Source organism: Nesoenas mayeri (genome assembly GCF_963082525.1).
Source record: "Nesoenas mayeri genome assembly, chromosome: 9".
Classification (NCBI taxonomy): Eukaryota; Metazoa; Chordata; class Aves; order Columbiformes; family Columbidae; genus Nesoenas; species Nesoenas mayeri.
In genome coordinates, this window is record NC_137557.1 from 18,709,657 (window position 1) to 18,947,380 (window position 237,724).

General features: G+C 42.3%; 9 protein-coding genes and 1 long non-coding RNA gene across 16 annotated transcripts; 6 read left to right on the forward strand and 4 right to left on the reverse strand.

The window, feature by feature from the left end:
* Positions 1-4,479: 4,479 nt before the first annotated feature.
* Positions 4,480-13,993, forward strand: PROC (protein C, inactivator of coagulation factors Va and VIIIa). Its single transcript, XM_080349649.1, has 8 exons — positions 4,480-4,619; positions 4,988-5,148; positions 6,101-6,125; positions 6,647-6,757; positions 7,464-7,604; positions 7,960-8,069; positions 9,032-9,149; positions 13,045-13,993. The coding sequence occupies exons 1-8, from the start codon at positions 4,553-4,555 to the stop codon at positions 13,611-13,613; spliced, it is 1,302 nt and encodes a 433-aa protein (XP_080205775.1). The 5' UTR covers positions 4,480-4,552; the 3' UTR covers positions 13,614-13,993.
* A 2,367-nt stretch (positions 13,994-16,360) lies between these two features.
* LOC308043823 (coagulation factor IX-like) lies at positions 16,361-44,578 on the forward strand (the record flags this gene model as incomplete). The annotated part of the gene is made up of 8 exons (XM_080350134.1): positions 16,361-16,451; positions 17,621-17,781; positions 18,246-18,270; positions 18,404-18,517; positions 19,626-19,760; positions 20,657-21,291; positions 23,296-23,413; positions 43,712-44,578. Coding segments are annotated over 8 exons (1,857 nt in total), but the record flags the coding sequence as incomplete, so codon positions are not given.
* A 2,056-nt stretch (positions 44,579-46,634) lies between these two features.
* IWS1 (interacts with SUPT6H, CTD assembly factor 1) lies at positions 46,635-63,650 on the reverse strand. Its single transcript, XM_080349721.1, has 14 exons — positions 63,421-63,650; positions 62,759-62,874; positions 56,274-56,988; positions 55,519-55,714; positions 55,218-55,275; positions 54,762-54,862; positions 53,886-54,036; positions 52,223-52,305; positions 51,811-51,940; positions 50,803-50,920; positions 49,959-50,070; positions 49,719-49,775; positions 49,415-49,526; positions 46,635-47,047 (listed from the first exon to the last, which is right to left on the reverse strand). Exons 1-14 carry the CDS (start codon positions 63,452-63,454, stop codon positions 46,916-46,918), a joined length of 2,115 nt encoding a protein of 704 aa, XP_080205847.1. The 5' UTR covers positions 63,455-63,650; the 3' UTR covers positions 46,635-46,915.
* Positions 63,651-72,401: 8,751 nt separating this feature from the next.
* Positions 72,402-117,050, forward strand: MYO7B (myosin VIIB; the record flags this gene model as incomplete). The annotated part of the gene is made up of 48 exons (XM_080350135.1): positions 72,402-72,419; positions 73,188-73,301; positions 73,920-74,072; positions 75,227-75,411; positions 75,952-76,073; positions 76,730-76,872; positions 76,965-77,078; positions 78,704-78,857; positions 79,786-79,862; positions 80,173-80,292; positions 80,520-80,662; positions 81,972-82,182; positions 82,912-83,047; positions 83,267-83,427; positions 85,696-85,833; positions 86,779-86,931; positions 87,424-87,522; positions 88,077-88,171; positions 89,742-89,826; positions 90,733-90,951; positions 91,575-91,658; positions 92,229-92,405; positions 93,128-93,337; positions 94,224-94,391; positions 94,667-94,747; positions 95,302-95,429; positions 96,964-97,090; positions 98,437-98,556; positions 99,361-99,534; positions 100,256-100,483; positions 100,928-101,095; positions 101,657-101,774; positions 101,868-101,994; positions 102,724-102,893; positions 103,586-103,767; positions 104,578-104,705; positions 105,239-105,396; positions 105,879-106,041; positions 107,983-108,138; positions 110,677-110,782; positions 110,918-111,031; positions 111,913-112,000; positions 113,079-113,185; positions 113,646-113,831; positions 114,605-114,721; positions 115,407-115,490; positions 116,162-116,281; positions 116,967-117,050. The coding sequence occupies 48 exons, from the start codon at positions 72,402-72,404 to the stop codon at positions 117,048-117,050; spliced, it is 6,513 nt and encodes a 2,170-aa protein (XP_080206261.1).
* Positions 117,051-119,086: 2,036 nt separating this feature from the next.
* On the reverse strand, positions 119,087-152,469 carry LIMS2 (LIM zinc finger domain containing 2). Of its 4 annotated transcripts, none has more exons than XM_080349516.1 (10): positions 152,421-152,469; positions 137,669-137,828; positions 136,785-136,851; positions 136,366-136,486; positions 126,902-127,051; positions 125,925-126,075; positions 124,755-124,847; positions 123,830-123,878; positions 123,568-123,643; positions 119,087-122,748 (listed from the first exon to the last, which is right to left on the reverse strand). In XM_080349516.1, exons 2-10 carry the CDS (start codon positions 137,822-137,824, stop codon positions 122,601-122,603), a joined length of 1,011 nt encoding a protein of 336 aa, XP_080205642.1. In that variant the 5' UTR covers positions 137,825-137,828; positions 152,421-152,469; the 3' UTR covers positions 119,087-122,600. The 4 variants fall into 4 exon arrangements, with proteins under 4 accessions (XP_080205642.1, XP_080205641.1, XP_080205643.1 ...); XM_080349515.1 differs by lacking the exon at positions 152,421-152,469 and adding an exon at positions 151,581-151,618; XM_080349517.1 differs by lacking the exon at positions 152,421-152,469 and adding an exon at positions 147,915-147,972.
* On the forward strand, positions 129,091-134,232 carry GPR17 (G protein-coupled receptor 17; the record flags this gene model as incomplete). The annotated part of the gene is made up of 2 exons (XM_080349869.1): positions 129,091-129,211; positions 133,160-134,232. Exon 2 carries the CDS (start codon positions 133,198-133,200, stop codon positions 134,230-134,232), a length of 1,035 nt encoding a protein of 344 aa, XP_080205995.1. The 5' UTR covers positions 129,091-129,211; positions 133,160-133,197.
* An 855-nt stretch (positions 152,470-153,324) lies between the features above and the next one.
* Positions 153,325-154,195, forward strand: SFT2D3 (SFT2 domain containing 3). Its single transcript, XM_080349519.1, has one exon. It carries the CDS (start codon positions 153,402-153,404, stop codon positions 154,074-154,076), a length of 675 nt encoding a protein of 224 aa, XP_080205645.1. The 5' UTR covers positions 153,325-153,401; the 3' UTR covers positions 154,077-154,195.
* Positions 154,196-154,257: 62 nt separating this feature from the next.
* On the forward strand, positions 154,258-161,773 carry LOC308043434. Of its 2 annotated transcripts, none has more exons than XR_013922505.1 (3): positions 154,258-154,454; positions 157,203-157,437; positions 161,619-161,773. It is a non-coding gene; the product is annotated as an uncharacterized lncRNA (long non-coding RNA). The 2 variants fall into 2 exon arrangements; XR_013922506.1 differs by lacking the exon at positions 161,619-161,773 and adding an exon at positions 157,960-158,075.
* Positions 157,494-227,293, reverse strand: WDR33 (WD repeat domain 33). Of its 3 annotated transcripts, XM_080349514.1 has the most exons (22): positions 227,154-227,293; positions 209,094-209,318; positions 206,820-206,888; positions 206,282-206,386; positions 205,549-205,644; positions 204,930-205,081; positions 203,056-203,153; positions 177,033-177,159; positions 176,297-176,451; positions 176,087-176,165; positions 175,446-175,556; positions 174,519-174,613; positions 173,591-173,677; positions 173,201-173,340; positions 172,681-172,833; positions 171,345-172,364; positions 166,394-166,496; positions 165,505-165,967; positions 161,819-161,985; positions 161,596-161,688; positions 160,609-160,794; positions 157,494-158,116 (listed from the first exon to the last, which is right to left on the reverse strand). In XM_080349514.1, exons 2-22 carry the CDS (start codon positions 209,295-209,297, stop codon positions 157,884-157,886), a joined length of 3,936 nt encoding a protein of 1,311 aa, XP_080205640.1. In that variant the 5' UTR covers positions 209,298-209,318; positions 227,154-227,293; the 3' UTR covers positions 157,494-157,883. The 3 variants fall into 3 exon arrangements, with proteins under 3 accessions (XP_080205640.1, XP_080205638.1, XP_080205639.1); XM_080349512.1 differs by lacking the exons at positions 157,494-158,116; positions 160,609-160,794; positions 161,596-161,688; ... (5 more) ...; positions 173,201-173,340; positions 173,591-173,677 and adding an exon at positions 174,198-174,296; XM_080349513.1 differs by lacking the exons at positions 157,494-158,116; positions 160,609-160,794; positions 161,596-161,688; ... (10 more) ...; positions 176,297-176,451; positions 177,033-177,159 and adding an exon at positions 184,652-185,536.
* Positions 227,294-227,984: 691 nt separating this feature from the next.
* POLR2D (RNA polymerase II subunit D) lies at positions 227,985-231,506 on the reverse strand. The gene is made up of 4 exons (XM_080350106.1): positions 231,405-231,506; positions 230,005-230,185; positions 229,445-229,540; positions 227,985-228,719 (listed from the first exon to the last, which is right to left on the reverse strand). Exons 1-4 carry the CDS (start codon positions 231,475-231,477, stop codon positions 228,641-228,643), a joined length of 429 nt encoding a protein of 142 aa, XP_080206232.1. The 5' UTR covers positions 231,478-231,506; the 3' UTR covers positions 227,985-228,640.
* Positions 231,507-237,724: the final 6,218 nt, after the last annotated feature.

The window sequence follows — 237,724 nt, forward strand, 5'->3', positions numbered from 1 at the left end:
TCATGTTATTGCAGGCAATATATACGGTAACTGGAATAAGTGAATTTACATTTACAAAAATGTGGGACAAATGAATTTTCTCATGAAAATTAGAAATCGGCTGCCATAAAGTGATGCCTGTAAACTTGAAACTATAAGATTTGGAGATATTTGGGTGAGCAGTTCATGAATCGGATTGTGATGAGCTTTCTCTTCCATCTGTACAGATTGATGTGTTTCTAAGATACTAACAAGAAACTTTCAGCAGGTTAATTTAAACTGAGAGGATGGTTGTAGAGTTCCATAGTACTGGTGTAAAGTAAATGGATAGTAACTTAAAATGGTCGTGAATATTTTTATGTGAAAAAGACCTTTGTACTTGATAGTTAAGGAATTACTTTGTGTGGAGGGAATAGTTTGTGTTTGATGTGAACATAAGAAACCATAGTAATGTTTTATACTGTCACAAGATGAAAATGGTAAAACTGATCATTAAAATGTTAGTTACCTCGTCCTACTAATAAGTAGAAAACAAAATTCTTGACTTTGCTCCCACGTGCACTGGACCAGAGTGTCAGGCTCTGCAGTAAGCTACATTACAGAAGACATGCAAAGGAAGCAGCAGCAGAGAGACAGAAGATATGCTTACTCCTCTGATGAAGGTAATTTGTTTTGGTCTTTATTTATGTGGCAGAAGCCAGTGGCAAGACGCTCTTTCCCCCACTCAGTGTGTCACTACTGGGATATCAGACCTGCTCAGGGCTGCTGTCCCCTTGGGGTGATAATTATCTGATGGATCTTCAGAGGGCAGAGTGGATTTGGAGAGAGGTCTGCTGTGAAGATCCTGAAGTACCAATGAGGGGGTTTTACAAATATATTCTGCTGCTGTTCCCCTTGTCCTGTATGATATTTGGTTGGATTTTTTAGGGTGGGTTTTTTTTTCTTTAGTACAGTGTAGAGTGTGAGGAGAGTCGAGGAAATCTGCTCCTGCTGAATGGGCAGCACTGGAAGTGAACAGGTTTAGGAGAAGCCCAGTCATTCCCCACCTGTAAAGCAGCTTCAGAGTCATGAGGTAAATTCTTGGTTGGAATGTAAATTCTTGGTTGTGCACCCACCAGCTTTGGACCTTGGGAAGCTTGAGATGTTTTATTCTCACTTGGGCAGAATGTGGAGGTTCTGAGACCATGGAGTGTGATACTGCATGTTAATAACAGCTCAAAGATACATCACAGTTCTCTAGCAACTTCCCTCTTCAGAGTTCTGGCATTTTGCTGGCTCACCAAATGACCTTGAAGGTAGTTAAGTCTTCATGTCTTCACAAGAAAGGAACAAGTGGGGGAATTTACATATGACCTAAAAGACACAGCTGTTGACCTCAGGGTACAATACAAGTCAGTTGTGGCCTGTGGCTCTTCCTCCAGGAATGGGAAGGGGGTGGCAGGTTGGCTGGTGGACTGTGCTGCTGCTCATGTTCCCAGGCTGGAAAGTGGATTCATAGCAGCGCTTCCAGCAACCTGCTCTGAACTGCCTATGAAAATAAAGTTTCTTAAACTATTTTCAGCAAAAATTGTTGTTGCTAATCTCAGGCTCTGCACAGAGAGGTGTTTCGCTGTTCCTGGCAGCATGTTCCTGTGCTGGTGAGTGAGCTGTGCAAAACTTTGGCCCCTGAGGAGCTTTTATTTTAAGAAGAGCAACCCCAAGAGATGAATATTTCAGCTTGGGTTTCTAGTCTGGTTTGTCTGGTGCTGTGTGCATCAGCTGGTCTTTCCCCTCTTAATGCCTGTTTGGAACTTTCTGCCTCATTTTCGATGGTTCATTCGGAGAGGTGGCTGACAGAACATGATGTTTCTACAAGTCTTGCAAGAAGTCAGCACCCAGGATGAGAGGGAGGCCTCGGTAGTGCCCTTGTGCGGTGTGGATATAGGCTTAGTGCCTGGGTTGCTCAGTGGATTATTCAGATTTGGGTTTGTTACAAATGAGAAGTTGTTCTGGTGAAGAACTGGTGGATGCAACACAAGATCCATCACTGAAGAGCTGTGGTTTTGAGGCCTTGTAACTTTGCCACCCCAGTTCCTGCCTTTATCAAAATTTGCATATTTCTACAGTTTATTTAATGTATGCAAATTTCCATTTTAAATTACTATTTCAATTTGGAAAAATTTGAGAAGAGTGACTCAGCACTCCTAGCTAAGAAGCTAAAGGCTGAGAACACATTTGAGACTTTTCCAGAAGCTTTCCTGTGGAAGAGGCAAAACCAAAGCTTTTGGCCTTTTTATGCACAGGGGGACCAAGAAGAACAAAGTTTGCAGTCCGGTGTGCTCTTGCCTTTCAGGTTGTAAGGAGGGATATCCTTAAGCTGTGAAATTTGAAAGATCCAGGATACTTTTTTACTTCAGGGAGGCAATTGCCTTTGATTATTAATGCCTCCTGGTAACACTCTGTGAATCTGAACTCTGCACAGTGTTAATTAAAATGATATGGAGTGTCCTCTGTCTTGTCAATCTCTCATGAAGATTCTCTATTTTTTCCCCTTTGCCTTCCTCAGAAAAACTGCTATTCTTTTAATGAGGGTGAACTAGAAAGTAGGAGTCCCAACACTGTAATTGTTTAGGTTGAAGTGGTTCCCTGGCATACAAAACAGGGCAGATCTCGAAGTAGCCCAGAGCATCTTTTCTTGAGTCCCCTGTGCCACGAGCCCTGTGATTACTTGAGAGCCCAAGTGCTGGCTTTTAAAGTACATATTTCTGCATGGTGGTAGCAAGAGATATGGGAAAGTAGGAATAGAAAGCCTCCAGAACACAAGGGCTGATGAAAACCTAAATTTATTCTTTCTTGCTGTCAGTATAGGTTTAAAAAATAATATTTCTTAGGAGGCTGACATGTTGATTTACATGTTTTAGGTTGGCAGTTGATGTACATGTCCTGAATTTCCAACCTATTCCGAGTGTTAGAAACAAAAGTGTATTCAAAAGCATGTAACCTATGTGATAGCAAAGCACTATGTCAGGTCAGCCACAAATATTATATAAACAATCCATTGAATATATGGTACTACACTTGTTTCTTTTTAGATTTCCTCTTTTTTTGTTTCCTGTCTCAGGTCCGTTTCATGAACTTTATTTTCAGCAAAAATGCATTGTTGTTAGTCTTGGCTGAAATTTTTCTATGGAACAGCTGAATTGAGGATAAAGAATATATCAACAAAACTTCAGAGTGCATACATTTTCCCCAAGTGTAATTTCGGATGTCACAATCTCTTTTTTTAGCACAAGTCCAAAATGGATGAACTTTGAAACATAAACCTTTAGTGTTTAAAGAGAGCTTGTTCTCAAGGAAGTCTGGGGCCAAGTTTGTAAGGGAAAAAGACATTTTATAAGCAGTCAGACCCCTCCTAAATGGTGTCACTGGATGTGAGCTGTGATCCTGGGGGGAGCCACCTTTCCCTGACACCTGAGGGCACATTTTCCGATGCGGGACCCCCAAGAACACATGGTTGCCCAGGTGATTTGGATGAAGATGTCACACGCTGGATAGTTTGCAGAGGTCCTGCTACAGGAACTGCCTTCAGAAAACAGCACTACACTAGTTTGAACCATTTCTGATGCCTGAAAACTTGGGAAAAGGATTATGATTTTTCTCTAAGAAGTTTAATATTTAAAATGCAGTAGAAGATTTTGCGCTGATGAGAACTAATCCAGGACAGCAGAAGGTGCAGCATGCTGGTACAAGCTTCTCACTCTGCCTGCTCACAGCAGGCAGCTGGTGAGGGGTCACTGCCTGCTCCTGCCTGCATGGAGGTTTAGTTACTTTGGCTGTTTTGTGGTGGAACCTTTGATGAGAAAGTAAAGTGGGAGAACTCTTAAAAATAGCAGCATGTGTTGCTTTTGGGTGATTGTGTCTTGCGAGAAATTGGTAGCATCTCTGAAGAGACCTCAGCACTGGGTGGTTACACTTACAAATTGAATATAACCATTTCTACTTGCCAGAGGATCAAAAACAAAGTTGAAAAAGGCAGAGTGGATGCCTCAGCTGTTTCACTTTTCTCCTGCGTGCAAGTAAATTGTCAAGCTCCCCCTGAGCACTGTTTGTTTAATGACTAAAAAGAAAGCACTTCATGTCACTCCAAAGAGTAAATATGTCAAGTTATGGATTAACTAAGTTCCAGCAGAGCTCATGGTGGAAGAGTAGATCACACTGAATAAAGCAGTAAGTGCTTCAAAAGTATCATATCCTTCAGGATTTCAAAGTCCAGCTTGCTTTAATGAAGCATAAGACTTGTCAAAAATGTGCGGTGAGCAGGGGAGGATGCCGGGGCAGACAAGTTCTGGACGAGCTGCCATGGGGTTAAGGGGAATGAGCAAACCAGTCCAGAGGCCTCTAATGAACAGCTGCTTTGAAGCTGGAATGGGATAAAGGGCACAACACAGTGCTCAGCAAGACAGCTGCTCTGGGAAAAACAAGCGAAGGATCCGTCTGAGCTGTTGAATCAAACCCTCTGCAGGACGGGGGTCGCGCCGAGCTCAGCAGTGCTCCCCTTCACACCTACGTTCTCTTCAGGTGATCCTGCTGCAGTATGTGGAAGTTCGTCACCGTCGGGGTGCTGTTGGCTGCCTGCTCATCACGGCTCTGTAGTACCTCAAGTAAGCATTTTTTTTTTAGAGATCCCCTTCACCCTCTTACAGTCGCCAAAAGTGCGTTTCCTCCTTTGTCAGTGGCAGAGAGTGGCTGGAATTGTTCCCATTCAGGGGGTTTGAATTCCTGTAGCAGAGGTTCACAGACACAGCGCTGGGTTGTCTGGTCACAGCCCTCGTGAGCCCTGCGATCCGAGTGTCCTCGAGCAGAGGCTGTAGCTGGCATCTGCAGCACAGCCTGACAGCCTGTGGGTGCTGGGGCAGCTGTGCTGTGCTAGAGAGGAGCTGTTACTCTGACAGGTGTCCTTTGGGCAGGCCCACTGCCAGCTCTCAGCCAGCTCTTTTCCCCATTTGTGCTTTCACATTTTTGCTTCCAGTATTCTACAACAATAAAGATGCGAACCAAGTCCTAAAGATCCAGAAGAGGGCGAATTCTTTTCTGGAGGAGCTCAAGCCGGGTTCTTTGGAGCGTGAGTGCAATGAAGAGCTCTGTGACTTTGAGGAGGCCAGTGAGATATTTGAAACCAGGGAAGCAACAGTAGGTTTGGGTTTTTGTTTTTATTTTTTAAGGATGAATGTGGTACTTAAGAAATCCATTTTTTGTTTTCTTCAAGTATTGCAATGCAGGGCATAGGAGCTCTTGCTGTCAGCACCGAATATGCACCAGTCTTGACTCCTAAGGTGTAGGCATGGTTGTGAATGTAGCTGTGTTACAGTAATTGTCAAGTTACCATCTCTACAGGCCACAAAACTTGGCTGCTCCTGCCAAGTTTAAGTCCCAGCCAGGTCCCAATCCTTGACCCCACTGGCTATTCTTTGCATTTTTCCTAGTCCTTCCAGTCCTTTGCCCTCTGTTGTCCATTTGCCAGCCCTGGCAGCTTTTCTCTCTATCTCCCCAGTCTCCCATTTGTGCCTGAGAAACATTTATCACTGGGTCCTCTCTCCTTCTCCAAACCTCATCTTTTCAATTGGACACTACGTTTACTGTCACTGATTCCTGCCCCTTTCCACACCCAATTGTTGTACTAGCTTGGACTTTTTCTTATGGCATTAAGCAGAGTAGGCTTGCCACACAGGGTGGACCAGTCCTTTCTGTCACTCAGACCCTCGCGTGGAGCAGGGTCAGTCCTCACAGTGCCTGCATTTTATCTGCCTGGGCACAAATGAATTGTGTGCTCAACAACACAGGTAACTTACCTGGCAGTAAGGGACAAGAAAACAGAGAAGTTGTGAATATATTGAGGGGCCGTGGTGCTGATGGGTGTGCGAGGAGGGCAGGAGAATCTGAGCTGGGTATGGGCGATACAGGAGTGTCTGAGTCGACTAGTTCTGTTGATGTGTAGTGCCAGTCACTACCCTGCCAAGAAGAATGAGACTGATGCTGGTGCCTGGGGTGCTGTGCTCTGATGGACAAGCCCACAATTCACTTCAAATCCCTTACTTGTTAAAAAAATTCTCCTAGCCTTAATATAACTTTTGTTTCTCCACAGCGAGATTTTTGGAGCAAGTATGTAGGTAAGTAAAAGACATTCCTAATCACTTCTCTGTGTTTCCTCAAGAGTAACGAGTACTCGGCCTTCCTGCTGCCATGTATCACATACCGATCCAAATTCCCATTCTCTCTGATATGGTACATGCAAAGAATGTTTTTCTGTCTTATTGAAGAAGCAACCTTCCTAAAAAACTGAGGTGCATCTGTGCCTACCATCAGTCATCTCGCCAGAGCCAAGGCTAAGTTCTTTCTGATGCTCTGACCCTGCCTGACGTGGTCCAAAGACCAATTCTGCAGTAACTTGCATGTCCCTGCCTGCCTCAGCTTTTGCTCTTTCCTCCCCTTCTATCCATTCCACTCACTGCAGCTGTAATTCAGAACCCCAAAAATGCCCTTGTCCCTTTGCTGGCACCATGGAGGTATCACCATTCGGTGGCTGAAATTGTGGGTGATGCTTGGGAATCTGGGAAAGATCTGTTCCTGTTAATGTTTGATCTGTGAGCTCTGTGTGATGCAGGGACTGAATTTCTCTCCTCTCTTTCAGATGGAGATCAGTGCGAACCGCAGCCTTGTTCCAATGGGATCTGCAAGGACAATATTGGAAAATTTTCTTGCATTTGCAACAAAGGCTGGGAGGGGCTTTTGTGCAATTATGGTAATGCTGCCTTCAGTCCACTATAAAACAACATTCTTTGTGCCAAGGATCTCTGTGTAATAGGGCTCAGCACTTTTGTCATTGTGTAGTATACTCACTGTATTTACTAATGTGATTTTTCTTTTGCTTCACAATGTGGTAAATGGATTATCTGCGCTTATCTAAAGCAGAATGAACTTTGTGTTCCCATGGGAGAGGTTTGAAGGTCTGAGATATCTCAATTTTACAAAAATACTGGAAATAATTCTGTAAAGCAGGGTTTTCAGTTACTTTAGAACTTTCAACACAGGGATGATGGTGCAGTTTTTTACAATAGAGGGGGAAAAACCAATCCACTGCAAATATTTGATTGTCATTACTGTTACGATTTCTTCTTTGACAAAAGTTGGATAGCATATTTAGGTATGAGTGTGTATGACATGTATCAACACTTTGCACTGTCTGACTTGCGCTCAGCGATAGTGAATTTTCTGTTCTCCAGTCTACCTGCCCTGAACAGAATTTCTTTTCTCTGTTTCCCCACTACCTTATTCTGGACTGAGGCCAGTTTGCTCTCTTGGGGCCCAAGTGTCTTTAGAGCCCACAACTGTCATCTCAAATCCATCATCAGCTGTTGCTCACTTGAATCACGACATTTTGCCACTTTAGTGCGACTCTTCAGCTTTGCAGCTTCTTATGTCTCTGTTGCTGTTCATTTTTCCTACAGAGGTCAAATACACCAACTGTTCTGTCAATAACGGAGGATGCGAACATTTCTGTAGGGACGACCCTGCCAACCAGTGCCGCTATTGCAGCTGCGCCTCAGGGTATCAGCTGATGAATGACCATACCATGTGCAAGCCTGTAGGTAAGAGGAGCATGTTCGTAGCCCAGATTGGACAGAGGATTATTCAAACATGAAGTAAGCTGGTTTTATGGGAGAATTGTTTTCAGTGCACTTTGTACTAGTTTTCAAAACATCCATTTCATGCAGAGTAATTCTGTGCCTGCATTTCCCAACTCCATACCCACTTTATGGCCTTTAACCTATGTTTGCTTCATGGAGACATACAGGGGAATTGGCAAACGGCCTCCTCTGCAGAGCACTGAGAAACCACTAAATAGTATTTTCTGGGTTAGAGAGATGGGGGAAATGTGTTAGAAAGGAGTTTTGTATTGAGTGATCTGGTCTTTGCTAGTCAATGTCTCTGCATCTCCTGTAGTGGAGTTCCCCTGTGGAAGAGTGAAAATGGATTATGTTGAAGTCGAAGCAGAATTCAATATTCGGCTCATTGAGGGAAAAGTAGGAAGAAGGGGAAACAGCCCTTGGCAGGTAAGGAGAAAAGAGTGTTTCACCACAAATAGTTCAGGGTCTGCCCAAGCAGCTCTGCCTGCTGAAAGGCTCCTACTGCATTGCTAGTGGTGGTGTCACACGAAGCTAAGATTCCTTCAACTTAGCATTTTCAAAAGCAACCCAAAAATTGTTGTAACAGGAAAAAAGTAGTTTATAGTCTGTTAGGACTCTTGACCTTGTGACTGTTGCCAAGATTTTTACCTCACCTGGCCAACAATGTCAAGAGAGAGGCTAGTGATGACACTTAACTTATGCTGTTGCTCCATCCTGGGAAAGGCCACAGAATCGCTGCAGCTTGTGTTGCGCGATGGATGCTCCAGCCTCGTGGTGGAAGCGTGAGGTCATCTTCTCCCCCTTTCTGCATGGATCTGTTCTTTTAAGTGCCATCTGTCATAAATTCAAGTTAGCAGATTTAATCCACAAAATCTGCCATAGCTTTACAGAGCAGGTTGGGACATCACAGACAACGAGGAGGCTTCACAGAGCTTATTGTGGAACTAGTGGATGCATCTAATCAGGGCCTGGTTCTCTTTGACATTAAAGATCCTTTTACACCGTAGCGTGAGAGTTGTAGCCTGGGATGATGCTCTGTCTCTGGTGTGCTGTGAACAAAAGAATGATCTCCTCGTTTGAGTTCTGTGTGTCAAAGCTTCGAAGTGCCCAAGGGCTTCTTTGCAGTGACCAGCATCAGCCCGTGCTGATTTGGACTAAGCCAGCCCTCACTCAGGAAGAATATTCAGAGCTTGTTTGTAGATGTTCCACAGAGACCTGATTCATCGTGCTTTTGTCGCACTGTGGAGCTTTGGCTTCAGTGAATGTGACACGCTTTGGTGCTTGATGCGTCTGGGCATTTTGCAGCCACAAAGAAGGGTGTGTACAATGTTTTGTGAGCTGTACTCCATGCAGTGTCAGACCTCTCTTTTTTTTTTTTTTTGTTTCAGATAATGCTGCAAAATAGCAAAGGGAAATTTCTGTGTGGAGGTGTTCTCATCCATCCATCTTGGGTCCTAACAGCAGCACACTGCACTGAGGCAGAAGAGGGGCTCAAAGTAAGAGCTGGTATGGAAAAGAAGTCTGTCCATATTTTTTTTTAATAGAATTGTTTCATTCCCAAGGTTTATCATCTCATGAGAGAGACTAGCAGGCATGAAGGCAAAAGCCCTTCTTGGTTGTAGGAGTAGGTTGTCTATGAAGTATTTAATGTGCACCTTAGCACAAAACAACAAAGTTTAGTAAAAATCTGATTTCATTTGAGGCACTATAAGCCTTAGTATGGAGGTGAGCTGATGTCTTGTGAGCACTGCTGATTGTAAAGTAGAAGGACACTTGGTCTCTTCTGCTTGTGTTTTTCTGGTGATGAAAATATTCAGGGTCATCCCAATACTCAAAAGAAAAGTCTTGATCCCAGGAGGAGAATGTCACAGTGCCTCTTCCTGCCTTCTTGTACACTGAAACACCATTACTTAAGAGAGTGTCAGTACAGGAGGAGGAGAGGTGCTGTAGAATGACAGCGCTGCCTTTACTGGCACTGCTGCTCTTAAGCATGAGAAAATCTATGTCAAGTACGGTACTGCTCCTGAATTAACAGACAAAAATAAGTAGTATCCTGTTCACACGTAAGTAGAAATTCTTTTTGGATTAGTGTTTTCTACCTACCACTGGTGACAGAGGCATAACAGCTCAACTGCTTTCTTTTTCTGTTAGTGAAAAGGTAGGTTGTTCCCAGTAATTGTGGAAAGTCTTGCAAATATATTGTCTGTATATATAACCTTGGAAACATACTGCCTGTATGTATGTTCCATATACACTGTGGATGTGCAGATATTTGAGAACAGAGGCAATAAGGCATATATAGATGCATGTGTTTATGTACATCCTCTGTTGTTCAACATAAAGGATGAATGGAGAAGCATGTGATGTAGCCTTGGGTCCTCTTAGTGCCAGTATATCCGCCACGGAGGGACGTGAAAGGAGAAGTGTGTGTGGTAGTTTGGAAATATGCAAACAGACTACACATCTCCAAGCACTTCCGGTGACTAGAAAGTAATTTAGTGCACTTAGTTTTAGTGAGGTCTAAGTAGAAGAAGCCTGTGTGGTTTGCTTGGTAAAGGATCTTGGAATGTTTTTGGAGAGAAGCAACTGTCAGATACGGTGTTTGAATGCTCTGCAGTGCTAGACGTAGCTTTGAGTGTAACTTGAAGGGGATAGGTCTGCGGGAAGATGGTAACTAGGGGAAGTATTGAGGCTACATGTAAATTACTCCACCCTGGCTTCATACTACAGGTCTTTGTAGAGGTGTGTGCAGTCTGACAAGCTTTCAGGGCAAATAACCATGCCCAGAGATCTCTCTTCAGCAAAGAAAGAATGGGTGGGATCTTTCAAGAGAGTCCTCTGCTGTCCCAATAAAGTGATTTTCAGTGGGTGAAGAAAATTGATAGCACTTGAGAGCCCTGATTTGTGAAGATTTTTTTGTTTTGCTTAAATGAAATTCAAGGGGCATCTCACACATAAATTTGGAGTGAGTACAGAGAGTAATTTATATTGTAAGGATGAAGTGACCACAGCCTGAGACTTCGCAAAGGGAGAGGAGCTGCTTCTCCAAAGGATACTCCAGGTCAAGCAGAAAGGAGCCTTAAGACCCAGCCTAACATCACGTGGTTGTCCTTTTACACGCGTCTTTTGGGCATTTTACTGTCACCAGAAGAGCAGTTCTCATTGGAAGATCACATGCTCTAAACCCTAGACACATCTCTCGTTAAGATGTGAGATACATAGAACAAGAGTTTTGAATGGAGACATTGCCATGTCTGCGGGGCAGGTGTGAGCTCTGTGACAGTGATGAAGATGTTGGCACTGAGACTGCGGAGGTGACACTTGAGCTGCCTCAGGCTGGGTACCCAACGCTATTCTGGACTTGTCCTGCTGCAGCTCTCTGCTTGCCATCCACGAGAGCAAAACTAGAGGGGAAGCTCTCATCGGGGTTTGCACTCGTGAGCTTGGGGAGCAGTGTTCTAGCAGGACTCACGTGGCCTGTTAGTGTCTGAAGGTAAAAATTAGATCTCAGAGTAGCTGAAATTTTGGAAGACGGATTTGAGAACAGCCCAGTTTTCCTGTTTCTGGCTCTTATTCCTGCATTTCCAGCTGAAGAGTATCCGGAAGTGTGTTCAGAGTTCGAAGAGAATAAAGCAGATAAGTGAATGTAATGATTCAATTCAGAGAAGAGGTCTTACACATCCTTGTTTATATGTAGAAATTCATAGTTTGTATTTTTCTGCCAGCAACAAGATTATGATGCTCCTTGTTGTGTAGAAGAAACCAGATATATTTCACACAGCCTCTAGGTTCAGTTGTGGACAGGACTTCAGGACCTTGAAACTCCTGGGGTGGATAACTCAACTGAGAATGGAAGTTTGCATGACCAGGATTCAAAAGGGTCTTGTGGGCTGGAGCAGCCTCAGAGGAGATGGTCTAACCGTGTTTAAGTCCAGAGTTATTTCTGAGGCCTAAAAGAGTTTTTTTGTCTGGGAAAATAAGAATAAGCCACTGCCCCTTCCCACTGGAAATCTGTTAGTCAGCCCCCAGCCACGGCAGCTGCAGAATGGGCAGCAAGGAAACAGGCTCCAAGGTGCTGTGGATGCTGTCGCCACAAGAAGAGAGGTCATGATAACAGAAAAAAAAAACCAAAACCAAAACAGATTAGTGAGTGGTAGCTTTTGAGAATCTATTCTTGGAACTACCGTGGATCATGACGTCCCTACGCCTGGAAACACTGACTCTTTGACACAAAAAAAAGGCAGAACAGCTGCAATACCTCATTGACAGGCTCAAGGACAGGGGAACTTACACTGGAGCAAGTGACTTCACACGAGCTTGGGCATGCAAAGTCAGAGCAACTTGGCTTTAGAGTTTGTATCTGGAGGGATTCAAGTAAGAGTGAAAGAAGGCAAAAATTAACAGGAGGGTGGGGGAACTGATTTGAAGGATAATACTGTGAAGCACACATTTGAAAAGGTGGTGATAAAGAGCAACTTCCAACTCACCTGTAGAGAGACAGAGAAGGAAAGGACACTTCTGTTACACACGTGGGCAGAGGTGAGGTGGCAGCTTGGCTGTGCCTGTCTGCAGCTCCACAGTGCATCATGGACAGTTCTCAAAAAAAGTGTCTTTATCAAGTCCATACTGAAGTAGACCTTGAGATGAAGCTTAAATTAACTGACAGTACAGTTCAGAAATGTGACAGCCACTGATAATTATTCTTGGGGCTCTCTCTTCACAGCTTGTCAGAGAGATTTGTCTCTGTCTTTCCTTTTCCACTGTGTCACAAATGGCTTGTTGCCTTTCTGGCCCTTTTTAATTTAGTTTCCTGCTTACTTTTCTGTAACTGCTTGGCCCACAAAGTGGCTATAATCATGTAGCACAAATAACAACTGAGAAGTGGTCTAAAAATCCTTAAAATACAGTTGCAAGATTTCAGAAAGCAACAGCCTTACCAGTCAGTCATCTTTATCTTACAAATCCTGAAGTTCAGTCCTTCAGGCACTGGTTATACAGCAGAAAGCTCATGTACTGTTGTAAACATCTTGCTAAGCTGTATGCTTGCTCTCCAGCTCTTAATGCTGACTCCAACAAGATTGTTTTCCCCCCGAAGAAGATCTCTCCAGTTGCACAAGCGTAGTGTAATATCAGCACCACAGAGCAATGCACAGGCGTTGCAGTTTCTCAACTGATGACTGTAGCTCCGGCGCACCAGTTCTTTTAGTACCGTATGTACTCACAATGTGGGTAAATATGGAAAGTTTACAGATTGGTCCGCCTAGAAAGAACAAATGTCTATATTACAAGGAAAGTAAAAATTTGAAGTACTGTCCAAAAGCCCAGTGCAATCCAGATGCTTTGGAGGTCAAGGCGAAGGAAGGTTCCGTAGTGCCTGTCACCTTCTTGTTTGCTCTTCCAGGTAAATTCCACCGTCTTCGTACTGAGGCAGAAGAGCAAACCATTTGGGTTGATAAATATGTGATCCACGAAAATTACGCCAAGGAGACCTCGGATAACGACATAGCCATGCTGCACCTGGCCGAGCCCGTGATGTATAACAAATACGTGCTCCCGATCTGCCTTCCCACCCGTGACCTGGCAGAGCAGGAGCTGACGAGGAGCGGGAGGCAGATGGTGGTAACTGGCTGGGGCAGCACAAGTGACGTGAACAACAATTACTCCACTTTCCTCAGTTACATTGAAATCCCCATGGTGCCCCGCAACGAATGCGCCCAGGCAATGAGATTTGCCATCTCTGACAACATGCTGTGTGCCGGCAGCTTAGGGGACAAAAAGGATTCTTGCAGTGGAGACAGTGGGGGCCCCATGATCACTAAATATAAAGATACTTGGTTTTTGGTAGGACTGGTGAGCTGGGGTGAAGGCTGTGGGAGAAAGGAGAAGTTTGGAGTCTACACCAAGGTTAGTCAGTATCTGGAGTGGATCCAGCACCACATAGATGAGATGTCAGCTTCTTGGAAGGGTTGATTCTGATACCCAGAGTCTGGAATACTGTGGCTATGTGCTAGTGACAGTCTGCAGTGTAATGTCCTGTCAGATCTTCAGTATTAAATATTGAGTATATGTTAACCTTGTGTACTGTTTTCCTTGGTACCTGTTTTTTTAACTTTATTTTTTTTCCTTTTTACACTGTTTGCATTGGTTAGTTTCCAGGTTTTGTTGTTTATTTCTAGCTTTGTCCTACTTAGGCCTTACAGGTAAGAAATAAGACCCTGTTATGCTGAGATGCTGTGCAGTAGTGTAGAAAATAAGATAGTCCGTGGTCACAGGACTCCATCTTTGAAGCATGAAACGACTGAATTGGCTTGGGTGGGAGGCAGGATAAGACAGAGAAAAGTGTTTTAAAAGTCAACATAGTGATAGAGTTCTGTCATTTCAGCTTTATCATACTATCTACAGTAACTGTTTTGGTTTGCTCTGTATTTGTATAGTTTTTCCTTAAACATTATGAAGTTTTAATAACATCATCACTGCCTCCACTCCTTCATATCTTGTTCCAGTGCTCACAGGTTAGGTTGATTGAGCAGGTCATGAAAACTTCTCCATATTTTTTCTCCATATTTTCTGTTTGTTGCACACTTGCTGCCTGATTTTACCCTCTGAGACTTCCTTAAAAGTCAATGGGAATTCTGCTGTCAATCAGAAGAAACAACAACAACCAAACAAAAAATACACAAACAAACACAACAAAAAATCCCCAGAGGTATAATTCCAAATTCCAAACTTTCACATGCTGTGCTTATCCTGAGGTCCATCAGTCTCTCCTAATTACCAAGCTAAGCAAGCACTTTTGTTCATTCCTATTCTAGCGAATGTACTCAGCTGCAGGCTAAATTAGCTTTACGAATACTTACTGATAGATATGTGTGTGTTTCCATCTGTATCTGTATGTGTGTATATCAGTAAATAAGATATCAAGAAGTTCCTAGGAAGTGGCAATAGTCAAAAGGAAGTTTAACAGAATCAAAATCTATGTTTGTTTTTAATACAAATGCTAAATGTAATTAATCTTGTAGAAAAAAGGTGAAACCAACTCTGCTGTAGTGATATATGTCTCCAACATCTCAGTCAAGATTTGGACCCACATCTGGATCAGTGAAGAACAAGTCTGCTCTTGTGATGATATTGTTAAGTGAAAAAAACCTCAGGTACAAAAAAGTTGTATTAGAATTTGTGAGAAATTTAATATGCTCTCAGCAAAGAGGTTTAATACCTCTTAAACTTGTGGACTTAGTCTTGTTGACTTACAAGCTGCTTACAGGCTTATTGAGCAAGTACCAGTCAGGGCAAGGGCTTTCATGTCGGAGGTAAGCTGGAGTGCAAGAGTATGTTCAGCCATCGCTCTCTGGGCTGCTGTCTCTGTCTCTCTTTTTCTCTTTGTTACCTTTTTTATTTGGGACTGGATTTTAAAGATCAATGAACGTTAAAGAAAATTGCTTTGAACAGCAGCCTTCCAGCCAGGGCCTGCACCAAGAATACGTGCTTCGGAGAAGGCTGAGGGTGCTGCACATTGAATTGCAAGGAAAAACATTATTGCGTTCAAAGCCAGTAAAACATTGGTCTAATTAAAGGCAGAAATCATCGTGACAGTGAATAGCTGTGATTGCTACAGGGCAGTATTTGCCTTCCTGCGGGTGGCTGCTGTGGATCCTCCTGCACACTCACAGCTCTGCATATTGCAATAGATGCTTACACATCAGCTTGTGTATTTTGCAGATCAGTTGGTCTTACCTAAGGAAAGATGGTGGAGTGTCAGAAATGTTCTCTTAAAAATTCCAGATTTTTCTGAAGAAATTTGTTGCAAAAAAGTGGCTTTTATTGTTGAAGGGTGTTTTTAAGGACTCATTATTTTTCATTTTTTAAATGCACACATGTATGTGCATGGAAACACACAGTTTTCTTCTGATTTTGGATTGCAAATGTGTTTCATAGAATCCAGAAGGTTGTCTCTCCTCTGTCAATATTTGTGACTGGTTAATGATCAACCTTTTGACCTCATGGCTGTTCCTGGTGTACATCCAAATCTCTCTCCTGTCTTCCCCTAAAAAAAAAAAAAAGAAAGAAAAAAAAGAAAAAAGTAAGTATAATTGCATGTTTATGTGTAAAGTGAATGCATTCTGGATCCTGTGTTTTTGAAGCACGATACAGGTAGCAAACAGGTATGTTCTGTCAAATCCTTGTAGATTATTCAGCCTGTGAAGGTAATATGAAGAAATACAAACTTCTCTCTTGTAACTTTTACGGCCAGGTATGTGGTGGATGGTTTCCTCACTGGGGTTTGCACATATGGTTCTGCTTGACAAGACCGTCAGTAATTCCGCAGCAGCTGCCGTCATTAGTGACTCCTGGATGAATTGTGCAGCTCAGCCCTCAGCTTTCAGTGGAACTGGTTTCTGCTCAGTTTGGGCCTGATCCACACCTCCCCTGTTCATCACGGCGTTTTTATTAATTACTTGTGTGGGCTTTGGGTCAGGCCCTGGGCACCTTCTTGGGCAAATTCTGCTGCAGTGTGCAGCATCGTAGCGGCTTGGAGACACAATGGGCATCGGATCCAAATGAACGGGCTGCAGTTTGCTTTTCTCCCGTCTCTCGTCCTCTTGCTTCTCCTTCTTCATCTTTTTTGCAGGCTAATCCACCCTGTAGTTTTTGTGACAATATACCAGTTCCCTTCATTTCCCTCAGAAGGAAATCAGCAGGAAGTCAGAGTATTCTGAACGCTCACTGAAATGGAGAGCAGGTCCTCGCTTGTGGTGTTTGTCCTACTGATGTGCCCCATCAACAACCACTGTCCGTTTTCATACCCAGGTAGGTACTTCTGAATTACATTTTTGATTTTATTTTACTATTGTGACAATCTTAGCATTTAAACAATCTTAGCATTTAGCATTCCTTTTTCTGAGCATAAAGTCCCGTGGGTTGGAGAAGCACTACAAGAAATGCACAAGAAAAAATTAATATTCTTACATATATTTCCAAGAAAAATCAGGCTTTCAGCTTCCTAGTTGGACCATCCTGTTGAGAAGTATTCTGTGAATTATTTTTGCCTGGCAATGTTTTCAAATTTGGGAAGCTAAAATTAGACATTTTCAACATGGCTTCTCGGACCTTATGTTGATTTTAGTTCATAAGGTTGGGAAATGGCTTCAGAGAGCTTTAGAACAGGCGTGAGAACGCACAGGATCTCACGCATCATTGTGGCTGTCCTTGCAGAGGAGGGAGAGCACAGGTAGGAGTGCTATCTGGAAACCAGAGATATCTGCAAACCAGAGAGCTTTACAACAGGCAGACCCTCTATGTGATGGTACTTACAATAGGTAAATACTTTAAAGGTGACCCCAGAACTCAGGGAGTGGTGAAAGGGCGGTTTCCCCATCACCAGACAGCAGGATCTGTCCAAAGCAGTTTTCAGCTAAGAGTTTTTCTGGGCTATTCCTAATTGCCTAGAAATGAAGCAATTTAATATCATTCTAGAATTTCCATCACTGCTGTGGATACTGATTCTGCACCTGCAAAGAAATGTGTGTCTTTATGGTTCATCTCCAAAAGTGGTTTTTTTTGTCAGAGGCTTTGGACTTGCCTAGGATGGTAGGCCATGACGAGGAGAACAGAGTGCTGTGAAGGGACCTGCTCTATGGATTTCAGCCAGGCAACTGATAATCATTGTGAGCTGGGAAGCTCAGGCAGGAAAATACAACCAGCCTCCAAAGAAGCAGCTGCAATATTCAAGTGTTTTGTGGAAGAAAAAATATTTCTGCACTAATCTGCATGTGTCAGTAGTGGGTCTTTTGAGCCACTAAAAGCTTAAACTACTGCTGTCTTTTGCTGGAATGCAGACTAATTTTATTTTCCTATGGGCTGTTTATTTAGATGCCCTCCCCTTCTCTGTATTGTTTATCCAACTAAAACCATGTTATAGAAATGATACTGGTTTGTGCTCTTCCAGTACCGTTAACTGTTCATTTTTGTTTTCCTAGTGTTTATGAGAAAAGATGAAGCACACGAGGTGCTGAAGGTCCACAAACGTGCCAACTATTTTCTAGAAGAGATTCGTCCGGGAAACTTGGAGAGAGAATGCAATGAGGAGAAGTGTTCATTTGAGGAGGCCAAGGAGATCTTCCATTCGCAGGAGAAAACAGTGAGAAACCTTATTTAAGGAAAAACAGAGGAAAGTTAAGTGTGACCTGGGAGTAATCCTTCCCAAGGCACCCAATGCAGCTCTGGCAGGTGTGTGCCTGAGGTGTTCAGCCAGGACCTGCTGCTGAAGCAAGAGTTTGAACTGCAGTTTTAAATATTAAAGTGCCTAATTTCTTGTGTATGTAGCCTGAGCTGCTTGGGTGATGTCTGCCTTAGCAGGTGGTGCAGCACGGTAGGAACAGCTCTACAGAGCTTTCACTTTAATTTTAATCCCAGAACAACCCTGTTTATGCATGCTGGGCTGGTCCATGGTGATCATTAGGAAATCTACTTTGAGAATTATGGTTCTAATAAAAATATTCATTTACATGCACCCTAAAACCCCACAGTTTTCTAAATAATATATTCAGTAATCAGTATGGCCACTTATTGAATGTTCTCTTCATTTGTGCTTTCTTCTTGCAGATGGAGTTTTGGTTCAGTTACCAAGGTAGGTAAAAAAGGGAATTTTTAAAAATATCTACTTCTTGTGTCCCTTCTGGGTACAAAGAATTATGTGGCAGTTTAAAGCCAGATTTTTCTTAATTCCTGGAATTACACTATGCCTTGTGTCTTCTTCTTAGGTTCAAATCCATGTAGTACAAATCCCTGTCGCAATGGTGGAGTCTGCAAAATAAGACACTACAGTTACTTTTGCATCTGCCCCCCAAAATTTGGAGGAGACAACTGTGAAAAAGGTGAGTACAGGAGCTGAGATGCTGACATTCACTGTGAAGGTAGGGTTGGAGCTGGAATTTGCTCTTGGGACACTTGAGCTGAACCTTTGCAGAGGCTTTTCATAGAGCTTATCAGTGGTGACTGTATTTGATACAGAACTGCTCGGTTGTTTAGATTCATACAGAACAGTGTTTTTGTATGTGACATGTTGGGGCAGGAAGGGAGTTGCATTGTGACCGCAGCTGTAGCTAATTCTGGCTCTGGTGTGTGGAGGAAGTGGTGGCACAACCTCCTGTCATGAATGGCCTTGGCCATCTCCCATCCTCCCCCAAGGGCAGGGAATTACCTCTCTTTATGCCTTCAGAGTGATCACAAATGTAGGAGCTCCTGGCACAGACACCTCCACTGGAGATCTGTCATGGTGAGGCCCTGTTTTCTCTTTAATCAGGCAAAGCTTAGTGTAAACACAACCAATATGTATTTATTTTGTAATATACAAATGATGAAGAATGAAGTAGAAAAGCTGCCTTTGGTCAGAGGACTTTTGGTCCTCTGAACTACTGTTTCCGGTTTGCAAATGACAGGGGCATGACTTTACAGCAAAAGCCAAACTGAGGTGGAAACTATTAATCATAGGTAATTTTTTCCCCCAACTGCTTTTGTCGACCTTTTATTTTTACAGTCAAGCAATTAAACATTTTTTCAATGTAACAATGTCTACAAAAACTTATTCAGTTTCTCGCAGACTTGGCATGCACCAAAATGTCTAGTACTTTAAGTCTGTCATGCTACAAAAGATAAGTGCTGCAGACAGTTCACAAATGGGTGCTGAAGCAGTGCGTGCTCTTCCAGGCGTTTCTGTGCTCCTGCTCTACAGGCAGAAGGGCCAGAGCCTGGCTGTGGCCTCAAAACAAGCTGACAAATAAGAAAACGGGAGCAACAGGCGAACTGCAATAGCCATAAAGCAATTATATCTGGTTTGCTGCAAATCAGCATGGTTTTCTGGAACTGTGAGAGGTAGTTCCTTCCGTTTCCCTGCCACATTTCAGCGGGTGTTTCTCATACATTCCAACTTTACTTCAGCTGAGTAGCAATAACCAAGTGAACACCTATGTGTTTCCATCGCAGAAAGGTTTGAGTGCTGGTACAAGAACGGCGGGTGCTGGCAGTACTGCCGGGACAGCAGCAGCGCCTTCCACGTGACGTGTTCCTGTGCCGAGGGCTACACCCTGCACGGGGACGGGAGGAGCTGCCTGCAAACAGGTAACGCCAGCTCGGTCCCAGTTACAGGCTCACAGGCTCCATCTTTTCCTCTTCCCTGGTTGCAGAGGAGCTGCACACTGTACCTACTGTAGCTTGCACTTAGTGTGTTGCTACAGCTGCGTTGTCTCAAGGCCGCAGGACTGTTAGGATGGGGTTCCTACTTCATAATGCTTCCATTCTGCTTTACCTGTTACACCTTACTTGATATATTTAGGTTTGCTCTGTGTTTTATACACCCTTGATCCTCGTAGTCGGGCCACTGACCCAGTGGGTGACATTATTTTGTCTATTCATATGTTTTAGGAATTTTTTTTTTTTAAATTAACGGGTACAGATTGAAGCACAGGAGGTTCCATCTAAACATGAGGAGAAACTTCTTTACTTTGAGGTGCCAGAGCCCAGCCCAGGCTGCCCAGGGAGATTGTGGAGTCTCCTTTTCTGGAGACATTCAAACCTGCCTGGACAAATTCCTGTGTGATCTGCTCTGGTGAACCTGCTTTAGCAGGTGGGTTGGACTAGATGGTCTCCAGAGGTCCCTTCCAACCCCAACCAGTCTGTGATTCTATAGAAAAGATCTGTCTTATTTATTGTCTATTTATTTTAAATGTTAAGGTGTCTCTGAGCGAGGTGTCTCTCTAATCCAGTGAGCTCTGGGCAAAGGGGCAGCAGCACAGTCTGGGGTGGGCCTGTCCCTCCCAACAGCAGCACTTAGATCAACGTAACTGGGTGATGAAACTAAACTGCAGTGTCAGGAGCAAAGGGACATGACAGGGGTCTTTAAAACTTGGTGTTAAGTCATCTTGTCACAAGGCAAGTGATAGGGTTGGATTCTGTCCTGACCCTTGACACCACACAGCCTAAACTCAAAGCTTTATTTATGTCTTTTCTCCCTCCAGCATCGTTTCCATGTGGCCTGATCAAAGCCAGGCTGCCGAGGGGAGCGAGCGAGCGTGGGGGTGATGTGGCCAAGTGGAAGGAGAGCAGGGAGGGCACAGTTAGACAGACCCAGCTGGAACAAGCTGCTGCTGGGGAAAATGAGACCTTGGAGGGTGCCTTTGTGCAAAGCACGCTCATGGAGGGTGACGCTGGACAAACTGAAGTGTCAGAAGATGCCTCCAGCTGGAACAAGACACTGGTGGCCTCTGTGACACTGAAGCCGCAGAGCGCTGGTGCTGCTGCACAGGAGAGGGGTGTCCCCAGACAGGAGGGGGCCGCTGGGCCTCGCAAACCCCAGAGAGGCTCAGCTCCGTGGGGTGAGCTGAGCCAGGGCCCCGCAGGGCAGAACCAGACCACAGCACCTGCAGCCAGGCAGGAGGAAATGGTGGAAAATGCTGCTGGGCAAAACCAGACAGGGGAGAACGACGGCCAGAACAAAACAGGGGCCATGCGAACCACGCACGGGGCGCTGAATCACCGCAGTGACCAGGGAAATGTTTCGGACACGCCTCAGAGCTATGTGAGCTCCACATCAGAGCACAACTCCAGGATAACAGGAGGAACTTTGTGTCATCGCGGCCATTGCCCATGGCAGGTAACGCTTTTCTCCTAGCCCAGCCACAGGTACCACACCTGAATGCTGTGTCTGACTTTGTTGTCACAGGTTTCAGCTGGAGCAGCGTTCACCAAGTTTTTTTTTCAGATTGTGGGCAATCTAGCCACATGTATTTCCCAAAATTTTGCAGGTCTTTTTGATTCTGTGTATCACTTCTCTTACTTATCATTTTCTATTCATCCTAAATTCATCCTAAATATTCATCCTAAATATATGTACTTTTGTGATCTAAGCTGCATACTTTCTCTTTTTACTTCATCAATCCCACCTTCTCCTGCTCTGTTATTCACGGTCTTTGTTTCTAGATGTTCCTGGTGAAAACTGGGCTTCTCACCCCTTCTGGAACGGCTGGTGCTGTTTTTCATAGAAATTTTTCTATGACCAGGTGATATTTTTCATTAGAAGGTGAAGCTTTTAATGTTTGTCAGGGTAAGGAAGACTATTGAGAGGGCTCAGATGTGAAGGTGAACGGCGTGTGGCCAGAAGGGAAGTATCCCTGTAGTGTTTTATTCCCACTGTCTTGTTTGGGTTGTTAATCTTGGTTGTGGGCACTTTGTGTTTCTGTGTCTGTGGGTGCCTCTGTGTCCATCTGTGTACGTGTGTGCACACCTGTTTGTGCCTCTGTGTCCATCTCTGTGTGTGCATGTCTCTCTGGTTTTGTGTCTGTCCCTGTGTCTCAGTGTGTCTGTGTGGGTGCATGTGGCTGTGTCTCTTTGTGCGTCTGAGTTTGTGTCTGTTTGTGTGTGATATGCGCCTGCATGTGTCTCTGTGTGTGTGTCTGTGTTCATGTTTGTGTGTCACTGTGTGTGTATCTGTGAGAGTGTGTGTGTGTGTATGTGGCTGGCTGTGTGTGTGTCAGCATGCATCTGTGTCTCTGTATCCCTCTCTGTGTGACTGTAGTTGATATTTTTACTTGTCTCTGTTTTATTGGTGTACTAGTATTATTTATGGGCTTGTACCTAATAAGTTAATTGACTGATCTAAAAAACTTGAGGTTTCTGTCAGTCTGTTTTATTGCTGTCACACAAGATTTTTTTTCCCTTTCCACACATCAGCAGGTCTTTTACAGACGGAACAACAGTGGGCTGAACCTGCCTGCACTTTTGGGCACTGACGTGTCACTAGTACATTGTCTGGGTTTTTTTAAGCCATTGTACCTGCTTCAAGGAGGAACACCAGCTGCTTTGTTTTTATTGAGACCTGCCTTTAGGTCGTGAGAAGGGAATGTGGTGTGAATTCTCCCTCACCCAGACACTTTATTCTTGAGATAAAGTGATACCAGCAAGAGAGTTTCAAATTTTCATTACCTTGAGCAATTTGTAATTGAATCTTGTGTTTGTGTGTGGTGGTTGGTTTGTTTTTTTTTTTTTCCCTAGTCTAGGTCTTCATAATCTAAGATAGAGCTTTCAAGTAATTTTTCTGTGGTGCTATTCAATGTTTTATTCTAGAGCTACTGAACAGAATTAAAAGCATCAATAGCACATAGAATTAAGTCAAAAAGGCTTATGTAAAACGTGGCATTAATCCAGGAACCAGAGCAGGGTAGGAGGCCAGACTCGGTTGCACCTTTTTCCACAATTTTATTATTAACTTCACTGGAACTGCAGAGCTTTTTCTTGAGTTTAACACATGAAATAAAGGTTCATGGAGGGGTATAATTGAAGATATGCTGAAGCTTTAATGCAGCTTATAATTCTGAATATATAACACAGAGCAGCATCTTTTCACCTTTCCATTTTCTACATTGTAGATCATTCCAAATTTTATTACCATGACGAACTCTTTTCTCTCCCTTGTTCACATAGACCTCACTATTGTGCTTCATTGGCACAGATGGTGCAAAACTCATACTGTTTTAACTTCGTCTTTGCCTGGTGTGCTGTGGTGACTATTGCCAGAAGTGTCGTTTTCAGGATGCAGAGTCAGCAGCCAATGGGGGAGAACAGGACAGTGTGTGCATAGAGATCTCACCCCTTCTCACAGGTGCTGATCCGGAACAGTAGAGACGTGGGTTTCTGTGGGGGGAGCCTGATCAGCAGCCGCTGGGTGGTCACCGCTGCGCACTGCCTGGATCTCGTCACACCGCACCACGTCACCGTCGGTGAGTACAGGAGTTTTCTGTATGCACACACAGACAGACACACTCACAGCAGACACAAACAGACACACATACACACGGAGAGACAGATGCACAGATAGACAGACGCATAGACAAGGATTCGCAGACACACACACTGACATGCACTCACAGCAGACATGCAGAAAACACACAGTCACACACACAAAAATACACTTTACTCACACATAAACACACTCACAAGGACACTGACAGTCATACACACTGCCACACAGACACACTCACGGAAACTCACACTCATATGGACACTCACACTCACCCACACATTTCACAGACTTTCACACTCTCATTCACACTCTCACTAACAAACAGACACACTCATTCAGACACATGTACATTCCCACTCGTACTCATACTCATATGGACATTCTCACTCAAACAGATACACTCACACGGACACTCCTACTCTTACACCGCCACTCGTGCATTCACATGGACACTCAAACTCACACTCTCATAGTCTACCACACTCACTGACGCTATCACACTCTCACTTGCAGACATTCACACTAACACTAAGCATCACAGAGACAGAAACACTCATACTTGCATGGACTCTCACACTCAAATGGACACTAACACTCATACTCCCACTCACAGCGTCACCCACACTAAGACACAGTCTCACAGACACTCAGACACTGTCACACACTCATACTCTCATGGACACTCATACTAACACTACTACTCACACTCAGCACTCACAAAGACACACTCAGACACTAATTCTGACACTCAGACACACAAACTCTCATACTCACACACACACTGACACTCATACTCACATGGACACTCACTCTAATACTCTCACATTCTCACTCATACACACACTGACACTCACACAGCCACTCACAGTCTCATGGGCACTCACACTCACTCAGAGATACCCAGAAACTCACACTTGGACTGACACACTCTCACACTCATACTCACAGAATCACACTGACTCATATATGGACACTCGAATACCCACTCACAGTCACTTGTACACTCACATTCACTCAAACACTCGCACTTGGACACTCACACTCATACTCACTGGGTCACTCACACGGTCACACTGACTCATACACACACAGAGACTCAAACAGACACTCACATGAACACTCAAACAATCTCATGGGCTCTCAGACACACCCAGACACTCAAACTCACTCACATAGAGGCACGTACTCACTCAAGCACTCACATTTGGACAGTCACGCTCACTGGGTCACTCACACTGGGACACTCACACAGTCAAATAGACACTCACACTCATACACTCACTTGGACACTCACAGTCACACTCACACAGTCACTCAGACACTTGCATTTGGTCAGTCACAGTCTCACTCTCACTCATACTTGCAGGGTCACTGACACTCATACTCACACTCAGACACACTCACACTCACAAGGACTCTCACACTCCTGCTCAGACTCATACTCACATGGACACTCATACTCACAGTCTCACTGGCACTCAGGCTCACCCAGACGCGCACACAGGCACCCACATGGACCCTCACACTCCTGCAGTCACTCACAGTCATACTCACACTCAGACACTCACTCACCCTTGAATGCTCACACTCACGCAGCCCATCACGCTAAGACACTCACATGCCAACACTCACTTGGCTACTCAGGCTCATACTCACACACACACCCAGACACTCACATTCATGCTCCCTCGGACACTCACTCGCACACTCTCACGGACACTCACACACATACTTTGACACTCATTCTCACTTGGTCATTCACACTCTCTCACTCAAACTCACATGGTCACACTGATTCATACACGGACACTCAAACAGACCCTCACAGACACTCAGACTCACTCAGACACTCACTTGTACACTCTCACGGACATGCACGTACTCACATTCACTCGAACACTTACACATGGACACTCACACTCTCATACTCACTGGGTCACTCTCACTCACACTCAGACACTCACTCACATGGACACTCACACTCAGACAGTCATATGCTCATACTAATAATCACTTGGTCACTGACATTCACATGGACACTCATACAGTCTCATGAGCACTCACTTACATGGAAACTCACAGTTATACTCAGACTCTTACTCTCATAATCACACATGCTTGGACAGTCACACTCATACTCACTGGTCACTCACGCTCATACTCACACTCACTTGGACACTCACACTCATACTCAGAGTCACTCACGCTCAGACACTCACATTCATGCTCCCTCGGATACTCACTCGCACACTCTCGCAGACACTCACACTGACACACATTCTCACTGGCTCATTCACACTCTCTCACTTATACTCACATGGTCACACTGACTCATACACGGACACTCAAACAGACCCTCACAGACACTCAGACTCACAAGGACACTCACACTCACGCTCATCCTCACATTCACTTGGACACTCACTCACGCTCACTTGGACACTCACGCTCATACTCACACTCACTTGGACAGTCACACTCATACTCACACTCACTTGGACACTCACACTCACACTCACTTGGACACTCACGCTCATACTCACACTCACGCTCATACTCACACTCACTTGGACACTCACACTCATACTCACACTCACTTGGACACTCACACTCACGCTCATACTCACACTCACTTGGACATTCACACTCATACTCACACTCACTTGGACACTCACACTCACACTCGTACTCACATTCACTTGGACATTCACACTCGTACTCACACTCACTTGGACACTCACACTCATACACGCACACTCACTTGGACACTCACACTCAGCCTCACACTCACTTGGACACTCACACTCAGTTGGAAACTCACGCTTACGCTCATACTCACACTTGGACGCTCACACTCACACTCACACTCACTTGGACACTCACGCTCACACTCACACTCGGACACTCACACTCACACTCACTTGGACACTAACACACTCATACTCACACTCACTTGGACACTCACACTCATACTCAGAGTCACTCACGCTCAGACACTCACATTCATGCTCCCTCGGATACTCACTCGCACACTCTCGCAGACACTCACACTGACACACATTCTCACTGGCTCATTCACACTCTCTCACTCATACTCACATGGTCACACTGACTCATACACGGACACTCAAACAGACCCTCACAGACACTCAGACTCACACGGACACTCACACTCACGCTCATCCTCACATTCACTTGGACACTCACTCATGCTAACTTGGACACTGACGCTCATACTCACACTCACACTCACGCTCACACTCATGCTCACTTGGACACTCACACTCATGCTCATACTCACACTCACTTGGACACTCACACTCACACTCACTTGGACACTCACACTCACACTCACTTGGACAGTCACACTCACACTCATACACACACTCACTTGGACACTCACACTCATGCTCATACTAACGCTCACTTGGACACTCACGCTCATACTCACGCTCACTTGGACACTCACACTCATGCTCATACTCACACTCATGCTCATACTCACACTCACTTGGACACTCACGCTCACACTCATACTCACACTGACACTCACTTGGACACTCACACACTCACGCTCACTTGGACACTCACACTCGTACTCACACTCACACGGACACTCACACTCACGCTCACACTCACTCTCACACCCACACTCATACTCATACTCACGCTCACGCTCATATTCACACTCACTTGGACACTCACACTCACTTGGACACTCACACTCACACTCATACTCACACTCACTTGGACACTCACACTCACTTGGACACTCACGCTCATACTCACACTCACTTGGACACTCACACTCATACTCACTTGGACACTCACACTCACACTCATACTCACTTGGACACTCACACTCACGCTCATACTCACACTCACTTGGACACTCACGCTCATACTCACACTCACTTGGACACTCACGCTCATACTCACACTCACTTGGACACTCACACTCATACTCACACTCACTTGGACACTCACACTCACACTAACTTGGACACTCACACTCACTTGGACACTCATACTCATACTCACACTCACTTGGACACTCACACTCACTTGGACACTCATACTCCTACAGTCACACTCAGACTCACACTCACTTGGACACTCACACTCACACTCGTACTCACATTCACTTGGCCATTCACACTAATACTCACACTCACTTGGACACTCACACTCACGCTCGTACTCACACTCACTTGGACACTCACACTCACTTGGACACTCACACTCATACACTCACACTCACTTGGACACTCACACTCAGACTCACACTCACTTGGACACTCACACTAATTTCGAAACTCACGCTTACGCTGATACTCACACTTGGACGCTCACACTCATACTCACACTCACTTGGACACTCACACTCATACTCACACTCATGCTCATACTCACACTCACTTGGACACTCAAGCTCACACTCAGACACTCACACTCACGCTCATACTCACACTAACACTCACTTGGAGAATCACACTCATACTCACACTCACTTGGACACTCACGCTCATACTCACGCTCACTTGGACACTCACACTTATACTCATACTCATGCTCATACTCACACTCATGCTCATACTCACACTCACTTGGACACTCACACCCACTAGGACACTCACACTCACGCTCACACTCACTCCCACACTCATACTCATACTCACGCTCATGCTCATACTCACACTCACTTGGACACTCACACTCACGCTCACACTCACTTGGACACTCACACTCACGCTCATACTCACACTCACTTGGACACTCACACTCACGCTCATAATCACACTCACTTGGACACTCACACTCATACTCACTTGGACACTCACGCTCATACTCACACTCGGACACTCACACTCACACTCACTTGGACACTCACACTCATACTCACACTCATGCTCATACTCACACTCACTTGGACACTCACACCCACTAGGACACTCACACTCACGCTCACACTCACTCCCACACTCATACTCATACTCACGCTCATGCTCATACTCACACTCACTTGGACACTCACACTCACGCTCACACTCACTTGGACACTCACACTCACACTCACACTCACTTGGACACTCACACTCACGCTCATAATCACACTCACTTGGACACTCACACTCATACTCACTTGGACACTCACGCTCATACTCACACTCGGACACTCACACTCACACTCACTTGGACACTCACACTCATACTCACACTCATGCTCATACTCACACTCACTTGGACACTCAAGCTCACACTCAGACACTCACACTCACGCTCATACTCACACTAACACTCACTTGGAGAATCACACTCATACTCACACTCACTTGGACACTCACGCTCATACTCACGCTCACTTGGACACTCACACTTATACTCATACTCATGCTCATACTCACACTCATGCTCATACTCACACTCACTTGGACACTCACACCCACTAGGACACTCACACTCACGCTCACACTCACTCCCACACTCATACTCATACTCACGCTCATGCTCATACTCACACTCACTTGGACACTCACACTCACGCTCACACTCACTTGGACACTCACACTCACGCTCATACTCACACTCACTTGGACACTCACACTCACGCTCATACTCACACTCACTTGGACACTCACACTCATACTCACTTGGACACTCACGCTCATACTCACACTCGGACACTCACACTCACACTCACTTGGACACTCAAACTCACACTTACTTGGACACTAACGCTCATACTCACACTCACGCTCAAGCTCACACTCACTTGGACACTCAAACTCAGACTCACTTGGACACTCACACTCATACTCACACTCACTTGGACACTCACACTCACGCTCATACACTCACTTGGACACTCACACTCACGCTCATACTCACACTCACTTGGACACTCACACTCACGCTCGTACTCACACTCACTTGGACACTCACACTCACGCTCGTACTCACACTCACTTGGACATTCACACTCATACTCACACTCACTTGGACACTCACACTCACGCTCGTACTCACACTCACTTGAACACTCACACTCACTTGGACACTCACACTCAGACTCACACTCACTTGGACACTCACACTCAGTTGGAAACTCACACTCAGTTGGAAACTCACGCTTACGCTCATACTCACACTTGGACACTCACACTCATACTCACACTCACTTGGACACTCACACTCATACTCACACTCATGCTCATACTCACACTCACATGGACACTCACACTCATGCTCATACTCACGCTCATACTCACACTCATGCTCATACTCACACTCACACTCACTTGGAGAATCACACTCATACTCACACTCACTTGGACACTCACACTCATACTCAGAGTCACTCACGCTCAGACACTCACATTCATGCTCCCTCGGATACTCACTCGCACACTCTCGCAGACACTCATACTGACACACATTCTCACTGGCTCATTCACACTCTCTCACTCATACTCACATGGTCACACTGACTCATACACGGACACTCAAACAGACCCTCACAGACACTCAGACTCACAAGGACACTCACACTCACGCTCATCCTCACATTCACTTGGACACTCACTCACGCTCACTTGGACACTCACACTCACTTGGACACTCATACTCACACTCACTTGGACACTCAAACTCACACTCATACACTCACACGCATTTGGACACTCACACTCACTTGGACACTCAAGCTCATACTCACACTCACTTGGACACTCACACTCACTTAGACACTCACACTCATACTCATGCTCATACTCACACACATGCTCATACTCACACTCACTTGGACACTCACACTCACGCTCATATTCACACTCAATTGGACACTCACACTCACACTCACTTGGACATTCACACTCACTTGGACAGTCACAATCACGCTCATACTCACACTCACGCTCATACTCACACTCACTTGGACACTCACACTCACTTGGACAGTCACAATCACGCTCATACTCACACTCACTTGGACACTCACACTCACGCTCACACTAATACTCACACTCACACTCAGACTCATACTCACACTCACTTGGACACTCACACTCACGCTCATACTCACACTCACTTGGACACTCACACTCATACTCACATTCACATGGACACACAGTCATGCTCATATGCAGACTCACTTGGACACTCACACTCATACTCACACTCATTTGGACACACACTCATACTCACACTCACACGGACACTCACACTCATGCTCATACTCACACTCACTTGGACACTCACACTCGTACTCAGAGTCACTCACGCTCAGACACTCACATTCATGCTCCCTCGGATACTCACTCGCACACTCTCGCAGACACTCACACTGACACACATTCTCACTGGCTCATTCACACTCTCTCATGCATACTCACATGGTCACACTGACTCATACACGGACACTCAAACAGACCCTCACAGACACTCACACTCACTCAGACTCACACGGACACTCACACTCACGCTCATACTCACACGGACACTCACACGGACACTCACACTCATGCTCATACTCACACGGACACTCACACGGACACTCACACTCACGCTCATACTCACACTAACTTGGACACTCACACTCATACTCACTCACACTCACACTCACTTGGACACTCACACTCACGCTCATACTCACGCAGACACGCATTTGGACACTCACACTCACTTGGACACTCACACTCACGCTCACACTCACGCGGACACTCACACTCACGCTCATACTCACACTCACTTGGACACTCACACTCACACTCACTTGGACACTCAAACTCACTTGGACACTCACGCTAATACTCACACTAACTTGGACACTCACACTCAAACTCACTCTCGGACACTCACACTCACTTGGACACTCACACTCATACTCACACTCACTTGGACACTCACGCTCATACTCACACTAACTTGGACACTCACTCATACTCACTTGGACACTCACACTCGTACTCACACTCGGACATTGACACTCACACTCATACTCACACTCACTTGGATACTCACACTCATACTCACACTTACTTGGACACTCACACTCATGCTCATACTCACACTCACTTGGACACTCACACTCATACTTAGAGTCACTCACGCTCAGACACTCACATTCATGCTCCCTCGGATACTCACTCGCACACTCTCGCAGACACTCACACTGACACACATTCTCACTGGCTCATTCACACTCTCTCATGCATACTCACATGGTCACACTGACTCATACACGGACACTCAAACAGACCCTCACAGACACTCAGACTCACTCAGACTCACACGGATACTCACACTCACGCTCATACTCATACTCACTTGGACACTCACGCTCATACTCATACTCACTTGGACACTCACGCTCATACTCACACTCACTTGGACAATCACACTCATACTCATGCTCATGCTCATACTCATGCTCATACTAACACCCACTTGGACACTCACACTCATACTCACACTCACACGGACACTCACACTCATGCTCATACTCACACTCACTTGGACACTCACACTCATACTCACACTCACACTCATGCTCATACTCACACTCACTTGGACACTCAAACTCACACTCACACTCACACTCATGCTCATACTCACACTCACTTGGACACTCAAACTCACACTCACTTGGACACTCACACTCACGCTCATACTCACACTCACTTGGACACTCACACTCATACTCACACTCACACGGACACTCACACTCATGCTCATACTCACACTCACTTGAACACTCAAACTCACACTCACTTGGACACTCACACTCACGCTCATACTCACACTCACACTCATACTCACACTCACACTCACTTGGACACTCACACTCACGCTCATACTCACACTCACGCTCATACTCATACTCACGCTCACGCTCATACTCACACTCACGCTCATACTCACACTCACGCTCATACTCACATGGACACTCACATTCATGCTCATACTCACACTCACACTCACTTGGACACTCACACTCACGCTCATACTCAGACTCACGCTCATACTCACACTCACACTCATACTCATACTCACACTCACGCTCATACTCACACTCACGCTCATACTCACACGGACACTCACATTCATGCTCATACTCACACTCTCGCTCATACTCACACTCACACTCATACTCATACTCACACTCACGCTCATACTCACACTCACGCTCATACTCACACGGACACTCACATTCATGCTCATACTCACACTCACGCTCATACTCACACTCACATGGACACTCACACTCATACTCATACTCACACTCACAAGGACACTCACACTCATACTCACACTCACACTCACTTGGACACTCACGCTCATACTCACAATCACGCTCATACTCACACTCACTTGGACACTCACACTCACACTCACTTGGACACTCACACTCACTTGGACACTCACACTCACGCTCACTTCGACACTCAAACTCACACTCATACACTCACACTCATTTGGACACTCACACTCACTTGGACACTCAAGCTCATACTCACACTCACTTGGACACTCACACTCACTTAGACACTCACACTCATGCTCATACTCACACACATGCTCATACTCACACTCACTTGGACACTCACACTCACGCTCATATTCACACTCACTTGGACACTCACACTCACACTCACTTGGACATTCACACTTACTTGGACAGTCACAATCACGCTCATACTCACACTCACGCTCATACTCACACTCACTTGGACACTCACACTCACTTGGACAGTCACAATCACGCTCATACTCACACTCACTTGGACACTCACACTCACTTGGACAGTCACAATCACGCTCGTACTCACACTCACTTGGACACTCACACTCACGCTCACACTCATACTCACACTCACTTGGACACTCACACTCACATGGACACACAGTCATGCTCATATGTAGACTCACTTGGACACTCACACTCATACTCACACTCATTTGGACACACACTCATACTCACACTCACACGGACACTCACACTCATGCTCATACTCACACTCACTTGGACACTCACACTCGTACTCAGAGTCACTCACGCTCAGACACTCACATTCATGCTCCCTCGGATACTCACTCGCACACTCTCGCAGACACTCACACTGACACACATTCTCACTGGCTCATTCACACTCTCTCACTCATACTCACATGGTCACACTGACTCATACACGGACACTCAAACAGACCCTCACAGACACTCACACTCACTCAGACTCACACGGACACTCACACTCACGCTCATACTCACACGGACACTCACACTCACGCTCATACTCACACGGACACTCACACACGGACACTCACACTCACACGGACACTCACACTCACGCTCATACTCACACGGACACTCACACGGACACTCACACTCACGCTCATACTCACACGGACACTCACACTCACACGGACACTGACACTCACGCTCATACTCACACGGACACTCACACTCACATGGACACTCACACTCACGCTCATACTAACACTCACTTGGACACTCATACACTCACTTGGACACTCACACTCATACACTCACTTGAACACTCTCACTCATACTCACACTCACGCTCACACTCACACTCAGACTCATACTCACACTCACTTGGACACTCACACTCACGCTCATACTCACACTCACACTCATACTCACACTCACTTGGACACTCACACTCACGCTCATACTCACACTCACGCTCATACTCACACTCACTTGGACACTCACACTCATACTCACACTCACATGGACACACAGTCATGCTCATATGTAGACTCACTTGGACACTCACACTCACTTGGACACTCACACTCACGCTCATACTCACACTCACTTGGACACTCACATTCACACTCACGCGGACACGCACACTCACGCTCATACTCACACTCACTTGGACACTCACACTCACACTCACTTGAACACTCACACTCACTTGGACACTGACACTCACGCTCATACTCACACTCACTTGGACACTCACACTCACTCACTTGGACACTCACACTCACTTGGACACTGACAGTCACGCTCATACTCACACTCACTTGGACACTCACACTCATACTCACACGGACACTCACATTCATGCTCATACTCACACTCACACTCACACCCATACTCACACTCACACGGACAATCACACTCATGCTCATACTCACACTCACTTGGACACTCACACTCACGCTCATACTCACACTCACTCATACTCACACTCATGCTCATACTCACACTCACTTGGACACTCACACTCACGCTCATACTCATACTCACACTCAGACTCACACTCACACTCACGCTCCTACTCACACTCACTTGGACACTCACACTCATACTAACTCACACTCACACTCACTTGGACACTCACACTCACGCTCATACTCATGCAGACACGCACTTGGACACTCACACTCACGCGGACACTCACACTCACACGCACGCGGACACTCACACTCACGCTCACACGCACGCGGACACTCACACTCACTTGGACACTCACACTCATACACACTCACACTCACTTGGACACTCACACTCACGCTCATACTCATACTCACACTCAGACTCACACTCACACTCACGCTCCTACTCACACTCACTTGGACACTCACACTCATACTAACTCACACTCACACTCACTTGGACACTCACACTCACGCTCATACTCATGCAGACACGCACTTGGACACTCACACTCACACTCACGCGGACACTCACACTCACACGCACGCGGACACTCACACTCACACGCACGCGGACACTCACACTCAGGCTCATACTCACACTCACTTGGACACTCACACTCATACACACTCACACTCACTTGGACACTCACACTCACGCTCATACTCACACTCACTTGGACACTCACACTCATACACACTCACACTCACTTGGACACTCACACTCATACTCACACTCACTTGGACACTCACACTCATACTCACACTCACACGGACACACACACTCATTTGGACACTCACACTCATGCTCATACTCACACTCACTTGGACACTCACACTCACGCGGACACTCACGCTCACGCTCATACTCACACTCACTTGGACACTCACGCTCATACTCACACGGACACTCACTCACACGGACACTCACACTCACTTGGACACTCACACTCACACTCATACTCACACGGACACTCACACTCAGGCTCATACACTCACTTGGACACTCACACTCACGCTCATACTCATGCAGACACTCACACTCACACGGTCACTCACACTCAGGTTCATACTCACACTCACTTGGACACTCACACGGACACTCACACTCACACGGACACTCACACTCAGGCTCATACTCAGACTCACTTGGACACTCACACGGACACTCACACTCAGGCTCATACTCACACTCACTTGGACACTCACACTCACGCTCATACTCACACGGACACTCACACTCACACGGACACTCACACTCACACTCAATTGGACACTCACACTCATACTCACACTCATACACTCACTTGGACACTCACACTCATACTCACACTCATACACTCACTTGGACACTCACACTCATGCTCATACTCACACTCACTTGGACACTCACACTCATGCTCATACTCACACTCACTTGGACACTCACACTCATACTCACACTCACACGGACACTCACGCTCATGCTCATACTCACACTCACTTGGACACTCACACTCACGCTCATACTCACTCACGCGGACACTCACACTCACGCGGACACTCACACTCACGCTCATACTCAGGCGGACACTCACACCCATACTCACACTCACACTCACGCGGACACTCACACGCTCATACTCAGGCGGACACTCACATGCATACTCACACTCACACGGGCACTCACACTCACACTCAGGCGGACACTCATGCTCATACTCAGGCGGACACTCACACCCATACTCACACTCACACGGACACTCACACTCACGCTCATACTCACACTCACTTGGACACTCACACTCATACTAACTCACACTCACACTCACTTGGACACTCACACTCACACTCACGCGCACACGCACGCGGACACTCACACTCACGCTCATACTCACACTCACTTGGACACTCACACTCATACACACTCACACTCACTTGGACACTCACACTCACGCTCATACTCACACTCACTTGGACACTCACACTCATGCTAACACTCACTTGGACACTCACACTCACTTGGACACTCACACTCACTTGGACACTCACACTCATACTCACACTCACACGGACACACACACTCATTTGGACACTCACACTCATGCTCATACTCACACTCACTTGGACACTCACACTCACACTCACGCGGACACTCACGCTCACGCTCATACTCACACTCACTTGGACACTCACACACACTCACGCGGACACTCACGCTCACGCTCATACTCACACTCACTTAGACACTCACACTCACGCTCATACTCACACGGACACTCACTCACACGGACACTCACACTCAGGCTCATACTCACACTCACTTGGACACTCACACTCACGCTCATACTCACACTCACTTGGACACTCACGCTCATACTCACACTGACCCTCACACTCAGGCTCATACACTCACTTGGACACTCACACTCACGCTCATACTCACACGGACACTCACACTCACACGGACACTCACACTCAGGCTCATACTCAGACTCACTTGGACACTCACACGGACACTCACACTCAGGCTCATACTCACACTCACTTGGACACTCACACTCACGCTCATACTCACACGGACACTCACACTCACACGGACACTCACACTCATACTCACTTGGACACTCACACTCATACTCACACTCACTTGGACACTCACACTCACTTGGACACTCTCACTCATACTCACACTCACTTGGACACTCACACTCATACTCACACTCAGTTGGACACTCACACTCATACTCACACTCACACGGACACACACACTCATGCTCACACTCACTTGGACACTCACACTCATGCTCATACTCACACTCACTTGGACACTCACACTCATACTCACACTCACTTGGACACTCACACTCATACTCACACTCACACGGACACTCACACTCATGCTCATACTCACACTCACTTGGACACTCACACTCATACTCACACTCACACGGACACTCAAACTCATGCTCATACTCACACTCACTTGGACACTCACACTCACGCTCATACTCACACTCACTTGGACACTCACACTCATACTCACACTCACACTCAGACTCATACTCACACTCACTTGGACACTCACACTCACGCTCATACTCACACTCACACTCACACCCATACTCACACTCACACGGACAATCACACTCATGCTCATACTCACACTCACTTGGACACTCACACTCACGCTCATACTCACACTCACGCTCATACTCAAACTCACACTCACGCTCCTACTCACACTCATACTCACACTCACTTGGACACTCACGCTCACGCTCATACTCACACTCACGCTCATACTCATACTCACACTCAGACTCACACTCACACTCACGCTCCTACTCACTTGGACACTCACGCTCATTCTCACGCAGACACTCACGTGGACACTCACACTCACGCTCATACTCACGCAGACACTCACTTGGACACTCACACTTATACTCACTTGGACACTCACACTCATACTCACACTCACTTGGACACTCACACTCACACTCACGTGGACACTCACACTCATACTCACACTCACTTGGACACTCACACTCACACTCACGTGGACACTCACACTCATACTCACACTCACTTGGACACTCACACTCACACTCACGTGGACACTCACACTCATACTCACACTCACTTGGACACTCACACTCATGCTCACACTCACTTGGACACTCACACTCACGCTCATACTCACTCACGCGGACACTCACACGGACACTCACTCACGCTCACACTCACGCAGACACTCACACTCACGCTCATACTCACTCACTTGGACACTCACACTCATGCTCACACTCACACGGACACTCACGCTCACACTCACGCGGACACTCACGCTCGCACTCACGCGGACACTCACACTTACGCTCATACTCACTTGGACACTCACACACATGGTCACACTCACACGGACACTCACGCGGACACTCACGCTCACACTCACGCGGACACGGACACTCACACTCACACTCACACGGACACTCACGCTCATACTCACACTCACTTGGACACTCACACTCACGCTCATACTCACACGGACACTCACACTCACGCTCATACTCACACGGACACTCACACGGACACTCACACTCATGCTCATACTCACACTCACTTGGACACTCACTCACGCTCATACTCACACGGACACTCACACCCATACTCACACTCACGCGGACACTCACACTCACGCGGACACTCACACTCACGCTCATACTCAGGCGGACACTCACACCCATACTCACACTCACACTCACGCGGACACTCACACGCTCATATTCAGGCGGACACTCACACGCATACTCACACTCACACGGACACTAACACTCACACTCAGGTGGACACTCATGCTCATACTCAGGCGGACACTCACACCCATACTCACACTCGCACGGACACTCACACTCACGCTCATACTCACACTCACTTGGACACTCACACTCATACTAACTCACACTCACACTCACTTGGACACTCACACTCACGCTCATACTCATGCAGACACGCACTTGGACACTCACACTCACACTCACGCGGACACTCAGACGCACGCGGACACTCACACTCACGCTCACACGCACGCGGACACTCACACTCACGCTCATACTCACACTCACTTGGACACTCACACTCATACACACTCACACTCACTTGGACACTCACACTCACGCTCATACTCACACTCACTTGGACACTCACATTCATACACACTCACACTCACTTGGACACTCACACTCACGCTCATACTCACACTCACTTGGACACTCACACTCATGCACACACTCACTTGGACACTCACACTCACTTGGACACTCACACTCATACTCACACTCACTAGGACACTCACACTCATACTCACACTCACACGGACACACACACTCATTTGGACACTCACACTCATGCTCATACTCACACTCACTTGGACACTCACACTCACGCGGACACTCACGCTCACGCTCATACTCACACTCACTTGGACACTCACGCTCATACTCACACGGACACTCACTCACACGGACACTCACACTCACACTCACACGGACACTCACACTCAGGCTCATACACTCACTTGGACACTCACACTCACGCTCATACTCACACGGACACTCACACTCACACGGACACTCACACTCAGGTTCATACTCACACTCACTTGGACACTCACGCTCATACTCACACGGACACTCACTCACACGGACACTCACACTCACACTCACACGGACACTCACACTCAGGCTCATACACTCACTTGGACACTCACACTCACGCTCATACTCACACGGACACTCACACTCACACGGACACTCACACTCAGGTTCATACTCACACTCACTTGGACACTCACACTCACACTCACATTCACACGGACACTCACACTCAGGTTCATACTCAGACTCACTTGGACACTCACACGGACACTCACACTCAGGCTCATACTCACACTCACTTGGACACTCACACTCACGCTCATACTCACACGGACACTCACACTCACACGGACACTCACACTCATACTCACTTGGACACTCACACTCATACTCACACTCACTTGGACACTCACACTCACTTGGACACTCATACACTCACTTGGACACTCTCACTCATACTCACACTCACTTGGATACTCTCACTCATACTCACACTCACTTGGGCACTCTCACTCATACTCACACTCACTTGGACACTCACACTCATACACACTCACACTCACTTGGACACTCACACTCACGCTCATACTCACACTCACTTGGACACTCACACTCATGCTAACACTCACTTGGACACTCACACTCACTTGGACACTCACACTCACTTGGACACTCACACTCATACTCACACTCACTTGGACACTCACACTCATACTCACACTCACACGGACACACACACTCATTTGGACACTCACACTCATGCTCATACTCACACTCACTTGGACACTCACACTCACACTCACGCGGACACTCACGCTCACGCTCATACTCACACTCACTTGGACACTCACACTCACACTCACGCGGACACTCACGCTCACGCTCACATTCACTTAGACACTCACGCTCATACTCACACGGACACTCACTCACACGGACACTCACACTCAGGCTCATACTCACACTCACTTGGACACTCACACTCACGCTCATACTCACACTCACTTGGACACTCACGCTCATACTCACACTGACCCTCACACTCAGGCTCATACACTCACTTGGACACTCACACTCACGCTCATACTCACACGGACACTCACACTCACACGGACACTCACACTCAGGCTCATACTCAGACTCACTTGGACACTCACACGGACACTCACACTCAGGCTCATACTCACACTCACTTGGACACTCACACTCACGCTCATACTCACACTCACTTGGACACTCACACTCACGCTCATACTCACACTCACTTGGACACTCACACTCACGCTCATACTCATGCAGACACGCACTTGGACACTCACACTCACACTCACGCGGACACTCAGACGCACGCGGACACTCACACTCACGCTCACACGCACGCGGACACTCACACTCACGCTCATACTCACACTCACTTGGACACTCACACTCATACACACTCACACTCACTTGGACACTCACACTCACGCTCATACTCACACTCACTTGGACACTCACACTCATACACACTCACACTCACTTGGACACTCACACTCACGCTCATACTCACACTCACTTGGACACTCACACTCATACACACTCACACTCACTTGGACACTCACACTCACGCTCATACTCACACTCACTTGGACACTCACATTCATACACACTCACACTCACTTGGACACTCACACTCACGCTCATACTCACACTCACTTGGACACTCACATTCATACACACTCACACTCACTTGGACACTCACACTCACGCTCATACTCACACTCACTTGGACACTCACACTCATGCACACACTCACTTGGACACTCACACTCACTTGGACACTCACACTCATACTCACACTCACTAGGACACTCACACGGACACACACACTCATTTGGACACTCACACTCATGCTCATACTCACACTCACTTGGACACTCACACTCACGCGGACACTCACGCTCACGCTCATACTCACACTCACTTGGACACTCACGCTCATACTCACACGGACACTCACTCACACGGACACTCACACACACACTCACACGGACACTCACACTCAGGCTCATACACTCACTTGGACACTCACACTCACGCTCATACTCACACGGACACTCACACTCACACGGACACTCACACTCAGGTTCATACTCACACTCACTTGGACACTCACACTCACACTCACATTCACACGGACACTCACACTCAGGCTCATACTCAGACTCACTTGGACACTCACACGGACACTCACACTCAGGCTCATACTCACACTCACTTGGACACTCACACTCACGCTCATACTCACACGGACACTCACACTCACACGGACACTCACACTCATACTCACTTGGACACTCACACTCATACTCACACTCACTTGGACACTCACACTCACTTGGACACTCATACACTCACTTGGACACTCTCACTCATACTCACACTCACTTGGACACTCTCACTCATACTCACACTCACTTGGGCACTCACACTCATACTCACACTCACTTGGACACTCACACTCATACACACTCACACTCACTTGGACACTCACACTCACGCTCATACTCACACTCACTTGGACACTCACACTCATGCTAACACTCACTTGGACACTCACACTCACTTGGACACTCACACTCATACTCACACTCACTTGGACACTCACACTCATACTCACACTCACACGGACACACACACTCATTTGGACACTCACACTCATGCTCATACTCACACTCACTTGGACACTCACACTCACACTCACGCGGACACTCACGCTCACGCTCATACTCACACTCACTTGGACACTCACACTCACACTCACGCGGACACTCACGCTCACGCTCACACTCACTTAGACACTCACACTCACGCTCATACTCACACGGACACTCACTCACACGGACACTCACACTCAGGCTCATACTCACACTCACTTGGACACTCACACTCACGCTCATACTCACACTCACTTGGACACTCACGCTCATACTCACACTTACCCTCACACTCAGGCTCATACACTCACTTGGACACTCACACTCACGCTCATACTCACACGGACACTCACACTCACACGGACACTCACACTCAGGCTCATACTCAGACTCACTTGGACACTCACACGGACACTCACACTCAGGCTCATACTCACACTCACTTGGACACTCACACTCACGCTCATACTCACACTCACTTGGACACTCACACTCACGCGGACACTCACACGGACACTCACACTCATACTCACACTCACTTGGACACTCACACTCATGCTCATACTCACACTCACTTGGACACTCACACTCATGCTCACACTCACTTGGACACTCACACTCATGCTCATACTCACACTCACTTGGACACTCACACTCATACTCACACTCACTTGGACACTCACACTCATGCTCATACTCACTTGGACACTCACACTCATGCTCACACTCACTTGGACACTCACACTCACGCTCATACTCACACTCACTTGGACACTCACACTCATACTCACACTCACTTGGACACTCACACTCATGCTCATACTCACACTCACTTGGACACTCACACTCATACTCACACTCACACGGACACTCACACTCACACTCACACGGACACTCACACTCACACGGACACTGATATACTCACACTTGTACTCACACATGGACATTCTCTTACACTCATTCACACTTACCTGGACACTCACACTTTTATCATCACAAACACTCAGACACACTCACATGGATACTCAAACATTCAGTCACACTCATACTGACTCGTACACTCAGATACTGACACAGAGACACATACAGAGGCATATACGTGCACGCACCCTGATGCACACAGACAGGCAGGCGCACACAGATGTACACACACACACACACACACACACTGATGCACACAAACTTACCCCATAATGACACTGTCCAGGCTCCTTACCTTTTCCTGAACATTTTAACTCTTTATGGTTCCAGGAGACTTTGACAAATACCAAAGAGAATTCAAGGAACAGAAGATCGCTGTGGCACGGAGCTGGACACATCCACATTATGATTCCAACAACTACAACGGTGACATCGCCTTGTTGTACCTGAGTAGCAACGTCATTTTTAACGAGTATGTGGTTCCCATCTGCTTGCCCAGCCCCAACCTCGCCACCCTGCTGTCGCAAGAGGGACACGTGGGGACAGTGAGTGGGTGGGGAGCCACCCACGAGAGAGGCGCCACCCTGCGCTTCCTCATGAGGGTCCAGCTGCCCATCGTGAACATGGACACCTGTCAGCGCTCCACCGACAGGCTCGTCACCGACAATATGTTCTGTGCAGGCCACGACACAGACATTGCTGATGCCTGCAAAGGGGACAGCGGTGGCCCTTTCACAGTGTCCTACCACAACACTTGGTTTCTCCTGGGGGTTGTAAGCTGGGGAGAGGGCTGTGCTGAAAAAGGAAAATACGGTGTCTATACAAGAGTAGCCAACTACATCCCCTGGATTAAAGAAGTTGTTGAAAGTGTCGAAGATTCTGAAAACTTCTCTATTAACTTTTCTTAATACCGCATCTAAATGAAAAAAAAAAAAAAGGAGACAATACTATTACTCCAAAGTGCTTCAAAGACACTATGCAGTTCCTGTCCTTAACAGTGTAAAATCAAAATTACCTTCAAAGAAACTGAGTCTTTTTACAATAAACCGTTAATATTCAAGTATTACTGAGCAAAACACTTGTGTATAATAAAGAACTATTCTGCAAATAACAAGAGATGACTACTTTTCTTAATGCAAGTTCCTATCAGAAAGGGTTGGGGATTTTTTTTAAGAGAAACAACTTTCCATTTCTCAAGCCTACACACACATCACAAAGCCAGGAAAATGCCGTGTGTGCATGAGCTGCTTAGCAAAGCACCCACATTTCTAGTAGTGCTGGCTCTGCAACCCCGTGTGGACACCACAGTTGTTACCATGCAGCTGGAGCAAAGGCAGGAGGATGGACAATACTACAGAGTGGACCTACAGGACACAAGAGATCCAGAAGTAGCAAGTAACAGTTATAACTGTCCATTTTTCACACTTTTTTTTCCTAAGAAAGAAAACCTTTATTCTGAAGACACCCCCCACCCCTCAATGTACTCAACCTCCCGCTCCCAGTTTTTGATGAAACCTTAATTCAGACATGAAATATTTGTGAAGCCACTTGACAAGAAAGCCACACACCACTAGAGCAGGAAACAACTTCCCTATCCTGTGCTCCTGGCCAGCCCTCCAACAGGCATAAAAAGCTTCACATACTTAAAATGCTCAATGCCAAAAAATGCAAGTGAAATAAAATACCCGTGGGCCAGAGTAACGGCCCCCAACTAATTTATCCCCTTTGAGTACCTACTTTCCCATCTCACTGCAATTTTTCTCTGCTGCTCCTTGTTGCTGCAATTTCTAGCTGGTCTTTGTGACTTCTGATGGCAAGACACTGTGCTAAGACTGCACAAGACCACCGGCATAAGAGCTTTAAGGAAACAGCTCTTGGGATTTTAAAGCAGCCCACAGTCCCCTATTTTAGTTCTGGAACTGCAGCTTTAAGTTGGGTGCGGGGGGGTGGCCAGGAGAAAAAAGCCCATCCTAACCCTTACCTTGGGGGCCAAGTACACTTGGGTACAAATAGCTCTAAACCAGTCACTTTTTTTCCCCCACAGAGTTGCACCAGACAATAATTAAAAATAGTAAAAGAACAAAAACACAACCGAAAAACAACCTAAACACTGAACTCCTGAAACTCTCGAAACTCTCTGCTTGACATCAGTTACTGTGTCGCAAGCGTACCTGCAAGAGGTGAAGCAGCCTTACCAGCAGAACTCCTTTACCCAGCATCCTGTTTCCACTCCAAGTTCATGTCCCTGTATACAGCTTTATTTTATTGTCAGTGCCTTTCCGTCTCTTAGGAGCTTATTTAAAATGTGACCATCCATGTACTTACCTTCTCTCCATGCTCAGTGCCAGCAGTACTGAGCATCTCTGAGTCAGCCAGCACCAAGATCCTTACACCTCAAAGAATTCACAGAATTACAGAACACACACTACAGCAAACAGGCTGTGCTCCTCTGCAACAAAGGCGACTTCATGCAAGAAAAGTAGGCCAGTTCAACACACAAAAACATTTTCAGAAGCAGAGGTAAAGGAGCAGAGATACAAAATGTAGCTCTGCTGTCTTTCTGTAGTATCAGGGACAAAGAACTAGCAGCATTACCTCCCTATCACAGAGACAGGAACCCTCTCCTTACCACTAGTAAAATAAAACACACATTTGAGCTACACCCAAATACCAAAACCAAAGAAAATTTAAAAATTTACAGGGCTTTCAAGTCTACAAAATGAAGTCACAGCAATATCAAGCCCTGCAGCAAGGGCTCTACATGGCCAGCCTAAATGCTGCATAAAACCCTCAAAATAGAAGTGTCCAGCAATCTGATATTTAGATTTCTTGAGCAGCCTCGCTAACCTAGATTCCATAGCTTACTTCAAAAACAATCTGTGCCATGACATGTGACAGACAAGCGCATCAGCTGTGGCGGGTGGCTCTCCAGTAGCAGTCACCGAGGCAGACTTTGCCGTTCGCAGGGAGGATCAATAGTGGGGAAATCCTGCTGTCTGTCTCACGTCGAGCATTTTAGCTGGAAGCTGCTGGAATTTTTAGTGGTCTGTCTGCTGGTCTTCTCTTGAACTGCACGATGATCAATATTTCTAACCAAAGCAAATACATGTATATCTCCAAGGACAGAACAACTGGTTAATAAAGCACTGAATAAAGAGGAAATGGACAATGGTAAAGAGAAAATCAACAATTAGCAGCTTTTCCAAATACCAGATGGTCCACACACATTCTCTTGAGCAATCACAAGACAGGCCCCCAAAAAAACAGATGTTTTATTGTCTAAAGTGTTGCAATACAACAAATACTTGGTCTGTACAAAGGACACAATAGAGCAAGTTTAAATACAATCAGAAGAAAGAAGTCCCCATATTCACAATCCTTGGACAACATCTTATATCAGAACCTGAACCAACAGTTTTAAAGATTCACTAAAAAAAACAACCAAACAAACAAGTTGCTAAAAAAATTAAAGGTCTCCAAAGAGTCTATGGGTGTATTGTCTTACAGCAGAGATCATGGGTATTCTGTGAAGGGTCACAATGGCATCTTATTGCCCTCAATGCTGATTTTCACCGCATGGGCCGATCTGCTTTTTTTCCTGATATCTGTGAATTTCCGCATCTGTTTGTCCAGTCGACTCACCCCTTTCTTAGAGGTTCCCTGGAACTTAAAAAATAAAACTAATAATTACCACTGAAAAAAAGCAGACGTCCCAGAGGTTCGAGAAAAGCGATGCATGCAAGGTGAAACCAGCACGAGGGAGCTCATGAAGCCACAGGTTCCAGCTGCACACATTCTGTCCCCAAAAAATGGTTCCCCCAATATACGCATCATCACATAGACAGAAGTAGTGGCACTCACAAACATCACAGCTTTCACATTACAGGGATTAATAACCATGTTAGTTGTTCACATGCCGGCTGAATATACAGTTTGGAACAAGTGTATCTATATTGGCTGGAGTTCAGTGTCAGAAATACACTGCGCTGTGGTGTAACATACAGGCTTCCTGTGGGGGGAAGATTTTTAAACACAAATACACAGTAACTGTGGTGGACTGAGCTGACATATCAATTCCAAACCGTAACTTATTTTAAAGGTCACTGATTAGTACTCATAAAGCAAGAGGTTGAGAAAAAGGCGGCGTGAGGGGAAGCAAAAGAAATGCCTGAGTTGCCCACATAAGTCATTAGAAGAGTTATTGCATTTCAATTCTGCATGTTCACTCGAACGAAAAGCTGAGATGACACAGCAGTTATTCCGCACAGATTAAATACAGTGATTCTGTAACAAAATGCCACTGAAGACAAACAGCAAGGACTTTCCAATCCAAAGCCATACTGCTGAGAAAGCAATTTTCCTTAACTAGACAACACAAACAATAAATAATGGAAACTTCACACCTTTAAACTCTGGGAGAAACAGAGATTTCCACAGCATGCTACTTAATATCTGACAAAAACCATATATTAGAAACTGAACCTCTTGTTTCCATCACTGAGGAAGGCGCTCCTGACACACAGATTTTAAATAAACTATTCATAAAACTGTTCACTATTCATTGAACTAATATCTGGATATTCACAGTGATTTTAAAAAATATATATATTTTTAAACAAATAAATATGAAGCTTAAACTCAAGAGTTATCTACCATTTGTGCTAGTCTCTTCTGTCACTATTAGTTTGTGGCAGCCCTGTTCACATAACTGAAATGCAGACCAGAAACTGTCAAAACACTTCCCACACTGATGTATGTCATCAATTGATCTCCCTCCACCCACAATCACAGCAGCGGATTCCTCTCCCCCTGGTCTGCAGAGGTCTTGTTCTCTGTCTCCTGTCAACCATCCCGCAAGTCACACATCACTCAAGTTCCTTGAAACAGAAGGTGTGAAAAATACCTCACTTTGGACCAGTAAAACGTCAGCCGCAGATGCTGGTATACAGTGACATGAGGTCCTACACTAAAGGCTAGGAATTCCTGTGGAACACCTAATGATGTCAGAATAGCATTCCAAATCACAGGCAGTGCAAAGCTATTTTCATTTAATACCTTTCATTTGGGTACCCTGAAGCTGTTGAGGCAGATGTTACGTGCTACAGCCTATTTTTTCCTGTACAAGTTCCCTTTTAGGTCACAGTACAGACATGAGAGAATACAAGGAGAATTCTTCCAAGTTTAAGTTAGGGTGTACACACTCCTTTCGTGTATGTGCAAACTGCCAACAGCTGAAGCACATGCACTGTTAACACCTCCCTTGAGGGATGGATACCTCTCAACCTTGGGGAAGACAGAGTGTCATGGCTACAGGGGCATCCTGTTGCCTTCAATGCTGAACTTGATGGCCCGATGCACTTTGCTGAGTCGTTTCTGTTCAGCAAACCGTCTCTTGTGTTTTTCCAAGCGACTAATACCTCTCTTAATAGTCCCGGGCTAGAAACAATAGCTCAATTAATGCACAGAAGGAGAGATGGAGAGATAACAGCAGAAAGCACAGTAATTATTACTTCTTCCATTCACATGTGTTCTACCATGTACTCCGCTTTTAAATTAAACTGTACAGGTAGATGGATGAACCAAACAAAGCAAGAGAAAGGCCTCTACTGAAGCTGTTATGCTTTACTGAAACCTCAAAATTGTCTCAAGCTGGAGTATTATCAGAAAAACACAATACAAAACCAGGGAGAGGTATAAAAGTATCAGAGACACACTTATTGAGTTGCAGCTTTAGTTCAAAATACTCTAAGAGGCCTATAATCACATTCTCATCCTGGAGAGAAACTCTAGAACACTTAACATGCAAATCTCTTTTTGGTTAGAGAAGCAACGATACCTGAAAGAAAGTATCTGATGAGCTTAAAGCAGCCCACTTGGTAGCAGAACTTACTGTCTACTCAAATAAGAGGCAAAGAAACTACTGTACTGTACAGTAACCACAGCAATAAGGTGGCAGATCCCCAGCGCAATCAGAGGCAGCTTAGGGACAGAGTCCCCAGGAGAGGTGAAACCACCTCCAAGCACAGTGCTTACCCTGGAGGACTCCATCTCCACATTCCACTTTGGCCTGACCACGTAGTCTTTGTTGGAGGGCATGGGCACCCTCGCACGGGCACAGAACCCAGGGTCTCCGGGTCTGAGAGCCCTGCACAAAAAAAGACGTGACTGTTAGAGACAAGTCTTACACAGACAGAAGTATAAGCAATATAAGCATGTTCTACCTCTGAAAGACACTGCATAACCATTGCCTCTAAAACCTCAAAACAAATTGCATATTGTTAGTACCACTGAAACACTTTCTTTGCGATCAAAATTTGAAAAAAGAAATGCAACCTACTTTTCCTCTCCAGTTAGCACCTTCTCCAGGTCCCTTCGAGGAGTCTGACCACCAGAACTGCAAGAAAAATAAAAGTTTACAGGCATCTATACATAACAGAACAATAGTAAGTCAAGTGTGATAAAAGAAAAGAGAGAGGCCATAACTTATCCTTTTACTTCTCTTAATAATCACACACTTTGCTTTTCTTGATGGTAGTCTTAGAAGGAATGATTTCACATTTCCGCCTACTGCTCCTACCTGCTCAATCTCCTTCTCTGAGGCATCTGTTCCAAATCTCTCTGTTCCCTTTCTTCTCTTGTCATGCCTTTGTAGTTTGAGGTAAGGCCGAAGATGGGTCGAGACCACTCATCTATTTGAAAAAACAAACAAAAAAAACTGCTTAACAAAATCTAGGCCTCTGAAATTCATCTCCAAGCCACTCTGGTGACAAAATACAGCTTTCAAAGTTTATGGCAAGTATTTACACTTCCTTTCAACCAAACAAGTAATTGTGTGATTCTATAATATTTGAGGGAAATCCAGCTTTGTGGACAGTAAGAGGGAGCTTTCATCCAGAAAGTCTCTCACTGTTGCCTGCTCATTCAGAATCTCTCTGAGCTCTGAGAATAGTGTCAGGAACTCTTGCACGACACAGTGAATGCTAATTTAGAAATAGGCAAAATAGTCCCTAAATAACATAATAAGTTTATAATCAGTTTGCAGTCATCCAGGATGGAGTGCACTACACATGGACAACTGTTTAAGTAGTAAACTTTGAGTCATCCAAGATCTCTCTAAAGCCCATGGAATAAAGAATCTGGCAGCACCTTCCTGCCTTTGTAGCATGCACAGTACAATCTGGCCAAAATAAATGCCTTCCTCTGGTTTAGAACATGAAGGAAGCGGGAAAAAGGTGTGTGTGATTTAGCAGTGTTAATTTAGCAGTGTTTAAGAGCTCCACAAAAAAAGTAATGAAACAGATTAGTGAGATTCCTACATTGCAGAATTAATTCTACTACAGATGACAGCAATGGAAAGACTGCTGCAGAAATTAAAGTAGCAGTGAAATCTCACTGATGCAAGGCAAAGGGAGTTTACGTACTGATGAGCTTCCCTGCCATATCCTTGTTAGGTCTCGACTCTTTGGGGTGTTTGTAGAGGTACATCACAGCTCGGCCAATGCCGCTGTGCTTCAGGGTCTCTTGGCTCACACTGGGCAGCTGCAGGATAAAGCAAAAGTCAGCAAATAGCAAGAAATGGTGTCTGAAAATTAATGGTGTCATTGAGCTTTGCAAAAAGACCAAAACCCACCTTCACAAAAACCTTGACCAAAAACTAATTTTTTTCATTGTTCCAGTAGGAATTGGTTAAAGTATCAAACACCAAAACCTATACATTTACCTTAACATTCTTATTTTTTGTACACAAAAATAAGTTTCCAGAATTATTTATTCCAAATGCTCTTTAGCTTATATTACTCAAGAACGCTAAAAGTGAGTGTGATGGGCTTTCTAGTGCACACTTTAACAGGCCAGAAAAGAGAAGGGACCACACAAGAGAAAAGCGGAGGGCTATGTGGCAAATGTCTCTTTACTAAAGTTGGCATACAAAACTGAAACACATAGGCAGGGCCAAATCTAAATTCAGGCAGAAATCTTCCAAATTCTTAGCAAAGATAAATATTTCTAGAGCTTCAGTCAAATAAAGCCAGCTAATGGTGCTGCAAGAAAAATTGCACTTCTGCTTCACTACCAGAACTATGCAACACTTATTTTATGAATGTGGCAAAGACAAACTAAAGTGACCAATCACAATTTATCAGCCACCAAGAACGAGGGAAGATAAGGGACTTAGCAGTTTAGATTTATCACGAATATAGCCGAATTTTGTTCAGCTAGACAGCACATCTACAAGCTAAGAAAGACTAATTAAAATGATGCAACTTTTAAATAAACACATCTATTTTGCAGTTTACATCCTTCTGTATGTATCTGCATGGTTCACTGGTAGCAGCTACAGTACACTGATCACCATACATTTCCCTAAAGCACATGACTATAAAGCCATGGAGAAGCCATAAATCCGATATGGTTAAAAGTCAGTTTCAAACCTCTTGCAGGATCTTGAGCAGCTCCTCTCGTATCTTTAGTGCTGGCAGACTTCGGTCCGGAAGCGGAGAAAGCCACTCTTTGATGGCAGACATAACACCACTGTCGATGAAAGTTTCTTTGAGATCCTGCCTAGAAGGTTTAAAGTAAAGAGAAGCCACAAAGTCATACAATGCATCAAAATTTTAAGATGTGATCTTCCTTCACCACAATAGCGCATGTGAGTTTGTTTCATGTTAAATTAACAGGTAAAATTACATAGAATTTTAGGTTTCTGAGGCCACCTAGCTCCAGCATTTACTTGGAAAAAGTATTTCATGGCATAATCCAAAGAACTGTAATGTCACTCCATGAAATCCACCAAATTCCCAATATTCACCAAGAGAGTAATTAACAGGGAGAATGACAACTCACTTTTTAAGATGCATAACTACAGTTGGCAGCAAAGTTAATTTCTTTAGTGCTGGTTTCTTTTGTGTATTCAGCTGTCGATCCTCCTGTAGCGAGTTGAAGAATCAGCACAAGTTAATCAAAAGAAGAAAACAGCAACTCTCATCCCTGACAACATTTACAGGAAAAAAATTAGCCTACTAAACAAGAAGTGCAACTTTGGCAGGGTTACACTAATTTTATACCCTGCTCTGTCTTCTTACAGCCCCAAAACACATGTGATGACTTCTCTTAAAAAGGGCCTCCAGCTTAGCCAACATTTTCCTTAACAGCATCCTTAATGGAGGTCTATTGCAATAAACTCAAAGTCTGCAGAGTTCACCATGCTAGAAATTTTGTTCATAAAAATCTCACTGGAATACCAGAAAAACAGCTAACCAAAACAATGAGAAGTGAGAATATGTATATTTATTTCACCTAAGAACCTAACTGGAGAACCTAGAGGTTTAGAATGAAGTATGGTGTAATTAAGAGCACACGAATGTGCGTTCTGTGCTAATACAAATTCTAGGTTTCAAAGTTCCTCTCATCCATAGCCATAATCTCACCATCTGTTTAGTACTTGGGCTCCCGTACCAAAAAGACCCATTACAACCAACAGTTTTATGTCCTGCTGTGGCAATTCCTTTCCATTCATCTTAATCCACCAAAGGCTCTTTCTGCACAATATTTTTTTATTACAAGAGAGGAGATTATTCCAATGCCCTTCTTCCTCTCTTCATGCCCCAGACTGCTTTGACAGGTATGTGCTGGAGAAACAAAGACACCACCATACTGGTGCTCAGCTCTTCCTTCTCTCCAGTATTTCTAACTTTATGGCTTCATGTGAAATATTTGGCTGTCGTCCTGTCAAAAAAATACTTTCTTGTCAAGACCAAGAAAGTCTCAAATGTCTCCCAGATCACTATCTCACTCTCCCCTTTCTCCCCAAACACATTATCCTTATCTTATTCTCAGGAAGATTCTGTGTCGTTATTTTTATGATTCCTCTTTCTGAAGTTCTATATATTGCCCCCAATTGGTTTTAAACAAGTTGTGCATTGCTGTTTGTTAATTTGATTGCTACTCCACCAGAACTACAACCACAACAGAAGACACCTGACAAAAGGCAAGACCCCAATAAACCTTGCACAGTAACATATTAAACATGACTCATTGCAAAAAGCAGTCTGCCAAGGCAGAACTTCCTGTTGCTCTGCCATCACTTACCACAGTACTGTCATTAAAACAGCTTAGAAAAGGGTTCTTCTCAGGAAGAAACACCGAAGTGCTACATATGCTAATTGTAAAATGAAATCAAACCACACTCCACTTCTCAGTGTTTGATACACTTTTTCATATAGCTTCTAGAACACTTTATAGGATAGTTGATCTCAGCTGATCAAAGTTTAGCAGGTTAACTGATTTTAAAAATTAATAAATATTTTCTCCAAATTTCAACAGAACAATTGTTTTAAATTCAGAACAGCAAAATTAACATTTAAACAATTATTTAGAAATTGAAAGCTTTTCGTGACGTGCAGATTACTCCTGAGAACCAGCCAGATTTCTTTATTTTACTGATCACAGAATTTTCCCCTAGAATGGAACTGGATTTTAAGGTGTCTTTGTAGCCTAGAAAACTCACCTCAGCTGCTTCATTCATCTTCACAATCATAGCACTGACCACATCATCTGCATCACTAATAAAAGTTCCACCATCACGGTTTCGTCGACGCTTGCCACTCATACTCTTCTTTCGTTGCAGCATCATGTCAAAATCTGACATGAAGTCCATACTGAAATGCAAGAAGAGAGTTTGCTGATGGTCACAAGAGGGTTGATCTTACTCTCTATATAGGTAATAAATTTGTATTTCTGTAGTGTAACCTTTCAAAAATTCTCCAGTAAATCTACAAGCATTATGTCCCAATGTCCCCATAAGATATTTAGTTATCCTCAGTATACAAACTGGGACAAAGGGCTTCAATGGTACTGAGATTGCTAGACGTCTGCAAGACCTTGCTGAAATGGCTAACGACATGTACATGTGTAATATCCAGAGTCCAAATATGCTAAAGCTGTCAGTGAAGCTGACAAATATTTAGCTTTCCTGTGTCTGCAATCCACTGCTCTGGAGCAGCGAGAAAGGAATCAGGAGACATGCTGATGACAACTCTTGCCATACATTATCCCTTATGCCAGCAGAGAAACACACCTGTGACTCCAGTGCTGAACTACTAAAAGTAGCATTCAATGCTTGTTTGATTCGATGTTAAATTCACTCAGGCTTTGACGCAAACCATGAAGCAGCAGCATAGGTAATCTGCTATGGACTGCCAAGTGACTAAACTGCACAAGCTGAGAGAGGACCTTCCATCATAGTTTATGAGAACACACTTTCTGTAGAAACATAGTCCCATGCCTTTCTAAACTAAGAAGCCCAGCCAGTCTCTGGAGGAGCCCTTTCACTAAAATGCTGCATTTGCTCTTAACAAAGGAGTATATGAAACACTTCACTTACTGCTTCCCTCTTTTGATGTTATCATCAGAGTCCGATTCATCTGCTGTCTCCTTCATGTCTGCATCACCTTTCTCTTCCTCCAGATCTTCCTGGTTAAAACCCTGATGGGTAAAGACAGTGCAAATCAGTGTATGGATTAAGACTGATCGTCTACTCAGGCACCTGACATTGACACTCAAAAACCTTCTAGTAAGTCTGCAGAGGATCTAGAAGAAAGAGGAACAGAGGCTTCCTAATTCCACTTTTGACTTTTGCACCAATAACTCTCCCAACAGAGGTGCTATAAATGCTACTTAACCTAAAAACTACCTCAGTGAGTCCAGCAGATAACAGAGCTTTGCTACTGATCTAGCATATCCTCAAACACGAGTTCAACCCCGAACAGTCATTCTGCAGTACCTTCCCAGGAAGACTACATCTAGCAAGTGATCAAGAAACATCCACAATAACACTTACTGTAAATTCCTCTTCTTCCTCATCACCAGATTCTCCAAATATATCTGCAATCAGGTTCCTGTGAAGGTAAGGGTAACATTTATCTGTTCAGACTGGAACAGTGAGAAGTGTGTTTTCTACAAAATTTCTAGTGACTGTTTGGAGATCCACCTCTCATTCTGCCACCCAGCACTGACCTTCCTCTTCACACCACCCACGAAGGTGGACAATCATTCTCTGGTTGGGATTCATCCATTCTCCATTCACAATTAGTCTCACTATCTACACCCCTGAAGGACTTTATATTCCCAGAAGCACTTACTCTTGTTCATTTCCAGATTCACTGTCACTGCCAAACAGATCTTTCTCTTCTTTTTTCTTCCCAGCATTCTCTTTTCTTTCTTCTTCTTCTTCCTCACTATCCGATACAATATTTTTCTTCCTTTTGTCAGATTTCTCTGAAGCAGCATCACCATCTGATTCTTCAACATCAGAAAGGATTCGTACTTTTTTTGCAGCTGTCAACAGAAAGCACCATTACTACAAGTCTTAGTAACACAACTCACAACTAGTGATCTAAAAAAACTGGGAGCTAACTTGCCTTCCTACACAAAATCATTGCCATTTCTTAAAAAAACCCATATCCTAAAATCTGTTTTATTCAATTAGTAACTGGAGTTTCTATGCACTACATTTATCCATAAAAACTTGTTATTTCAAAACTGACTCTCACTTCTAGTATATGAAAAAATATATAGGAAAAAATATATAGGAAAAAAATACTAGTGAAAAAACAAAAAGGTAATGACTAACAGGAATAATCAATACAAGAGATGACAGTATAAAGCAAGATCACTTCAGTCTTCTACTTCTGTTTGACCTACTTATCACTCAGAAGTATTAGATATAGATTCACACAGAAATGCAGGTAGAACAAAAGCCTCTACAAATGCAGTTGTGCTCTAAAACCAAATTTGCTTTATGGTTTCATATTTCTGTTTTCTTCACATGAAAACAGTTATTTAACACTACTGCTTGCCACATCGCATTTTCATTTTCACACTGATAGTTCCTTACGTGTTTTCTCAGTGTCATCCTCACTGTCAGAAAGGATAGCTGTTTTCCTCTTCATTGTCTTGTCCTCCTCTTTCTCTTCTTCATCACTGTCCGATATTTTTCGTCTCTTAGGAGCTTCCTCTTCACTATCAGAGTCCTGAAATCCTTCCCTGACACGTTTATTATCTGAATGATGAGAATCATTCTGCACCTCTTCCTTCCTGTCCTCCCCATCACTGTCCCCAGACTCTATTTCTTGTTTGTGTCTGGGAACATCCTCACTCTCCGAGTCGCTAGCCGGCTGTTTGCGGAGCTCCTCGCTCTCCGAGTCGCTGGCTGGCTGCTTGTGGAGCTCCTCACTCTCTGAGTCACTGCCCGGCTGCTTGTGGAGCTCCTCGCTCTCCGAGTCACTGCCCGGCTGCTTGCGTGATTCCTCATTTTCGAAATCACTACTGTGCTCCCTGTGAGGTTCTCCGTTTTCAGAGTCACTCGCTCGATGATTTAAGGCATCTTCATTTTCAGAGTCACTTAAATGCCGGTTTGGACGGTCCTCGGTATCAGAATCACTGTCTTTCCCTCCATGAGCTGCCTCATTGTCTGAATCACTCGCATTGTGATTTGGAGCCTCCTCATTATCCGAGTCACTGTCTTTTTGCCTTGGGACATCCTCATTTTCAGAGTCTGTCATATGAGTCTCTCCCATCTGCCCATCATCTTCTCCATCACTGTGTTCATTCTGAAAGAGAAAAATAATCTCAGGCAACTAAGCAAAAAAAACCCAAACAAAACAAAAACTTAAAAAGTAAACAAAAAATGTACTGAATTTTTGCTTGTCTTTCCTCCAATGTGATTATCCAAGGTACTGCCAACTAAAATACTTCCTATACAGAAATAAGTATTAGGCAATTTGTATCAAAGGACTAGCAAATACTTCAGGTCCAAAAAACCAGTAAGAGATCAACTGAAGTCTGTCTACCCTGCAGCTCAATCATATTTTGGAAATGGTAACAGAATTTTAAAATACCCAAATAAACATGTCTAAGAAGGGTCCGGTTCCTCAAGAGTAAATGCTCAGTGCTTTTATTTTAAAAAGTCAAGCCTTCAAAGTGGCTTAGTCCAAATGTCCAGTAATAAGAAACAATATCTCACACTTGTTATTTTCTTACTATCTCAAACAAATGCTTTTTATATGAAATACCTTCTACTGAAACTGTACATGCATTACTTTCCACATGAAGCTCAAGACACCTTGTGTCCTCTCGTTCTTTGCCAAGGAAACTTATTTAAACACATCAACAGATCAAAACCAAAAGCCTACCAAAAAAAAACCAGGAATAAAGTTTTAGAGTGACCTTTCAGAGTATTATTGTGAACAAGTTCTGTGCAATGTAAGAAGAATGTAAGAACAGATTCAACGCTTCTTTCTTAAGCTGCTGGCTTCCATGCCTGTCCAGACACCAGAGATCATCTATGGAAAAATACATCAATCTTCTTAGAACTGCAGAATTGAAACACAGTATCTTTTTCTGCACTACTAAAAGCATTGAGCCATATGCTCAATTTTTGGAAAAAACCTCTAACAAGTCATCCGTCAATATCATTACTGACAACATCTTGGTTTATCTTTCCTACAACAAGTAATTCCTACTTGGAAAATCAAACAAACAAACTCAAATCTATCTATCTATCTAAGAAAACAAAATTAGATTCCTGAACGCTCACGTCATTAGCTCAGTACACCTCTCACAGTCACTGTCACAACAATCCTTTTTTCAACTGAAAAGAACAACACTGCAAAAGGAACTTTTGGGCATACTCAACTCCACTGTTCAACCACACTTCCCTCAGAGGTGATTTTGTCTCAGCTACAGACTCCTTCCACTAGCATATTTGCAAACTGAGTATTTACTGACCTGGGAGATACTTAATGTCCCGAAGCTTCCAAATCTTATTTGTCAGCAATTTAATTTCCTTGGAAAGACAGATTATCTATTTTTATTCTCTATAGTCATTCTACTCACACATCCAGAGCCATACAAATAATGCAGGTGTATCTATCCTAGACAAACGACACCATTGATTTTTTAAATGTATTATTAAGAACTACTCCCTCAAGAATTATACTAAGTGGTAAGTAACTTTGTTTATTATGACTTTAGACCATACATATTTACTCCCTTGGCTAGCACTCAATAAAACAACAACTTCTAAATTACTGCAGAACCACTAATAGAAAGTTACTGCCCAATGGAAAAAAAATCACTACTATATAATCACAAAACATGCATTTTGAATACAACTTCACTAATTCCGTGCTACTCAGTGCTAGCCACAAAACCACCGCTGGGAGAATCTGAGCAAGTAGTTTTCTCTCTACTGCTTGTCCCTGTCTCTACAGCGATGCTAGTCTTTTGAATCACACTGGTTGTATTCAGTGTCTCATTTTTTTTACAGAAAGAAAACATGTTTCTGTTAAAACCTGAATTTGGAATTTTGACGAATATAAAGATTAAGAAGTTACAGAATTAAGGATGCACAGCTGAGGAAGGCCATACACACACTCAACTGTTCTCAGCTTGTTACAGCATTTCTTTTACTATTTTTCTTCTTTACAAAAAAAAAGAATTCAACTGCTGTCTCCTGACGAGTATCCCCCATATAAACTAACAACATGTGTACGTCATATATTTTCTCTGACTGTATTATTTAAGATTAAAGAAAACTGCAGCTGCAAACAGAAGAGGCAACACAGATTTTACAGCAGTGTTACAGGAAAGGTCATCGGGAAGTACTGAAATGCAGAGGTCTACACTGAAATTGATATTTATTACAATAAAAAATATTTGATTTTTCCTACCATTTAATTTTTGGTGAGTTTGTCTGTCTTCTCTTGATCTCAGACAGCTAATGTTGAGTAGGTATTGATAATTACGTCTACAGTAATAATAGATTTTGCTGAATAAACCAAGGAAAACAACACAACCCTGTTTAAACTGTTACAATTATACAGCCCTAGTACTGAAGCACTTCACAATATATTTAACCTCTAATCTGTTACTGCAAACTGACACCACCTCCTGAGAGCAAAGATGTTTGGGGAGGGGGAGTATCCTAACCAGCTCACACTGCTTACACAGTGCTCTGCCCCACAGAACTCCAGTGGTTCCAGCGGCTGAACGGTCTTATGATGTCATGACCACCAGAAGAACCACTTACATAATACAGGTGTCCCTACACAGACTGGGCAGACAGGCACCAACCACCTTGCCCTGAGCCAGGAAAGCTGCAGCAGAGCTGACCCAAAAGCACGCTTGTGCCAGCGGAGGCAGCAAGTGTAGCAGAGATCACACACGCTGCCTCGGACACGGCACGTTAATGTAACTGGGCATCTTGTAAAGCAGACCTGACCTGCTAAGAGCCCACACGGAACAGGCCCCGTCCGCAGCCATCCGCACAAAGGTCTTCTAAATACAATCAGTGAACCTGTGAACGTTCAGCAATATACTTGATAGAGAAAGCGTATGCAACTTTACTAGTAAGATGACTAAACCCTGTAGGATACTTGCCCCTCCATGCCTTATTTTTTTTTTTTTTTTTACTAGTTCGTCTCTAAAAAGATGTTTTCAAATAAATCAAGAATGTAATTTTGGAGTTTTCTATTTTTCCTCAGACATCCTCAAAAACAAGTAGGTCTCAGGTAATTGCTACTATATTTTTCTGTAAATCCTTTGCTTTCTTTTCTTCCTCCTCTTTATCTATAAATATTTTAATTGAGATGTCCTTAATTTTTTAAACTGAAAGAATTCTATAACATGAGGCTTTAGTACAGTATAAAAAAAAAGAATACATGAAAATCAAATTTACAGTGTTATCCTTCTACCTAAAAATTTCGGTTAGTAAGTTGTTTATTGGATCAACATGCAGCCACTTTTAAGAGGTATTACGTTGATAATTTAGGAAGTTCGACAAAACTGACCCATCCACTACAATCTCATGAATGACAATTGTTAAACTAAGGCATACATAACCATCATAGGCAGATCAGCGAGTTTCTCTTTTTTTCAGAAATGTAAGATATTTGTATATAAGTTTATTATCAGTCACAGTCAAATCATAAATTAATTCATGAAAACAGCAACGACTCAGTGAAAGTGTAAGAATCCAAGTAATTAAAGATTTCTGTATGAGTCTGACTCAAACACTGTAAACATGATTTCATGTTCATTACTGTACTAAAACTATGTGTTATCTAATTCTATTTTTCTAAAGGTGAATTGGTAAGGACATCAAGAAGAACATTTATAGATAAAGTGGGACTGGGGGAAGGAAAGCCAGAAAAGAATTGTGTAAAAGAAAAACCCACATACCTGAGACCTACATAAGTAATTCCTCAGGATTCCCCTTTTCTTTAAAGTTAAGAACCTGAAAAAAAAGTTTGAAAGTTTAAACCTTCAGTTCTTTATATCTGAGTTCTAAATTAGAGACGAAGTAGTAATGAAATAGACTTAACTGATTAGGCTGTCTCAAAGGTTCTATTACCTTTGAGTGTCATTCCTCCCACATACTCCTGAAGATGAAGGAAATAAGAGGATGAGAGAATATTTAGGGTAAATAATACGCTCAATCACTGAAAGCTACTCCTTTCAGAGACAGCTGCTCCACGTTATTGCGTCTTGAGTTGCATTTTGAATTAGATGTAGAGAAAACTACGAATGTAAGACTTCCTAACATAACAGAATACTCAAATGTTAATGATTTGAACTGAATCAAATAAAGCACTAAGGCTTGAATGCTCAGTTTTACTATTGGACCTCAAGGTGTTTTAGTTCAGTTTGGTATTCGGTTTCGTTTTTTTTTAATGGATTTTCTGAAGTATCGTATCTACAGAGGAATATTCAACAGCCATCACAGAACAGAGCCCTTAAAATAATGCAGGCACATGAAGAGGATCCGGTAACAGTGCTAATAGGTCCTAGTACTTTCTAGTTACTTAAATCTGAAAAAGACATGCTGAAGATGCAAGTAATAGTCAACTATCTGTTCTTTAGGCCAGATTTCCAAGCACCTTGTCACAGTAAGTAACATTAAAATCTCACAGGGTAACAGAAGAAGAAATTACCAAGTTTTCATATACAGCAGAAAAAGCTTAATATTATTGTAGCAGGAACATGACTCTCCACACACTCATCACCATTTTTTCTCATTAAAACACAAGTACTATATCGCTTTGAAAGACAGTTACTTCTCCCACGCTGAACAACGTACGTTCTCCCACATTGAAACCCTGGTTGTCACAATAAGAGATACTGCCTTGCACCAAATCAATTCCTTCTTTTGTAAATATCAACACCTTCAAAAAAAAAGAAATTCCAATCTGCTTCACACTCAAATTCAAATACATGGGAAAAACTTTCATTTTATACAAATATAAAACCTTCATCTACATTCTAACTCTGAGAGAAGTTGAATTGGAGAGAAAAAAAAAAAGAGTGCAAGTTATACCACAGCAAAGTTGAGCCTTTTGACACATCAGTCTGCTACAGTATATCACATTATGCATTTTAAGCAATTTTTAAAATGCGTAACTGCTAAAAACCCAGAGTCAATCCTGATCTTCACATAAAATGCAATAAAATATGCAGAATTGAATGAAATGGCTTTGACTAAAACTTTTATGAGTTACAAAAAGTTCTCCTTAGCACAACTTTGTCGGCAGAAGACATGAATTCACAGGCTAAAATTGTTCCTTCCTAGTAAGACTTGATGTAATTCTACATCATGTCACCAAAAAGTCCTCAAAATTAACTCCAAAACTGTCCTAGAAATCTAAAGGGAACCTTCCTTTTATCAGAATCTCTTTGCAACCAAAATAGTCAGTCCACAAGTGACTTTTCCCCAGATACAACCCTGGATCACAGCATTACCACCCTTTTCATCGGTAGGTTTCTCAAAACAAGAACCTCTTCAGAGGAAGAACAGATCCCATTTAGGAACCTCAACGTGCTCCACATGGACACCTGCTCCTCTGTGAGAGACAAGGTGAAAAAACATAACACAAAAGAGACTTGAGAGTCAACGCTAACATCCAATAGGAAAGATGGGAGATCATTTATTCTCTGGTAAGGAAATCTATGCCTCCATAACATGTGATTTTACATTAATATGCAGAAGTTGAGGTAAAATTCCAAATTCCTCATAATGCATTACTGAGAATTTAAAACCCCAAAACGTTTATCTTCCTGCAATTCCATATAAGAATATGTTTTTTCTAGTATAAAATAGTGAATTCTATTACAATTAAGAAGGAAAATCAGACCTTATCCTACGCATTAGTCAAGAGATTACTTGACACATTTCTTTCTAGACTAACATTTTGCCAGATGGGACTCTTAAGAACAACTGAATAAATACATAACTCTCAGTTAAGAGAAAACGCCTCTTTAAACAACAACAATAAATCATTTTATAGAAGAGCAATCTTTATCTAGATAAAGTTCTAGTAGTACCTCTGAATGGTGCTCTACGCTTCCATTCTCAGATCCAGAATGCTGCTCATTTCCTTCATCTTCACCATCAGATCCTGAATCCCGCTCGTCTTGCACTGGAGTAGCTCCACCATCATCTACCCCGAAGTTAAGAACAGAAAAGTAAAACTCGATGCCATCTCGCAGTGTTTCAGGGCACAGTGACAGCGATGGGAACGGGGCAGCACTGCACACACAGACTCATCTACTGATGCAGAAACGGAGCGTCTGTACCGGGAAGGTCAGGAACAAACCCCCCCAGATACTCCCCAAGGACATCACAAAACTACTCAGAACATGCACGCAAGCACTGACTAGCACGTTAAAACCCTGAAACAACAATAAAGCGGCCGCTAGGCCAATGAGGCCAGCGGACCCGGCCCCGCCGATGCCACCGCAGGGCCCCGCGGAGCCGCTGCCCAACGCCGGGGCCGAGGGACCCGACCCGGCCGCACGCACCCCCTTGGAGCGGCCACCGAGCGGGACCCCGGGCACGGCTCCGCTGCCCCTCCGCGACACCACAGCGAGCCCCAGGAGCTGCAGCAGAGGCCGAACGGACGCAGACGAGCGCTCTCCGCACCCTCCCTCACAGGGCTCAGCGCCCCGGACGTCCCTCCCGGGGGGGGACGCTCCCGCGCCGCTACCTGACTGGTCCCCGCCGTAGTACTCGCTCTCCATGGCGGGCCGCCACCCCCGCCGAGGCACCGAGGGCTGGCGGCGGGGCCAAGCCCCCAGCGCAGCGCTCGCCGCTCGGGCCCGCCGACTCCGGCCGCCGCCGACTCCGGCCGCCGCCAACACCGCCCGCCGCCAACACCGGCCGCCTGCCGCAGGCCCAAAATGGCGCCGGTCCGCCGAACTGCCGGCAACGGCTCCGCGCGTGCGCACACTGCGCGCGACCCTGGAGGCGGGAGGCTCTCGCGAGGCTTCGGGCGGTAAACAGCCGCCAGGGGGCGCCGCGCGGGGGGCGGAGCCGGCACGCGTGGCCCCGCCCCCAAGGCCGCGGGGCTGTGTCCGGGAGCGCCGGGTTTCGGGAAACCGAAATGAGCTTAGTGACGGGAAACCGTTATAAAGGGCAGAGTTAACTGCAACAAAATACAAAACTGTTTTCTTTCCCCTCCCTGAGCATTTATTTTTTGCTATAAAATAGTTTGATTTTAGCTGGGTAACTGACTCACGGGGGACACTGCAGGAGCCTGTGAGAAAAAGGGCCACTGTAAGCATCAACTTGGGCCGTGAACAACTGTACAGGAGTGTGAAACAGTTGTTTTAATAAAGATGGTTCCTTGCATGAGCCACCTGGGAACTTTTAGAAAATGCGCGATGGTGCCTGAAACCCGCAGCGCAGCCTGTGCGTCACCCAACACAGAATTGTGGAATCACAGAATCATTTTGGCTGGAAAAGACCCTCAGGATCATTAAGTCCAACCATTCCCCCACCCCTGGCACTGCCCCATGTCCCTGAAAACCTCATCTCCATATTTGTCCAACCCTCCAGGGCTGGTGACTCCAGCACTGCCCTGGGCAGCCTGTTCCAATGCCCCACAGCCCTTTGGGGAAGAAATTGTTCCCCATATCCAACCTCAACCTCCCCTGGCGCAACTTGAGGCTGTTTCCTCTTGTCCTGATGCTTGTTCCTGGGGAGCAGAGCCCGACCCCCCCTGGCTCCAAGCTCCTTTCAGGCAGTTCAGAGATCAAAACGTCTCCCCCCTCAGCTCCTGTTCTCCAGGCTAAACCCACAGGTCCCTCAGCCACTCTCCTTTTCTTCCTTTGGCCTGTCAAAGACATATCTGGTAAAAATCTTCCTAGACTGACAAAGGATGGGACATACAGTTTCACCTCCTGCCTCAAATAGAAAGGACTTCACCATTTAAGTAATGGGTAGATTTATCTGCTCCCTACAAATGAAGCAAGAATAAATGTGAATCTCTACAAGAAGGCAGTGAGCACAAACAGAGCTCAGACGCAGGCGCGCATGTGGGCTCTGGGTGCCACCATGGCCACAAACCATTGTTATGATGCTGGTGGCCAAGGAGGGGACCTGCAGCCAGCCAGGGACACTGACGACTGGCTGTCTGAACCAATCCACGTCTTAGTGTCCCAGCTGAAGCTGCAGTTCAATCCAGTTCACGTGTGGGTGGCTGCTCCAGATTTAGCCTTCAGAATCAACTGAAAGTTCACCCTGAACTCCCCTGCAATTGCTGACTTCCCTAGTAAACACAGCGGCAGAACTGTCCCTGTCTTTGCTGGGAGTTGTTGGTCTCTGTTTCAGTAACCTCTATCCTCTGAGCAGCTCTCAGTTATTTGGCACGCCTCTGATAAGTCAGCAGAGGATTACTGGGGATGACGTCTGTCACTGATGCATCATTTTAAAACAGAAAGCCTAATAAATGCATAAGGTGCTGATTTCCTGCCTCTCTTCTTGTTCTGTGGCAACAAAACATCCTCGTTTTCTAAGAGGATATAGGTTAATGTGTGACAAACAGAAAACTCTTCATGCAGAATGCAGAAAAACCTTTTTTCCCCCTGAAACAGCATACATAAAATATATAGAGCATCTCTCTTTTTTACAGCTCTATAGGTCTTTTCCAGATACTGATCCTCAGGACCATGCTCTTCATGGCATTATGTCCTTTTCCCCGGCTCCCATACAACTTTTGCTGATTTTAGTTCTTTGCACTGTGTGGTTTCACTTGGATCTTTTCTGGAAGGAGTAGGCACATGTGTCAGTATCTGACGGGAGGCTCCCGTTGTTTCTCCTATCTGACTTCCATAAAGAAATTAAACAGCTTTTTACAACTGACTAAATAGAAAGCAGTATGACAACTTCAATGTGGCTAGTTACGACACAACAAATAAAGTTATCTGCATACAAAGCACTAAGGCAGGAAATAACTTTGGAGTAATGTAACACTAAATAATGGGCACTGGGAAACATATATATATAGAAACCAAAAACAATAACAAGAGACTGAATAATGTGTACCAAGGTACCTGAAAATCGTACCAAGGTGCCTAGAAAACACAGAAGTCTACCACATACTAAAGTTCCAAGCAGGATCAGAGTATGATGGTGGCCTTCCTTGGAAATTAGTAATTTATAAATATGTGTCATGTCCTGCAACGATGGCAAGCCACTGCCCCAAATTCCAGCTGCATTGATGAGAGAATAGAGAATTTCTGCATTTACTGAAAGCGGAAGGATGCGCAGAGGTTCCTTCCTAAGAGATCTGAATTCCTATCTTTCTGAAACGAGACCACCTAACCCCGAGCCTGGGGCTGTGACATCCCCTGTGTCCCACAGGAGAGCGTGCGACTCCGTCTTCAGCAACCTCACCCCAGCAATGCTGAATAATTGGGCATCGATTCTGACTGCTGTTCTGTGGGTAATGTGTGTGTGTGCACATGCTTGTGTGCACACATCTGTGTCCCTCATGAGCCAGAACCCAGCACTTACTGGCCTGTAATGTTACTCTCGTAATACCATCTTGGCTGCATCCCAAGAGGAAGGATGGAGCCACACTCAGACCATAATGGGATTGCGCAGTGGGGGAGAGTGACCTGCCTTCCAGCCAGCCGAGCAAGCAGTGCCCGCCTGGCGTGTGTGAAGGTGTGTAATGACACGAATGCCACAGCCTCACTGGTCTGCCTCTCTGTGCAACACCATGAACTGGCTGGAATGAAATCAGCCTTTCCCTGAGGGACAGAATGTTGAAGACAACCAAGGGATGCACTTGGAAGTCCTTTGCCGGTATGTACTTCTTATTTAGTTTGCCTTGTCCCCTGCAGTTCACCTTTCAGAGTTAACAGACACCAGTGACTTAAAGATACAAATCTGCTTAGAGGAAGGGAAGGAGGTTAGTGTAGACAGGAAGGCTCTGGACGAACAGTTTAAATTAGAAATGGTTCTATCCAATCCACCTCCCTTCAGAAACCTCAGAAAAACTACTAGCGTAATATTAAATGATGCTTGGCATATAGGACTCGGTGAGGCAGAAATGACAAGGCCACTGTGATTTAGCTGGAGAGGAAATGGGAGAGGTAGTGCTGTGTGTGAATTAAACCCTTTGATCCTGACATGAGTCTCCTAATTAGGAAGCTGTCGGGAAGAGGCAGTTTTTTTAACACCTGTCTCTCTGGACAGACCTATTGCTCTGAACAACAGCAGCATTAAATTCACCCGGGATTATCCAATTTTAATTTGTTGCATTTCTCAGTGCACTATTCATCAGCGCAAACTGTACTACAAATCACCCCTAATTACAACTACAAATGTGTCTGTGCCCTGGAGAGTCCCTCACCAAACCCTGTCTGCAGCAGTGAACAGAGCTGCTCACTCCTGGCAAGCTCCTCTTGTCTTTCCCAGTCCGCACAGCTCCATGTCTTCCCAAACTGATGTCACCCCTGTTCTCTCATGGGCACTGCTCTGAAGCTGCCTGACCGTCTCTCGTTACCTACACGTGCTTTACAAAGCTCCTGCTTGGTGTATCAAGTCTCTACTCCTTTAGTTTATGTTTTCTGGCTCTTGCGTATGTCTAGACTTCACTGTGGAAATCCGTCTCCCTTCCAGTAGATATTTCAGCCGCACAATGAGTTGTGCTTTTTTTTGAGACTGCCTTGAGTTCCCTATGTTTCCACCCTAGTACAGATCATATTCTGTACCAGGACAGAAATATTGCACTTCTCTCTGAAACAGCAACCCCACTGCATCTTGGTCACAAGTGTTACAATTTTTTTTTTCAATGAGATTCTCTGCCCCCAAACATGCTCCATTTGAAATTTCAGCAGGTATGTTTCATTTGCTGAATAAATATACATGGCACTTTTTTTCCTGTAGTCTAATTATACAAAAAACCGCTTTGGTTTTAGACAACTGCCTTGGTAGTATGAAGTTATGTACTTTGATTTATTTGTCAGTATTTCACCTGCATCTAATAAAACCGGGGTTACTCAAGATTTTATTAGTCACATACAGCATATAAACCTCTTCTAAATACTGTAGTATCAGAAATAAAAGTCTGCTAAATAACTTCATTACAGCAAAATCCTTGAATAAAAACAATTTGCACAGTTAGGAACTCAAATAAGGTTCTCCTCTATGCCTTGTGTTTTCCTGCCTCTCTCTAAAAGGCTCTGAAAGGCCTATGCTCTATTTCTGCACCTGTATCTTAATTTCTGTTATAAAACTTAAACCAAACATCAGGTAAAGAAGCTAATATTAAAATACAAATATGTAACATGGATAAACACACCTCACTCCCAAGCATTTATAGCTATCCTTGAATGCTTACCTCTGGTTTGCATGTGGAACTGCAGCAGGAGTCCCAAGAATCTGTCTCCAACACAGAGGCTTTTTGTTGTCATTCCCATCACACAGTGCAGCTTCACTGAACCTAGGAAACAAGAAAATTAGAATTAAGGTATGCGGTGTACTAGCACATGTTCACAATCGTTGCACGTTTAATAAAGGGTGTACAGAATAGTGCATAGCAAGACAAGCCACCTGCTGCATACAGTGCCCTGGAGGAAGGTTCTGTGGTTGGGGTCAGGTCGATGGGAAAACCTCATCTTCACTGTTAGGGTTGAGATGTGCCTGGCTCCTGGGTCCTTGCTCTGGCTGGAGAAATCCTCTGTCTGCCTCACTACAGGTGTACTACACTTCCGTTTCTTTCCTAGACATCACGCCTAGTGCTGGAATTTAATGGGATAGGCAAGAGGGACACAGGATTACTGAGAGTACATGTCGGGCAACCAGAAAGTGGGAAGCTCTTGGTTGTCCTGTTCCAATTTGGAAAGAGAGAAGTGGGCAGATGGAGAGTTAAAATGCACATAGATGCTGGAACAAGGTGTTTCTTGGGTGATAAACTAATGATAACAAAACCAGGAAGTCTTAAACAAATGGACTGGAAATCCCATGCAAGTGTGACTATCAGTTTCAGTTGTCATGAGTTTATTTTGCCTTCTGCTCTAGCTACTGTGAAACAGTCTGAAGGATATAGCCTGATGTGCATTTCCTGACCTTGCAGAAAGAGCTGTGCAAAACCAAGGGGAGAGATGAGAGCCTGATTTTCCTCTTATCTAACAGGGTGACCCCAAGAAAACCCCAGGGAAGTCAGGGGTGCTCTAGCAGCATAAGACCAGATGCTAAAGACTTTTCTTCTGGGAGTGCTTTCCAGAAATCTGAGAGGATTCAGGCACAGTGGAGAGACTGAAGTTTAAGGTTCACCCAGGCAAGAATTAGCCTTCCTGCTTACTGGAACACCTGACTTGGAGATGACATATATGCTGAACTGGGAGCAAAGTCCTGTAATAAATAACTGTGCTTCAGTCATTTCCTCCTTCGTGCAGCAGGGAACTGGCAGTCGGTGCGGGATCCCTTAATGGCACCAGTGCCACTTTCACCTTTCTTTTCCTTCTTACTCCAACACTTATGAAAAAGACGGAATTAAGCTGCAAGAAGTCATACAGTGAAGATTTCTTCTGGAGAGGTAATTTCTCATCCTGTGGAGTCCAATTTGGTTTACAGTGCTGCAATACTTCAAAAGAAAAGCAAGAGAGAGAAACAGGTGTTGTCAGAAAGTGGCTGTTCAAGCAGGTGGGGTGGTGGCTATTTTGACTTAAATGGGAATAAGCATTTTAAATGTTGAACCTGTGTATCCTGTGATTATCTGGGGTCTCCTCCCTACATGTCCGTTCTCAGCTTCAATCATAGACTGGACCCGGAGCTCGCTGTGCATTTGATGTGATGCAGTATGGCTGTGCTTCATGCTCGCATGTACCACTCCCTCTTTGTTCTGGTTTCTGCTGTGTTGTAGTATTCAGGTTTCTGGTGCAGGTGAAGAAGTCTCTGTTGGCTGTGACTGACCGTGTCCCATCTTTGGCCTCTGTTTGCTTCTGTACCACCTTGCATAGCTCAGAGTAACAGGTTGTCACGCTGTTGAAGTTAGTGTGCAGATCCAGTTCCCGAGTCCTGAATAAAAACATGAGGACTTCACCGTAAGAAGAACTGATTATAAGAACAGAAGTTCCTTCTTGAGAGGGTGTAAAAAGACAACAGAAAAAAAAAAAAAAAAACAACAGAAGGAACACATTCATGTTGCATTGCCAAATCTGAAGAGATGTTTTGCTACAAAATTGAGATTTTTCGTAGTTACAGATGAGCTCTGGAGGTTGCCCAAGTCTCACAGGGAAAATCAATTTGTAATATAGTCAGCAGGTCTTGTGTGGAAGACCCAGCCCCTGCAGTTTCTCTATGTGCCAGCTGTTGTTATTAACTGTGACATTCCACTTCTCTTCTTGTTACTGGGTCACCTATGCGAAAATTACATTTAAAGTTCCAGCTTTAAAATCCGTGTTAGCATTGGACTTCTACATCAGCACTCTGTCATCTCTTGAAATTGCTGTATATTTTCCACTTCAAGATTGCAGTACATTTTGCAATTTTGATAATTAGTCATTTTCAGCATGTCTTATGATGACTTCAAAGCGGTAAATCATTCTGGGCTTGCTTCGAAACCCCCTTCAGTCCATGCTGCTGTACAACCCTTTACAGCCACAAGCAGAGCACAAAGATCATGGAGCTTGTCCAGCATTTCCCAGTTTCTATTTGCTGCCCTAAGAGCCCTCCTTGTGTTTTGGACATTGGTGTAACTCGCAACAGCGGCAGGATCTTGCATACAGGAGTATAATTACTCCTTCAGTTTATACCTTCCCAAATAACATGGATTAAAAAAAAAAAAAGAAAAAAAAAGTGAGCAGCTATAGGAAATCAAGTGATAAAATGATCCCTAATTCTCTCACTGCAAGGTTTTCATCTAACATAGAAGTTTATTAAAGCAAGAGGGAGAAAACAGGGGTATCCCCAAACTTCACCTTGAGGTCTTTTAATGGTAATCTTCATTTTTCAAGAGCATAAATTTCCAAAAATAAAGTGGTGACTTGAAACACTTTTCTGATGATTTAGTTGCAAATTTATAAACCTCAGAAACTTGCATATGGCCACCATAGAATGAAGATAAATCATAAAATTATTTAAATGTTCAATATGAAAAGTAATGAAATCTGGGCACTTCTCAAAAAGACATACCATCCATATGACACAGAATTGTAAATAGTTATCAGAAATTTTAAGCATAAGCTTTTAAAGGCATTACACACAATAGAAATCTTAAGGATTTCAGTGAAATTATTGATGAAGCATGTCATTAATCATTAATATTAATGGTACTGGGAACTGGGATTTTGATGATTATCTGTATAGCACAGGTAGAAAATGGAACTCTCAACTCAGTTAATTTCTGGTTTTCCTGTTGTGCTCAAACTTTCCACAGAATCTGTCCAAAACCTAGACAAGCATAATATGCACTGGAACTCTTCATGGGGGATGTTTCAAGAGATCATGAATTTGCCTGGAATAATTGCCAAAGATCAATTTCTGGCCCTATATCGTGTCCATTCATCTTCTTGTAAAATGGTTTACAAGTGGTTTGCTGTCAAACAGGAATGCACAGAAGGGATGCAGATTATTTAAAATGTCCTCATTGAGCATGAGTTGTAAAATCTGTTCGAGATAAAATGTTAAGACGTCATCAATAAGAGATCATAAAAGGGTAAAAATAGAAGTATTTTTTTGTCCAAGGTTAACATTTTATAGAGCATTTTGCTTCTTGCAGGGATTTAATACTTATTAGCAACCTTTAGATGAACCTTTTCTCTGGGTGTGCTGGAACAATGGATAGAGGGAGAGATCCCTTAGAGAAATGGAGGGAGCGGAATGGGTCACACAGCTGTGAGACATTTGTGAATGTGGAGACCTGGGCTGATAACTGATGTCTGCTGCACACAGCAGGTACTGAATCTCAGGTTACTCAACAGCCTTAACGAGCAGGGACTACTACTAGTGGGAAGAGACAACATGGGAAAAAAGCATATGGAATTCTGGAAACATTTAAAGTGAATTTTGCAAAGAGCCTTGGCCTGTGATTTTCCCCCACAACAACAGGCATACAGTGGCCTTCCTGCTGTAACAAGAAAGGGAGCCAGCAAATCACAGTCAGCACTGGAATCGCTCCCCAAATCCAGCTGCATCAGTCTATGGGACAAGAAGCAGCTCCTGAAGACTCTGGTTCCTTGGGTGTTCAAGGATCGCAACCTAAACAGCATCATCCCTTAATCAAAGCACTGGTGTAGGTTTCTAGCCGCTAATCTTTTCACTGTTATGTTATTGACAGTGAGCTCCTAATTTTATTGTAGCCCCTTATTTTGCTGCTCATGCTTTCAGTATAACCCCTCCCATTCCAGCCAAGGAAGATGAACTGTAAACCTGTTTCTGAACTGCTGGGTCAATGGACCAGCCAAAAGAAACTCTATTGTACATCGAATTACATTGCATTGTGGGGTCTTTTTATCTGTCAGCCAGACTTGAAGTTCAGCCAATAAATTTGCCTAGCATTTGAGGGAACTATTCAGTATGAAAATATGCACAGTGACTTCTTCGCTGTTACTTTTTTTACAAGGAAACATGTCAAGTAGACCCCACTGTCTGTCCTGATCAAAGTCTGAGCCCTTTTCTGGCCTCATGTTATGATCTTCTTGGCCCTGCAGGTTACATACAGTGATCTGAAACATAATGGTGGTTTTCAGAAAGGTAAGTCCTACCCTTTGCTGTGATTTACTGATTAACCTAAGGCCCAAAGGGGAGAAAATTATGTTAACATCATGGCTCATCTCAAAAAGAAAGCAGCAATAACCCAGTATCAAACAAGGTATAAAATAATATCAATCTAGACTTGAGATGTAGAGAAGCCTTGCCAAGCCTGGCTGTGCTCACGCTGAGCTGGTGACCTCTGTCACAAGGTGTGGCACTGAAACTACACATGTTACCCCTGGTGTCTTATTCAACGCAAATGAGCGCTGGTAGTCTGTAACATTCTTCAAAACCTTGTGCAATATTTATAGATGCTTTATATTAACACTACGGTTGTTTGGTTTTAAACCTAAGTCCATAAGTATTTTGAGAAGAAAAAGAAATAATTTTTCAGTAAAAAAACTTGAAGCTTTGGCAGTTAATGCTGCAGTATGTAACACAAGTTGTATAAAAGACAGTCCACTAGAAAGCTGGTTCCTCAGCAGGTGTAGGCCAGTTCAGACCCACGAATATCTGACCTACAGCTTTGTTCAGTTTTCATTCTGGCAATTATGGTAAAGCTTTCTGTTTGAATCTGTAGTAGGGCCTGGAGCAAGACAAATTATTCCTGGGGGCCTGGAGCTGGGGAGGACAACCAGGATGGTAGCGCAGGTGACACCAAGATGGTACTTATTCCTAGGGAAGGGCAGCATAGCTGACACCTTCCTCTAGTGGCAGCAGAAGCACTTTTGCTTGCTCTGTACTTGACAGCAGCTTTTTTCTCCCCAGGGTGATCATGTGTGGCTGGAAACTCAATCAAACAGTGAATTTAATGTCCCTATTGGGGCAGTTGTGAAGGAATCTGACTCAGGACGGATCTTGCTGGAGGATGATGAAGGCAAGGTGGGCTACTCTATAACTTTCTGTAAAAAATGAACATAACAGTACAAAAGAATGGCCGTATTAGATCAGACCAAAGACTTTGATAACATCTAGCTATATTGAAAGAAAGAGTATATAAATAATGCAAATATAGGGTGTATCCTATACCTATAGTACAGGGAACTAGTATCCCCAGGTCCCAGCTATATGAAGATTTAGAGCTTCCTGAGCTAGAGATTATATCTACATAGTTAAGAAAAAGAAACAGACAGGCTTCAATCCCTAAACTGGGTGGAGTTTTAGGTGAAATCATGATCCCACTGAAGTCATTTGAGCTGGGGTTTCCTCCCTATGTCATACATGTTGTAGCTGTGAGGACCTGACAGAACTGCACTCTGAACAATGTTAAACTTGGTGATGTCCAGAACCCACCTGAATGGCTTCATCCAGCATTTTAAATAATCCAGCCCTGGGGAATCAGCAAACCAGTTAATTTTTGTAGTTCAGCTAGCTGTTTGTTAGAATCTGCTGGTTTGAGTGTGGGTTATACCAAAGCTCATTCTGGTCTAACACAGCTCTCTTTTGTTTGCCTCTGAGCAACAGCATAACAGGTTAAAACTGCTGCCTTGCCTTTTTCAGGAACACTGGATCACAGCTCGGAACATGCACATGGTGCACCTGATGCATCCCTCCTCTGCCCAGGGGGTAGAAGACATGATCCGCCTCGGGGATCTCCATGAAGCAGGCATGGTGCACAACCTCCTCATCCGCCATCAGGAGCACAAAATCTACGTGAGTGCCAAGGTCACCAGGCATAGTTACTTTCAGGAGCAACCTGTGCTGCATATTTGGCAGAGTCACCTTGAGGGTGCCAAGGGGACACATCATAGGTTTTGTCCTCTTTCATTTGAGTACTTCAGCTATGAAGAAGGGAGTTAATAGTAGTCTCTGATAACACAGTGACATGCATAGGTAGTGACCCTGCTTACTTTCTCCTAGAGTCATCATTTCTACCAGTGACTTACAGCTGAATCCAGCCCGCATTACACCTCAGTCCTGCTATTACCTGTAGCTGTGACACAGGATTTGTCTAAGTAGAACACAGTGATATGATTTGGATTGTCTTCCAGTCCAAGTCAATGGTTACTTGATTTTGAGATAATAAAAGAGATAAAGAATAAATCTGGATATTTAGGACACCTGGTTTCCCTTCTTGTCCATTACAGGTTTTATCTGTGACTTTGAGCAACTTCGCATGTTTAGTTTCTTCATTCCTTAGTTCCCAGTTTGTAATATGATAATAATGTTCAGGATTGTGCATGCTTTGCTTCCCATGTTATATACACTGCTGCCTTCATAGGAGGGGAGCTGCCTCTTACAACACAGATGTGGTGATGTTCAGTGTAAACAAGGACTGAATTTATAGATGCTGCAGTTGTAACTACCAACATGTCCATATAGACCAGTTACATTAGACTCAAGCAGTCTGCAGTTGTCTTATATACAAGTTCCTGAACAATATTATTACCTTGCATTTCCACAGCATTCAACAGCCTCCTTAATTTCAATGGTGCTGTTGTTTACAAATGCTTCCAAATGCCTGTATAAATAACGACCATAACTTTGCCCATTAGCAAAGTTCAGCCACATCTGCACTAGAACACAAAAGCAGCTTGTTAACACTACAAAACACACAAAAATGCCAGGTCAATTTGGACGTTCCTGTACTTTAGCCTGATGCAGTGAACTGAGCTGTGATTTGGCCAGGAGACTACAGCTGGCATTCTCCCTTTCACAAAAACCACCATATCCTGGGACATTCAGTGCTGCTGTGCATCTCCCAGGCTTCCCTCCTGCCTCTGTTTGTATTTAGACTGCAAGTGGCTTTGGTCATACTCTTGCTTGCAAGTTTGCTGCTAGAGGTAACACTCATAACTGTTTTCCAGACTTACACGGGATCGATCCTGGTAGCAGTGAATCCATACCAGCTGCTGCCCCTCTACACGGTCGATCAGATCAGACTGTACTCCAACAAGAGGATCGGAGAGCTGCCACCTCACGTCTTCGCCATTGCAGACAACTGCTATTTCAATATGAAGAGGAATAAGAGAGACCAGTGCTGTGTGATCAGGTGACTGGACTCAGAGAGGATGAGTGACAGAAATCAAGTCTGGCATGTTTTTGGGGCACCTTTGTGGATGCAGGAGACATTCCAAATGGAAAAGCAGCACAGTTGAGACCAGAGACAACACGAAGGAATGATTATATTTGTAGTCTCATTGCAATAATACCTGATTATAGCTGAGGCAACTCTTGATCATGCTAAAACTAGCACTGAAAATCTGGCAATGCTTTAAAAAAGAAAAGCAAGCAGTCATTTAATTTGCACTGGTACAGAATGCTTTCCATGGATTTGCTTGGTTTTGATCAGTGGGAGAATTTAGTCCTCAGCCTAAATTGAAAAAAATGCTTAAATTGTAGCAGATAAGATGATGAAAGACTAAAATTCTCCAGCCTTCCATGAAAGACAGTCTGATCTGCCATTCACAGGGTAAATATAGTGAAGATAGTGGGATTTCTTTTTTTTTTTTTTTAATCTTGGTTTGCCATTTTGCCACCCTAGTCAAAAAAGAAGAAAGGAAACCCGTAATGATCTCATTTCTTACTGCAGTGGAGAGTCCGGAGCTGGGAAGACTGAAAGCACGAAGCTAATACTACAGTTTTTGGCAGCTATCAGTGGCCAGCATTCCTGGATAGAGCAGCAAATCCTAGAGGCCAACCCCATTCTGGAAGGTGGGTTATTTAGAAAACATGCCTGATTTACCACCTTTATCTCAGGACTTTCGTATCAGGATAAAAAAAATTCAGAAACAGGTCTTTGAACCATTGTATTTGTATAACTGCTAAAAACCCTAAAACACTGGTGAAGCAGGATAGAAGTTCTTTATATTTTTCTACCATGTCCCCATGAAGTCCACAGCAGCTCCTATGCTGTCGGAGGTGCCACTGTTGTGTGTAACTTGGAATTGCTCAGAGCGCCAGAGTCCTTAGGAATGCAGAGCCCAAGGTACAGGCCCCTGGTTTAGCATTTGCACTTGACAGTGGCAAAGTGACTGGCCATCTTTCTGTGTAGAGAGAGAGGATTAAGTGTGCTCCCAGTAAATCCTTCTGGAGGTCTTCAGATTTGCCCAGTTCTCTTGGCTGGGCAGGCACAGACTGCATTTGGATCACTTGAATGTGTCTTTTAGGACACAGATCTCTGGATGCACAGTATGTCTGCCTCTCTATGGGAGCCAGCCTGAGACCAGACATTCTTCAATGCTTGGCAGCACTGTTATTTGGAACACAACACTCAAAATACCAGCAGCAAAAAAGAAGGGCATAACAAATAGACTTGATGTTCATTAACTGCAATAATCCAGATACTATCTCTGTCCCTTGCCCATCAGCTTTTGGAAATGCCAAGACAATTCGAAATGACAATTCAAGCCGCTTTGGGAAATACATCGACATCCACTTCAACCACAATGGTGTGATAGAAGGAGCACGAATAGAACAGTTTCTCCTGGAGAAGTCCCGGGTTTGCCGGCAGGTGAGGGCACCGGCAGATGTCTGTGCTGCCTTTATCCCATGTCACATGCCTGTGCTGACAAGGTTGTTCATCGGCCTGCTTCTTTCTTTTAGGCTCCAGAGGAGAGGAACTATCACATCTTCTACTGCATGCTGATGGGGATGAACACAGAGCAGAAAAAAATGCTGAATCTGGGTACTGCTTCGGAGTACACTTATCTCACTATGGTAACAGTCTCTGCTTTCTTCTCCCTTATTCCTCTGCCATTTGCTTCTCTCAGTGAGCAATTACAATCAACAGGAGCTGCAGATGGGTAGTTACCAAATATGAACAGTCCTCTCCTTAGAGTACCAGGAGCAGTAACACCAAAAGTGCTGTGAGCGTTGAAGACTTACTGTAATGTCCACCGGTGGGAGGCAGCTCGTGTCAGTTCAAAGCTTTCTATCAAAGTCACACTTCAGAAATATAAAAGGCGCCTTAAAGCAGGTGTGAAATATTCCCCACTTTCACAGGCACTCAGATTTCAGGTGAATGCAAGGGATCTCATGCCAAGGGGAATACTAATCAGATATATGTACCTTAGGGGAAAATGAATAAGCAGAAACAGTGCCAAGAATCCTAGTCCTTATATCTGATAAAGCTTACATACATAATACAGGCAGCTGACAATCAATCTGACCTCCAACAGCTGATGTTCATGTCCCTGTCAGGGTTTCTGGTGCCATAGCAGCAGGAGTGCGACATTCATAAGTGAGATTTTTGTAAAGAGCTAATTGGCTGGTTTAGGGCATAAAAGCTATCATGAAAATCCTATTCTTTAGCCTGTGAGAATACCTCATATTAAATATGTCAGGTGGTTTGATTTGGGCTGTTATACACCCATGGAAAAAAATGGGGCTAAGTCCTGTCTCTGCTGGAGATAATGGGAGCTGGGCATCTAGTTTCAGAGGAAATTAAAGCAAGCCTATAAAACTGTTTCAGGTCTCAAAAGCAAAACCATTAAAGTTGCTGGAGATTGTTTCAAATGTAATGTTTTCAAAATAGCTGTGATCCTGCAGCAAGAGCTGATGAGTGCATTTCACACACTGGCCATTCCATAAAAAGGTCTGAAGTTCCCTGGGTCAGCAGAAGGGCAGTATAATACAGAGATAGGAGGATTAGATTAAAGGAGAACATATCCATGGCTTTGTTCAGGTCAGTTCTTGGCACAAGCTGGCATGTTTACATGCTGTAAACTGAAATGTCTAGCAATACTTCACTTTTGTAATCATCACACTACATTCTTGCTAATAGCAGGGATGAAAAAGCCATTTTCCTGTCTCCTTTGGGGCTGAAAATAGTTTCTGTTGGGAGGAGCATTCCAGGACCCACTGTGCAGGCTTTGTTGAAGGTTCTTTGGATGCTGCCTTGGATCCTTCCACCTGTCTTCCACTAGATCCTAGTACTCTGACTTTGAGATCTGCCTTCCAGTACTGATCCAATCCTACTTGCTTTGGTTTGGGATTAGGACTCTTAATTGTCCATTGTCAAAGCAGAGAGAAGAAACCCAAGAAACAGGCACAGCCTTGTATGTGTAGATAGTCTTGTCAAAGTTCCTGTCCTTCTATGCTGAGCAGCCTTCCCTCTCAGCCTTTTTTTTGGCCTCTCCAGTATTCAGTCTAGCCCTGGAGAAACGCATTATTTACCCCTCTGCTAATACATTCTCCTTGAGAGTAAAGATGAGGGAAGAAACAACCAGTGGAAAAGCATAGAGAATAGAACTGTGTACAAGGGTTTGACAGCCTGTAGGTCCTTTGTTCCTCATGTGGGTACCAGGAGGATTTTCCTTACCTGTAGATGTGGTGCCTTGCAGGGCAACTGCATGTCCTGTGACAGCCGGAATGACGCGAAGGATTATGCCCACATCCGCTCAGCTATGAAGATCCTCATGTTCTCAGATTCTGAGCACTGGGACATCAGCAAGATGCTGGCTGCGATCCTGCACCTGGGGAATGTAGAGTTCGAAGGTAAACTCAGCACTGTCTGTGCTTGGTCTTTCCTCAGACTCAACAGTAAAGGTGCTGCCTGCTTCCATCTGCACAGATCAGGTTGTGCTGCTCTGGGTGGACAGGGATGGAAGGGCAGGCAGATAAGCACTATGGAATTCTGATTTGTGACTCCACTGCCAAGTGTTTTGAAAAACACTTTTCTTATTGTTTTGTCGTGCTGTCTGGTTCCCATGGTTATAAATAGGCCCTTATCACACAAACTGAAACAAAAGACAATATAATTCCATGTTGCATTTGCTGGTAGTTGTGCTATGCAGCCCAGAGGACACAGAAGCAGTTGGATGTTGTTCACTGTGGAGATGACAGCAGTCATGCTCCTAGCTGGGCCCGGTGAACGCTCACCTGTGTATGTGCAGCTCTGGAATGGCATAGGCACAGTCACGACACCACCAGTGGGATGCCAGAAGCTCTCACAGTTTAGAAAAGGACTCCTGGTCCCTTTGTCATACTGTGATGCCAGCTGGATTCTTTGGAGTAATGCTGGCTGCTAAAAGGAGGGATTCCCCTTATTCCCTTTCCTTGTCTAGACTGCCCGCAAGCCAGACACATGTAAATAAATGTTTTCAGAAACACATTTTCTGAAGTCAGACACCATTTCCCCAGATCGCCAAGAGTTATTATTTAAAATAAATAAACTTGTCAATTTTTCTGCTATTTTTATACTGATGTTCTGGCATTGTGAGGTCCATGTACATCCCAGGATCCCTGGGTAAAGTCAGAACCTTCCTTAGTAAAATCACCAAACCCGGGAGCTTCGCAGGGAGCTTACAGCCTTGCCAGAGTTCCAGAGCTACAGGGTTACAGAAGTACAGCTGCAAGGACAGCACAGCCCCCTCCTGCTGTGGCAGGAATTATTCACTCTGAGACTGATGTTTCCTCATTGTAGCGGCTGTATATGACAACTTGGACTGCTCCGATGTGATGGACTCACCGCACTTTTCAATCGCAACCAAATTGCTTGAGGTAATGGACTCTTGTCATCTCCCACTAGTCCTCTCCTTTGCCCTTGCTCCCTGAGCACACTGACAAAGCACATCTCTGTAGAGTGTTAATGTATGGATACACATACAGTGGGCACGTCCCCATATTCCTGCTGACACTCAAGTGATGCTGTTGTAGATGTCTCTCTGAACTAGGAGATCTCTAACTGGGGCATCAAGCCACCAGTGAATGCTGCTGGTCAGGCAGTTTGTCTCTTCCTGAGACAGGCTTTATTTGCTGGATCTTCTTCATCTACCTGGAATTGATCAGGTTGCTGTGACTGTTTCTCTAGGTGGATTCCAGTGAGCTCCGGAACAGCCTCACAAACCTCTCCATCATTGTCCGAGGAGAAAGTGTGTCCAGGCCCCTGAACATAATTCAAGCCGCAGATGGCAGGGATGCCTTTGTGAAGGTACCACTGCTTACATTTTCTCTGATTAAAGCCTGGGGATGCTTTCAGAGCTGACTGTCTTCCTGGTTGAGGAGCCTTTTCTGTGGCAAATGTTCACCCAGAGGGCTCCAGTTCCTCGTATTTCTCAGGCATAGTTTGACAGCACTGTAGCAGCATGATAACAAGCAATAAGCTATGTCCAAAGACTGTAATGATGGGCTCTAGTTCCTCTTTAATTTTTTTCTCAGGGTATATATGGACGGATTTTCCTGTGGATAGTGAACAAGATCAACTCAGCCATTTTCAACCCAACTTCTCAGAAGCCTAAAGACAGGCGTCAGTCCATCGGACTCTTGGACATCTTCGGGTTTGAAAACTTCAGCAACAACAGGTAGGAGGTTCTAGATTAATTTCCACTGGGAAGCTGAAAAGCAGCTGATACAAAGGGAAAGAATCAAAAAAAAGACACATGCTCTTTCATTATCATCCTAAGTATCAGAGAAGCAGTGAAATTTCCATCACTGGATTTTCCCAATGATGATCATGCACAGATTTCATTTTTCTTCAGTCTTGGTCATATTTCCACCTCCTCCCCCAGCCTTCATTTTGGTGCAGCCATTGCACAAGTCTGTTTCAAAACCTCAGGGATTTTCTCAGAGGAGATGGCTATGAAGCTGCGATGAGCAGGCAGCCACTGTGTGAGGCTGTAGTGTGTCCCCACGTCTCTGTATCAAATCTTCTTGTTCTGTAGCATTTTTACATTGTCTGTTGCAACACTTTTTGCATATAGTACAAAGGAGGTTGTGTTGCGTTTCCCATTTCAGCTCATACATGCATCTTGCTCAGTGTTGTCCCGCCTCTTTTTTGGGGGCTGCTTCATTTCTCTACTCTAAAGGACAGGTCAGCAAAATACTTGGTCAGTACACCATTGTCTAACTGCTGCCCCTCCTACTGGCAGGTTCAGTCCCAAAGCACCATTTCTGTTTGTCCTTCTCTGCAGGGGCAGCTACTTTCTCAGTTATATGGTACTATATCATCAATATTCCACAAACCATCAGCATGTATTCTGCAGCCTTTTCCAATCCATTTCAGCTGAGGCATCTTGCTTGCTTTCCAACAAGATAATGTTCCTCACTGACTTTTGGAACTGTTTTAGGACCTGTTCAGCCCATCTTCTCTCTTTTGTGTTCTCTCCTATTATTTTATGCTATTCCCAAAGGCTGCAATCCACATGGGGCCTCACTGTGCTGAGCTCTCCAAGGGCACACACAGCATGCCACAGCAATTACCAGGTAATGAAACTCAGATGCAGCATTAAGGACTAACAAACAAAAGAAGTGTTAGTGCCAGTGCAAATAAAAACACCTCACACACTCATACAGTCAAGCTATTTTCACAGTTACGTGTTCCCTTTTGTCTCTAGAGTTTCTTGAAACACAAAGAAGCACTTTGTTTGCTTACTCAGCAACACTAAACCATCAGTTGGCTCATTTCTGCTTATCTTCATCTTAGCAGAAACAGCATCCCTTATGTTGCTAAGACTGGCAACATGCAGTGGTGTTGCTCATTAACACTGTAGAATATTGCAGTAGCATATCTGGATATGTATTTAATACAGAGAATAGACAAATACCATAGAGCAGTGCAGGACTGGCCAAGGCTCAGGGCTGACCACAGGTTCCCACTTTGTCCCTCTCCAGCTTTGAGCAGCTCTGCATTAACATTGCCAACGAGCACCTTCAGCAGTTCTTCGTGCACCATGTCTTCAAGCTGGAGCAAGAAGAATACCTTGCGGAGAACATTACCTGGAGGAACATTGACTTCACTGATAACCACCAGGCACTGGAAGTCATCGCACTCAAGCCTATGAATATCATCTCCCTCATTGATGAAGAGAGCAAGTTCCCAAAGGTAAATCTTTAGTTTCACTTGTAATGCCTGGCTGTGCACACAGCTCACAAGTAATGCTTGGCTTTACACACAGAAAAGTGCAAAGGTGGCTTTCAGATACATTATGAGAGGCAACATCTTCTCTCTATAGATGTTCTTTTTAAGTCAGCTCACTATAGAAATGCTTCACTCTGCTGGAGTGTGCTCTTCCTGGTACCTCACTGTTGAAACTCCTACAGCTGTTCCAGGCAGAGAAGGAAAGAATCCAGATCACTTTACAAGGGCGTCTTAGGAAATCTTTGCATTCACATATTATTTGAGGATAGTTCTGCTGCTGGGCTGGGCTGCAGCCTGCTCTTTCTTCTCCTGGATGGCAAATCTAGTTGAGCAATGTCACCGGCATGAGGAAATATTGTTCTGCAAAGGCCAGGGATCTCAAACAGGAGTGCAGAGATTAAAGTAGCATCTGATCTCAGACATCCCTGCAGAGCATTTTCATAGTCTCCAGAGCATGGTGGGGCTAAGCAGGACTGCTGGTGCATGAGTCAGATGGCAATGTGGGCATATCCAGAAAAAAAGCCCCTACCTCAACTCATCTGTAGTCCTCAGGTAACAATTTGAGAGGATCATATGCATGCAGAATTTGAGCCTTCGCTATTTCTGAGTATCACTTTCATTTGTTTGCTAAGCATAGGCCAGTGCTGTGGGGAATCTGCTTAACTGTCCTTTTTTGCCTGTATTTGTTTCTAGGGCACAGATGCCACCATGCTTGTCAAAATCAACTCCCTCCATGGCAAAAGTAACATCTACATCCCACCTAGGAGTGTTCATGACACCAAGTTTGGCATCAACCATTTTGCTGGGGTTGTCTTTTATGAATCAAAAGGTGAGCCTATCTCTGCTGGGTATGGAGGGTGAAGAGAAGGGCATGACCTGCCCTGGATTTGTGGCACTGCAGGGTAGTATTGATCTGCAATCAGATCAGGAGGATTACTCTAAACTAATCTGCAAGTTACTGTAAATTAAGTGGATTTTACCTAGACAGAGTGGCACTAGAGCCAGCAGGCCACAGAGATGACAAGCTCATTTTGTTTCCATCCTATAGATTTCCTGGAAAAAAATCGGGACACACTGAGTGCTAATGTCATGCAAATGGTTCATTCCTCCAAAAACAAATTCCTGAAAGAGATTTTCCAGGTGGAAACAACCCCACCTACTCTGGGACGTGGGACCATCCGACATCTTGGAGCTGACCAGGCCTACAAGGTTGGCTTATTGGCACAGACTTGCAGAAACAAGTCATTTCTCCTCCCTTCCACAAGGTTCTGGCTGTTCTTGACCTCCTCTTTCTTTTGTAAATCCCTATCCCTTTCATTCAACTAATTTCTGCAGAGTAGTCTGCAAGAAAAGCCAGGGTCTGGTGTTCATACTGTAAACAAGTGCAGTGTCAGCCCTGTATCCCAGGACACCTGTGTAGTCATCTGTGCACAGGGGTGTGGGGAGCCTTGTCCTGCACGTAGTGAAAACAAAGCTGTAAAGCGCAGCAGGCTGGAAACAGCATGGGGCAGAGTTCAAGTTCTCTGCCCTGCTGCAACTTCCTGAGCATTTAACTATGCAGTGTCATCACTGTGTAAAGATATTTTTGCTTTTAATGTTTGTATCTTTGAATTTTCCTGTCAAGGTACAGAACAAACAGTCAGCTTGCTATCTTACCTGTTATCTGTCTATTCTCCTGGCATCATTTTCTGATCCTGTCCTTTCTTTCTCAGTCTTTATCCCAATGTGGCTTTCTGCTGTCCAGAACATCAGGCCATGGACAGGTAAACATCCTGGGGCAGAAGAATGTCACAGTTAGTACAAACAGCAACAGACAACTGGCTTAGCTTCTCTTAAATGCTATGAATACCTCCAGATCAAATATCAGGTCTATCTACACTGCTCTAATGCCCTAGTGAGTTTTGTCTCTATAAATATAGTTGTGTTACTGAGAAAAAACCTTTCCTTATATTGAGAAAGTACAGCAGCATGTCAAGAAAGGAGATCTAAATGTGAAGTACTGCCCATTTCAAAATGCACAGAAGTTAGCTGAAATACCCGTATTAATTTCAAATACATTGGGCCACTGTCAGGAAGCCTAAGAAGCAGGGTACAAAAAAATATAGTGAATGAAGTGCTAGAAAAACTTTGCTGTCCTAAGCTTTCAAACTTGCTCTTCTGACACACTAGGGCAGAAAAGTCACCACTATCTCAATTTAAAAAGCAACTTTAATAGTGTTATATGTGTGAGATCCTGTGGTTGTCCCATTGATTTACTGGTATAGCAGAAAGGCCTCTAAGATCTGGGAGTGCAAATTGCTTTTAACTCTCATACACTTAGACATGCTGTTATGATCTTACTTTGAGCAGATGCTTGCTAGCCCTAAGATGCATCAGAGCTGCCATGAGACAGTCCCAGAACAGTTTTCCAAAGGCGTGTGTGTGTGATCGCTGGAGGGCAGCATTGCCCTGTAGCTAAAGCAGAAGGCGGCAACTTGAGTGCTAAAAAAGGCACTTTAAACCTAAGAACCAGGAGAAGGAGGTACCATAAAAACCATGAAAGTGAGGGGAACCACTGGACTTTAAAATATTTGGAAAAAACAAAACAAAACACCCAAACAAACCACAACCCACAAAAAAACCCCAAACAAACTTTATACGTAGCTGTATTGTGCTGCAATGATTAGCTCCATGCCTGTATGTCAAAGGCCAGTGGAGTCTTTTTTTACTTGGAATCTCCACTGCTGTCACTAGAATTTAATGTGCCCTTAAAACATCCCAGGAGGTAGAAGCTTAGGCCTATTGTGATGATCTGTGTGAAAAAGACATGGGTGGAACTTGCTGTCAGAGAAGCTGAAGAAGTCTGGAGCTAACTGTGGCCAAGTGCAATCCCTCTGGGGTTACACTATTGCAACTGGGAGCAAGATTTGACACACGAGCAGTGAGACATAAAGCACTTTATATGCAGCCATAAACAGAGTAGATCTTACCTTATACTCCAATAAAAGTTTGCCTTTTCACTGTAGGGTGATCAGGCATCCTGATCACTAAGGAACAAGCTGTTTGGGATCTGTGGCATTCCTGGTTAGCTGTGCGATAGCAGCAGAACCTCTGGCCTGGAGGTTTTTATTGCTTTGGGGGCTGCTGTTCTCACCAAGCTCTCAGGCACACACCGATGAATAATCTCTTGGCACCAGGTCTTACGCTAAACACAGCCTTGGTTGGCAGAGACAGGCTTGTGTGGGCTCCCGTGGGTGGAATTTCTTCTCCCACAGCCACTCCCACTGCTAGAACTTAGTGCCCAAGTAGGTGAAAGAGCTCAGTGTGATTTCTTCGCAAGAATAACCCCAAATTAATAAGATGCAGTTGGCCAGTTTAGCTCCCATGTAATTTTTTTTTCCTGGCAGTTGTGTTATGTTGTACAAAAATACAAAGGTTAATCAATTGGCCCTCTGACAGTGAATGATGCAGCAGTCAGCATGTGCTTACTCTTCCCAGGGCTTGGATACCACCAAGCGGCTCTCTACCCTGGGAGGGCAGTTCAAGCAATCCCTGGAAAAACTGATGAAAATCCTTGAGCAGTGCCAGCCATACTTCATCCGCTGCATCAAGCCAAATGACTACAAGAAACCACTGGTAATGTTTCAACAATATGAGGTCTTGTCTTCAGTAAACTTTTTAATGAGAAAAAGCTGTCAGTTGCTGTGTAGTGTTTTATATCTGTACTTCAGCCCGGGAGAGCTAGAGCACAGTCTATTGCTGAAATAAAAAGGGGTGTAGTATACAGCATTGTTAATTTACAAAAACATCTCTAAAAGCATCATAGACTAATAGATGGCATAAAAGTATGTAGGTGTATTACCAAAAATCGTTGGAAAAGCCTTTCCTGTAAAGACAAAATTGGTGAGTTTCTAGCCCCTCAACAGGGGGACAAATGAAAAACATTAAGATCAGACAATGATCATACACTATGAAATAACCTGAGAGAGAACAGGGGAACTGTTGGTGTATGAGAGCGGTGATGTGGCTTAATTTGATACTACAGGAGAAGAGGAGCGAGTTTGTCATTAAGAGGCTTGGCTGAAATTCAGGAGATCATGACCCAGTTCTAAATGAAAACCTTGTATAGTGTTGATCAAGTGACTTAATAATTTTAAAGTACTGTATGTGGCTTAGTCAGCTTACTTTTAATGTGCATTACAAGAAATTAGCATCACTCATGCTATGCTTTGCACAGCCATGCCCAAAGGGCCTAAGTTGCTACTGTAGTTTTGCACCTGCAAAATGATAAGAACAATTTATTGTTCATCTGAAATTGCAGTTCTAGAATTGAAAACAGTTGCTAAAACCAGACTGCAGTTAATGGACTGTTTCCACTGCTGATAAACACAAATTTGAAAACCCTTTGGGGTGACTTGTTTACGCCTGTAACAAATTAATTTAGGGCACTAAGGAAATAAGTGCAATTAAAACAAGCATAGTGGGCCATTTTGCAGGCACTCTGGGGCTGGAGGTTAATAGGTATATTCTAAGGAATGCTGCGTGTGTATCTTCCTTCAGTGCTAAGTCTCCTCCTTTCAGTTGTTCGACCGGGAACTGTGTATCAAACAGCTGCGATATTCAGGGATGATGGAGACCATTCAGATCAGGAAATCTGGCTACCCCATTCGCTACACCTTTGAGGAGTTCTCTGAGAGATACAGAGTCCTCCTGCCGTGGTCTCTTCGAAAACAGGTGTGTTAGCACGAACTTGTATTTAAGACTAATCTAACTTTTCCTTATGAGGCTTTAGTCTTTCCCACAGTAGACAGTTCTTGGATTATTGCTGGCACAGCTGAGAGAGCTGTCATCACAGTAATTGCCATCACAGTAACTGCAGCTAAATACTTAAGTACTTACTTGGAGTCCAGCTATCCTTGATCTGCCCCACAAAGACATCGCAGGCAGGGTGGCATCCCCATTGCTCTCGGGTGTTTCGTTTCTGTAATCACACACTTGTGAGGTCTCTAACATCCTTCTTGCACTTGAACTCTACACACCTATTCCTCCTTTTCTTGACCATTTGAGCCAAACCACTTTCATTCTTTATACCATCAGCCTAGAGGTCTGTAAGACCTCATCTGTTTCTGTTCTTTGCCCTTTGAAATGCAGGGCAATAGATCCTTACATAGTACAGCTGCTGTGTTTCCAATCAAGTCCTAACATGATGATGCTTTTGCACATCAGCTGAAGAATGACGCTCGACAGAGCTGTATCAGCATCTCTGAAGCAGTGCTGGGCAAGGATGAAAGCTGGCAAGCTGGAAAGACCAAGATTTTCCTTAAAGTAAGTAAAAAGGACAGTCTATTGTGTCTTCTCCTAAAAAACTGGGTTCTTCACAGTATAGATTGACCTGCTTGTGCAAGAGTGGCCAGACAGACAGACTGGGTTCTTGTATAAACTTTCTCTTGAATCTGAGGCTGGATCTTTGTTCCTGAAGGCCAAGTAATTCAGTGGACTCGGGTTGGTGCAGGAGAGGCTGATGCCATTTCTGTGCTCCAGTATTGCAGCTGGAGCAGCACCGTGCAATATATTGGTCTCAGCTCAAGCATAAAAAAGAACTGGATCCCAGCACACTGTTGCAGGGGTCTTCCTTGCCCACACCATTCCCACAGGTACAGTCTTACTGCAGGCAGGTTCTCTGCTTGTTTATGGCCACAGCCAGATATGGTGTGGCCAGGTGGTATGCACTCTTACCACTACAGTTCCTTAAATGCATTTTAATCACAGCTTGCACTCCATCATGCTGATTTTGGGCCTCTTTCAGACTGTGCATCCAGTTTTCAGAAGTTGTGGGGGGGTGTCTGCTCAGCTGCCATATCCACCCTTTCTTTTAACAGGATCATCACGATACAGTATTGGAGCTGCAACGCCAAAATATACTCACAGATAAGGTTCTTCTTATCCAGAAGGTGATGAGAGGATTGAAGGACAGGTCAGTGATCATCCAGAGAGCAATTTGCTTTGGTTTAAAGCAGTAATCTTTGTGGTGCCATATAACACACTCAATGAGGCATTTTTGAGTATGAAATGTATTAATCCATACATTCCACTAGGCCTAAATTCAGCACTCATCACGTAACAGTGCATCTATGCAGATTTTGCACAAAGATTTGTTCTGGCTGAGTTTCTTTATCTTCATGATGCTTTTCAAAATGCAGGGCTGTGGCACAGGCAGTTTGTATGAAGAGGAAGGGCTGAAAGGAGGATTTGCACTTAATATTTCTAGTAAACAGTAGGTATTTGGAAAGCAGGAAATCCCCATGGAATCTGTGTCCTCCTCAGAGCTACAAGGAGTCTCTTCTTTAGGATATATCTTTGATATAATACAGATAAAAAATAATCAGACAGAAACTAACTATAGTCCTTTTTGCCAAAGATGCACAATTCTTGCACTGGGTCTGGTTGAGTTTGAAATATCTTCAGAAGTGAAATTTAGGCACTGTCAAGTAAATGTTTGTCCTCATTAAATGCTTTACATCATGATTTGTGGTCTTCTATCCACCAACCAGAACCATAATACAGGACCGAATCCCTGTTTGGTTTACAAATTTTCCTGACAGTAGAGACGCAAGAACTATAGACCATGAGACAAATGCCCAAAACTTCCCTCTTTTTTTCAAACTCTGCCTGCTATCTAACAGAGTATCACCTCTCTCTAAAAGCCTGATCTTGCTTCTATTTTTAAACCATCAGAGCTACGTGCCACTTCTGGCAGCCATGATGTGACAGCTTTTACCATCATCTTTTCTGATCTTGCTCAGATGGGCTCCAGTTAGGACATGGGAGCAAGTGGTCATCAGATGGGGGAGGCAACTTACCCAGGCTTGATGCAAGAGCCTTTCAGTTCTTACAGAGCTCTCCTACCATAGCAGTTAATTTGTTTTGCTGTTGCCATAACTATTTCTGCAGCATTAAGGGGAAAGTCAGCTTGGATGTATAAAGGTGTATTAGTAATACTTTTGTCTCATCCTTTCTACCGGCAAATGGATAGCAAAGCAAATAGGAAAACACTTCGTGAGCTCAACTGATTCATGGTGCTGCTTCATTTGCAGAATGAGCTGAGCCTAGAGGAAATCTGAGGCCTTTATTTACCGAAAAGGTCAGGCAAAACAATCTATTCTGGCCTTTCCATCAGCATGGAGAATATGTAAGCAGACAAAATGCTTTGAGCGAGGATAACTTTGAAGCATGGGGTACAGAAGTGTCTGACCAGAGTGATCTTTCTGCTGCAAACTAATACTTTTCTTGGTCTACACAGAAGCAGTAAAAACAGCCCTTGCTGTGCTTCAAACTTGCCCTGGCTAGATATTTACTAATAACTGAGCTAGTTAGTTTAATAACAGCTTTTCTGGCTGTAGTGTTCCTAGACAGCAGACAAAGCTGAGATCAGAGTGCAAGCACCCCATAACAGGAAAAAAATCCACCACCTTAATCTTTACTGTTATTGTAAGAAGAAGCAGAAATAACTTATTGCTTGTCACCTTACCTGTCTGTTTGCTTAGGAAGCAGTTTCTGAAACAGAGGAGGTCTGCCATAGCCATTCAGTCAGCGTGGCGAGGCTACTGCTGCCGGAAGGATTTCAGAATGGTAAGAGGCAGGTGTATATAGAAATATATCTATTTATATATGTGTGTGTGTCTCTATTCATATACTATGCCCTGCCAAACTGATTGGAGTGTTAGGAATGAAGAAAGATACTCACAACTGAAGGAAGGAGAAGCAAGATGGCAGGGTGTAAAGAAGGGTTGCAAAGGTGACCTCCCATACTTCTTCTAGTCAGCAGTCCAAGGTGAGCATTTGTGCATCACCACCATGCTGCCAGCAAAGTGTCCTCCAAAACTGTTACAGGAAAACTGGGAATCTGTAAAAAATTACCAGAAAAATCATTATATCAATCTCACATTATTAAAAATATTGTCTAATCTTCTATAGATGGTGGGTTTTCTCAGTGAGGAAAGCTACACCACATTGAGGGTGCTCACATATTGTATATCTGTGTGGCAGGGATTATTATTAGTATATCCCATGCATCCTGTTCATAAGGTGCAGAAGAAAAAACTACCAGTTTCAGTCAGAAACATTTTCTGTTCTGCATCAGTGACGCCATTTCTATCTGAAGAGCCAGGCTGTTGTCCTGCACTCTGCCCCATCCTCCTGTGCTGCTTCTCTTGGGATTGGCACACTCATCTCTCCAAGGATGCACCTTTTCTTTTTTTTTTCCATTCACTTGGCTTCTTTTCTGCTCTCTTCCTTCCCTTGTCATAATCCCAGGCTACCATTGCCACTTCCTGGAGCCACTCCCTAGAACAACTCCCCAAAAGATCTCTATACAATCTAGTTTTAAAAGCCTATTACTGGCAGAATACAAAGCATAAAGGGCAGTGTCACACTATCCCCTTCCATTGACTTTATCCAGTTACCAGATTTTATCTTCTACTCATCCCAACTTACTACCAGTAACCATAATAATACTTTTTTCCCCACCTCCCCCAGGTTATGCTGGGTTTCGGGCGCCTGCAGGCCATGTACCGCAGCCGGCAGCTTGCTAAACAGTATGAAACAACCCGCATTCATATCATCAAGCTTCAAGCCATGTGCCGTGGTTACCTAATGCGACAAAAGATAGCAGAGCAGAAGAAAGCTGTATGTGTTATACAGGCATATGCAAGGGGCATGTTTGCTCGCCGAACCTACCAAAGGATGAAAAGGGAGGTATGTTCACAGATACCATGTGAAGATGATGTTTCTATGAGGTTCTGATAGAGATTTAATGACCAACAAGTGTTACCATAGCATAGCACTGGATATGGATATTTATTTGGGGATATTTTATTTTGAGCTCATGTCAAGTATGAAAGCAGAGTTTTAAGCAGATTGATCTTGTTTATGTTTGTTTTCTGTGTTCATTATCACGGATCAGAACTGTTTTTGACAGAAGGGAGGAAAAGAGATAAGATGTGCATCAGTCTCTCCTGCACAGAAAGGTCAATTCCTACAGCAAGGCCTGATGCTGTCACTTAGCGATCCATTCAAGAGTGAATCCTAATGCAGTGTATCTTGTGTATCTGGCACTGCTAGAGAAAATCCTGTCCTTACTATCTTGGCTGCCCACAGCACACGGGAGGCCTTTCTGTGATTTCCTTCCTGTATTAATGCTGTACAAACAGGACAAAGCCAGTTTGCAGATCCCTGCCTGTGGCCTGTTCCCTAAAATGCCAAATCTAGAACTGAGTTCCTGTTAGGATCCAGTCCTGGTGTGGATAGCTTGTTAATGGCAGATGGGAGCCAGCTCAGCAGTGCTGGAAACATTCACAGAACAGTCCTGTTGTCCACAGAATATCCGCTTGGAAGAAGAGAAACGTCTCATCCAAGTCCTTGGACCAGTGAAAGCAAGGGAAGAAGCTATGAGGTTAGAAAAGGTAGGTATGTTGGCAGAGGAACACTGAATGCTCTGTTCCTTGGCCGACAAGATAGCTTACCCAGCTCGCACTTGTGAGTTTGCTCAAAGATTTGGGCTCTGCTATATTTTAATAAAAAGCAGACATAGTTGTAAACCTATTTGTAAGGATGATTTAGAAATGGGACAAGGCACATTTCTGCTTGCAGTATGAGCTGGGACTTCAGCCAAACAAGCAAAATGCTATTACAGCCCCCTGACACTAAACGTTTTTAAATTTTACATAATGTGAGTTTTTCTGCTGTCAGGAATTCTGTGGTTTTCCTGTATTACTTCTTGTCAATGAAGCTCTTGAAAAATTGCACATCATTATTAATAGGCCAACAGGACAGCTGTAAGAGCAAGGCCCTGCTGCTGATATGCCAGGTCTTTGTGACTGCTTAGCACAAGCAAAATTTTACTTCACATTTCAACACTGTGTTAGCAGAACTGGACCTCACTGTCATAACATCTTTGCAATAGTGTTTAGTCCTTAAAGTCATGCCAGTAGAATCGTGTTCTAGTCATGCCTAACCAGCGTCTCTGCTTAAAGGAACACCTGGCTGCTCTGGAGAGAGAGGAGACAGAAGCAAGACAAAAGAGGAATGCTCTTGCCAATAAACCAACAAATAATGATGTTATCAGCGACCAGGAAATGGTGGACAAAATTTTTGGTTTCTTACCTTCTATAATCGGAGGCCAGGAAGGACAGGCTCCTCTGGGTTTTGAGGTACAGAGCTGTAGACTGGTAGTGGGTCATGTTCATCCCTCGTGTACGTCCGTTGACTTTGTTGTAATCCCATCAGTGGTCAATTCTGTTCAATGACCTTCTGTACAGTGAAAGAATTACCAAAATTACTAATCCCGACAGTCTCTTGGGGATCTGCTTTCAGAGATCAGCTCCCAAAAGTTTTTGGTCACATGCAGTTTGGGGACTATGTGTCTTCAAAAGCAATTGCACATTTGTTTCTTTGGCCCAGCAGGCCCTCACCAAATAGTGCCATTCTTTGCATTTTGGCATCCACCACATGTTCTGCTGATAGTGCTCTCAGTAATTTTCCATCTGACACAAGCTGGAAGTTCAGGACCCAAGTTATCCCATGTTCTTAAAAGCAAAATTTGAGATATACTGGTCCTGACAGCTGTGCAGGATGGGATGGGGTAGGGAGAGGCAAGCAGAGTGGAATGATCTGGGTTAGTGCAGGACATGACCAATAAGATAGCACCTGGATTTTTTACCAGAATGTTCTTGCTGAAGACCAAACCAGGATGAATCTCAGAAGGACAATGTCTGTGTCCCAGTGATCTGTTGGTAGCAGTTGAAAATGGCTTTGGAGTTAGCTGGAAAACCAAATTCTGGAGGACCTATGGCCAAGAAAAACAAACAAACATAAAATAAGAATATCAGAGTACAGACAAAGAAAATACACTTTTTCCTCATGTTCTGCACAGGACTTGGAAACAAAGCCTAACAAGCTGGAGGAGGTGGACCTAGATATGATTCCTATGAGTGTGGAGCTAGAGGAGGAAGCAGATGACTTGGAAGAGTACACCTTTCCAAAGTTTGCAGCCACTTATTTCCAGGGGTCATCTACACATACACATATCCGGAGACAGCTGCGGCACCCACTGCTCTACCATGATGACAAGGACAACGTCCTGGTATCTTGCCCCTTGTTGTTGAGCCTGCTCCCTCCACAGCCCTGGCTTCTTCAGCTGCCCCATCCTTGGTTCCCCCAGCCTCTGGCACAGCCCTGAGAACTCTAGAGCCAAGCAGATAGTCCTCAGCACTTGCATGGGAGTAGTAGTTCCCATCAGCATTTTTTGGTACCTTGCAGACAGGCATTTCACACAGATACCTCCCCAAAATAAGATCTCTGGCCTGCCTAAAGAGGGAAATCTGAGGCTTGTTTTGATCTCTCCAGGTACCCTTTGGGGGCAAAAACAGACTGGAGAGAAACAGCAGAGCTCACCCATCTCTCTGCTCTTGTTAGGGTTGCTGATCTGAGAGTTAGGACACAAAGGGGAGGTTCGGGCATCCAATTTTCCTGTTGAACCACAGGGAGATTTAGAAGGGGAGTTTTTCTTGGTGCTAAGCAGCCTTGCAGAATGGAAGATCCTGTGCTGCAAAAGCTTTCCTATTACTTGGCTTTCTAGTTCTGGGCATGGGGGCTCCTGGAAGAGCTCACTGCACTGCTTGTCTGTCCAGGCGGGTAAAAAGTTCAGCCAGGATTTCTCCACGTCCCTCCAGCTGCAGCACACCTGCAAGGTACCAGTAAAGGGAATGGTGAGGGCTCAGCAACCACAGAACAAAGCTGATGTTCCCACTAGAGCTGCACCGTCTTGCTTTAGCATGAGAGTGTTGTGAATGTTGCTCTCACATTGTTTGACATGAAAATAAACTCCTGGTGTAAGCAGTGGGAGGAGATGGGAATTTTAACAGCTTGAACCACGTAAAAGAAGCAAGTGCTCTCGTCTAAACAGAACAAAATGGCATGAGGCCATTGGTTCTCTTGGCAGTTTCTGACTGTGCTTTCTGCCACTACAGGCTTCTCTCGTCGTGTGGGTTGTCATCCTGAGGTTTATGGGCGACCTGCCAGAGCCAGCAATGTTTGCCAAGAATGCCACCACCAAGAGCAGCTCCATGATGACACAAATATATGACACACTTGGCAGGAAAAACCAGGTCCAGTTCACAAACAACAGCCCAAATATGGTGAGAGGAGCAGGATATGTTTGTATTTTAATTTTCTTTCCTTGTTTTCTGTGCTGTTCTACCAAGAATAAGAAAAGCAAAGGAACCTTTCATGCTACTGTACTTGAAATGCCAGAAGTGCAAAAGGGCCCTGTACATCCTGGAAGGACACTGCAGCTCCTTCTGGCAGGAGGGGACAAAGCAAAAACATCTCAATTTGAGCATCTTTCCTTCCTTAATGAATCACTCTTGCTGTGCATTAAACTAATTTCCTATAATGGTAATGTGTGTTGTAGAGAGAAAACAGAAAGGATAACAAGATTTCCAAGGGAATCTCTTCCCTGAAGCTGAAACGGTCATCCAAGTTGACAGGGAAGGTAAGAGGTGGAAATAAATTGCTTCCCCTAAGACTTTTTGCCTGGAACCCTGTCTTCACCTTCTGACAGACTTTATGTGACAGTGACCTCCCAGCTGGGAACTTGTTCCCCCACCAAGCCAGTGCAGCCCTGTGTACGGGACACCTGGTGCACTGTTGTTCTTTTGAACTGCTGTCATTCATTCTCTGGAAGATTCACTTCATCCCTTCCTGCTGAAGAATGAGCCTTGAATTCAAGGAACAAGTTATTATTGAGAATTGTCGGTATTACAGAACAGTTTGCCCAAAGCCTTGCACAGACTGAGAACCACCACATGCTTACGGCTGTAGAGGACAGTACAAGAAAGTTCTCATAGCCAGTAAAAATAGTGCTGTAACACCACAGTTTAGGAGTAAGATTGTGGGGCAGGGCGAAGTATGGCCTGTTATAACTGCTCCTGCACTGAACAGAGTTTTAGGCAGAAAGACAAAGGAATGTCTGTCATTGCTGGGAATGCTGCCTGGTAAGAGGGAAGGTTTCTAGAACACTCTGGTGTTCTGCTTGGTTTCTTTCAGGTGACAGACCAGCTTAGGAGTGGAGAAGAAGCTTTCCAGGAGGACAGCTCCATCTCTGAGAGACCTATGTCCAACCTAGAAAAAGTGCACTTTATTATTGGCAATGCAATTCTGCGCCCTGCCATCAGGTAGGAAATTGGTACCTCCTTCCTAGGACCAGGCACCCATTACATGCAGGAAATCCACCATCCCTCCCATCCAAACACTGGAAATGTCCCACGTTTATCTTTGGGGATTCCTGACCGAAATCCTAAGCTATCACATAGAACTAAGACTGCAGGTCACACGCCTTTCTGGAGGATGGTTCACCTTTATGATAGTGAATAGAGAACGACTCCCTTACTGCCTTTTCTGGTGTCTTCATCTTGATGTTTAGGTCAGCAGCCTCCATGTGTCCCTTTCTGAATACCCCACAAGCACACAACGAGGCAGAGCTCAGGGCCAGAGCCCAGTAACACCTGAAGGTGGAATGCAGCCCTAGTATGAGGGAGAAGAAACACTCAGAAGAGTAAGAAACACGGAGTTAATGTACACTAGGTGTACGAGAGGTGTTCCTAACCCCAGTTTTCCAATAGCCTGTTGTTGAGCCCTCAAGCAATGTCCCCAAATGAAGGACAATTGAAGGTCTGGCTTTCTGAGTGTATCAGCCACTAGAAGAAGAAATCCTGCTCACAAGTGAGGTGAGGCTGGACCTTAGGCCAAGCATGGTGTGGAGACACATGATAGTTGGTTCTGACCTGACCCCATTAATTCTTTCCTCCATTTTAACCCATTTTAGCTCATGCAACACTTTCCTGTGTTGATTCCAGCTGTGGGCCACATTCCTCTCTGCAAAGCTGCTTTGTTTCATCAAGATGCTCACAGCAGCAAATCCTCAGCTGGCAAAAATTACCTTCAATCAATGTACCATACCAGTCACAAGCTAAGCATCTGCTCCCTCAGTCTGTGTTTCATCATATGCACTATCTGGGAGCAAAAACCTCACCCATGTTGTGTCCTCCCACATCAGACTTGCCAAACGTGTGTTCCAAGAGCTCAGAAAACTTAAGAGGATTTTTAAATAGCAGTTTTCTTTGTATGCAGCTTTCTGTATCTGTTTCCATATGTCCTTGCCACAGGCAACTTGCATTTTCAGAAGAACACTCTGAAGCAGGCTTTCCTCCATTCCTGTTGGAGGACTCACTTCAGATTTCCTAAAAAACATATAATTAAGCAGGGTGTCCCCCTGTCTTTATCCCCAAATCCACACGTGAGCAGATAGACAAGAGCCATGAGGCACAAGCTATGTACTGTAGGGAGCTCAGAGCAAGTTGCACAGCTGTGGGGGCAGCAATGCCATTTCACAGCTAGATGATCCAGCAATTGTTATCACTGCACAGCCCCCCTGCTTGTCACAGGAGTTATTCCAGCATGGGAATTGCACTTGAACTGCTCGAGGAACAAGGGGTGGCAAAGGGTACGAAGTGTAATTGAGCCTTTTCCTACCAAAGCCAATGACACGTTATTTCCTCTGGTGCATTACAGCTGGTATCCTAGCTAACGTGGTTAATTCTAGCCCAGATCTACTTCATCATGCTGCAATCATGCCCAGCTTGCAGTGGAAACATAGCCAAAGCTCAGACAGTGAATCATTATCTGTTGCTTTCACATGTTTTGTTACAGAGATGAGATTTATTGCCAGATTTGCAAACAACTCACTGAAAACAGCAACAGGAGCAGCTACGCTCGAGGCTGGATCCTGCTGTCACTTTGCCTTGGTTGCTTTCCTCCTTCAGACACATTTGTGAAGGTACGCTACTGACCTTTCCTACAGTAGCTTAAATGCCTCAGCTGATCTGGTTGCTTGTGTATTTTGATGTTTTGCTACAAATAGCCAGATGAACTGTTTGGCTGACATGGTAGCTGGTGCTGTGATTTTAGCAGAAACCGTCTCATCTCATATGCTTATCTGGCAATTTAGATAAACGATTGCTGTACTCACATTTATTTCTTTCGCATTAAATTCCACACAAGTTGCATTCTCTTGTTGATCACAGCCCTCGTTTAGATCTGTAATCTGCAAAAATCTGGAAAATTTTATCCTTTCCAGTTCTGCCTTTCCGATATTTCAAAGCTGTCTCCAATCAGAATCCTAGTGATTAAATATATTCAGGAGTCCAGTATAAAAATCACTTCCCATGTTTTACCAGTTCTTACCCTACATCTCCAAGGCCTACAAAATCCAATAGAGATATGAGCTATTTCATCATATTCTTAAATAAATTAATTTCCAAATTTAAATGGATGATAAATCCACTTCATCACAGAAAACAAAACACCAGAAAACCAAACCACCAGCGACAAAAACCCCCACAACCTATGGATCCAACTTGCCGTCAGCATTCCTTCTAGGTCTTAGAGGCAAAACTTGGAACAATCCAGTCACAAGCCATAGATGCATTTTGACACCAGCCTTAAACCAAATTCTCTGTACCATACAGAATTCCCAAAAGACCTGACTTCCTTTAGTTCTTTTCCTAAATCCATCCCCCATCTCTAGGAATATTCTTGATTGTTAAAATAACCAGGTGACTGACCCATGCTTGCATTAAATACACATATGTAAATACAAGCTCATGCTTGTACTTCATCATCCAAGATAACAGTCAAACTCCAAAAGTTCAGTTTATCCAATCCTTGTTTTCCAACATCCAATCTTAACCATGGACATCAACTGCTGATATTGCCAGAGAACTTAGTAAAAATAAAAGTAACTATAATCAGCAGCCCTAAACTGTAGTTAGCCCTTTTCCTAGCACTTCTATTCATAGAGAACATCACAAGACTTCAGGCTCTTCAACTGGATACACTAATCCTTGCTCTAACCTAATCATAAGAATAAAGTTTCCACTGCCTAATGTTCATGATATAGTAAACACAGCACACAAGCCTTCCTCTTTAGTCTAAAACCTCTGCAGAATGAGGGAAAACTTGGTGTCTCAAACCTTTTCCAAAACACAAATCCCAGCCCAAACCTTTAAAATTTTCTGGTGACCTGTAAGCTAACTGATCACTCTAGTCTATCAGCTACAGAAGGTTTCCGTATTTTATGAGGATTAGTGTTTTGTAACTCTCCCTTGTGCTCTGTGTATATAGTACCTGTTGAATTTCATCCACCATGGGCCCACAGGCTATGCACCATATTGTGCTGAACGTCTGAGACGTACCTATGTCAACGGAGCACGGACTGAACCTCCGAGCTGGCTGGAACTTCAGGTAGCAACTCCCTTTTTGCTTAATTATATTGATCTGTGACATTTTATGCTGGATTGCATTTACTAACCTGTGCTAACAGATCTTCCTAAGTCAAATAATGGCAATGAGCTGCACAAGACCAGCTGCCTTGGTCTGCACCTCTTTTAGCTATTCAATTAACCTAAATCCAGTGGAGGATACAAGTTAAGAGCTGCAACATGTGATTTGCAGGGAGACACTTGTATCTGCTCAGAAGCTACAGGTCAGAACCACCTTCTACGGGAAGCTCTTACCATCATTTTTGGAAAGAACTAAGCAAGGCTTTTAAAGTGGAGATGAAAGTGTGTATGATTGGGCTACACCACTCTCCTCCTTCCCTTAAATGTCAGCCTTGTAGTTAGAAGTCACACACACGTACACACACACCCACCTCAGTACAATTCCTTCCTAAATCTGAGTAACCCTATTGACAGGCACCTCCCTGCGCAAAATCCTTGCTGCAAGCCATCTCTCCACTGATGCACATAAGGCTGTACCCAAAAGTCATCAGGCTCATGAAAAGTCTATCAGTTCACACTGTTATGTGATAATTAGCTCCCCTGTGGAGGGGAGAAAACTTGATTCCAGTGCTGCTCCAGGGATATAATTTATATTTAAGGCTCACCATGAGTTGAAGAAGCTGTGTGGGAGTTGGAGATTTACTTAAATATTGTTGACTAGGGTGTACAGTGTGTGGAGCACTTAAATCTAAATGCCTTCTTCATTCTTCAAAGAAAAGTAAAGTTTGCCCATAATTTGTTTCTCCCGTTTAACTCTGACTTACAGGCAACAAAGCAGAAGAAACCCATTATGTTTAATGTCACCCTGATGAATGGCGAAAGCATCACTGTCCCTGCAGACTCTGCTTCCATTGCCAAAGAGATCTGTCAGTTCATAGCAGATAAAACCAAACTGAAGGATGTGTTTGGTTTTTCACTCTACGTTGCTGTGTTTGATAAGGTAAAGCGTAAAAAAAAAATAGAACAAAAGCTCCCTTTTCTTTCTGAGGAGTTGCTGCTGTTTGCTGCTGTCCACCCAGCCCCACTGAGGCCTCCCTCTTGACTTCTGGAAGCACCCCCGTCCCAGTCCTACGCTCAAACCAAATCTGTTCTGAACCACAGCTGAATCTCAGGACCTGATAATGCTATTCTGCCTTTCTGCTGCCTAGCCACACAGTAATTCCTGCTGCAGGCCTGTGAGGTTTCCTTTGCCAGGTTACAGAAAAAGCCAAGGGCCTTGCCATGGCTGCAGCTGGTAGCTCATGTGCTGGCATTTTAGCCTCTCCTTCCCTTTGCCTTTTTTTTTTTTTATAGTAATGCTGTAAATCAGACATCCACAGCAGAATGACATCTTGGTGCTCAGAGTCAGGCACCAATTTCATTTTTGTTTAGATTACAGCCACACTTGCATGTGCACGTAAGGGGATATACAGGAGATAAGCAAAGTACAAAGAGACAACTAGAAGATCACAAACCAGAGCTGCTTTGTCTTACTTTCCAACTTATTTTTCCCAATACCATCCTAGCGCATAAACACATTTACCAAAGTACAACTTGCACACACATCTGCTTACCTTTTCAGAGTTTTTCTTGCTGTCAGAAGATGAGGAGCTTTGGGTTTATAATCCTTCACTCAGCTCCAAAGCAGGCATGACAGTAAATGCAGTCTCCCTTTGTGCCAGGTCTGGTCACTGGGTGGGGGACGAGATCATGTCCTGGACGCCATCTCTCAGTGTGAACAGCTGGCGAAGGAGCGCGGCACACACGAACGCAATACGCCCTGGCGGCTCTACTTTCGGAAGGAAATCTTCACCCCCTGGCACAACTCACAGGAGGATCCTGTCAGCACTGATCTCATTTACCACCAAGTCATTCGCGGCATTCGGTTTGGAGAGTACCGTTGTGAGAAGGTTGGTCTCCTTGTTCATCCTCCTAAAGAGACAAAACTATATTAATATTTCCCACATTAAAAAACAGGAAGATGGATGAAGTTTCTAGTGGCTGTGAACCACCTTTCCCTTCTTAATGGACTGTTCCTGCCCAGATGACTGTGCCACCTGCCACACTGGCAGCTGTAAATTAATACTTTTCTTTTTCTCCCACCTTTCAGTTTATGTAGCAGCTGGTGGCATATACAAAGGGGCAATTTGTGCTTTTCTAGAATACCTTTGCTAATAATCTCTTTGATGCTATGACTGTGTGAAGTTTATATCTCCTTATGCTTGATGACTGTCAAGAGTTATCCAGACAAAAACGGAGAAAACCCCATTTCTAAAGTGGCTTCAAGGTTGAATGAGACTAGCTGGACGTTGTGACATCTTTCTAGGCCCCTTTTAATGGGTTAATTTTTTCAGGAGGAGGATTTGGTGGAGATAGGTGCAAAATATTGTTACATCCAGTTTGGAGATTCCATCCACAATGAACCTGTGCAGAAGGCGCTCCATGACTGTATCCCAGTGAAACAGCTCAAGTCCAAGCCCCTGGAGAAGTGGGTGAGCCTTATAACCTACGCACACGCAAAGGTAAGAGGTTTGTCTGGCACTGCTGGCACTCTCAAGCACCAGCTTCTGCTTCTTTCACCATTTCCATTTATAAATAGGCTGTTGAGGAAAGAAGGAAAAACTTCTCAGTTTGTATCTCCCAAATTCTTAATTAAGACTGGGAGAACAAAGAACATTTACACTCTTCCGTATGAAAAAAACTGTATTTAAATCTCTGAATACAGTATCTTTTAAGACTCTCTACCTTCCGTCTGATAATTGAGTCAGGACTGGAATGGGCATGGACTGGAATGATCTGGAAATGGGTTACCTGAATTATTTCCATGGCACCCTAAGTGTGTTGGACTCTGAACAGATCAGTCAGTGGGGATTTGAGGGAAATTTGGCATCCACATGCCTGTGAGCATCCTCAGCTCATGTGTCTTGGGCTCCTGGAGCCTGTTTTGGATTTGACTTTCTTCATGTACCCCTGACACCAGTGGGCTGTTGGGGACACCTGGGATCAGGCCTGCTCTCTATTGTTCATAGATCATACAAACCAGAATTTACTGAGAAAACCTTGGCTATCTTTTTATATTGCAGGCCCCATACACACAGGATCGTCTCTCCCGTCAGACTGTGAAGGCACAACTTGTAGATTTTGCGCGCTTTCAGTGGCCTTTGCTTTTCTCCCGATTCTTTGAAGTCACTAAATTTTCGGGTAATGCCTGGAGCCTGGGAGTAGGGGACAGATATAATATCAATAAAGGAGGACTTGTATAACATTGATAAGGAATTTTTTCTGCATTTTCAGGTCCCAGCTTGCCCAAGAACCACTTCATCGTTGCCGTAAATTGGAAAGGTATCTGCTTCTTGGATGAGTCAGAAAAACGGCTCCTTGAGCTTACCTTCCCAGAGATAACTGGCATCCACACCAACAGGTGAGTGCCCCAGAGAGACAAGATCTGAAGAAGGCATCTCTGTCCATATTCAGAAAGGGTCTTCCTTGTAGGAGGGAGGTGGAATTTCTCCCTATGTGTTTTGATCTAAGCCTGGAAAGGTGGTCTGGGATACAGAACAGAACAAGTTCTGAGCAGCCTGTGAAGGAAATACTGAAGAGGCTGAACCTTCCCAGCTGGTGGAAGGAAAGATCATCCTATTCAATCAGAGTGGTGTATGGAAGCGAAGACATGCATCAAGACAAGAATGGCCCCGGTGACTAACCTAGTTAGGCCATTGTCTGTTATGCATGCTGGGAACTCGTAAACCAGGTGTGATGGACCGGAACAGGATAACTGAGAGAAAGAGGGTAACCACTGGCTTGCTCATCCTTGCATCAGATCACTCAGAGAATAGGGTCTTACAGACATAAAAAAAATACCTCTAGGAGGACTGTCACAGGTTTAAATTAGTTGCCCAGTTACTCCAAAAGAAGGGTATTCTTTTGTCTATAATGAAGAAATTTTGTGCAAAACATGGTAGAGTCTAGAGTGAACCTGAACCACTTCAGTCCTTCACACCTACCAACTCATGAGAAGGCAAATGGAGAACTACCAATACTCACTGTACGGGAGTTACGTGCAAGGAGGTGTAGGTACCTTGGCTGGGATTGCAGATGGGTCTGTAAGTTTTTCAAATGTTCTGATAACAAACCAGTCAATAACACATAGGGCAGTGAAGTCATTTGGACAGAGCTGCACCCTCATCACACTTCGTGCCGAGGAGTTTGTCCTGACATCTGTGAACAGTGTTGTCATTGCTGAACTGGTGGTGATGTTCCTGGAAGGGCTGAAGAAGAGATCACGATTCGCTGTGGCAATGCATGAGAAAAAATCCCAAGGTAAGTCTTACAACTTTACTACAGGGTAGGGAAGGAATCTTGAGAGAACCCACAGCACTTGTTAGAAAGAGCTCAAAGAGAAGAGGGAGAACTTCAGGAAGAGCTCCTTTGCTCCAGGAGGAATGCATAGTGATCAGCACAGCAGTACAGAGCATAAGGGAACATGATTTGATACCTTTGCATACAAATTACCCTTCCTTTTCCCTTCTACTTCTTTGCATTATTTTATGTAGATATTACAGTGTCCAAAAACTCAGCCTGCTTATAGTAGAAAGTTGGAACTGGGATCTCTGGAAATGCTTTCAGAAGAGTTTCACCGAGGTGGTAAACTGGAAGTTTCTGTAGCATATAGTTGTCTGGAACAGACCAGAGGGGATTAGAATGTAAACATTAACTTCACCTACTTAGAGCTCGTGAGTTTCTTTACATGATTTGCTGAGAGTTGTAGACACAAATTCAGCCTCCATTTGAATCAGAGTTCTATCATTGCTCTCAGTGGATCAAAATCAGGCTGTCAGAGGAAATTCAAGTGATTTCTCTGAAGAGCTACTGGATAATTAGCTGTATTTACACAAATCGCTTTCTGCTGCTAATTGAATTCAAGCCTTCAAAACATATTTCTCGTCTTGCAATCTGTTTGCGTTTTCTTGGACTGTCAAGTCTGAACAGTACTCTCTTATTCTGTCTTCCAGAAGACCCTGCCATCCTGTCCTTCAAGAAGGGAGATTTGCTAATCTTCACTGAAGACAAAAGGCTGGATGCAAACTCTGGCTGGATCTGTGCCCAGAATGAAAGGACAGGCAAAACAGGGAATGTATTTTTGGAAGAGATCTACATAATTCCTTCTCTCACAAAACCCTCTAGTCAAGTGCTGGTAAGAAAAGCTGAGCGCTCTCTTTGAAGAGACTGGAAGATAAATGATAATAACAGTGTTAAATATGATTAAATTTTTAACTGGAAGTTAATTGTTCCTCCAGAGTCAGACAAGTTCTATACCTCCCCTTAAAGCAAAGCATTTCATTCTGCCCTGTCTGAAAACAAAACTAAACCTAGGCCAAACTTTAAGGAGAAGACTGCAGTTGCACAAAAACGATGACTTTCAAAATAATGGTTTGTTATCATTAGGGATTTCAGTGCCTGGAATTGGTAGCAATTAATGGAAATGGTTGTGCAGTTGAATTTGCTGGCATTCACATTTGGCTTGACTGGTAATCGCACATCTGGTTTCAAGAAAAGTTCTCATTGCAGCAGGTTGCTTTAAAAGAATATAGTATTTGAGGGAGTCAACACCAGGTTTCCAATTTATAACTCTGCTAACAATTTTATCTTTAGCTTTGGAGACTCAGTATATTGGATGCTGTGCCAACAAGAAAAGACCTGAAAATGTTGTGGAAAAACACGAGTGGTTAGCAAGTCCACTTTTAACAAGTGTTGTGCTTTGGATAATCACACACATTTTGATGGCCACTACTGCTGCGTCTGTGGAAATCACTTCCTTGCACCTCCTACTCCCAAGTCTTTCTTGAGTCTCTGAAAGATGCTGCTTAGGGGGCAGAAGGTCTCCTGCACCACAGAGCACTCAGGCTTAGTATATACCATCTGCATGTAAATGTCAAGTAACATTTGGCAATATATGCAGAGATCTGTGTCCATGTGACATCCCTACGTGGCTGTGTTGTTCCAGAGTTTGCTGATGATGTCTCCAGACCAGAGGAGGACAGCTTCACAGAACTCCTCCATGGACGAACCTGATGAAGAGGATCTCAAAGTGAAGCCTTACACCCTGGAGGAGTTCTCCTATGAACACTTCAGGTGAAGCTCTCTGTGTAGTGCATGCCCTAGGAAAGTTCTTGTTGATCTTCAGTGATCCTTAAAGCCTAGGATGTAATTGCATCTCCTGTTTCTGACTGGGTTTCTTCTCTTTGTTCCCTGTAACCGTGACTTTGGACATGCAGAGATGCTGGCACATGGCCTACTTGTATCTTTTGTCTGCAGAAATGCAAAGGGAAGGGTAGACGCTAGACTTATTTATTTTCAGCGTGCCTTATTTTTACTTCTCACCCCTTCAACACTTGCCAGCTAGCGAGGATATACAACATTGCAGGCCTTAGTAAAGGAGAAATTAGCCTTCTAAAACCTCTCTTCGTTTTGCAAGCCTTCTCACTTCTGGATGTACAAGAAACTACATTTTCCTCTTCTTGTTGACCTGCATAATCAAAGGAGATACACAATCACTGTCTTGGGAGAGAACATGCCTATGGATAAGTCTTTGTGGTAATGACCTCCTACATTCATAGCAATACCGATCCAGTAATTTTGTATTGCTTGCACTTGTCTTCGCTCAGGACTCCTGAGAAGGAATCCATCAGCAAAGCTGTTCTCCAGAAATCCCGTGGGCGCAGCCAGCTGTGGGCACACTCTAAGGAGCCCTTGAAACAGCCCTTGCTAAAGAAAGCATGCACAGACCCTGATCTTCGGGACTTGGCTTGTCAGGCCTTCATTGATATCCTTTTATTCTTCTCTTTGGGATCCGAGAACACTGAGGGGAAGAAAGTCCTAGCTCCCTCTGCTGAACTCACCTCCATTCAGATAATACCACATCCATATTACAGAGGATACTCTCCACCTTGATATCAATGTATCAGCGCTGCATGACTTAGCAGTGTTTCCCTTGTCTACAGAGAAAAGGTTCCTATTGCCCCCCAATGCTCCATGGCTCCTGATGGCTCACTTAACTGACAACACGGCTTTAGGAGTGAGTGAGATTTACTGCATACTCCCTGAGCAAACCACTAATACAGCACAAATCACAGCCAAGCAGTGACTGCTGCATAGGGAAAGGGGCCAGGGGACAGGCAGGGCATATGTTTCAGAGCCTCCTCCCAGTATTTGTCACTTAGGCATCAACTGAGTCACTAACATGTTAGGATCCAGGTGAGACTTCCCATTTACCTTTCGAAATTGCCGTCCTTTCGTCCTTAACAGCGCATTCACCCATCATGAAATTTATGGGGGACTATCCCTCAAAACAGGCACACTCCTCTGTGGAAGTCACTGACCAGATATTTGTAGCAGCCATCCAGGAGGAGGTCCTGCGGGATGAAATCTACTGTCAGATTATGAAGCAACTGACTGAGAACAGAAACAGGTACTCACCTGGGTGCAAACACCTGGCTTGTGCAGAGCCTGGGGGCTCAAGTACAGGTGGTGAGCAGGGATCCCTGCTACACCTGTGGTGGGGTGGGAGTGGAGGGGAAAGATGGCCCTGTGTTGGAGTGACCCCTTTCTTTCTGCCTTGTTCTAGGCAGGGCTGTGGGGCTCACCTTAGCAGAGCACTGAGGAGCAGTGACTGGCAGTGACAGGTCACAGAGCAGAACTGTTACTTGTCTCCACTGAGCTGCTGCTTTGCTCCCATGAGCAGTCAGTGCTCGTCTCTGTGCAGGACCATATGAGGCAGGCAGGGGGTTTCTGAAGCTTTCTTACTCCCAAGGTAGCCTGTGGAGAAAATACGGCACTGCATGGAGTTCTTGAATGCTTTCAGCAACTGCACTGCCAGCCCTCCACTTATTTTGTGTTTCCCAATGACCATAATTCCCTCTTATAAGCACATAGTTCACACTAGATCTTTTACCACCAGTGAATACTTTGGAGTAGTTCTATTAATTAGGTTACACAGCTGGCTTGTAGAAAAGATTGGTTACGTAGGCCACAGCCCATATGTAAGTTGCTGAAACAGGCTGGTGTTTTGCTTCCCCACCCACAAAATGATAACCTACTTTGAAGGGAACTGAATTGCAAAAAGCAGCTTAAAATCAGACTAATTATTAACAAAATGGTTTGTCTGTAGCTGCAGTGTGTCACTGCATAAGTTAGAGAAGGAGCTTCTGTTTGTCTATTTTCTTTCTTACTTTTCCACAGATACTAAACTTAGTGGAACTTCTAAGTCAAGTGTGTAACTATTAAATGGTAAATTTCCTTGTGTGCAGTAAATCTTAAAGGCTATTTAATGCCTAGTCTGTAACCATGGTGCCAGTGCACTGCCTGATGTACTCTTACCAATTTAGTCCAGTGGATTATTCACTGTTTTGAGAGGGATCACTGATGTGGAAAAAAACAATGCTTGAAAGGTGGCTATTTCCATATATTCTCATTAGAACAGCCAGAGCAACAAATCTTTCATCCTTCCCAGGCTGCTGCCCTGTGGACCATGTCATGCTCCCACACAGACACAAACACCACTGATCTATAGTGTTTAAATGAGATTAAAATAGTGTATTTTCATCTGCAAAATTACAAAAGTAAATGTGAATAAAGAAGCCAGGACCTCTTTATTCAGCAGAGTCTGGTGCCTATTCAGAAGCAGACCTGGGGGCTTTCCCAGCCAGAACCACTTCACAACATTTAGTGTCTCAGAGCAATCCCTGGGACACAGCCGGAATGTGTTCTGCTCCTGGCTTTGAAAGCAGAAAGACTGACCAAGACTGATGACCTGGCTGTAGAAGAGCTTCGACTGGCAGATTTCACAGGTCTAGAGGCTGGAGGAGCTGGCTTTCTGTCTGAAAAATGTGCAAACTTGATCTGGAGTTTTTAATAACTGTAACTACCTAATTACACGATGTCATCTTCTTGCTTATTTTTCAGAGTAGGAGCACATGTAAGGAAAGTCAGTTACAAGCAAAGTGCCAGCAAAGCTGGCGAGCAGAGGGCAGGTGAATACAAGCAGATGATAAAGCACAATCCAAATAAATGTGAGCTTGAAGAGCAAATTGACAGTGGCTTCCCAAGAAGACGGCACCAGGGTCACTGCTGCCAAAATGACTGTTAAATGGGTGCTTATATTTATTCATGAGATTTGCAACTGTCATGAATATTTATCAGCCAGGATTTAGCATTGTCCTCACATACAGGTTGTGGACTTCGCACAGAAAACGCTGCCAGATCCTGTGTGAAGGCTCTGTTGGTTTGCAGCTCTCTGCTGAATGGCACAACATACCACGATGGGAGCGTATTTCTCTTCCCTGTAGCTGCTGTGAGGTCAAGCCAAAAATTATATGTGGCTGTAGCAGAACCGTTTGCTTTGTGCTCGCAGGTACAGTGTGACTAAGGGCTGGCAGCTCCTTTGGCTCTGCACTGGCCTGTTCCCACCCAGCAAGTCACTGCTGAAACACGCCCAGAAGTTCATGGAGACTCGTCAGAAAGAGACACTGGCCCTGGAGTGCAGTCGGAGGATTCAGACAGTGATGAGGTAAGTGATCCAGCATATAGCCAGCCCAAAGTGTTCAAAAATCATTATTCAAGTGTCAAAAAATCACATGGACTAAAATATTGAGACTCTTACTTTCCTTCCTCTCTCTACATCCTTTTCTTTTAAATGATCATTATTTTAAATTCTCTCATGGACTTTCAGCTGCTAGGTTGTTTGTCACAGTTTCACTTTTTCCTTTCCCAGAGTATGCAACATTTTCAAAAATTCAGCATCACACATAATCACTTGACTCCCAGAACTGAGTACTTCAAACATGCTTAAGGGCATGCGGCTTGAAAGGAAATGCTGAGTTGTCACTGATGAGGCCCTGACCTTGCTTTCCTTTGCTGAGGCAGCATCTGCCTACCCACCTTACGTGTGCCTGACGATTAGTCTTGAGTTTGTTGAATCTCAGTAGCACAGAGCTGCACGTGTGCAGCTAAAACCACCAGGTTTTCCTCCTAGTGAGGTGGCACCACTGAAGTCACTGGCACTTGCGGAGTGCTTATGCAGCTCTGTTGGTTTTCTGATGGTGAAGCAAAGCAGATCCATGCTGGGAAGAGACGATCACCACAATCAATTCCCAAATGAGCAGAGCCCTGAGACTGACATGGCTACTCACACCAGGGCATTTCTCAGACCTCCAGGCATTCCCCATCCTGGTGAGGCTGAAGCAATAGGGTCTGCAACCTGCAGTGCTTCCCAAGTTCCTGAGTGACTTGCTCATGTAATGAACCTGGCATGATCAGAGATAGTGGAAGGCCTACCTGGTTTTCAGGAAGGCTCAATTAAACTGTAGGGGGAAGGTTTCCCTACATGTCTCCAGGCACTGGAATGACCCATCTTGACACTCTGAGAACACGGTGTTTTGGCATCAAGGTTAACCCCAACCCTTTTGATGCTGCTGTGAGTTACCACCTGCCTGCCACTGAGCTCTTCAGTAAAGAAGCTGCTCAATGATTTCTCCTTCCAGCTCCTCCGTCCTTCCCCTTCTCTTCAGCTGGACCCTGCGTTTGGTGTGTGAGCCCTGTGGGCCAGGCTGGATGGGAATGCTAATGCAGCGGCTCTCCCCCTTGCCATGGATGTTTTGGCACTGCTGGGGAAATGTCACTGCACATCGAACTCTCCTTTGAAGTGCCTGAAACATGCATGGCGAGGAATGCTATTCATTTTTATTTTTTCCTATGGAGAAGACTAAAAATCTCCTGCCTCCCTTATATCATGTGCTATTCATGCTCTAAATCTATTGAGCTATAGAGCTGCTTTAGAGCGGGGAGGACAGAGAGGGGAAAGCAGCAGGGGCTGTTTGGAAGGAAAATTCTGTCTGCTGAAGTGCCCCAGATCTGGAGCCTGGGGGATGGGAAGAAGAGGAACAGACAAATGTTGTTTTCTAAGAGCATTTCTTTTCCTAAGATTAAACCTGCACTCGCTTAGAATAGAACAGAATAGAATATTATATTTCAGTTGAAAGAGACCTACAAGGATCCAACTTCTTGCTGTAAGTAACCTGCTCTCTTTGGAAAGGGGGAGCAGGCAGCTCAAAGGACTGACCTGCAGAAGGTGGAGCAGAAGCCAGCTGAGCCCTTGGGTGCACCTTCTCCTCCATAAACAGCTTTACAGCTTCATCCCAACTCCTGGCCAGGAAACCAGCGAGCACCCTGATGCGTGTTAAGCAGATCTTGCACAGTACCAAAGCACATGCTGTTCAACTTGGTTACAGTCAGGTTTTCCTTCTCCAAACAGAACAGCTACTTTATTTAAGATAAAAAAATAGTTTTCAAATCCACACAACTAAAGCTGGATGCCAGACTCAGCCGTTTTCCTCAGAGACTGGCCCAGTGTGAGAGGGGAGTTTGGCCCATAAGCTACGATGTACAAAATCCGATGTACAGCCTGCTCCATGCCACTGGGGGCAGGAAAATACCAGCCCCAGAAGGAAATGTGCTAGATTTGTCCTCACTTGTATCAAGGTTTCTGCATGACTCAGACTTCAGGGCCAGTTCCTTTGCTTTAAAAGGCAGCTCCGCTCTGAGGTACAATTTCAAGAACATCTTTTCAAGCGCCTCTTGAGTCAGTGATTACATGCCAGCTCTTATATAAAATGTAATGCTTCTAGTGGCCCTCCAAGCTTTCCTGGTACTTGCCTTCTGAGCTGTAATTAATTTTGTATCTGAATGCATTTCTTTTTGCTGATGCAAGAATTAAATAAAATGTGGCCACTATCTCCACATTTCAATAAGGAAAAATGTTGCTGAATACACAGACGAGCTGATTGTACTGACTAGGAAGGTGCCTTAATCACACAACCTCCTTGCAGAGTAGAACAAACTTTGAATATACCTGCTAATAAGACCCTCAGTTTCTTACTGTTAATACACTGAATTTGCATTGAGGTGAAGGTCCATTGGAGCCTGCCCCATTGCCCAGTACTAGCATTTTGGATGGAGGCTGTTGTTTGGACAGAATACTGTTGTTCAGTTCCTCAAAGATTAAGCATCCAGCACTGATCTCTCTTATGATGGTTATGGCATTTTCCAGGAGTGGCTCCAGGAAGTGGGCACCTCATCCTGTGGAGGTTGAGGCCATCTTACAGAACAACACTAAGATCTCACACAAGATTTGCTTCCCCAATGGAACAGAACAGGTGAGAACTTACTTGTTTTCCCAGCCTTGACCACTTTCCCAGCCATGATGTGTTCACACAGGAGCACATTTCAAGACATCGAGTGTTCTCATTTCTTCCTTTCCTCTGTGTAACAAGAGTATCATTATTTCATAGACATTTGATGTAGGAACAAACACAAAAATCCGGACTCTGTGTCAGAATATCGCTTCCAAATTGCAGCTGAGCTCCTGGGAAGGTTTCAGCCTCTTTGTGAAGATTGCAGACAAGGTAACTCTTCTCAACTATGGCAGGGTAGCCAGATTCCTCCCCTTCTCTTATTTACCAGACCACATAAACAGACATATTATGAAGCCAAGCAACAGAGCAGGTCATTACTGCTTCTGTTTTACTAAAGGAATACAACCTAGACTCAAACTTTTAGCACCTGATAATTATTTTGAATCTCCTGAAGGGGCTGGATAGAGACACAGAGTTTCTATCAGTCTACCGGTACACAAGTGGTACTAAAAGCAGAGAAGACATGGGCTTTCTTGCAGCTGCTGGGATAGTAGCGAATTGTATGTTGCATACTGCTGGATTCAGTACTTTTCCGTTCAGGCTTTGCCCAGGATGGGGCTGCACGTGTATAGCACCCACTAGCATCAGGGAGAACTGTGGGGGAGCAGCACCAGTTCCTCCGAAGCTTGTCTTGCCTGAGCTGAAGCGTGGGCTGGCTGCCCTGCTGAGAGGTCCCTTCTCTCTGGATCTCTGATCAAGGCAAAGGCAGCACTGAGTCCAAGCAACAGGGAATTTCTGATGTGCTGTGTTCCTGAAAAGGGGAACCCGGTATGTGCCAACATTTTACAAAGAGGAGATGGCTAAAAAAAAGGTAGGTGTCTTCAGCTTGAGTTCAATAAGCAGGCTGGAAAGAAAAAAGCAACAGAAGATGCAACAGAAATTCCCATATGAAATGTAAATCATTTGAGCCTTCCTCCTCCTATTTCTCTACTTCCTTCCCCTTGCCTCTGTCTTTCCTGCCATAATTTTGCTCTCTCACTGTAGACAGGGAAAGAAAATTCACGCTGCTACTTGGGTATGTTGGTCCAGGCAATATTTTATATGATCTGCTAATTCCTCCTTCCCCCCCTTCATTGCTTGCCCTCTTCCAGGTGATCAGTCAGAACGAAGCAGACTACTTCTTTGACTCACTAAGACAGGTGACAGAGTGGACCAGGAGGAACAAACCAGGGAAAGACGGTAAGGAGAATGCCAGCATGACAAGAAGCTACATGAGATGCTGTGTTGAACTGGAGAAGCAGCAAATTTATCCAGTAGGCTTTACTCCATCTTGGGAAATACATGGCAGAGCCTTATTATATCATTTTTGATTCTACATACATGGTTACAGCCTGTACCAGTAGTAAGATCCAGTGACCTGATGCAGCCAAGCACTGGCTATAAGAAACACCAGAACATCTTTGTGGGAGTATCTCTCCAGAAATTTTAAATTGGTACCAGAGATTTTTTGACCTGTTGCATCTAAAACACACAGCTGGGTGCACACAAGTTAGAGGTTGATCCTCTTTACAGTCTAAGGCTCATGCATTGCCAGATCAGGTATCAGCCAACACACGTAAATGGGTTCTTTACACAGTGTCACTCCCATTCCTTGGGCTGTTAGAAAATCATTGTCTAGATTATTACCTGGTGATACCATATCACAATTTGTATTGCCGGGGTACGCTTGTTAGAATAAAACACTGTAACATTAATGACAGAAATTCTTCGCACTTCACATCCATGTATAATTGCAAAAGCTACATAAAACTCAACTTAAATTTCAAGTTCATTTGTCCTGACGTTTGCTTATGTCAGGACAGCTGAGGTTCAGCTTCCTGAAGCGCTATCTACACATCTAAGACTTTCTAACTTCCCTCTTCTCCCCACAGCTGATACGGGATGCACTAAATCACAATTCATTTCTGTAAATGCAGCCATCAGGGAATATACCTAGGTAACAGAATCCAGGTGTGATGCATATTGACAGACAGCTGTCATGAGCACCAAGAAATAACCAAACATATTGCTGACACCCTCAACTTCTTCCTCAATTTCTGAAGAGCCTGCACCTTAGATCACTGAATGATCAGTGTCCAGGAACTGACCATAACCACTTTCTTGGTCATCAAAAATGGCCTTTTGTACTTTTTTGTTAGCAATTTTGTTGGTTACTATTAAAACCAGAATTACATTTCTGAATAAACTCACAAGCCATTTAAAAACTGCAGAACCCCACAGTGATGCAAAGAATACAAACACGATGTTGTTTCCTTAGGGAGTGCTATGTCTGTGGCTTACGAGGTGTACTTCATGAGAAAGCTGTGGCTGAATGTCACTCCTGGGAAGGACCTGAAAGCTGATTCCATTTTTCATTACCACCAGGTAAACAGCTCCCTAAAGCATAAATATAACAGCAGGCAATGTGATCAAAGAAATATGCCTGAGAAAGTAAGCTGCTGGGTATTACCATCTCCCTCACCAAGGCGTGCGCTAGAGAGCCTCCAGAGAAATGCCTCGGGAGGGCACAGCTCAGCTTCAGGAGCAGATTTATTTCTCACAGCACTCACACTTTAGCTATACTGCTTATGTTAGGAGTGCAGCTCCCTTATATAATTGTTACCTGGAGGTGCTCATCTTGCTCTGTAGTTGTATGGAGAATCATAGAATGCTTTGGGTTGGAAAGGACCTTTAAAGATCATCCAGAGAACCTCCAGGAGTTGAAAGTTCTTGGGATGTCCTCAGACTGTGGCAAGACTCACACCCTGACCTCACAGATTTAGAATGTGTAAGTCAGTGTTTGCTTCAGCCCATTCTGTCCAGATTCATAGCTGCTCTTTGCCAGGAATTGCCAAAGTACCTCCGAGGCTACCACAAGTGTTCCAAGGATGAAGCTGTCCAGCTGGCAGGGCTGATTTACAAAGTGCGCTTCAACAGTGACCGCACACAGCTGGCAACCATCCCCAAAATCCTCAAGGAGCTGGTGCCAGACAACCTGCTCCGAGCAATGTCACCAGATGAGTGGAGGAAGGTAAGAACATCAGCTTTCATTAATCGTGCTGCTTCCACAGAGCTTTCTGAAAGAAGAAAGACATCAAGCTACATTACTTTTTTTGATCTGACAGTCTTTGAAAGTGCTATGGAAGGATGCTATTGGATGTTGCTAGTTTGCCTCTTACAATCCAGATTTTGCATCCTCTCTACCAAATCTCTGAAAGATACTCACAGGTCTACATGACTGATTTGAGATATGCATCTTTCTTGGAGATACTAATCCTTTTTCAGAAGAGTCAGAGATAGGAAAATCAGCAATGGGACTCAGGATTTGAAGATCTCATAGAGAAAAACAAAATTAAGATGTATTCTAAATTTTTCACAGTTTGGCCAGCAAATCAGTCACTTTGCAGCATGTACATGCTGCTCATAGCAAAGGCCCTTTTCTCCAACAAAAGGCAAGAAAGTTTCAGCAGGTACTTATCACTTAGTCCACTCAGGAAGACTAAGGACACTATTTCAAATACAGAGCTAAAATTCACTATACATTTCAGTAGAAAAGGTGACACGTCTGTGGGGTTTGAGCAGTGTCTTTCTGAATTTTGTTTCATTCCATATTGCCCCTCTGCCATGAAATCCATTTCCTTGGACTCCTGGACTTCCCTCACTCAACTCAGGTTCTGGCTCCACTTTGCCTCATGGCATCGTAGGCTGTTTTCCTTTTCACAAGCCTGATCTTGGTGATGGTCTGGACACAGAAAACCTGCCTGTCCCCAAGTGAACAGGCTTTGTGTCTTATTTTCTAAACAGAGCATTACTGCAGCATATAGCAAACATGAAGGAAAAACTGTGGATGAGGCCAAGATTGCCTTCTTGAAAATGATACATCGGTGGCCAACATTTGGATCAGCCTTCTTTGAGGTGAAGGTAGGTTGAGAGGTCTGTATGAATGGCTTTGGTAGTAGCTGAGCACTGGGGGATACAGACTGACTATAATTCCATATCTGTGTGAGAATGTATTATAAATCTGACTTCCCGTCATCTACTGAGGAAAACTCAGTTCCTTGAAAGTGGAGAGATGAGGTTTTTTATCCCTTATGCCTGTAATTTACGGGCAATGTTGTTGTTCCAGTTGTAATACTTAATATCTCAGCTATGTAGCAGATGGGGTCCTTTAGTTATATATAGATACTTCACTGTCCTGTCATCATTCTCCACTACAAAACGCTGCCAAATCTTGTAACTCTGGGGCCTCTTCCCTCAGAACAGAACTGTACTAATCCTCTCATTCTGCAGCAGATACCTCCAGGAATCATTTCCTACTTGCTACCTTCAATTTCTCCTCGCCAAGCTCTTAACTGGTTGGCAACCAACCAACCATATTAGGAAATAATGGACCTAATTCTGCATTTATGTAGCAGCTGCTCAAGTCATCAATACATTGCCAAGAAAGCCATCCTTAGCAACAGTTGCAAAATATTGAAGAGCTTTATGTTTTGGTGTTTATTTGGTAAAGAGAACAAGAAGCACTGGACAATGTTAACAGTCACTATGCACCCAATATGAATAATCTTTTCATTTCCTGTTTATTTTGTGCTGCCTTTGTTTATAGCAAACTTCGGAGCCAAATTTCCCAGAGATTGTGTTGATTGCAATCAACAAGCAAGGCGTCTCACTGATACATCAGAAGACAAAGGTAACGGTTGCTTCTCAAGACTCTGTCTAAGGAAGGATTTAATTGACTGTGTTAATTTAGGGACAGCAGCAGGACCTTCTCCCTGAACAGTAGGAGAGGGTAGAGTCCTTCTGTGTGAAACTGAAAAAATGTTATTACCTCAAATCACTTATTTGCAGTTTCTACCCTGGAAAAGAAACAGTGTAGAGCATCTCTGAAAAATAAGTGGTAATCATGATGGACCTCAGTAAAATGATAAGATCGGGCAGATGGATGGACCTGAAGGAACCTGCTTCAGAAAAATGCTGTGCAGGAAACCCAAGCTGTCAAAAAGACCAGGTTGAATGACAGTGTTTGCCAGCTATATAACCCAAACAGTCTGGTCTTACCAAGTGTCCAGGCAAAAGTGTTTATGAATATCCAGTGAGTTTTAGATTATTGTAAATATAACAACCATGTGCTAAGGCAAAGATCAAGAGATAATCAAAGGAAATCTCATTAGAGTGATTAAAACTCACCTGCTGGTGAAAATACAATATACCATTAGTATGGCTGCAAGACCTACCTTGATCCACTGTGTTTGTAAATGAAGTGAGAAAGAATAAGAATGTTCTGGCTCTACAGGCTTTCTTACATAACAGCCTATTTTCATTTGAGGATTTGTCTATAGTTCGGTTTGTTTCCCTTTACAGGATATTTTAGCAGTCTACCCCTTCAATAAGATCTCCAACTGGAGCAGTGGGAGCACATACTTTCACATGACGATAGGGAACTTGGTACGAGGAAGCCGCATCCTGTGTGAGACATCTCTGGTAAGAAGAGTTTTGTCAATTTACACACAAGAAACTCCTAATTTTTCCTTCACATCCAGAATTGCTACAAAACAATGGTGCCAAAACAGATGTAAGCCAGAGAGATAAGGAAAAATAGTAATTTCCCAAATTCTTCCCATACATCACAATTCCATCTGAGACATTAAGACAAGGCTGCACTTACCCACAACACTAAGGAAGAGGCTTTTTGTCTTGTGTGGTTTGATCCATCTGCACAATAACACCATCCTTGTAAGATTTTACACATTTCAATGAGTGGTACTACCTTTTGAGAACTGGATTCAGATTGTCCACAGACCCAGACAAACATCATTGTATTGATATTTAAAGGTAAATTTGTAAAGACAACAGAAAAACAGTAAAGGGTTAACTTCTGTCACAGAAAAGCATGAATTCCTGAGTACAAGATGTCCCTCTATAGAATAAAATTTTAATTTGAATGACAGAGACAGTGTAGCTATGCTCTTTAAAGTCTTGTACATCTGTTAAGGGAAGAGCAGAGGGAGGAATAAATAAATAATTATCAAAAGAGCAATAGCTGTTGGAAGAGGAGATGTCCGTGCAGGGAAGAACCTAAAAAGATGATACCACAGGGAATAAATTATAGTTATTTTTGTTTGTGGAGCTATTGGAGAGATTTAAAGACTTTTCTCTTTTCTGGCAGGGTTACAAAATGGATGACCTGTTAACATCCTATGTACGCCTGCTAATGAATGCTGTAAACAAGCAAAAGAACCTCCCAGCCTGAGAGTGGAAACAGAGCCCATGACCTGTATTTGTGCCAAATTACCTGTAATTTCATTTCCCAGAATAAATGCCATTTAAAAAAATTAATCTTGATGATGAGTCTTCTGATCACACACCAAATGAACTGTGTTGCTGAAGTATTACCACAAGAGAAGCTCAAGTGAGCATGGGCTTTCAAATATTTCTAACATTTGTCTGTCTTAGATGTAGTATAAGAATTCCATTCAGACTTTGGATTTAGAAAAAGTTTATCTGGATTTTAATGTCATATGAGGGTGGGGGGCAGAGGAAGCCTAATATGAGAGCCTCTTCTGATACTCTAAGTCTCCTCCATTCTTTAGGAAAGACATACATTCACAGTTGTCTTCGTTTTGGAAAGAAAATGTCCCCTTGTTGTATATGTTCTTACCAAATGCATAAACTCCCTGAGGCTTTGCAAACAAAGCTAATGAGGTAATGTTATCTTCTTCCTCCTGTTGGAAATTCTAAGAGTTGAGAACCAATTAGTTGTAGGATAACTGGACATCTTGAAAGGTAAGATGCTGGTTTTCATCCTTTTATCACTAGGTTATGAGCAGCAAGTTACAAAAGACTACAACTATCAGAATGTAATTGTCATTCCAGTGTCAGGCTGTCCACTGGTTTGCCATTGCCCTGGTTAAATTAAAGTCACTTCGAAACTAAAAACTGCTTTCTACTATGCACTCTGAAATGGGTCTGGATTTGGGTCCATTACTTTTACTCAGTTCTTCCTGTTTCAAGTGATAGATGTGCTATTCAGTGCAAATCGGAATGGAAGAACTCAGTCTAACAGACATCTGTTGAAAAGAGACTTTTCTGCTCTATAAAAATGTTCTCAGCTTGAAGTTATGCAGACATTCGTTCATGAGACAAAAATAATAGCTTTAATTTCTCCTGATCTTTTTCTATTTCCTGTTTAGCAGGCACTTTGAGTGGTAAAATTTGATTGAGCACTTATTCATCTCTAAGGCCACTGTAAACACACAATTTTGGTCCTACAGGACCCAGACTGTGTTCAGAACTTGTAAAGTACATATTTAGTGTGGTGGCAGTAAGCAGAGATGCTTACCCCATTAGAGAACAAGCACTCTGTCCTCAGTGACGAGCCCTCCCTTGCTCACAGTAAAACGTGGACATGTCTTAAAGCATTTACACCAAGTTCCCTGGGACACGACATAGCAGTGCTGGAAAAGCAGCTCTGATAGATCTCTCTCATTTGCCAATGTATGCACAATGGTTCTCTTGTTCCCTCAAATATGTGTGTGTGAAATTCAAATCCTAATGGGAGTTTTGTACATGGGTGGCAGGGAAGAGCCCCACTCTCTTTGTGCATCTAAATGAGTGCCATACTTGTCAGAACAGTCGATCCTTTGCAAGCAATTACATATTCCCACTGTGATGTCCATTGCTGGCAATGGAAACTTTTGAGACTAATGACTTTTAGTTGTTTTGTCATCCTGTATCTGATCTAACTGGCTATAAGTGAGAAGCATTCCATACTTCACCTGTACAAGAAGAAATTTTGCAGCCAAATTATTTGGTTTCTCATTTTTAAATAAACACCACAGAAAATCAACAACCACAATGTTTTTTGTAACAAGAAAACTGAATATGTGCTCTAGATGCATGTAACTTAAAAACCTACCAAACATCTACTACAGCCTGTAAATGAGCACAGCATCCCATCTACTTGTCATATTCACAACGCAGCCCAGCCTCTAAGGGTAGGATATCCCTTTTCTGCACAGCCTCATCAACTAACGCATCACCACGGAAGCAGCACAATTCCAAAACATGAATTCACCATGACAACGAAGCAGATCTGGGCAATCCTCAGAGTTCCTCAGAGTGCGTAATGCTCTCCGGCTCAGCACCACAAACGTTATTTCTTTTTACTGTATGATATACAACTTTGTCACATTTGGTTTTTTGTGTGTGAAGATTTAAAATGTATTATAGTTAACTTTATTAAAGGAACATAAAAAGGCACATTATTACAACATTTCAATCCACAATCACATCTTGCTTAGACAGCACATGTGATGAGAGCTCCACACCGTGCAGAATCCACACTGCTCATCAAGGCCTGAACCAAGGCAAGTAGCTGCTAATTCTTCTACTCAATCCAGACCATCCTCAGCACTTAAAGTGCTTTACAGACTAGTACAAACACATTTATTACGCCTGCCTCCAATCTATCCCTTCACCATCCAACCACTTTTCAGAAAAGTGTCAGTCACTTCATCTAATACAAAACATGCAACATTTAGAAACTCTCTGGACAGAAGGTTGAACAATATTTGCCACTATCGCACAGACTGCTGCAAAAATAAAGACCAGGATGCAAACCTTAGACAGCAGATTAGGTTGCCATAAAGAAAGATTGTAAGTGATTAACATACCCTTTGAATACAAACAAGCTTCACAAACTGTGGTTTCTAAAAGCCAAACCATTTTCAAGTGTACTCAGTGAATATTAGTGATTTTAATTTGGTATGTATAAATATGAATGTAAACTATACGTGTATATAAAGAGACAACAGCTTTTAGTAAGTGTAGACTTCTGAGCCAAGTTCAACCTTGCTATAAATCTATACTCTCCAGTGGTGTGATACCTAGGATGAATTTGGCCAACAAGTCTGTTTACAGCAATGGAAAAAAGCATGCAGCTTATTTCTGACTGAGACCTTGACTTTATTTATAAAGAAACAACAACCAACCAGCCAGTTAGCCTATCACCACACTAAGGAGAATCCATAAGTCCACATTATATTCTACTTAGTTTTTAAAAACTGGACACGAAGAAGTAGAGGAAGATGCATTTATTTAAACTATTTATAGTTATTTCTCCTACTCCTTCAGTTCGGCTGTCCCACCAACAGCATGTCAGTAATATTGACTACTGTAACTCTGCACATTGCAGGCTATGGGCAGCAGGAACATAAGAAAAATAACTGTAAAAAAATATTAATTTAAGAGATAAGGACAGAATTCAAATCCTACAGAACTTACCAAAGAGAATGGTATCAACTGTCCTTTGAACACTGAAGCTTACTAGGTCTGCTGAATTTCTAGCATGAGACAAAGTGAGAGCACAACACACTAAATCTCTGCTTGCAGTACAAAAGTAATTCTATTCACCTCTCCATACATGCATTTTCCATTGCTGAACATGAGAGTGGCCACTGAAAGAATATCACCCATTGCCCACTAGTCACACAGGCTTCCCATATTACCAGGAGCAATGTGGCTGTGTGTTCCTCCAGCATCTTCCCAGGAGGCTGAAGAAACACAGCTGCTCAGATTTAGCATTAGATGTGGCCTGTGCCTGAGATTATAGGAACAGACCTGAATGCTTTATGCTGAGAAGAATTTGCATAACATACTGAATTGCACCTAGATCAGTAGTTCTTGTGTTTTATGCTATGAAAAAAATGCCAAAGAATAGGTTTATAGGACCAGTCTTTGCAGTGGCCACATAATACTGCACCAAAAGTCATACTGCTCTTTGTGCCCTTAACTAAAAGGCCATTTGAAGGCTGGTGAGAGGACAGTGACTAGCCACATGTTGTCCTAAAGCAGTGACAAAAGCAGCCACTGTTACTGTAATTTACAGTGCATATTGGTCAGAAGAGGATGGAAGAGTTCTACTGTTAAAATTAAGGCTGGTCTCCTCATCAGTGTTAAAGTGGATGCAGAATAGCCCAGTTAAAAGTCTACGGTAACGTACAGCAACAAAAAGCAAAGCAGCTGAAGGAAATTGAATTAGTAAAGCCAGTATCTAAGAGATGGTCTTGCATACAAGATTCTTCTCTGCACACAGTTAACCAGGACATTTCCCAGCACTGCTGTGCTCTCAGTGGTGGGGTCTCATGGGCAGTAGCTAGAGCAGGTATGCTAACAGCCATCAATGCTTTAGCTACTATCGTGTTTGGATCTGCTCTGAGCAGAGGGCAATGGCAGTGAAGACAATTGTAAGGTAGATTATTGTTCCAATCCAGCCACTGCTCACACACACAAAAAGTGAGGAGGCTTTAGCTTCTTGCTAACTAGCTCACCTGGGGCTGCAGGAAGGAGTGTGGGCCCAGCTGCTGTGTTCATTTGACCTACTAAATTAGCCACTTCTTAGAAGATTTAAATGATGTAAGGGACAGCAGTCTTCCAGTGCCTTTTGTCCTGTCTGCCTTGCATAAAGGGCAGGTACACTTTCCAACTATTTTGCCCTTAAAAAAAATAGAGAATGTTCAAGCCCAGTAAATTTCTCAGCACTTTGGGTTGTGATGGCAAAGGCAATTGGACCAGTGAAACTGCATCAGTGACAGGCAAAACTGCAGAGCAGAACTATATGCTTAAGCTATACAGATTCATCTCTCAGGTTCTCTCTTTAAGCACACTCAGGTCTTAAGAAGAAAGGTCATGGGAAACTCTTATTTAGGTGAAAACATACTTCCTGTTTTTTTTCTGCATAAGTTTACATTTGCTACAAACCGTAAATATGAGAAACACCCTCATGTAATTGGGTTTTCTGGCACATGACCGACAGGCATATACCCTTCTTTCAAATAAAGTGAGAAGGATGGGGAAACTGAAATGCTTAAATTGGTGCCATACTATCAATTTGATTTCATAATGCAAAAGAATAACCAAGGCTCCAGCCACATTTCCTAAAGGAATGTCAGTTATGGCACTGGACAGGACGTGCTTTGTGCTGACCTCTAGATGATTTAGTACCCATGTAGCAGCAGAGAACAAACTGGAGAAAATTATAGAGTCGGTGTCTACCAAAATCTTTCATTTCCCATAGCCACCTCCTCCTTAAGGAGAGCCCAACTATTCTGAAGAGGCTGACATGGCCTTGCCAATTGAAATCTCCTTAGCACTGAATGGAGAACAGCAAAGCAAACTTCTTCAGCTGTCTTAACATTGGACATAAGGCAGAGAAGGGGGCAGTGCAGATGCTGTAACTATTGGTTCCTAGGTTCACCCAATAAACCTACAAACCAGAAGGACTGTGTATATGCTCAGTAGGAATATGGAGAAAGACCGTAACATTTTGAATGTAGCACAGTGACAGATTTCAGAATATTAGAAAAATTAAAAATGTCTTCACCCAGGGTACGAAGAGAAATTTTTATACTTTAACTGAAAAAGAGCATTTTTTCCACCCCTACACTCAACCACTGTTTTCAGATTCCTTAGATTACAGAGGAATTGAGAGAGAACCACAGTTTAACTGAGGAAGGAAAGACTGTGTACAACTGCACAGAGGCAGAATTAGTTGTTATTAGTACACTAATAAGCAGCCTGTAAACTGCTCAAGCAAGAAATCATATTCCTCTTTCTGCCAGCGTTAATAGACAATTGCTTGAGAAAAGGGATAGTCAAGATGCAAGCTGCATTAGCAGAAGCAGGGGAAGGTACTACTTAGCTTTGGTTTCACCTGTTCTTAGTAATTGCCTCTGTAATCAACAGCTGCTGTGAGAAGCAGCTTATGCCTGTATGAGTGCAGTCACTAGACCGACAGACCTGTTCAAGCAGAGTTTAAATCCAGAGCTTTGGGATGTGCCTTCTTGGATGCCAGCTCTGACAACTTCTTCAGGCGTTTCTTCAGCTCCAGGGGGAATTTCTCATAGCACTTCTTGCATACAGGCTTCATGTCAAACTCCACAAACTTATTCCTTTAACACAAAGAACAATGAGCTATTAAAATGGCATTTGCAAACTATATGCTTCACTAAATCAAGTCCGTGCATCTATGTAAATGCTGTTGTTTGTGTTCTACTGCATGTATAAAAAAATTCGCTTCCTCATCTGGTTGTGTAAGTACAGAGATTGGGTCCTTCTCAGGGAACTAGGGTCTTTAGTATTGTTAGTTAAATAAGGAGCAAGACTTTGCTATATATTTGTATGTATCGGTGTAGAATAATAATAATGTTGTTATTATACAATGGAAGAGTCACTTCAAAGGTCCTCTTTGTGATAAATTAGAGCCCCTTCATATACAAGGCCAGTGGGGCCAACCCAGCATAATAGGATAAGGGTTTGAAGCTGAGAAAGGAAAAATAAAAGATTGCTTTGTTTTCTGTCCCTCTTCTACATATTTGAGGTAGCTAGCATAATATTTTCTTTCAAAATAATCTATGTAATTGCAAATACTGTCATTGAGGGGAGCATCCAGACTAAGGAGACATGGAAGCTGCAGGTGTTTCAGGACAGGCAGTTACTGGAAGTTTAGAGCCTTCCATCCACACTGCTGAATGAGTCCTCCTCTTACCCAACCTTCTTACAGAATAGATTAATGAAAGGAAATAAATTAGAGAGGATGATGAGTCCCAGCTCCCTTTCAGTTCTGAAATCAGTGCAATGACAAGCACCTGCTCCCACAGCGAAAAGGTGTATCACCCCTCAGAGGGGCCTTGGCTCACAGCTCCTCCCAGCTGACACCCTGCCTTAGGGACAAATTTCTCATGTACTCCAAAATATAAACACTGACTTACTTCAGTGTAAGCTTGATGTTGCAGGTGGAGCACGAGAAGCAATTCACACACCAGGCTTTGTTAAGAGCTGATACCACTGCAAAAGCAAAAGCACAAAATAAGAGGAAACTGCTGAATTATTTGAATTCAGATTTGTATCCAAATTCAAATGAGGCCAGATGTGAAAAGAAACACTGGTGCCTTGCAACTGTGGGACTGCAACAGCTGCACTAACAAATGGAACAAGGACAGCAACCCAAACCAAGGAGAGAACAAATCTTACCATCTCCCTCTATCACGTGGCTGCAGTTGTAGCAGACATCTCCAAAGAGCTGCGCAGCGAAAGAAATGAGAACAGGAACTCATGTTACTGACTACTCATGCTCCCCAAATTACACAGCTGGTGTGAACATTAAATCCTAACAATCAAAGAATTCCCAGACACTGCAGTGGCCCCCAAATATGCCAATTTAAGTCTTATGAATAAATTCTCATACACTTGCCAAATAGTCTATGTTCCTTTGGATCTCATACCACTAATACTACAAAACCTTTTTTGTTGATGCCTCACACTCTACCACTGTTATGTGATCTTAAAGTCCTGTACACGTGACAATTTAGAGAAAAGAGAATTGGTAGAGTAGGATGCTTACTGTAGACAAACATCTCCTGATGCTTAACTATAAACATCAAAAGAAAACTTTGAGCTACTTTCAAAGCAGTAACACTTACCTCTTACAAAAGCAACTAATTTATCTGACAGAAGAAAACACCAAACTCATAACTGTTAAGTAGTCATACAGCAAAAAATGGTTTTGATTGGCTTTTGAAATATACTTTTCTACTGCCTTATACAGCACAACATTTATCTCGGGCCCATAGAAGCAAGTAATTATCAAAGAAGTCCACACAAATAGTTTTTTAGTAGAATTACAGGGATTTTAATGACAACCCATGGTCAGTGTTTTTTCTGTCAATGGCACAAAGAAATATCAATATCCCCAAGACATTTCCATTCTGCTTTCAGCATCACTTTTCACATCTACCATAAAAAACTACTCTTTCTGTTAAATCTCACTAATTTCTATATACTGCATTGCCTCTACAAATTCACATTACGCAAAATCTGCATAGCTTTGCACATGTAAAATGCAAAAAAGCATTTGCCAGTCAGAGCAAGTACCTATAGTACAGATGGCAGAATTTACCTGGTTATAGTGAGTTTCACAATAAGCCAGTCCTTTTTTCTCATAGTGTCGGTGCCCCAAGAAAGGCTTCTCGCATTTGGCACAAACAAAATGCTGTAAAAGAAAAGACATTAAGTGGCAGACAAAGCGACTTTTCCATCACCAGGAAAAAACTTGCATGGCTACAAATCATGGCTAAATATGAGACACTTAATCACAGAGTGGTTTGGGTTAGAAGGGACCTTGAAGCTCATCTAGTTCCACCTCCTGCCATGGACAGGGACACCTTCCACCAGACCAGGTTGCTCAGAACCCTGTCCAGCCTGGCCCTGAACGCAGCCAGGGATGGGGCAGCCACAGCTTCTCTCAGCCTGTGCCAGGGCCTCTCCACTAGCATGGGGAAGAATTTCTTCCTAATATCTCACCTAAATCTGCCCTCTTTCAGTTTAAAACTGTCACCCCTTAATGCTTTAATGAAACCCAGACAGGAAAATCTTTATGGAGGTAAAGGAGGAAATATCTGGTCTACTATGGTAATTAAGTATTGTATTAAAGAGAGGTAAAAGACCTGCTGAAAGTGCAATCATCTTGTGTCTATACTGACAGACTTGCAGACTATTATCTTGCTTGACGCAGAGAAGAGGAACAGGAACATAAAACATGGTTGGTATGAATGCACTTCAAATGAGCAGCACCATCTCTCTCAGTTCAAACCCTAGGAGGCTTACATTACTAAAAATATAAATCGCTAAAAAACTTCAGAGCAAGCTGTGATGACCCAGCTGAAAGTTATAGAAACAATGAGATGAAAAGGCTTAAAAAGCAAGAATTGCACCAGCTCTACCTACATTACAAATTCTCACACTGTTATTAACCTGTTAACTGGGTCGGAGAAGATATATCTAAGTACATCAATGTAAATATGTACATTTATTAGTAAGTAAACGCTGTTCAGTAAACCACATTCTGCAAGAATCTTTACAATAAAACTCAGGCATTTTAAAATTAGTTATTACTGTTGTGAAAGCACAGATTTCTTAGGCAACCCTGGTGACAACCTGATATATAAGCAACTGGTTTTTGTCTGAATTCAGATATTACAGATGCCACAAATGTCTACAGCTTCCAACTAGCACAAGTCCTCTTCCAAAACGGCTCCTGAAGGAAGTTTCAGGTTCAGAGCGGCCTCACCTCAACATGCCATTGCTTTCCCAGAGCGTTGACGACTCGTCCCTCAATGGGCCTGCGACAAGCTCCACAGATGGGGATTCCCATCTTGTCGTGGCAGGGCAGGCAGTACAGCTCTCCCTTCAGCTCCCGGGCCTCAGCAGTCAGCTCCTTCCTGAAAACACAAACACAACCTTGGACTAAGAACACCACATGAAGCTCTTTAATGCTCGAGATGAAGTTTTGGATGACTAAACTTGAAAGTTAACATACTTCAGCAACATTCTTCCTACAAATAGAGAGTCATTCAACTAAGCTGGTGAAATACAGTTGTTGTCAACTCATCTTTCTCAAATTGCCTTCTCAGTTCGCCAGACAAGAGAACATACATGGAACATTATGTCCTCATCTAGATACTCTGGCAGAAATATGAGGCGCGCTTATATGGAACAATGTACTGTCATGCAAAGACTCCTGCTATCTTTGAAAGGGATTGCTCAGGTACAAGGACCATCCTAGTAGTGCTCAGCATGGAGCCATTTACTTTATTCTTCAGCACTGTTATGCATTCTAGGGCAGTACTGTGCTCCAGATATGCTGCCTTCATGGTAACTAAGGTCAGAGAGGTATCAGCATGGGGATGGGCTGTGCCAGAAGACTGACACAGCTCACCAAGTCACCTTTTTTTCTACCCAGGAACACAAAATGAAACTATTCTGGATAGCCTGGCAACAGCTATCTTTGGACAACACTATTGTAATCTGCATACAGCCTTTGAGCTATGTTCACACCAAGGAACTGTTTTCATTTTCTGTATAAAATAGTGTCATTCAAGTTCAGGATGAAAGAACACTGAATGGCAAAATAAAACTAAAGTTCCTATAGGCTTTCCAAATTGATTTCAATGCTTCCTCATACAATTTCTGTTTGTTCAACAAGGTGAAGGCAGCAAAGTTTAGGCCTTGGAAAGAGCTGTCACAGTTTAGAACACGAGAACATACCCACAGTGGGTGCAGTTGAAGTGATCGGCATGGTAGGAATCATTCCTAAACATCAGAGGCTGCTCATCAATTATCAGGTGGCACTTTTGACAGATGTACTTGCCCAGTCCCTTAGCTTTTTCACGGTTATGGCATGGCCTGCACAAATGCCTAGTTGAACAAAGGGAAGAAAGGAAAAAATTAAGAAATTTTTTCTCCTAAAACAATATATATTGCATCCTGTAAGATGCACTTCACGTAGCAGAAATGTCTTCTGAGCTCAGACTAACTATCATTTAGTTCGGTACCCTGTCTTTCACCAGTTGCACAGAAAAGAATATGCGGATAGAGCAGTCACAGAGTATTTCTGTAGTATACTCCAACATTCACTGATTCATAACCCATCAAGAATATCACCCCGTCATTCTTCTAGGTATCCTTTCCAGTTCTTCTAGATCCTTTTTGAGAGGTGAGCAAGGAAAAGTGGCAACACCATCTCTCTGTTAAAACTATGGGATCCAGACATAACAGAGGCATTACAGTACCAGGGGCAGGGGTTAAGAAGAGAGAATAAAAACTATTAAACCAAAGCACATTGCTCAAATGCCTTTACCATGTCTGGATTCCTTAGTCTTCAATAGCTAGGACAACAAGAGACCATTGAATCCTAGCTCTTCTGCTTGCAAATTCCTTTTAGTCCTAAGTTAAAGAAAATACAGAATTATGCGATTTTGCAATTTTATGTGGTAAAAGTAACTGTGTTCCTATCACACAGAATCTTGAGTTGGAAAGGACCCAGAAGGATCATAGAGTCCAACTCCCTGATCCTCACAGCATGACCTGAAACTAAACCATATGACTTGTTCTAGAACATATTACAAGTACAGTCCTAAACAGGCAGATAAATCAGATTTCTGGTAGAAAAATTTGGGCAATGGCATAAAAAACTTTTGTGAAGGGTGATAGAATCCACCATTTTTATCCCAATATTTAGGAGTTCTGAGGCAAAGCTGTTCAGTTACTTGCCTATTACCTGCCCCTCTAGCTGCAACACTGCAGGCTGAGAAGAATTTATGATAAACCAAAAATGACAGAGGAATTATTTCTGTGGCTTTCTTTGTGACAAAACAGCCTGCTTAATTCCTTTCATTATATCACTATGTGAAACACTCGCTGAGATTTACAGGTCATTCTCAAAAGACACCAGACAAAAGGGAAAGTTCCAATGGAAAGGGTAGCTTCACGGCTGAAGTCGGGGTCTCTTTGCAAGGCCCCTTCCAAAATTCTGGTGAAATGAATCACTTATCCCCGTTTTACAGATCTAAGGGTAAGAATACAACACAGATGTTGTTGTGAGACCTCAAACATTTATGACCTTCAGTTGGCAGGCGCCTGTCTAAGTGCTAAGTATCATTATTATTCTCTCCAAATCTGAGTCCTCCTGTCAGCAAGTGTCTCTCTCCAGGGCTGGAACTACTGTCTGCCCAGACGGAGTCCAGAAAAAGCAGACAGCACCCCATTATAAGGAAACATGCAGCTGTGCTCATCTCAGCATAAAGGCATCAATTTTATTCGGCACTGTCAAATGCAGAGTAATTATACGGGGCAGGACATAGGGACCCTGAAGCAAGTGTCCTGAAAGAGACCCCTCTCATTCAGCTGAATAAGAAGCCTTGAGCCATTTGCACTGATAAACCATTATCAATCCCTCTCCGCTCACAAACCCTCTGCCGACCCATAGACCCTCCTCTATTGCAGGCAAAGGGAAGTGTTGGACAGGCTAAGCTGTTACCATAGCAGCCACCCCTCTCCCTCTCCCCACTCCCACCATTATGGAATTATCCTATTCTGAAATGTCCTGTTGTGTCTATTAATACCAGAGTTCCTCCAAACAATGCTTCTCTCCACCCTCCTAAAATAATCAGGGGACTCCAAGAAGTCTGTGTTCACGGCTGGGAGTTCAGTAGCAGCCTTTAGTAAGCACCATGAACACTGGAATATTCATACAGTATATTCATATCTGTAACAGCAGCAGCAGCCCCTGTGCCAAGGGCTCAGCTGGGATGAAGACAGCTCTTCAGTGCTGGAGTGTCCTCTCCCCTGCGCTGCTGTGTGACTGAGCTGATAATGCGCTATCAGAGCTGGAAGGACACTATATAGAGGGGCTCCCCTCTCCGTGCTCAGCAACTCTGCAACTGTGTGCTCTTTTGGGATCATCTCGCTGTTTTCACCGTTGCTGCTTCTATTTGGTTTGCTGTCATCAGAGGGAGTTCCTTGAGATCTTCCCCAAACGGACCCTACACTCCACCCATAGGACTTCACTGTAAAGAGGTAAGAGACAAACTTCTGTTAGCAGAATAAGGAAAGAGCTTTCCTAGTGGCATTACTTTGAGTTGGTGTCAGTGAGGTAGAAAAACACACACAGAGGTGGATGAATATAATGGAAGTGCTAGAAGCTAAGAACTAGCAGCATTTTTTGATCTTCAAAAAATAATTTCCCCATTCTTCTTTACATCACTCCTCATAAACATTAAAGTTTTCAAACTTAATTGTACCTAATGTACAACTGACAGTATGTCCAGTGCTCTCTGATGCTGCTTCGAAGCTCACAAGAAACAAGTATTTCAGCTGAAGGGTGGGAGGCTCAGCAGGGAGTGATTTTCAGGAGAACAATTTCAGTCAGAAGTGGACTGTTTCTAATGAAGAGTCCTTTCAGTGAAAGATAGGAAATACTCCCATTTGATGAGACACTCACATTTCACAGGACACTATAACCATAACAAAACACCCCACAAACTAGCATATTCCCAAAGCAGACACTGCTCTAGCTGAGAGCAAGAATAAGAACATCCAAAATCCACCAGAAACCCTAAAATACGCTTCAGTTTACCTGCGTTATAACAAAACCTTGAAATCAACTAGGTAACTAACTTACGATGAGATAAATATTTCTTCTGCTTATTAATCTTTTCAATCTTTCAATCTGCTTATTAATCTTTTCATTAATGGTAGGTAGAGCATCTGCTGAAAGGGTAATCAGGTTGTTTCTACCCTGACAGCCTTGTTGATTGTTATCTTGCTTGTTTCTGAGTAGAAAAGAAACAGGGCATGAAATACGGCCAGTGTGCAGGCATTTCAAATGAGAGGTGACAGCCCCATTCCACTGCAGCACTGAGAGGCCCAGGATAATGGCTCACTGCAGAATAGTGCTCTGTTTAGCAATACATAAATCACTAAATATTCGCACAACACCAAGAGTGCAATCCAAGCGGAAATTATTGCACAATGAGCCAGACTCCTAAAGGAGTTTTCTGTCTGGAATCAAAGCCTCTTACACCATATAGCTTAGCACAAATACACATTCCAGGTCATTTGGGAAGGTTTCTAGTTTACTCCCAGCATTCACAGAGACTAGTACAAGCAAATTCCTAGGACTTTGAGTGCTTTTTGCTAAGCATAACAAACCCAAAAGAAAGAAAAAACTAAAAATGAAACATATTTATTTTAAATTGATATGATAAAACCTGGCAAAACAGACACAGAGCTGTAAACAGCAAAAGGCTTTCCACACTGCCTATAATTACAAATATACCAAGAACTATTACTTTTGAAAAGCTGTAGCATTTCGTTGAAAACACTCCAATTCTAAAAATAAGCTCAACAATTAACTCTAGTGACACATCAGATATTTTCCTAACCCGCTATAGCGCAAATTTCATGTCAACAAACAAATCGAAAAGAAAATAAAAAACTTTATTTAAATTCTCTTCTAATTTAAAACCTAAGCAAAATTATAAAGAGCCTCGCTTCTCTTTTCTACCATTCCTGACTAGGCATTGAAAAATACTACCCTCCACCTTCCTCTAAAAAGTAAATTAGGTAACAGCAGCTCTCCTATGAAGGCACTCATGTGAAAAGGCTGAAATTATTTCCATTTTATCACTAGCTCTAGGCCTCCTCCTTCCTGACACTGACATATGGGCTTCTAGGTAGGTCTGGCATTCTCCTTTCTACTCCACCCCACTGTATTTTGCAGTGAAAGCGTGTCTAGAGAGAAACCAATGGCTGACTCAGTTCTGCCATCAGTGAGGACAAAATTCTCGACTTTCAAGTCCTGACTGTTCCAGGTCTGGCACTAACACTCAGCTGAACCTGAATCCCAAAGATCCTCCTCAGGAAATCAGCTCAAATAGAATGCGTTCACTGCATCATGCTGCTACATCCACAGTAGTTAGCTTGTAAACAGGGAAAAAGTGCTTTCTGCTTCACTCCTGAACTGATTTAAATCATTATCAATAAGACAAGAGACATCCCTCGCTGTTTCATTAGACAGTCCTTGCTGCTTCTTTTTCAGCTGGTCCAGCTTTCTCGGTGGTGTTGCAACCATGTATATAGTAATGCTTTAGCCATCAGACCACCCAATCACTAGCAGGTGTGTGTATATAAAGATCACCCAATTTCATTTTTTGCAGATGAAAAGCATATTTAAACAAAATGCCTGGCACAAAAAAAACGCTACCTAGCCTTCAGATGACATGTCCCATTGTAAATTAACAGCCAGCAAAAAGGCACAGTCTCATCACATATCTCCTTTGGTGTCCGATAGAAGAATACATACTTAAACTAATTCCATCCAGGGACAACAAGTATTTGAGCACTCAACATTACTGTCACATACAAACTTCAAAATCTTGTGTTCAAAAATGCTTGCAGGTTTTACTCTGTAAGGGACAAATAAACACTGGGAACAAAAACTGAAGGGTCCTCTGCAAACCCTGGAAATTCACACAAAACTGCAACAGGGAATTTTCCTTTTATACATGAAAGCAAGATTTTACATGTATTTTTATAGCTAAAATGTCCCTTGGGAAAAAAGGGCTGTACAATCTTCCTTGCACATGCACTTCTAGTAATACCAAGATAATAATTTGTTGCCATTCATAGGACTATAGAGAAGCACACAGCTCAGACCTGGAGCGGTTTTTGTGCCACAAACATGCGGGGTATTTAGGCAACCCATGGAGGAAGAAGGCCCCTCTGTGGCCATATGAAGAAATTTCAGTTTCTGAATTCCATTCAATCTCCCTGTTGACTTTTGTCTCTTCAACTGTGAACTAAACAGAAGTGGTCCAGTATATTCATCTTTAGCTATTGTAACCTTCTCTCCACCGGAAAGTGATGGCAGTCAAACAAAAGTTGGCAATTACCTTGGAATTTTATTTACATTTTCCAATGTATTGGTCTGTGTTTAATCCCATTTCAGTTTCCCTAATAACCACTAATATTTTTAGACATCTGAATAACCAGTTCTGTTGGGAAGGTGGATGCATTGTGTGATGCCTTGCATCAACTGTCTAATGATCTAAGATTTCAACATACAGCAGAGCTTCTGCCTGAGACTAATATTTTTGCCTAACAACGTCAGCAGCCATCTTAAAATTTTAATCTTGATAGTGGAAAACGGATGTATTCACAGATGTATAGAATTTTAAGGAGAAATGGTCAAGCAGTACAAAACACAGCCGTGAGCGCAATGAAGGGATTGCTGCACATAGCGCAACACCTCTGAGGAATCCAAGAAACAGAGATAGTGCTGGAAACTCAGGCTGCGCGCATTTCCCTACCACCTATAACCACAGAGGAGAAATGTATAAAAAGCCACTTTTTTTTTTAATCCTATTCAGGATGCTGCAGATAACAGAAAAGCAAAGCTAAGCTCAGTTTTACTAAGCTGCTATTTGGAAAAGGGCCTGGATAGGCTTCAGGGGAGTTCAGGCTTTTGAGGGAGGAAGAGAGTTATGCCAGGAGAAGATGAAAGATGCAGGGAAGGATGACACTGTGACAAATGACCTACAGTGTGGGCATTACTAATAATCTATTCAGTGCTTTTTGCTGTTCAAATGAGATGCTGCTACCCATCTGAAAAATTTCCTCCTATATTGGAACTAGATGCGCTTGCCTTAAACACAGGACTTCAGGCTGGAGACAAGCTCATCATCAGCTAGCTTGCTCTTTATGGTGGTTCTTTCAACAGGAATTAATGCTCTGGAAAACCCAGCTGAGCAGGACATTCAGAATTTTAATGTGTTTAAACTCAGACTGACTTTTCATATGAAATACTAATACTAGCAAACAGGAGACATCACTGATTTCCATGTGTGTTTTCTGGGTGGGTGTTTATTTTTGTTTCTTTGGTGTTGGTTTTGTTTGTTTGGTTGTTTTTTTCCCCCTTAAAAAAAACCCAGGATCTTTTGTAACATATTGTCTCAATTCTTTCAGCTTCTTGAGGTTTTATTTCTTCAAAACTGTGGTGAAAAATGAATGGCCCAGCAGACCCCTCAAGTCTATTCTTCAATTGCTCAAATCAATCAACTTTCTCTTTGGAAACATCAGAGCAATGTGGCAAAGAGACACACCTGGAGAACATCCTTTTTGCCACTTTCTACTTCCTGGACTTCATCCTGGCTTTTGTTGGCAATGCCCTGGCTCTTTGGCTCTTCATCCGAGACCAGAAGTCAGGCACACCTGCCAACATTTTCCTGATGCATCTCGCTGTGGCTGACCTGTCCTTCGTGCTGGTACTCCCTACCCGGCTAGTGTACCACTTTTCTGGCAATCACTGGCCATTTGGTGAGATCCCGTGCAGACTCACTGGCTTCCTTTTTTACCTCAACATGTACGCCAGTATCTACTTTCTCATGTGTATCAGCGTCGACCGTTTCCTGGCCATTGTGCACCCTGTGAAGTCCATCAAGCTCCGCAGGTCCCTTTACGCCCATTTGGCATGTGCCTTTCTGTGGGTTATAGTCGGGGTTGCAATGGCACCGCTGCTGCTCAGTGTGCAGACAGTGGAGATGAACAACACGACCATCTGCCTGCAGCTCTACAGAGAAAAGGCATCACGTCATGCTCTCGTGTCCTTAGCAGTGGCATTCACCTTCCCATTTGTTACTACGGTGACCTGCTACTTATTGATCATCAGAAGCCTGAAGAGTGGGAACAGAGTTGAGAAACACTTGAAGGAAAAAGCTATCAAAATGATCATCATGGTCTTGATGATCTTTCTGATTTGCTTTGTACCTTACCATGTCAATCGCTACATTTACATTCTCCACTACAACGGGACCAAAACCTCCTGCGAAACACAGCGTATTCTCGCCCTCAGCAACCGCATCACTTCCTGTCTCACGAGTCTAAATGGTGCCTTTGACCCAGTCATGTATTTTTTTGTGGCTGAGAAATTTCGTGAGGCTTTGTGCAACCTGTTTTGTGTTAAAAAGACCGTAATGTTGCCTCAAACATATGAGGGTAAAACAAATGAAAGCTCACTAAGTGCTAAATCTGAACTGTGAACATGGCTCTTGTCACTGTTTCAATTTAAGAACGACCTATCCCACCAAAATCAGCCGAGAGCACAAATATGCAGCGAGATAGTCTACCCAGAGTCACACTCATCCTGAGGAGGGAAGTTCTGTTATTTTTATGGGACTGCAATTAGCAAGAACCCCTCTGACAACCAAGATCACATGTTCTTGTCTTAATGAAACTGCAAAGTACAGTTCTGCTGACTTCCAAGACATGAAACTGAGGGCTGAACAGTTAGGAATAGAGAAGGGAGCAAAGAGGTTTTCTTTTCCTTATAAAAAAGAACTTAATTTCCAAAGCATTCAGTAACGACTCTTCCTCTGCACAATGCATGCAGCCTACTTTATTTTTTTATATTGTGCCAGCAGTAGAGATCCACTCTTGAGATAGACCTGCCTGATGAAAAGACAGCATACTTGCACATCTTGTTCAAGTCTCCAAATTCAATGTGTTTACACACAATAGACAGAAACTTGGGACTAAATCGTAGCAAGAAAAAAAAAGACCAAAATGCTGCACTGCACCCAACCTGGACTGGAATTAAGATGGGATTTATATTTTCTTCTTCCCAGCATTCAGAGCTGCAGATGAGCACTAAACTTCACACTATCTTTTCCATCTGCCCTGTGCTATTGTCTTAAGGCTGCAAACAGAGGTTGGACAATATTTACAATAATGCCTCTTTCACATAGTTACCCGCAAAACATCAGGTACCCTGGTAACTCTCAAACTAAAGAACAGAAAAGGGCTGTTTAAGAATACTGCTTTTATTTTTACTACCTACTGAATCATAAGAATATGAGGCCAAACAGCAGAAGTGAAGAAATGTAAGCATACGAAGAAGTGAAGTATATTTCGTCCAGAAGAGATTCCTGTCTTTGAGGTGGTTTACAGTTATTTTTTGTGACTTATCTAGCAAGGTTATTAATTCACTACAGATAAAGTAGGGATTATCTTACCTAGCCTCACTGACAGAAACTGCATCCAGTGGAATACATCTGGAAGTGACAGGCAGACCAGGGAAAACCAGGTACAATGAGAAGCAACAAAAAGAACCCAAGAGTTCCCAATAGTATTTATTAGAATACTGCTTCTATGCTATGGAGATAAATATTACAGGAAATCACGTGACAGATTAACTATATTTTTTACATACAGATACATATACACACATCTCTCTCTTCTATTCTTTTGGGAATGAGTTCCTTACCATTTCAGATTTGGTCCGCAAATTATAAAATCAAACATACTTTTATCTTGCTTGAACTGCTTCAATTCTGGCTGATTTCCCAAAACACCCAAGAACACCCCTAGGTGCTATCACAACAGCCCTAAAAGTTAAAATACAAGCTTAGGTGTCAAAAGAAAATCATTTATGCCCAACTTCAAAAACAAAGGCACAGAAGTTGCACACAGGACTGAAGAGAAAAAGGAGCTGAGAGGGCTCCCTGCTGGACAGGGAACTAGTGTATAACCTTCCCTTCTTCACCATTTAGTAGCAAGAACATAAACTCTAGGAAACTACTAGGCTTTGCTCAAGACTTATGAAAGCCTGAAATTAACTATGGATTGTGTGACACTGTCTGCTATCTGCTGGATTGTTTTATTTTCTTATCATGGTATTCTTTTGTACAAGTTCCCTTTTATGTTTTTATCCCTTATTTCTTAATTAAAAGTATTAGTCAACCTTTAGGTCTCATTTTTATATTTCTGTATATAAAATGAATGATTTCTGAAGACCAAGGGAATCACATGCTGAACAGGCTTTGCTGTAATCCTCAAGATATAGCAAGAAGGCCAGGAGAATAACATGATTTCCTGCCCAGCAGCTTACTTGATAAATAGCCTGCCCAGAATTACATAATCCCTTTTTCTCACTTGCTATTCAGCTTTTGCCTGAAATCCCTTTGTTTCCCAGAACCCATACACTAGCTACTAAACTCTGAGTTTCTGCTCTCTATGTGTTTCATTGGATGAAGAACACAGTCTATTCCTTAAAGCTTCCTCCGTACCTTTTCAAGCTTTACTTCTCAGTATACAACCAACCGACCACTCTCAACATCTCACTACTGTATCAATAACACACTGATACAACTTCAAGAGCTCCTGCTCTGTCTTACCTGCCCGCGTTCTTCACAAATCCCAGGTCAGCAAGTACTACATCACAGAGCTCACAGCGGAAACATTCTGGGTGCCAGTTATTGTTCATTGCCTTGATAACACGCCCAATGATGAACTCACCTGCAAGAGGAAAGCAACGCCTTGAGATGCATGACGAAAACAGCTATCAAAAGTTTACTGCCCTTCATAATCCTTCCACTTTAACCCCACAAGAACTATAGTCTAACTTTGAAAAAAACCCCTAACACTTATTCTCCAAATGGGACATCCCAAATCACTGCTGGTATCATGCTTTGTTTCCCTCTAGAGCTCCTTAAAATAACCTCAACAGTCCCAACCCAGGGCTGGAAGTCACTGCAGTGGTGGGAGGCTTGCACAGACCTGTTAACCCACGGTGTTGACATGCACCACATCTTACCACATTCCCCGCAGCAAGGAGCAAACAGCATCTGAAAGTCATGCTCGCAGTACTTCCGACCTTCAAACTGTGAACAAAACAAGAGAGAAGGAGTCTTCATGAATAAATGAATTACATTCTGATAGTTCAGCATGATTTTCCATTGAAATGAAGAATTAGTCAGGGTCATCGAAGTTTTCCAGTTCTAGCTGCCTCCACCTGATTTTAAACTCCTAAGGATTTTTCTTAAAGAAATATCCAGATATGGCTTCAGCCTTATGGTCAATTTGTGTAACAAACATTTAAATCAATAGCAATGCTGCTACAAGACAGTAAAAATCTTGAAGTATCCAAAGTCCTTTTCCTCTAGTTGGCTTTAACTTCATTTTTGTTTTAGTTTTTTTAATAATGTAATTCAGAACTACTCCTCCTACACAAGAGTAGAACTCTAGGCAAATAAGGAACACAGCATGTTTAAAATAATGTGTTATTCAAAATACATTCTCAGATATACTCTGTAAAAATATTTCAGCCTGAATATTTCAACTGAGTTCACCAGTTTCAGTTGCCCAACTGGAAATGTTTGGTACAAAATATCTAAAAGTAAAGACGTGTCCAAGGAAATATTAAGAAACATTTTCTGTATACTTTTTGAAATGCCTTTCACTCTAAGAGTAAGCACACAGGTTTTTATTGTTACTGATGTATATGAAGGAGTATGCAAGAGAAAAAAAAAAAGGAAATTAAGTGGGAAGCCCCTCAAAAAGATAGCATCAAAAGTTTAGGGCTAAGAAATTAAACATGCAAGAAAGATGGAAATTCACCTTTCTGCCAGAATTGTCACATAATTGCTTGCCTTTTAATGGAGATATTTCTGTTCTCTTACATACAGTATGAGATCTCACCTCATAAAAAAGTCCATCTGGGAACTGGCGAAAACACTGAGCACAGACAAAGCAATTTTCATGATAGAGCTCCCCATTGCTGTTCACAATCCTCTCTGCAGGATCAAATCGAGTCTGGCAGCGTTCACATACTGCATTTGCGAGAGCATCAGACATATTACTGGAATAAAGACAAGAGTAAGAACATGAGTGATGTCACAGTCAACCATGAGTATACTCATATCATCCAAGTTTTCCCCAACATCTATGAACACAACATTTCCATTGCTTTAAACTCCCTTTTACATGAAAAAAAAAAAAAAAAGGACCACTGAGTCCATTCAGCATTGACATCAGTTAGAAATAATGTTCTTGCAGCTCCCACGTGGCAGAATGAGCTCATGTAGCAGACATATCTATTGCGCACTTTTGGCTGCTTCACCAGCTTTTCACCTCATTATGTCATCCTGCTAATAGCTCATACCAAATAGCCACAATTTTAAATAAACCAGTAGTTTGTAGAGCAGCAAACACAACGATTCTGACTTCTTGGGATTTCTGGTCTCAGGACATGCACTTCTGAGGATTTTCTGATGTGCAATAAGCACTGATATCCCACTGCAGTCTCTTCTTTACTGTAGGAATTAAGAGGGCATTTCCCTCTCTATCCGGCAGCTTATATACTCAAGGTTCATTGGAAAATAATTATATACAACACCTCTGTCTTCCTGACATATTAGCTGAAACTGTCAAAGGATTAAAAAGGAATGGGAAGAGAGAAGTCTCTCTGATTGGCTTGGCAAATACATCAGCTTCATTTCCTCAGAAAGTGAGGCTAAAAAAACCCAAACCCACATTTGCAAATCATGCAAAGGGTGTTTCCTCTATCTGCCCTAAAATGTAGAACAACTCTAACCTCTTCCACAAAATGTTCACACTTACCATCATGTTAATGTAAATTATTTATATACTAACATAATGTAGTTTTCAAATCATATAGCACATGCCCAAAAAGGGATGAAAAAAACCTGAAGAGTCTCAGTTTTTTGTTGCAATGCAATCTTTCTTTCAACCACTAGACCATCCAATAGTATACAAATTCAATGTTGTTACACTTTTAGACATAGAAAAACAATTCTGTGCCTTCTGGGCACCTTCTAAATTCTGTGATTGGAAAGAGCAGTTTTATAGGTGGGAGATTAAAACATCTCTATCATGTCAAAAATCTCTGAAAAATTTGTGTACTAGTTTTCCTGAAGCATATAACGTATACATAAAATGAAAGGTGGCTTGGTTTTAAAGTCTTCTTTCTTTCGTTTTATATTCAAAGCTACTTTGAACTGAATTTCCACTATTAGTGTTATTCTACGACCTGACATACTCCTGACGCAACAAAACTGTCCAGTGCTTCAGCTGACGGAGCTGCACCACATGTATCACACCTGCAGTCTGTACAAACATGCTACGTTGTGACCTGGAGTAATGGCTTGGTAAAAACAGACTTCCGTTTTCCACTGCAATTCCAAGGGTGGCAAAGACCAAGGGAGCTGGTAATAATTTCAATAACAGAGTACTGATTTAGCAGAAATTTATTACAACTTGTTTCCCTATTGCAGTATGAAGGAGCTTTAAGAAAACAGACACAGACCGGAATTATGGACAAGCAGGAAATCCTGTAATTTCATAAACTAGAGATCACAGGTTAAAGAAACTATTTTATCCTGACAGAGCAGCAAGGGAATATGACAACACAAAACCATCAGTGTTTGTAGCAAAGCCAAGAGACTTAATCGCCTTAGTTTTCAATCACCACTCTTTCAGTTAGATCATGAAAATGTGTACAAGGACTTGAAAATATAATGTCTTCAAGTACTTTTCACTCCTGAAGAATGTGATGCCTGAATTCCAAAAACTTGAGCTAGCCACCAGCCATGGTTAGGAAAGCCTCATGTCAACATCAGTGAAAAAGCTCCTCTGGGTTACGGGAGAAAACGAAGCAAAACTGCGTTTCGGTGAGTCTCATCGTTTCCCACACGACAGCAAGTGTGGCACTCTACACATTAACAACAAAGCACGATCTAAGGTTGTGTTCAGTTTTTTTGCTTTATAAACACAAAATCAACTTTTACAAAATTCTGATTTTCCTCTTCTTTCTCCAAATGCACTTTAACAGTACTCCAGGGAAGGAACAGAAGCCATCACCACCATTATCTTAGTTGTTTGCAAAAGCAAGAGAATATCAAGAGTCTATTTACCATGATGTTGATGTGTGATGATGCCAAAGGTCCATCTCCTAGCTATGGAATTTTGCTCAAGGTATTTCAATACCATTTTAACAGCAGAATATGATACACAGCAAAAAATCATGAATGATTTTGCAAAACAGCACAGAACAAGCCCTTCAAAGACTGGGAAATTGAAAACATTAAAAAAAATTCAAAACGTTTGAGCTAGAAGGACTTGGTTGACACTGACAAGATATAAGTATACAAGTATAAGAAGGATGACCGTGATACAGCCACAGTTGTCCAAGAAATGCCACAACGCAAATGAGCTAATGAGTGTCACTTGTTACTCATGAGAGAAACTATTAGCCCGGGGAAAAATAAAATAAAATAACAAAAGGAAGAACCTGTACACAAAACAACATTTCTCTGCATCAACTATTAATATAAGCCATCTGAACTTTGTTGGAAGCACAAAACAGGAGACAACTAAATCCCACAACAGCTGCTGACCAACATGTCTCCTGTAATACCAACCAGTAGCTGTGGCTCTTTGACCACCATTGCCCAAGTTTTACCTCTCTGCTCTTCTCATGAATGACTTGGTTTCCGTTTTTACTTAATACATTTTATCCTTCTACACTCAAGCTAGAATTTGCTACTTCGGCATTGCCCTTTTAAAGGTATGACCTTTGCATTTATTCAGAAGTTTTACTTTCACGTATACCATAGTTTCACAACTTCTCTCAACTACACAACCGTATGTGCCCTCTTCCTTGTGCAAAACCAAGGTTAAAATTAACCAAGGCTGGAAGGGGGAGGGGGAACAGTTCTAATTCAGAGCAATTTTATGATTCAGTTTACCACACTGCTGCAAAAATGCTTCTGCCAGCAGCATCGGGAGTGGAAAAGCAACACCAAAATCATATTTCTGATGGTGCTGCCAAGAGTTACCATGGAAGTCTGATTTACTGTGTCAATCATAAGATATTTAGACCTGAGCCTTCTCCACAAAGGACAGTCCCCAATATGGAGTGCTTCTTGCATTGCTTGCTCACTTGTTTTTTGCAACTCAGTAACAATACAGAATCTTCCTCTGTTTCAACAATAAGCGGTGACACAAAGACAGGAAAGGCTGTTAAAACATGACGAGCTCAACATCCTGAAGCTATCCTGTCCTGCACAAACCCCAAAAATACCAGCACTCAAACAATGCTTTTTCCCATCTCTCACCATATGTGCTCTATCTTAAACAAATTATCTTTGTCAAAGTATCTAATTTACAGAAACGAGTTACTTACCATTATAATTAGGTGTGAGTTTCTCATGCTTTGACTTTTCAGAATTATTTACTACAAAGTATCAGCACTGCTCTCAAATAAAATTAAATTTTAAAAATTTCCTTCTTTATAAGAAGTGGAAGTTAATTGGGAGACCCACCGGGTGCCACTGGTACCTGTGCTACAGAAAGATTTAAAAGCATTTTACCTTCTTATATCACTAAAGTCAATACGGATCTATCTTCCAAAACCAGTGGTTTCGTATACATTTGGCCTAACAAATGTCAGATCATATTCTCATACGGATTCAGGAAAATTGGTCTGTATTACCACAGGAAAAAAAAAAGGGGGGGGGGGGGGGGTCTACCAGTAGAAGCCAGTGTATGCTGAAGATATCACAATACGATAACATTCACCTAGTAATTTCTAGTATGTATACACACAGATGCCTAGGACAGAGAAAAGTAAAAAACCTAGAAAGCTGTCCCCTCTTGTGTAGTTCATAGATGCCAGTGTTAGCAACAGAACCAGTTTTACAAAATGTTCCTGAAAGGATGAATCAGTTTTGTAAACTGTCCCTGAAAGGATGTTCAAGCATATCGTGTTCGAGTATACTCTTATCTTAACAACCTAGCTTTATCTTGGCCTAAACACGCATAGAGTGAGGAGAAGTACATGCAGCATCTCCGGAGGTTGAGCAAGTCAGCAGTTATCTAGCTACAGAAGTAATACGCCTGTGCAGTGCCCAAAGGTGAAAGGGATAGAAGTGATGAAGACTACTTACTTCATCCTGAAGACCCCCTGAAAGACCACCAGAGGACACTGCACATGATCAAAATAGTTCCAAGATGTTGCAATCGATGTTGCAATCAATGTTGAGTAACCGTTACGTATCTTAATGAATATATGAACATGTATGTGAATGGACTGTATAAATACTGTGTAACTTAAACTGACCAGTGAAGCCAGCTTTGGGTGCGAACCTCTGGTTTCCCAGCACTGAAATAAAGCACCGCATATAACTACGCCTGTGGTTATGTGTCCTGATTGCTAACACCAGCAGCTAGAATAAAAATCAGAAATCTCCAGGAGAGTCCCCATAGCATAGCTGACAATTTGTGGACTAGACTTTATGATTCATTTCACAGACAATGACTCATTTAAAGAAAAAAGAAAGAGGAAGCATATCAGTTCATGAACTTCTGCTGAAAGAAGAGCCCTCAACTACCCTTATCATTCATCCAAAATCTCTTCACTGCAATTGACTTTTATCGGGACAACTTTCCCAAACTTATATAACTTGTTTAAGGTTATTATTAAACTTGTCATAGAATGTTTTTGAGAAAAAAAAGCCTCATTTGTCCAATGTATTATTTGATTTGTTGTGTATCTGATAAAACTATGTGCATAGTTTCACATTCTCAGCATTTCTCCTTCTACTTGCATTGAGTTTTCTGTTCATTCCCTATTTAAGTATTTTTTCAGCCAGCTAAATAAGAAATGAATACTGTTTCTCTCCACGTATCTTCCTCAACCACACAGCCCGCAAACTCTCAATGCAAGAAATACTTTTTATTCTTATTTACTACACAGGGACAACAAAAATTAAGAAAAACATGGCTCCCCATCACTCCCTGGCCTACCAGCAACAGCAATTTCCTATTAGTAGAAGCCAAGGGTTTAAAAAAAAAAGAAATTCCACTCCTTCACACATTAAGCTGAGAATAGAATGCAGCATCTGAATGGCTGGTCTGCCATATGGCTGGTCTGGTATTCATACAGAAAAAAAGTCCTACAACATCTCTACACAATTCAGTCCTTGTTTCCAGTAAACCACGACTGATTACTTAAAAAGACACATACTTATCATTGTTCACTCAGCCTGGGGAAACATCAACAACATAATGAAATGTAGAGGTTTTAAACAGATTATATTTCTTACACAGGAAAAACACCCTTTTATTATCAAGCATGTACCAGTTCACCCACAATGTCTATTGATAAATAACTTCTTATATTTAATCTTTCTCTTCTTCACTTCTATTATCTCAAAGAAGCTAAAATGGGATGTTTCTTTACCAGCACAGATAAGATAATCATTCCCAAATGTATTCATCAATTTATTATCATCAACTAGAAGCAACACTACTTTTGGATTACTCTCATTTGCCTAAAGAAAGGAGTTAAACTATCAGGACCAATCAGGAGGGAGAAACAAAAATTATCAGTAGCTCAGAAACTGTGGATAAAATACAAATAATTCAGGAGATAAAATTCCCCAACAGATTATAATTTTCAGCACTGTCATCTGCTGAGTAAAAGCAGGATAGGTAGCTTTATGCTTTCTTTGCTTCAGGAACTATGTTGTGAAAAATGTATTAAATTTATGTGACATTTCCCCCCTAAATCACTCTGGTAGCTGCAAAAATTATTTCTTTTGAATCTGCTTGGCCTCACTAAAAATGCTGCCAGCATATCGTTTCCATACAAGCATGGTCTGCCTTGTTGCGCACACGTGTCACCCCAGCAGTACACACACAGCCTGTCCCCTTCAGCACAGCACAGTGCCAGCCCCTGGGCGTTCTCATTCCCAGCATCACGTCCCTGTGGTCCCAGTTGTGCCCAGTTTCAGAGCAAGCTCCTTGCCCTGCTCCGCTCTGCCTGGACTTACTGATGGGCTTAAGCCCAATGCAGGACATTTGGAGAACTACCACTGTCAGCACTGCTGTGCCAGCACTGCCCAGATCACGTCTGCTAGGAGCCTCACACAGAACACCTAACAGCACAGGTTTAAAAAGACATCTCAGACAAATAAGCATGTTCCAAACACCAAGCTCCTGAGATCTAGCTGACATAGAAGGCAGATGAGAACTAACCTTGCTCTCCTATAAAACTATATTACAGTAGTACTGACTACTACAAACACACTGTCAAGAAAAGGGCATTCTTTCTGCATAGTGGACTAAGTACATAAGAGAGAGTTCTAAACTCTTATTTTTATCTTTAAATCAAGGCTTAAAAAAAAAATCTCGGTTGTGTTACAAACTCAAAAAAAAATTTTTAGACGTAATAATTGGAAATCATGGGAAAAAAAATATGGTGCCTTCACCTTCTTCCTGGAAGGCTCTTAGAGCTTACAATAAAACACAGGTAGCTGAAAGCAAACTACATTTTGACAATGCGAGGTGACTGTGTCTGTGCATTTATCTGTCCATCCTTCCTATCTTCAGTTCACACTCTGCTGTTTGTTTTACACTGCTGCTTTTTCAAAGCCTATTTTCTCTCCCCAGTCCCTTCTGTGCTTTTCAGTCTTCCTGGACAGCATCCTCTCCACTCAATGGCATCAACATTTTTTTTCTACCTTCTTACTCACCTCATCACTCAATTGTCATACATTCACACTCACAACTTTGTGTAAGAAAAACTGAAAATTTACCAACTAACAGCTGTAGGCTAAGGAGAAAACAGTGGGAAAAATAGGGTTCTAGTAAGAGAACCACTGCTCAAACCAATTGCTCGATTACACGTAAGCATCAGATCTGTCTCCTGCTAAGAAAAGACTGAAACTCAAAACTTCTGACTGCTAGAAAAAGAGTCTCCTCTCCGGCATGTTCACTGATCTCTCCAGTGACACAGACCTCAGATTCCATACTGCTGCTGCAGCTATTGATTCTCCCAAACTGCAAAAAAAACTAAGTTCTGTTTAATTCCTGTTAATTTCTTTCCTGCCCAAAATTAACTCCAATGAAAACTGAGAAGCAAATTTAAATTTTAATCTAAAGCACAGGAAAAGTAATGATCAAATCAAGCAATGGAATTACCTAGGCAGATCTAAAAAGCCTTGTTTTATGATTTCTAAATAATCTCAAGAAGCAGCTACACTCAAAGCTTCCATTTCTGCTGGACTGTAGTTATTTACAAAAACTAAAATCTACTAGCTTGCTCTTAATAGTGTAGGTGAAGAAACGGACTACTGAGCCCTAAAAATCAAGGAACAGGATAATTTAATCAACATTTTGAAAAATCACTGCACGTCACCATTTCTTTATTCCCATAGTGGCTAAATACTTCACCGTTAACACCACCAACACTGATGCTGGTTCTGAACAGTCCAGTCCAGTGCTTCCAAACGGGAAGGTCCTCCATTGTCACTTTCCTGTTATTGTTAAAAACTGAAAGCTTCCTTATCAGGAAAGTCCTCTCCTTTGTAATCTACTTGGAAACAAAAATAAACAGACTTCATCCCCTCTGGCTCTGTGCAGACAATTCCCGCTTTAAGTTAAAAAGCCCCCCCACCAAAACCAAACATCTATCAAATCTTGGAAAATGCTTCAACAATCCCGTTCCCTTCATCTCAGAGACATACCCACGTATCCCAGCTGCTGTGTCTGTCCTGCTGCTCAGGAGTGACCCTGTGCCACTGAGCCGATCCTGCCGGCGTTGATAAAGTTTGGAGGATGCCAGCCCCCGAAGTCGCAGGCCAGCCATGGCACCCAATGCCACTGTGAAGGGGAACGCAGAGAGACAACTGGAGCGAACTCTCACAACACCGATATTCAGTGAGTCACCTTCCTTTTGGGAGTTGCCTTTACATTTTGGAAGAGCTAAAGCAGGATGCATAGACTCCTGCTCGAGCATTGTTTCTTACAATTCATCTGCCATTCTGCTACAGTCTTAAAGATCAGACAACCTCTTTCCTGTATTCCACTAGCAATTACCTGTTTAAGCCAGCACACTATGAGTCCACATCAGCAACTCTTTCTGTTAGACTTGCATAATGTGGCTGTATAAATTTCATTAGTGAGATCAAAAAAAAAAAAAAAAAAGCCTGAGTCTTCACATAATTAAGCCACTTAATTCAAAAAGACTCTCTGATCAAAGCAACAGAGAAATACAGAAAAGCAAAACAGATTACTAGATCTCTTGACAACAAACACTTCAGTTTACTGTAGATCAGTGTCTGACCCTGGCATCTCTGAGATGGTTCCCTGCAGATGGCTGCATCACGCCATGTCTTAGGGATACTGCGAACAACAGAGCTCGTCCTTCCATGTGGGTAAAGCATATTCCAAGAAACAAAACCACAAAGACTTTCACTCTCCAGACACACTCCAGCCTGCAGCAGCGGCATGCAGAGGAGGGTCAGGAAGCAGGGAGAAGGAACATACTTGTCATTCCAGCCTCCAGAGCTCTCTGCTGGGAACTGAACAGGGCCTTGAGAGAGGAGTTTCCCCTTCCCACCATTCGCCCTCTCCACCCACCCCTGCAAGAAAGAGGATCACACATCACGAATGGCTTGGGACACATGGTGGGGGGTAGGAAGAATAAAGATTTGAGAATACAGAAGTCAGTTTTTAAGAGAACAAAGAGAAAGGAGTGGAGGATGGGAGCATCTGAGTCAGTGTCATTTGATCAGCATCACCACAAAAAACATCTCAAGAGTCATTACCAGCAAATTATTTTTTAGAAAATTATAGAAAAGGAGGATTTTTGTAGCATGAGAGTGAAATATATTCCATGACTACAGCTTGGCAAGCTATAGAGGGAAAAAGAAAAAAAACCAACAAAACCCACAAAAAACCCCCAGCAGTACAAACGATGACATTATAAGTAATAGATGAGTATTAACCAAAAGCAAAATCCCTTCTGTCCTTTAAAGAAAAACAAAAGGGTTTACTGGGACCCAGCAGAACAGGCACAAATAAAGAACATAAGTTCGAAACCACAAATTAGTAACCTCCAAATCTAAAATTCACCCCACAATCTGCCACTATCATTTCTTTCAGATTGCATGTGTGCTTTATCCGTTTCTACTTTACGACACAAATGGAACAGAAGAAGAAAAGTGTCCTCCATATTGGATGTTTTCACTGACCTTTTTAATTTTAGAGCAATAAAACACTTTAAAAATGTAGTATTAAATCACCCTTTTGCTTTTAGCACAAAGCAAACTATTACATCACCACATCATCTCCCTTAGCCTTAAGCAATGTGGCTAAAAATCTCCTTCTCTCTCAAACACCTAAGCTTTTGTCCTCCTGACTCATACGACATTTGACTGGTTTTCAAATCACCACTCTTCCACAGAAAAGTACGGATCTCTTCTTCGAAAGGGAAGAAGAGGCGACGGAAGGAAAAAAAACATCAAAACAATAACATCGTGTCTTCCCATCACTCAAATACAACTTGCTCACTCACTCATCTCTCGCTGCCTCGCACATAAAGAGTGAAAATGTTACGGGTTTGGTCTTCTTTCCCTCTTGACAGATCGTTTTTAAGAGACAGAATCGATGCCATAATCTTACAGCTGGTTACTTTCTGGGCCAAACTAGAGAAGAAAGAAGCTAGACTTCTTCTAGGCATTCACAAGTAGCTCTCCTCAGAGAAGCACATCTGTGTCCCCAGAACAGACTACTAAGGACCTTCCAACAAGTTAAAATTTGTCTAGAGAGCCTCCAAGAGCAGATTTAGATGGAAAGATAATAAGATTAAAACATATTTTTCAGCCCAGAAGAGTAGAAATGGCTGCTCATAGCTCAAAGAGATGAGGCATCTCTTAGTTTGATGCATGCACTTTCTCATCAGCACCAAGAACCTCTCTTAATACTATCGAACTTTATACTCCTTCCTCCTCTTTCAAACCATTTTACTTGCAGTTGCTTCATAAAACAGAACACACGCACAGCAGCAGCTCTCTACTGAATTAAAAAGCATCTACTCAAATGTTAGCCTAATTGAAAATAATATACTCTTATTTCTTACCTCAGCTGGATTAGGAACAATCAATAAGCGTATCTGCAAATGCAGCTGTTCTTCTTTTGTTGACTGCAGGAAGTACATAGGCGTATCCAGATCCCAAATAGACCAAGTATAGTGATAACAAAATTTTCTTACAAAAGTAATTCTGCCCTGAAACATGCATTTAAGGAACATTTTTCTTTGGGCTTTGTATTACATAGATTTCCAAAGGCAATATAAATCAGCACAAGCATTTTTTACCTTGATATTTTCTAATCAACAGCCCAGCAGTAAAGTCTTAAAATAAATTATCTTCAATTATGGATTATTTTCTACTTTGGGCATTTAACAATGTTTTGTTCACTGGTCATTCACTGATTTGCATTCTCAGGGTTAAGTCCATCACAAACAACGAAGAAAATAGGGCAAAACACAGTAACACCCGCCACCCCCTGACAATCCTCAAAAAAGCAAAAGTCAAAACAGAGAGATGGAACAAATATATCAAACACAAATTATAGAAGCAGTCTTCACTTATTGGTACTATGCTATGTTTCCAAAGGCACCAAAAATCACATAAAATTGCATTTCTCAGCATTGCAAAACATAGGCTGCTAAGAAACATACTATTTTTATATGTAATACATTATCTCTTATACAGACTTTGTTTCCAAATGTAGTTAAACAACATGTAATGTAATAAAACTGAAATACATATATCATTCTCATTTCTTTCTGTCCTATTATCTTTGGATCTTAGTTGGTAGAGATATGTTCAAATAAAGAGTGACTTTTTAAAGTGAACAGCATCCCTTTAAACCACAGGCTACTCTTGACACTGGGGACTATTAACAGCCACCTTCTTCCAGTCAAGACACAGAGATATAAAATAGCTCAGCCAAGACATGGCAGTCAGAATTGTTATTTGCAAATTCCAATGATCTACTTATGAGTTTTCTCTAACAAAACACAATACTCACACTGTAACAATGTAACCTGTGATACATGTCCTATTTGAATGTAATTTCTAAATATTGATAAATTTTTAGTAATTTTCTACTTTGAATAAATAGAAGTGCACATCTAGCTTTGCATTTTTGGGAATTATATTTTTCCCTAATGTTAAAAATCAGTCAAATAAATCATGTAACTACTTAAATTCACAAGACACCAACTGCAGCTAAATGGAACAGAACACTTAAAAGGAAAATTGAGTTATTTTTTGCCTATCTTAATTACTAATAAGGCATCAGTAATCACAGTACCTAAAAGCGAGCCCTTTTCTATTTGACAAGAAAGGTGAAGCGACAAAGAGCAATGTATCAGCATGGCATGTTCTCCAGTCTTCCTTACTTTTAACACACCGTAACAAAGCAAAACCACTCCCTTCCCGGTGTCAACAGTTTCAAGACCAGAGGCACATTTATGACAAGCTCCTGGCCCTGGAAGCTTCTAAGGTTCATTATTGTGGGGATGCTCCAGCTGTGAAACAGTTCATCTCCTTCTCGAACCCAAAACCCCTGAATCTCAAAACTGAAGAACATTTGATTACATAATGTCTAAAGATTTTAAGAATGACCATGTAACAAACATTGAACATCTGGCCACAGTTAGCAGAGGGACCTGTAAGTGGATCTAAGGAAGTTTGTTCTTGATGCTGAATTCTTTTTAATGACTTAAGAGTCTTGTCCCAGCCTGAAAACACCACTAAACATGGTGCTGTCAAATAGCCTCAGTCATACAGGGTGATGAGCAGGACAGTGTTTCACAGATGCTGAACTGTATGGGTTTTGTTTTCCTGGGAAACTGCTACCCAAAATGGATTATAATACTACTAAGGAAAAAGTCAGCTGAATTACAGCTATGAGAAACATATCTAGTAGAACAGATAACCACTCCTAGGAAGGACAGCAGACAGAAATTTACAAATTTTCATAGCTGACAAACTTTCCAGGACAAACATTTCTGAAAACATTAAATAACGCTGGCATTCACCTATCAAAAGCTAAAGCCAAGGCCTGATCATTTAATAACAACCCTTTGAAATACATCTGAAGACAAAGAGACAGAAATCCTGCATTACTTCGAAGAACTGCACACGCTGCAGTGTCTCAATTACCTCAGAAGTCTCTACAAAACCTCATGCTTCATGTCAGAGCTTCTCAGTCAATATAGTGCTGTACCTTACCAAGCAGCTTTCTGAGGAAGCACGGGAAAGAAGACAACAAGGATCATTGTCCACAGTTATTTCCCACTGTCCTCTGCAGCTGAGTGATTTCACCTGAGGTCAACATGTGATTCTAAACAATAGTACACCACAATCCACTAAAATGAAATCAGCTGTGTTCTTACAGCTGCAGCTCTTCCCAGGTCCTCCCCATCTTGTCCCCATTTAGGAGCTGTACGGTACCCACGACCTGTGAACATTTAAGGCTCTTGAGTCTTCCTCTAGTTGTAAGGAAATGAATGTAATCTTGTAAATACGCACCTACTTCACATATCACAAGAACAAAAAAGGGACCATTAAGACAGAAAAGACAACGTAATCAAAAGACAAGAGGCAAAACCCAGAAGTGTTTGAGCATGTACAACTACCCATCAACATAAATTTGTCATCACAGAGGGAAAAATAACTGTCACCCAAATCATAGATAAGAATATAACTATTATTCAGCATGTTTTCATACCTAACAACCCATCAAATGTGATCTCCACTGAATAATCATAAGATGTATAATTCAAACATCAAGGCCTTACATGAAAGAAAAATTAATACTTATACACAAACTACTGCTGATCTATGAAGAGCAATGTTTCAGGATTACAGTAATGACAGCAAGATCCAGGATGACTATCCCAAAAAAGGCACTCTACTAATTTTAATATTATTTCTCCACTCTTTTCATCTTTGAGACATTTTACAAAACCAAGCTTATTTTCACCAACTCCTTTATAAGGCCTAGGTTTTATTTTACAGCTGGGCAAACGAAGTGATTGGAGACACTAACGCATTTGTGCAAACCCTCCGAAGATGCCAATAAATGCTCTCCCGACTGCTTTTCTCATTTACATCTGTCAATTAGCTGGCTTCACAGAGTTTTCCTGTGTCAGACAGCGTAGGAGGAGAATCAAGACCCACATTTAAACAGCTCTTGGAACGTGTAACTCCAAGACCAGCCCGAAGAAGAGGAGAGTGAATGCGTGGACAGAGGGGCAGTGTTTAGCTCAGCCAGCAGGGCCCGAAGCGCGGGGCGGTGTGGGACACAGCGGGAACGGGTTGTCAGCGCCTGAGCTGCAGCACCCGGCTGCAGGGAGCTCGGCTGCGGGGCAGACACTGCTCACACCCACCGCTGCTCCTTCCCAACCCTGTTCCTGCTCTCCGCACCGCCCTTCGCTGTGTAAGGCACAGCGGAGCAGCCTTTGCTCTTCCAAGAGGTCAAGTTTCGGGCTCCACCAGGGCACAGCGGCAGCTGTTCTCCCCCAGCCCGAACGCGCCCCGCTCCCGAACCTCTCCGGGGAAACGTCCTCTCCCCCGACCGCCTCCCATCGGGCGCATCCCGGGCAAACAGAAGCTGTTCCCAACCCTTCCCCGCAGAGCCAGTGAAGGTAGGGACAGCCCACCGGGGCCAGGCGGCGGGACCGACCTTCGCCCGCCGGCCGGGCTCCCCGGGCCTCGCTCCCCGCTCTTACCTGCCCGTCATGGCGGCGCCGTGCCGGGCCGTGCCGGAGGGGCCGTGCCGGAGGGACACGCGGCTCGGCACAGCGACTGCGGGCCCGCCGGGCAGCGCAAACCCCGCCCCGGCCCGCCGGCCCGGGCCCCCTGGGCGTGGGCGGGAGCCGCGGCCCCCGATGACTCAGGGCAGCCCCCCCAGCCCCGCGCATACTTTTCCTATAAAGGGAAAGAAATACGGAGTAACGAAGCGGCGGAGCCTCCTGCCGGCCCCCGAGCACGGCTGCTGCCTCTGCCCCGTTGCCGGGGGCTGCTTTGCCCCACCTGGTAGCAAACACTTCGGTTGCTACTACGAGCCTTGGAGGGAAAAGAGAAACGCCGAGGGTGCAGTTCTATTACGAAGCTGGTACCTGGTATACAGTTCTATTTGACATAAACCTCATTGATGTAATATCTTTCAGCAAACGAGGAAGCCGCGCCAGGCTGGAGCAGCCGCTGCTCATACCCAGGGCGAGGGGAACACACCTTCCCAGCGTGTTTTACCCTCAGGGCAGCAGAAGACACATCTGGAAGGCCATCTGCTAGAAAGCAGTTGGATGGCATCCTTTGCTGCCAAAAGGAAGAGGGATTGCGCTCCCTAACAAGGACCCCTCCAAGCATGACATTTTTAATAACATCTAATCCCTTCTTGCCCATCATCCAACTTTGTGCTGAGCACTTAAAGAGTTTTATGTTCTCTGACATGTACCATAATGTATCAATGCTAAAATGAGGCACCAAATGGAACAGGGAGCTTCTGCCCAAAAGCTGTTTCAAACTTTCTTTACATCCCGTAACGTAGCAAGCATGATGTGACTCACCATTGCTACGGACACTGCGGCAAGCTTTGGGACTGATGATGGAAACTCTGTGCTCTCTGTGTTTCATGTTGTCCAAACATCTTGTTTTCAGTTCTGCAGTAAACATTTAGAATAATACAGGTCAAATAAGCATTCGCTGTTTTTAATTAGTTATTTAAACTAGGGCGAAGAACTCAGATGATCTTATTTTGGTTTAATGGTTGGTTGGGAACGAGTAATGGGTCATCTTATTAACACAGTGAACAATTTAGCAGATTTGACTGAGTACACAGTAATAAACAGACAAGCTCCCAGTCATTCTCTACATCTCTGGTCTCCCCTGTTGTAATGGTTTCTGGGTGCCAACATATAATGTCTCTTCTCTTGCAGCTCTCCTTTAGAGAAGCAGAGATCCCTTGGATCGTGTGAGGAGACTGCAGGTGCTGGCTGGGGCCCAGGGCTGCCCTCGGCGGCTCCAGCCGGTGGGCCGTCACCCGGCAGTGTCCCGTGGGGCCACCTGGCAGCTGTATCGATCTCAAACACCATCCTTCTCTCACCAATCTACATTTTGACTATGACACCATCCTCCTTCCAGCTGTTGAAGCCGCAAACCATCACCGCCCGCAGCCGCCGAGCGCTCCGTCACCTCACAAGGCGCAGCTGGCGCGGGCTCGCCCCGCAGCGCCGACACAACCCACACAGGTCGCTCATGGCGCCTCTCGCCTGACGGGCTTCCCCGCTCCTTTTGTCGGGCAAATCTGCCTTTTCTTTAAAACTGCGAGCAGGCGACAAGAAGCGGTCACAGACCCCCAACCTGCGGGGAACCGAGCGAAGCGGATCGGCCCGACCCGTCCCGCCTCAGCGCCGGGCGCACGCGCACCGCCCCCGCGAGGGCGGGCCCGCCGGAGATGGCCGGTAACCCGGATGTAGCTACTCCGCAAGATGGCGGCGGCGAGGGCGGGTGGCGCCTTGTAGCCCCTGCCAGCGGCCCCCGGCCCAGCCATGGCGGACCTGGGCCGGCAGCTGCAGGAGTACCTGGCGCAGTCCAAGGCCGCTGCCGCCGCCGGCTCCAGCGCCACCCCCGCGCCGCCGCCCGCCGGCTGCTCGCAGGAGGAAGCGGCGAGCGGCGGCGGCCTGGGGGCCTGGCTGGGCCCGCTGAACCCCTTCCCGCCGGGCCGCGGCTCCTCCCAGGCGGCGGCGGCCGCTCCCGGGTCGGGCTGGCCGTGGGCGGCCGAGCCGGACCCCTGCCTGCCGGGTCTGTCGCGCTGGCAGCGGCTGGTGGGGAGCGGGCTGTGCCTGCTGCTGGCCGCGCTCTGCTTCGGGCTTGCCGCGCTGTACGCGCCGCTGCTGCTGCTCCGCGCCCGCAAGTTCGCGCTGCTCTGGTCCCTGGGCTCGCTGTGCGCCCTGGGCGCCGCCGCGCTGCTGCGGGGACCCGCCCGCCTGCTGCGGGAGCCCAGCCGCGGCAGCCTGGTGTACGTGGGCGCGCTGGGCGGCACGCTGTACGCGGCGCTGGGGCTGCGCAGCGGCGTCCTGACCGCGCTGGGCGCCGCCGTGCAGCTGGGCGCCGCCGCCGCCGCGCTGCTGGCCGCGCTGCCCGGGGGTGCCGCCGGCCTGCGCCGCCTGGGCGGGCTCCTGAGCGCCGCGCTGCGCCGCCGCGGCAAAGCGCTGCCCGTGTGACGGGAGGACCGCCCGCAGCCCGGCGGGACGCGGACAAAGGGACTGACACATTCGGGCTGGCGCGGGGCGCGAAGACGCTTCTCCGAGACGGGGATGGGGACGGCGCCGTCTGACGCCGCTTCGCCTCGGTCCTGCTTGAGCAAGAGGAGCAGCGGCCGCGGCAGCAGTGACTGACCGGGCTGTGCGGTGCTCGGTGCGCGCCCCGGCGCGGGGCTTTGCCTCACTGCACAGTCAATGTGTGTCCCTGGTGCCGCAGCCTGACTCAAACCGAGCTTCAAACCAGCTGCCTGCTTCAAACCGTGAGTGAGACGACGGAGCCGATGGAACGTTCATTATTGACTTGCCCGGGACGGGAGAAGCAAGTGCCTGACAGCTGAGGTGCGTAGAGCTGACTGGTTTTCAAGCACGGAGACAATTCAGCGAAATCTGATCAAGTGTCGGGGTGAACGTTCCAAATAGTTAATTGCTATTAACTCATTCCTGTGCCAGCCCCTACACTGAACACGTACTGTGCAGTGCAGTCATCAGCCATCCCAGACCGGTGGTGAAAATGAATACTATGTCCACTGAACTGTATTTCTCTCTAAAAAGAAAAAAAAAAAATCTTTAAAATACCATCTAGTAAGTGAAACAAACTTTCCTGGGGCTGTGGGTCACAAAGACTACCCCTAACTTAAGGGATGCCCTTCTGCATGACGATGATAGGGTGAAAGGTGCTTATCTTAGTGAAAAGCCTTGGCCTTTGCAGGTATTGCTGCCTTACAGCTGCTGTAAGGTAGCAAATACTTGGGCTCTATAATGGTAGCTTCAGCTACTTTTTTTTATATATGTAGATACCTTTTTTTTTTTTTACTCTGTCAGCTTGGGCAGGACTTGCTTCCTTGCCACAGTATGACCTTCAAAATGGATTTTTCTGGAGCCTGTTTCAGTTAGCACAGCCCTGTTTCAATGCAGAACCTCAGGAGCCTTAGGAAGGTGCTGAATTCAGTCCCTGCTGAGAGGCTGGTGCTTCCATTTGGGCTGTGCAGAGGAACAGGGCTCAGGCCCAGGCTGCTCAGAGCCTGTGGGCATCTCACCGAGCATACATGCCTCATACACAACATAAAGCCAAACACTGCACTATGTACCTGCTGTCACTACTTTGGGTTTAGCGTATTCACCTAATACTTGCTCCAAATTAAACTGAAATTCTTCAGTGGGGGTACTCAGATATACATAGATTGCTTTAATAAAACCATTTATGTACCAAATGTCAGTAGAGACATTCCACTAATGGTCACCTTGTTTTCCTTAAAAAAGTGGATCAGGGCTACCTGAATAGCATTAAATTAGTTCTCTCATTTTTACAGCTTCTAAGGTGTAGTATATAAAATTAATTTTATTCCTAACAGCAGTATCAAATCTTAGACAGGTAGCGCTTAAAACCAGCAGGCGGAGCACAAGGATTCTTCATGCAGCACTGGTAAAAGAACTTGACCTGAAGAGTATATATATATATATATATATATATATGTTCCCATTAAGAAATTTAATCAATTTTCCAGTAATAGTGGGTCATGGGATCACAGACTAGGAAGCTGCTTCTGTCTCTCCTGCTGTGCTGTCACTTACTAGGATTTTATACAAAAGCGAGCTAATTATCTGATGTTCTTATGACTTTCTGTGCATATTCCATGATTGTGGAATATTTCAAAACTTAATTTAAAAAAAGCCACCATCCCTTGATGAAGAACATTGCTTACCAGCAAGTAGCATAGTGGTTTAAGGAGTTAACCAACCATCAGAAGCAAATTCCCTTTTTGTCTAGATACAGAAAGCTAGGTTTCCCATTAGGTGCATTCTAACTTGTTTTGGTAGAGGACTAAAGCTCATCGCATATTCTAACTACTAGTCAAAAGTCACTTTCAGCCCCTTAAAATATAGAGGACTTGCTTTTTGTTTTTTAAAATAGGCACGCTTTCCCTTTTGCTGATGATTAAACCATTGCTTTTATCATTAAAACTTGAGGATAGATGGTAACTCCCAGGCGTATACCAAAAGCGATCCAAGCCCTTCTTCAGATAGAGGTGAACAGCAATTTTTTTTTCCTCTCAAAGGAAAAACTGTGTCATATCCGGTGCATCTCAGCTATTTCCCAGTTAATTCCTTTAAGACCATTCCATCTTTCTAGAGCCCCATAACAAGGACTTTATAGGCTAAATGATCAGAGTTAATTACTATAATTTTCAAATTACAAATTAAAAACTAAGGAAAAAAAACCCCTTCTACTTGTGACTGACTGAACCAAGAGACCAGCAGTTAAGCATCGATGCTTTCTCTCTTTAAAGAAGTCATCAGGACTTAAGCCAGACTTTACTGAGTCTGACTGCATGAGAAGTCAGATAAAACAGCTGCTGTGTGTCCCTCTGTTTTTGCAGTAGCCTTGTCAGCTACAGAACTACGCTGCCATATTATCCTGAATATTATAACATGAAATTCAAAGTGCGTGGGAGGGAAGGCTGGTAGCGATATTTTTTATTATACAGTCTATTCTATTCTTCTAATGTAGGACCTTCCTTAGAGCTGGCTTTAGAATATGTACTTACATGATAAAATTTTCATGGAGGCTTTAGGTATTAAAAGAGCCTTTTGATAACCTGGTGCCTGGAGATAATTAATATGAATGATTCATGGGGAAAACAGAAACTCACGCTTGGTAAGCAGCTTTATTATGAAACATGGGAAATGGGAATAACCCCTCCCCTCCTCATTTCCCTCCCCTAGTAAAACTAGGAAACAATATCCTAAAGGAAAAGATACTTAAAAAAAAAAATTTAAGATGAAAGTGATCAACTATCAAGGTTTGAACTTAAGCATCTGAACACAGCAGACTCTACTGAACACCCGCATCTTTAAGCAATGCCATTGTAAAACATATGCATCTGTATTAATCAAGCTGCTAAACTTCTTTCTTCCTCAATTTCTATAAAGAGATGCTGTTCTGAACAAAAAATATTTGACTCACCCAGGTGAAGCGTAGAATGACACTAATTGTCATGATGTGTGTTTTGCCAGCGGTCCTGATTATACTCGCACTATGTCTATGACAGCTTTTTCTAAACGATGTTCCACGCTTTTCTCTTTCAGGATGGTAGACTAGCAAGCAGCGGGGATTTCCTGTGTTTTGGAATTTTAACATCAGCACCACTTGTAATCTCTAGACAGCTGTGGCTAAAGGCAAAAATGAAAGTTCTCTACATGATAAACCAAAACACTAGGAGTCAGCTATGAGTATTTTAAACGGCTGAGATTGCAGGAGGTAGTTCTGTTGCTTCATCTGATACACAAGTTTGCCTAAAGACACCCTTCTTTGTAGTAATAGGTGAGTAAAGAATCACACACCGTGTTGATTTTTGTTAATTTTTGCGCAAATTACATTCTGTATTCATACAAAAACAACGTAACTTCTGACAAACTGTACATATAGAAACAAGTTTCTGTCTGGAGGTGAACTGAAATGTGTGGAGGTGTTCCATGTCTCACAACACTTAAAAAAATTCCAGCTCTTCACAAAACAAAGTAGGTAGAAGGTGGTGAAGGAAAACGGGAGCAGAGAGCACAAAACAGAAAGCTAGCTACAATACTGCAGCTAGGACCAGTTGATAGATCTAGGAAAAGACCCTCATTAGGAAATAATGCACATTCAGTTATCCCAGTTAAGAATCCAGGTTTGCGGTGTTGCAGGGTTACTTTATGAGTCCAGAGTAGCAGTCTATTTATTTAAATATTGTCCAGCAAGGACTGGGTGTGACCCAGTCAAAGCCTCTTCTATCGGCCTCTTCCGCTGCCCCTGGATGCTCCTCTTCTTGACTGACCAGAGTTCATGTTATTTCCTCTTCCCCAGTTGCTTCCACTCCTCCCTCCTCGAGAAGGGTTATTGCCTCCTGCGGGGCCTCCGCCAAAACCTTCGTCCCTGTGGAATCCATCATGATGGTCTCCATCTAAAGAACTTGACCTCCCGGACTTTGGCGCTCTCTGTGAGGGTCCTGAATTTCCTCGCCCTAAAAATGAAGCACAGTCAGTTACTGACATTGAAATCTAAGTTGTGCCTCTTCTTAGACATCCCATATATTTAGCTAGTTCTTCTGCGGCACAATCATTCACAGAACAAATATAGCTGAGACCTGTGATTTTATGCCTCCTCCCTTTATAGGATTTTTCTTACATAGTGTCTCCATTACAGTCCAGAAGATGGACAGCAATCCAGCAGTTCCTTGGGAATTAAAGGAGATTATATCTGGTGCAATCACCAGTCACTTAAATGAAGTAAATCAGAACAGTGACAGTCACAGTGTCCTCAAAACTACCAGGCAGTTTCGTATGCCATAACACCATCTGTGGTTCTCTGGATATTGCAAAATACTTTTTTTCCCAAACAAAGACATTGCACTGATGGATCAGTTGAGGCTTGTGCCGAAGACAATGAGTAACATTACTGTTTTGTTCCATTTTTGGCTAGAAATAATGGGAAAACGCTCCATTTTACTACTAACCAGGAACAGAAACTACATGAGCTCGTACTGCCAGGAACAGGATTTTCTGCTTCTCACAGATCTTTTTAGTAGTGATATGTGAATTAACCTAAATAAACCTGAAGTCATTAGCTCAAAATAACAAGCAGTATTTTGAAAAAAATTCATGGTCAGAGTGCTTTCTGGACACGTGTTACAGCTCCATTAGGATAATTTTTGCCCCACTTCAGAAAGAGTGATTTTTTTGTTGACTCTGCTTGGTTCTGTGTAAAATAGAAGCCAAATTCTTCCACGGAGTTTATAATTAATGAAGTTTTAATCTTCAAATGACTTTGCCAATACAAGTGAAGGTGGCAGAGCCCATATATGAAAAAAGTATTGTTTTGTTTCTCAGGCTTTCTGCCATGGTTCTGAATTTTCTTTGGTACTTCAAGGAGTTGTTGAGGTACAAGAGGTATGGTAGTTAACAATTGTTTTGAATTCATTAAAGAAACTGATAAAGTTATCACAAATTATTATTGAAGCTGCAGAAGGAATCCTTGCAGATTTGATAAGGTGCTGGCTAAATGAGAAACAGTACATTTTTCAAAAGGAAAAATATTGATAGAGGGAGTTTACCAGCAGACTTAATGAAATAATCTGTGAACAAATGATAAAACCTGCTGTTAACACAGCACTGGAAATACAGTCCACAAAGAGAAGGACTGACATACACTTAAAACTAAATGAGCTTCAGAACAACAATAAGAGAAGTGGAATTACATTCAGTGGCATCAAGGACAAAGCTGTGCAGTAGAGGTCTAACAACTAAAAATTCCATTGTACGGTGGCAGCTCAGCATTTGGAAGCCACTAAGAAGGATCTCTCTTGCTGGTCACTACCTAGCAGTGGGTGACCAATATGAGGACATTAAAATAAAGAACATTTGAAAAAAAAGACAATGGTAATCCTGAGATTTACAAGAAGAGAAAGGATGAAGAACTGGCGCAAGGCTGGTGGGATGATTGTGGACATTGCGTACACAGTAACAGGCTCTGAACCAGCTACTAGGACAAGAAGAATGTATTTTGTGGGTTACAGCAGCACTGACAGGGCCGTGCAGCTGTTTGGTACTTAGCTGAAGAGGAGCTATTAGGAAAGAATGGAGAAAACAGAACAAAACCCAAGTGAACTGTGTTAAACCACATCTTAAGGAGTGTGTGCAATTCCTAGTTACCCCAGTTAATTCACAAAAGGATAAATAAAAACTGAAAATAGTATATACACAGTAATAAAGATAGTAAAAGATGCAGAATAATTTCCCAGAGAGATCAACTGAACAGATCAGAGCTGACTTGGAAAAGAGCTGGTTGAGGTTGGAAATGGTACGTGTTTGATGCAGTCAGAGGTGGCATTCAGCAATAATACGCATCAACGTTCAACTGTTGCAATTAAAACACAAGACGTTTTTGAATGAAATTAGTGAATGACAGGCTTAAAGCAAGAGAAAAACATTTTCCTTTTTTTCAAAGCATAGTCTACTGCAATTAAGTTTTAGAGCTCTGTCCACAGATGTTGTCTATGTCAAAGTTATAATGATTCTTAAAGCAATTAGAGAAGCACAAAAAGGTAATGGTCAAAAGCCATTAAATACAAAAGTAATATTTCAGTAAGTCACTGAACTACTTTTGAGTTAAAGGATGCTAGCACAAGTATGAATATTAACAAACAACTATTCTGAAAAAAAAGGCACTCTTAAGAGTTTTGCAACTGGAATAGCAGGGAGGCAAAAACTAACTGCTTTTGAAGAGGGCATTAAAGAAGAGGAATATATGATGCTGGAGAGAAGATTTGGATTTGATGTCCCAGAAGGTCCCTCTGTTCGATGTTCCTGTAAGACTGGTCTTCAGCTTCACAGGTGATAAGATCAAATATTTACCTGTTCAGCTGTATCCCCTCTGAATAGATAAGGAATGCTGGATAAGCCTACTGCTGAAAAACATGCTGGTGTCACAAAGTTTTCCATACAAGGAGTTTTTTACCTTTGCTCCTCTCCTCTGGAGGTCCACCTGGAGCATCCATTTCTCTGTGGTCAGAGGTCCCTGGTCCGTCATGCCAGGGCCGTTTACGTGGTGGCAGCGAGGCCATGTCCATGCCCTGGAGCGAAGAAGAACGTTCTCTGTTAGCTGGAGAATGCCTGTCATGAGGAGGGTGATCTGGACGAGGACCTGAGCGTGAAGAGAAAATAAACAGCATAATAAGTAATGTTCATCTGATGTTTTTTACTCCTTTTTGGAGGCAGTCACTTAAATCTACATTCTTTCCACACTATGGCACACAATTTCAAGTTAAAAGTGCATAAAGCTTCCTCCCCATCCCAACAGCCAAACAAACAAACATGAGGTGAGTAAGTTGTAAGAAACCTAAAGGTAAAACAGGTTTAAAAGATGATTGAAAAGAAGTGGCAGATCTAAAGTGTTCTTTTCAGTATAAAACATTTTCATATATTTTAGAGACAATCACATGTTCATTTATTCATGTCATTTTTGCTCATTTTTTCCATGACACTCAAAACCTCAATTTTGCTGTTAGTAACACAAATGCAAATACCAATAAGCTGTCAGATACTGTAGCTGAAAATGTTGGTTTTGCAAGCAATACGGACTACTATTGGCATTAGCATATCTCTCAAAAAAACCTCCACAAGGTAACTTCAGCCATCCGCAGGTGACAACAACAGGCAGTTCTGGACTGTCCAAGAATTCAGCTTAAAAGTCAAGACTTAGTGGCCACAATCATTTTTTGTTGAGTGAGACAGCCATATTTAGAGCCAATTCAATTCTGCATAGTTAATCTTTTCCTAAATTTAGAAGTCCAAAGAACTACGTTTTGCTTTTCTTGTGGTAAAAGACTAGTAATGAGCATATGAGGTACAAGAAAAAGAGGTGATTTAAAAAAAAAAAAAAGGTAAGCGGTTATATTGTAGAAATCTAGTTATTGTTTAAAACAAGCTTCACCAAGTTCTTTACCTGGTTCTCTGTTTCCATCCCAGGATTCTGGCTTCCGCCCACCTTCAAAGCATGGAAATTCATCTGGAGTAGGAAGCAAACCCTTCCGGCCTCCTGAGCAGTAAGAGATGCAGGGGACAGGAGTGAGAAGAGACATTGTCTTCATCAAAATACCCTAATTTGCCCAAGAAATGTCTTTGCTTGCTTATTCTTGCATTTCAGCGTGGCAGAACGTTCCCCTCACCTCTAGAAGCACCACGACCTCGGCCCCGAACACCGTGGTCCCTTCCTCTTGAGTTTTCATCTGGGGAGTCAAAAGTGTCATCTGGCCCAAAATCTTCTGGGCCAGGAAAGCCGTCTCTGCCCCTGGGCCCCCGGCCCTCGTGTCTCGAGGGGCCTCCTCTTCTGAAGCTACAAGAAAGAACACGGTACAAATACAGTTTTTAGGCAGCATTTAGATTGATAAACTCACCAGCTTCACTTAATCGACTCATTTCTGAACTGTTTACTTAAAGCTACAGCACATACAGTTACTAGAATAGGATTTGTAGGTGGAAAAGTGCTCATTTTCTGCCTTGGAGCACTTTGTTTATTCATTTTTATAGTTTTCCTTCTGTTGATTGTGTTGGTTTTTCGTACAAGAAAAATATTGTCAAATATCCTGCGTTCACTTAATGAAAAGGGGAGAAAAACCCAATCAGTGAGCAATGATAGATACAGGGTAAGGTGAGGAAAAGCATAAGTGAATTTTCTTTAACTGTGGTGGTCTTACTTTCCCCTTCACTTTTTCCCTTCCATTTTAGTGATAAACTGAAAAAATGCAAGCAATGAGACTCATGGCTGTATCAAAGCATTCCCGCATCTCATTCCTATTGATCTGGAATTCTTTTGCTAGAACATTCTCTTTTTCATTCCATTCTTCTAAGTTTACAATTTTAGCAAATGAATCTAGACTCCACGTGGCTCTGGTTACTGAACAGCATGCACAGTGGCATCCTACAACCTCAAGAGCAGCTTATCCAGCTGCAATAATGAATAATTTTGTTCTGCAAAATGTAGTTATGACACTGAAGTTGATAATTTTGTTCTAGTAAGTACCATGGCATCTTCGGTAATTTGGTACGGTTGGGTTCTGCACCTCATCTCAAATGAGTTTATCTCCTCCAGTATCTCACTGGGGCTTTAACAGAGATCTTCAGAGAGAAGAATGGTTCTTAAAGAACTGGTGGTGCCATTTCAGGTAAACTTATGGATGGCTGCATGAAAATGAGTAGTTTTGGTTTTTGCACGGCCAGTTTAGACACTTGGAGTGCTCGTAAAAGCACATATGTCCTCTTGGTGTTACTGCAACCCCAAAAGTGCACGCCAGCACCGGTTGTTGGGATTATCCCAGTTTACAGCCCAGTTTCTGCGCACACACAGGTGAGATGTTAAGGTGGAGCGGGCACACGGGCTCAGGAGCCCTCGGTGGCACCCACGCTGTCCTGCCCGCCCTCACTGGCAGCGCAGATACCGCTGAGCCCCCCACCGCCCCTCTCTTCCCACTTCCACACTGGCCAAACCAGAACCACCATCGTATTCAGGTGGCGGTGGCTTTGTGCAACATCCCCTTCCCCAGCTCATTAACGACACAGTGCATCCTATTACAAGCAAAACTTTAGATACTTTTATTTAGAATTTTAACAACATTAACCTTTTAATTACAAATTTAAATATTTTAACAGTAGTCATAACACAATACAATTTTTTTTAAACTTTTACATTTTTTTTTAATTAAAAACAATAGGTCTATCTCCACCTCCCAGCAAACAAACACGATACAGAGAGGAGGCTGCTGTGCCTGTACAGGTACAACAGCAGCTGGAGGGAGTGCTGTGCATGGACAGTGAACCATTTTACATTAACCTGGATGATCTGGGAAAACAAACTGAACAGTTTCAGGTACAAATGGTTCAGATAACCACATAGCAATATTGGTTAGCCTTGAAACAGCACAGTCCTCTGCATGTTTTTTAGAGGGCCTCCTGTTTTAATACTGACATGGTGCGACTCTGCTTAGCTCGTGAATGACCAGGGTTTGCAACACAAGGTCCTACAGCTAGCAGGGACAGGGCCTTGCCTTTTGCTTCCAGGCAACCACATGCACACAGTTTAGCTTTGAAATCTATCATACTTATGCCTGACACGGCCACAGCTCCTAATATTGTGTTCTGCGTATCCTTTTTCACTATTCCAGATCAGTCAGATGTAAAACCCTGCCTCGCACGGGGCTCAGTTCCTGTTCTGTCTGCTCTCGCATCACCCTCCTGGCGGCCTAGAGCCTTAACGTACAGAACTGGGCTCTGCGGGTTAGCGGGCAGGGACAGGCAGGTCTGCGGCAGAAGCATCGTGTTGATACGCACAGGTAAAGTAAGAACAGGACGGGGATGAGGAGGACGTAGAGAGAAACACACGTGCACACACTTCCCTCTCGAGCTTGATCAGTTACAATCTAAATTCCAAGTCAGCTCAGCGAGTGGTTGGGATTAAGTTCACCTCAGCATCTGCAGTAAATGGCACCTAATTCACCTTCATTCAAAGAAATTCATTAAGTTTGCAAGCACAAAAAGCCCGTTATAGCTCTGTGCCGATTCCTTTTAAACCAAACTCTGTACAAACACTCGTACCCTGACAAGTAAACTCTTAGTAGTTCAGAAGTCAGGTTTACAGGTCACAAGATTCTTGGACTCTTCCTGAAACCTTTTTAAAAATCAGGATAATCATTAAATATTTTCCAGTCTCTAAGCATTTCCAAGATAAGATTTGAAAATCTCTGCTGAGCTTCTGAAAGTGTTGTCTGCTTTGTCTTTGAAAATTCTATAATGCAGACCATTCAGCTTGGATTCTCTGGATTTTTACTCTTTTAAAATGGCTTTGTTACCTTCTTTTAGTTACTGTTCATATCTTTTCATACTCTTCACACAAAAGGAAGGTACATCTTTACAGAGCTAGGTAGAAAATAGCTAAAAGAAGAGCTGTATAGATGCAAAGTAAAAGGAATGTAAGAAAATTATTAAAAAGGCAACTAAAACACAAAAAATTCACATTATGTGGAGACCACAATATATTTGTACAAGTACATGTTCTTAAACATACAGAGTTGGTGGTCAGTGAGAGGCTTAGACCTTGGAGGCCAAATTTAAATCGGTTAAACTAGCATAGATCTGGAGCAATTTTGATGACAATCTCGCTGGCCTAGCGAAATTTCTCCATAATTACATTGGTAACTAGAAGCAAATTCATCCCTTTGTGATTTACTTGGAAATCGTGAGCAATGATGTGGACATTGCTGTAAATTAGATTGGTTTTGAGTTCTTTGCTTGGCATTAAGAAACAAGTCAGAAAGAGAAATAAAACTTCTACAAGCAAAACCATGAGAAAATAGTCTCACCAGTCCAAGAGATGCTGTAGCTCTGCCCCTTACATTTGACAGCAGGATGAGTGTTCCTGCTCCTTACAAGTGTATTACATCTCATTCTACAGCCCCTACAGTCACGCTGCAGTTTGTGACTGGAGACAAAGTCTCAAAATCCACTTCTAGTGTTCAAAAGTGTCACTTTAACCTCCAAGTTTCCTCTCAATTTTCATCAAAACGGTCTCAAATCTTCATCCTGTGTTACTGGGTCTTCTCTACAATTTCCTCCCTTCTCTTTACTTACTGTTTAAAGACACGGAAGCTGCTGTGTACAATGACCATTTTTCAAGTTTTCTTCTATTACTGAATGATTTTTATGGACTCTACACTCAGGTATATTAGAGTTTTCATTTCCTTATTGGTTTCCAGTTTAAAAATCTGAAACAGATAGACTCCTTAATGAAAAGGAAACCAGGAAGAAAGAATTCCCTCCATTCACCCTTGAACCCCCAAAAGATGAGTAGATTTATTCTTACCTCTCATCTCGTCTCCCTCGGAAGCGTGCATCCTCAGGATCCCGTGGATATCTATCATCCGAAGGTCTCCGTCCTTCCCAGGCACCAGGAGGCCCACGGTTTGAACCCCCTCCTTCAAATTCCCTGTGATCGGGAGGAAAGGGAGGCCCAGGTCCACCTCGTCTCCATTTTTCGTCTTGCAACGGTGGGCCTCCTCTCCCCTCAAATTCCCGCAATCGATGGCCAAATCTCTTATCTGGATGGAAGTCGTCACGGAAGTCATCTGGTCGATCAAAGTCATCATGGAAATCTGGGTGAGGTCCTCGTCTATCTGGCATGCCCCTGCTGTCTCTACCATCACCCCACTCCTGGCCACCTCGAAACAACCCTCTCTCGGGCCCATGATCGGGACCACCACTGTTCTGGTCGTGCCTTCTATCTGAGAGAGGGCCCATGTGATGGTTTGGTGGACCACGGGAGTCACCTTGAGGGGAAAAAATCATAGCAGGTTTCTGTAACGTGGTCTAAAAACGCTCTAGGATGCTCTAGTTCGTACAGTTCTACAAAGCATACACCATACAGTTCACATCAAATACTTCTTTGGGGAAAACTTTTCCTCTATATTCCAGCGCAAGTCTACAGAAGCTTTCCTCTCAGCCAATGCCCTGTGCTCTGCTGTAGCCTTTTCTGTCTAGATCAGAGGTGTCAAACTCATTTTAATTTAAACTAATTTAAACATTGGAGTAGTTAGATTTATACAGTCCTAAAATAACATTCAGCCCTTTGAAGGCAACCATGAGGCTGACGTGGCCCCCGCTGAAAATGAATTTGACACCCGTGATCTAGAGGCACTGCACTGGAACAGCCTCTTTAGCAGAATTACAGAGGAAAAAACAACGTATTTAATTACCTTTATTAAGACCAGGTCCTTGGTTGTGAGGGCCAAGCCGACCTTGTCCTCCCTGCTGCCCCAGGCCTGGGATCAGTGGTGGAGGACCTGGGTTCTGTCCGTCCTACGAGCACATAAGAAGAAAAGCCATGTGAATTGCCACGCGGGTGTTTTTTGCTTTTAAGCATTTTGAAAGGGGGAAAACCAGTTTTCTTGACATAAAGGCTGTGGCTTCAGAGGTCTTGCAACAGAAACTGCTGATTTTCCAATGGTTTCAGCCTAATTTTTCAGACATTCCCATCAGTGATGCTTTTCAGTCACTGTGAGAAACACCTGATTTTATAGGAAATGTAGCATTTTGAGGACTAATGTAACAACCAAAGATGAAAAAGCTCACATTGTAACTGCTTGGCAGAGAAGATGAAGAAATCCTGTATAGTTGTTTGAAAAATGCCAGGTACTGACTCATATGTAGTTAAAATACTGCATAGACCAAAGACTGCCTTTGGAAATGCACAAAAAAATCAAATGATGGAAAAGTAAAAATGTCAAGAATGTTGGGATGGGGGGGACAAGAACAGGGCCATGAGAGAACCTCTCCTATAAACCTTTGTGAACTGTTAACATGGAAATACACGAGTTTCATTTTGAACATGCTGGCAAAGTTTGCTTTTCTTAATTCTAATTCTGGGATTAAAAGAAAGTACTAACACATGAAGCAATGCCAGGGCTAAAGGCAGAAGCTGCAGTCACCTGTTCTTCTCAAGCAGAAACTGCATGAGCGGAGATTTGTGTAAGTTATTTGATCCAAAAGAAAAATATATATGAGTCTTTTGTTATTTTCCGTATTTTTGGGAGTGATTTCTAAAGGATAAAATAATGTTATTCAAATTCAGCTGCTGTCACAGACCCATGAAAGATTTCTACAGGTATCAGGTTTACGCTGGAGCCACTATGGTGACACTGGTTGGGAAACAAATCGGTTGAACTGTCCAATTTTGCTTTTAAACGGCAAAGGCCAGAAAAAAAGTCATCATTTGGGATTTGTACTTGGCTGGAACTAAAGAGAGTCACATACATCCTATACACTGCAGCGATGAGATCCAACAAGAAAAATGTATCACTGTGAACAGAGTTGGAACTTGCAAGATTGCCAGACAAAACTCATGTTGAAATCATCAAAACAAAAAAGCCCCCAAAAAGCCATACCAGAAACCCCTAAACACATAATAACTCTTTTCCTAGACATGTCCAAAAATGTAATATTTAGACTTAACTTTCATATTGTCTTGCACAAAAACCCTTCCAGGCTGCAGGTAGCTTGTAAATATGTAAAACCTCATAATTTGCTGTCACTGTACTCATAGTAACACTGTTTAATCTCTCCGTGAATTAGCGTTAAATAATTTTCAAACTTTACATTTTTGAGAAAACGCTACCTTTTTTTTTTTTCTGTTTGCAGAGAAGCGTTAAGTTCCTTTGTGTATTTTTCCTAGCATATCTTGAAATACTGGTTTTAAATTAAACACTTCTATTAAACTGCAATACAGGTGATAAAAACACAAAAGAGCACACAAATACATACTAGAAACAGAATCACAGAATCGACTGGGTTGGAAAAGACCTCAGAGATCATCGAGTTCAACCCTTGGTCCAACTCCAGTCCATTGACTAGATCATGGCACTAAGTGCCATGTCCAACCTCACTTTAAAAACCTCCAGGGACGGTGAGTCCAGCACCTCCCTGGGCAGCCATTCCAATGCCTGACCGCTCTCTCTGGAAAGAATTGCTTCCTAATATCCACCCTAAATTTCCCCTGGCAGAGTTTAAGCCCGTGTCCCCTTGTCCTATTGCTGACTGCCTGGGAGAAGAGACCAATCCCCACCTGGCTAGAACTTCCCTTCAGGTAGTTATAGAGAGTGATGAGGTCACCTCTAAGCCTCCTCTTCTCCAGACTAAACAAGCCCAGCTCCCTCAGCCTCTCCCCATAGGTCTTATGTTCAAGTCCCTTCACCAGTCTTGTTGCTCTTCTCTGGACCCGCTCCAGCACTTCAATGTCTTTCCTGAACTGAGGGGCCCAGAACTGAACACAGTACTCCAGGTGTGGCCTCCCCAATGCAGAGCACAGGGGAAGGATCACTGCCCTTGTCCTGCTGACCACGCTGTTTTTGATACAGGACAGGATACCATTGGCCTTCTTGGCCACCGGGGCACACTGATTGCTCATGTTGAGCTTCCTGTCAATTAGTACCCCCAGGTCCCTTTCTGCCATCGTATTTTCATTGAGTAATTTTGATAAGGACTTTGGGGAAAAGGAAAAAAAAAAAAGGCAAAATAAAAGGCCTGGTCCAATGCCTATTAAAAAACCAAAAAATACTTTCCTAGTGACTGAATGTCGAGTCCAGAACAAACCGATTCCCCGACTAGGTGAGATCCAGCTGCGGCAGCGCTTCTGCTGCTCTCCAACCAAACCTCGCTGCAGTTCCACCAATTCTCGTTAGTTCAGCATCTGCTTGCTCACAATAAACTTCATTGAACTTCTTAAACTTATGCCACTACTGTTTAACCAAAGCAGTGGTATTTAGCACTCACTGAATAACCTTCCTCAGCGTTCAGCAAAAACCTCTGTTCCAAACAAACCGTGCTCTGACAGACAGAAGACAGGGCTGCAAAAATGCATTTGCACATGCCTTTCACTTCAAAATTCATTCTGGACCGCAAACTGGGCTCGAAACTGAACAGCAACATACAAGTATGTGCATTTTGCAATAGCAAAATAGCTCCAAAATACTACTACTAATTTGGGAATATTCTGTTTATCCATCTGCATTTTAATAACATGCCTATCTCCAGAATAAGATTTTGACAATCATATCTCAGGCAATTTCCTTCTCATAAACATTCTCTCTTCTGTTTCATGTTTGCAGAAGGCAGCAGAGCTCACATGCATCTCACCCACGCTCTGCAGAAAACCTCTGCAGGTAACTGTGGTATCTTCTATGGAGATTAACCTCCACAAATACGTATACATGTTCAGTATTAGTGTGACAAGCCCTTGATCAAGCAGATACCTATTCATACGCTCCTGCTACTGAAGAGGAAGGCACTTGATTTGTACAAGTTTACAGAAGATGAATGTCAAATTCACAATAAAAAAAACCAAGCTAAAGCCTACTGTTTAAGAAAAATCGCAGATGGGGCATTTTAAAATAGGAACTACTATTGTATTCATATTGCAAAGAAGCAAAATGGAGCAAAACCTGACATGCATTTAAAAATCTGTTCATTTTTAAAAGACATTACCATACTAGAGCTGCAGAAGGAAGGAAAAATGGTCAAAAATACCTTGCTTTGTCTTTTTTTAATATCTGTAAAAGACTTCAAGATAGCAGAATTCACTGAAAATAACCAGGCACCTGTGAAAAGCAGCTTACTCAATGCTGAGCAGAGTGCCAACAGCAGGGTCAGACGAGGACAGACCTACACGGATGTGTAACCGTGCACAGACCTTCATACACACATCTTAGTAATTAGTCTCAAAGCAGAAAAGTTCGTCTCCCTGGGACAGCAATGAAAAACGCTACGCTGGTTTCAGTTAGATAGTTGTGGAACCAACTCTTTCTCACCTAACTTTGATATTTTTGAAATCTCAGCAATAGTGTCCCATTAACAGAATTCTGAAGGGAATTATTGCTGATTTGTAAGGAAATAAAATATTCATATAAACCGCACAATTTGTAGGCTACTCTGCCTCAAACCGAAATGAAATTACTGAGCGAAAGCTCATTTCAACATGTCATCCCTCACTGTGACTGGTACTGGACTACACACCAAGGACTATACGCATACCTGTCTAGAGCTTTAACTAGAAACTATGGATTGCAAGTCTACAAGACAATTCTGTCCAAAAACCCCCCCCACAGTTTTTAAAATTAAGTCGATTTTTTTTCCAAACATTCACTTCAAAATTTACCTTAAAGCTGAAGACAATCAAGAGAAATTTTAAATACAGAATCAGTGCCATACAAATAGGAACTTGTAAGAGCTAATAAACACAGGAGTCTCTGCGCTATCTGTGGTAGAGCAGAAAACGGAACAATCCCACTGTGAATGATGCTGAAGAAGGCAGAGCAGGTTGTGCCTCATACTGAATCAGACCTAATCAAAGCCTGACTTGATCCCTGCAGAGTTAATCGGTGGGTCTATAAGCACTCTGCAGTATTCCAGCTCAGCTGGTGAACCCCCGAGGAGTCCAGTGCTACAGGGACATCAAACCAGCAGCACATCCAGGTCACGTTCAGCAGCTCCAGCTCAGTCCTCAGCCTACCAGACCTAGGCTAGTCCTAGACAAACCTGCTCAATAGCTGGGCTCGCTCTGTGCTTCTTGGCAAATGGTGCGGTAACAAGTTAAGGGTGGGCAACGCCAATCTCTGAGCCTGTGCTCCACGCAGTACAAAGGTGGCTAAATGAAGCAGGATGGCTGTGTTTCGGTGCGCTTAGTCTGAACTGGTAAGTTCAGCCAGAGCTAAGCTGAGTCCAGGTGTGTCAGCATCTGTGGTAAATTCATCACAGTTTGGATAAACTACTCTGGGACAACTCAGAGTTGGCAGTAACTTGCTTTAATAAACACATGTAAGTTTTCTTATGTTCAGTTTGCTTAAATTCAGCTTCTCTCAGTGCTTACCTACTTCCCCCTTTAAGACAGTTCAGTGTCCTTCAATTAAAAATCTGGAGTTTCTCTTGGGGTTACATATTTTCTGCACCAGTATTTCCAGTAACTCCTTTCTGCACTTACCCATACTGTTCCCAAACTATATAACTCCGTTCATTCCCATTGAGGTTTCCCTGAGGCCTCAGTCTCGCAGCTGTGCCGAACCTCCAGCCCCTCAGCTCTTCCTCTGCCTTTCTACGGCGTGACATTATCATTTCCACATTCTTAACACTCCTCCTGTTACACAGACCAACACGTACCTGATTAAACGGGGGACGAGGCCCATCGCCCAACAGAGGCGTTTTCTGCTGCTGGAAAGGCAGAGGGCCCTGGGAAGGATGTGGCCCCCTCGAAGGGTTCGGTTGTCCCTGAGGTCCTTGCATGTTTCCTTGTGGCCCTACCAAGGAGCCTTGTGGAGGTCCCTGCTGGCCTTGTGGCCCACGCAATTCTTGTGGCGGTCCTAACATTGTACCTTGAGGCGGGGGTCCCTGGAGGCCCCTCATCTCCTGGGGACCATGTCCTAGTAAACCACTTTGCATATGAGGACCTCTCATTTCTTGCGGATGACCCATCATCATCCCTTGTGGAGTAGGTCCCTGGTTATCTCTGGGTCCTGGTGGACCCTGCATCCCTCTTGGATTAAGTCCCATCAAAGGCCCTTGAGATATAGGGCCCTGCATCCCTTGAGATCCTGGAGCTCCTTGCATGCCATGAGGAAGAGGTCCTTGCATTCCTCGGGGACCAGGTGGCCCTTGCATTCCTTGGCCCCCAGGGGGGCCCTGAGGACCCAGGTGACCTTGTGGGCCAGGTGGACCCTGTGGTCCTAAATGAGTCTGAGACCCAGGTAGACCCTGTGGTCCTAAGTGGCCTTGGGGGCCAGCGTTACCCTGTGGACCTGGTGGCCCCATTGGCCCATGAGGGCCAGGATGTCTCTGCATTCCTTGATGTCCATGTAAATCCTGAGGCCGTGGCATTCCTTGGGGAGGTCCTTGGGGGCCTGGAGGTCCTTGTGGTCCCATGAATCCTTGTGGACCTGCACCTCCTTGGTGTAATGGAGGTCCTTGGGGTCCCGGAGGTCTGAATTGTCCTTGTGGACCAGGAGGTCCCATCTGAGGCATATTCATTGGCATTTGCTGAGGAAGGGGCTGCTGAAATCCTTGAGGCATCTGTGACATTGGGCCTTGCCCTGGAAAAGGTTGAGGTCCATGGAGAGAACCTCCTGGAGGTGGCGGCTGCACTTGCTCAGCTTGCTTTTGTGCAAGTCTCTCAATCTTCAGTTGCTGTCCAGAAAAAAAAAGAGACCCAGAAAAATCAACTAAGCATGAAAGTATATGTAACAACTGAAAATCAGAAACAACTATCTAATATCTCAGGAGTTTAAAAAGATTTAGTACTTTTCTCTTAATTAACAAAAATACATCTAAAGAGATGCACAGATTGGTATTAGTTAACCGAAACGTTGGGACCTCACTGAAGGTATCATACTTTCATGCACTAAGTCCAAGGTCCTGTTAAATCAGATTTTTTTGAAAAAAGGTGAAAAAATTACTGCAAAACAAGTTACATATTTTAGTGTTGAGGTCCTGACACACGTACCTCCAGGAGCTGTGGGTTTGTGTACTGAAGTGCTGCCATTTCCTGCTCAATCTCCGCCTGTGTCTTCTTCTTCTCCTCCAACTTAATATCTTCCTTTCTATCATTCAATGGCTCAGGTGGGGGAGGCAAAGGAACTTTATTCTGCATCCAGGCCTAAAAAGAACAGTAAACAGAAGATGAATTCTGAGCAACAACATGCATACAATATATTGCTGCACTGGGAAAAGATACACTGGAATGCTGTGTGTTACGGATATTCAGAAGCAAAAACCAATGTTGAATAAAACTTCAATATCTTGTAACATCTTATCTTCCAGGTACAGATACAAGATACAAGGGATTTAACCAAATATTTCATGCTTAAATAGTAATTAAACTACCAACTGTGGTGAATGATGTTGCACTGAGTGTTGATATGAAAGAGCTGATACTGGAAATTCAAAATGTTTCAACAGCCTCATATGTTTCGGAAGTTGGGAAAATAACGAACTGTTCTGTTCACTGTGTATCAAGTACTTACCTGCTGAAACTGTGCTGGTATTGGTTTTGCATAGGGCACTTTTTTCTGTGGCACCTTCTTTTGGTCCTTTTGCATTACCTCCTCCATTCCCCAGTCCAGTCCTGGGATCGTCATTTCAATATCATTGGACTCGTCTTTCCCTTTAGCACCAGAGAGACAAACAGTCAGAGCAACGCAGGTTCACAGAGAAATCCTCTTATTCTCCTTACAGATTATTTAGCAAAAGAGACAAAGAGGTTTTCAACTCTTCCTTCTTTACACAGGAGATATGCACAATACAGAACTTCAGAAAACAGTGTCTGTGCTGCCAAAATATAAGAAAGGAAAGGAAGAGAAGTCACACAGTATCTGGGTGGCTCAGGAAAATGCTTTCCCACAGCTCCTACTTACCCATCTGCTCTTGCTCCATGGCTATTTTCAATTGTTCAGGTATTCCCATCCCAGGAATAACTGCCAGGCTGTTGGGTTCCAGATCATCTAGAGAAACACAAATATTTATACTTCAAACATTTTTCTTTATGTTATCATTTTATCTCTCTGGAATCTCACATGCTTTTACCATTGCTATCATTACATATTTCACAATTAGTGGGTCACTTTTTAATGCCATACAGAAATTAGAGGATATTAAAAGAACTTCAGAATAATAAATACACCCCAAAAGGTCAGACACCATGTCCTTTAGGGGAAGTTACATTTCTGATAGAATAATCCATACCCATTCCCATTTTTGTCATTATGAATCTATACACTTTAAAACTTAACTTGGATTAAAGCGCCGCACAAAAGAGCAAATGAATAAAAATCTGAAGAAACAGACAACAACCCCAGAGATGAGAAGGTTGCTGAGGCATGCCATAGAGCTGGGCAACTCTGAGCAGCCTAAAACTACCAAAATAACTCCTGAAGAGGGGGGTAAAATGTTCAGATTTTAGTCAAATTCAATAATTTGGAAGATTTTTTTTGCTGTCGTTCAGGACTGTGGGAAGTTCTGAAGTCACATGAAGTTTTCAGGAAGAAAAGTAAGCTGGACTTAGCCAGAGAGAGCGCCAAACCTCCTTCCTGCGATTGACAGAGCAGGTCTTACCTCCCGGTGCTGCAAAAACAAAAGAAAACTCATTGTTGAAATAGTAATCACTGATAACACTGATAGTAAGATTATTCTTATTAAAAAAGTTTATCTAGGTAGTCAGTACCGCTATAATACTGCCCCATTGTCTTATCCAGAAGCTGCACTCCAGTGTCAGCTACAAGCTCCAGCCTTGTTCCTGTTCCCGACCCCAGGCCTCTTTCTTCCATCTCGGGGAAGTTGCCTTACCGTATTCCACACCGTCCTCTGACATCCCAGGCAGCAGGTTCAAGTTGTAACGATCTCGCATTTTATCTCCAGGCCGATTTCGAGTCCAAAATTTGCTGTCAAAAGGAAGTTATATGATCTCAATAAAGGATCAAAAGTATCTAAAAGTAATCTAATTAGTTTCCGCTTCTCTCAATTTTAGCATGCTAGCTTGAGTGTGTAAGGGTTCAACTCTTATTAATCGAGTTCAGTGCTGGACCTGACTTTAGGTGTTAAGTTCAAACAAAAAATAACACCCCAACAATTATCATATTGAATTGTATAGTTACAATTCAGAAGATGCTTTGAAGTGTAAGGGGTATAACGCACCGATATCAGATCCTGAACAAACAGATATATTTACAGTCCATTCCAATAACTCCTCAATCAATCCAAATATGTTCTTCACATACAACTAACATTATCGATACATACATCTACACAAAAAAATTTACTCCACATATAAAACGCTCCGTGTTTAAAGCTTGTTCTACCAAAAATATTAAAAGCACAAACTATATGCCTCCAAACATGTTTGCAATGTGAAAAGACACACATGACCTGCAGACCATCTGTGAGAATAAAACACTGGCTACAGGAGTATTTCTTCAGAAGAAAGCTACAACAATTATTTCAAAAATAAATTCCTCATGAGATTTCAAAGCTCACACACATCCAAAACCTTAGTGTTTTTTAAAGCTTCTTTAGATGAAGGACAAGAGGATGGACATCATTCAGTCTTCTAATGTAAAATGCAAGTGCCTTCCCATAATTTTTTCTCTCTGCTTTGCCATAGGTTGTGTATCAGCATCATCCCAATCTATCTTTGTTCACTGACGCTGTGTACCCTTTTAGTTTCTAAATGTAAATAAATTTCCTTAGATCTTTTCTTTAAATACTTGAAAATACCTGGTGTGATCATTTGAGCCTGAACAGAGAATGTGTCCAAGGGGATGCCATGCCAGACTCCAGATCATTCCTTCATGGGCCATTTCCATTCCACCAACCTCCTTCTCAACCCTGATGCATAAAACAAAAAAACCCAAACACAAAACATTTAATCATGACACAAGTGTGTATCTGCTACAGATACAATATACAAATTTTGTTATTCAGTTGTTCCTGTTCCTCTGTCCCATAATCTGCTAAATTCAAGCCTCTGATATTTTTCCATTGGGTGAACTGATTGTTCCCAGTTGTACTTACTAGGGAATTTAGTAGTGTAGGATTTTTAACTGTACATTTAGAAGGAAAATAATTGTAACATCATGCGAGAAGCCCTAAAACTAGGAGCTTCAACCACTCATCACCCCCTCAACAAAAGACTTGTTTTCTGTACAAGCAATTGTATCCTTTAAAATACACCTGCACAGGAAACAACTTCATCAAGAAATCACATTCACAAACATCCTCAGGTATAGAGCAAAACTACACCATAAACGTGCGTGTTAAATAGGGATTCAAAGGTGAAAAGTCTATTTTATGTTTAGTGTAATAACTTGAAGGTCTGATTATCATCTTTCCAACGTTCTGATGAAAATGCCACTTACCCAACATGCCAGAACAATAAAGAGCCATCGGATCCTCCACTGGCAAAGAGCCCCTCATGAACAGGATGCCAGGCCACAGCTGAAATTGAGTAAAGACATGATCAGAAAACACAACGCTGAGATTTCAGATGAATGAATGAAAGAAAATCAGGGTCCCAAACACTTTCATTTTAATCCAAACATTAATACAAATATATAACAAATTCTGACCTGTGGCCTCCTTCTTATGACCCCTGAAGACCTGAAGTTCTTCTTTCAGATTACGAATGTCGAAGAGCTTACAGAGATGGTCACGAGAAGCTGTCAGAAGCCAGTTGCCATTCAGATTCAGTTTCACCTCCATGACTGTGTTTTTATGAGCATGTCTGCAAGCAGAGAACAAAAAAAGACTGTTTGTCCACATACTGACTTCCCAGACACAAATAAAATACGATTATTTACCCGTCCCAAATATTCAGGTCAATGTCAGTAATTCAGGCTACTAAACCAGAACAGCGCAGCTTTCTGTGCAAAGGCCCTATCCCTTAATACTGTTCTTTTGTACTGCAGTGCGATGGGCAGCGCTCACTGAGCAGGATTCAGTTACTGTGCATGGCCCTACTGCAGTGTAAGAAATATTCCACCGGGCAGATGAAATGTCTCATTTGTGTTTCAACATCCCAATCCCGTTTTCCAAATGAGAACTGTGTGACCAGGAAGGCTATGAACAAGGACGAAGTGAATTCAAATTAGGAATACTGAAGTCAAAGTTTTCCAAGCATATACATGACTCCATCTAACCTCTACATTTTCTGGCACAGCTAACACACTAGCTTTCTATTTGAAGCCATTGTGTGTGGCTAAAATGATGTGAGGCAAAAAGCTAAGAATATACTTTAAAAATATATATTTTTATGAAGGTAGCTCATATTTGAGCAAAGCACAGTCTCCGTGGGCAAGAACTTACAGTGTGGCAAGACTCTGGCCAGTCTTTGGATCCCAGAACTTGATGGGCTGTTGGCTGTCTTTGCTTCCCGATACAACTAATCCCTTCGTTGGATGCCAGTCAACACATTTCACGTCTGCTCCATGTCCTGTTAAGAGGGTAAAAATTGTCCATTTTGAGATTTCACAAACACACTGAGAAATTAAAGGGTGTACACCTTATAACTGTCATGTAAAACTGAATGAAAAGCATCACAAAACACAGGTCACAAAACAAAATCAAACTAAATAAAAACTCCTCAGTTGTTTAGGGTGCATTTCTTGACACTAATCACTGGGAACATCTTGTTGGATTACACCCTCAAACCAAGCTCACTTTCACAAAAAAATTCTCAAAGAAATTTCTCCTCAAGCTGGTACTTCTCTTTAGGCTTTGGTCCTGTAACAGCGATGAAGCATTTGTATGGAGGTGGTAAGGGAAAATAATACAGCAACACTTCACCTTCCATGAAATATTGTAGAAATTAAATGCAAATACATATTTGTTCCTGTCCTATCAGCACTACACTTTTGCTGTCCTGTCAGAAAATAAGCAAGAAATTAAATTATGGATCTGAACATTAGCATATAATGAAATATATTATATTATAAAAAATTAGCATGTAACAAAAGAAATCTTATGAGATGTAACCTCTTAGGTCAGAGTCAGAGGGATTCAGGTTCTCCTAACGCTCAAGAGTTAAGAAAGAAAAACCCTTGTGATATCATTTCATTTTCAATAGACTGACTGACCCTGACAGACTATCAGTGCTGCTCAGATGACCTAAAATCCATCAAGAAGAAATGGCTGTTCCTACTACACAACAAAATGAGGTTTCTGAGCTGAACTATAGGGATTTAGAGAAGAAATAATGAATGATAATTTCTTTCTCCAATCTCTCTCCATGTCAGCCCCCTCCAAGGGAAAGCCAACAGTAATAGTGAATGCCAGAAAATGAGGCAGCATGCAGTAATTAAAGAAAAAAGCAAGATGAGAAAGGAAGGGCTGTCTGCAACATAAAGGCACTGAAGTTATAAAATGCTATGGAAGAACAGTAGCATGTTCCATCAAAGACAACACGCTCCCACCGCAGCTCCCACAACTACTGCTTTGCTACATGGTAGAACACATCGCTTCAAGCAGCACAAGCTGTCCCAATATAGGCCTCAATTCGACAAGGCATTAAAAATTAATATCCCTCAAAATTTTCCCAGGGCTACAGCAAAAACAAATTAGAATAAGCAATATACTTCTATCTTAAAATAAAAGCAAAATGTTAATGCATAGAGCACTCTCTCCATCAGATGAGTGCAACTTTCCTCCTCTGTGGAGGAAAGGACAGATATGGAAGAGATTCTTAACCCCAGAAGAAATGAATACAGCTTAGGAAAGTACATGGGGAACAACCTTAAGGATTGGTTGACTGTATGGATGAAGGAATCCAACCCTCCTCCCCCAGCCATAGCGGGCAGAACTGCCCATGGAATATGCAGAATCTCAGAGAGGAGCAGGATCCTCCAGTTGCAAAGACATAGCTGTGCTCTGGCCATCCGTCTGTCCTGCCAACACTTGGAGATGTGTCCTTCCCCTTCTCTCTGGCTCTTCCGACTCAGAAAGAAATGAAAAGCACCGTCTGTCTGGATTTGCTCTGACTAAATCAATCTCTCACCTAAAACATGAAGCCGGATACTGAGCAAACCTTGCTTCCCAGTGTTTATTTAGGAGGAACAATTCAGCCAGCAGTAGGACAGAAAGTGCTCTTCCCTCACAGTGGAAGGCACTTCACGCTTGCAGACCTGCAGTTGATGATATTCTGTACTGGTTGAACTGTATGAAAATGTGTTCAGACTTGAATACTTGAGTAAATACAAAAAACAAGACGAAACAAAACAAAACAACAAACCTCAAAGCTCAGCAGAACCATTAAAAACAACTACCCACATGGACTGGAATTACATTTGCCTTGCTGCTCCTGAAATAAAGACAATTAGTAATAGAAGAATGCTGAGAGACAAAGGGCTCCTCTGGCCGGTAAGATCACAACTGGGAAATGGGTTATGCCAGTGAAAAGCCATCTCTGGGTGACAGCCCATTCTGTGCCAGGCCTGGTTTAGGCTTTGCTTTTGAGACCAACCAGCCCAAATATGCACCCTGAGGGCAAAAAGGCTCAGAGTGGGCAATCCAGCTCAAGTTCAGAGCCATGCTCTGAGCAACCAAAGTCCTCTCTAAGTCTGCAAAAGGGAGTGACACCGGGCTGACGGGCTTCTCAGCAGCCAGATGCCAGGATGCTCAGAACTTGCTACCAGAGCAGATGAATCGTCAGGTACTTTTCAGCAGGCTTTTGACCATCATCAGCACATTAAAATTGAGCACAGGGATCAGAAGAAACTCATTACATTTAGAAACATAAGCATTATAAAGATAGATAATTGGCATTTGCTGCAGAGAGTAACCTTTCAATAGCAGGGGAAAACTAGGACCCTCCTTTGTAATCTAATAAAAATGATCCATCCTGCCCCCCCCCCCAGAAATTCTGCACTAAATGGAATCATCATATATACCTAGCTGTAGGTTCCTAATGCACTAAAGCTTTCTTGAGAGAAAATAAATTATTTCCTACAATAAATATGCTCTCAATAAACTATTCCCAAGGGATGAACTAACGCAGAAGAATTACACAGGATAACCAAGGTAACAGCACCATGTAATCAGACCCTTTAAAATTTCTTCTTTTCTCTCTTTTTCTTTAACTGGATGTTGCTTTTCCTTCTTTATACTGATAGATGTACCAACTACTATTTGTAATGAGGCAGATGATACAGAAAATATATGTAAAATAAAACTCACAGAGAAAAAGAAATGTGGCAGATTTTCCTTTGTAGTTGCTTTCAGTTCTTAGTTCCAGGCTGAGACCTGGGAACTGGACTCTCTCCTAGTCCCGAATTCCTGCTCAGAAAACCTTAATTCATGCAAATCTCTGCAGTTTATGTTCCTGATTTGCTGACTCTAAACAGCTTTTGCTCAGTAACTTCAGGAGCCACACGCGTGTCCTGGTGACCCGGGAGGGCCGGGGTGGGAATTCCTCCCTGAGCAACTCGCACCCTTACAGACCCCCTGTCATCTCCCTGTCTTGTAGGGATGCTTCATGGATCAATGAAGTGAAACGTGTAAATTGTTTAGAAATCACAGCAATGGAAAGCCTATAAACAAACAAAGACTGAAGGTAAAGATTTTTGATGAACTGAGCTCATTTAAAACCATGAGTTAATCTCTGAGCATAAAACCATACTAATGCTTGTGAGTTTTACTTACTACAACTTTTTCTAACTTTTTGTAAAAATCTGCAGAAAAAAATAAAACCACGTGTAATCTTTAGAAAGTTCAGATACAGAAGTACCTAATAATACTTTTCATAAGCATAATAAATTCTTGAACTGAGTAACTGTAGTCACAACTCTGTTAATTAAAACACTGATGGTCAATACTTCTGATTTGAAGGGTTGGTTCTTTAAGAGACTGAACAGAAACACTGGCTAGTAAAAGGCATAACAAGCTATAATAGGATTATATGCAATAGTGTTTAATCAAATCCAGCACGTCTGGAAAAGTACACTGAAATTAAGGACTTTTTTCCTCTCTTTAATTTCTGCATATATGACTTGTGAATGGAATATATGGTGTAAAAAAGTTGGTTTGGATCATTGTCTTTTTATCGCAGTCTATAACATACCTACATATTTTACAATGCAACTGTACAGAAACTATAAATTATAGGTATATCAGGTTTATTGCTGTGTCTCGGTTTTCCCTTCCTCTAGGAATGAGCCCAATTCTGAAGGCACATAAATTGTAAAGAGGATTTTATAGGCGATACTGTAGGATTTCTAGATCCCTCTCAGTAATTATTTGGATGTATATACACATACTAAAATGACACTCTCAAGGCATTTTCTTGTACTTTAACATCCATGTTCCAAATAAAACAGATATTTGTAACTTTATGTATTTAAAGAATGAATATAATAACTGATCTGCAACAGTACTGGTTTTCATCTAGAAAGAATTCTATTTGCTTGTGTTTAAGACACAAGGCTCTCTTACACTGTTTTAAATGGGGAGTAAATAGAGTTGTGTGTTCTCCACTTGAATTGATCAGACTCGAAGCCTTTTCATCACCATTTAGTAACATTCACATTTCTGTAACCTGTATCCCCCAAGAACAGAACAGAACAGCTCTCAGAAGAGCAGGCCCTTTGTACAGGACTGTTTCCAAGGGATCTGCAAAGAGACATCAGGCCTTGCTACCGCTCAAGCTAAGGTTCTCTACCCTCAAAAATAATAACTCAACAACAATAAAAAAATTTAAAAGGACCTGCAAGTCAAAGATAATGGAAAACAGTCATCTTAGCAGAAAGATATTGTAAGTTTTCTACATAATTCCCTTAGACTTTGTTAGTTGCTTCCAGCCTACTAGGCAAATTGGATTATTCTGCCCATTCCATTTTTACAGAAGGCTTTTAAAATGACATCTGACAGTTACCCATTTTCCTAGCAATTCCTTGCTTCTATGTAAAGCTCACATCAGAACTGAAGACCTCATATCTACAAGATCCTGGGTACTGTTTTGATAACACAGACCAGGTTAGCAATGCAGGTACAAATGTATTTTAATTCCAGTCATTTAGTGTTCTCGGCCCTATCACATTACGTGAACTATACTCCCCTTGAAAGCTGTCAGCTAGTTTATTAAACATGGTATCTAGAGGGACTGCTGGAGTTTTCATCTACCTACAGAGAATGTTTCCTAGATCATCAGTATTCCTCTGAATCAGCAGCAGAATGGGACATAATTAAGCCTTGTTTACAGTATTTTTTTTGAACAGTTCTATGATCGTACTAAGTCTGATTAGCTTCTGTAAGGGCTTATAGCAAGGGGAAGAAACTCAGCTGGGTCCCAGTGTCTGTGGGAACTGGGTCATGCAGGTTCAGTCGTTAACTAACAGGACTGCTCACATGGTAAAGTGAACATTTAAACTCTTCAGTGAATTGAAGGCAGGATGCTGAGCAACTTCCACAGCTGAAATGCATTGCTTTGAACAGAAATAAAAACAACACAACTGAAAATGTCTACTGGTTTAGATTTGTGGTGTCAGGTCTTTTTTAAATCATCATGTTCATGCTAAAGTCCACTAGCACTGTAGAGATACCTTTCCTTTTAGACGTATGTGTTTTTTCCTACCTCCTGAATTTACTTTGGAGCATCAGCACTGTCTACATCCAACCAGGTTATTTCCTGCATATGTTGTAAAACAAATAGAGACAGAACAAGTTTGACAACAAGTTGTGCAACAGCACAGTAATGAAAACAGCATCTGTAACATGCAAAGAAAGAGCTGTTTAACACTCTCTTAGAAGTGAGAACTATATGAAAATCAACTAAGTATGGATGTTTCACATAATTAAGTCATATCTAGATTGATCACAGGTATTATCAACAGAAAGTTATTTTAGTAAGTAAAAATTTTGTAATATTTTCACTAATTTTGCTTAATTGGTGTCCAGATTTTCTAACTTACCACCACTTTTATGCACTTAATCAAAAAAACCTACGTATAACATCAGGTGCACCTCTGTCACAGACAGTTCACCTACGTGATGATGTTTTTAAACGCAGCATAATGCTGAGTGCAATACAGTAGTCATTATTCTAATTAAGAGGTCATTATTAACCTTAAACAGAAAGCCATCAGGAAGCTCAGAGTTAGCTCAAGAGAAATGACAGCAAACGAGGCAGAAAGAGGGACGATACACCACATTAAAATTGTATAATACCTTTGTGTATATATATATATATAAAAAATATATATATTTTTATATATATATATAAAATACATGCTAGTAATTAGCAGTAATGACAGCCAATTTCAAGGATAAAGGCAGGTTCTCATCACAGAGTTAAATTATTTATGAAAAGCAGACTGGATTCTACTTTGCACACAGTTATGTATTAAAATTCTCACGGCACTTCATTTCTAATTCCTGTGCAGGTATTCATCAGAGAATTAGGAAGACTTTTTTAAACTGCAAAAGGTAGAACAACATCCTTTTTTTTTGGCTGGTTATATTATCTGTAAAGTAGCTGGGACTGGATGTTAGCCAGCCTACCTTTCAAAGCAGCAACACACTTTTCATTGGCAGAAAATATTTATTTACAATGCTATTTACATTTAACGATATTAGAAATAAGTGTGGTACAAGAAGCATTAAAAATGAACAGCAATTGTAAGAAAAATTCGCATGCGTCTTAACATTAACAGCTAAAAGGAGCCAAACCCCCCACTCCCTCAAAGAGAAACGGCACCACAGTTTTCTATTGCTTGTTGTCTGGCACCTTCAAGCATCTGGTACTAGTCCCTGGGTCTGGAAGGGTTTGTGCTGCCTCCAGTCAGTGTTTGGCGGTTTAAGCCATGAGACAAGACTAATCTCTAACCTAATGCAGCTCGGCAATTACATCGTGTTGTATAGAAAAGGGGAGAGTGCGGCCGTGTCCAGGAATAGAACAACTGGTGGTCCCTCAAGGGAAGAAAAAGTGTGAAACTGAAAGAAAGGAAACTCTGTTTTGTCAATCATTAATCTGAAGTTCCCACAGATTTGTGGCTTTATATATGGGTGCAGAATTGGTTTGCTGGACAGCATGTTTTTTTTGTAACAACAAACAAAAAAAATCCCTGAAAAGTGTAAGCTATTAGATGAAAATGTTCTCAGTCAAGTCCTACAAACATGAACCAAACAAGTGTTTTGGAGTCTGCTCATAGCCTGTACCACCAACTTGTTTTAAAAAGATGAGTCTGATTAGAATGTCAAACAATTTGAAGCCTCCCAATGACAGTTTATCTCAAGTAACTATTTAACTACTGCTCAGAACATAAAGCTATATTTTATGAATGCAGAACAAAGTGGGGCTTGTGTAAAAACCAGTGCCTGAAGCTAAGCTTCCAGTAAGCGACGTAATTTCAAAATGCACTGATCGTCGTGTCCGTGAGGTTTTCTAAGCACATACTTAAGAAACTAGTTTTATTGACTAACTATTGAAAATGTTGACCGGTGTGTTCACTTGTTGCCACCAAGGCACCAAAACCCCCGGCCTTTCCCTCTGCAGGCATTTGCCTGTTACGCCTCTGTGAACCACCACAAAGCAAAGCCAACGTTTGCTGGTTTTACTGGATACTACAAGTAGTAATGGAAAGAAGGAATGTCAGAACCACAGTATTTATTTAGACATGTTTTTAAAATAACCTGAAGCTAATAAAGAAACTTTGGTGCATCCTAAAATTCAATTTTGTGAGAGAATGGAAAAGGATGAAATTCAGGGGACACATGGCAGGACTTAGCACCAGCTTCGCCTCAAGCTCTGCGCTCTGATCTTAACTTGGGGCAAGGCTGTAAGCAGGAGAGTTGGGACTCTGAGTTCACAACACAGGGAAGAGAACAAATACGCCCAGAAAAGCTAAGAGTAACCATCCTCAATAATTTCCAGCAGTTATTTCCATTAACATCCTGCTGGATGGTCATTAAAGCTCTGCTGGCGATTTTGGCTGTCGCAAGAGAAAAGTGTAGTCCAAATATCAAGATGTTAATCCAAGTTTAGACACCACTCTCAGCAAGCTGCTAAAACTTACGAAAAAAAAATCGTGGATCCCAGCAAAAGAAGTTACAAGAAGTCTTTTATGTAACTGGATATACCGTTACTCTCAAGTGAACCCAGAGTATTTTAATTAAAAAGTCCCTAACACTGAAGGACCACCAAGATCTTTCAGTCAATTTGATCTTCCTCCATTGGAAGAGTTTCAATGTATTTTTGTAGTTATGGCTACACAGAGCAAGATCCTACTATTTTTACATCCCATTGAGAGGGGAGGTACTATCAGTGACTTTTCAAGACAGCCGTGTTCATCTGGCCTGTCATAGATGTCCCACCAGCTTCTCACTTTAAGCAACAGCAAGTTTGCAGGAAAACATTTTCCTTCCTGCCAACCAAAAAAGCCAGGTAAGCTACTTTTGACAGCCAGTTTACAAATATAGAATAAAAGCCTATTGTCATTTTAAGCAAAGAAATAATGAGGTTAGGTATAAAGAAGTTAGAAAAACTATTTTATTTGGTTCTAGGGCAAACACTGCATGAGCAGCAGCTCTCAGGAATAAGCAAACAGCACTTGGCCCGGGCATGGGGACTACAGAGATTATCAAACTTTGTACAGACTCTAGGAGAAGATGTATTTGTATCTGTCAATAATCCAGACAACTGGCAAGTATGAGCGATCTAAGAAGGGATATGCAGATAGAGGCTGTTTAACTTGCTCCGAGCACATAGGACTGGCCTAAGCTACAAAGCACGACTCTTTCCATAGAGCTGACGCTGAACGGACAGGAGACTTTTCATCTCAAGCACAAAGGACCATTTTTCAAGCAACTGACATACGAAAGGGCTGTAAATTATGAGAACAAAAACACGCATGATGAGCAGAATACCATGAACTAAACCAGAAAAACACCCCGGCATGTAATATCATACAGTGACTTACGAATATGTCTAATCTAGCGGTGATCTCGGGACTAATGAGAACAAACACAGCAAAATTAAACAAACAAAAGCAAAAAAGAACAGTGCAAAAATGTATTTAAAAGGCAGGAACAAAGCAATTATTTGAATAGTGTAACAGAAACATACCAGAGATAATACCTTACACTGAAATTTCTATCAAGTAGCAAAGAAAAGATGAGCTCAGCTAAGAGACAGAAACACGGAATTTTTTATCATAATCTTACTTCAAATTTCTGCACCAATGCTCTTATTTACACTTATTTTCCTGTATCTTCCTATATCACCACCACATTTGTCCTCTTTTCTGCCACTTATTAATTCTGAAAATTAAGTAAATATTTTCATCTTTCACATTTAAAGGTAATACTGAAGTCCATATTTAAATAGAGGAAACCAAATACTTTTTATTTCTGTTTCTATTTTTAAAATAGGTCCCCTCATAATCAACTGTTCTGTAGAGTGTGGCTGTAGAAATATCTATGAAGCTCTCTAAAATACCACACATCCCTATGTATAATCTTAAATTCCACAAGCACATGAATAGATCAAACAGTAAAGCTCTTCACATGTGATTGAACAGAGATGGAACAAGATGGTGTTGAAAACTTACCAGGGGTTTTGTGCAATAAGACCGAACAAAGAAAGGGAAAGATGACAACAAGAAGAAAGGGGATAAAACAATCCAAAGACTACTTAAATAACTTAAATATATCAGAACCAGGAGAAAAAAATAAAATATGGACAACACATAAAAGACGACATACATCGTTATGAGAAGAAAGGCAAAGAGGCTCATCACCAGGTTGAGTGGGGTTCCAGATAAGAAGTGCATGGGGCAAACAGTGAAAAGTGCTGTTCTCAGATTCATTTACTAACATCACGAGTAGATGTGAACAAAGCAAGTGGTATTTGATTTAAAGTGCAGGGAAAATAATACTATTTCTTCTTCACGCAAAAAAACCCAAATTGGTGTGAAACAGGTTTCCTATGACAGCATATTAAGGGACTGTTCTTTCACCATCAGAATAGTGGATACAAGAATTAAACAGACCCCACCACACCATATTACAGGTAGACTGAACACGTCTTTGAACACTGTGCTTCTACCAGGTAGATTTTTTCACTGCTCACTTCAAAGGAATGAAAACATTAGACAAGATACGAATATTGTGCTGGCATTTAAATGTGGGGTTTCTCTTTGTGATGCAATCTATGACTGAATTTGTATTTTGATCTATAAGTACGTGCACTCAGTAGCATGTTACAAATTGCCAAAATAAGCATAAAGAACGATGCATAGTGTTGGGGACGCCCTAAACACGGAGGCTTGCAGAAACGTATCCTAAGAGCACACTTCAATGATAACTGCAGTGTATATTCTCATGAATTAAGTGGAACTTTCATGGAAAAAAATGTTGATTAGAACAGGAGAATTTTCTCCCTAGAAGGAAAAAAATCTTCAAGTCAAATGCCACGTGTACAGCTGGAGCAAACAACTCCTGAGTGTTATTCCATACCCCTCCCTGTTAGTACCAGAAACATTGTCTAAGATCTCAAAATGAAAATTTTCCAACTAAAAGATAGACAGAAACTTCATTAGTCAAAAACCTTACACTTCCAGGGAAAAAAGTTATTCTGAAATACTTTTGGAACTCTAAAGTTTCACAAAAAGCTTGTAACAAGTTTATACAAAATTCTAGAAAATACATTAAAAATCAAATGAGATGGACAAAAGAATCCAAGACACAATGTCCATCTATTCCTAAGTGCAGCCATAGCAGCAGAAGAACAATTCAGACCATCTCCGCAGCAATGTTGAGAAAAAGCTTTTCCATTTTTCCGAAACAATGATCTTGCCTGCAGTATTTCAGTCATCTTTGTTACAAGATTAGCACAGATGCAGTAATACTAATACTAGAGATTGTAACTATTACTGTTCTGGAAAGAAAAAATTGCAATAATAAACAGGTTATCTATGGGACTTTTTCCCTTGAGTTCTATAGTGTTTGTTATATAAGAACACCACCACAAAAGATACCTGCTCAACTTCACTGCAAATCATCTGCAGCTGTGTAAAAAATGCAGACTCAAAGCACCAAAAGAAAATGTCAACTAGAGAATAAATTTAAAAGAAAAGGCAAAAGAGAACAAGTGTTTACTGGGCAGATGTCCTTCAGAAAGCAGCTCCTCCCTAAAGAATCTTCAGATTTCACTCAATGCTTTCTGTGGCAGTTTTTAATCTTAAACACACAGAAAGGAAATGGAAAATCTTTCCAGACTCAGAAATGTATAAACCAGTCCACGTGATAACAATGAACTGGGTCCATATTTGAAACTCCAAAGATAGGAGACTGAAGCTAAAAAGCAGCGCTTCTGGGAAAACAGCGTTTCTTTGCAAAACAGCAGGAAGCACCAAGTAAGTAGGTTAGGCACGTAAATAGCGAGGGAAAAGTCATCACCAGTTAATAGGTTGCTGTCCTGACCCTTGAGTGGAACTGCTCTGTGCTGTGTAGAAATAGCTACGCTGAGGAATGGAAAACCACAGCATTGCTCTTCTAGGAAGCTGGAATTCAGAAATCTGGAAAACAAAATTACTGATAAATTGAGTCAGTGACTGTGGGAGAGGTGGTAGGTACAGTCTCCACTCGCACAGATAAATCCCCATACGTAGGTTTATTTAAATAGTCATGGAAGCACAGAATCACAGGATGTGAGGGATTGGAAAAGATGACTTTCACGAAAGACAATGGCAGTATTTCTGTTTCAGAAGGGCTATGTAAGTACATGCCATTGCTACTGAAATAACCACTGAGGAAACAAAAAACAAACCCCAAAACAATCAAAAGTATATTTTTTGGCAAAATGATGCAAGATAACAGTTCTGCCCAATTTACATTTTGATTTTTAATATTTGTTGTTAATACAGTAGCCCTATATTTATGAGCAAAGTGCATTTTAACCTTCAAAAGTTCACAAAAAAAAAAAGGAAGCTTTAACAGGTATAATCCCATGTCAACAGTTTATTTTCAGTGCAAGGTAAAATACAGTTAATGCTTTAGTACACAGCATACACCTTCATTAGGCTAGTCTCTATTTTTGGAATACATATTCCCTTATAAACGATCTGCTGCTAGAAGATGCAGTTTTACAAGCGCCAGCGTGTCATGAACACGATCAACTGCGACACGAGCACTAGGCTGGAGAAAAAGGTAGAGCAGGCTGAGAACCACCTGGCTTTAGGAATAACAGATTCTTCACTTACTGGAACCTGGGAATTAATCCTTTGTACTCCGCCAGCAGTGTCCTAACCTCGAGACAGCACATCAACAGCGCTGGCTGCGCCTTTGTACCAAGGCAGCTGGCACCGAAAATAAAACACTTAGGGGTGTGCAGTTCTTTTACATGATGTCTGCAGTGAGATGCTCTATGCACAACGGATACATTCTATGGCAAAATAAGCAGCAAAATTCCTGCTATCACATACAAACGAGTTACAGTAGTTTTAAAATAAAAGCCTGATTTATCTATCATACAGTTTTACCAATAGTCCTTTATACTACTGAGTGAATTAAACTTTTCTGAGGGACAGATTTTCTAGAACTTTAGTGCAATTTACCACCTTTCACTGCCAGATTATTTATTCAAACTGACTGGAAACAAAATTATCACACAACATCTGGTCACTAGAACTTGTTACTTAAACCAGCAGTGTTACCAGTCACTACCATGCAGAGGCCAATTCACAGTAAATGGCATCAAAAATAGCCACAGACTGTAATAATCTGAAAAATTAACTCCCTTTTCACACCTAAGCTCAAGTCCTCAAGGATGGCAGAGTAAACACATCAGGAAAAAATATTTTGATACTCTTCAGGTCTAGTAAATGCACCATTAATTTATAAGATTTTTAATATGGCACTTCAAATTAAAAGTCAAATTAAATCCCAATTAAAATTCCCCAAATTGTTAATTTTCACATATCACTACTAAAATATGTTTGTTAGATACTTGTGATAACTGCTGCTCTAACAAATCCTTCTCAGTATTTTTCAGGAAAACCTGAGTCATGCCTATTCCTTACTTGCATTTTGACATCATGCCAAAAGTTAAACTTATTCAAATACTGACATCCTATTGGAACAAAAGTGATTAATTTGGTCAATAAAGTATTTTGTAATGGGTTAAAAAGAATTTCTGGTATTTCTAGTAAATCATTTCTGTGTAATAAACCACCATTATTGAGAACTTTCTTTGAATTTCAGTGAAGTGCTATGGCTTGCTACACGTTGCGGTGACAATACTTGGTAGGACAGAGCTCCGCAGAAACTAATGCAACTTCAACCACTGTGTAAAACAGACTTAATTGCCAGTATTTCCACATCCAGACTTACTAGGAACAGACATCCTCATGGTGAAACTGTCAACTGAAACCCACACCGTAAGTGCTCCTGAGGAGAAACACTGTGTATTCCTTGAAGAACTCCGTGACGCAGGGAAAAGAGAACAGCAGAGTGGGAGAGCAGAGGCAGCAGGTGAAACCTTTGAGCAAGCAGGATGGGTTTTTCCAGGCAGGAAGCAGCAGTTACATCTCTAGAAATATGTCTGGCAGGATTGCACCTGCTAATTAAAGCTTCCACCATTCCAGTTTTATAACGTGAATGCAGAAATTCTAAAGTTAAACACTAGCATTAAAAATTTCTGATTGCATTTTTACAAAAGCTCTGTTTGAAATTGTCAGCAAAAGCAATACGTACTACAGAAATGACACATCTAAAATGCTTATGTAGGTGACTGGAATGATCATTTTTTTCTCCATTCCTTCGGAAGCAAAGGATATTCCTGATAAACTGGGAACCGTGTGAGGGAACCTACCTTTGCCCAAAGATCTCCAGAATACAACTGTGGAGTACAAATCAATTTGATGTAAGAAAAGAATTGTCTGATTGAATTCAGCTTTTTACATTCCTAGTCTTAATACCATATGCTTACTTGTCTCTGCAGAAAGGCCTTCCAAAAGGAGAACAGTGATCCACAGAAATCCATATTTGTCAACATTATCGATATTCCCAATCACTAGATTTAGAAAACTAGCTAAGAGAAAAACGATTTTGAGAATATATGTATTGCCAAAGAGAGACCTTATACATTCATTTTAAGTAGGCAGAGTTCCTGCTAAGGAAGCAACGAAGACTCATTGCTCTTTGAGGATTTAAGAGCATAAAGCAAGATCTGTAGGGAGAAGACATCTTATTACCCAACTATATCAGCGAGGCTAAAATAAGCAAGTTTCTCTGTCCTTAAGACAAGTTGGTGTGGCTTCATAAATAAATAAACCATTGTTTCTAACTATATTGGCTGGTCTAATGAAAAACATTCTGCCTAAGAGCTATGCATGGCTAAGAGCGAGCAGCAGGCAGATGTGAGGAAAAGGCACAAGCAAGCAGCAACCCTGCACCGTCCCAAGCTGCAGACATAGGAAACCTTCAGGAAATAGAGACATCTTCCTAACAATATTTACACCTTGTAACTACACTACATACAGGAACACTTGATAGCTGTCCAGGTAGCACTGTGTGCAGCTGTTCCTTGCTACTGATTAATTACAGTTCAGAAGGGGGAATTATGTCTACAGATTTTGAAATGTGGTGTTATTCCTTTCTAAACTCATCTGTAGTAGAAACACCAGAACAAATCTGGCTTGGACTTTTCAAGTGCTTGAAAAGTAGCATGTTTCAAGACAAAGAAACTTTTTTTTTTTTACAATATAAGTTAATTGCAGTCTCAAAATCAGATTCAATATTGTGCGGACTTCTGCTAATACACTTAAACTTGAAAATTAATGCAATACACTTAGACGTGAAGGTCAAGTCAAGACCTGGGAGAGGTGTGGGCATGAACCATGAAATAGGATATGTAGCCCAGCTTTTGCTTGAAAGAAAAATATTCTCTAACACCCATTTAATCTAGAGATAAAGGCCGATATGTCTGCAAACACACCAGGTCTACTTATGCTTCGGAGAGCTCAAAAACCTGATCTAAAGAAATGCACCTTCAAGAACAGCGATGACAAAGCAGATGGACAAACTCAGGCTGCTTCAGTTTAGAGAGTAAAGCCTTGACGTAAATTACTTTTTTCTTTTAAAGCAAACATTTTCAATCTGTTCTAATTGTGCATGTGCTTTAAAGTTTTACAACATTGCCTACACAATTTATTTCAGGACTGTATAATTTTGAAAAAAAGCAGCAAACTAATATTAGAGCCCATAAAATGTGCTACTGGGTACCATTATAAAGGCTCTATACTTACAGAGACTGACTGAAAATACATATGCATATACAACTGCATTTATGTCTATATATATATATATATCTTTTTATTTCGCTGTTACTACATAATCTAAAGGAGCTTTGAAGATGCTGACAGCATGCTATCACATCTGCCATCTTATTTACAAAAAATTTTCATTAACTGTAGGAGAAGTCTAAGCAATACTTAAACTACAGTAATGATTAAGTTGAACAAACCGTTAACCACTGTGGAATGACCAAACGTCTATCAGCTCTGGAAAAAGTGCTGCTGAACATTAAGAAATCTTTCCAATCTAAATCGATTGTGCGCATTTCCTCAGGCATGTTAAAAGCTGGAAGAAAAAACAAACTAAAAAAATAAGGAGTTTAAGAAGGTCAGTTCCTTATGTCGTATATGCTGGTCTACAGCTGAAGGTAGCTACAAAGTAAATCACTAGGATTTTCTGTTCCTTTGTTTCCCCTTTGGCAAAACAGGGGAATTCAGTATTGTAAGATAATGCTCAAAGCTATCGGGTCAGTCCAGGCTGCTCAGGGTTTATCCAGTCGTATGCTGAAAACCTCCAAGGACAGAGACTGCACAAAACCTACATTAAGCAGAACTCACACTGTTCTACCACACTAGTAAGGAAACTGCTAAAAAAACCGAAGCCCTCCCCCCAAAAAAAACCTGAGAGAGACCCTCCATCTCCCCAGTAAAAATGGGATTTTAGATGTGTTTTCCATTGGACTAGAGGAGATAAACTAAAATATTTTCTTTTTCAGTACTTTTAACTTTTCCATAATACTTTTCTAATGGCAACATACCTGGAACATCAAGTGAGTATGAACTCAAACTTCTGAGGACTCCTATCAGAGTTGTAATGAAGTGGGAAATTACTTACCTGTTAATACCATTTATACATCAATTTGTGCTATGTATCTCCAAATATTAAAAAAAAAAAAAAAAAATCAAAATTCTGTTTTTGAAGTAAAATCTTTTACTTTCACCTGAAACTTTATGAAGCCATCTCAGGACAACTCCCTCGCATGGAAACTTGGAGAAGGAAAGCAAGCTCAGCTCTCCATTCATTTGAAAGAGGATACTCCGATTTTTTTTTCCACCTTTAAGAGTACCGATCAGCTACAAGCCCAGTAAGAACCTCAACTTTTGATGAAAAGTAGTTCTCAATGAACATTAGGCCTTGTGTTACGCAAGGAAGAACACTGAGGTCTTGCTACGCAAATTCTGCATCTGATGACAGTAAATACTTATCAGAACCATTCCTTAAATCTTAACACACACAAAGAAAAAATGAAGCGGAATAGGATCATTTTGGAGAAGAAAGAAGTCAGCTATAAAGAGAAGTTCAAATGTAGAAGTATTGTATAAATATTTAGACTTCATTTTTCTCTAATATATAATAATAGTAATAAGACTGGATCCTGAGCTATGCTTTTTCACCAATTCTTCCTACTCTTTGTTTGAAGTCTACAATAGCTACAGCAAATCTCCTAATTTATCAGATGTTAGGACTCTTTTTAGAGGTAGCTTTTTTAAGTGATGGAAATTTAAGAAGTAATATCTTAATGTAATATTTAAAATATTTTCATGCTCCATCATTCTAAATAGAGAGGCAGATAAAAAAAGCTGTTGTACATATGGTAGAAAATATGCATCTGTCAGCACACACTAATTAGCCGGGTTTGCTTTTTACTAAAATGTATTATTTTTTCCCAATTTTAAGCAGCCAAGGGAAGACACGCCTCAGCTTTTTTGAACGGAATTCTTAATTTTCCACTCTGAGATCTTGGGGACTTGGCAGAAGCGCCTATTCCAGTCCTGCTAATAGTCACATTTCAGTTTCTCAGGTCAGGCTCATATTTAAATAGCCACGATAAGTTGCCTTTGAAAGCTTAATTCTGTCTTCAAAGACAACATATGCAAGATACCTGAAGTCCTTGCCTTGTCTACAGCAGAAAATTATACTGAAGACATACAACCACTTCTTTAGGCGGCTGTAGTTGTATCTGGAATAGCTCTACTTACCTACCTATCTTTATTGGAGCAAAATGAATTTATACACAATATGACAAATATTAACACAATATGACATTAAAAAAAAGATACATAACCAACCTCTGCTTTGAATTGTTGAACACAAGCCAGAACTTGACAGATTGTGTAATGTATCAAAATACTGTCTTGCAGCACTAGAAATATGAAATGCTTCCACTGAGATAATAATCACACATAGTATTCCAAACTGTTTGAGATGGAAGAAATGTTAAATCTAGTCTGTAAAACTTCTTATAAGATATAAACATTGTGGAAAGTTGTAGTGTTCTCCTATACGGCTGTAATTCTGATGCTTACAGCTGTGCTGCTTTGAAGCTAAGACACTTAATAACTTTATTTTTAAATTAAACTGTAAAAACCCTTTCCATGACAAAATATTCATTCATAAATCTTCCAAGACAGTTACTGTATCTGCAATACACACATATACTTTCAAAAGTAAAAATCAAACTGTCTTTCCTTGAAAAGTGTTTTGTTTGCAATATAAAGTCTTTTATCTGTAAATAGCAAAATTAAATGACAGCTTCTATTTTTCACTGTGAAATCTATCTCAGTCACTTGGAAAGTTCTGGCACTGTACTTTGAAAACTAATATTTATTACATATTTGCATGCTTAATCTAATCAAACACTTTTTGCAGAAGCATGCAGCATGGATGTGCCTCAATTATATTCCCAACTGAAGCAATCCAAAGCTAGCAACTATTAGATATTTCAGTTTTAGAGCTGTTAAATCAACAAAAGCCGGGGTGGCGGGGGAAGGAGGGGATCCAAATTACTTCTTAGGGCCTGATAAAAACCATAAGGAGTTTTAACCAAGCGGTAGAGACAGCTTTCTCCTCGTTCCAGTAGGAACAGTGGTACCATTTGCTCACTAAACCAGCACTTGGTACTCATCTTCCCAATGAATAAGGAATGTGTTCCTAATGCTACCCAAACGCATCAACTTGAGTCTCTAAGAGTCATGACACAGAATATAAAATTTAAAAGAGATTAGGGAAAAATATGTGTGTATGTATGTGGGTGGCATTATTACATGTTTCCACACACGCATTACAGTACATACATAGACTGTTGGTATGTTATATACTGTCCGCTTGTGTCAGAGTGTGTCATTCAGCTGTTGCTCTGGCAGCTCCAGCAGCTGCGTTTGCCCTGGTTTATCGCCACAACGCCAGGAGTGTAACTTCTGTGAGGTCCCAGCATGACACTCACCTCCTTGCTCACACTGTCACTGTCTTTTCTCAATAGTTACACCAGCTGTTGTTTTATTAAGTTTTTTCATACTGGCATGGCTCTGCACTTTCCTTCCATTTGCTATCCTCCTCATTTCCACCCACCTTTCACCCACTTTTTTTCAGGATTCTTATGTACCCCTTTTTCCTGGTCTGTTATTCAATCCCATTTCAGCACATTCCCCAGTTTCTCTTTTGATCCTCAGTCTTCCTATAAATGCAATACATGATGAGTAGGACTACCTTTCTCATGAGAATATAAGGCCAGGCAGGTAAAGAAGAGAGAAAAAAAACACCACTGTGTTTTCAAGAAAACATTTGCAAGCTCTCACCCCATCTCCCAGTGCCGGGCTGTCCACATGAATGTGTAAACCTTAGTATGAGAACTGCAACGTTATCCACACGATTAAACTCGATGCAAAGTGTCTCACTACTAAAGTCAGAGCATCACTCAAGAGCTGAATGTACTAAAATAGGAAATAATTTGAGTTTGCAGGATTGAAATGATGCAAAAGATAATATAAAATTATTTGAAAAGTCAGTGCTTACCTAGATGCAAAAAAGCTGCTAGTGAAGTAAATACAGGATAGGAAAAAAGAAAAAAAAAAAAACATGCATAAGTGGAATGAAGAAGCCAGCAAGGTAAGATTCTAAGGACTGACATGAATTATTTTCCCCAGGGAATTGTGGTCTTTGTTTTTTTGAAGACTTCTACCATTTATTCTGAGATAGCATATTTCTGTTGTCAACTCTATTAGGAAATGGTATGTGAGACAAAAGATTCCATTCAAAAAATAACAAATGAAGTGCTCAATCCTGAGTATTGATCCACATAGGATTTTATCAGGGAACATGAGTTACTAACATAACTTGCGTAAGACTAACTCTGGATGATTATGTTTCTGTTGAGAACCTGTGATATGACAAACACTGGTGAGCAGATCCCAGGAAGCCGCCACTCCCAGTGCAAACCACCTGCATCCTTTTCAACAATTACACTTGTGCCAAGAAAGGAAGACTGGTGTCATCTGAGCATCAGTATTTAAATCTATAGTTTGGGTTTTTTTCATCCATATCAACATAGTCCACTTAAAGCAGTGTTTTTCTTTCTCAACAATGATGAGTGGGGTTTGAGGACAAAGCTGCACCAATGGTGTCTCACTGTAGGTGAAATCCTGACCAACACGCAGAGGATGGTGCCGTATTATGTTTACTTCCATATGTAGTCACAATAGGTGACAGTGAAGTTCTCAGCACTGAAGTATTTGCACTAACAAACCATAAAAAATGTTTTACCTAGTTTGGTATTTAGCTACCCCTTGCAATTATCAAACACACAAAAGGAAGCAGATGCAAGAAATCTTAATGACACCAATCATACATTCATGGAGTGCTGTGTACTGCAGCAGCACTAAGAGTTGGCTGTCCCAGGAAACACTGTCGTTTCTCAATATTCCTCCAAACTTAACAAAATATATTTATTAAAAGTATTTGCCTTTTTAGTGCAATTTTTGCCATTGAACTCAATGGGAGAGTGTAACTTTCAGCTTCAGGATAATTCTCAGGGAGGAAAAGAGATTTCAAAATTGAATCTGAAACAATCTCATTCTTGCATAGAGCCTCTTCATTCTTGTCTCATGAAAAGCATTAACACAAAGAAAAAAAGGTGTCATGGTCCTGTGGCTCATTTATCATGATCTCTGTCATGCATTCTTTGAGAATTCTATATATTTTAAGTTATTAATTTGCCAGGGTTTTAAAAACACTAGATTCTATATGAGAATCAGAACTCTAAGACTTGGTATGTTGCACACCAGCATTACTCAGAACTGAACTGCAATGTAAACCAAATTCTCAGCTCCAAGAGCAGTCTTCAATACCCTTGAATTCTCCTGGCATTGCTTTAGGGAGCAGAGCAAAGGCATCATGGAGCTATCTCCTACTCACCACAGAAATCAAGGACCTCAAGTAGAGCTGATTGAAACAAACTTCTTGCCCAAATTGGAACACTCCACAAATAGAAACCTGGTGTAAGTCAACATAGTGGGAAGTTTCTTTTTCGATTCTCAGATGGACGTTTTCATTTAACACAAATAGAAGTTGAGATTTTAACAAGTCTACCTCTATTAAATTTTCCTATAAAGAGAAAACCAAGATGCTGTAGCCTTCAAAGTCATATTCAGGAATAAAACTGAGTTGCTAGATGACACCTGAACATGAGTAGCCTCAAGCAAGAAAAGACTGAATTCTTCCCATCTAGCACAGTTTATACCCACCTTCTTCGCAAGCAGCAGTGACTGAGCTATCTATGAACTCAGGGAGGTTTATACTCACACTCCAAGTCCTTGGTGTTACTTAACTCCGGAAAAAGAGCAGAGAAAGATATGAGGAAAATATATTTTGCATGGTAACTTCGATTTCTGAAGCTGGAAATCATATACAATATTTCTAACTCTTAATCTCACAAAGGCAACAGAGAGGTTTCCTAATGAGATGAAAAGGTGGGGGTCCTCTATGCACACAACCCCAAGGCAGCAGCATCAGGGCTGGCACAGTGCACACAGCAGAACAAAAGGGCTCCTGCACCATCGAGTGTGCAAGTGATCCGAACTATACGTGAAGAAGAAAACCCCTCACAGATTCACTATCACCATCCCAGTGAGTGAGTTCCCTAACACTGCCTGTGTCTAAAACACAAGAGATGGATGCACAGCCATCCAGAGCACAATTGGAACTCAAAAGGCTCAGCTGCAACTTACCCCTCTTCTTCATCCCAAACTTCACTTTGGTAATGAAGTTTCATGAACATCAGAGACCTGCCACATAAGCTGCCATACTAGACTCTACCAACAAAGATATTTAAGTAATTCAATACTAGCATTTCAAAATAGCTCATGTTTTTTAAATTAAAAAATGCAAGGACTTGCCTTCTCTAGATACATACAGTTCGAAATGGGTCTCATCTCAGGCTTCTGTTCTGCAGAAAAAGCATTCTAATATTCATTCATGGAGGGATGCATCAGCAGACTAAGACACCTATGAAGTGTACCTGAAATCTTAACAGCGCAAAGAAGCAAGTCCCCACAAGAAACTGAAGGTTTGAACACTATGTCTCCTGACAAGAAGCACAGTATCAACATACGTGCATTTCTTGAATTTGGTGGCTTTTCTCTCTGTACTGAGACAAACAACACAAAAACTTCAGATAAAGGGAAAAGAAATGTAAACAGCAACATGAGGATTGTCTTTTTTTCTTTTAAATTACCCAGAGTAGAGTTCAATTACATTCCAGGAAAAGGTAACTTTCAGAAGCTACCTGCTCCAAAGCCCAAGACCTAGCTAGTAGTCTATGCTTAAAATCAAAGGACCCAAAATGAAGATTAGTTCTTCTCAGTTCTGGTTCTCAGGTTCCATTTAATTACTGAGCACATCACCTCTGAACTGACATACAGGATTTGCTATTTGACTGAGGAAGCGGATGTCAAACCCTCTGCAGAGATCCTTCACTTCCAGGCAGAAAGTGCACAGTACACAAACCATGCGATTGATTTAAACAACTAAAGACACTTCATGGTATTTTATTTGCTACTGAAGATCCGGAAACAGACTAAAAGGACGGAATAAAAAATTCTCCAGTTATTTCAGCACGACAAGCTGTGGAGACACTTTTTCAGAACTTAGGAACAGATGGCTGAAGTAATCATAATTGCTTTTACATGTTCAAGTTAGGATAAGAAAAATCTTTTGCCCAAATCTACCATGTTGGCTGGAAGATAATTTAGTGTATTACTCTGTTTTACAGCCAGAAAACAGAAAAACTTATATAGAAAATACCTTATCAAATGCTGGATTATCATCCTTCACAGAGCTGGGTAGTCACCCTCCCCAAAACACCTATTTATGCCAGGCAAGCTTTGAAATCCTGGCACCATCCAGCTCATCCAGACTTCCAGAGGAAAATCATACAGTCCTCCCAAGCACACATTTTAGTGGATTTTGTGTGTGTGACTGTGAAAGAAGGAAGGACAGACAGTGGAACTGACAACATTGAAATGTGTAGCCCCCTAGCCCGTGACTTCACACTGGGAATAATCAATACTAATGATCTACCTGCAGTGTTCTCAAGGATACAGCAGCACACACCCAATACCCAAAGATTCACAGCCGCCAGTCAAATCACAGATAACGTTACTTTCTCAGTAGAAATAGAGGGATATAAAGCTTTTACTGTATATATATATTTTTTTACCAGATGTAATTAGCATTAATAAAAGCCTTCAGTGTGTATGTTCTTACACAAGTGGGGGCAATTTACATGAGTCCTGACATTAATTTCACTGCAACTGTTTAGACTAAAGACCTGATAGTGTTTTGTTATCAATGCCACTACTGGAAATGCCTTTCAGACTAACAGATTACTGACATGAAAACAAACAGCATATTACTACACTATAGACTGTTTTCCTTCTCTTGTTAAGAACAACATTATTTTAACATCAGTTGAATTTCTACCAGTGTATTTTAGCAAGTGCACCAAACTATACTTGTTATCATCATTAAGATGGTAACATTACAGAAATGAATAATGGGAAAAAAACTACCAGTGCAGAATCAGGGGTAGAGCACCTTCAGTTCAAGAGAAGAGACAGTAACTGGGCTGAGGGGAAGCCAGCAGATCAGTGACTGTGACAATGCCATTTCGCCCACCTTAGAGTCCTTCCAAGATAATTCACTTGAAGATGAATTACTTAAAAGATGGTTTTGCAAGAAATGGAGGATTTTAATCCTATTTATTTCTTCACAATATTAGAAAAGAGCCCAATAAATTTGCACACACTTCTAACAAAATGCCCAAACTCCATCTACTATGCCCTGGCACAAAAGTAGCAAAGTAACATTAATTAGTGAAAAGCTGGGCAATGGGACTCTGAGACAGATTAAGGACAAAAGATCAAGAATGTCTGGCATTATGTATGAAGAACAAAACAGGGTGTACTGCTTATTTTCATTTTGACAAATTAAAAGGAAGCTGGACACAGTTAATTAGTGTTTCTCATGTAACCCGTGTATTCATGGCTTGAACTGCCGAGCAAAAGCACAGCCCTCTACAGACAGCTGAAAGAACTCCAGCAAAACCTTAAGAAGTAGCCCTGTGTAATTCAACACTTCAAATTTGTTTTTCCTGTCCTCTTTGGAAGGTAAGACTACAATTGTTCCTTTAGACCAGTACCAAGTAAAGGGAGCCACCCAAATAATACAAATAAATAGTATTAGTTCATTCCAATGCAAACAAAAGCATCTGTAACAATTGTACAGAATTTTGTCCTTTCTATATAAACAAAGCTTATCCCTTATGCTCTTTATCAAATTCCTTTAAAAGTGTTCCTTAGCATTGTAGTCCTAAAGTCTGCTTTTTAAAATGTTCCTTAATCTGTTGCTGAAAAATCAGTAGGAATAACAATATATTGACATCATATCCCTGTGAGTGATAATCTTCTTTACGAACACATCTGGCTACAAACGGATACCATAATTTGATTTTTATAATTCAGTGTGATAACCTAACAATACCTTAACACATTAAGTGAAGCTTTGGATCTAAACTACACTGTAGAATCTTTCAACTTCACAGCACCAATATTAACCAGAATAGCTGAAACACAGTTTGTGAAAGTAGGAAATAAAAAGAACATTCCTGAGCATGGTATTAAATCTAAGCACTTTTTGTAGGTAATGAAATATAGTTTTAATAAAGTGCCATTAAGATTTTAATTTACAAGTCACTAACTTTGGAATGGCAATAACATGGGTATTTACATATTTTGAAAGCTGTAGTAAGCAAAGTTCTACAGGTCATGTTCATAAACACAAAGCAGAACGCATGTGGAGAAGCAAAAAGCTGAAGTTCAGTTTCCTAAAGCCAGAAGCTCTGAACTTCAAATAACGAAATGGAAGTTTGCATTTTCCACCAAGAAAGCTACCTAAGTGTTACCCATATAGCTCTTTCAAATACATCTTCTGATTATACTTAACAGTAGTGCTAGGGGTCAAAACTAAATCAAACTTGTATGTTTTGCAGAAGCATCCTCCCACTCCCTGCACTCAGGGTTTAGAGTACTGGTTTTGTTTTGTTGTGGGGGATTTTTAGGTGGTATTGTGGTTTTTCTCTGTTTTGCTTGGTTTGTTTTTATCTGTTGCAGAAAAAAGGAATAATCTGCCCTGTCCAATTTTTATCCAGAGATGTAAAGTTCTCAAAATATTTCCAGCTTATAAAAGATGAAGCATATTGTGGGTACACTATGTAAGCAGAAACAAAGATATTCTTTATAGAGCTATTTTACAAACTAAGAAGTGTATATTGAGATGTCTAAACCATATGAAATTAAAGCATCATTCTATTTGAGTTATAGTCACAATGTTCAAGTATGCAAGACAACAGAAGGAAATGTAACGCAAGTTCTGTTCTTTATGGCCTAAATTAAATGCTTTACTTCCACTTAATGCAGAATATTAAAAGAATGTAGAAGAACTGGAAGGATTTTTACAATCTTCACAATTCTGCACAGCAGTTATCTCCCTTTCCTCCACACAGTTTCAATGAGTAGTCAGTACAAACCTGGAGGAGGATACAGAACGAGCCTGGTGCAGAATGATCTCTTTAGTAAAGCATCAGGCAAAATAGTCCTGAATCTGTTTGGGTCCTTCCAGAATAAAAGGTGTAAATGAGACAGCCTAGAAATTCACTTGCCAGCTCCTGCAAAGAACACATCTACCATAATGTCCATGCACAGATTCTGTTAGAATATCATCACTGCAAGATCACTCAAGGCCAACGTGTTTTCAAAGTAGTGGTGCTTGAAAGTAATGTATTAGTAAAACAAGAGAGCTTAAGAGTCAAGAGAAACAGGGAGAGCTCTACTTTATAAAATACATAAAGCAGGTCTAAGTTGGAAGCACGATTTTTAAAAAGAAAAATCCTTACTTTAGGAAAGCACTGAATAAGCTCACACACCTAAAACTGAAATTCCATGTTTTTATTGCATGCCATCTTTGCAGTTTATCTGCATGCCTACAACCCCTAATTTAATGGCAGCCTTTAATATGCTCTCCTATTAAATTATGTACCTTTGACATCTTCTGCAAGAAAGGAGTTGTCAGAAGTTACTGTTATTGCTCAGTAAGACTGCAACAAGAGAAGGAGAAAGCTTGACAAGGCCAGCAGAAAGGCACCAAAGTTAGTGTACACAGATGGTGGACAGAAAACTATTGACCCAAAGCTAGGATTATTTGTGTGCTATGCATGATGTGATCAAAATTTCCTTATTTTCTCTACCTAAATTCTCTCATCCTCTTAAGGACTGTGAAAAAGTAACCACCTTGCCTTTGAAGAAATCAGAATGGAAGGCACGCCCACTAAAAAGAATGGAATCCTCTTCGTGAAGATGTGTGCTCGGAAGTAAAAGTGGTCACAAAGATTAAGCTTTGGAGAAAGATAAATGTTTTCCTAATCCCAAACCAGCTGTTTCTGCCAATGTTAGCCGTAGAAAAAATGTCCTTATATCCACCTCCATTGTTTAGAGCTTAAGTGGACAGTAAACAGAGTAACGCCACTGTGACCTGCAGCCTCCCTGAATATTATAAGACACCTACAGCAGCAGCCAAACAAAAACTTGTTTGGAAGGTTTAGGACAGGGAGGTAATACAAAAATGTAGACAAGCTGATACTTCTGTATTGTGAACACCTAGTTAAAAAAAGGTTTTCCCCCTCCTGAAATACCCCAATCAGTACTTTTGGTACACATACCTCGAAGAATTCTCTCCTCATGGCAACGTAGAAAGTCCCAGATTCTAACAGTGCCGTCGTCAGAGCATGTAGCAAATTTATTATCCGTGGGTGAGAAACTGTTACATGAAGACACACAGCAGGGGAAAGAAGTCAGCATTTAACAGATTATCTATGCTTCTCAGACAGGGCAAAATTATACTGTAATGTGTTATACACTGAAGGGTGCATTTGAACATAGGGACTTTTTAAGTGAGTAGAGTGCCTGCCAAATGACACTTCATCACCAGACACGAATTTAGCACAGAATTACTATTGCATTGCAGTCCCCTGTCAATTGAGGAAAAAATCCAGAATTTATTCTTAGCACCTTCCTACCCATGACTGCACACGGTAGCGCCTTCTCTGCAGGATGAGAAGTAACATCAATATGATTTGATAACTGTCACCCTAGATTTTCATGTTTGGTTATACCATAAGAAAGTAACACTGTGTAGAAGCACAGGAGAACAGTTCTTAGGAAAAAAACTCCTCTTCAGCCACAGGTGCTTTGCAGCAGAGAAGCAAAAATAAGGGAAAGCTGGTTACAGGAAAATGCTAGTTGGATTAGCTGCTGAAAAAAATTGTACATAAAATGAGTATACCACTTATTGTAAAACTAATTTGGAAAAACCTCCTCTTATTATATACAACCCATCAACACCATAAAAAGAATCCTACAGACACAGAAGCAGCTTCCAGATTGAGCAGACAATGTCGCTTGACGAAAGTCACTGGAAAAGCAAGGAGTCATTTAGCCATGGGATTGGGGCCAGAACATCTCCAGCAACTGACAGGCACTCACTTCCTCTCTGGTGCAGAGAAAGACCACGAGGGAGCCCTTGGGAAATCCTAGATCTTTATGATCAGGAAAGGGCTTAAAATAGCAGAGAAATTCAGTGTATGGCCACGATAATCAGACAGTAACTGAATCCAATGTAAGCACTTCTCATAACCAAACTCTGGCAGAAAATGCTGCACCCTATCAGAGAAAAATGGTGACTTTAGTGGAAAGTGGTTTTGCGGCAGTGAACCTTTAGCACCAAGGGCCAGCACCTGAACCCGAAGAAACACTGCTTTGGCTTCATTTTGGTTCTTCATTTGGTTCATTCAGGCTTACTTTAAAAACATTTCCGTATCTTACTAAAGATTATGTGCAGGTTTTCTTTAGAAACATCCTTCATTTACACCTTACTGATAGTATCACTTTAGATTCCGTTCTTTATATAGACATTTGCACAACTGAGGCATCAACACTGAACCAAGAGAATATCCTACAGTCTTCTTTTCAATGGCTTGCTTACAGTTTCAAGCTTGAAGAACCCATTCAGGATTAACATTAGACTTCTGTATGTGGCAGTCTGCGTGGGTATTTAGTTTTACTGGAAGTCTTGGCTTCACCGAGCCAAGCAGTTCTTCACTTTATTTAGCGTTTTATTATTTTGTGAGAACTATGCAGGTGTTTTATTTCTGAAGGCTTTATATTTTATTCAGTTAGATTATTAAAGACTGAATTCTTTATTTGGAATGAAATTGTTGTCTTACACAGTGCGTATAAAAAGGAATAACTGATACACATCGTCACCATATAAAAATGAAAAGAATACCAGTGCAAAATGCGGCAGACAAATACATCTCTAACATATTGCAGAGGCGGATACTGGGACAATACTAATTCAGAAAGGTGCCAGCAAAACGGTGAGAATGTGGAAACAAAAGAAAGGATTGTGTTTATGTGGTGCAGGAAGTTTCCCAGAATCTGACAGAACCCATGCATTTCTGCACCCAGAATACACTTAGAGAACAGTCTAATCATGGCAATAGGTACTACAGAAAATGGTATATTGTGTATAAACCTGGCCTCTCTAATCGCCTCCTTATGTGCCTGGAACATCTTGACGTTGTTCATGTTGGACTGCCAGTATTTCACATATCCCCCGTGGTCTGCTGTCAGCATCCACATATCATTGTGTGACCAAGTCATAGCCCTTACAGGGCTGTCGTGAGCCTGTAAATTCAGAAACAAAACTTCTAGCAAACATGTTCAAACACTATCCGACCCACACAAACAAAAGTTAGTACAGTTCCTACTTAACAGCTGCAACAAAGAAATTAAAACAACGATCTATTACACTCAGGGAAAAAAAAAAAATCCCTTGCTCTGTACACCAAGGTCTTCTAAATAACAAATGAAGAGTATTTTGCATTTTATTTCCAGAGTGTTTATTACTACAAATACTAACAGTGTGTTCTTGAGAACAGCATAGCATATGGAAATGAAATGAGAAGCATTAAATGAACTGCTTACAGCCATAGTCTGACATGGGGTCCAAGCAGCGTAACAAAAGAAGACCCCTAAGGCTCCCATTACTGCACTTAGACTACAGATCCATGATGAGCAGGGTGAAGATGTGTTCCTAAAACATGCTCCAATACCTCAAAGAAATACACAGAAATCTTGACACCTTAATTTACCTGCAATATCGTTTCGAAATTGAAAGTCAGTCCATTCCATAAAGTGAACTCTCCACTAGAAGCACCAGTGACCAAGCGTCTCCCCTCAGGAGTCCACTGCAAAAGAGAAATTTAAACTGTGCAAATATAACGTTCAAATATACCTTCACAATCCTCCAAATAGATCATAAGCTTCTTCCAGGGAATCTGCAAAATTGGAATTTACCAAATGACCTTCTAGAGGATATAAGATAGGACAGAAATGCAGACTTGTGCCAGAGGGCTTTTGACTTTTGTAAGACCAGGACAAAGCCCACTATAAAAACAATGAAAAAAGTCTAGTCGTTAGAGAAGAAGCAGCTTATTGGCACCGAAACACTTCTAGCACACAACATGCATACTAAACTATACTGCTAACCAAATGGAAAAAATGATGCTACAAGAGTCAAATGGCAGAGACTAACTTACCTTTTTTCTGTGACTCAAGATATATTAGCCTCCACAAATTAAAAAGAATTAAAATGTAGGAAGCACACCTGAACTCAGAGAGTAATAATTACTTTGTACTCAGACCTTACCCTTTAAATTCCTAAATCCCACTACAGAAAGACCAGGCACAGCAGTAGTGCATACATTCCACAGACTAGTTTTAGTTGGAAATGCTTTAACTTTTCTTGTTTCTTTCTTCAGTTAAGAGTATCACTCTAATTTAAATTAAGACAATACAACTTAGTAAATCAAACACTATACTCACCCTGACAACAAACACTGGGCATTTTACTTTATTAGTAGATGTCCGAACAAATTTTGTTGTTACAGCATTCATAGGGTTGTTCAGCATTCCTATAGGAGGGACCAACTACGAGAGAAGAAACAAAAGATTTACTAACGACATTCCTAACCAGAAACTGCAAGAAAAGCATACATTCTGAACACACATTTCTGTAATAGCAGGTTTTTCATTTGCAGGGATATTATCGGAAGTCAGTAGAAGTGTTCAAAAGTCTGCCTGATTTACCATCACAAACATCCAGATGCAGGACATTCAAGAGCAGCTTTGGACTTCCAGGGCATTAAAACAACAAAACAAACCCAAAAGTATATCCAATTTCAGCTTCTCTTTGTGGACATGAATTCCAACAGAACAAGATAATATAGAGTGAAGATATCCTTCCTATGTTTAAGCCTCTTGCAGACAGAAAGATAACCTCAGCTGACAGGCAGAATCCAATGGATTTTGTGGACAAATTTTATCCACAGAACTCATCAGGCAATAGGAAGAGTTTACTTACGTCATTATAATATCCTGCGTCAGGCTGGATGGCTCGCATATCTCGCTGGTCTCTCTGCCATACTCTATTCTGGAAAGAAGAAAACAACTCCTAGTTCATACCAGCACTATACTTCATTGTTAAACAACAGAAATGAGGGACTCATTGACAACCCATTTGGGAAATTCCAAAGCACTCCAAGGATTTTAAAATAAACTCAGTTGAAAGGCTTTGTCTCAGGAAATCTGCAGAATTTGTACAGCATAAGCGAAAGATTCAAGAATGTTTAAAGTCTTAATTTCATCAAACTAAAGCATTTATAATTGCAGCTTAACAATATGAAAGGAGCAGACCTATGTAATAAGCCACATTATTGTAACAGTTAAATTTTGTGAGCTGTCAAACACAACCTTTTCAAAAACACTTCGCATGATTTAAGAATTATTTCAGCTTTGTACTGTAGACTTTAGCGATTTGTAGCTGTGTACATATCAGAACCACAAGCTAAGATTCTAGGCAAAACTTTTCCAGCATACACTACTACAGTTTGCTAGAATTAAGACATGAGCAAATTACATATAAATAATTTTTACCTTTTTTTTTATATATATTTTTTTTAATAGAACCACATCAAATTAACCCAGTAGTACTGACGCTGGGACTGAAAAGGAATTCCAGTATATCCCAATCTTGTGGAAGTGTCCCGAACATACAGTACTGATTTTTTTGTTTTGTTTTAGTAAACCCAATTTGGAGGGTGGTTATTTCTGCCACAGGAGAAAGGGTCCAGAACTACTAAAATTATAGTTTTAGAATAAGTTCACTTCTAATAGAAACTTTTTGGGGGCATTCCCAAAATACAGGAATATGTTTTAGATGTTTGGTGTTTTAACATATCTTAGAAGATAACTTAATATATTAAGAAAAACCTTCCAATTGTTAACACCTATGAGCTAAAATCATGCACTGGCCACAGCAGATTGAATTAACTTCATCATGTATTTGCAATGCTGCTGTTGAGATTCCAAAAATTCCTTTATTTACAGATTTAATTCTGTTGCTTCTGAGCTAATATCCAGTACTTGCACAGTACATCCCCATCATCAAATTGTATTTCTTAAGAAATTAATAGGACCCCATCAGGAAAGCTAAACAAGCATTTTTACAGAAACAGAACAACTTTCATGAAGTTTTATATATCTATTAACTGTACAGAAAGGATTTTTTCCAGAGACTACAGTGTAAGTTGCAGTGCTATTTAGTAAAATGATGAGCCTTCATACTTTTCTTGGGATGCTGTACTCTGTGCTGATAAGAGACCAACAGAATGCTGAAGAAGCTCATGTTTAGATTTATTACTAGGGTAGCCAAGAAAGACTGATAAGTTTTCCCACATTTCGTTGAGAGAGGGGTGTGTTTGAGCAGGGGTGGATGGAACAGGTGACTAGAACTGACCAAGTGAAGTATTCCATCCCAGAATCATCATACCCTCTACATAAGAGGTTGATCACGAAGGTCAGGCTCTCTTTGACCATGGCTGGCATCCAGAGAGGACCCTGTCTGTCTGCCTGTGATCTACAGCCCTCAGGCCCTGCATCCTGTAACCAGGTTCCGCTTTGCTGTCGAGTCCCATCCATGACTTCCGGGGGCCTGAGCTGCACCTGCTGGAGCCGCCAGCTCCGCACACCCAGCTCTGCTGCTGAGTGACACCAACTCCACATCGAGCATTCAAGATTGGTTTTGTATTTATTCTCTATTTATTAGTAGCATTAGCAAAACCCCTTTAAAACTTTCCAACTTGAAGTGTAAGTCTCTCTTCCTTTCCCCTTATCTTTCTTATCATCTTTCCGATCTAAAGGAAAGGGGTGGCAGGAAGTGAGGGGATAACAGGGAGCGTCTGCCACAGTTTATTGCTGCCTTGCCTTAAACCGTAATACTATTTCAAACCAAAAATAAGAACAATTACATTATTCATAATAAGTTTTTATGTTTACTGAAAAGGCTGAACATCACGCAAGACACTCAATTGCACTCCAAGTTGGAATTCCGAAGAGGATGTAAAAATTAGTGCTTACATAAACTACAAAATCAGCTGTGTATACGTGCAAATTTATCACCAATGAACAAACCCCCTTGCATTCATACTACACCAAGTTTACAGATATTTATCACTTAGTTTGAAAAATACAGCAGATGTCAAGAGTATTCCAGAATGCTCTATAGACGCTGAAAAGCACAATCCCAAGTTTCAGCAAGGAAAAAAGTTTTTCATACTAAATCAGAAAATTAACTAACCTCTAAATATTTAATTACAGAGGGATTGTAGTCGATGGTCTTTCGGTTCACAGCTTTTCGCATCCGCTTGCCATCAAACGTAAGCTGTTGCATTGCTTGCTGCTGGGCAAAATCGGGTCTTTTGTAGAACAACTGCCGAGGCGCCTGGTGCTGGAACCTCGGCATGTGGAAAAATCGGGGCGGGGAGCCAATTTCTGTGGCCATGGCGATCTTGTTTCTGAAAGACTGCAAGAAGTGAAACACTAGGTTACTACACAATAACGACAAAAATCTCGTATTACTATCTGCACTAACTTAGGTTTCTAAGGATGAATAACAACTTCATAAAGCACTGGCCATTGGGAAGAAATATCTGCAGGTTCCTCTGAACAATTATTATTTTTCCCCTGTGCTACATAACACTGACATTAAAATGGTCAATTACTTTGTTCTTTATACTGAAACAGATCACTATAAAATTTGCATTACCATCCCTAAACTAGAACTAGGTGGGAAAAGAGTTCTCAATAAACACAGTATAAGTAAATTAAAGAAACTGTGAGACTCGTCAACAGAAGATGATATTTCAGATTCAACATACAACAGGCAACACCATGTTAGTTACAAATTAAACTATTAACAACAAAAAAGTTTCAAAGCGGTGCCTCAAAACCTTATTATAGGACCTGAAAATAAAATGGCATTCCCTTTACATAACTTATAGTAAATACACCGCAGATCACATTCTACCTGTAGGTATACTTTTGATTCCATTGGCACAAAATAAATAATTACAGATTTATCAAGGTTTGATAAACATAACCAAACATAACTTTCCCCCAACAAGACTCACTGGAAATGTTAAGAAAATGTGAGGGGCACTGAAAAAATGTCCATATTTAGATTTTTTTTTTTATGGCAGAGGGAAATGAGTCTAAAACATAAGTTTTCAGTCTGCAAAATTCCTGAAATGATCAGATCAATCACAGCAACCTCTTCAGAGCTGAAAACTGCAATATACACTGTCTGTAAAGTATACACTAACTTCAGACTAAGCAGTGACATTGAACCACTGAAAGCTCACTACATTTTTCAACTTGCACTCCTCCCCTAACCTGAACTTGTAGCTTGTCAAAACTTTTAAACCAAAATAAACTAGCATGTCATCAAGGGATTGCAAAAAGGCTGAGAAGCCCTCCTTTGCATGAAGGCTGAAGTGGTTACACAAAGTACATTTAATAAAAAAAACTGAAATAAAACTTTTGTTGTTGTTGTTAAAATAATCTGTTTGTAAATTCATGAATGTACTTTCCTATTTAGTTACAGCTCTTGTATCCCCCATTTGAAAGAGCTGGAAAGTTATTTCAACTGCCAGTCTTAACATTTCCTCTCACTTTTTTGTTTCAATTTTTAAAACGGCAAAATAAAGCTACAATGGAAATGCCAGACATAAAAGGGGGTTTTGATTCTTCTTAAGATGCTCTTTATGACTACAAGGAGCAGATTACCCGTTAAAAATTAGCCAGTCTGTTGGCACAGGGAGGGATTAACCTTCATGGGCTTTACAAAACTCCAAGTCACACACTCGTTTCCACTCAACCTGTGTGTCAGGCCAGCTATAAAAGAAGCTGTCTATGAGACCTGCCCATCAGCTACACAAACTACTAATGTACAGGGGAAAAAAACTAGAGCCACTACAACCACTCTCCATTCAAGACAAACAAGTCCCAACTCCAATAGCATGTTTCCTTAAATGACGTAAGGACATTTAAGACCTTTGGCAGAAGCAGCATCTTTCATTAGACCAACTTGTATAACTGGAAAAAGAGACCAGCTTTCAAATCATCAAACCATCTTGTGGCTGAAAGTTGCCCAAAACCAGGCAGTATAATAGGACACCATGTCTACCTCCAAATAACACAATGACAACACCACTAACACAACAGCTACAACATTCATCTCATCTGAAGCAAGGAAAAGGTATCAAAACTGTCTCAAAACTGTCTCTTGCAGGAAGTTTATCAGGTACCCCTAACACTACCACACAAAACCAGAAAAAAATTCCAGTACTAATCTGTCTCAAGTCTATACCAACCAGTAACTTAAAGCAGAGGGAATAAGACATTTGTTCAAACCTGCTCAACTGTACTCTCTTATAGACCATGGAAAAATAAATTTCAAGACCAAGAATACAAAGATATATGCTGGGGCTTCCAAAATCACTTTGATCACATATATTTGCAAGAAGACAGTACTTTAAAATGTCTTTTTAGAGAAATATTCCAAAGCAAGTTAACTCATCATTTATTCTCATCTTTCAAAAAATGAAATCTCTCAAGGAAAATTTTTCAATTACAGAGGCAAATAAATAAATAGCTACGATATGGATCAATTGAGATTGGACACACCCAAAACTATGTGTCTATCTCAGATTAATATAAACAACATTCACTTAACAAGCAATCAACATCAGCAAAAAATACTGTTTAAAAGGTGACCAAAGGCATAAACATGTTAATTACACCTCTTCACGCCTACAGACCCTTCCAAGTTCATGGTTATGACAACAAGTGACATCACAACTACAACATGACAAGAGAAATGACAGGGCTTTAGGAAAATGAAGGGTTTATGTTCTGTGCATGTTCCCAGCTGCTTCTCCAACTTCTGAAGTCACTGCCTTTAACACAAAAAGCCTCCTACCTGCAGTTACAAACTGTGGAAAACGATTTTTGTTTACCAGCTACTCATGATCATTTTCTTTTAATAATGCCCCAAATATTGTGATTTTATCCACATCATATATTTATGACCAAGTCACGCTTGCATTCATCATATATATATCTGAATCTATAAAACCAGTGTGTGCACAGGCATACAGACACGTGCATATACACACAGAGTGAAGTTTCCAAACAAAGCAGCTTTAGAAATGAAGGAGGCTTTTTGTAGACATTCTGTTATCAGATGAATCATAGAATGTCAGGGATTGGAAGGGACCTTGAAAACTCATCCAGTCCAATCCCCCCACTGGAGCAGGAACACCCAGATGAGGTTACACAGAAACCAGAATAATTATTTCCAAAAACCTCTACTCCAGTCAGACATATATACACATTTAACATTTAAGTTACCAGTATTCTACTTTGTCTTTTGCTGGGACAAACCAACACCTCAACAGATTCTCCTTTGGTTTTTTTCTATGAGCTAAAAAAAAAAAAGTATCTGAAGTCAGCGCCTCTATATAACTAAAGCTCCTGTTGTATTTGGGAGACTGAGTAGAAACATGCAAACAAATATTAGAGGATAATGTGTAATCCAAAGTAGTAGCATCCAATTTCCTATTTTAAGCAAAGTACTAAACTTCGGGATTTTTTTTGTTTGAGCTTCTTTATTTAGACTTCACCAAGAAGTGTTTAAATGAAAGCCTCAACTTTTTCCTTAATGCACAGAATTAGAAGCAACAGTGGGATTTTCTCCAACATCAAGCATAGGTCACCTCTTACTGTTTCTGGATACTAATGCTGCCAATTAATTGCTATTTTCTTCTAGTTCATTATACTTTTAACACAACTGGAACTGTGAATTTAATTTTTGCATGCCATTTTTTTGTGCATCCTCATCGTTTGCAACAGAAACATGACTTTTCAAAGAACTGACTGTCAGTTTCCCTCTTTCTGTCCCCACAAATACCCCTTCACACCAGACTAGCTTTTACACATATGGGGCTTAAATGTATTTGGGTATATATAGAGAATATATAATGAAGTCACTGAGCAAAGCTAAGGCCATTCAGAAACACTGGAAGTAACTGGGCTTACTTTCCAGTTGATGACAAAAGAAAGCCTGGAAAATGCAATCAAATTGAGGAATAAATGGAGGCACATGTGACATGAAACCGAAGGCAGGAATAGGATCAGATGGACAAAATAGCCCAAAGACAAGTTAGAAGAAATACAGAAAGAGTAACTATAGAAAGAAAAACACCAACTGAGGAGTAATGTCAGTCAATAAAGAGAGTGAACGAGAGAATGACAAATAGACACAGGTTAAAAAAGGATAAATTAAAAAGAATTTAGTTGAGAGAAACCTGGGTAGAAGAAATGACACAAGAAAACTGAAGGAGCTTGTGAAAGGACCCGAGATGTCCATCACTGTTCCTTAAACAACAACAAACACATTTGCAACAGAGCAAGCGTTCATTCGCTTGAACAGAGCCGTAAGGATGGCAGCTTTACTAGAGCTATCGAGTGAGCAGAGGGACATGGCCGTAGAACAGAGTTAGAAATGAAAAACAAACCCGAGGTATGACCCAGGGCAGCATGGTGCCACAAAATAGACGGATTTGTGGAGTTTGTTGGCTTTTTAAAACAAGGCAAGTCACATACAGTATTAGCCCATTATAGAAAATAGTTACCATTTAGTTCATGTACTCAAATAAGGCTATACAGATAATGGCAGCATTTCACTTATTAACATTGTTACTGTATCATCTTATTTGAGTATGGCTGTTTCTTTAATATAAAAATAAATCTCACAATAAGTTTTGAAATTTGACAGATTTGGACTTGCCTGCATGAAATCATGCAATAAAAGCAATTCACACACAACTTCACTACAGCAAAATAAAACAAATTAGGCCACTGAAAGCAAAAAAAAAACCAACACCAAAGCATCCTCCTACACTGGTTTAATCAGGTGAAGTTTAGAGAAAAATAGTCATCACTTAAATGCACCACTTATTGTGGATAGTTTAACACTAAGAGGGGGGGGGGGGGAAATCTGATTTATATATTATCTTCACAGATTTTATACAGTTTACCTCAACAGTAATAATAAAATAATGAAGTGCACTAACTGGTAACTAAAACATGCTTTCATATTCATTTTTCACCGAAGCGCAAGCAACGTGGGTGCAGAACAGCACGTAACAACCTGAGCACGTCAGAAGGAAAGCCTGTTTCCAAGTGGGAGCACAGGTGGTTGTTCTGGGCAGCACCAGCAGATGGTTCCTTTGCAAACCCTCAGCTGCCCAGTACAACACAACATGCTGCAGCTTCAAAGATATACCCCTGAAATAGTCGAACCAGCCAAGGAAAACACATGCTAAAGATTCCCCGAGTGTATCTGGAAACTACTTCTTTAAATGCGTATTAGACAGTTAAATTACTTGTCGGTTTTAAAGCAAGGACTTTTCTAGTATAACAGAAACAGCAAAAATTAATAGAAATTATTTGCACTGCAGTAGGACACTGGAGTTCAACAAATTGTTCAGGATATTCAGTGAAAAAACACACTAATAAAGAAGAACCACCTCAGCTTTCTGAGGCAAAAGTATAAAATAAGAACATGACAATGCAAAATTAGTGTAACAAGTCTATTGTTCAATACATCAGTAGCAAATGCCATCTTGGACTGGACAAGCACATTTACCTCTACAAGGTAACAAGTAACATTTCTGTAAGTTCGAAAGTCCTATTGTAAATGGTCCTCTCTGAAAAAATGCACCCCTACATTTTTTAAATCTGTAAGCACATCTGAATAAACACACCTGTTCTGAAAAAATAAATCAGATCAAATACAATTTCATGTTATTCCCTTCCCACTTTTACACAGTATCAACACTGAGTTTAAAAAAACCTTCTCCCTCCTTTTCTGGTTTGGAAGAATGTGCATCCCTGCTCTGGAGAGCAGCAGTGGATGCTCCCAGCGCTTCCCCTTCTGCAACATTCACAACACTTGCAGGAAAGCTCTTTCTTGGTCTCATCATCCAATCTTCTTCCTGACCTGGGAATTGTACCTCTGCCCAGTACAGAAGAATTATGCAGAAGGACATATTCCAGACAGAAAATGTCCTGGTTTTACCATCTTCAGCTTTTTATTTTTCATGTTTTAGAAAATAAAAGGAATAAACAAGCATGTACACACATAACTTTTTTACTACAAAGGAACAGAGCCAGCCACGCTGTTTTAAGGGCTGAAAAGAGTGAGAGACTGTTAGACTGCCTGGCATTTCTTGAAACTATAAAATCACCAGGTAGGGAGTTACATAGAAAAAAACCCATTCTTCACTTTTGCAAACCATGCAATCTCAAGTAAATGTTATTCCTAATGTGTTAAACTGCCTAATTAGGTATTAAAAAATAATTCTGCTTTCAAACAGGAAATGAACCTGAACAAAAGATTAGTTTTGAATCTGTGTTAATGTATCTCCCTTGCTTCATTCACTGAAGCGAATATGCTTATAATCTACAAATATTAGAAACTCACATTACTAAAACCACTGTAAAACAGCACTAGCAGCAGCAAGGTTCCATCGCATTTTTCTGAAAATACATTTGAAATCTACTGAAACTAATTCACATGTCTGCCAATGAATTAAACTCTCACAGCAGAGGTGACTTTGCTGCTGCTCTATGCAGTTGTCATAATTTTTCTGAAGACTGATCATAAGCTTACTTCACAGTACACTAGATAATTCCATTCTGAAAACACCAAAAAATTATGAAAAAGAAAAAAAATCATGCCAATTTGCCTATGTAGTGAAGAATATCGATATTTGACTAATTCCTGGAATTGCTTTGTATATCAATTTCCCACTGTATTGGGAAAAACAACAACCACCATTTAATCAGATTTACAAAACAAGATCATCTGAAGGCTGAAAATTGTATACCTGTATGAGGCACTCAATCTCAATTTTACAGGTACTTTTTTTTTTTTTAAACAGTCCATTTTTAGATCATAAATTGTGGATAAAGCTGCTTCATCAGAAGTGCTACATCTAAACAATTTTAGTCCAGAAAGAATGCTATTTATTGATTTACAGTTCTATAACTAGATGATAATTTTTCCCACTATTCATGAAGGATAGTGGCCATCCTAAGCAGGAATATAAAATGAGTTGAAAAATACATTCTCATGTTCGAAGCCACTCTGTGGCCTGTCTTGACTTTGAACCAAGTTAATAGATCATCACTTTTTGTAAAAACATCATACATCCCAATGGTAAAGAAAGTCTGCATCAGTCAATGAGATGCAACAACAAAGTGCAAAGTTGCCCAACTTAACCCCATGGTCATGAAACAATATACTTTTGTCAAAAGTAGATTTAGAAAGCTTTTTAACAGGAGAGAAGGAAAAAAAAAAAAAAAAAATCACATAAGATTCTTGTCCTTAAGAGTATTTAAAAAAATCTTATTCCCACCTTTGAATTACATAAGACACAACAAGAGCAAGTAGCATGTAGTTTGCTGCATTTTTAGATGCAGATTAGAAAAAAATTCTAAGGACATACAGGCATGAGTATAGCAAGTTTAAACCTAAGAAAAATAAGACCATTCTTGCAATCTGAGAATAGACTCTCTAATTATCCACAGGTGCCGGAGGCCAAGAACACACCAAATCACCAAAGTCAAGACACAAATACTGACCTATATTATACAAGTCTGCTAGCAAGCAACATTACTGCTCTCTGCAGCAAGCACATTTCCCTAGGGCTTTCCTGCAGTACTGCCAACATACATTAGCATCCGCTCTCTGTCGTATTCTATTTGTGATAAAAACTTTCCTAGAAATAGGGTTTTAAATTCTGACCATGCAAAGTGGGGGAAAGAGGATTCGGCAGCTTTCCTCATTTCAGTCATTCTATTCCAACAGCAAATGAAAATAAATAAATATCCTACATCTTCATCAGAAACACAGAAACAGATCCTCAAATTAACCATTAGTTAAGTAAAATAAACTACTCTGCCCAAAACCACAAGATTTGGAGATATCTCAATGATTTCTGTTTCATATCCAGCCATCAATCTACTACACTGGCATGATCAAGGACCTAAAAAACACAGAAGTACTTTTTTTCCCCTTTAACTTCAGTTATGTACTTTCATTATGCACAGTTTCCCCATTAAGCTTAAACCTTCATATTTTTTACACAACCATAACACACACACACAATATGGGAGTCTGAAATGATAAAACATGTAACATTTCTAACATACCTATCAAAACAACTATCTTTCACTGTACAGCAAACAAGGCCTGGCAAAATGGGATTACTTTGACATAGTTTTTGGTTCAAAGGGTTCATTCTCTGCAGGAAGAGAAGCAGTGCTGATATTTAATTGACAAAAGCCCTACACCTCTGAAGTTCCCCATACAAACACACTACGCTCAAGAACCTCAGAAGCAGCAGAGAAAGCACCCAGTCAAATGAAGACACCTAAAAGCCCAAGGGAGAATGGGCTATCAGGGAATAAACTTCAGTCAGTCTGAAAGTCTCCGGTTACAGAGCCTGGGGGACTATCCTCAACAGTCGACTCTGCTTAACAGCACAGCAGTCACATGTACATTTAACACTTTCTTCAAATTTTGGATTTCAGGTGCTAAGTAAATACCTAATAACCAAATAATTCTCAAACATTCCTCATTTATGTCCAAACTAAGCACCTGACTCATTCCAAAGCAGAAAGATTTAGAGAAGACAGGAGCTTACATATGTCATAAGAAAGTCAAAATACTTTAGTTCACAGGACTGAAGAGACAAGTCCTGCTTTACCACTTCAGCCAGAGCAAACTGCTTTCACAGGTGAATCAGCCTAGAACAATTCCCTTTCTGCACCTCACAAAACCAACGTGCACAACACATTTCTGGAAGTTTACTTCAAAATGAACGCGGAAGCAACCAACTGCACTAAGAGGATGTTTGGCAGGCTGCAACCAAACTTTCATATTTTATTTAACTTTTATATTTATATTTTAATAACAAAGCAATATTCTTTCCCCCTCTGAATTACCAGTATATTCATCTTGACTCTTGCTTAGCATTTGGCAAGATCTGCATTTAGTTTATAACTACCCAGACTGTTTTTGCTACTGTGAGTCACTATGATAACAACAATTCATCTTAACTGACCAAAATACATCCAGCTTGGTTTTCATGCAGAAGTGATGACTGATGATGCTTTACTTTGGAGCTACCATTTTGTCAGGAAACAAAAGATATAACATAGGATGACAAATACTAAAACACAACAAAGGAAAAGCAGTTTAAAAGCAAAAAGGCCTCTCATGCTTGTCAATCCTAAATATCAAGATATTCTACAGCTGGCTATTATATCAGGACCTGCTGAACTAACACTAATCTTAGTGGGGAAAAAAAATTAAACTCACAGCTGAATCTGCTGGGGACACTCCTAGTTTCACCCAATATGCAGTTCATCTTATTTATAAGGAGAATATATTGCTTGTTCGCATTCAATTTGGCATTCACTGTAACTCTCAGGTCCTCTTCAGTGAGACTGCTATTCAGTCACTCACTTTGCAGCTTGTCCAAATCCATGAGGCTATGGCCACACATGGAGAAATCTGCACGTCTCCTTGCCAGTCTTCAGAAAGGTTCTGCTGACCCATTTCTCAAGAGCATCTACATCCCTCTTAACTCAAGTGATACTCTTTAGGTACATAAATCCCAAACCATCTTTCCTTCTCATTTCAATCATGACTGAACTGGAACTTTACTGTACTCTAGAGACAAATTATTATTTAGGTACCATATGGAAGAAATGTGTCCATTTTGCTTTCATTTGTCTATACATGGCTTGAGACAACTTCTTAGAAGACTCAAAGCCTCATTTGTATAAAACACACAAACAGCAGTGAAGGGGTGATTAAAAAAAAAAGTGGCTAGAAATCCCACAAATATGTCTTCAGAGAACGCTATGAATCAGTGGAATGGAAAAGGACTAGAAGGACTACAGCAGTTTGCAGAATGAAATGTAAGTAGGGAAACACAGCAACCAGTAGCTTCGCTTCAGAAACAATCTACTGAGATTCTGATGATAAAGACAAAGTCCACACAACCAAACAGTCTGATTTGCTCCACACTATCAAGCAGAAACATACATTTTAATATATAAAACAAAGCTGAGTACCCAAGTCCCTAAGAGTTTCAAATTCAATACTGACAAGAAGATATTCAAGTCCTTTTAGTAAGACTTGGGAATTACTAAGAGTTCTAACTTGTTCTCAAGATTCACCTTTCATAACCTTTATCTATTGAATGCTTAACAAGCATACCCAGAACTCTTACAACTTGTATATAAAGTAAACATTCAAAGCATCAAAAGAGAAGAATTAAGCAAATCTCTACTTTGTGACCCAAAGAATGCTCTTTTATTTTTTTTTTTCCCTGTAAACTTTACTTGGGCCGGTCTTCCAACAAAGCAATTCTGTTTGCCATACCAGTTTCTGGGCCAAATAAAGATAGAACAGTTTCTAAAACTAAGAAGCTGAAGTCCAGACAGAGGAGCAGAAGGAAGGGAAATACTGCTGTCAAGTGTGATCATGTGAAAACGTGCCTTTATATGGTAAGAGTAAGAAGGTAAAAAGCCCCCACAAATAAAACCAACGTTTTCCAGTATTTATTAACTGCATTTCAAAGATTCTTTTTCTATTTTCTCTCTCCAAAAAGAGGTGTAACACTTCAGTAGAATACTTCAAGACAAAATAATTTCTTTCTATTTAATTGCATATTTTAATGGTAAAAGCCATTCACCACCCATGTCTACACCCTGGCTAACTCACATCTAGAAGCAGAGGCTTTGTGTGACACAGCCTCTGTCTTCCAGACACATTGAGGTTACTTACATAGTTCATGTATTCAATACAAGGAAAACAGATACTAAACATTTCTACAGCCACACTGCAGAATAAATGCCCTACAACATACTACCCCACAGTATTTTCCTAATACTATCCAAGGAGATTTTTTGTTTCCCTCAAGGATTTTTGATTCTCTTTTGATAAAAAGATGTAGTAGATGCACAGAGATTTATCCAAGACATTTGTTTGTTATCCCCCCAGACCAAAACCCAATTTTTTGAGCAGTTAAATTAGCAGCTATGTTTATAGCAAAAGACGTAAATTAACAACTACAGTTGCTACACCCAGAATTAACTATTATAATAGAGACACCCTTAAGCAAGAGTAGTGGAATTGAAGAGAACAATTGAAACTTTATCAAATCACAGAATGCTGCTAAACAAGCCTCATGGACACTGCTAGGGAAATTCAAATTATGCTTCTACATTAATAATGCTTCCCATTATTGACTTAATGGTGAACCAGAGAAGTTTAAAAAACAAAACCACAAACTCCATCAACCAAACACCCCCGAAATTACGGAAAAGAGCACTTTTAAATTACTTCAATCAAGTAAAGTTATGACTGTAGATTACGGATGTGGATAAAGACAGAATTCGAAAGTGTAGCTTAACATCTGCTCCAGTTAAGATCTAAAGGTCTAGTGCATATGTAAACTATCCTTTTGCCACAGCTTGGTGTGGAAGATCACTGCATAACCCTTGTTTGCTACTGAGGAGGCTAGAAACTCTTGAATCCAACAGGGAACAAATTTAAAATAGGAAAAAATAAACTGTGGTAACTACAGTAATTTTGAGCTCTCAAGTGTTTGAAAGTCTACTTAATATCACTCAAGTGGTTCTAAAAGTTTTGTCAGAAACATGCCTATTTTAAAACAGTCAACATAGAGATTATTCTATACAGAAACACTTTCAGTACTAGGACAATTCCTAAATTGATGGCTGATACAAACAGAACTTGCTGAAAATAAATTAGAAGTACACTTGCTTTTAACTGGAATTACAGAGCCAGCTCTTCCAGGAAGCTAAGTTTTCTGTTATTTCCTCATGAATTATGAGCCATGCAAACACTTGTATATGGTTATGAAGAGATATATATACACTGCTCGATGATCACACTTAAGCTTCTTTAGTAAATAGCCTTCACATTTACTACTTAGTGCTGTTCAATAAAAGCATGTGTCCATCTGCTCTATCAATGCATTTTTCAGTAAAGGAAATTCAAGTTCACATACTTCAACCCCACATGGAGCCTTTCAAAGAGCAACGGTCCAATATAAGATTTTCCCCAATTACAGAAGAGTGAGCTCCACATGGGAATGACAATTCATTAGAAGCACATGTCACCAGAGAGCTTCAGTTTTGAAAACTAAGTTCTCCAAAGGTCTAAAATCCCTTGGTATTTCCTTTTCCTACTTCATATCATCTGTCTTGAGAATATCAGCAAGCTCTCCTGGTAAAAGCAGCACTTCAGTCAACAGTTCTAGGTCTGTATTTTCATCTTACTGTACAAGAAAGCTTGGCAGCTGGGGTTTATTATATTAGTCAGGAGTATACAAAATATATTATTAGAATTAGAGTTTATTTCTTCGGCTTAAATTTGCTGAAGAGACAAAAGTATTTGCATCCTCCAGAGATTGCAAAATGTGGCTTGATGACTGACTCAGTTAGGGATTTAACTCCAAACTGCATAATTTAGGAACAGCATAATATTGTATGTTCATTCTACAATGTTTAACACTTAATCTGCAGTCTTCCTTCTTGCAAATTTGGGCAACCTATCATTTTTCTTGTGATATAATAATGAAATTTCACTCATGTCTGCAAAGTATAATGGTTTGCTTATAAACATGCCCCAATAGGAAGAAAGGCATTTTCAAAGTTAACTGGTGATTCTTACTGGGCTTGGGGGCAGAGAACAGTGGTGGGAAGCATGACTGCACATCATGATCACACAATTTAACTGCAGCAATAGCTACTGAGGGCAGTTCAGCATTGTAGGCAGCATCTAGAGGCCTGCTGAGAGCAAGTTCTAGCATGTCTCAAACACAACCTAGAACTGCTGACATGAAAAAAGCAGCCCTGCCTTGACCCCAGTGGCATGTTCTTTGTCCTACCTCATGTCTCCTTTAAGCTAACATGAACATGTGGTGACCACCCTAGCCACCCACCTAAGAACCTGCTCTCTGTTAAGGTACCGTTTTTGCTAACATTGGTCCAAACCCAGAGCAGCCGCTCAACCAACTTACTATGGAGTTCCAGGAATGCCTCTATGGACAGAGGAGAAAACCCAGATGATCAGAAGAAAGGGAAGTTACCACTTTGGGCTGCAATGCCAGTTCAGGTGACTAAATGTACACTGGCCAGGGCAGGGCCACACCACTGCACAGCCCTCGAGCTGCAAGTCCAGCACTTGCAGCAGCTGGAGCTGTGGCACCATTTATCTAACGCAAAGTGCAGCTCCTCCAGACCCATACTTGCAGATGAATACTCATACAGCCATGGCAAAATACAAATCACCCAGTTGCCAAAACTTCATAATCAACACAAAAACTACACTAAACTCATAAAACAGTGCAGACTCCTTGTTATCCTGCCGGCCTCCCTTTAAAAAAAAGGACAAATGAATGTATTCTTTTGTATCATGTTTCTTTTCGATTTGGGGAAATGATTTAAAAGAACACTCAAATGTTTAAACTGAAGAAACAAGGATTATTCCAAGTATCTGTGAGCACATCTAGTAGGGTTTCAAATACTAATACACAGAATTAATCAGAGTTATCTATATTTTTACTTCCAAAACTGCTTTTGGCCTGTCCTGCCTTAGTCAGGGGTACTCTCGTCTGGGTAGAGTTACAGGTGAGTGACTAAGAGCAATCTAAATTCCAGGCTTCATGACCAACTGTCTTAAAACTTGGTACTAAACAGACACGATCTTTAACATTTAGGGATGTATTTTACAAAAAGTTGATATACCTGCCATATAAACTAAGAACGGAGCATAGTGCCTCTCGACACGTGGTTACAGCCACTCAGCAGAGCATGAGTCAACGCTATGGCAGAGACAGATGTTCCCATCAGCTCCTCTTTCCTACCTCGCCAGTTCTAGAACCAGCGTTTCTAAGACACAGGCCAAAACAGAAAACTGAGCCAGACTGAAAACAAACAAACATCGCACTTCTGCTCAGAGAAGGGGGCCCCCTGTACAGCTCTCTGCACCACTGCATGAACTCTGGTACTAAGAGAAGACAGCAGAATATTCTGATTTCAATTATTTAAAAGAACTAAAAATTCTAGGTGACATCAAATCTACTCCACTCATTACATTTTCAAAAGTTCAAAAGTCAATAGGATATTTTTTTTTAACCAGCACATTTCATTGTGGTGAAGACTAATTAAATAACAGCAATGACCTCATGACAAGTCTGTTGTTGTTCTTCGTATCAAAATTCACTCGCTAATTAAAAGTACACATATAATGTGTTCAGATTTAACAGTGTATGGGGAAAAAATACTATTTAAAAGAAAAATGAAATTAAAAGTAAACTTCTAACTCATTTTTGATAGAAAAAAAATATACCAGGGTTACTTGTTGCAGTATATAAGAGGCCAGAGGGGAAAAGATGGTTTCAGTTGTGTCTGAAGAATTTAAGAAGTTGCTTATACTTCTGATATTCTATATATGTGTAAGAACACTTACATATATTTGTTTGAAATAACACTTGTGTACAACACAGAAGTTTTATCACGGTTAGTCAGCAGTTAAGTTTAATAGTGTAGAGCAAGTCTATCGTCCTACACCTGAGAAAAATTACAAGAAAAACAATGGCTCGTGAAACTGCTTAGAACCCCCAACTCCTGATAAGACTACATTACAACTTACTCAGTACAATTCACTACTATTACACTTAGCACATTTTTCAGTCCTTAAAGTATATTTACATAGATTTGCAGCATAAAAGATTATCCCATATTACGGAAGTTGGCACTTATTCTTCCTGTTCAACAAGGTACCTCTAAGGAGCAGGGCTTGGGTTTTTCTTTTTAACATCAAGTGAAAAACAGGTATGTATCTTCCTAGATAAACTGGGATCTGCTTATTGTGGCCATTCTTGCTACACAGAATCATACTTCTTCCATATTATAACTTGGAGCAGAGATAAAACAGGAACCCCACCAGTTAGCTTAGTTTCAAAGTGTAAAATAATTTGGTCTCTAGCATCCCCCCACATTCAGAGAACACGGCTCAAGGAAAAGTATCAAGTCAGTAATAGATTTAAACTCCAAGTTCTGACTTGTGCTTAAGCTGTTCAAAAAGTACTACAGTTTTCATGTTTCTTTCTGAGTTAGTTTTTTGTTTGCTTTTGGTTTTTATTCCTCTTTATATCAAGTCTTCCTCAGATAAAGGAAAGAACCTTGAAATAAAACCTTGTAAAATAAGGAAAAAATGAAGGGCTGGACTACTCAGCCACTTTGCTAATTACAACCTCCACAAAAACACAGGCTTCCACTATGCTGCCACACAGTCAGGCCTCACCTTTTCCTACCATAGACTTTAATCTACACTACCACAAACTGAAGAGCAGTTTTAACCAGTATTTCGCATCACCATGCAGGCACTGTCTTCATACTAAACATATTATCAAAAGTAATACTGCACAACATAAATGAACTTTCTTTCCTGGAAAATAGATACTTGCTATCATATTTCAAGTTCCAGGATGGAATGATTGGTACAGCCAGCCTGGATGTGGAGAGCCGGTTGAACCAGAAATTACATTCTATTAAATGCAGACTAGGTTTTTTTTCAAATACGAGTGAGCAAGAACAGATTGCTGGTAAATTTAGCACCACTTTAAAGCTATGGGATCATGGATGATCTACATTGAACTAAAATGAATAACAACAAAATACAAACAACAAAGAACTACTTAGCTATCAAAAAAATCAACTTCTCTGTTCTTACTTTCAGAGATGCTCTATGTTAAGAGAAGAAAACTAAGGGTATTTTAACTTTTACTGTTTTGAAAGATCTCTAACATATACCCTCCCTACCATTAAGCTCTAACAACATTCAGTTTCACTAAGGTTTATTTATTAATGAAATTTATTAATTAACTATACCAACCTAACCTGCATATCTGTAGTTTTACTTTGTATAAAACTTTCAATAACAAAATGATACAATATCAGGAATGAAAATACTGCAAACAAATAACAAGTTTTTTAAAAATTCACAAACATACTATAGATAAAGTTCTCAATTTGCTCTTAAAACGTTCTTGCACAAAGATACATACAATTTTCTCAATTATGACCCAGAGTAACATCTGGGCAAGGTTAAAATTATTTTAATTTCCAGCCTTAGTGAAGCAACTATAGAAATTCCCTAGATATCAGCCCTGTGCCTACCAGATGCAAAAAGTGAAATATTTTGCATGGAACCATCTCTGTAAAAAGTTAAACTGTATTCTTTACCTACTCTTACTCAACCAAAAGTCTTTTCCATGATATTTTTTTTCAGGTGAGTCAGAAGACTAAGACATCTGCTAAGGATGGGAACAAAACAGCAGTTTTCTCATCCGCTTCTCAGATCGAGGCCTCTCTTTGCTGCAGCAAAAGGCATTTCTAGTACCTTTACCTCAAGCACACTTCACGATTGTTACATTACTACTTCCTGCGCTAACCTCTACTGCAAACAGGAACACAAAACTGACGGTAAATGTTCAGTTCCAACGGTCCAAACAGTCTAGTGTTTACCACTGCACAGGTTCAAAGGAGGGTAATGGGGAAAGACTTTAACTGTTTCTGGTAACTGACATTAAAAGGTTAACTTAAACTGACATTTAAGTTAAAAAGTTTTAGCAGTTCTAGGAGTAGGGTATTAAATTAAACGTACACTGTGAGCTGCAGAGAATGTTAGGTCCTAGTTAAAAGAGATTTGTTTTTCTCCCCCTCTTTCACTATTTATTTCTCAAAGTTGATGCTCTTAGTATTATCTGGTCCTTCCATCCCCTTCTGGAACAGTCAAATGCAGGGAGGTCATGTAAAGCGTACCTTCTAAACTGCAGAGCAGGTGGGCAAAGAATTTCAAAAAAGCTAACAGCAAAGCAATTAAAGACAAGCCAGATGCTTCTTATTATGCTGAGAGTCTTCAAATGAGAAGCCTTTTACCTACATTTTCAGATCTTTCCATTTGAAATACTACAGCACACTTGAACAAGATGTCAAGAAGCAGAATTTGAAATATGTTTTATGATTATATATTCTTATACTAAAGGTGATGGTGGAATACTGCTGCAAATGGTTGAGAAGTGAAAATCAATTTAGCTGATAAAAAATTCAGGAGGAGGGAACTCCAAAGTATTTTGACACTATATTGTTTGCATACTATAAACTCTGACAAATATGCACACAGTATGGCCTTTCTTAAAGGAAGAACAGTTTGAGTTAGGAAAAGTATAAACAGATGAACATCTGTTGCAGAGGATGAGGGACTAATGTATACATAGTAAAACAGATTCCCAAATACTACTCACAAGTTATAATTAAGGATATGAGATCCAAAACTAGTAGAGTACAGAACTACTTACCAATAACAACTTTTGTAAAACAAACACGTGTGCTTGAATGAGTACCAGTACTTCAAAATACTGTATTTGAAACCATGCAGCTATCTACTCACAACAAAGAAACTAACAGTTATCAAGAAAGGAATAACACCCTTCTTTTCTTCAAGGAAACACAAAGTTTGATAAATTCTCTCCAACGGAAAAATGCTGAAGTATTTTTTTCGAATGTAGCAGATAATCTAGGTTTGCTACCTGTATCATGATTGTAGACTGGCAACTCTCAATCAGTGGAATGTGCCACCATATCCTCATTAAATCCACCCACCCTTCCAGAATAAGCAAGTGCCTGCTCCCACATGGCTGTATCTACCCGTAATAGCCAGGGCTTCCCAAGCTGTATTTTCAAGCAGTCACAACCCAAACCCCACTCGAATTCAAGGCAGAGTAAAGAACATTTTTAAAAACAATAATAATGTAGGAAAACTAAAAGCAGAATTGAGAGACCCAGGCGAGGCCACACGCTCCGCGGCCGGCAGCGAGAGGCCCGGCCCGTCCGCTCGCAGCCCCAGCCCCGGCCGCCACCTCAGCCCTCGGCACTCCCCGCTCCGCGGGCCCTGCGCTCGGCTCACCCCGCGGGCCAGACCGGGCCCCGTGCTCCCGGGCCGCCTCGCTGCCCCTCACTGCCGCACCCGTCTCACTGGGCTGCTGGGCCGAGCCGGGCTCCGTCTCTCCCCGGCCCCACCGCTTGTGGGCCGCGGCCTAAAAATGGCGGAGGCGGCCGCACTTCCCAGGCTTCTCACCCCCGCGCCCGCCCCGCCAGCGGCCGCGAACCCGGGCACGCTCACCGCCCGGCCGGTCCCTCGCAGCCCGACTCCGCGCCCGGTCTCCTCGCCGCTCGCCTCGTCCCGCTGGCCCCGGCAGCCGCTGCCTCACGAGCCCCCGCCGCGGCCGCCCGCCATCTTCCTGCCCCGCCAGCGACCGGGCGGCGCACGCGCCCTACGTCACCGCGCTCGGCGGCGCGAGGGGGGCGGAGCCAAGCGCCCGCGGGGAGCGGCGCGGGGAGCGGCTGCGGCCAGTGCGCAGGCGCCGCCGGAAGCTCCGCGCGCTCCTGACCCTTCCCCTCGCGCTGGAGGCGCGAAGCGGCGCGCGCGTGCGCGCTGAGGGGCCGCGAGCAGCGGCCGGAAAGCTCGGAACCGGCGCTGAGCTGCATGAAATACAGATTGAACACACACCTTTCGGCTTCGTGCGCCAGTTATAACTCTTACGATTCAGTTACAGCTGCTGTGGTTAATTAGAAAAGCACGTCTGTTTTACTATCTCGCAGATGTAACGCCACTAGAGCACAGAAATAAATGTTATCAGGGGTAACGCGCCCAACCCGCTGCCAAAAACCAGCTCAGCCTTCTGGCGCAGCAGCAGCTTTCAGTTTCCAGTAAAAGCTGAAATAACATTGTATTTCTCTCCCTTCGGCAACATCAGTGAAACCCCTTGGTGACCATCACAAGCAGCGCCTTGATGTAACACCCCCTGCTTGTGTCCCAACTGCTCCTGCCTGCAACATTTTCCTCCTTCTAGGTGGGGTGGTAAATTTGTTAGAGAACGGGGGAGCAGATAGAGACGCTGCCCAGATGTTCTTTGGCTGTGGGCACAGTTAATAACGCTTGTCTGACCTGCCCTGAACGGTGTTACCTACCCACCCAAGAGTCCCCAGATCTCCAACACAGGGTAATAATCACACGTTCTGTTTATCCAAAAGGTCCTCATTAATAAAATCATGATAGGCACTCAATGTTTTTAAAACACACAGCCTTAATTAGAAATATATTTTAATTTATACTAAACAACAATAGAAAATTATTGAAGCTGTAAAAATCCACTGTCCCAATCAAACAAAAACAAACAAAAAAACACCACAGAAATTGATGCTGCCCATCACTAAACCTTCCAAGAGTCAAGAATGAGTTTCTCCATCTCTTTTAGAAGTTTGCAAAAAAAATAATCACATATACATTTCCCCCAAAAAACAGAAACATGCTGAAAATTCCCACATGGGGGCGAGGGATTTGGAAGAAACAAATGCTTGAGCCACTGGGAAAAGGCTTTTTGGGTTCTTTGTCTCTCACGAAGGAGGTGGCCTTGCCAACACAGACGTGGAACAAACTGAAAGGGCTGTGCTGAGCTCCAGTGTGGACGCACCGGGGGTGACACCGCACTGAGGAGCCCTCTGTCACAACTGCCCCCGCTCAGCCGGGAGCTGGGTTGGTGCAGAGGGCTGAGACACAGCCAGAGTTCCCCGGTTTTGCTGCTCACGTGAAGGGATGGAGGGTGAACCTTAGTACTGGAAGCTGCGTTTGGTCTGAATGTCGTCGAGGATCTGCTGTAACTCCTCGTCTTCAAACCGGCCCTCCAGGCTGCAACATAAGAACAATGAGGGTCCATTAAAGAGTTTAGAAGTAATCTCCCCCCTCGCTTCATTTCAAACAGCCAGAAAATGTCACCCGCCTGTACAGAACCACCAGGAGCTGTCTGCAGCGTCACTGCACAAACACCGCTCCAACCCCTGTGCAGGGCCTTCTCCTTCAATGACAGAATTCCATTCTTCCCACAGCGTTCTGCTCAACAATCTCAAAATGTTTTATCAAAAAGGCAAGGCAGGTACAGCCCAGGTAGCCTCATGCTCATAAGCCAATCCAGTTTCACTATGAAATCTCAGCATACAAAGAAGAAACTGAAATTCAGATGAGTATTTTGCTCTCTCCTCTACCTAAAGCCATGAGGCAACAACTAAAAATGTGAAGAAGTTACTGCTGCCCTGTACATTAGCCATAAAACTATTTGTAGGAGCAATGTCATCTGCTCCAACAGAAAAAAAAAACACAAAACACAAACCCCAAAACCCAAACAAACACAGCTGGGTGGCCTAAGAACCTAAATTTAAGCTGTTTATACTTAGTCCAGTAAATGTTGTTATGTGCAAAAATCACCTTGCTGTCAGATCCATGGGTATGTGAAGGAAGACAGAGACCAAAAGTTTTTCCATCGACAGAGCTGGGCTGAAGAGAGGGCACCTGCCCACAGCTGGCTTTACATCATCGGAAAGTATACAGCAATCTTTCTACAACATATAAACGCTCACCTCGGAACTAAAGCCTTAGCTTCCTCAGCTGTCTCGGGACATAAGTTGGCCAAACATGCCAGTTCAAATTTATGGAGCTTTTTCTGGAGCAGCAAACTGTGAGGAAAAACAACAACTTGGTGAAATTACAAAGCAAGCTAGAAATATAAAAGGACATAAACCAAACCAAATAGGTGTCTCTTTTTCACTCTGCTTTTGGCACTGAAATAAATGTTTTTTCAGGAGGAAAGACTCATAGAACTGCGTTGAGGAGAAAAAGTTTATTCTGTTAAGCCATCTTCCCCAGCACTACTCTACAAAGCCTAGAAAATCCTCCCATTTACTGCCATCAACTGTCATTTAAGTACTGAAAACAAAGCAGTTCAGAAGGCTTGACTTGGACAAAGTACAACCCTCCCTCCACAAACAATTATGATCAAATTTCTTGCCTCTTCAGAAAGACAAGACCCAGAACTATAGCCCAAGCAGGAAACTCCAACTAAACGGCACTTCTGTAAAGCCACATCAATTTACACACCGAACTCTCCAGTGAAGTCTCATACCCCAACGTTTCTGCTCACCTACGGACACTGGCGATGGTTTCGCGGTTTTTGAAGCGGCTGAAGCGCGCCGTGTAGTTCAAGGTTTTCATGAAGACTTCTGAGAGCTCCTGCTCATCCTCTGCACTCTCGTTCTGCTGCTTGCGGTGCTCCAGAAGCATGTGCACTTCTGAGTTCAGAAGAGTTTCCGCAGTTTCAAATTCTACATTTGAATGAAAGAATATCAGCGTAAAAAAATGTAAAGCACAGACGTACGGAAGTTCACTACGTAAATTTAGCTTTGGACAACAAGGAAATGAAAAACACGTTTCACTGTAACTGTACACACCCCTTCACCAATGACTGGGCAGCATTTCATACTGAAAATGCAGATAAAAATTACACAATTTTGAGTGACAATCCAATGTGTTTGTCTTTTTGACCACATATTTTACTTATGCAGACCTAGCCTTCTGGTTAGTCACATTTTTGTAATGTGCTTTCTTCACCCATTTTTGGCAGAACTTATGTAATGTATGACTTGTTTCACAAAGAAAATATATAGAACTGTAATATTCAAAAAAATTCAAAAGTGATGTCTACACTCTTTGGAAGCTTCTGAGGAGTTCTTAAAGTACATACTGCTGAATATTTTAAAGAAGGCTTCATTAGCTTGAAAGATTAATTGACCCACTTTATTATTATTAGCACAAAAAAAGTTTTAACCACTCTTAACAGATTTTCCCCCCTTTTTAGCCAGGTCTCCCTGTTTGTGTTTGTATATGAGCAGTCAGCTACAGGGCCGTGCTCAGAAGGGACCTTTATTTGCATGGAAAGGTAAAGTAACCTGGAGCTGAACATGGGGAGTGTATAAATTTTAGTGTCGAAACAGCCAGAGAAAACCAGTGTTTCATGACTATACTTTTGTTCCAAACTCAAAAAAGCAGCACAATGCCCTTTTTTACCCCCCTCTCCCAGGGCAGCTCCAAGGTGTAAATACAGCTCTGGAATTTATACCAACTAGTTTTCTTTCAAAACCACACAGACTGTGCGTGCCCCAGGTTACAGCCGAGGCTCCGACGGCCGCTTTCCGGACATGCACCACTGTTCCAATGCCAAGGCACATCAATGAAAAAATAACTATTATATTAAATAACAAGAATCTTTCTGCCATAACCTGAGAGGAAAAACATTAATTTTTATTCCTATACGCGTAGCGCTCCACATAAGAACAGCCACATTTTAGCCATCGTGGGTTCTTCAAACACACAGACGATTTGTTATCCCTGACGTCTAACCCCTGGGCTCTGTGTAGCGGTGACTGGCGGGGCGGCTCCGCTCCCACAGGCCGCCGCCAGCCTCCACCCGGCGCCCACGGGCCCCTCGCCGCCCCGCCCCGCCCCGCCCCGCCCCGGTTCGGTTCGGTTCGGTTCGGTTCGCACCTTTGGGGAAGACGAGCTGCGACGCGTCCTCCTCCACGTCCGCCGCCCGCGGTTCGCTGCCACCCGCCGCCATCGCCGCCGGAAGCGCCGCCGGCCGGAAGCACCGCCCTCCGCTCCCCCGGGCCCCGCCGCCCGCCAGGGGGCGCCGCCGCCGGCAGGAGGTGGGTGGGGAGGGCGGGACGGAGCGCGGTTGGAGGTGCTGGAGCCTAACCTGTGTGCTGATAGGCCGGCGAAGTGCGAAGGACCGAGACGTTGTGGGCACTAAGTGTTACAGAGTCACAGAGAGCAAGGTGTGGAGGCACCGCTGAGGGAAAGCAGCTCGTCCTCTCCTCGAGCAAACCCAGGGGAGGCCCCTGGTCGGTCACTGAGCAGTAAGGGCTCAGAATTGCACGGGTTCCCCTCATCAGAGCCCAGCAGCAGCACCTGGGGGGCGCCCAGGCCACGGATGCAGCTTCACGGCTCTGGTTTCACAGCAGAGGTGGAGTGAGGAGCTCCAGCCTGTTCATCTTACCAGAACGTCCTTCAGCCAGAGAGGACTGTAACTGCACCAGAACCACCATTAATGCAGCTCGGGTCGTGAGGAGGGAGCGTTGCTGTCACCAATAACACACTTTGAAAGGGGGGATAGTTCTTCAGACTACTCAGAAGTAATCAACAGAATCCCAGAATGTCAGGGGTTGGAAGGGCCCTGGAAAGCTCATCCAGTGCAATCCCCCCATGGAGCAGAAACACCCAGATGAGGTTACACAGGAAGGTGTCCAGGCGGGTTGGAATGTCTGCAGAGAAGGAGACTCCACAACCTCCCTGGGCAGCCTGGGCCAGGCTCTGCCACCCTCACCCCCAACAAGTTTCTTCTCAAATTTAAGTGGAACCTCCTGTGTTCCAGTTTGAACCCATTGCCCCTTGTCCTACTGTTGGTTGTCACCAAGAAGAGCCTGGCTCCAACCTCATGACACTCATCCTTTATATATTGATAAACATTAATGAGGTCACCCCTCAGTCTCCTCCAAGCTCAAGAGCCCCAGCTCCCTCACCCTTTCAACAGACCCTTGGAAGGCACAGGCAGGCTGAAAATGATGATAGCTCTCCTGACACTATGTCATGGGAACACCACCAGTAAAATAACTTCTGGAGTAGTGTTTTCCCTGGAGAGCTCACATGTGAGTGCCCAACCGGCCTAAGACTCTTAAAGTAATCATCTTATCAGACCTTACTGTGTCATCTTGCGCCCTTAAGGAAAGGCAAAAATAGACTGTTGGAGGATTTGTGATGGAACCACCCCTGTTCTCATGAACTTGCATCTGTGCTGAGGTGAACTGTTCCCTGCGTGCTGGAAAAAGGAACAAATTAAGAATAAACTATGAGAATATGAGGGGGGTGAAATCATAGTTCCAGGCTACATTTAACAGATAACATTTGTTATCTAACAAATGTTATATACCACATAATTTATTAAATATTTTTAAATGTTACATAACATTTAGCAGATAACATTTGTTATCCAGATAAATGAGCACAGCAGAGAAGCTGGAAACTAATTTGCTAAGTGATACATGCGGAAAGATATTCACGAAGACGGAATGAAAATATCCTGGGGAACATCTGGCAAATTAAACAATTTCAATTAAGTTTACAAGAAAACAAGGAAATCCATGCCAGATTGGTGAGAGAAGCATTTAAAATCACTTGGAATCCTGATGGCTTCTCAAATAACCCACCTACTCCGAACATTGTGATTCTCAGAGCAGTAGGTCGCTTGCAGAGGTTTAGGTTATTAATTTCACTGTTTTTCCTCAAGGATCTGTTCTACTAAAGTATACAAAGACTAAAACAATTAAGAGAAAGCTCAGAACTTGCAAGAGTTTATAGATACAGCTAAAGAGGCTCTCATGAAAGATGAGAGTTCATTATCACTGATGTGTTTGGTTAAGGCCTTAGGAATCAGAGACGAATAAGAACATTCCTGAACGGAACCTGCTTCCCCACTGCACCCTCCCCTTTTATTTTTTCTTAAGAATTTTTAAAATACACTTAATAAAACACAGTAAATATTGTTCAGCCATTGCAACAAAACAAACATTAGCAGAGTACCTGGCTTTTTCTTTAATTTTAAACTGCACTGGCTTCTTCCTCACTAGTAATGACCGTTTCAGCATTTATCAGTTCAAGTGGGAGATGTGCTTGAAAAAAGAAGATGAGCTAGATTAAAATAAAGTGAATGACTATAGGAAGTTTTAGGCATAGTTACTGATCATACTTTAAGTGATTAAAAAAAAAAAAAAGACTTGGCCATGTATAATTTATTGTGTGACATTCTGGGGCAAAAAGTATTGACCCTTGTTGGAGACTCATGAGTAGGTTGTTAGACAGACCTACTATGGTAATTTCTATGTTGTCACAATTGAAAAGCAGACCCAGGAGCAACTAATGCACCAACACAGATATTTAAAAAGGCTTAGCTAAATACCTCGGTGTAATAGAATGTAAGAAGAACTAATAACAAGGATGTTCTATTATTAGTATAACCGTACCTTGTAATATGCTTTCCTTCTAATCTGCCAGCAGAAGAAATTTATCTTCTGAGCAGTTTTTAAGCTTTCTAGCAGTCTTTCTGTATTAAAAAAACATCATCTAAATTTTTGCTGGATTAAAAGTGATACAATTAAGATACAGAAACCTTAATCTCTTTTAGTTGTCATCAGCATTTCTAGCACGTGTACATCAGAACTATTGTACAAATCAACTGACCCTGTCCCAAAGCAAACATTAAAAGATTTAGTAAAAATCATGAAAGATGGGTGTTTCCTATGTTCATTAGTTAATTTTAAAAGAAAAAAAAAAAAAAATCATAGTTTAAACCAGATTGACAAACTTGGGATTTTTCAGTACGACACAGAATTCTGCATGCATGTGCTTTATATATTTCACCATCACGATGACTAATAGCAAGTTACTGTCAAACAAACATTATTTCAGGATAGAAAGATACTTTGCCATAGCATTACTAATGAAACATATTTCATCTTTGGTTTTAATTTTCCTACCATTTTTCCTCTCCTTCTTCTAGCGAGCCTGTCTTAACTATTTCTATGCTTCCAGATAGCTGGCATCTCATTCTGGCACCTTCCTTTTGCTCTGGATGTTTCATGTAATTTAGAGGTTTGCTATCCATACATGTAGTATATTATTCATGTTTCTACATGAGAAAGATTTCATTCCCCGTGAAGGCTGTGAGAAACCACATAAAGAGGACAGTACAAATAATCTTTATCCATTATGATTTATTCTCTACAATACTTCATTAGAGGATAGAGTTCAATTATTTACACTCAGAAGTTATTATATAGGTAGGAGGCAACCAAGTGTAATACAAAGAATTGGTCTGACATCTCTGCACTGAAGGTCAGAAGAGGTCTCCTGCTTTAAGGAAATAAATTAACCAAAAAAACCCAACAAAACAACAAGTAGTTTCCGGAATACAAACAGAAAACAGCACTAATAGTCAGTGAAGATTGCAAATGTTTGTTAATGTACTATAAAATGAACTCTTATAATTTCTTACAGATTTTTTTTGTTGTTCTGATAAGTTGTAGATATGTGATCTTTTGACCATAAAACCTTCCCAAACTGAAATGGCCTCAGTTGAGATTGACTGTTGAATGTTATGAAAAGAAAAAATAAAATTAAGAACCTCACAGTGGAAACATTCCAACACTGATAGACTCCAGTGATCAAAGACATTCTCCTGCACTTACTGCAAAACAAAGACAATTCATAATTGCAGTGAGATTATTCCTCAGTTGTGGTTGTCACGAGAATAAGCCCTTCTAGACCAAAAGGCACTTGCTTCTAAGGATGAGTTAAACCCAGCTCAAACCAGGGAACAGCTGCTTGAGGAGCAGTTCCGACCTGCTGTCCCAGCCACGGAGAAATCTTGTATCAACTGGCCCCGGATTTTATTTGCCTCCGTCTGGAGGCAACTCCAAGCATGTTTTGTTCCTAGTTCACCTCTTTCATCCTTACACATAGCTGCCATGTAATGATCTAGAAATGGGATTATTGCCTGAGACCACCTGTCCTTGTCACACATTTTTCTGAACTAACTTAACTATTGACACACTTTTCAACTGATTTTATAGCTGGACCCTTTTGAGACTAAAGCTGCGAGGGCCTGTTCTTAGGCAGCAGACCAGTGTTTCTGATCTGCTAGCTTCGCTTCTCACTGCAACAAGACAAGAACACAGTACATATTTAGAGGCATTTTTGTTTTTTTAAACAGACCAAGTGGGGAAATGGAAGTGGGAGAGGATAAGGCTTCCCCAGTCCCAAACCATCGGGCCCACGTCAGGCTTCAACCAACCAAATGACTCAATCCTAAAATTCTGTTCTTTAAAAATGACAGCTACCCCTCCCCACCCCACCCCTTAGTCATCCCCTATTCAAATAAAACAAAATCAGGAAAACACTATACACTGTTGAAGACACAGAACAGGGCAAACATTTGAAAAAGAAACAGTATTGTTGGAAAGCCTGGCACTATACGCCTGCATGACCAGTCTCACTGAGCGTGCTCAGGGATGAAGTTTTAGCACCATTTTTTTGCCTTTTTTTTTAAACCTTTTAGAAACTAAATTCTAACGTAGAACACTTGACCAGTAATGAGTGTAGCCCTATGTATCGTACTGTTGGACAGCGGAGAGGTGAATGGTACATCCAGAGCTGACCCCACCCTCCCCCATCACTACACGGCACCTGGGAGTAATTACAAACCAGTCAAGTTTGTAACAAGACCCATTTATTCTCAGCAGCAGGAAATCATGAAACAATCCCTTAATCTTCAATTGCTTTTCAACAACATCACAAGGGAAAAGTGGCAATTTGTAAGAGTGACCCAGCACAGGAGGAAAGCTGGGTCGATATTGCACCGTTATCCAGAATGGGACGCCCCCTCCTCGCCCTCGCATCTCTCTCCTCCAGCAGCAGAACGCAACACCAACACGAAGCAAAACTGTGCAATTCCGATTGCTTCTCCAGGACCAGAAGGAGCAGCAGCATTGGAATTCTGAGCTTCCTACCAGCCCTAGTCCCTGCCACACCGGGAGAGAATTTCGGGCTTGAAACTTCAGCCAGTTTTAAAAGCCATCATCACCACACACAAACAAGCTTTAAAGATATGTGCAACCCAACAGACATACCCTGCTATGCACTTGTATTTTCTTTCCTGATCATTGTTGACCCTCCAGAAACTTGGAAAACAAAATGAAAAAAAACACAATTATATTTTTAAGTCCAGTGACCTCATTGAGACAGTGTCATAGTTCAGAGTTTATGACATCCCTCAATGATGCTGCAGAGTAACAACTCGATAACTTATCTTGCTCTTTGAGCGTTTCTTGTAATCATCAATGATGGGACAACAAATACAGAATGCACAGGAGTTCCCTGCAGTTCGGGTAACGCAGGTTTCCCCACGCATTGCCTTGATGTGGTAATGACTCAACTGTATGAGATAATAACTTACCAGTGAAAACCCACAGCTCTGTTCCACAGGCCTGTATCAACTGCAATAGCCCAGTTCTCAGATCGATAGTCACATCAGCAGAAGCGTCTGCCCTATCAAAAGGAACATCCCCGAGACTGTTAGCTCAAGTTAAACCAATGTCAGTCACTAGGCTCACTTGGATGACTACAGTCAATGCCCTGCAAGTCCCTCCCCATCCCAGTTCCAATCCAGCTCTGTTACCTGTGTCTGGACACCAAACTTGGTTGTAACAGAGAAGACTGTCCCGGGACACTCAGGTCCCTCGTCCTTCACGTACACAGCATGTGCCGTGTTGCTCTCTTACAGGCGAAACAGCTTCCTACGTCACAGCAGACTACACAACAAAACACTGCCTAAAACCCCAGAAAACAGTAAACCAAGAGGATTTCTAGAGAATCCAACCTGCAGTGGCATCTGATCATTAAAGCCTCCTAGGGTTTATTGAAATAATGAAGTCATGTGCAATACCATCCAAAGGTTTCTCATGTCTTTAAGTGGTTTCTCTCCATGAGGATGGGGTGCTATCCAGATGTTCAACCCTCCCCAATATCATAACGTCCGCCTGTGATGTGTGGGGACTGCAATCAGCTCTCGGTACAAAACAGATACCAGAGGTTAAAAAAAATTAAAAAGAACCTAAAAAATGTTTTGTTGGACTCCGTTGCCCAGGCTGCCAGGGGAATGCTCCTACTTGATCTGGGGGGGCTTCCGTAACGAACAACTCGAGTTCCCAGAGCGTCGGTAACGCACGAGAACGGGTCGGTCCGAAGTGGCACTT

Bases quoted from the DNA above. Each gene is read 5' to 3' on its own strand.
- SFT2D3 (XM_080349519.1), top strand. From the start codon at position 153,402: ATGGCGGACCTGGGCCGGCAGCTGCAGGAGTACCTGGCGCAGTCCAAG.
- IWS1 (XM_080349721.1), bottom strand. From the start codon at position 63,454: ATGGAGAGCGAGTACTACGGCGGGGACCAGTCAG. The intron at 54,037-54,761 runs GTAAGTGAAGTG...CTTGCATTTCAG, and splicing joins AACATCAAAAGAGGGAAGCA to TATGGACTTCATGTCAGATT. The intron at 50,921-51,810 runs GTTTGAAACTGA...TTTATCCTGCAG, and splicing joins TGCTCAAGATCCTGCAAGAG to CTGCCCAGTGTGAGCCAAGA.
- LIMS2 (XM_080349515.1), bottom strand. The intron at 136,852-137,668 runs GTGAGATCTCAT...TTTTGTTCACAG, and splicing joins CAGATGGACTTTTTTATGAG to TTTGAAGGTCGGAAGTACTG. The intron at 123,644-123,829 runs GTAAGATTTGTT...TTGCTTTTGCAG, and splicing joins CCACGTGATAGAGGGAGATG to TGGTATCAGCTCTTAACAAA.
- WDR33 (XM_080349514.1), bottom strand. From the start codon at position 209,297: ATGGCCACAGAAATTGGCTCCCCGCCCCGATTTTTCCACATGCCGAGG. The intron at 205,082-205,548 runs GTAAATTAAGGT...CTGAATTTACAG, and splicing joins ATTTCGAAACGATATTGCAG to GCTCACGACAGCCCTGTAAG. The intron at 173,678-174,518 runs GTAAGGCAACTT...GTGTTTCTCTAG, and splicing joins AGAGGACGGTGTGGAATACG to ATGATCTGGAACCCAACAGC.
- POLR2D (XM_080350106.1), bottom strand. From the start codon at position 231,477: ATGGCGGCGGGTGGCAGCGAACCGCGGGCGGCGGACGTGGAGGAGGAC. The intron at 230,186-231,404 runs GTGCGAACCGAA...ATTCAAATGTAG, and splicing joins GCAGCTCGTCTTCCCCAAAG to AATTTGAAACTGCGGAAACT. The intron at 229,541-230,004 runs GTGAGCAGAAAC...TTTTCCTCACAG, and splicing joins ACCATCGCCAGTGTCCGTAG to TTTGCTGCTCCAGAAAAAGC.
- PROC (XM_080349649.1), top strand. From the start codon at position 4,553: ATGTGGAAGTTCGTCACCGTCGGGGTGCTGTTGGCTGCCTGCTCATCA. The intron at 5,149-6,100 runs GTAGGTTTGGGT...GTTTCTCCACAG, and splicing joins TTGAAACCAGGGAAGCAACA to CGAGATTTTTGGAGCAAGTA. The intron at 6,126-6,646 runs GTAAGTAAAAGA...CCTCTCTTTCAG, and splicing joins TTTTTGGAGCAAGTATGTAG to ATGGAGATCAGTGCGAACCG.